At 40.4% G+C, this 234,261-nt stretch overlaps 7 protein-coding genes across 21 annotated transcripts; 1 reads left to right on the top strand and 6 right to left on the bottom strand.

Moving 5' to 3' along the window:
- Nucleotides 1-359: 359 nt before the first annotated feature.
- On the top strand, nucleotides 360-217,139 carry LOC122864185 (collagen alpha-1(XIV) chain). 8 transcript variants are annotated; one of them, XR_006375160.1, is made up of 49 exons: nucleotides 360-487; nucleotides 2,341-2,455; nucleotides 9,111-9,227; nucleotides 18,765-18,908; nucleotides 20,575-20,658; nucleotides 51,627-51,785; nucleotides 52,098-52,217; nucleotides 53,911-54,075; nucleotides 55,379-55,540; nucleotides 55,975-56,144; nucleotides 58,687-58,813; nucleotides 60,528-60,673; nucleotides 64,874-65,003; nucleotides 69,512-69,651; nucleotides 69,998-70,124; nucleotides 70,309-70,448; nucleotides 71,539-71,671; nucleotides 71,958-72,002; nucleotides 73,198-73,343; nucleotides 83,288-83,417; nucleotides 88,268-88,390; nucleotides 89,673-89,822; nucleotides 94,846-94,962; nucleotides 99,863-100,012; nucleotides 102,627-102,701; nucleotides 106,490-106,629; nucleotides 108,789-108,912; nucleotides 110,258-110,401; nucleotides 110,743-110,907; nucleotides 111,156-111,194; nucleotides 111,942-112,080; nucleotides 112,385-112,527; nucleotides 112,881-112,990; nucleotides 117,589-117,747; nucleotides 119,997-120,074; nucleotides 120,786-120,872; nucleotides 121,467-121,520; nucleotides 200,074-200,169; nucleotides 200,432-200,485; nucleotides 201,638-201,691; nucleotides 202,438-202,491; nucleotides 203,536-203,607; nucleotides 206,400-206,435; nucleotides 208,123-208,189; nucleotides 208,601-208,789; nucleotides 208,910-208,987; nucleotides 209,085-209,240; nucleotides 211,493-211,657; nucleotides 214,635-214,768. XR_006375160.1 is itself a non-coding variant. In XM_044171361.1 (48 exons), exons 2-48 carry the CDS (start codon nucleotides 2,374-2,376, stop codon nucleotides 214,925-214,927), a joined length of 5,574 nt encoding a protein of 1,857 aa, XP_044027296.1. In that variant the 5' UTR covers nucleotides 360-487; nucleotides 2,341-2,373; the 3' UTR covers nucleotides 214,928-217,139. The 8 variants fall into 8 exon arrangements, 6 of the variants coding, with proteins under 6 accessions (XP_044027296.1, XP_044027294.1, XP_044027297.1 ...); XR_006375159.1 differs by lacking the exon at nucleotides 214,635-214,768 and adding an exon at nucleotides 214,032-214,392; XM_044171361.1 differs by lacking the exon at nucleotides 211,493-211,657 and having other exon boundaries at nucleotides 214,674-217,139.
- LOC122864187 (CD209 antigen-like protein C) lies at nucleotides 132,470-137,822 on the bottom strand. Its single transcript, XM_044171366.1, has 7 exons — nucleotides 137,383-137,822; nucleotides 137,019-137,114; nucleotides 134,518-134,607; nucleotides 134,285-134,389; nucleotides 133,837-133,979; nucleotides 133,097-133,233; nucleotides 132,470-132,834 (listed from the first exon to the last, which is right to left on the bottom strand). Exons 1-7 carry the CDS (start codon nucleotides 137,582-137,584, stop codon nucleotides 132,678-132,680), a joined length of 930 nt encoding a protein of 309 aa, XP_044027301.1. The 5' UTR covers nucleotides 137,585-137,822; the 3' UTR covers nucleotides 132,470-132,677.
- LOC122864190 (CD209 antigen-like protein C) lies at nucleotides 148,731-155,496 on the bottom strand. The gene is made up of 7 exons (XM_044171376.1): nucleotides 154,354-155,496; nucleotides 153,990-154,085; nucleotides 151,506-151,595; nucleotides 151,273-151,377; nucleotides 150,825-150,967; nucleotides 149,346-149,458; nucleotides 148,731-149,083 (listed from the first exon to the last, which is right to left on the bottom strand). The coding sequence occupies exons 1-7, from the start codon at nucleotides 154,502-154,504 to the stop codon at nucleotides 148,939-148,941; spliced, it is 843 nt and encodes a 280-aa protein (XP_044027311.1). The 5' UTR covers nucleotides 154,505-155,496; the 3' UTR covers nucleotides 148,731-148,938.
- Nucleotides 156,200-167,789, bottom strand: LOC122864191 (CD209 antigen-like protein E). The gene is made up of 7 exons (XM_044171377.1): nucleotides 167,400-167,789; nucleotides 167,036-167,131; nucleotides 158,159-158,248; nucleotides 157,968-158,030; nucleotides 157,520-157,662; nucleotides 156,798-156,916; nucleotides 156,200-156,535 (listed from the first exon to the last, which is right to left on the bottom strand). Exons 1-7 carry the CDS (start codon nucleotides 167,548-167,550, stop codon nucleotides 156,397-156,399), a joined length of 801 nt encoding a protein of 266 aa, XP_044027312.1. The 5' UTR covers nucleotides 167,551-167,789; the 3' UTR covers nucleotides 156,200-156,396.
- LOC122864189 (CD209 antigen-like protein C) lies at nucleotides 169,823-180,560 on the bottom strand. Of its 4 annotated transcripts, XM_044171372.1 has the most exons (8): nucleotides 179,758-180,556; nucleotides 179,394-179,489; nucleotides 178,044-178,133; nucleotides 177,893-177,915; nucleotides 177,811-177,850; nucleotides 177,363-177,505; nucleotides 176,637-176,761; nucleotides 176,017-176,375 (listed from the first exon to the last, which is right to left on the bottom strand). In XM_044171372.1, exons 1-8 carry the CDS (start codon nucleotides 179,906-179,908, stop codon nucleotides 176,225-176,227), a joined length of 819 nt encoding a protein of 272 aa, XP_044027307.1. In that variant the 5' UTR covers nucleotides 179,909-180,556; the 3' UTR covers nucleotides 176,017-176,224. The 4 variants fall into 4 exon arrangements, with proteins under 4 accessions (XP_044027310.1, XP_044027307.1, XP_044027306.1 ...); XM_044171371.1 differs by having other exon boundaries at nucleotides 177,811-177,915; nucleotides 179,758-180,557; XM_044171375.1 differs by lacking the exons at nucleotides 176,017-176,375; nucleotides 176,637-176,761; nucleotides 177,363-177,505 and adding exons at nucleotides 169,823-169,971; nucleotides 170,575-170,717 and having other exon boundaries at nucleotides 177,811-177,915; nucleotides 179,758-180,560.
- LOC122864188 (CD209 antigen-like protein C) lies at nucleotides 181,597-192,139 on the bottom strand. Of its 4 annotated transcripts, none has more exons than XM_044171369.1 (7): nucleotides 191,230-192,139; nucleotides 190,617-190,736; nucleotides 189,201-189,290; nucleotides 183,388-183,492; nucleotides 182,940-183,082; nucleotides 182,218-182,336; nucleotides 181,597-181,955 (listed from the first exon to the last, which is right to left on the bottom strand). In XM_044171369.1, exons 1-7 carry the CDS (start codon nucleotides 191,387-191,389, stop codon nucleotides 181,805-181,807), a joined length of 888 nt encoding a protein of 295 aa, XP_044027304.1. In that variant the 5' UTR covers nucleotides 191,390-192,139; the 3' UTR covers nucleotides 181,597-181,804. The 4 variants fall into 4 exon arrangements, with proteins under 4 accessions (XP_044027304.1, XP_044027302.1, XP_044027303.1 ...); XM_044171370.1 differs by lacking the exons at nucleotides 181,597-181,955; nucleotides 182,218-182,336; nucleotides 182,940-183,082; nucleotides 183,388-183,492 and adding exons at nucleotides 187,174-187,535; nucleotides 188,524-188,666; nucleotides 188,972-189,019; nucleotides 189,058-189,072; XM_044171367.1 differs by lacking the exon at nucleotides 182,218-182,336 and having other exon boundaries at nucleotides 182,794-183,082.
- On the bottom strand, nucleotides 193,116-197,209 carry LOC122864192 (natural killer cells antigen CD94-like). Of its 2 annotated transcripts, none has more exons than XM_044171378.1 (6): nucleotides 196,832-197,209; nucleotides 195,091-195,213; nucleotides 194,859-194,978; nucleotides 194,630-194,754; nucleotides 194,184-194,299; nucleotides 193,116-193,406 (listed from the first exon to the last, which is right to left on the bottom strand). In XM_044171378.1, the coding sequence occupies exons 1-6, from the start codon at nucleotides 196,992-196,994 to the stop codon at nucleotides 193,280-193,282; spliced, it is 774 nt and encodes a 257-aa protein (XP_044027313.1). In that variant the 5' UTR covers nucleotides 196,995-197,209; the 3' UTR covers nucleotides 193,116-193,279. The 2 variants fall into 2 exon arrangements, with proteins under 2 accessions (XP_044027313.1, XP_044027314.1); XM_044171379.1 differs by having other exon boundaries at nucleotides 195,091-195,210; nucleotides 196,832-197,208.
- Nucleotides 217,140-234,261: the final 17,122 nt, after the last annotated feature.

Here is a 234,261-nt window from a genome sequence, read left to right as displayed (position 1 = left end):
AGTGGCTAAAATGAGCCTTACGGTTTTTCAGTAGATAATTACTTGTGGGACAGGCCTCAGCCTTGGTAAAAGTGGCGTTTTATGTTTTTTTTCTTACCACACTTCAAAGGAGTGTTATAGTGATAATAAAAAAAAGAATTTCTACTGACAATCTGTAAACGTTTTATGACTGCCATGGGAAGCAGCGTCAAATTGGGTTGAAATAGCCTGGATACGAACAGAAGAAGCAAATATTTTATTTAGTCATTGTGGTAATTTCCTTATCAACACCTATCTGGGATTTGACCATCACTGTACAGTTGTAAACTGTGGCAGCAGCAGGGATTTTATTGTGAAAGGTTTGACCGGTAGTCTCGCGTATCACTCGGTGTAACGTGTCTCCTGGTCGACGGGGCGCGGGAGTTGGTGAACAGAGTGGATCAGAGTCGCTTCTCAGCCAGCTGTCCGGAGGAGAGCTGCGGAGCCCGGAAACATATGATCTGAGAAGGTAGAACTGCTCTTTATTCACACACTGCACACATCTGCAAAGCAGCGCTCGGATCCGCGGACCTTTTCGCTCCACGCGTTGTGCTGCGGGTGGCGCACCGTGCGGATCTCACCTGTGCTCATTTCAATTAAGGAAAACTTGCGCTGCTTTTATTTACGGTATTATTTTACAATCTCTGATATGACTTTTCTCAGCATCGGGTGGCTGTGCGTCCTTTGAATGTACAACAACCGATGCTTACTACTGTATGTTCAGTACCTTGTAGTGAGAGTGATTGATTCGGTACATGAAAAGAAATAACCCTTAAAGGATCTTTAGTGATGCCATAATGTAAGTTAGTAGCATTCAACAGTATAACAACGGGGCTCTAAAATATATAAAAGCTGATCCTCTGCAGGTTTATTATAGGAGTTGGACATAAAATAGCCAGGTGTTTAGTGTCGCCATAAACTCACTACAGTGAACTGCAGTCACGCTGTAAATCCCTGAGGGAATATTTAATGGATATTGTAGTGATTTTTCTCAAGTTACACTGAGGAAGGGCTGCTCTCTACAGACCTATAATCCTAGCTCTGTTTTTATTACCGCAAGCATAGCTTGCCTCCACACTGACATGGTGAAAATGCCAAGTTGTAATAGTCAGTCATATCAATAAATGACTGAAAATTGCCTGAAATTAAAAGTTGGCTGTAGCAGTAGTTGGAAACAAAAGGGGCTATATTTCTAAATCCTTAACAGATGCACATTAGATGCATGTGTTCTAATGATCAGGGATTTGCTTCCAGTTATTAAGTAAACATATCTTCAGTTTTTATTAATATCCCATGTCTTGTTTCTTGGACACAGTGAAAACAGAGCTGTGTTACTCGCTGCACCTTCAGCCTTTTGCAGGGAGTAATGTACTTTCTGTTTGCTGCAGCTAGGAAGACTTGCATGTGTATGTGACAGTGATAATATTGGTGGTGTGCTTACAGTCAGTACTTTATGTGCTTTACCTTGATCCACAAATAGTTTGTCAACGTCCAAGTATGGCAAAAAATTGTGTGTCGTTATGATAATATACTTAATTCTACATACAAGGGGAGGACTTAGATAAGTAGCAAAAGAGACATTTTGCAGCTTAATTCGAGAAGGGATCATTTAAAAGTGTAAACCAATGGAATATCAGTTCGGAAGAGATTTGATGGGAAGGGCCGGGGGCCGGGGGGGGGTCAAATATAAGTGCTATAAGTGAACTTGTCAGTCTATACATCATCAAGCGGTGGCTTTCCTACCAGAGATGAATGTCGATTCTTAATTTTTGAAACGTTTTTACAAATCCATACCTGCATGCTTAATGAAATCACATGCTTTTTTCATATATATTTACAGCAATGAAATATAAGACATTTTAGGTTGTCTGTAACTGCACAAACATGAACAGAATTGATTCAAGTTGACTCAAATCTAAGTGCCTTAATATTGCAACATAATCTAGGATAACATGCTTATAAAGTGCCATGAGAATGTTTAAATCCCTTCATCTCCCTGCTCCTCTTTTTCCTCCCTGCTCCTCTTTCTCACACTCCCCTTTCCCCCCGCCCTTGTCTCCCTCTACCTCATCGCTCCCCTTGCTACTCTTTCCTCTCTCTGTCCTCCAACCTCCCTCATACATTCCCTTTTCATCTCTCTCGCCTCCTCATCTCCTTCCTGCTTCCTCCTTCCTCACCTGACTTGCTCTTTCTCCTCCCGTCCTCTTCCCTCCTCTCTGACATTCCTTGTCTCATCTTCTGTTCCTCCTCCTGTTTTTCTCCTTCCTCACCTGTCTTTTCCTGCTCCTGGTTTTCCTCCCTTTCTTCCTCCCTCTGCATCAGGTGTGTTGTGTCCTCCTGCTTACTGCCACCAGGATGCAGTTCTCAGTCAGACTGAGCCTCTGCCTGCTGGGCCTCGTTCTCGTCTCTTTGTTCCCTCAGCCGGCGCAGGGCCAAGGTAAGTACCTCCGCTAGCCTGCTTTCCACTCAAGGGCCAATAGTGTCAACAAGGCCTATAGGGGTTTACCACACAGCTACACGGGACCAAATGGGCTTTTTATAAAAGGGCTAACAAGGCTAATCATGGTGTTTTCTAATGGTACCCCACAGGGCAAGCCTTAGCTTTCAAACGCAGTGCTAAACTGTTAGGACTTTCCACAGTGGCACCATGTAGAGCTAGAAACTAGGCCAGCTGCTGACGTCCCTAAACAAGGATAACTGGGGGTTTTCATTTCATTTTCATTATAGGATTATGCAAGGCTTTCTACATTGGTGCCAAATGGGAATACCAGGAACTCCCACAGGGCCGAGAGTTCCCTCATTGAAACCTAGTTTTAGTGGTTGTTTCCATGATGACTGCCTTCAATCTTCAATACAGTTTTCTTCAACCTGGGGCCTTCGACTTTGAGGCCAAACAAGGCTTTCTACCACATAGCCAAACAGGGCTTCCTAGGGCTTCCCATTATGGTGCTTCGCAGGGTTTCCTAGGGATTTCCATTTTGGTTTAAAACAGTGCCAGCCAGGGCTTCCTGTTTCAGGACCAGACACGGCTATGAACAGCCTATTTTCCTAATTTACTTGAAAAATTAATCGGTTGTTTTCACAATGGTGCCAAACAGGGCTAGAAATCATTCACCACTTATCTGCTTTCAGCATTGGGATAAAGATTGTAAGCTCTTTGCTGGCTCGGTAAACCTCAGTGTGGCCCTGTTGTGGAAATGCAGGTATCCTTTGCACTCACCGGTTTGTTCAACAGGTTAAATTCTGAATTTCACTGTGTTGCAATTTTGATGTGCAGCTTTGCTCCAAGGAAGTGGACTTTTATTTTGAAATATTTATTTTTATTTAATTTATCCTTTTAATGTGCATTTACCCACATGTGTCTGTCTCAAAGGGAAAAGCCTTGATGCCAAAAACATAATGGGGAAACGTGTTTTACTGTCTGCTAGACAAACTGGTTTGCTGTGGCACATTCTGTCACCTCCTCACATGTCTTTAACTTATTTATTTATTTGGGGGAGTGTTCAAGTGCTAATGATAGATTTCTGTGTAACTCAGGTTACACATTTGAAATCACTAATCCCCAACTTATTCTTGAATTCAAAAAACATTTGTGCTAAACATGCGCATTATCTTACTATCTTTGCGTAAAGCAGTTTTTGATAAACTTGTCTTTTGCTCCCATACAACTGTTAATTTCACAGCATTTGTGTGTTTTACCATAGCGCCTCAACGTCTGTAAGACAAGAGCTCTTCATGTAATTATGTCTTCTCTGACATCGTCTCTCACCCTATTTAACTAATTTAACTTATTCAGCAATTAACACATAACCTCACTTATTACCTCCATTAACAAAGAGACAAAGAGATAATAATACCATTATCATCATTAACAATCTTATACACTCCTTTTTACCAAGTAGACCTCCTCTCTAGGAATGCAAATGATGGACTGATAGTCTTAAATTAGCTGTGCTGAGTGAGTCTTTACCTTATTATACAGAAGACCTGACCGTGGATCTCAGATAAGGTTTTGTATCTGTTTTCAATCTTAATGTGTTGGGTGTCACATCTGGTAAAAAAAAGAAAAAAAAAGAAAAAAGGAACACACTTAAAGATTGATGTTTTGCATTGAGCACAGTTATGTACTTGTGTTGCACCCAAACACATTTAGCATCTGCCAACTTTCAAAGGTTGTTGGCAGTGTTGAACTTGAAACAGGGCTAAACCTGCTCAGTAATGTGGTGGTGAACCAAAGCCTGCTGACATAGTGCCATAACCATAAAGTCAGTGGATGGGCTGATACCGTGCCATACCATAATAGCAGATTAAGGGTTTGACAGGTCAGCATGCAAGCTAATTAGCTAACCTGGACAATCATACCATACACTCCTTTCAGAGAGTGTCAGCTACCTAGTGACATTGGTGTTTTTATCCCATTACATAGTATTTTAAATAGTTTAATAGAGAGGGAATGCTTGTCAATATGACAATATAATTACAATACTAATTACATAATTTCAGTGTTTTTGACCCATACTGGGTAATCCAACTATGAATCTGATGTTTTTCCAATTCAGCTTTTAAAAGTTCTCGATTGTTGCAAAATTAGGTTCGCGGATACCATTAAAGTTGGGCCCTGTATTGTTTTTCTCAGTGTGGTTGTTACGGTTGCCATGATAACACAGCTAGCTGGAAATGTTGAACAATAGTCAGCTCAGGCAAAAGAACAAATAGCCGTGTGACTTTCATTCAAACTCTCTCTTCTTGTCATTGCCACCTACCTCGATGGCACCACTCGCTGTCTGAAAGCACCTATAAGTAAGAATATATTTACCTCCAAGAATGTTTACCAGTCAGCCTGCAACCATAATTGGCCCAGTGAAGGTACAGCTTGACATTTGTGCAACAGAATAAGTCTGTCACAATAAGGATGCTTGCTAGTTTTGGCAAGAGTGCAAGGAACCTGAAAGCAACCACAGCATTCCTCAGTGAAGAGGCCATAGTGTGCTAGCCTCGGCTACACCAGTGACCCAGGAAGAACTGAGGAGTTACGATTAGCTTGGAGAGCTTCCACTGAGAAACTCGTCGGCTGTGTGGCTCTCTGTTATTTTCAGAGGAGTCAGATAAGGTGAAGTTTTTCAAAATGAAAAGCTGACAGATAGATAAATAGACTTCATGCTGATCCATGAGCACAACCCTTTGCCAGAGAGTCCAGAGATGTGAAACAATATTATTTTGGCGTTTAACTTTTATGTTTACCAAGTGTCCTTGTGCCATATAGAAAAGTGAGTTAGGGCTTTTATTACAATTACAGTAATTACAGGGTTTCCCCCAGAAAAGTTGTTAGGCCCGGTGGCAAGGGGGACGGTTGCCCGGCACGGGCCAGCGACAGACTCATGGCAGTATTAAGGTAGGGCCCTATAGTTTCTGTGATAGCAGAATCACTGACGGAATTGTGGAATCTATTTCCAACCGAGCCGCCCCACTATAACTGTAGTTTATAAAACATCTTAAAAATACATTTAAAAATTCCTTAGGCCCGGCTGGCCCTGAAGTCATGTCCTCAATTACTCTCTAACCCAACACCTGTCACAAAATCCCTCTTTAAAAGGTCAAAGAACGATTTCAGTGGCTTAGCTCAGGCTTTGTCGAGGCTTCTCATGTTTTCCTTGCCTGCAGAAATAATAGAAGAAGTATCCGTAAGTTTCCGTACCTGCAGAAGAAACAGGCAAGGGGAATGTGGTCAAATGGCAGTTGTTCAGTGATACTTTTTTGACAACTAGTGACGTTCCAGTGAATATAATCAGAAGCTACAGGGATAGAAGTGGAAATTATCAGTGTATGAAACCGAAAAATAATTGGATCTCCAAATTACACAAAATTTTGACATGAAGAGGATAAACATGTTGGACTCCTCTTACCATCCTCCCTTACCAGAAACTCTGAAAGCTTTAGCTCTAGTTTGCTCTGGAAGGACTGTGCCCTATATCTGGGAAAAGTACAGTGTGTAGTAAATATACTGATCTGAAGTTTAATATTGTAATGATGCATTGATGTTGTAATGCTCTGTGCAGCATCTTTAAGAGAGTCTGCTCTTTGCAATCACAGCATAAAAGACATGTTTGCAAACTAAAAGCTTCCTACTCACAGACGAGAGTTTTACCGTCTCAGCTCAGCACCGTCCCTTCACCTAATAATGTCCCCTGGATTCGCCTGCTCTCGCTGATAATATAAATTCACTCAAAACTTTGGGTGGGTGTGACGAACACCCCTCCAACCCTCGGCAGCAGTCGGCTCTGCTGTTTGCACAAGATCCTCCATGAAAAATAGATGAGAATTAAGTTCTCATCTCTACAGGCAAGGCTTTTTGTCTTCACCAGGCTGTTTGCTCAGCATTCAATACTTGAGTGAGTGAGTATGTGTGTGTGTGTGTATGTGTGTGTGTGGTGCTGCAAAGGAACCGGCAGGTTTTCTTAAGAGGCGTGAGAAAAAAACAACCAACAAAGCTACAGGGAATAATATTCACTGAGATTTGTATGTGCAAACACAAGAATACATTTGACTCCAGTTGCGGACAAACATACATAATTCATGCATTCACATCCACATGTAGATGCACTCACACAGGTACACGCAACATACCCGATCAACACATTTCAACTACACTACAAACAGAAACGTGCGAAATCTGCTTCTCAAATCATTTGTGATTTGAGCAGCTCTCTCCAGACGAGAGAATGTCCTTTGTTTCCGCGAGAGAGAGCTAAACCCTGAGCCGAAATCCCATGCATCCCGCATTCTCATCCCCAGGTTGGTGAGATAATTGGTACAGTATTCCTTATATGTGTTTGTATATAAATATATTTGCCTGCTGTTGAATGCCCCGGCTTCACATTCTCTCCATTGAAATCAGGATTATCCTTCCTGTGCTGAACTCAAGTTTCTTTGCATACCTACATGAGTAGTTTTCTGCAGATAATGACATGCATAAAGAGGCGGTAAACCCAAAACGCTGCAGAGGTGTTTGGCGATAGGTCTTATCAGCTTGACTAAATCCTGTATTGTGGAGAAAGCTGCAGGGAAGTGGATAAATCAGTTCAGAAAAGCTAACGAAAACAGCCACTTTCTCTTCAAATTTGTGTCATTTTCAATAAAGCTGTCTTTTTACCTTGGGCGGCACATTACAAAAAACAAATCTGTTAGTGTTCAAATATTCATACATATTGGTATTACCATATGTCATATGGAGAGACAACATGTATGCATGTTGTCCCAAACAGACACAGCAATAAAAATTCCTTCTAAAAGGTGCATTTTCCAAAGTCAATATGTTTTTCTCATTTTTTGTTTTGGGTGAACCATCCCTTTAAGCCTCTTGTGTATTGTGCTTCAGAGCATCAGAGCTCTACCAGGCGTCAATCACAGTGTAGGTATTTAAAGAAGTCGGCGGCAGCAGATGGCTCACCTCATAATGAGGACACAAACACAGAAACGAGTTTGTGGGTTTCATATTTTATTTTCCACCCCCTGGCTTTCCTTTTTTTTATAGTTAACCAAATTAGACCGGGGAATGTGTTGCTTCTAGATACATATTTATTATCTGGGATTTGGCTCTGCCGGTGTCAAAATGATGGGGTGTTGTGGTTGTCGACCCTGGAAATGTGGTTTTTGGCACTGCAGTGCTTTACAATGGCCTTATTCCAGTGTTTTAACCTGTGTCTTAATGTGAAAACACAACAACAGTGCGTAGGAGCTTAGTGAAATATGATCATACTCTTGTGTATGAGGAAAAAAAGTTCCACAGACACAGTGTTGTTGACTTTTCTGAGGGTTTATACACAGATCGAGGCCATTTTAAAGTGTATTTGAATATTGTACAGCTCAGTGGATCTAGTTACTCTGTGTTGTACATCTAAACACTCCTGCCTAGGACAGGAGAGGAATAGTAAACAGATGCTATTCCAGTGCCTTTCCCTTTGGTGCCCTTTGTTCTTTTTCTCCTTGCAGTTAAAAGGAAGTCACATTCACTCCTTTTTCTCATCCTCTTCTTACCCCTGACGACAATTTCAAAGCACAGAGACGCAGAAAGACAAGAAAGGAAAGAAAGGAGATCAGGACAGGGAGGGATCAGATAGAAAGAATAAGACAGAGGGACAGATGAGGAGATGGAGGTGGAGAGAGTGTAAGCTTGAGAAAATGAATATAAGGGAAGGATACAGAGAGAAAAGTGGGGGGTAGGCCTCTAGGCGGCTGACAGGGCCAACAACTAATCAGGATGAGAGGCTTTGATGCTGACGGTAAATGGAACGCAGAAGAAGACCTGTCTATCCCCACAGAGGGAGAGAGGCACAATGCGGGCTCGTCAATAGATGAGGAAGAGGAGGATGAGGATGAGGAGGGGAGTGGGACTTTGCTTTTTAATGTGACATCTGTGCAAGCTAATATCTCTGATGTGTATCCTCCCGCTTGGATGAAATACAGTTTATCCTTCTTTATTTTTTTCCTTTCCTAACTGTTTAAAAACACAGATGGAGCGACTGCCTCTACGCTGCCATAACTCTGGAGGGAGTTCAATATCACTTAACTCAGTCACAGTCGTGTTTTGTGCTTAGCAGATGAACGGCCGCGCAGAAGTAAAACAGAAGGAGAGCAGATCCTGGGAAACCTGCGGTTCTGTAAAACATCCTGAGCAGTGGCGCTGTTTGTGACTAGTTATAGATAAATTGACGTTTTTGTCACGTTTAAGCACAACATCTGTTAAGAGCAGCAGTTTGACACAACCTGTTGTGTTAATACATGTGGAGTTGAAAAGCAGACACACATCTGTTGGAAATTACGTATCTTTCAATCAAAATTCTAAAAAAAAAAAAAAAAACTAAATTCTTTTTTATTATTAACTATTGACTGAACAAAATTGAACTCCATCCATTGTTATGGATGTAATCCACTAATACACACTGATGACAGTAGTTTTTCTAATATTGAGAAAAACATATTGGAGGTATAGATGGTGCATGACAGGAATTTTTTATTCATTCATTCAAATATTTACAGTACATTGCAAACTGACAGTTATTGTGTAAAGCTGTTTATCTTGTTTCTCTGTCCAGTTTCATCTCCGCGGAGATTTCGTGCCAAAATCCTGAGCCCCACCAAGCTGCATGTGTCATGGAAAGAACCAAAAGGAGAGTTTGAAAGCTACAAGGTCATTTACACCACTCGGCCAGGTGAGATCCAGCACTGACCTGGAAAAGACACTTACAGTATGTTTCAGAAATGTTGTGCTTTACTGGAACTTTTATCATGACTTTGCTCACGCTGTCTTTTCATCATTGATACCTTGACTTTTAAGATAGAGGGAAGACAGGTTCTGTTTTCACTACAGACATTGTTTTGTATTGAGAGTTCTCAATATGTTACAGATTTTGTTATAATTTAATGACTGGTGGCCCCCAGCATGAGGCTCTGTTAAGATTTCCATGAGGATCCGGATGTAGGATTTCTGGTTCTCTGCAAAATAATGTGATGGGACATCACGTATTTACATCACGTGCTCACAAAATAAAGGTGAAATAAATTCAACAGAAGGTGAGGTTTGCCTCAAAATTTAAACTTGACCGTTTTTTCTTAACTCTATTAATATTTTTCCAATTTGGCAAGTGTGAATGACGTGTTTGTTTGTAGTGGGAGTTGACAGCAATCTCGGCAAAAGTGAACATCACATTTCACATCCCTGCTTCATCGCTCATTAATTTGTAAAAAAAAAAAAAAAAAAAAAGGTGCAAAAGATCAGAAGACCAGCAAATTAATCAGTTTGAGGCTTCAGCTGTGCGAGTTGGAGGATTGTTCTGAGCTGGTGGAGCTTTGCTCCCTGCAGAAACCTTCCAGTTTAAACTGATTTATCCAGGGAAATCTGACAAGGAATTCACACTCTTCTCCTGTACAGTCGTGTCTGGTGTTCACACAGTTACCCACATTCACACCTGGAAGCTGAGTAGCACAACCTCTGTGATGGATTGTTGTCTAGTGCCTTGCTCAAGGTCTCCTCAGCAGTAGTTGCCACGGGATGATGCATCATTAAAGAAGAGCCTCTATCAGTACTTGTAGTTAAAAGTTGCACCAATGTGGTACCCAGACGACATTAAGGGCTTTGTTGTAAAATGACCAACAGAAAGTAGGTTGATAGAGTTTCTGTCGGTTCACAAATCATGTTAACTATATGGCGTTAGTCATTTGCTGGTGGGACAAAAATTCTAGTTATGCAAAGAGGAGCACAGTAGTCAGACCTCTTCCCCCGAGGGAGAACAAATCAACCTTTTTATGTGGGTTTCACCTGCATTCTGGTTCATAAGTCACTCTGCAGAGAAAGAGACACGTAACCACAGAGGATCTGATATAACTGATACTGCGGCTGTTCGGGTGCCCACTGTGGAAACCCGTGGTTGATTGCAGCAGACACCTTTGGATTTATTGATGAAGGCTTCAACAAGCTTGTTTTCCACAAGTTTGTGAAAATACTGAAGCCCATTAAAGTTGGTGTGGCAAGGCTCAGCATGTCAATGTGGAACTCAGCTTGGGTCTAGAGTGTTGTTAATGGGCATGGAAGTTATTTTGCAAGTGATTGGATTCACTTCAGGTTAGGGCTGTACGGAATAGTTCGAAGTTTCATTCCTAACATTGACGTTCGAAATCTAAATCAACATTCGAACGCTTTTGGTTTTTTTTGCATGTCCATTGATTCTGAAAAGATAGATGTAATCATTTCCAAAAATCACAACATGTTTTTATCTAATGAAATATTCCGCTTCAATCCATATTTGTTAGTGTTTAACCCTTCAAAAACAACATTTGAGCCATAAGGGCTCATTATTATTTCATCATTATTTTATGCCCTTATTGGATTAGCCTGCTGCCTACATGTATTTATGTTGACAAAACTGACGAGTTATATTCATTAAAGAAAGTTGATTTAATTAATAAAAATCTAACTCATTTAATCCGCCGAATCACTTTATTCAAATTGAGAATTTTGTTCGAGGATTTATAATTTTTTTAGGGCGATGACGTCATAAAATATGACGACAGATATTCGAAGCTTTATTCCAAAACCTCAATAGCAGCTTCAAATGTAAAAAACCCCTTCTAATACTTGATTGTAACCCATTTAAATCAATGAGGGTATGAGACTAAATATTAGAACCATCTTTCAGTATAATCCAATACAGTTCAACAGCACCACGAAGCACAGCCTCTAAAATGACCATAAAGTTAAATCAGCACCTCTCTAAAATAGTTTCAACAAATATTGAACACTGTAACCTTCATGGAGGTAGGATTTATTTGAAGGGCTAGCCTGAATACGTTTTAGCCAGGTGTACGTAATAAAATGGTAACTGAGTGTAAACTGACACCGCATCTCCTTGTAGGCTTTCAGCATCGCTGTCAGTCGCAGCAGTGCCGAAGGTTTGATGCAGCACCTCCACTGAGTTCAGCTACATAGAAACTGGTTTTAAACTGGTTGGCTGCTGTTCTCTCTGTCTGAGTTCTTTACTTAACAACATAGACATTATGCAGAAGATTCTGTCATAGGTTGACTGTAATCATAGTTATAAAGTGAGGCTACAGCGTATATATATATATAGTTCATAAACTGCTCTGTTATAATAAGGGGTATTACTCTGAATTACTGAAAACTGTGGCCAAGTTTTTTATTGCACTGAGTGAAAACAGGTGCACTGCAGGCGTTTTTACTGTTCATGGGTGTGATGCAAAGCCATAAGCCTTCATTTTGTGTTGTATTGTAATTATAGTGTGATTAATTTATAGAGTGCATCATGTGACATCAGGGGAGGTGTTGCTGAATTTTATGTGGGGCGGGCCACCGTGTTGGAAGTAAACATAACATTGTAATTGTCTTTTTCCTTTATGACCTTTTCACCCCTGTTACACCATAATTTAGGCATTCGGCTTCCACCAGCTCATAGTTGGTTTTTGGGTTTCAGGTAAAGATGTCACATACAACATAAAAGGGTAGACATTTTTCAATATATTGAATTGATCAGTAAGAATCTACTGGAAACTGTTTTGAAAGATGTAAAAATGTAGGCCCCTAAAGGTAGCAGCTGTGGATGCTGTAAATATTTTAGCGTTGGTACAGGTTGACTGTTGAACATAAAAATGATCAGTGGACTGTGACAGGCATTCATTCATAGTTGTACTTAATGTTTTTTTGTTTTATTTTTATTTGTATAAAATCACTGGATTTCAAAACTTGTATGGTCTAATTTTACACTGCTCAGTTTCACTTCATAGTACTGACAAGTACATGGCAACACTTCCTCAAGATTTAGGTTAATTTTAGGTGCTGCTCATTTGCATATACAAGTTAAAAATGGATACAGAGAGAAGAAATAGAGGAGATAAAGCACAAATGATACAGACAGTGTGTGTGTTTGTGCACGCAAAACTTGGAGAACGAGTGTGTTGTTGCTGTAGTCCTAGTATGACCATGTTTTTATTGCAGTCAGAGAAAGTAGATGCACAGGCAGGAATAGCTATAAAGACTCAAACACATTTGTTAGCGTTCTTCACTATTTTATTGTTATGATGTAATGTTTCAAATATTCAGTTGTTATCAGCTTAAACTGCTACCCAGTTAGTCAGTTTGCCTTACTGGAATACTGTAGATTGGAATGGGTGTACAGACTTAGAGACACTGTTTTTTTTTTTCTTTAATATATTTTTTCCTTTCCGTTCTGGTTATTTTTCCCACCGAAGAAGACATCAGAGTGCAAAGACAAAGAGTGTTATTGCAGTGGGAAAGGTGCAGCTGCATGTACTGCTGTAAAAACTGTCCTCTACTCCTGTTGCTGTTATGACGGAAAGCTTCAAGAATTCATTCTGTTGAGAACTTGTAATTATAGGACAGTTAAAAAAGATTGCCAAAGTAAGTTGTGAGGCCCAGTAGGTGTCCCTCAGTGGGTTTGTGGAGATACAGTTCAATTTCCCTCACTAGACACTAGATACTTGATACAATAAAGGAAGATTATACTGTATAAGAAAGATGGAATCCATTTAAAGAATCTGTTCGTTGGTTAGGTATTCGGTTTTTAATTTTGGGATTTGGATATTCGCACACACCCCTACACCTCTGTCTCTTACTGCACACACACCGGCTTGCCCCGCCTCTTTCTGTTTCTCTGTATGTGTCTGCTCTTTTGACTTTCTTCATCAACAGTAGGGCTGGGTTTAAAAAATAGATTTTCCGATTCTAATCGATTCATTAGAATTATCCGATGTCGATTCATAAAATCTGAGATCGATCTTTTAATATATGCCTTTTCCCGTTGATGCGTGAAGCTTTAATTCCGTTAGGGCTTGTGTTTTTTTTCTGGCAGAGAAGCACTGGAGTGAAGCGTCTGTGCGGTGAGAGAGAAAAACGCTGCGCATGGGTCTTGTTTCTATGACAAGTAGATTGACATTAGCTCTGTAGCTAAAAAGAGAATAAAAACACCCAGGTCAGAAAGTGCTGTTTACCCGTATTGAGCCCCCAGTGTTGGTTGATCCTCTCCAGGAGAAGCTTTCTCCGGCTGCGAAGTACAGCGAGTTGGGCTCCGCAGATTGGAAGGCGTACCAAAGCTGCAATACTAGAATACTTGGGGAAACTTTACAGATTTGGTTGCTTTCACGTGTTGTGCTGCTAGCTTGATGAAGGAAGGAAGGAAGTTCACAAACAGTGCGTATAAATGTTGATACATAACCACGCAGTATTAAAGCGTGAATAACACTAAAATTCCACAGCATATTATGCTAATTTACATGTATCACGAAGGTTTTGTGAGTCGATTCGGGCAATCAGTGGCGATTCCCAGCTCCAATCAGCAGTATGTTTTTATAAAGTCGCCCAAAAAACACATCTCGCGTTTTGGATTTTTTCACCTGCGATTCCGTTTGTACAACAGCAGGTGAGCCGCGTGTGGAGGAGTCTTGTTGTTAATGAAACGATCGAAACCAGCGTGGTACAGAATGACCTGATCTGCACCAACCAGGTGTGTTTCTCTGCAGAGCATGTGTGATTTTCAGTATACCATCTATTCAATGTGCTTCCTTGAGACTGTTACAGACTGGAAACATAACATTTTACCAGAAATACAGGCTTGCAAGGTTTTACTCACTTTATTATTTTTATTTACCTCTACACTGCTGGATGCATTAATCCATTGTGGCCTGAAGTTTGAAGGTGAAGTCGACCGCTGCCACTAGTGCTGCTGTCAGCCAGCGACGAAGTAAACCTGTAGCTTTTGGTATGGCTTGGCCGTCTGTTTGATCACAGTAATGGAGAAAATGTCAGATAAGATGCAGTAAGCACAGGCAGCCATCCCCTGACACCGCGAGGGAGAGTTGAATGGGTGGAGGGAATGACACAAGAATATAAAAAGAGAGAGATGCTAGAGGGCAGGATGAGGGATGGAGCTGGGGTGAGCGTAAATGGAAAGAGGGATGTTGGATATAGATAAATAAAATGTAAAGCAGAGGGAGAGTGACGGATCCAGACAAAATCTGATCATCTGCAGCTTTTGTCAAAGAATAAAATCATGTTGCTCTGGTTTCATTTTCTGGTGGTTAAAGGCTTGCAAAATGTTTCTGGGACTGTATGATGACATGTAAACGCAGGGAGTTCCCTTTAACCATTGCCTTTCTCTTTTGTCACATGATGCAAACGCTTTTCAGTTTAACAGTAATGCCCGCTGTAGCCTCACTTGTTCTGGAAAGCTTTACTGTCTTTTCATATTCTTACAGATATTGAAATCAGCTTGACATTTTCATCAAAGGATGATGGCCTCATTTGAGACATGCCCACACAGCTCGCTTTGCAGCACGTTGCCTTTGGGTAGTGCTTAGTTTTGAAGGAAAGGAGATAAAAAATCAGATTTAAAGAGTAACTGGATGTGCAGGGATCGCTGCGTGCCTTCTGGGCCGAGTGAGGAAGGTGAATAACGGGGATGATCATCTTCTCGCTGAGTGTAATGAAGGTGGAAAAGCAGTGACGGCGCGGTAGTTAATTTTCTTTAACAGTGGGGAGTTTTTGTAGAGCTCTGCTGGATGGTTTCATTGAGATTCTCTTTTCCTGGTTGAAGTCATGGCAGAACTCATAGACAGATGCAACATACAGAACATGCACATTCAAGTTTTACTTCCAGAATGTGACGACAAACTGATTATTATTTAATTTAGCTGTACTATATAAATATTTTATATACTCTTTGTCATCCAAGCATTTAAGGAACTAATTCCTGTTTTAAAAATAGCATAAGCAATGCAATAGCATGTTGGCTTTTGTACTGACAGTCATTTTTTAGGAGCAGATGGTGGAAAGTAGATTTTTGAATCAGTCATTTTTACATAAAGAAATTGGCTTTGGTAACTGACAATTTAAGAAGATTTATTGATCCCAGTTGGAACATTTGTTGCAGCTAAAGTAAAACAACTCAGCAGGAGGCAAACTGACGAGTTGAATTAAATCATCCAAAAACGCATACAAGTAATAGCACTTTTCTTTCATCAAGAACTCTTAAACTAATTTGCATGTGATGATCTTGGACTTTTCAATCAATATCTGTTGACATGATAGACTCTCTCAAAGCCAGGAAACAGAAACCTACGCTTATCAGTCAATTTGTAAACTGCTGACTTCTGCCAAACCGTCTGCCGCTACGACAGCAAACCACATTTGGCAGGATTAGATGCTGAATACATATCTTTTTATTTGATTTGTATTTATACTCCTTATCACATTTTTATTCATATTCTTGGTTTATACCTTTTACTGTTTGTTCTTATTTGTTTTCCCTCTAGTCTTTGCTGCTGTGATGAGCTGTCGCCACCGCAGGTGTTAATAAAGTTAATCTTTCATCTGCTCAGTTTGTGATGCCACAGGGCTTCTAAATGTTCGTTTTCTTTTCTGGGCAGTTTAAGCGATCGTGTCACTTTCAAATGCAACTGAAGACATTTTCACATATTTGGAAATAGTTTGAGGCTATTTGAGAATGCAGAGAAGTGTGTAGTAGGTGTGTACAGTTCACATGCATACTAATAGTTTGGTGTGGTGGTTTGAGAGACTGTTCAATAACTGAAGGTCATTAATGGCGTTCTTTATCACAAGCGTCTTCATCAGCAGCCCTTTGCTCTGCTGAAGTGTCCGTGTGTGTGTGTTTTTATATAGATGTCTCCTTGATATTTGCTGCTGATGAAGACGCTTGTGATATATAATGCCATTAATATCAGCTGCAGTCACCGAATCCTTCCCTTTTTTAAAGAGCAGTTCACAGACCTGAGTTGTAAAAGCCTTTTAATGGTGTGTTAATGGTTCCAGTTAAGGTACAGCAGGCTGTTCATGATTCAGACGTATGTCTGGCCTCAGTGTGAGTCAGAAGTCAAACTGTCTTTAATGCCAAAAAGAACACAAGTGCTCCACGAAATACAGTACTGTAGGTCATACCTGCATGTTTCTCTATATGCAGAGAAATTTGATTTGGCATAAGCACATTTTGGAGACACACGTCAGTCCTAGAGTATACTGAGTGCTCTCTGAGTGTGGAGGTAGCTGAACACTGTATAACCTGTATAACATTTCTTTAAAGATGTCTTCTTTCTACCTTCACTTCATTAAATTCTTTTCCCTTCTTCCGTTCTTTCTTTCCTTTCCTGGCAGCTCTCATCAGTTGTCTATCGCCTTATAGTTTGTCTGTCTCTCTTTTCTTGCTATTGATCCTTGTGTTGTTGTTCCAGGCCAGCAGAGTTTAAGTGCTGGTCAGGTGTTGAAAAGACTTCTTCCCAAAACAACTCAGTCCACAATTCCCTGTGTGGATGTCTCTCAGATTGATATTTCTGTATAACTTCTGTAAGACTTTGACATTTGACCTGCAGTGGGAAAAGGCCTATGTCTCCTGTACAAGGACGCAAGGAGTTCAGTCCACAGGTTTAATTGCTCCTTCAGGAATAAAAAGTTTTGCTGTTCGAGTTCAAAGTTCTTTGCTTGCAGTCTGTAGATCTTTATGCTGCTAAAACAGGTGTTGCGGGTGCCTGTATTGAATTTATGTGAACATAATTACACGGATATTGCTGACGTGTGATCCCTGCAAAGTGATTATCACATTTAAAATGATGCCAGACAATGTAAATTATCCTGAAGCAATCATTTTGATTGCAAGGAGAAAGGTACAATGGAAATAGAATAAAAGACAATGAAACGTTTGTACTATGGAATAAATTGTTAATGCACAAGCTTTGTGTTTGTGTGTTTCCAAAGATTTTTAAAGCAGAAGGTTGGTGTTCATTTTATCTTTTTGTTATGAACAACAGTTCTCCTGAAGAGACTAAAAGCAACGATGAATGTATCCTTCTATCATCCTTCTATTTTATTCTTCTGTGCCCTAGAGCTCTATTGTTGTCCAAAAACTATTAAAAAAACCACATGAAAAGCCATACCTTTGCACTGGGTGACACATTCCTTTATTACAGTCAGTTAGCAGGATGAATTCATTGTTAGTTTTGGTCTCTTCTGGGCTTTTTGTTCATATTAAAAAGAAAAAATACTGTAAAGCCAGCTTTAGGGGGGCGGTAGCTCAGTCCACGGGGACTTGGCTTGGACTGGCAGCTGGAGAGGTGTGCTATGCTGCAGCCCCATCACTCTGACATCTCTCTACAATAATGCATGTTTATAGGTCCTGTATATATGTGTATGTGTGTGTGTGTGTGTATTTCTGTGTGTGTAAATGAAAAAAAAAAAACAACGGAGTGAAAAAATTTCCCCAAGAGGATTAATACAGTTGTTCTTTTTCACCAGGCTGAAAAGCAGTGTTTTGCTGCCCTCTCTGGTTGAAAGTTTCTAGCCTGTTTCACCCAGCATCACTGATAGGTGTGGTTGGGTGGAGTCAGCAAAAACAAGATTTTCGGGGGATGTTAAGTTACTCTTTAAAAAGCAAATTATGTTACCATGCGGTGTCCTGCTACCTTTGCATAGTGATTTATTGATTTAGATATATTTTATCCTTCCCTTTAATCTTAAATGGTCCAAACATGGCCTTATGGAGAAGACCCACTGGAAGTGACCAATCGCACGAGCTAACAAGTAGCTTGCTCATTAGCAAACATTGTCTAAATAAGCAACCTGCACTTTTGCCCACAACTTTGACGTTGTGCCCAGAAGCGCGTTGTAATCCTGGAGGCCAGGGACATAGAAAAGACGGATCCTAGAAATCTTCTCCTCCACAGACATGTCTCCACAGCAGGTAAAGACTAAACTTCCTGTCCCACCACTGCTTTGCTTTTTTGCTGTCAGTTAATTGGCACAATACTTGCGTAGCTGGCAGGCGAATTTCGCCCTCATTTACAGAACAATCTCAATGCCTTGCAAATCGATTCGCTCGTGTCGCATAGAAAATGAATGGGGCCGCACTTTGCGGCGCGTCACGCTGCGCCCCTTTCAGTGGGTCTTCACCGGTTAGAATTCAGGTGCCACCTTGTTCTCAAATAATCTTGAAAAACCATGCTGGGTGTGAACGCAGCCTTAGACTGACCGACAGCCATAAACATGGCTACACAGTCCCCGCTGCGTTTGCATGTTCTCCCCATTAAATTAATAATTAAATGAATCTTAGAAATGATTCCCTTGTGTGGCCAGGATTCAAACCAGCAATTGTTTCTTCTCTCTAATCATCAGACTTCAGCTTCTGAGCGTTTGTTCTTCTCTTACCCTGGAACAGGTGGAGAGCAGAAGGAGGTTCAGGTACTGAAGCAGGAAGCAAAGTTACTCATCCAGGACTTTGACCCTTCTAAAGAATACAATTTTAAGATAATTGCAGTCAGTGGAGGACAGCAGAGCAAACCACTTCAGGCCAAACATGAAGGTAAGAGACTTTCCCTGAGTCAAATCTTCAACCCTCAGTGGTGTGACTCCCCTGACGAGTGGCTTTGAATGCTGCTGCAGCGCTGTTAGATTGATGCTGTCAGTTGTTCCAGAAAGGAACAGGCTGTCTTCAGATTGGGGGTTTACAGAAGTAGCACCATGTAATTTAAAGTTGTTGTTAATGTAAAATGAACTTTAGAAGTAAGTGCAACAACCTTAAGACATTCTGATGTAAATGGTGGCAGCCACGGTGACTCACACGTGACAGCAAACTGCTGCTGAACGGATCTCTATGTGACGTCTAGCCACACTTCTGGCTTCAATCAGTGATGTCACAGCGAGTGTTTTTCATCAGCTATGATTTACAGAATACCTGCTGTGACATCACTGATTGGGGTGTGGCCTTGAGAGCAATATGCTGGAAGGTTTGAACCTGTAGACAACAACACAGCAGTACTGTGGTATTTAGTGATGTCTGTACTCTCTGTGTGCACGTTCTGCCTTAATGCTCTGCTGTTTATTTGGCTAATGTTTAAGCTGTGTGGTTGGTGGAGGACGGAGTGCAAGACAAGTTGAGCAAAGCGGGAAAGAATTCAAACAGCAACACAAACAACAACAGCACACCTCAGCTCACTGCTGTGGTTTCGAACGCAAAAATAAGCCGCGTGATTTGTTTACTTTGTTTCAGTCACTGACATTCAGCGACCTGCTGATATTTACTCGTCATACTGGCTTCAGGAAAAAAATAAATAAGTCACATAAACCTTTTAAACAGGTTCTTCAATGCAGAAATCCACAGGCGCTGAGGTGTTTCCTCCAGAAATGTATTCATGTCAGAGTGGGAAAGCCCTTTGACTCAGCATTTAGAATATCAAGCTGCTCTTCAAAAATAAAGAAATGTCATAATATTACAGTGTCCTCAATTGCATGGTCTCCTGTGCTGACAAATGTGTTGTTGATGTTGCACCGCTGATTGAAAAACACTGTATAACAGCGCTCATGAAATCTAAATCTAAATGTGGGTGATGATGTTTGACATTTAAACAACCACGCTCATTGCTGCTGTTTACTTTTTGTGGCAGCGATGGATACTGGCAGTCAAGCCAAGTGAGTAGCAGATCTTAGAGGCGGGCCTGGTGTCGTCGTAGTTCAGCAGTCATGTCTCTTACAATAAGGGTTCAACTGAGTGATTGACCGATTAATACAAACAAATATTAAAGTGTTGGCGGTTTGGCCAAAATAAAACAATGAGGAGCCAACTTATATTAAAACAGAAACCATCAGTGTTGATTCACTGACATCCTCAGTCACGCTGTGCCTAATTGATCAACGTAAGTAAGGTTTTGATGATGTTTTGCTGCCACTTGGCTTGTTTCTTACATAGAAGCTTAAATACAGTCATATTGACTCATTTGTAATCATGGTTTATGGTATCTATTCTGGTACATTCTGTTCTTGGGACTTTAGCAATATTCTGTTTTACTATTTTCCCCTCTCTTAAACGCTTAATAATTTCATACATTTTTGTGGTTTGTTCTGTTCTCTTCTCTTGTTGTGTATTGCATTTTATTGGTTGATACACTGATTGAAATTGATTGATCTACATCTCGGCCAAGTTACTGTGTTTCATTAATACAGATTCTTGCATTATGCGTTATTTCTTCCAGCTCAGCGTTCAGGCGTCGAGGTGGTTCAGTCCCAGAGGACACAAGACAGCGGTGTCACTGATGAGAACAACGAGATCTCAGAAGGTAAGACCTATGGCAGGGAAACAGGAGGCAAACCAGGTGAACAGAAACACTGAAACGGAAAAGATGGACGCATCTGTCTGTCGTGAGTCTCTGGTCGTCTGGATTCAAGACCCCTTCTGTGAAAGAAGAGCAGAGGGAGATCCTCTTTTTTTTTTTTTTAAGGCGATTCTCTTTGATTTTCCATGTCAGGAAGAAATGTCTGACAAGACAGTCACTGTCATCCTGTCATTCTTCAAGAGCAGCTTTGAAAGGTAAAGTAAGAAAAGTGTCCTGTAACCAAGAACAAGTTTTTTGCAAATTGGAGAAGACAGCGATCTAGACTTCTCTGTTCTCAGCTCAGTTCTCCAGAATGCAGGCACCATCTCTTTTTGTGAAGAAAAAGTTTTAAAAGGATTGCTCCACTGACACATGAAGCTATCATTTTTAATACCCCAACCTTTTTTGACTGAGGGAAAAAAAAGAGCAATGGCACAACAAAAACAGAGGCCTCTCCGAGTTCTGTCCCAAACGGCAACAATCTCTGCAGGTGGGGAACCAGTGCGATACACCCTGTAAATCAAAGACAGTTTCTCTTGTCCTGTCGCTCCTTTTTGGAACACACATCCATTTCATGATGTTTTATGATTACTGTTCACACACACATGTGAAGATGGAAGAAGGCCTGTGAATGTAATATTCCTGCTCTTACACAGCGAATATCATCGAGCCGTAGAGAAAATGGAGGCAAAGGAAATGAAATGATGCGAAAAAGGGAAGTCAAGCAAGAGCCTGCCACAATCAGGAAACGAATGGAGAGATGAGAGTGGTTAACAAGCCAGTTATCATTTTGAAAGTGATTGTAATCACCGCATGCTGAGGTGCACAATCAGTCACCACAAAAAAAAAAAAATACAGGGAACAAGGAAACAACCAGGTAAGCCTAAATGTCTGAACTGTATGTCTCTTTCGTACTACAAACCACATTAGCACTGGGCTGCGTTATTAATTGTGTTACAGTTGTGGTTTAGATTTATACCTCAACAAAATATCTCAAAGCTTATAAAAGGTAGAATTTCAATGTTTGTTTTTGTACCAAAAAGGTCTTAATTCAGCTTTTTTGGCCATTTTGTGTGGCGTTAGTGTTGCTGATGTATTGGTGGGCTGATGTATTGTCTTATGTCTTTTTCATATTTTGTACCCCTATGAATGTATGTAGCAGTGATCATATTTTCATGTGCGTTTCTGTCTGCATCAAAACCAAAAAGAATTCAATAAACATTTTGCTGGAAAAATCCTTCAGCCTAAACGCAGGATGTTTACCTCGCCGTGTTGTGTTGACACAAACCTGATGTTGTGCCGTGCTCCTTTGCAGCTTTTGAAAATGTGATGTGTCCCTTTTGTGTGAGTGGAGCTGTGTTTTGAAACCTTGAAATGGAGGAATGGTGTTAATGATGGTGCAGATGGGACTTCTGGTAGACGGTTAGCCGCCGTCTCCAACCCAAATTACAGCTTCTGCTCTGAAAATCGTCACAATGGGATAAATACTTAGCAGTTCAATTTTTTTTTTTGTATCTAAATCTACTTATTAGTGCATCTCAATCATCCTCACCCCATTTATTTAGTCTTTACCTGTCTGTAGTCACACTTTTGTTGCAGCGTGTTTAGATTTCCTTTTGATGAAATTGCACGCTTCAGTTTGTGTTTTTGTTTCTGTGCAGAACGAGAAACATTTGCAACTGAGCTTGAGCTTCCTCCTCACTGCAAATCTCATTTCACTTCATCACCTCATCACTTCCCATGTAATTACATGAATCCTCGAAATGAGGATTTTATTCTTCTCTCAGCAGCACCAGACCCGGCCAGGAGAGGTTTGGTGATTGCTCATTTTTCCCCCTCCAGACAGAAGAAACTTTACAAACCTGTCTGGAATTTTCTCTGCTTCTTCCTGAAATTACTTAGCCTACGGTATCCTGAGTTAACTCTGGCATCCCGGGGTCATTTTAATCCTGTCCGAGGTTTCATGCAATTACCAATTTTCTCACGTGGTATCTGAGTCGTGTAACCGGTGTGGCAGCATCAGATTTGAGATTAGATTGAACTTTATTGCTTTCATGGGGAAGATAAGGGGTTGCAACAGCAAACATAAGTGGATAAAAGATATGTTTTAGTTGTCACAAGGTGCAAGAATGACCCTGGGAAGCTTTAAATACAAAAAACCTGAAAAGATGTTTCGGGATGACATTTACTAATTTGAAAAAGAGCCTGATGCAAGGAGATGCCATAGAATCAAAGGTCCTAAATTATTCAGGTTTTAGGATTAAGTTTCTTTTTTTTTGTGGTTCATAATATTTATGCAGATTAATAGTTAAAGTGCTATTAATTAGTTAAACCTGCTGATTGGGTGCTATCCAGTTCAAATGCTGATACTGGCAATTGGATGGCTTTTAGTGGCTTTAGTAAAGATAGCCAGTGGTGATGCATTTCTGAGCTTGTTTGCAGCAGCCTTGAAAAAAGGAAAAGATTTTTCAAATGCAATAGCTTGTATTAAACCACTCTAACAAAATGTAATCACATAAATATTAATCTTAATTAAACATCCTTTCCAGCCCTCCATTATATGTACAGAAATATTTAGATTCCTATAATATGGGACCTTTTTGAAGAATTTTAAATGAACATAATGGAGGACAGCTGCTTCTGTACATCAACACCTAACAGATGTTCAAGATGTTCAAGTGACTCTTTTGCAAATGTGGCAGATCTTATGTCAGCCATTTCTTGGTGAGATTACTTACGGCTCAACGGATGTTTTAAAATGGGTGCTAGACTTTACTGGCTGTGTTTGCACTCAGTGCACAAGACGAGTCAAAGCAGAGAGAGCGATGGCAGACTAGAAGGAGGGAGGGAGAGAGGGAGGCGAGCAGCGAGTCCAAAGGGATCGGATCCAAAACGCAAAGATAATTACAGCTAGGGCTTCCATAAAAGTCCTGTTTCTGACTCATTACTGCTGCTTGGGTGTTGCAGGATTGCTACTCTGCGTCAATCTTCTTCTGTTTCTACACTGCATCTGTCAATTCCTGTCAGTCTTAACAGTTTAATAACTATATATTTATAAAAATGTGTATTACCACAAACATAAGCCAAAGCAAATGTCACTCTCAACATTTGAAATAAACTAGCATCTAGGGCTGTAGTCAACCATAGAAGAGCTTTAACTGAAATTCTATCTACTAAAAAAGAGTAGGTGCTGCACGTTATCTCTAGATGAACTAAATGGGCCACTACCTGCACTCTACCTGGTAGCTTAAATGGGCTCTAATCAAAGTTACACAACGTTGCCAAGCAAATGAAATCCTGCAGTTTGGCCATTTCTTTTTCACACGTTGCTATCATGAATGTCTATTAAGTAAATTTATATACAGCAGCAACACACACACACACACACACACACACCAGCGAGGATCATCGTTATTTAGTTGGCTTCAAATGAGGCTTAACGTTCACACAGTTTCTCTTGACTGTCCCTCCATATAACAACAACAACGTTAGTCCAACATCGCCCCAGCCTGTGGGAGTAGTCACATTAGCCGCGTAACATGCTAATGCCAAGTTCAACAGGCTAACCTACAAAATAAACAGTAAAACAACATAAAACATGGCAGAACTTACAGCTTTCAAGTTTGAAGTCGGGTCACGGACGCCAGTATCGATCCATCATTGAGCTTGATTTACCGGCCCTCATTAAGAAAGCAGTCTGTATTCAAACGCACAGACGTTGCCATCAAAAACAAACCTTATCCACTCAGCTCGTCTGTCCTCTGAGGCTGGGGGCCGGGGGCTGATGTAGCGATTTGTGCTGGTTCTTTGACATGGTGTTAATTAGTTTGGAGCTGAGTAAATGTTCACTAAGTTATTAGCAGTCTCCATTCGGCTGGGCGAGTTCAAAGTTGTGAAAACGGGGGTGTTTTGACTTGTCTTATAGTATTAAACCATACGATTATTTAAACAGAAACACATTTGTTGAGTGAAATATATTTGAATATTATTTCTTATTCATAATCAATGTTATTTCTAACACAATATAGCCTGTCAAGCAAAAATCAAATACATCAGGTCTGCATATTCCTCCCGCCCCCGAAAATAATGGATTAAGAAGCGCCTTTCTCCTTATGAAAGTAACACCAGCGGTTTTCTGACCAATGAGAATTTCGGCAGACAATACTTTCTAAACAAAAGTACATAATCAGCAATATTCGAAGTAATGATTATTTGGTTTGAAAACACCAGTTAATAACATAACAATATATTCAGGTAAAAGTTAGCTAATGTAGAAGTGATAATTCATTAAAAACTTTTTTTAAAAACATGAATTGCGTAAAATAATGTAATAGCTAATATTTATTATCATTCAAGTTCCAAAATGGATAACCTGTTATATATATCATTCAGATAGTTAAATCTAATGTGAAAAGCAGCTGCTTGTTTGTGTTTTTTTCATCTTTCTCTCTCCTTTCTGTTTACTGCCCATCTCTCTCTCGTGCCTCCTTTCTCTGTCTCATTCTCAAGCTGTCTCCTCCAGTTCACCAGAGTTACATATAAATATAAAGAAGTCCAGCAGCAGAAGCTTTCACTGGAGGAGGCAGGCCATTAGTGGAAGAGTGGGAAGGGGGTCTGACTGCGACCAACATAGTAACAGTTGGTGATGTTTGTCAAAGATCCCGTGGTGCGCCATGTCGCGTGGCCTCTGCCTCGGCTCTGGCAGGAAGAGTCGCTGTTTGGCCAAGGTGTCCGAAAATGTTCAGGGAGAGTAAATGAAGGAGGCAGAGAGGAAAAGAGGGAGAATTTACAGTTTAACTCAAGTTCGATTTGTATGTGGAGCCAAACTGGTTTGTCACTAATATAAAGAGCAACTGAGAGATTTTAAACGAGTAAAATAAAGAAATGAACCAAGTCTTTCAAAACATTATATTACTTAAATTCTTTATTAATTAGGCTATACAATGTCAAAAATAATTAAGTCAAAGGCTGGCAGAGCCCAAAATGATGTCTGCAAACATCTTCTTCTGACCAACAATCAAATAACCCAAGTTTGTTCAATTTACATGAATATGAAACAGACAAAACCCATAAATTCTCACTTTTGAAAAGCTGAAACCAGCAAATTTGTCGTCATTAATCGATTCTCATTGCATCAGTTAATATTTTATCGGTTAATCCATAAATCTTTTAAGCACTTATTGCACCATAGCTGGTGTGTGTGTTTATGTGTGCATGTTAGGAACTACAGTCTGCACCCATTAATATAAACACTAATGAGAAAGACTCTGCGTGTGTGTGTGTTAATTCGATGGACAGGCTAATGCTAATGCTGATGCTCTGTTGCTTCCATGTGGTGGAAATGAAACACTACATGATTCAGGGTTTCACCCAGAAAACTGGTTAGCAGAGATTGCGTTAAACGGATTGGGACTGTTGATGTCACTTGTGAGCTGGAGAAATCAGGATTATAAATCTTTAAAACCTCTCCAGCCTCATCTTTCCATCCATCATCTCATTGAAGTCTTTGTCCTTTCTGCACAAATTGCAGCATAAATAGCAAAGCAAACACATTTTGCCAACCATTTCTGTTTAGTTGGCGTCAGATTCGTGGTTCAGTGTTCTTGTGCAGTTTCGTGGTTGCTTAGTGATGTGACTATTTAAACTAAACTGTCGTCTGCTGTGTTGGGCTCTGTATTTACTCAATATGTTCTTCTTTCTGATGGTTAGACTAAAATATCGGTGTTGGTTATGTGAGGTGCGTCAGATCTTTGAAAGTTTGATTGCAAGATTTCTTTTATAGCTGACAGATGCTGCTAATTGTCATTGAACCCAATATTGGATTGTTTGTCATCGTGGCCAAGTTTCCTCAGAGTTAATGTCTAGTTTATGTTGTTTTAGCAAACTGCAGGATGCTGTTTGACGTTTTCCTTTCAGGTCTGACACCAACATAGAAGTGCTGAATGTTGAATCTTGCCATCAGCCAATGAACGTGTGTGTGTGTGTGTGTGTGTGTGTGTGTGTGTGAGTCACCTGCTGCTCTAACTGGCCGCAGGCTAAAGGGGACAGATGGGGGAGAGAGGAGCCAAACAGTGATGAAACGCTTTGCTTATTTATGACTCCACCCCACCACCACCACCACCACCTTCTTATTGACCCCTCCCCACACACACACACACACACTCCTCCAACACAACCCATCATCATCCCCTCCAGCTCTCTTTTTTCATCAGCTTTCTGTTTTCCCTCTTGACTGCTATCTCTGTTTGAACAGTTTTTTTTTCTCTCCATCACTTTTTCTCATTACTCTCTTCGATCTTTGGTCTTTTGACACTATTTGGCTTTATTTTTCATTCTGTCCGTCTTCCCTTTCTTATTAAAACATATATTACATATATGTATGGCTACACACATACAATGCATTTATATCTTAAAGTGAAATATACGATCTGTGTAGGATGACTTTAGATAGATAGAATTCCTCCACAACTTCCGATTTTCTCTTTCTTGTTGTCTTTTCTTTCTTTTGTTGCCATGATACCTCAACTGTGAATTCAACTCCAATCTTGAGTTTAATATTGAAAAGTTACCTCCTATCAGGAAATGAAGACTACTTATAGGTTTATATCTGTTGGTCTCAGCTCGTAAAGAAGACTCGATCATGTTCCTGGAAGTACTTTAGATGACATTCGACAGTTCAAAATGTTTTGAGTTTTTTGTTACCTAAATGTATCTTCTTCTTTCTTCCTTATACCTGCTCTAATCGATACTGTGCAGATACATTACATGTACTTCTCCTGGAGATGATGAGAATTTAAATTCAAGATCTCATCTGATGAAAGTATTAAACATTTTTCAAGTTAAATATAAAATTCGATTTTACACACTCCCCTCAGAGGTGTATTAAAGTGTCGGTTATCATGATAAGACCATCTGCTATCCTCTGTATTCCTCTCTTCTCCATTCTCTTCTTCGTTTCTCTCTCAACTTTCAGCCCTGTCGCAGCACCATTCTACACCTTCTTTCCACCTCTCTCCGTCTCCCTTCTTACAGCTTCACCTCTCTCCGTCTGCTTTTCCGTGCTCATAGCTGACAGTCTCCTCCTTGCCCACACTTGCTGAATACCACAGCTATAGCCTCACAGGCCTGTTCTTGGGCTGCTGCCTTGCTGCTAATCAGACCTTTAACAGCTGCCTGCCTGCCTGCATGACTGTCAATCTGAAGGTTTGTCTGCTAATGTTGTTGTGTATGTCTGCTTTTCTGCACGCTTGTCTCTGCAGGTCACCTAGGTACTCGAGGGGTACAGCTAACTCGCTCGGAAGGCTGACGAGCTCTGCAGTTTATGTCTTAAAAGGCATGAAAGTAAAGGAATAGTCTGCTGAAATCTAAATTTTGAGTATTAAATAGTATTACCGGTATTAAATACTACTATTAAGAAGTGTGAAAGCTAACTCTGAAAAGTTTGAAGCTTGCTCCTTCACAGAAGATGGCAGCTTGAATTCATAGCAGTTACAATGGATTCCAATGGTGACCCAGTTTTGTGGTGTTGTCGAACAGCTCCTGTAGCGTAAACCACTTCACTTCATTGTCCATCCATAAATTCCAAATACTTGGTCATTGGTGATCAATCTAAGCAAACATAGTTGCATGCGAAAAAGCTTTATAGCCTGACATTTGAGTTTAAAAAATCAGATAATGATATATTGGCGTATATTAATTTTCTTTACACAACCCATAACATACAGTAAATAAACATTTTTGATAAGGTTCCCTTAAATTAGTTTTTTAACAATTACAACCAAGAAATGACATCAATACTCTCTGGTGAACTATAGAACAGTGACAGTGTCTCAAATCCTATCAGGGAGTGTCCTGTCAGGCTTTGACAATGTAAAGGTTTTGTCGAGCACAGACACCTGACCTGCTGACCTTTGTCTCAGAGTACTGGCTAAATGTAACATGGGCTAATGCAATGAAGTTTATATTGCACCTCCCTGTCTTCCTACTCAGCAGACAAACTATTTGTCTGTAAAATTCTCTCGCCGTCTGTCTTCCATTGTGTGATGGATGTGGAGTGTGATCAGACATGAGAGCGCTATAACTCATCTAATGTGTCGCTTCGCACTCAGAGCACCCCGTTGGCATCCGCAGGTGTCCCTACAGGTCAGCACACGGACCTGTCTGTCCTCCTGTCTGCCTGTCTATTTGGCCTTCATTTTCTTTGCCATATTTATTTATTAAACTTTAGTGGGTTTTGTTGCGGGTTACTGTATCTTCTATTTTGGATTGTTAACAGTAGACGGAGATGAAGTAAAGCATGCAGCACATTAAGAACTTCTGAAAATACAGCTTTATTCTAGTAACTGCTGTGTTTATTGTTAATGAGGTAAAAGAGTTGAATTCATCCACTTTTGATAACTCAGCAACAAGGTGAATATACTGTATATAATTTTGTTTTTGTTGAGTGCTAATTTATCTGAATACAAGTGTCTTGTGTTCCATGTGGAGAGCTGGTTCAGGTCTTTGAGTTTTTGTTTAAATTTCAAGCCTTAACAACTTCGGTCACTGTAAGTGTTTTTGTAAAGCCATGTTTCTCATACGAATCCAGATCATAATTATATACAGTCTAGATTCAGTCTTAATAGTTAAATTCATGGTGTCATTCTTCTTTTTCTGTGTATCTTCTATCCCAGTTTTAAAATTTCCAGTTTCTTTATTTCATTTATTTCGAAGGCCTACAGATGCTGTTTTTTCATTGCCGCCCTTGCTCCCTGTAGAGAACATTATTACAAAGCTGTTTTTGTTGTTGAAGGCACTTTATAGTATAGCATTTAAATTGATTGGATTTTAAATGAAAGAAACTTTTAGCAAACACTGCAGTTAGAGCTGTGTGTGCTTTCTAAAGGGTGAACCTGTATGCACAAACACTCTCCGACACAATGCTGCCATTTAACCGTCACCAATCTGCCAGTACCTCTTTTGGCAGAACCTCCTGTTGAACCTTCAGGATGTATTTTAGATGTGAAACATCTGTAATGAGATGTTCCCTCCTGAGAAGTCTGATGACACACTACACCTCTAACTCTCCTGTAACAACCAGACCTGGTTTTTATGTTGAGGCTTGTCCCCTCAGAAGATGGCAGGAGGGAGAGTTACATCAGATCCTGTGTTATACACTACCTTCACTTCTCTTCAGGACCAGATCTTCTTTCATCTGACTCTACATAGACGAATGAAAAATAGACTTTAGACCTACACTGTGTGAGTCTTTCCAAAGCATAATCGAAAATTCACCAGACCAAAGGAAAAAGTATGTATAATATGTCATTTTAATAGTGTTTATTTACTTTTCTCTGTGGCACTGCATACATTTTAAGGATTTCTGTATTTAGAAATCTATTTGTAATAGACTTCAACTTACCTGGAATTGTAATACTCCAGTGCAAATGTCAGTACCTGCCATGCTTTGGCATTTTTTCACTAAATTATGAATACACACTGCTTATATTCTTGTCAATGTGACAATGAGTCTTTTATAGAGGTGCAACTAATGGCTCTAAAATTAGAGCCTAATAGCTAAAATGTGAATGTTGTTAAAGGCAACCTAAAGGAAACTGAACACAGTGTGGTTTTCAGTGAACAGCGCTTCACCTGAACATCCGAAAAATTAAAATAATTTGTTTTATAGCACTTTTCTGCTTTCAGTTATCCAAGCTGCCAGGGCCTTTTTATTCTCTTTTGTTCCACAAATACACACACACACACACACACACACACACACACAGGTACTGTCTCATTTACACCCAGATCATTTGTATTGAAGGATATATAAATAGTGTGACTCGCGCCAGTTGCCATGGCAGCATTTATATTGTGCAGGCCCATGGGTTTGCCGATGGATGTTGGGTGTCTGAGTTTTGACTGAAGCTTGACTGGCACATCATTCTGGGATGGGAAAAGGTTTGGTCCTTGTACTTTAATTTAAAGAAGATATATTTTTGTTAACATCCTAAATACTCAATACTGTAAATGCAGCAATGACTGTGTGTTATTGCTGCATTGCTCAAACAAGACAACCATTTTGAAACGTGTGCTCTGCATTGATCTTTTTCAGGATTTTACAATCTTGCAGTTACACTCAGTGTTACATTTCAGGGCATTGTTTTGGCAGCAGAGCAGCAGGCAGGCAGGTGTGGGCTTGCTTGTGTAACATTACAGTTATATGAAAACATACTGAGCTTTGTCTTTATTATATCACTCTTATATTCTGATCCACTGTCTTACCCGATTTGAATCCAAATCATTCAAGGGCCTGGTTCAGTGATCCTTCTGAATTAGCACACGCTGTTTGCATTTGTCTGAAGGCAGTCGGTCTGAGTTACATCACTGTCTTGTTGCTTTAGTCTACTCACCTGTGCACAGAAATGACACTGGAAAGTATGTGTGTGTGTGTGTTCTTACATTCCTGAACCTACTGTATGTGGAGCAAATGTCTCACTTGAATCCAAAATTGAGGTTAGCTGAAGGTGAAAGTCCCATATGTTTTTTTACACACTAAATCACATACATTTCACAATACTGCTCACCATTTTCTTCCATGCAGGCAGCCATTAGTTCAGTTCATTTCACTGCACTATGAAAATCATAGTGTAGACTTGAAACTTTCTGCAGCTAGGTAAATTATCACAGTGAACATTTTGTCACCTTCTCTTTCGTCAAAGCTATATAACTGTCGTTTGGTAATGCAGTTATGAGCAGGGACTGTTCAATTGCTTGTGAGAAACTTACTGAACATATTAACAGTGTTGGGCAGTAGTGGCGCTACAAGTAACGGCGTTTACATTTGTCAGTAGCGTGGTGGTAGCGTTGCTGTTTTCTGAATCAAACAGCTTTTTAGTAGCTTAGCTCTTTCATTGATCAAGTAGTGCAGTAGCGTCCACACAAGCTAACGTTACATTTCCTCAAGCATTTCTTCAGGGTTTGACTTTCTGACAAAATACAGAAGCTCATCCTTGCTGCCAACTTTGAACTATTTGAGCTTTCTGCACACACCAGTAAAAAGTACTTTTCTTACCAGTCACTGTTCAAAAGTGCTTTACCATGCAATGTTGATTAACCAGTGCAAGCATTCAGCAGTCTTACTGAGTCACAAATGAAGGAAGAAGTTGGGTCTTATTTTCATACGTTTTAGACTTAGCAATCCAACTGATCAAACAGACAGGTTCTAAACTAATTTCCAGTTTAACCAAATTGTCATAACCACTTGTTTAGAGTGTTGCACACTCAGTAATGTGTGTTAAAATTGTGTATTGCACTCTAAAAGGCAACTACAGTATGTATGGTTGGTAAAAAGATGAACCTGGAAGCAGCCGTGGGATGGATGTTGAGCTGAAAGTTTTGGTTCAGGAGGTAAAGCCGGTCTTCCATTAAATGCAGAGTTGTTCCATCCTCAGCGCCTCCTGTCCTCATGTCAAAGTGTCCTTTAGCAAGACACTGAACCCCCATTGCTTCTGATGGTTAGGCCAGTGCCATGCATGGTAGCTTCCCCACCATTGGTGTGTGTGTGCACCAATGCAGCCCATTTACAATTTTAATATTCATTTTCCTATCCAAATAAGTGGTTTAGATTTACATTTTGAATCTGTCTGACTGCTTATGTTACTTGCTGGAATGGACTCGGTTTTAAACGTGTACTGACTGCAATCGCTGCATCTTTTTACCTCTACAAACAATCTGCAGTGTAAAATCTCATAACCCTTAGGAAGGACTCCAAAAGTAGCCGAAAACTCGTAAAATCTCAATTTTCCATTCAGCTGGACATTCAATGTTTAGGTCAAAGACTCTCTGTTTCAGAGCTCGGAGTTGTGACCTTTCAAATCCAGACACTCACTCTTAGCACAAGACTAATCTGTGTGTGTGTGTGTGTGTGTGTGTGTGTGTGTAGGACTCCCATTTATTGAGGTCTGGTCCATTTGTTCAAGCCACAGTGATTTAGACCGTGTCAGCAGAGGACAGGCAGGAATAATGAAATCCCATTTGGACCTCATGTTCCACTCGTGTGTGTGTTTGAGAGAAAAGGACAGAATACAGCATGTGTGACATAAAATTGAGTCGCAGTTAATTTAGGCTTCCCCACAAGTATCCGGAGAATGACTTGTCTACTTGTGTAACCTGTGTTTATCCAGAGGTAGTTTGCTGAGAAAAAGTTTTCTCCTCTTTGTTGAGGATGACTCTGCTTTACATTCCTGTGTTTACAATCAGGGCGCTTTCACACTGGCTGTGTGGAATTATGAAAGCTTTTTCCAAACCCGGGTGCGGCAGCTTGTCTTCATGAGGTGGATTAGGATTGGTTCCAGTCAGACTTTGGTACGGTAAAATGATGCTCATCAAGATGTTCATCAAAATACATCTATCAAGATTCAGATCCTGTATAAAACTTGTTGACTGATTTAGGAAGTGGTGCTGTCTCTTCTGTTGTGGTTTTTGAAGGTTTATCTGAATGAGTCTGGACATTCATTACTAAGAACCAGAAATATGAGATAATGTATAATAATAGGAAAATAATCCACACTCTCTGTGCAATATTAAATTATTGATGCAAGCTTTTTCATCAGGGACCTTCTTCGGTATCAATAAATGCCTCAATACATTAGTATTGCCCTGATTGGGCTGTGTGGATGCTTTTAGTGCTTAAAATTAAGAATGCATGTGAGTGGTTTAGAAATTAAGCTTCAAAAACCCTTTGAAAACTTTGGACTAGGTTTTGATGTCCACATTTTTTTGTCAAGATAACTTTTCATTTAGTGTAGAGCATCTTCAGTGAAGCGGTTGGAATTTCTTCTCTCATATACTATGAGAATGAAGAAATACCAAGTTGTGGCAAGTTTTCAGATGATTCATCTGCTCGTTTTTCTTTTTTATTTGGACAGTTCATTTCTCTGTAGCGAGGATGTATCTACACTGAGACAGTTGGTGTGGAAGGAAAGTCAGGCTTGGGCAAACTTGTCGGCATGAACAGTGTGTCAACTGTGGCAATGTGCAGCTGCACAAGGACAGTCAAGATGTGGATTTGCACTGCTGCATATGTCAATACTTGGACATGTTGATGTGGATTTGTTCATGTTTTCTTTTTTCCTTGTGAACACACAATATGGTGCCATACACATGGTGGGAGGACACTGAATTTATTTGGTTTATTGCTTTTTCAGCCAAATGTTAATGTGTAGACAGGGAAGACGTTTGTTTATTGTGAATATCTGTCATATGAAGATTGATAACTTTTGTTGTTTGATTGTATGCAGAAGTTTTTTCATTGTTTAACAAATTACTTTCTTTCTCAAATACATACACGCTGTGCAGGACTGGATATCATTTGAAATCTTGTTTGAGGAATATAAACACGCTTTTCTACATTTCAAAACAAAATATACCAAATGTCTCATTGCATCAGCCTTTAATGTTGCCTCAGAATGAATCAGAAAAAGCTTTATTGTCCATCATAAGGGAATGAAAATGAATCTTTGACGTGGCTCACAAGTAAAATCATACAGAGCAGAGTTTTAAAAACCCCGAATTAGAGTAAATATTGCAAGCTTTGGCATGCAGAGTCTTTCACTGCTTGTTTTTAGAGTTAATTGACGTTGGACAGAATACAATTTTATTTGAATGTGTTTTTTCTAGCTAGAGGGACATCAGCGACCTAATGGGAGGGGTTCGATTGAGTTATGAAGGGGGTATAAAGGGTGCTGTGTGATGAGGGCGGGTTTCCTTCTAACTAACTAAGTGCTGAGATCAGATAATTGGGACTTGGTGGCATCTGCTATTTTACTTGCATGGTAGAAGAACTTTGCCTGAATAAAATATAGTCACAAATTTGACATTTCTCTGATTTAGATGAGAAAATATCTGGTCAAAGAATGTCAAGAAGAAAAATCTTTCTGACTTAACATTTGATTCCAGCTTTCAGAATATGCCTACACAACCTGCACGTGTGAGTAGTTTATAACTAATTTACTCAAGAGGATTTATCTTTTATTAAATAATGAAAATTGTGTGTGTAAATAAATAACATCTTAACTGTCAAATTTTGGAGGTGCAGGTTGAAGGTGCTACCACACCTGAGTTACTGAGTCCTTTAACCTGTTCTGTGTGTGTTTACTGCAGCATGTAAGAGAAAGAGGTGGCATAGTGGTTGATACTGAAGGGAGGGGAGGAAAATACAGAAATAAGTTAATTTAATGGAAATAAATGTCACATTTGGTCCAGTGTTCATCAATACTGACTTGTCGCTAGCAAATAAAACAAATGTTTAAAGGGGGAGTTTCAGTGTCTTGCTCAAGGGCACTTCAGTAGTTACAGTGGTGTGAAAAAGTGTTTGCCTCCTTCCTGATTTCTTATTTTATTTCATGTTTGTCACACTTAAAAGTTTCAGATCATCAAACAAATTTAAATATTAGTCAAAGATAACACAAGTAAACACAAAATGCAGTTTTTAAATGAAGGTTGTTATCATTAAGGGAAAACAAAATCCAAACATACATGGCCCTGTGTGAAAAAGTGATTGCCCCCACCTGTTAAAACATAACTTAACTGTGGTTTATCACACCTGAGTTAAATTTCTCTAGCCACACCCAGGCCTGATTACTGCTACACCTGTTCTCAATCAAGAAATCACTTAAATAGGACCTGCCTGACAAAGTGAAGTAGACCAAAAGATCTTCAAAAGCTAGACATCGTGCCGAGATCCAAAGAAATTCAGGAACAAATGAGAAAGAAAGTAATTGAGATCTATCAGTCTGGAAAAGGTTATAAAGCCATTTCTAAAGCTTTGGGACTCCAGCGAACCACAATGAGAGTTTTTATCCACAAATGGTGAAAACATGGAACAGTGGTGAACCTTCCCAGGAGTGGCCGGCCAACCAAAATTACCCCAAGAGCGCAGCGCCAACTCATCCAAGAGGTCACAAAAGACCCCACAACAACATCCAAAGAACTGCAGGCCTCACTTGCCTCAGTGAAGGTCAGTGTTCATGACTCCACCATAAGAAAGAGACTGGGCAAAAATGATCATGAATGGGGCAAAATTCCTCCACAGCGCTGTAAAAGACTCATTGCAAGTTATTGCAAACGCTTGATTGCAGTTGTTGCTGCTAAGGGTGGCCCAACCAGTTATTAAGGTTTAGGGGGCAATCACTTTTTCACACAGGGCCATGTAGGTTTGGATTTTGTTTTCCCTTAATAATAACAACCTTCATTTAAAAACTGCATTTTGTGTTTACTTGTGTTATCTTTGACTAATATTTAAATTTGTTTGATGATCTGTTTGAAGTGTGACAAACATGCAAAAAAAATAAGAAATCAGGAAGGGGGCAAACACTTTTTCACACCACTGTATATGTGGGGCAGAATAAGGGTGTGAAACAAATTTCTGAACATTTTATGTGGTGAAATGTGATGAAATACAAAAGTGGCCTCCTAAAACCAAGGTAAATCCATTAATACATGCTTGTTATGTAGAGATTTACTGTAAGCATAATACGCAGCATAAATTTACCAGTTGTTCCCAAAACTACACTTAGCACTTTGTGGCTGAGTAATAATGGTACATGAGTAACATAATTCCTGTTTTCCCATTGTTGTAACGCTTGTATATGTGATATTAGACACGAACAAGGCTTGAATCAGAGACTTAAAACACATGCCTGAGCTATTGGAAAGCCTTTGACACACACTGGCCTTCAACAGGCCACAGAGGAAGAAGAGGGACACATCAGTATTTACAAACAGCTACTAGATGTGATGTCAATCTGCTACGCCACAAATAAAGATGAATGAGGAACCAATTAATCATCTGCAGGGCACTGGGAAGGCCAGAGAGGAGAAGAGAGAGGCAGCAAAGGGGGGGGGGGCAGACAAGGCGGAGGGGTTTCAGTGCAGCTGAAGCTCCATCATCTTCTATTTGACACTGTGACAACCTCGTTTAGATCTGAGAAATGAAGTGAAGCAGGGAGACAGATGGGAGAACAGGGAGAAAGACCAGGGGAGGGTTACAGTAAGACGGCAGCTGTATGGAAACGCTCAATGCTGTGTTCGCATCTGGATGTCTGATTGGAAACAGTGGAAAAAGGGAATATTTTTGCTTTGTTCAGATTTGCACACTGCTGAACGAGCAGGCGCGTTAAAGGAGATGTTTGGAGCTGGTGCACTTTTAGCTGCGTTATGGTGCAAATGGTTATTCATTAAGTCAGTCATTAATAAGCTCAGCGACACTAAGCTGAGGGATGTGTGCGAGGGTGCAGGCTACATATCAGTGCCATACTGATTTCATCCAGATTGTAGGGCATTAAGATCACTAAGCTTACATGTAGCAACACACAAAATAGGTCATCTGTGTGTCTGTGGAAAATGATTTGTGTGGAATAGCATGGTTTCTGTTGGTCATAAATACTTTTCTTTTGCTCTAACACCTTTTTACCCTAGGCACGTTGTTGATTGCATTTTTCTTGTTCATGAAGTAGGATTTAGTGATGGTCTTAAACATGCACGCTCTTGTGGTACGTCTGAACAGGTTCCATGCATTGGATGGTTGGACAATAAGTATACGCTCACATAAACATGGACTTCTGTTTCCAAGACAATTTCTTATTTGTTTTAAAGTATATGAAGCTTGTGTTTGTCATAGGCCTTTCAAACACTTTTGGAAATTCGTCTCTGTAATTGTATTGGATTTTATGCCTGTACACCAGTAGAAGTGGGAATTTGGCTAACATGCTAAACATTTACACACACCTGTGCTCAAGTGTTTTCTAACTAACTGAAACTTACAAGTGCTTAGACGAGTGTGGAAGCTCATTTGCAGTATCCTGCTCAGCACATTATGATTTGTGATTATTTTCTGTTTTGTCTTTTATTTCTTCTTTTGTTCGGTCCTTCCGGCCTATAAATGCTATGCGCTATGCCGGTAAATATGGTTTCTCTTCTTTTTACTCTTTACGTTCTCCATCTTCTCCACTCCATCATGGGAAAACCATCCAGTGTATCCGTCAATGGCTGTAATTATTTTCTCCTTTTCCCTTTGTTTGTTTGTGTGTTTCAGTCTTTGTTTCCGTGCTGTAAACAGCTGGTCGACTGTAGTTTCCTCTGGGTCTTCAGAGCTGACTGTCACACTGTCAGTTTGTTCTCCTCCAGATTTAGCAGAGAGAAAAGACACTTCCTGTCTCGTTCTCTCACTCTTTCTGGTTCTTTTCTCTCTCATATTTTCCATTATCTTTTTTCCTCATTACTTGGTCTTTTATCTCAATCTGTCACTTGCTTTTTTATCTCTTTGTTGGTCTTTTGCCGCTTATGTATTTCTTTCCTTCTTCCTTGTTTTTCCCTTCCCGATATCTTTCTTTATCTATGTCGTTCTCTTACACCAGCTTCATCCTTTTCTCTAGCTCACTCCTGTTCTTGTTCTGTCTTTCCTTTTCCCTCTCCTACTCTCCATCTTTCTTGAACCTATTCTCACTGTATCTCCATCTTTTCTTGTTTTTTGTCTTTCTTTTGCTCCCGTTTTCTTCTGTCTTCTTTCATTTTCTTTCACTTTGTATTTTCTTACTCGTTTTCTTCATTGATAAGGTCTTTATCTTTGCCTATTTGACTGGCAGATGGGTTTTATTCGTCCTTGCCCATTTGTTCGAATAACACATTTTCTCCTGGCCATCAATCTGTCTGCCTCCTTCCTGTCATCTTCTTCTCCCATTGTCCCTCAATTGACAAACAAGGCATCTAATTTAGTTTTTGTTGTTTGTTGGGATTGTGATGACAGTGGTCCTGTTATTTGCTTGTTTGTGCTTGTTTCTGTCTTTTATCGGTAAATTATGAAAACTTGACGAAACAGATTTTAATGATAACAGTGAAAGCTTTCTACTGGTCAGCCACTTTAAGGCTTTCATTGTGAACCAGCGGCAGCTTCCTGTAGCCTTCAGTGACTACCAACCTCTCCTGAGTAAAAGTTGGTCTAAATAAAGAGATGGTTAAAGAACAGGCAACTACAGCGATCTCGACAAGCTCTTACTGCAGTTTCTATGAACATAAAACCTGCAGCCAGTCATGTTGGCTCCTGTCCGTAGTATGAAACTCGCACTGCGCCTGCGACATGGGATCTGCTCACAGTTGCTCACGGTCCATCCATGTGAAAGTTTAGCATATGAGGGGAGCATGTTATGAAAATACATTTTTTACGTGTATTTCTGCCCCAAAGCAAATACATTTCTGAATGTCACTAAGTTTCAATAATTATCCAAAAATGACTGGACATCAATGGTGGTTAACCACAAAACCGCTAGGTCACTGCAAAACAGCCATATTGTCACAGCAACATGCATTAGTGTTATTTCACATCTTATACGAATACTTTTTTGTGATATTTCCTTTTTTTTTTTTTTTTGCACACCTTATGATGAAACTCAAGTTTAAAGGACTAATCGTGCAAGATGTTTTGTTTCCAGCTTGTTTGGAGTGTGCAGGAGAAAAAGAGCATGAGCAGTGGAAGCCACAATGACACGTTTTTTCCTCTCCTCACACTTTCTGTCACTCACACACACATATATACGTGCGAGTGTCGCTATAGTTGCGTGTGCGCATATACTTTGTGTGTACAGACCAGTGGTGGACCTGTGGTTTTAGCTCCCTTTTCTCAGTCTTGTGAGAGTTCTCATTAAAGAACATCAAAATCTTTTTTCTCTTTTCTCTCCCTCTGTGTCTGCCTGTCTGTCTCTCGCTCGCGCACACACACACACAAACACAAATACACACAAACACACACAGAGTGCCTTTTCGCAGCTCTGTGTGAACTCAGTCCCCAGAGGTGGCGACGTACCTGTCAAAATAATGTTAACAAGAACTCGCAGCAGCACTTGGGTGACAGGTGTTTTGTCGCTTGTACAACCTGCACAACACATTGGGAGGGTTTAATATCACCTTATGACAAAGTTACATCACCTTCACAATTTTTAACACCACTGTACCTTATCTCCAGACAGCATCCTAAATTAGCTCATCTGGTTCAGCTGAGAATGGATGTCAAAGTGAAACAAAACACTGCAACGAAATCCAGAATAATTGATATACTCTGTTTTCTTGTTATGTCGTGCATAACATATTATGAAGGCAGAATAACAGATTTACTGTTAAATATACAAATGGTTTACTTGTACAATTTAAGCAACACAAATGTCGGCAATATGGCCAATAAGCTTCGAAAGAAAGAGAGTGTTCACTCTTCACTTCTGTAGAAATTACAAATATGCAGCTTTAATCAACACAAATGTTGCTTGTTATCAGTCGGAGGGTCTCAGATTCAACCAGTTCATTGATTTGCTTTGATTTGACTGACTCACTGTTTGAAGGACTGTAAGGCAAGTAAGATTCACAATTTGTAAATGTTATCTTGTCTGAAAAACTGTGGCAGGTGGTGATTCATCTGCCACTGAGAGATTTCATAAGCATTTATTACTAGGCTGGTGGAGATTTTAGACCCGAGGTGCAGCTAGCTCAGTAAAGTGAGGATTACACTCCTTAAAAAAGCTTATATTTTTGGACAGTGCATATTATAATACTATATTTTTGTTGACAAGTTAAACAAATGTTTCCTGGTCCGAAGATGATGCACCAGTGCCTCTAAGATGAGGTTTCCTTTGTAAAATACAGTTTGTCTTCATGCCTGCTGACATTACAAAGTTTTTAAATCACTCATTATTATGTCACAGTGATGGATTATAGCCCTGAAGCCAGCAGTCCGTCTCTGAACAGTTTTTGGGAGGGTCTTGAGTTTGACTCACTCTCCTTCAGCTGTTGGGAGTGATCCAAAAGCAGAATTACACCAGACTGTGTATGTTTACATGCTAACAAGTCTTACGTTACTAAATAATTAGATTCAAGTTGGCTGTCTTTGTTGTTCTGAGGTATTTCTGCACTGCACTCCAGTCAATCAATCAGCACTGTCAAGGAAACCGTGTGGCATGAGTGTGATGTCTATTTTTTCTTCTGTAGATGCACTTTGAGTTTCTGTAGGTGGAACGCTTTTTCTTCTTCTCCGTAGTTAGCATGTGCTTCTAGTTCTTGCTACCAGTGTGCTACAAGTGTTAAGAGCAAAAACCAGATGGAACTTTCATGAACAGCACAAAGGTTGGATCATCTGTTCTTTTACATAAATCAGTAATTGAGGAGCAGTACAGCATTCACTTTTGGATTGCTTCATGGCACAAAATGGAAAGAGGAAATTGTTCTACCAGACCAAACAGAGCTGATGCTTTCAGAGTTTATGATTTGTTTTAGTGATGATGATTGATGATGGAAAATAACACACTCATCAACATGTTCTCCTCAGAGAGCAAGGGATGGGGTGGGAAATGTCTCATTTTTTAAAAATAATAATTTTAAAAATAACAAAGAAGTGTAAAGAATTTGGGAATTAAATTAGGATGTAAAATCCACCTCAGATAACCAACCATATCAATGTAGGTATGTTTTCCAGGTTATGTTAACACTTCCAATGACCTCATTATGATTCAAATGATTTTACTAAATTTATGAGTTGTCAGAAAACACCAAATGGGTTATCTCCTCTCTTTTTTTCCCCTGTCATGGTTTTTCTAAAATGTAAGGATACTAGCTACCTGTGGTGTGTAATCGCCTGCTATTTTCATATTTTCCCCCATTGGCCGTGAAAGACAATTTTCCCAGCAGTGTGTGGACTGATGAAACAGAGGAAAAGTCAGATTTCCATCTCTGCATGTGTCAAAATCACTGCTCGTCTGCTTGGTGGTAACCCTGCCGCTCGGGCACCGTTCTCATTGCTCACTGCTTAATGGGAGCAATCAGATTTTATCGCATGTCATACTGAGCCGTTCCTGTGTCATTATGGATTAATTTAGAGCATTCTTTTGTCAAAAATAGTCTGTGGATAATAGTCTCATTACAACAACGAGATGCATGGTGTCTTTATGTCTTGCTGTGATTTTTTTGGGGGGGGGGTATTAGGTCTCTTTCTATAGTAAGAAGTCTGGCCAACTGACCTGCTCAGCTCCGTACTCTCCAGCAGTAATTTTGCATCTTCTTGAAAACTCTTAACATTCAGAAGGACATTTTTCCTTCCTTCCTTTTCGTTCATAGCTCAATTAGATGTGCAGGTTGAAAAATGGTGTCTGTGATCAAAATTACATGACATTAGGGTCGGTGTAGTCCCTCATTCGTCCAGGAGTGTTCCATCTGAGTTCTCAGACCATTTTCACAATTGAGAATGACTTCGGATGGGAGCCGAAACGTCTTGATTCTGAAAACAGTGTCCAGATGACTACGACTGAAACCTTTTCTACGATTACATTAAGGTGTAATTACCCTGAGAAATGGACTTTTCCTCACTAGATGCGTTCAGGTTTTCTGGCTGTTCAGACATTTACATACAAATAATTTTCTGCCATGTCAGATTCAACAACCTGAAACCTGAAAGCCAACTTTCTCAACCACAGTCCCCAGGCTGAGACTTACTGTATAGTCGTAATAGCATCAGTAAATGGGAATAGCAGTAAAGATGCCATAGTAGCAGAGCAATAGCATAGACAGATGAAACTTTAAGAATGCCTTGGAGACATACAGAGTTAAACTTTTAAGAAATGTTTACAGCCTAATGAAGACAAATCAGGAGTAGTAGTTTAGCCCCAATCTTACCATAAATTAGATTTCAAAGGAATGTGGCACCTTTACAGACTCGACAGTCGTCTTTGATGCTGACTGGAGAAGCACCTCTGATATAGAGCCGTATTTCTTCTTCTGCAATCTAGAGCCATTTATTTCTTACTCTTAAGACGAGGCCGAAATTAGCAGTGATTCACAAGCTTTCCTGTCCTTGTTTAGATTTATTTTGACAGTGATGAGGTGCATTAATCTACTGTAAGCTTGTAACTGAGCCTCGTCCAGCCAGATAATTTCAGCATGTTGCAGTCAGACAGCTGCAGACTTCCTTTCCAGAGGCAGAAGTGGCTACAACAACAACAAACAACACAGGATTCATTTGTATCCTACTTTGTAAAATATTTTTCTGGCCTGATACTTTTGACTAATTTTAGATTTGTAGCATTGCACCATTTTCCCCCTGCAAACTGTACCTATGACAGTGCATGTAACCTTTTTTTTGTATTTACCGCACCACCCTGCTTCACATTTATATTGTTAGACATTCTCACACCTGGGAGCAGTGCAAGAAGCTTCATTGGTGCAATTTGCAACTCAGTGCCTTGCTAAAGGGCTCCCCAGTGACAGCTAATAAGAGAGAGCGTGTGCTGGTAATACTCACTTTTCTTGTTCACATTTCCATTGTTTTGTTTTTTATGTTCAAGTTGCCTGTTTTTTTCCCATGTGATAAACCCAAGCTAATATCTTTAGGAGACCGTATTCTAAACACAGGTTAAAACGAAGACTGGTGTTTGATTCAGGTTTAGAGATGTCATGTGACCAGGTTGACAGGAGACGTGTGATCAGAAATGTCTTCCAGGGCTCAGAGGAATCTGCAGCTGCACCCTAATCAGCTTGCTCCACTTTCATGTTTTGGAGAGAAATTAGGTGCTCGCTGTTATTAGCTTGAGGTGCCGGTTGCCCTTTCTCATTATTTCTAAGTGTAGAAAGCCCTGGATTGTCATCAAGGAGTCACGAGAGTCACAATTTGTTCTTTTTGTCTCTGGGAAGCTATTTAAAACATCTTTGATACTCTCTTGAGAATCAGAATCAGAAATACTTTATTGATCCCCGAGGGGAAACTCTTTTGTTACAGCAGCTCCCTATCACGTCAGTGCACACAGGAATAGAAGTACTAAGCAAAAAAATATAATACACTATAATACAGGTCAGATAAATTAAATACAAAGTGGGTATAAGTATAAAATTAAAATAAGTGTAAAGTACAAAGTGGATTACCGGTTGACGATAAGTATGTACGGTATAATAATACAATGTAATAATATAAGTAATAAGTTATAGTGCATGTACTGTTAAGTGTAGCTTATTAAGATGATTATGAGACGGTGGATATTGCACATCAGTAATAGAAGTATGAATAAATATAAATAAATTAAACTGAAAAGAGTATATTGCACAATTATGTCAAATATTGCAAAGATGTTAATGATCAATGTCCAGTTTAATGACCTAGGGTCATACAGACTAACACTTAGAGGGAAGAGTTAAAGAGTCTGATGGCCACAGGCAGGAATGACTTCCTGTGGCGCTCTGTGGTGCATTTTGGGGGTATGAGTCTTCCACTGAAGGTACTCCTTTGTTTGACCAGCACGTCATGGAGCGGGTGGGAGACGCTGTCCAAGATGGCGTGTAGTTTGGCCAGCATCCTCCTCTCTGACACCACCGCCAGAGAGTCCAGCTCCACCCCCACAATGTCACCGGCCTTACGGATCAGTTTGTTGAGTCTGTTAGCGTCCGCTACCCTCAGCCTGCTGCCCCAGCATGCAACGGCATAACACTGGCCACCACAGACTCATAAAACATCTTCAGCATTGTCCGGCAGATGTTGAAGGACCTCAGCCTCCTCAGAAAATAGAGGCGGCTCTGGCCCTTCCTGTAAAGAGCCTGAGTGTTCTTAACCCAGTCCAGTTGCAAAGCAAAAACCTAGAGTAATTTAAACCTTAGTATGACACAATAAGATAAATAAACCTAAACCTAGCCATAACTCTGAACCTTTCTGGAGACCTTACGCCTCATCCAAAAATAAGCAATGACATTATATAGATGAAAAATGATAGAACTGAATATAATACAAAATATTGTTACACCCATTCAGCATGTTGCAAAAGGTCAGATGAACAGGATACATTCAAGCTTTCAAGTACTACAGAATGCAATAGTGAAATCAACTGATCTTTTATCATTTAAGAGGAGCCATGTGATAAGCCTCTTGGCTTTTTGGCTTTGTATGCACATCTGCTGTTGCCATGTGATTCTTTCCTTGTGTTTTAACCTGTTACAATGTAATTACAAGGTAAATAACTTTGGACATGAGATTTGTTTCACAAGCTGTCATGCTGTCATGGAGCGGTGGAACCAGAGGCAGCCGACCTTTTGACCTCCTGGTGTGTAAATTAGCTGAGCGTAGATAAATCTATCACACGAAGCCCTTAGGTGTGATAGCTCACCTTTGACACTGCAGGTATTGGTCACTTCAAGCTGTTAGCTTAGCCCTGACCTCGCTTTGACCGCTGCATGTTTGGAAGGGCAGAGACGTTGGAGATGTTCTGTTTGTGTCTTTGTAACCTTACTTTGTTGGAAAGTAAAATGTTTTGTAGCTTGCAATATTCATCGGAACAAAACTGAGGAGAAAAAGATTTTTATCTGCAATGTTTGCCTTTTGCAAATTTAAAAAGTGGAACATAGAATTTAAATTATTTGATACCTAGCATAATAAATCTCCACAGTGCTGACAGGGTTGTTTCCCATCATGCAATCAGAAATATGTAGGTGATGTAATATTTCCTCTTTCGTTTTAATATCACTGTTTTTGTAAAGAGACAGGAACAGAAAAAGAGAGAAGTAAATAATCCTTAACTGGCCAATTTATACTTGTGGAGTGGTTCACAGCTATATGTAGAGATTCAATGTGACCACATACTTCAGAAATGATGTATTTGTTGACATATACATAATGATAACACAACTTTAGATTTTGTGCAGGTGACAAAGTTGAAACTCTGACAATAAGAAAACCACAAGCAAAAATCTCAGTACCTTGCTTCATCCACTGACCGCAGCTGAGCACAGCCTGTAGCGGCCTGTGGGCCCTGCTTTCAGTCGTGAATATGTATGAGAATGCCAGTAAACAGAAAGGACTCATTATAATATTGTTTACGTTTAGCCGACTTGGGTCACATCCTCTGTTCGATAGTCTTGACCCTTGCTGTCTCGGGATGTGCCTCAGACCTGCGCCATTTTGACTTCTTGACCTGTGGAGAAACACTTTGCATGAAGGACCTCTTTGCTAATAGCTATGAATCTGTCAACAAACCTTTTGTAAACTCTTCTAAGTTTCACTTCCCTCCTTCCCTTTCTCTCTCTTTTTCTTCCTCCTTTGCCTGCCTCCCTCCACATTTCATCCTCCCTGTTTTAAGACTTTGTCCCCTCCAGAGTGCAATTTGTACCAATTTAGCAAAGGAATGTGCTAGACAGGTAAAGTGTTGTGGTGTCAGTCATGGCTGAGACTCTTCTCCTAGTTCGTCACAGCTTTGAACATGGATCCGCGCAGGCTCACATCAGGACATTTCAGATCATATCAGGGATCATTCTTATCACAGAAAACAACACGAGAAACAGCAACCAGCAGCAATAAGCAGGTCCCCGCGGTGTGACAAAGCATGCAGCTAGTTCCCTGCTTTCCCCACAAGGCATCATCGGCGTTTTAGTCTTTGCTAGTACAAAAGAAGTTCAGCTGGCTGCTTATTATTGCAAGTGTTCACATATTCACATATGGCTCAGACGATTTCTGTGAAATGATGTGTTCTATTAACCTGCTGGGTTAGGATTGGATTGATTATTGTGCCAAGGTTGAAAAACCATGGCAAGTGAAAAACAACAGATAGCTTAACAACAGAACCAGTTTCTGACTGGTTCCTTAGCCTTTGATACTTGGTAAAGACACAGCTGTCACATTTTGACAATGATGACATTTAGGACAAAACAGTTGTTTATTTAAAAAAAGAAAATCAGTTCACCACTCAAAGAACAAATATGCAGTAATTCAAAGTTTTTTATTCCTTTCAGTGGAATTATATGTTATTTACTGTATATGATGTCATGTTATATTTTACAAAATCTTGTAAAATTGTAGTTAAATGAACAAGTTACTAAAGTTTTCGATTTAGTCATTTGAAGGATTTTGTCTGATGTAATATAATAACAGTTTTATTTGTATGTGAGTTTTCATACAGTCGTGTGATATACATTTCAAACACATTGCTTAAGCCCACATTTGTAACTCTCAAACATTTCTTGCTGCCTTGTATCTGAATACGCTAAATTCTAAAACACAAAATATCAATATGAATTCTTGGAAAAACAATAGGTTGCCTGATGATACACATAGAAACATGAACTAGGGCCATGAGTCTTTTTTTATTCTTGATTTTTATGGGAGGCTTATTTGGAGATTCTCTGGTTGTTTATGAGAAACTGTAACAAAGGGGATTTGTCCCCTCTTCTCCTATTCCTCCTTACTTTCATCTCTGTCCCCAAATGTTCCACTTTTAGTTTTTATTCTTGATGCTACAGTCGGTAAATGCTTAATGCTGTTGAATTTCTACACTGCACTTCCCATGTATGGAATGTGACGTTGTGTTTGGATTTTCTGCTGGTCCCATATATTTTTGTAGTTTGTAGTTTCTCTTTGCTGTAATTTCATCCACGGTGGTTATCAGCTCCTGTTAACTACCTGTTCTTCTTCTCCTGTTTATTCCAAATAAACCAGAAATCAAATGCATCACTTCCTTTGCAGAAGTCATGTAGGATCACAACATGGACATTAAAATATATGGCAATTATGGGGATCATTCCTTTAAGCGGCGCCATTGTTTTCTTTCTCAACCACACCTATTGCTCTTGCTCACCTCTCTACAGAGCACAGATCCCTCTTTTTTAATCTCTTTTTCTTTTATCTTCTTTCCTTTCCAGCCTTTCCTGTCCCATTATTTTTTATTCTGTCATTATCGTGTTTACTTTTACCTTGTTTCTGTGCTCTTGTATAATTAGTATGTGTAGCTGTTAAATGAAAATAGAGACACATATTGCAGTTACAGCATAAATAAGTAATAAAACAGAACAGTGCTGATGATAATATAACCGCAAAAGAATCAGGACAGCAAACTCACCGAGAATAAGAAATAAAACAAATGCCAAGGGGAAGATTAGTAAATCAAGCAGAAAGAAACACAACATTGGTATTCGCAGCAGACTCACTTGTGTTGTCACACCCTTTAATACGCATCTGTCACAGCTTTATCCATGCTTCTTCTTCTCTCTCTCTGTCCCTTTTCCCTTTTCACCATCTGTCCAGGTGCTAGTATTTTCCCAGACGTGCTATTAAAAGGAAGCTAGTCCTCTTTCACTTGGCGCTCAAAGGCACTGTTTTGTCCTTCAGTTTCACTTCCTGTACTGACTCAGAAACATCCTTCCATTCCATCTGTAAATCTGTTTAAACCCTTCTCTTCACAAGATCCATTATTCAGGGTTTGTCACCTGTGTCTCCAAGTGTTTAGACATGAGTTTGTTTCAATTAACAACCTGCCGACATTTTGCAGTACACACTTAGAGAATGCAACAGGGCACCAAAAAAGGCTCAGGAGCTTGTCCCTGTACTGTTCTCTTTTGCAAATATTGTATTCTTAAACACGAGCTCAGTTATGTGCTCTTGTCAAAGTGCTAAAAGTGATCACGACATTTACTGAAGCAGGTCCGTCTGTCAGTTTAACCAAACATTTGCTGGTCAAAGCCGAATGTGAGGATTTGCTGCTTTTCTCCTTTTTATATGAATAATTGAATACCTTTTAGATTTGTTCACTGCTGGGCTGACGAAGCAAGTCATTTTAAGACATCACTTTGTCCTCTGGTAACATGGGGAATTCATCATTATGTTTTGACATTTCATAAATGATCAGAAAACAATAATTAATTAATGATGAAAATACCTGTAACTGATACCGCATGCGGACAGAAATGTCCTTGATGCAAACATGTGTCCTTCGGAAAGGTACAGATAAAGTATTTTAGAGCGATTTGCATTTTGGCTTATTTTGTAAATTAGCCAAAATTTGATTAATGTTAATCACAACAGTTCCTATATGAATGTTTCAGTTAAAGACGTTTTAAAATCAGTCTCAGACAGATTCACTTCAAAACAGCACAGAAAGCATTGGGAGGCCTCACATTCAGTCAGTGAAGTTAACTGCAAGTTCTCTCTTACAAGATTGCATTATAATAGTAATATTAAGCAGGTCATGGCATCACAATCAAGGCTACAAGAAGAGAGCAAGGGGTGTCATATTTTCTGCTAGTTAAGATTTTGACTTTGATTTATTATGTTTTCAATGTCTGTTTTGTCCTCTCCAAATGAAATCTGTCAACCAATAGCTAATGTTTACTACAGTTTCCTCCTGTAAATCACAGCTCAGTAAAGCCAACAGACTATCCACCAGCTGTCTGCAAAAGTGACACATTTTACTGCTTTAAATGGCCGATCTCTTCTTTGCTTGGAATAATAGGTAATGTTTGCTATTATAGTTTGAAACGTACAAATATACTGTATCTCAGTGGTAAAGACACAAAACACATGTACAGGAGCACTCTGATACACCAACATGCTGACAGTACATAAATATTTAAATGTATATTTTTTTGTGTTGTTTAGCTGATGGCGACTAGCCCAAATTTCTATATTGCTCACCGCACAACCAACCGATAATCGGCGCCAAGCTCAAAGCTCATTGTGTCTCCGCTTTCATCTGCCCACTGAAGTCGTATTGGATAGCGGCACCGAGACTCTTCTGAAAGACCGAGGAGGAGGTTTAAATTCCGACACTGTAGAGACTTGTAAGGAGTGATACACTTCTTAGTTCCTGTCAATGATGAATGAAATGAATGCCCTCGCAACCGCTTCAAATACACACACACAGACAAACACACACACAGATACACACAACCCCATCCACCTCCTGTCCTGAGATGTTAAAACATGCTGCAACCTGAAAGAAATATTCTCTTCTGGAGGATAAGAAATCGTGTGCTTGCGGGTGCAGATATAAAGTGTAGGTCTCGCATGCAGAACCACGGCAGCACCAGTCCAAGTATGTGTCAAATTTATACTGAAGCTAAAGCTTAATACAAGTCAGTGGCTGATGCTCATGTTTCTCCCTACAAGTAAAACTGGTATTCTAACAGTGTGAAGGTAAACCATCAGCCATTATAATCAAAAACACCTTATGCCTTATGGCTGCGTGACTGAGTGTTTGTGTGTGTTTTCTTAAGGTTTATTTATTAAAGGAAGGGTTACTGGCCAAGTAGGACTCTTACGCAGCACCGCCTTCCTTCTTTTTTTTTTAAACATTCACACCCAAGAATCTCCCAGTGTTAACCACAGTCATCTTCTGTTTGCTTTTACGTGCTTTAACACTGGGTTTGTTGCTCAAGAGCACATTGGTCGTAGAGGAAAAGGAGATAAGATACCATCGGCTCAGCCAAAGTCAGTGATAATCCTTGCCATGCTAGCTTTGTCTGCCATTTGGTGCTGACCAGGTAGTGTACAGTAGGTTCATCAGAGCCTGCAGGGGTTTTATGAGACCGAGACATACAGTAAATGTGCTGTAAAACAATAAGCTAAAAGAGGATGAAAGTAGTAGCTGCACTGTTGGTGATAATCATTTGTGATTTCACTGCAATGAGTGACCCGTTTCACATTACACAAAGTCAGAATCACATACTGTAAAGACAGAAAAGTGCAGTGCTGAATCTTAGTAATCCGTTTTTAATTACCATTTTAAACTGGGGGTGTCCTGGTAGTCGAATGGTTAAGATGCTTTTCACATAACCCTAACGTTTCCGGTTTGATTCCGGCCAGGGACCTTTGTTGCATGACAGGCTCCTCTCTCTCTTTCCTCATTTCATCACCCAAGGCACTAGTTAAAGGCAAAATATTACCTCTACTAAAACACTACACACTACTAAAAAGTAACATTGAAGTATTTGTCTCTCAATGAAAATGATAGGACTTTAAACTTTAAACTAAACGTGTTTGGCGGCACCCTGATGGCCTGATGCTTCAGGAGCATTCCTCTCCCCTCTCTTCCCTGTTTTCCTGTCTACCGCTGTACTGTCCTATCTAAGAGGCCAAAATGCCAAACAAGTATCTGGACCAGCAACTTTAAGCTTTGTGGCACTTGACCGAAATGTTTTTAGCAATTTTGAACTTTTGTAAGTCGGATCTGACAAATGCAAAAAAACAACGGGCTTTTGAGCCAAATGTGGAACACAGATGTACAATTACACTTCAGTAAACTACCTTAAAGACAGATCAGCCTGCACAAAACGGTTTGTGTCCATAAAATATGAAATTATATATATTATAAGTAGTTTATATACCTTCATTTATCCCAATATTGTTGTCTAATCATACATGCTCTTTTTCATTCCCACCTGGGAGCTGCCAAGTACAACAACACTCTTCCACTGAAGCTGCTGGGGGTTTAAGTGCCTTGCTCAACTGCACAGTATTTGTTAATTCTGATTATTGGCTCTAATGGGATTAAAACCAGCACCCTTAACGATTCCGTTTTGTTCCACAGAGACCCAAGCTCACAGAGTTTCCTAAGCTCTGTGTGAAAGATGGCTGATAGAAATATGGCTGTTTCCTCATTTGGTTGGCCTTTGGTTCACTGTGTGCTGGACTGGCTTTTGTAAATGAACTGCTGTTGCCTCATTAGAGTCTGGTCTGTTTTATCACCCTGTAAACTGTTGAGACAAACAACAGAGTGGGCTGTTATTTTTCATCTGCTAAAACTAAGCACCTCGTTCCTCCAGGGTTTAATTATACTGTGTTGAACTGAATTAGAATTAATGAAACACTTTGTAATACTTTGGGACAGAAGCTGCACATCAAATTGTCCTACTTTTACCACAGCAGGTTTATCAAGTGTATGCTGTAGGCGGCTGTGTACATGTTCTACGCCCTGTTTTATCTGGTGCATACTTTACATTATGGATATTCATTTTAATACAGAATAATTTTACAATATGTTCCTGTACAGCTAAACTGTTCCCAACACTATCATCACCAGGGCAGGAAACGTTGTTTTACTATATTACAGACAGGACCCTTTTTGTCTGGTAAGTCTGTGTTGTCATTTTCTGTGTTTCTCCCTGTTTGTCTTTAGCTGAAGAGGGGTTTATGTGTAAGACCCCGGCCATAGCCGACATTGTTATTCTGGTGGATGGCTCCTGGAGTATCGGACGCATCAACTTCAGGCTGGTCAGGACGTTCCTGGAAAACCTCGTCAAGGCCTTCACTGTGGAGTTTGACAAAACCAGGATTGGTGAGGAAGGGTTAATTTCTGGGTTTCAGGTGTTTCGTTGTAAAAACTATATTCATACCATTTGGGGGATGTTTTCATTTAAAGCGCCTTATTTAGCCTCAGCTGGACTCACATCTGTTGTCTAACTACACTTTTAACCCACAGAATTTTATTTTAAATTGTAGTTGAGATCCCAAAGTTTGCAAATAAATCAGGCTGAATTTTAGGGAAATGTATATAAAATGAGCCACAAGAATATTTTATGGCGTAATGTTGCAGCCATGGACTGCAATAACCATGTGACTAATCACCTCAGTACGGCTGTGTGTGCAGGCCTGGCTCAGTACAGCGGAGACCCCAGAATTGAGTGGCATCTTAACGCTCACACCACCAAGGAGGCTGTGATCGATGCTGTGAAGAACCTGCCATATAAAGGAGGAAACACACTGACAGGTACAGCATGCTACCAACCGACCCCCCAGCCTCATCACAGTTAACAGAGAACGCTTAGAGGCGACTTCCAGTCCTCTGCCTCAGCTTATTTAATTCACTGCAGTGCAGTCCCTTTTTAGTTTAGTGTTAAAATGTTTGTGACCTTACAGCTTTAAGCTGATAAGCCCAGCCTGTGAGTCAGAAGAAGTTTCAACATCAATCTGACCACACACAGCACACGAACATTACTCCAATGATATTCACGTACGAGAGTAAATTGATTTTTAACGATGACAGGGGTCTTGTTGCTGTTTTTCTTAGCTCATGAAAAGTTCACAGGACAGCAACAGAATTCGGCATATTAAGTATAAATGTTGATTCGTTTATTGTATCAGTACATGGCAGGCAAGAGAATGTGAAAACTAAGAGTTGACTGGCATTGTGACAGTTGGTCAACAAGCTGAATTAATATTCAAGGACCCAGCAGGGCTTAAAAAGTCTGTTAGGAGTATAGTAAAATATCAGTAATGTCATTATTGGACCAACAGAACTTAGCTGCTCATTATGTTAACACAGTCATTAGACTAAAAACTTGTTGAGCTATTAATGCCACTTTAAACCCATCATGTTCATTGAGTCTTTGAGCCAAGACATCATAATCAGTCATTTCAGCTGTCCTCACTACACCTCAGAGGAAAACTGTTAGTGCATTCATACTGTCAGACAGGACTTAACTTACTATTACAGCTATTCTTTAAAAAATACTATAAGTGCTTCTAATTTTCTGCTGTCATTTTAAACAGTAGATGTAATTTTGATGATGAATACAGCATGTCAAAGCAAGGACAGGGAAATGGAAAAAATGTATTATTTTCTAGGCTACTGCACATTGTGATTGATTTCAAAGATTTAAAACATACTGCATGTTATGACATAATTTTATAACGTCACTTCAGGATTTCATGTTTTTCTGCTAGATTAGAACATTTAATAAAAATTAAAACATTTTTAAAACTACATTATTGTCATCTTAAAGCTGCTTTATCTTTATTCTAAAATGTGTTTTTAGTTTCTTCACACAGGTGATGTGCCACGTAGTTTCACCACTTGAAAACTTAAATCCTGCTGAAGGCAACAAAGCCACAGCACATACTGCATTTAAAACTTTGAAACAAAGCAATAACCAGATAAATCAAGTCGTTTAAAGGCAGAATAAGCAGGATTTTCCTAAAAAACAATGTATAGACTCATTCAAAAATAATCCCTCTCCATCATCACTTATGACCCACTAGAAGTGTGTGGCGGTGTCTGCATCTGCAGAGACGCTGCCCTCTGCCTGCATTTTCTTAGTTTCTTATGAGTTTGCTGTGTTCGGTTTTCTGGGTATCAACCTTTGGGCAGTGGTGTGTAGCCCCCAGCCAATAACAGCACGCAGGCTGGGACGTCGGGACATGTCTGTCTCCGTCCTTCTCCTCTGTATTCTGTCTGTGCTAAAACGAAGTGTGGGGAGAGGTCTGGCTCTGAGCTGAGGAGGAGGGGCCATCATGTTTCTTAGGATGACAGTTCTCCCTGCGCCCTCTAAGACAAAGTGTTATATACAGGACCATGAGTGCTTGTTTTCAGTGTGTTGTAGGAAGGAGTTAATAAGCCCGTTAATTGTAATAGTGTCTGTGCCACACTGTATTCACTGTATCCTGTGTTTTTGTCTGTCCAGGTCTGGCTCTGACCTTCATCCTGGAGAACAGCTTCAAACCGGTGTCTGGATCCAGGCCCGGCGTTCCCAAGATAGGAATCCTCGTCACTGACGGGAAGTCACAGGATGATGTGATACCCCCCGCACAGAGCCTGAGGGAAGCTGGGATAGAACTGTTTGCCATTGGTACGCCCCACCAACGCTAGGACTAATAATCCAAATGATTAACATTAATAGTAGATATTTATTGATGACATCAACATGGGAACGGTGCTGCTTGAAAAATGTATTCAGAACAATTCCACAAGACTTTGTTGATGCTAAAAAGCCAAAGAGGGGTCACCTGACTGCTGGGTCGAATTGTATATTGGAAATAACCCACTGTCTTTACAGATTGATGTTTCACATTGTTTGATTGCAGCTCTATTGAGCTTTCTAGGCTAGGCACATCATTACAGTAAAACATGTAATTTCTTTTCCTTTGTAGTCGCAGTGTAATTTCAAGGTTTTCAAAACAGTCTCTGCTCTTGCTTTGTAACAGTAGTGCTATAATGGTGAGTTTATTAATCAATCGACAGAAAATGTACTGCCAACAATTCTGATAATAGGTTTAATCGTTTTACTGATTCATCATGAAGAATACCAAACAGTTTCTCAATTTTGCTGCTGTTTTTCTTCTGTTATATATATATATATATATATATATATATATATATATATATATATATATATAAAATATTTCTATTTTGGTTTTGGACTGTTGATCAGACAAAACAAGCAGATTTGAAGGTGTAATTTTGAGCTCTGGGAAGATGTGAAAGGAGAGCTTTTTCATTCTCCAGGGCTTAATGAAAAATGAAAAGAATCCATTATTTGCAACCCTAAAAACATAAAGGTGAGTAAATGTTTACTGTGATGTGAAGTTGATTTTCATATGCTACTGAAATGAACAAAAACAAATGTATGCTTGGAAGGAAGGAAATCAATCTAAAATCTTAAAGATGGCCTTGTGTGCAGATATAAAATATACTTGTTTTGGAGTTATTGGGCTAAAACTTGTAATACCACAGTTATGTTCCTTTAACACATTTCAGCTTGTAAACCTTCATTACAGAGTCATTTCCTCGCTTTCCAGGATTTCTTGGAAGCCAGTTTGTAGTTTCTGGCAGAGCACACAGCCAGGAGAAGGCAATGTGCACTCAGGTCAACTCAATATGACATATTAATTTGAAAATTAAGTTTAAAAAGTAAAGCATGGTGTTTAACAAAAATGTTTTGCTCAACATGGAATTATTTTGGAGGGAGCACATTTCATAGTTTGACAAATTATTTTTCCCTTTCAAATAAATTAAGGACTGTATATATTCATCGACTTGTTGCATCATCAAAAACCTGTTTCGAAGCTTTCATGTACCCGCTTGCTGTCAGTCTGATCACTCCGTCTCTCCGTTTACTTCTCTCTGCCGATCTGTCTCTCTCCTCTCTGCAGGTGTGAAAAACGCTGATGAGAACGAGCTGAAGGCCATCGCCTCTCCTCCTGAGGAAACTCACGTCTACAATGTGGCGGACTTCGCCATGATGAGCGACATCGTGGAAGGCCTCACCAAGACCATCTGCGACCGCGTGGAGCACCTCGACAAGCAGCTCAAAGGTTTGAACTGTGGCTTGTTTCAGCAGAGTCCTGTGACAGGCTGATACCACAAAGACACTACAGACAGTACTGCGATTACTCTGGTGATGCTGTTGGTTATAATTATCACTACAGGTGATCCCCAAGCAATAAAAGCTCACTCCCCATCTAATATAATGTAGCAATCTCATCTAAGTCATAACATACCCCCACCTTCATGAAATCTATATATACAAATGCTGTTTAAAATACTAGGTAAAGATTTTACAGTTTGCCATTTTCTAATTCAGCAAAACAAGTTTTGAAGTTTGCACATAAAATGCGATTATTTCAGCTCTTGGAGTCTGCTGTGAGCTGTGTTTGCCAGCCATTTGCTTGTACAGTATTTGAGTAAATCTAGCATGGAATGGATGCAGCATCGGCTTTCTTTTTCTTTCTCTGTACTTCTTCTCCAGGGGGAGGAGAACCTGCACCCCCGCCCACCTCCGTGGCTCCGCCCCGCGACCTGGTGACATCGGAGATCACGGCTCGCAGTTTCCGGGTGACATGGACCCACGCACCGGGCCAGGTGGAGAAATACCGCGTGGTCTACTACCCAGCCAGCGGAGGACAGCCAGAAGAAAAAGTAACTGGATTTTTTAAAATCATAAATACATTTCCTTACACAGTCATTGCAGTCTACATCTATTCTTTGGCACTGGCTCCAGTTGTGACTCTTCTTGCCCTTGGTGGTTAATTGTCCTTGTGAAGCTTGTTTTATGGTTATTCTGCCACAATGAACAATACTTCCAGTTAATGTTGGAATCCAAGCTTTTGTTGGAGTTGTCTAACAAAATTTGAATTAATCCATTCGACCGGTTATTAAGTTGTTCATCGGTTTCTCTGGCTCCTTATCAATGACAAAAGGAGGTTTCCTTTTGTCACCTTAATTGGTGGAACCTGATTTCCCAGCAGAGGGCAAACAAAATGCTGAGATACTTACTGCAGAATCCCTCCTTATGCTGTGGTAAAATATATTCTGCTACCTCAATTAAACAGCCATTAGTTGTGGTAGAACCACAAGACACCAGAAATGAATCCAAAATAAATCTACATCTGCGGTTTGTGGTGCTGTTGAATTGTATTAAAGTGTTTCTATTATTTTGTACACCCATTTATATCAATGAGGATAGGCTAAATAATAGAAATGCCTCTCTGTATAATACAATGCAATTCAACAGCACTGCAAACTGCATGCTCCAAAATGACCATACAGTTGAATCAACACCTGTCCAAAACAGTTTCAACAAAAACGGAACACTAAAACCTTCATGAAGGGAAGTGGAGAAGAAGTGTAGTGGTACCGATTTTCAAGAATAAGGGTGATGTGCAGAGCTGTAGTAACTAGAGAGGTATAAAGTTGATCAGCCACAGCATAAAGTTATGGAAGCTAGTAGTGGAAGCTAGGTAGTTAGCAGCAGTATGGGTTCATGCCGGGAAAGAGCACTACAGATGCAATGTTTCCTTTGAGAATGTTGATGGAGAAGTATAGAGAAGGTCAGAAGGAGTTGCATTGTGTCTTTGTGGATTTAGAGAAAGCATATGGCAGGGTGCGCAGAGGAGGTGTGGTATTGTATGAGGAAGTCGGGGGTAGCGGATTAAGTAAGAGTGGTGCAGGATATGTATGAGGGCAGTGTGACAGTGGTGAGGTGTGGGGTAAGAGTGACGGATGGGTTCAAGGTGGAGGTGGAATTACATCAAGGATCGGCTCTGAGCTCTTTGCAATGCTGATGGACAGGTTGAAGGACGAGATCAGGCAGGAGTCTCCGTGGACTATGATGTTCGCGGATGACATTGTGATATGTAGTGAGAGTAGGGAGCAGGGGAGGGGTGGAGGTATGCACTGAGAAGAGGAATGGAAGTCAGGAGGAGCAGAACGGAATACATGTGCGCGAATGAGAGGGAGGACAGCAGAAAGGTGAGGATGCAAGCAGTAGAGGTGGCAAAGGTGGATGAGTCAAAATACGTGGGGTCAACTGTTCAACAGACAGAAGGGTACCAGCAAGAGTGAAAGGGAAGGTGTACAAGATGGTAGTGAGAGGCGGTGGCATTGACGGAAAGACGGGAGGCGGTGCTGGAGTTGAAGACGCTACGATTTTCGTTGGGAGTGACGAGTATGGACAGGAATTAGGAATGAGTGGACAGCTCAGGTTAGAGGCGTGATTGAGATGGTTTGGACATGTGCGGAGGAGAGATGCTGGGTATATCGGGAGAAGGATGCTGAAGATGCCAGGCAAGAGGAAAAGAGGAAGGCCAACGAGGAGGTTGAGGGAGGACATGCAGGCGGTTGGTGCAACAGAGGAAGATGCAGAGGACAGTATGAGATGGAAACAGATGATCCGCTGTGGCGACTCCTAACGGGAGCAGCCGAAGGAAGAAGAAGAAAACCTGCATGAAGGGAGGGTTTACTGCAGGACTGTTGTATTAGACTGCATACGTTTTAGCTAGGTGTACCTAATAAACCGGCAACTGAGTATATTTATAAATGTATATACAGTATATATCAAAATATCCTCAGCCATTTGACAACCTGTGCAGTAGATTGATGTCAACTACTGTGTAACTACACATACATGCAGTGCTGTAATTTTCTGAGTTGATATTTATGTTTATACAGTTCCCTCTTATTTTTATCCCATTCCTCTTTGATGTTTATTACAACTTGCAGCTGAAACGGCCCAGTTTCCCCACAAGGAAAACCAAGGTTTCATCAAAGCTGATCTGATCTAGTAGCACTCAATTTAAATCTCTTTGGAGAAGAGCTAAATGCCTGCAGCAACATGTGTTGCATTTTCAACCATGCAATGTGCAGATGCCTAATAAACAGAGGCTTTTTGGATATTTTAATGCTTTTTGATATACAAAGTGCTGCTGTCTGTTACAACGTGACTAAGAGCACAAAATCAGAGCTAATTAAAGTTATTTTTAAATAATAATGGTATCAGAGATTTAGCTCCCTGAGCACACAGCTGAAATGACTCACGTTAATGAACATGGCAAACAAACATACAAGTTTTTTCATTCCACCATTATACTGTAAAATAAATACTAAATAAGAAGATCGTTATTTTGAGTGTAAAGTAATACTGTAGCGTCCAGTCTAAGACCCAGTGTGATCTGTCTTTAAGGTGGTCAAGGGGACAGAGAACAGTGTGGAGCTGAACTACCTGAACTCTCTGACGGAGTACCAGGTGGCTGTTTTCGCCATCTACCGCAGCTCTGCCAGCGAGGCCCTGAGAGGAAGTGCTACCACATGTAAGTTTAAATGTTTACAAGGATACAAGGACGACATGGGGAATTGTTGGAGGGAATGCAGATGGTGTTAGAAATACAGTGAGGTGTAGTTTTGGCTTCAAGGGTCGCAATGGCAAAAGAGCAATGTCCTTTTTACCCCTCAACTTCCTGCAGTCCCTTATGGAGGGAACCACACACTTTTCCTTGGCATGCTGGGAAATGTAGTCCCTCCATAATGTCTCATCCCTGTCAATCTTGACTTACAACCTTTCAGGAAGTAAAGTAAAGGAAGTAAACATATCATCCTGCTGAACTTCTCTTCACCACTTCTTCACTCTGTCACCGTGTAGAAGAAATATGATTTTTCATTCAATACGTTTTGTTATTTAACCTACATGCATGTCTTTGGACTTATCCAGGACCTTTTCTTATTATTTGATGAGCCCACTTTCCCTCAATCATCTACTTAATCATTTCCTAATTTTCTACATTTTTGGGACCTTTCATAGATCCCAAGGGAGCAGGATCTCCTGGAGTTCTTTCGCTAACCTGTAATTTTCTGCATTGCGTTCTGGTCCTTTTTCTGCTACAGTTGAGTAGAAATGTGTTTACTGTCAGTATTCTAGATTACTGAAACATTTTAGGCTGTCAGACAGAAAATATCTGATCATGTGTTCAGATGTGTGTCTATGACCAGGTATCAGCAGGAGGACATCAAAGACACAAAACAACTAAACTGGAGTAAAAGGCAAAAAAACCAACCCAGCAGATCCTTTTTATTTATTTATTTATTTATTTTACATGTTTTTGGGATAAACCTTCCCTTTCTTTGGCTCTGAAGGAATTGAAAAGATTGAAAGGAACAGCATATAGTCCGGTTCAGCCAGTTCATTACCGTTGAGCTACAGCATCTGTGATAGAAACACTGATCGACCAGTAGCTCTGTGTCGTACTGCAACAGAAGACACTGAATTTGGGCCATAAAAGCTACACAGGTGTTCCATTATGTATTCAAGCCCTGATCCTCCACCTCTGACAGGACGCCTGTGGTGAGCTCTAATTCTAGTTGTGTTGCCTGAGGCCCTGTCATGACGTCTGAAATACTGAACCAGAGCCTGGCAGCATTCTGCAGCCTCTTTCAGCCCTGCGCTCACTGATGAATGATGGGAAATTCCTCCCTGTCAGTAGAGGATGAATGCTAAGTTGCGAGTCGACCTTGTACCAAAGTTAATGCAGTTTGGCTGCTGATATTAGCTGCCACTGCTGGTTCAGCTGGACTATCTGGCTAAGGCAACAAATGAAATGTGACGTTAAATCCAGATTTTTGGGGTGTGGTGCTCTATGTATGCACCTTATAGAAAACAGAGGATGTAAAGAACATCCAGATGAAGAACAGATGAAGAACATTTTTTTCTCTTGCTGGGAGAGAAAACTTGAGTATTGGCCAGACGTTTCCTGACATTTTGATATTATTTGAACTTATTAAAGCTGACAGTCTAAAATGAAGTCTAAGACAAGCTGTAGGCTTTATTTGTTGTCAAATTCAAACTTGAGAATGTGACAGTTAATGTCCGAAAATAATATCTGTATGAACATGACATTTACATTATTTTGGGTGATATAATCAGTTATATTTTAATATCAACATATATTGTTTAAAGATGGATGTGTTGTGTTTGAAAGAAGTCGTGTGTGTCCAAGCTACTCAACAAAATACTGTGCTTGTGTCCTGCAGTGGCCCTGCCCATGGTGAACAACCTGGAGTTGTTTGATATCACTCACAGCACCATGAGGGTTCGCTGGAAGACTGCCGCTGGGGCTTCTGGGTATATGATCCTGTATGCCCCGCTGACTGAGGGAGACCCTGCAGACGAGAAGGAGGTGAGATGTGCGTGTGTGTGTGTGTGTGTGTGTGTGTGTATGAAGGAAGAGAAGGAGAGCTACAGGACTTTAGGAGGTAGACAGAATAATGGAAACACCATTACAGCAGTATATCTGCTGGATGATTCGGAGCAGAGCCACTCTTTTCTCAGCATCATTGATTTGGATCATGAATGCATCATATCTGCACCACAGGATCCCACTGCTCCTGTGAAACAGACCCGGTTTTGAATCATACTGCATTGCAGAGGTGGTTTATCACATTAATACATCCACGCCCAGTGTATCCTCGGGGTGGCCTTTTAAAAACACCGCTTTCTCACTCACAGGTGAATCTGTCCAAACCAAACGCCATCTAACTTATTTACATCCTGATTAAACAAAGGTTCTGCATCAACAATATAAGGTCAACATACTGTTGCCCTAATACAGGCCTACTGTTAAATAAGTTAAATAATTTCTACTTCATTTTATGAAGGCATCTAATTAACTTTAACAAAAGAGTTACAGAAATAAAAACGATTAGAATGAGCTTTATATAATATTATATATTATTTATTTTACAGAAAAGGGTGAGTCCCAGCACAATGTCAGCACTGACTTTATTAGTGACACAGTGTCTGGTCATTGACCTTTGTGACATGATTTCACTTTCCTACGCACCTGTCTACCAAGTGTGTGTTAAGTACAGTCACACTTATACTGTATAGTGTAAAAGAAATATTCAAAATACTGTGTGTCCCCGGCGTAAGGGAGATAAGACAGAGGTGAGAGGATTGAAGGAAAGAGAGAAAAATAACAGAGAAAGACGAAATGCAATTGGCACTTGGTGGAAGTAATGGTCAGATCTAGCCAAGAAGAAAAATTCATCTGGTGTTCCTTACCAAATAATATTTAAAGGCACAATAAAAATCAAATGATAACAGAGGAAACTAGTTGAGCCATAGCTACAGCTTTTCAAGGCAGCATAGTAAATGGCACGACAAACCCTGAGCAACCTTTCAGCTTCCCTATGGTGCACCACCCAAAAAAACAAAAACAAATCCACTACTGTCAGAGTAACATTGTTTTAGTTTGTAAACTGATAAATGACCAATCAGAGGGCAAAACAAAAAGAAAAGCTATCAGTGTTGGAGACAAAAGGAAAGAAAACTGAATATTGAAAAAAGAAACACACCTCTAGACAGTCACATACTGAGACAAGCATCAACAGGTAAGAATGCATCAAAACCAAATTGCAAACAACAGACAGGTCCTTGACAGGTAAATTCAGCAGTTAAGGAAGATGAGACCGACGAGGTAGAGGAGGAGTGGTGTGAACGGCACAGCCAGCTGTCTGAATCCCTCTTTTTCCCAATGGAACTCATTACGCCTGCCGTCACATTCCCCTCCAGGCAGAAAGCAATGAAAACAATTTAGGAAGGAATACAGAATCAGGATGGATGCTCTCCAGCGGTGAGGATAACCCTGGCTCTGAGACTACCGTCAGAGCCCGGGCTTGGCTGGCTCGTGCTTGTATGGCTTCCACTTGTGGGCCATGTGGGGAATCGTCTGGACCAAGGAGTTAAATCCAGTCCAGTTTGACTGAGAATAGTGCTTTCATCCATACTGGTTCAGAGGAAAACTCTGAACCAGAGCAACAGTGGGCTTCAATACAGATTGAATCCAAGAGAGAGAGAATACACAGACTGAAAGATGCGAACAGCCATACGGAGATTTTCTGTTTTGTGTTTTGGACTAAAATGGGCTTTGAAGACCCATGTCCCTAGGACTATTTTACTGCCAACAAAAAACAAAAGTGACAAAGTTTCAGTGTGTGTGACAGAATGACCTTCTTGTCAGAGACGAAATGCATTTCCTCAAGCCAACACATCATTTCAGAAACATCAACTGTATCAAGGTCCAACTTTTCTCTCCGGGTACAAAGTCAGAAATCAAGGTCTCAGTGGCCGATTTAACTCCTGAGGAGGAGATTTTGGTAGTTGTTCTTTACGGAGGTGCATATTATTAACGGAGCATATTTGCTTGATTGACAGGTTTCTCAGCCTATCATAGTCAGCTGTGTTGGTTGCCACTTGCGTATTCATCCACAGCTCCACCCAGGCTTCCTCTTACCTCCCATTTTTTCCCAAGTTAAGATCTTTGGCTCCTGTAACTGACAGAGGTGCAGGTGAGCAGTACAATCATGAATCACTGATGCCAAAGTCATACTTTTTTCAGTCTGTGGTCTGAATCCGCAATCAGACCATCATGGTACATTGAAAGTCTCCACTGAAACCCAGACTGATGAAAACATTTTAAGTCAGTTTGGCAGGTTTTAGAGGGATCTGATGTCAGACACCTTAAACCTTCAACAGAACTGGGAAAATCTATACACTTGTGAGGTGGGGAGTTCCAGAGTAATATTTAGCTGCGTTCATATTATAATCCAATATAAACTGATCTGTCTGACATTGAAATTTTGATTCGAAAACACCCATAGTACAAGAAAGTGGAACCAGGCCAAAAATATACTTAATTGAAAAGAAAACCTACTGATGTACTTAACAACAATTTAATTTAGGCTCAATCAGCGTTAGAATAACTCTGGGACATGAATGGCTTCATGTCGGCAGCATATTTTGAGTCAGTACCCAGATCCCTGTCTAAAATTTTGCATCAGTTATGAAGTATGACTCTTTAAATTTGGCAGTACATCCTATTTTGTCTCCAAAATGAAAACTATTTATTAAGTGGGATGAGCAGACAAGAAGAGCAGATGGGCAAACATTCTGCCAGGTTTTTTTTTATCATCCGCTTTGTCTTTGGCAGAGGTTGAAAGGTGTTAAAGTTTAAGGTTTGTGGCCATGGTGTGTTAGCAGCTATATTATTAGATAGAGTAAATGTAATAGCTACATAGCTTACTCCAAATATTTTACAAATACCAACCTGTCCAAAAGCAGTAACGCGACATCCGTGTCTGCCCTCAGTCCTCTTCTCTCAGCGCTCTCCGACGAGAAAAAGCTACACCAAAGGTTACCCGTGTCTGTCCTCGCCGTCGATCGCTCTTTTTTTGACTGTAATCCTTCGTCTGAACAGTGAGTGGCTTTTTTATCTGGAGCATCAGAAACTTTTCTTTTCTTTTTATATTGGAGAAATCCAATACCGTGACAAATACCATGATATAGAGCGAACAACGACACAGTAAGTAATGTAACTAATGTTAGCTAGGTTGTGGGTTAGCAGCCAGAGAGGACGAGACGGTTTCCCAGAGCCAGCACAGCAGCTCCAGACAGCGACGCTCACAACTCTCCTGCTGCTATAGCTAACATCACAACAGCAGCAGATCTTGGGAAACTAGAAAGTAAGCTGAATGTCCGTGGGCAAGTCATTTAACGTTACCTGACACTCAAATCATGACTGGAATAGTGTTGTGTGAATAGTGTTACAGAGCCAGGGCTGAGTACAAACACCATAGGGTTTTTTTCAGCGCACACACAAAACAGACAGCTAGCGGACCGTGAGGAGAGATTCGCTGAATTTGACAAAAAGACGTGTATTGGATTAGAATCGCATACCCCACCTTTAAAAAACTCTGGTATACTGCAAAATACAGACACATTTACCTGGCGGTGATAGGTTTAATCAGCATTGTATGAACTCGTTTGGCAAGCGCTTGAATGTAACGGACGTTCATTTATATGTCGAGGTCCCGCACTCCAGCTTTAATAATAAAAATAACTTTTGCTTATATAGCACCTCAAACTTTTAAAAAAAGTTACCAAAAACAATGATGAAAACTGCCAAGAGCAGAAGAAGAGAAGTTATACACTGTCAAACAGTGGATTGCGGTTCTCCAGACACTGGGAGTTTCATCACCTCTACCACCTGTTTTTACCTTAGCTATCGTCGTAGTTTTGAGGAGCCTGATGGGTCCCACAGCCACATTCAGAAATCATCTTATGTAATCACAGCTTGATTCTCTGCTTGTCTTGACAGGACTGTGGATTGATGGAGGGATGATAGAAGAGTAGATATGCAGAGAGGTAGATGATATGATAGATAAATGGACAGATGGATGAGAGACATGGACAAAATAAGATGGTAGCGAGAGGGATAAGGATGTCTGCTTGAAACACTGCATCCTCTTTCTGCTTAAGGCACATACCTTCATGCTGTGTGTGTGTGTGTGTGTGTGTGTGTGTGTGTGTGCGCGCGCAGGTGAAAGTGGCAGACTCGGTGAATGAGGTAGAGCTGGAGGGATTGACTCCGGCCACAGAGTACACGGTAACAGTTTACGCCATGTACGGAGAGGAGGCCAGCGACCCCATGACCAGCCAGCAGACCACATGTGAGTCTCACACACACAGCACTGAAATGATTAGTCAATTATTGGCATAAAATCATTAACTCATTCCCTAAAAATGTATAATTCCACCCTCAAATGACCCTCAAATGTTCCCTCTAATTGCTTAATTAATTCCCTCAAATTAACCACGTAGCAGTAGGAACTGGCGTTACAGATGGTTGTGGCTAATCGGGTCAGTTTAGGAGGAGTGTTAGCAGCAGCTGTGTTACAGTGTGTAATACATCGTAATAAACGCTGTGGTGAGCAGCTCCAAAGAGAGATCTGTCCTAGTTTTTGCTTTTACTCAGAGTGAGTCCACACCCAGCGGTGTCGGCCCATTTGTCCTTGTCCTGCCGACACCCATCTTGGAGCTAATACAGATTTTGAGCTGATTTTGGACTGACATACGTGGATATACTTCAAATGTTGGCTGTTAAACACAATCTTGTGTTATCTCAACATCCCTTAAATTTGTTGTAGGATATAACAGATCATATCACCATAAATATGTGATGATAATGTGGACATCATCCAGGTCATAAAAGCTTCATGTTTCAGGAGCTCCTCGTGGCTACAAATGACGGCACAGTAAGTGCAAAGAACCTGAGTGTATAAATCATTCTAGCTAACAATTTCAGTATTTTTTGTTTACAAATGATTCAATATTCATCACAAATATTTCTTTATGGTCTTTCTAATCTGCTTACATATACAGTATTTGTATGTCTTGTTTGTATGTATTTTTCCTTGAAACCTTTTAAGGTTTCCTTTATTTATGTACATCTTTGAAGAGAAATTAACCAATCGGGAAGACCAGGAAGAAGAAACGAGAATGTGTTTTCTCAGACTCCACTTTATAACAAACGTTTTATAACAAACATCAACAAATATCAACACAAAATCTCTTGGTATGTTCTGGCAAAACAAGCATCTGTACGTTACATAAAATATTAAGTCACTGCTACTGATTCATCTCTGGAAGGGTGAGAGATACTGATGCACAGAAAAGAAGTGAGGACCAAACCAAATGTCCCCGCTCCAAATATGTCATCTCTTAATGTCTAAAACCCAGACTGATCCTCCTTAAGAAAGACACATACACTCATACTTTTGTCCTTCTATACTTGTAAGGACCCTAGTTGGTACAGTATAATACATTCCCTAGCCCCTAATCCTAACCTTAAACCTAAAACAAACCGGACAATCAAAATGTCCTCATTTTCCAAAATGTTCTCACTGTTAAGGTGATTTTGGTCCTCAAAAAGATAAAAGTACAAGAGGACACACACTCTCACTCGTACAGTAAATATGAATATCACTGTGAAACTAGCAATGAGCTTTTCTAACTTTACTAACTGCTGATGAAAATAAATTTCATTAAATTCTTGACAGATTTTCTGACCCTCTGAACTCAGGCCGCTGCCGTTCTCGTCATATTTCATTTTCCACAGGACGTTTAGATTTACTCACAGCTGTCTGATGCTCTGTAGGAAGGAAACCACACATCTCCCAAAAGACGTGGATATTGTATGAAGAGCACTTGTTTTTAGAAATCTTACAGAGAAGTTTAGGCAGTTTCTAAAGATCTGGAGTGTAATGGGACTCAATGAACAAGCAGGAAAGAGGAAACAGCTTTTTACTCCAAACACTACAGGAGCTAATTTCTCTGATTAACGCTCCCTCTGCTTTGAGTTAATCACTCAAATCAGCTGCTGCAGTTACGCTGACTTTTCATTTGCAAAGTGTTTGCTTGCAGTTACGTGGCTTTTCCAGGACAGCTGCAGCATGTTCAAGTCATGTCCCGGCACGTTTTCCGCCCCGACAAAACAGGCAACCAGCGATGCCAAAATCACTGCATGGCGCCGGCTTCCAGCTTCCCCTTATAATGCTATTTTTTGCGCCTCACTTTCATTTTTAAGAGTTTTGAAGCCTTGACGAGTGTACCTCCCCTCTCTGCCTTCCCCAAATCACCACCATGCTCACTAATTAACATTTTATGAAGTCTTCTTTAAGGTCTGTGGCTTGCGGCTTTAAGTCAGGGCATGTTTATGTCTTTTATGATGCTTTGAATGCAGGTCAGATAAGGACGCTGGCGGCTGTTAAAGGGAGTCGGTGGTTGTTTTTGGGGGCGTTGAGGTCTCTCTCAAATTACTTTTCATTGTAAAATAACTTTCCCTCATCCATGCAAGCAGGGCTTCACGCCTCCATCCACACATCCAGACATCGTGTGTGCATACATTCAGTAAGTCATCCGTTATGTAACGCCAAGTGTTAATTTCTCTTTATGTGTATTTAATCATTCATTCATTAAGAGCAAGAAAATATCCACATGAACTCCCTCTTAGAATCTGTTTTTGTTTCTGTTGATTAGCTGCTATCACGCAATGTTTATGCCTGCAGTGAAGATGGGGTGCATGATGTTTTCGTCATCTTACTTGTATTTGGCAGCAGTAGGATATTTATCGAAAACTAAATTAATTTTATATTTGGGGATTTCTGCCCTGCACTAATCATCAGCCGGTGGTCACAATTTCCCCCTGTTTGTTGTTTTCTGCTACACCACACGATGCATCTGGACATGGGGGAGATGAGCTTAATGGGCTTTTCACTTAGCGTGTTTGTTCATAATCATTCAGACCCCGTATCTCTGCCTACAGAAGCCACTCGTCCCTCATTTCATCCAGTTATTTAACAGTTTTTTATTTCATTGTTCAGACAAAATGAGCTTTAATGATCGCCGCAGTGAAAAGAGGCCATCACAGCTGCAAAGAAAGAACCTTGATAAAACAAGTTCAGCATGATGGAGAATAACAATGAAGGCTCTCTTTGCAAAATCAGACTTCATATTGGCTGTAATGACTACAAGCAGTTTTACTGAGTTTTGCACTTTGTAGATTTAAAGTTAAAAGCAGATCATAAGAGCATATTACCTGCAGTAGAAATATAGATTGTTAGATTCATTTTTTTTTTATTTGTCTAATAATCCAATTATTTTCACTTCATTATTCAGTCTGCCATCATGTTCATGTTAGTTGATTTTTGTTTGGGAGTGTGTTTGTCATGTCACTAGAACTGTGTAGACTCTCATCAGACACTGGCAAAAGAAAATGAAAATGAAATCCAGATTCTTAAAACAGTCTACAAAGCTCTGATTTCCTTGATTTTTTTAAACTGCGGTGAAGACAACATCAGACCTACGTGAATCAAAAAAAAAAAAATAGATGTATAAGCGGTATAAGAGAATGATAATAAAGTTCTGTATATTTCTTATCTTTCTCAAAAAAATGTTGTGATTGCACATTGGAATAGCTTTTAAAACTTTTTGGGGAAAGCTGACATTTAGAGCACCTGTTGATCTGCAGTGTCATCTGCCATCTATGTGAATGGGTTGTTTAATGTAGTGGATATTGTTATATGGACACATAAATCTGGAAACTTACCTATCTCTAAACTTTTTAATTTCCCTTCTTCCTCACTCCTATGCTGACCCTGGCACGACCTACAGTAAAGGCAGAGGCCGTCTCTTCCTACCTTCCTCTCCCCCTCTCTTTCTCTCTGCTGCTTTGTCTTTATTCTGACCCCCACTATAATTGAGGTGACGCTATGGCGGGCACAATCAGGATTCTTTTTTTTTTAAAGAAAGCAGATAAGTTATTCTAAGCATAAAAGTTTCAGAGCCTCTGAGAGTAAATCAGATTCCCTGGATGGATTTAAAAAAAAGCGAGGGTTAAGACGCTTTTTTAATTTTTTTTTTTTTGACCTTTGCAGTACCTCTAGGGGAGAGAGACAGAGAGAACAAATGAAAGAGAGAGAGGAGGTTGGGGCAGAGCCGGAGGGAGGGTGAGTGATGTAGTGAGGTTCTGCCCACTTTATAATTAAAATAGTGGAGTCCAATTACACTGGTTCTAAGCCCCAGGAGTGTGTGTCTGTGTGTGAAATCGCTTACCAAATCAAACCTCCGCCAGCCTTTGACCCCTGATAACAACAGCTCCGTGGCAGCCAGTGTTTCTGTTCTTATTGAGGCTCTGCTGTTTCTACTGCTGATGTCATCAGAGGAATGAGGGTGAAAATGATAACAAATACCTGGACAATATAATTCAATACATTAGAGACTGAGGTACTAATTCAACTAAATGATTTTTTCTGAGGCTGTACATTTTGTTACGGTGTTGTTTGATTCTAATCAGAACTCGTAATTTTTCATTTTCACTTTCTGTTTATTTGCTCATAAACAAGAGAGAGCAGCACAAGGGAACCTTTTGTGTTTTCACTTTTTTTTATTTTCAAATGTTTTTTGTAAATGCTTCGTCTCCTGTGGTATGAACCAATCACAGAGCGGCAGGTAAACAAGCGTCCTGTGTTCAGTTTACCGTCGCCACCTTCCAAGATTTCCACATCTTCAGAGCAGAGTGCAGAAAAACGAAGATATAAGTAAACTTCTTCAGCATAGATTGGATATGGAAGTTAACTATTTGTGCTAACATTTGCTGCTACATCTCTTCCCACCACAGTACCGCTGACTCCGACAAGGAACCTGCGTTTCTCAGACGTGGACCACAGCTCCGCCCAGCTCACATGGGACTCCGCCTCTCGGAAAGTCAAAGGCTACCGTGTCATGTACGTTAAGACCAACGGAGTCCAGACCAATGAGGTGAGAGGATCCTGCAGGCCACAGCCACTGGGAGCAGAGGTTGCAAACCTTTTCACAGCTGTGACATACTTCTGCTGTGTCTGAACAGGCAGCAGTTTAGTTTTCGTTCCTGACATCAGTGTTCAGAAACAAACCGTCATGCTTACACCTTGTCAAAGTCTGTTGTTGTACAGCTCTGGCGATTCCAAATCATTGCATGTTTGTAAAAAGCCACGTGGCTGGGTCGAGTCTTTGTGCTCTGGGATGGACCCAAACATCTGAACACCATGCACATTTTGACATAAAGAACAAACCAAACCGCTGAGGAAAAATCTAAAATGTATGTCTTTTGGTCCTGTGTCTACAGGTGGATGTTGGCCGTGTGACAACCTGGTTGCTAAGAAACCTGACCTCCCTGACGGAGTACACGGTTGGTGTCTTTGCCATCTACGATGAGGGACAAGCTGAGGCCGTGACTGACAGCTTCACAACAAGTAGGAACTAATATCAATATTATTAGTATACAGGCATTCTTATAATATAAAATTGTAGGCCCCAAAAATAATGTCAAATTCACAGAATTGTATTAAATAGCAGTCAGGCATCGCAGGTTGCAACATAAGCTGTCCAGTCTATTGTTACCATAACCAGTGTGTAAGTGTGTATTTGTGTGTGTAGAGACCGTCCCAGACCCGCTGGATCTGAGGAGCAGTGACATCTCCACAGACAGCTTCAGGTTGTCATGGCAACACCCGGCCTCCGATGTGGTGCTGTACCGACTCACCTGGACGCCCACCGATGGAGGAGACAGCGAAGAGGTGTGTGTGTGTGTGTGTGTGTGTGTGTTTTCATGTTTTCGCCCATCTATCCATTTATACATTTCCTACTACTTACCCCTGCCCAGGTTGCAGTGCCACAAGGCTCCACTCAGCTAAATAAACTCATTTTGGCTGCTTGTATTACCTATCACGTTATTTCGCCCACTGCCGAACAGCTTATGACCTAAAGAGAGGTTTCAAGTGTAGGTGGTGTGGTAGATGGAGAGCTTCTCCTTCAGCTTCAGCTTTCTCTCCAATGTCTGCATCATTTGCCCTCACTCGTGAACAAGATCCTGAGATACCTGAACTCCTTCACTTGGGTAAGAACTTGCAGAGAGAAATCCGCTGTTTTCCAGTATAACACCATCGCCCTCAGACTAAATATGCCCGATGAGATTCGATTTAGTTACTGATGATTTTCTTTTTCTTCTTTCTTTCATCTATTTCATCACAAGTGTCACAAAGAAGTCAGCTATTTATCATTGTTGTTGCTTCTACTTTTTATTTCACGTCAGATTGTCAAACAATAACACTAACCCGAGTTATAGCAATACATACACGTATAACTGTGTGCTGTCTCTGTCTTTTATCTCTTTTGCTTATTTCTGATTAAACCGGAGCCACATTTTATCTCAAATCTGATAAACTCGAATCAGACGTTTCGATTAAAATGCAGCAGAGGTGAACATAAAAAGATAAATGTCAGCTCTCTCTTCCGTCTGAGTCTGTCTGGGAGATCTCAGATCTCAGAGATGATAATCCCAAAAACAAGACATGTCTTATCGAACTGTTGACCTGTCATCTATCTGCTGGCTTTTTGATCTTTCCGTCTACCCGTTTGTGTCTTCATGCAGTGATGAAACATTAAATATAAAGGTGTGTTTTGCTGCAAAGAAATTACAGTAAAGCTTAAATCAGATGCCTCTTGCTGTGATGTAGAAAAAACTTCTGTAAAGTTGACTGAAAATAAAAATGTTTTGTAAACTGCTTCAGTTGGATTTACCTCTTCATCTGATTTTCTGTCTCATTGACTTTGTATTCGTCTGTATCAGCTGCCCATCTAACACAAATCTCCATCCCTCTGTTTCAGGTTCTGGTGAACGGAAACATTAACACCTACCTGCTGAAAGGACTCAGCCCCTCCACAGAGTACGAAGTCCTCCTTGCTGCAATCTACAGTAACGAGGTTGAGAGTGACGAGGTGATCCTCGTAGAGTCCACCGGTAAATTAAACGTCACTACTGGTCTTCCAACTGTCCTCATGTTTCTATAAAGCGCACACATTTCTTCACAGTAATTACTGAAGTTGGTGCTGTGTTTATCATTGAGCCAATCTGTAATCTTTCTTCACATCATATATTTTCTGTTCTCATGTCTGCAAACCAATCGGAGGAAGACGTTATTTTCCAGATTGAAACAAACATCAGAGGATGCTTTAAACTCTTTATTAAAGTTCTATGAGTTGTTTCATCAAGCAGATCAATTCAATATTTTTGTTTTGATTTTCAGTTGAAAGAACAACCACCATCGCTACGACAACCACCACCACAGCAGGTAAATATTTCATTCAGCTGTTGTGTTGAATGTGTTTCTGCTTCCTTCTTCCTCTCCACCTTCCTTTACCTCTTCCTCATGCTTGACCTTGCTCATCATCCTCGATCCATTATTTCATCCTTAGACCTCCTCTGCTGCTTCTCAGGGAAATTCTGACGGCCGTTTTTCATCATTTCATGACTTTTTATAGATCAAAAGATTATTGTTTAATCAAAAAATAACAAATACATTCATTTATAATGAAAGTAATCATGAGTTGCAGCCACAGAATTATGTAAACTTTTTATGTTTAGTGTAATAATATGGCCATTAAAACTTCATTTTGGATTTCACTCTCTATAAGTTTAATGAAGTTTCAACGAACAAACAGAGGATATAATTCCTCTGTTTGTTCGTTGAAGGTGACATTATCTAACAGTGCAGAAAACATTATTTTTGAACTTAGAAGTTCGTAAACCCTTTTTACACCAAAATCAGCGCATATATGCAGGTTTTTTAAATGCGGGTAAATCTGCTAAAATAGGCTGTTGACTCCTTTCCCATTGCCAGTAGATGAGTTTGCCTTTCTGTTTTTTTCGGATGTGTCACGTTCGACATCACAAACGCGCTGGAAAACAGGGTTAGTAAACAGCAGGAAGCAGCATGGAGGCCAGTGACAGTGGTGTGTGTAGCCCATAGACTGTACGAAAATAAGGCGCAGCCGCGGTGTTTCTGGTTAACAGCAGCGTGCTGGGCAGCTGACAGGTGTGTTTACGGTGTTTGTGTGCTCTGAAAGACGTCACAGCTCAGCTATAAAGTCACACAGCAGATGGACTGTTAGCCTAGCATGCTAATACTACATAACCATATGGATGAGATGTTTATAGACATGTTTTTTTTGTCCAGTGTGAAAGGGGCTCAATAAACCTTTTTATAACTTTTAACTCATGCTAAGGAAAAGTCAGGGTTCAAAATGAAGAATATCAGGTAGCAAATAATGATGAAGGGTGTCGGATATTTTGCCACACAAACTTTCCCAGGAAATGTTTTGATATTGAAAAGACGCTGATATGAAGTTTTTTTAACCTGGGTAAATTAAATGTCAAAATCTTGACATTTTGATATCATCAGTTTTTCTCATATATGTTGAAAATCATCGTACTGTGTTGTGTAACTCTGTGACCTGCAGTGGGATTTTTGCTCTCTGATCCTCCAGCTCCTCGTTTCGGGGTGAGGAACATGAGGATCGATGAGGAAACCACCTTTAGTATGCGGGTGGCCTGGCAGCCTGTCGACTCGAGGAATGTCCGCCATTATCGACTGAACTACATCAGCGCCAAGGGAGACCGAGCAGACGAGACGGTAAGACAGTTAGATGTGTCATTTAAGCCACCCGCTCAATTGCAGATGCATCTCGGAACTTAATTCTATGTAAATGTTAATGATTTCAGGAATACACACAAAAGTGTGTCTTACTCACATACTCACCCCATTGAGGCTTTAAAGTTGGCTCTGAAAAGCTTATAGTTTGTTCCCTCATGAATGGAAAGTTTTGAGTTAGAATCTTAGTCTGTTACTGTATGAACGTTGGACAGTAAATGATTTGTCGAGTTGTACGAGGTGTTTGGGGAGTCATGGAAGGGACAAAAAGAGGAAGATGTCGATTTAAACAAAGCCAAACCTTCAATGTTCATTCATTCATTCAACCTTTATTTAAATCTCGAGGAATCATTGAGGGCATGCCCTCATTTTCAATGATGTCGAGAGTACAAAACAGAATAAATACACACAAAAAATAAGTAACGAGAAAACAAACAGAGAGACAGCAACAGAACACAGTTTAAAACAATTACATTCAAGTGCGGAATAGTTTGTCATCATGGCTTTAAATTGACCTATAGGTACAAATGTGTTAAGTTTCAGTGTGTGCTGTAAAATGTTCCAAGTGTGTGCAGCACAAAAACCAAAAGCAGTTTTCCCAAATTTAGCGTTTGTATCAATGTATCAATCTTCAACAGACTGAGGGAGATTATAGATGAAGACGAAGGCAGGCCTTCCGATTAAAAGTGGGAGGGAGACAAAGACAGTGTTGTTGAAGCTGATGGCAGGCCTTCAGATTCGAGGGCGAGAGAGGGAGATGAGGATAATGATGATGAAAACAGTGGCAGATCTTCAAAGAGTTTGTTTCACGAGAGAGAAAGAGAGAGAATGGCAGGTCTTCACACTAATGAGCCTCAACAGAGAGAGAGAAAGAGAGAGGGGGCACAGACGACTTTATAGAAAACAAACACTGATGCAGAAACCTGCAGTTTTAGATGGTGGAAATTGACTTTGTGTGTGAACATGCTTGACAGGCAAACAGTAAGATGCTAAATAGATGTTGATATGATGGCCTGACGTGCCAAAAGTAAAGTGGAGATGTCTGCGGTTGTGTAAACGTCATTTTATGAAATCAGAACAAAATATCTTCTTTAATATCAGTTATCTGTGGATATTTAAAAAATTACAAAACTTTATTCATTCAGGAAATCTCACTGAGATCAAGATCTCTTTGAAATGAAAGACCTGAGAACAAGTGAGATGTATACAAGATCACAACAAGACAGTTCAGTCACACACACACACACACACACACACACACACACACACACACAGACAGACACGTGCTGCATCGCATTGACTTACATTCATTTCCTGGAGACCTACCATAACCATAAATAAATAAACAAGATGTCTGACATTTATCAAATGCAATTATTCCACATGATAACTAACTACTCTAGTTAAAGATAAAATCGAACTGAAACTGATTCTGAAACTGAAACTTGAAACTGTCCTGAAACTCAAAGTTCATGGCAGTAAATAAAATACACATACTCTTCCATCCATTCCGTCTTTATTTTTTCCTGCTAATCCGCATCTGATGTTAAATTTCTCGACTGTTCTTTATTTGTCTTCTTATAGTAACCAGTACGTAGTAATCAATACCTCTGTGGCATGTGTGACATTAAAGATGCATCCTTTAAACATCCTTGTTTTTTGTTACCTAGCTCCATCGTGGTGACAGTGTGAACAGTATGTCAGGTTAGCAAATGTCAAATATCTCCAAAAATCTCCCATATTTTAGAGTCTGAGTTCAGGTGTTTATTTTTATGTGTGAGTTTGTGGCATCACCACAGTGGTAGCCTCGAGCAACTCTGCCCACAGGTGCCACATCAGCCTTTTCATCCTAACCAGCCGCCAGCTGCCTGCATCGGCAGCTTGTTAAATGAGATCTCTTATCAAAGTGTGAACAGCTGTGGGCTCTGTTTGGCAATCCGGTCAGGTTTTGAATCTCCAAGTGCTGCACTCAATAGCAACCATTTAGACGTCTATCTGCTGGGGGAAAAAACTGGCAGCTTTCCTCTCCTGCTTTGTTCAAAACAAGTTTCACTCCGTAGTTTGTGGCTGCCAAGGGATGGACACCAGCCGTTAAAATAAATCGGAAAAATAACGGATTTACATGCGATTGATTTCTGGATGGCAGTTATTCCACTTCATCTTCACTGAAGGAATTTGGTCTTAAACTGCTAATAACTTGTACATAATTGTGGATGGCAGGTTGCCTCAGTAGTTAGTATCATATCAAATTTAATTAAATCACAGATTTTATGCAGCAATTTAATGCAAAGTGCTTTTCAAACATGATTAAAAACACTTCGGCATAATAAAAACAGACAGAAAAAAGGTGTTTAACATGTTTAAAACAAATCTACATCAAGACGCCACAGACACAGTCTGCTCAAGTGTTGCTTCTCTGGGCTTCCTTGTGACCTTTGACCCCTCTAGACAAATGAAAACCATATACATGTCATCCCTCATGAGTGTTAAAGTCCCTGACAGGATTAGTCAATGAAAATGTGTTACCAGAGGTACATCTGTACTCCCTCCTTTTGGCCCTTTTTAGCTTTTGAATATCTTGGATGCACTAATGGGATGCAACATTTATCCTAATGTGTTCTTCTAAGATTGAAATGTTGAGGAACAAATTTAAGTTAATTCGTTTTTCATCAACACGGTGGCTCAAGTTCTTCAAAGTCCAAAACTTTCTCTTTGGGGTATTTTTGTTTCAGTCTTATTGCTTTTTTCCTCTGAATGAGAAATTTGGAGAGTGAGAATTGTTACTGTTATTGCCAAATTCACACAATAGTTTGAATTTTTTAATTTGTTATTTCTTCACAGCTTTTATCCCTGAAACTTCCTGATTTGTGTCAACCAGCTGTTCCACATTGTTTTGTTAGTCGCTCAGATCGCATTTACCTGAAAAACTCAGCGTTTCTATTTAAATTTCCATCACTGCCAAACAGTTGTGCTGGCTGAATTGAAAACAAGTCTCCTGATGGTGCACCTGCCGCTTGTCAATGTTACACACTAAAATGTTGGACACATTGTGTGCAAGGTAATTGGTGTAAATTTAGTGGTACAGAGTTTATATTCAAAGTGTTGTAGCTCAGCTTTATATAATACAGACTTTGTCCAGCAGAAGAGAAAGAAATGGTGCATGAGGATCTTTCATCTGGTGCCATATACTCTGAATTTTCTTAAATCTTAATAATCAATATTTTTATATAAACAGTGAATCTAATGACTATATGCAATGATAAAGGAGCTTCTTCTGGTAACAAACCCACAGAGAATGTTTACCATCTGTGCAGCTTTTTAGCCTCTTTTAGCTCCTAGGTTTAGTTTTGCAGCACATTTCCTCTCTGGTTCAGGCTTGGCGTATCCAGCAGCAGCAGGCAGCTGTATTCATCAAACAAGCCCTGATAAACCCACTGTTCACTACCTGCCCAGCAGCAGACAGCAGACAGACACAGTTAGAGACCAGCTATTGAAGAAAGTGGAGCATCTGGCAGCTAAAGAGCCAGATATTTTTCTCAGGAGTTGGTGGAGACCAAACCAGAGCTAAAAAGAGAGTGAATATTGGACTTACATTCATCAGGTGGACCACTCCAGTCCAGTTTCTTTGTGTCTCCTTGATGTGGAAATAAGCTAGTTCTTTTGTTAAATGTTATCCAGGACAACTTTATAAGGTGGTAAGAAATCAGGGCTGCGTCTGGCACCTTGTTTTGGATTTCTTCTGCCCCCTAATGATCAAAAAAAGATTACTGTAGCTTTAGAGCACACTTCTTATTGCACTAGCCTCTGTCACTGAGTTCAGAATTCCTCAGAGCTCAGCTCTCTACAAGCTCATAAATATAGAAGTTAATGGTTATGCCCATTCCGATGGCTCTGTCACTATCTACACTATAGCCGTGGGGAGACTCGACTCTGCAACCATCTGTCCACAGACAGCTGTGATGCTGAACTCAGTGAAGCTCCGTTATTTCCCTGTGCTGTTTCATTCAGTGTCCAATAAACCAAAGCTGCCGGGCATCAAGTGCAATTCCACTCTGTGTAAACAGAGTTTTGGCTATTATTGCTCAGCAACAAAATGTTGTTCCAGGAGGTAAAAACGTAGTCATGGGAGGATTAAAAAGTTTTAGGTGTCAGGGGTTTCCTTCTGTCACAGATTCTCTGTAGCTTACACAACTCTGGCAAAAAATCCAACTCCTGTCCCATTGATTAATTTTGTCTGTTGGTGAGGCTCTTAGGGTTAGTTAGTTATTCTACAGACAACAAATTCGACACATAAAACCAATAGCTTTATTTGTACCAAAGGACTTGTAATACCAAACAAATAGAAAAGCTTTTCATGAATTTGAGTCAGTATTGCGGTACTTATTCATGTGAAAATGTCACTTTCACTTTCTTGAATTTGCAATTAACACATTCAAGGGACTTTCTTGTTATTGTATCTTTCATTGTGGGTTTGACCTTTTGTACCTAAGCCTTTGGTTATTTATAATGTCCGAGTGTTAAAGCTTATTCAATGTGTGCATTCGTCTTGAGAAGTTTCATCCAATCGTCTGAAAATAGAAAATGAGGTGCAAAGGAAAAGTGATGTTAACTATGTCAGTCCACTGAAAAAAACTACCAAGGACCCTAATTACAGTCTACTGAATCCAGTACAAACTCAAGAGCAGAAAATCATAGGAGCCACTCTGATCTGTTTTACATTTTGATGATTTTGTTGTATTTGAACATGGAAGTTCATTCTTGACCTTTGGGAGAAGTAAGTGACCAGTGACCAGTGTAGCGGCATGTGGCTTAAAAGTCTTTAAAAAGACACAAAATGTTCCGTCGGAATCTGCGTAGATCCACTACATCAGTTTGGGTCCATTATGGTGTCCATTCAGTCTCTTGTCAGGGTCCTTGCTGTTTCACCGATCTAATAATCCTCATAGCTGTCACATGTCTTCATCTCAGGTCCTGTCTTCTTTAGGGTGTGCCAGCAGAGTTCTTGTTAAATGCTTTGTGGTAAGTGTTGACTCCTTGTGACTTGACTCTGGTTAGATGTTCAGACAGTCCAGCCACTTAAGGGAGTCCCACTGGGAAGCCCCTGGTGGTCCCCGTTGAGTTAGCAGGGTCTGTTCTGGTCTTACGCTGGGGTGTGATTCTCATCATCCACTCCTTGTAACCGTTGGCCCAGGGTGCGCCCTAGATCTGGACCCCCTGGACGTTGTTTTACTTTAAATGGCAGCTGAAATGGTCTTATATGAGGTATGTTTCACCCCCTGTGTTTTCTTTCAATTTGTTTCAGTTAGTTGGAAGGGTTAAGGTTTTCCTTTTGTGGAGTGGCTTTTGTTGGGTCGCAGTTCTGTGCAGTTTAGCAGGGGTATTGTCATATTGCTTACTAGTACAGTCACCTTAAATTGACTCCCATCACCTGTGTACTTGACTGTGTTCCTCATGCAGTTTGCCTTCAAGCACTGCCGCTCCAGCAAAGTCGCAGGGGGATCAAACTTAATATTCTGGGCCTGCACAGAGACTCTGTCAAAACTATATTGGGTTTCTGAGTCCTATAAATACTTTATGAAATCATGTTTGCATTTCCAAAGTGGAGTAAAAGGAGTGTAGCTTAAGGTGGTTTCTTCCAACTGTGTAGCTCAGTGACAGTTTAGAGACTTGCTGCCTTTTTCATCAGCCTGGGCTGAAATTGATTTGTCAAGGCCCGCAGTGTTTGTCTGTCTGAGAAAGTATATTTTTTGGGGGGAAGTAGAGGGTTTGTGGATGGAGCCAGGCTAGACTGTTCATGCTCAGAATGCAAACTGGGCTGACAGACAAAGAGACAGACAGAGAGAGACAGGCAGACAGACACAAAGACTGTGGTAGAGAGAAACAGAGGAATGAAAAGACTGAGTTTGTCTCCATGCACACACACAACTCAGCCTTTAACATGTTAAAAGATTTCTCCTACCCATAACATAACAACCATAGTACTGTTAATCTGTTATTGTAGCAGCAAAAGAAAAACTGTGTTCAGTCATGTGTATGAAACCACTGGACATCCCAGGTTTATAGACAGGCATAAAAACCATCAAATTCTGAATGCCAGTTGGGTGATATTGCAATATATTGTTTGCTGAGGCATCTCTTACTTTGACCTCCAGTTGCTTAGACCATTTTATATTTTATTTTAAAACAGTTTTTCAGTTGAATTTCCAGAAAAATGTCACACACACACACTATATATATATATATATATATATATATATATATATATATATATATATATATATATATATATATATATAATATGGTAATGGCGAACCAGCCTGACATCGTGGTGGTTGACAAACAGCAGAGGAAAGCCGTTGTGGTTGACGTGGCGATACCAAGCGATGGCAACATCAGGAAGAAGGAACATGAGAAACTAGAGAAGTACCTGGGGCTCAGAGAAGAGCTGGAGAAAGCCTGGAAGGTGAAGGCAACAGTGGTGCCCGTGGTCATCGGAGCACTAGGGGCAGTGACCCCCAAACTGGAGGAGTGGCTACAGCAGATCCCTGGAAGAACACCAGACATCTCGGTCCAGAAGAGTGCAGTTTTACTTCCTGCCTGTGTTTTCCCTCCAGTTTTGATTGTTGGCCCTCCCTTGATTGTTTGCACCTGTGTCTCGTTGTCTCACCTCCCCTAGGGTATTTAGTCTGGGTCTTTTGTTTGTTCTCTGTTGGATCATTGTTGTACACATGGTGTTGGTCCTTGCCGAGCCTTGACTTTATAGAGTTTATATTGGATTCTTTGTTCTCCCGTGGACCTTGGTTGGATTTTTGGATTTTGGATTTTGCCTGCTCCCTTGTGTACTGTTTTTCTACCTTGGACTCACGCCACTGCTTTCACCTCTGCTAGCCGGTAACTTGTCTGCCTTTTGTCTACCTGTACTTGCCTGCATACCACCCCACAATAAACACGGAAGTTCCGGCTACTTCACCTTGAGACTGCTTCCTCGTCATCTGCTTTTGGGTCCACTTACCTCCATACAACACCCCCGCTACGACAGAAATTCAGTTTTTCAATGTTATAAACCAGAAAAAAGCAGCAAATCCTCACAGTTGGGAAGCTGGATCTAGTAAATGAATGAATGATTATTTAAAAAGTTGCTGATTCATCGACTTACATATTAAACATCTAAAAGTTTCAGTTCTACACAATATATACACTATATGCCATTAAAAAAAAGAGTTCCATTGTGATACTGATTTATAGAGAGAAATGGCAAGAAATAATGATATAAATCAATAAGTAATTATAATTCATAAACAGCAGATGTAGAGAGAAGCAGTGAGTGAAAACAAAGGGGAGAAAGCAACAGAAGAAGTTGGAAGCAAAAATGAAGAGAGAAAAGAAGCCTGCAGGGTAAAGAAGCAGATTAGCTTTTCTCCAGTCTGAGAACGGTGGTTCACATGGACAGATGAGTCATTAAGGGATCAGTTTTAACAAAAGGCCAAATTCACAGACAGGTGACTAGGAAACCTGGACACAATTAACCTCTGCAGCAGCTGAAACCTCAAACCTCACTGCAGCAACTCTCAGTGCCTCCCCTCCATTAAAAGGCTAATACTATTTTAGAATCACTCTCTTAATTAGCTTTTTTAGTTCATTGAAGAATCAGTCCAAAAGGAGGTACAAGTGTGTGATAAACAAGACATTGAAGAGGAATTCCACCAAAATCAAATCTCTTCCAGATCCTTTTCAGTATTGCAGGAACATGGCCGGTTATGTTTTTGTGATTGTAAGATTACATTTTCGTTGGCCTTTGCAAGTCCCGTCTCAAAAACTGACAAAACTTTCCAAAAAAACAATTTTCTTTTCAGAACAAACTTCAGCCTTAAGTGGAAATCCCTATTAAGTCCCCATAGCACAGAGACTGCACTCCTCAAAGTGCTCAATGTTCTTGTAGCAGCTAACTCTGGCCTCTCATCTATTTTAATCCTTTTAGAGCTCACTGCTGCTTTTGATACTGTAGATCATTACATTTTAATTGACCATCATAAAACATGGGTTTGCATCTCTGAAATAGGACTTTTAGTGTTGCTTTTGTTTATTGCAGATCTTCCATGGAATCTTTGTTTTGTGGAGTACCTCAGGGGTCTGTCCTTGGCCCCATGCTTTTCTACATTTACATGTTACTACTAGGGTGCATAATCCACAGACAGAATATCATTTTCCATTTTTATGCAGATCACCCACAGCTTTGTTTCTCTTTTTACCCCACCAGTAACAACCAATTACTTTCAGGGCATGCCAAAATGAAGTTCTGTTCTCGCTGTCGAAAAATTTCCTTCAATTGAATACAGACAAATCTCAAGTCATCACATAGGTTCTGACACCACACATAATCACATCTCACCACAACTTGGTTCATTCTCCACCAGTATCACCACTAGCTGCAGAAATCTTGATGTCACTTTTAATAAAAAATCATAATGTCAATCAGCATGTTAAAATAATTGTTCAGTCTTGTTTTACTCAGTTAGATAGAATCTCTAAGATCCGGCTCTTTCTGTCTCCCAAGAACTTGTGCATTCATCACATCCTGTCTACACTACTGTAACTCACTCTACTCATGCTTAAGCAAACACAACTTTTCCAGACTTCAGTTAATTCAAAATGCTGCTGTCAGACTCCTCACTAATTATAAAAAATCCCAATTTTAGCTTCATTACACTGGCTACCTGTGCGTATTAGAATTAGAGGTGGGTGTGGCTTAGTGGTAGAGCAGGTCATCCACCAATTGGAAGGTCAGCGGTTCAATCCCAGCTTCCCCCAGCCCACATGTCGAAGTGTCCTTGGGCAAGACACTGAACCCCAAATTGCTCCCAAGGGCTGTACCTTCAGTGTGTGTGAATGCTTAGTTAATTTCTTTGAACTGATGAGAAGTTGGCACCTGCCATCAGTGTGTGAATGTGATATGAAGCGCTTTGAGTAGTCGGAAAACTAGAAAGTTGCTATATAAGTACAGTCCATTTACCCCTAACAAGCCTTTATTTTATTGTCATTTTATTACTATTATTTTGCTGTTGTGAAGCACTTTATAATTATGTTTTGAAAGGTGCTATACAAACAAAATGCATTATTATTATTATTATTATTAAAGGTATCAGCATGGGTTTCTTCTGCAGTGTGTGGAGTCTGTCATGCTGTTTCAACATCTGCCATCAGAAAGTCATCTGACACTGTTCGATCTCACAGTATATGTGATTTTAAAAAAGAAGCAATGATCTAAACAATTATTAAATCACAAAATATCCATGTTGATCCTCCCTGACTCTCTTACCTGTAAAGTGCTTTATGCGTCTGTTTTTTTCTTTTAATAAACAAAACAAGAACTGGGTAGTCAGCCTGACATGGCTGAACAGAGATTTAGCTGCAGAAACACAAATTTCATCAACATAATCGAAAAAGTTATCACACAAATTATCACAGTGCAATGTCAGCTGAACTTTGGGAGGTGAAATACCACGTCAGTCACAGACCAAAGGAGAAATGTTTTAAAAAATTTATGTGAAATAGATTTTGCACACTTTTATAACTTTTATACACAATTTCTCTCATTCCTACCATTCATACACACCGATGGCAGTGAGCTACCATGGCCTGACCAACAGGAGCAATTTGGTGTTCAGTGTCCTGCCCACGACATGTGGAAAATGTCCAGGAGGAACTGGGGGTCGTAACATCAACCCTGTGAATAGTGGATGGCCCGCTCAACCTCCTGAGTCACAGCCACCCATAATGACTTTATAGACGATGTTAAACAGACCACTCTTTCTCACTTTGCCTTTACAACCTGATCAAAATCATGGCATTTGTGCCAAGTTTTGCAGACAGTAGTTTTTCTGTCACCTGAATGTTAATTTTAAACTTCAGTTTGTTTCTGCTTACAGAGGACTGTGCCCACAGGTCAGAACAGCCTGGTTCTGCAGCCTCTGCTGTCAGATACGGAGTACAAAGTTGCCATCACTGCTGTTTACCCTGACGGAGACGGACCGACAGCGTCTCGAATGGGACGAACACGTAAGTCATATTCATCTTCAGTTTGTTATTTAGAGTGGTGTTTGTGTCCACCTGATGAATCTAAGTCCAATATTCTCTCTCTTTTAGCTCTGTTTTTGGTCTCTACCAACTCCTGAGGGAAATATCTGGCTCTTTAGCTGCTCAATGCTCCACTATGTTCACCACCTAGTCTTTAACTGTGTGATGTTTAGTGCTGAGCAGGTAGTGTACAGTGGGTTTTTAGAGTTTTTTTCCACTGAAAACAACTGCATGCGACCACAAACCAAAACAGTAGTTTGTAAGTTGCGGTCCGGACAGCTAAACAATGAGCTGAAACTCGCTATGAAGGAGTTGGAGTTGGTAGAGACCAAAAACATATACAATATTGGACTAACATTCACCAGGTGACCAGAAACATGACTTCATGTGCTCCATAACTGCTTTATGTATACATAAGCAAATGTTTGCTAACAAGCTCACCTTATCATCTTCAAAGGTGTCAATGTTGTGTTCATAACTTGCTGCCCCTATGTAGCTAACAAAACTAGTTATTGGTTTAAAAGGGAAAACAAAATGGAGTGGCACCCTTAATTTTAAAAAGTTTAGGAATCAGACAAACAGCATTACATATAACAATGAGCTGGTACACAATTACACGCATCAGGTGTGTTTGTGCTGGTGTATGAAACCCTAACCCCTGCCAGGCTTCTAAGAGGAAGACTTAAAAGGTGAAATGAAGATGAAAGAATTATTTCCACCCACGGTAGCTGTCTTAAACTAAACTCTCATTACCCTGAAACAAACATTGCAATGTAAGCGGAACAGAAACTTGTTAGCTATTCATCTTCTTTAGGAAGTCTGGTTTGCTGAACAAAATGTTGCAGGACTGTGGCCTGAGGGGGAGTGGAGATGGATTGAGGGGATGTTCTTTTTGTCGCCCAAAAAAATTAAAAAGATAATTTCTATCAAAGTATAAACCCCTGGAGAAACAAGGGGGAAACCCTGATAGTTTGAGACCTCATTATGAGGTTATTTGGCTTAAGTGGAAAAAACAACAAAGATTAAATTCTCTATTTAAATGCATTTTTAGATAAAAGTGAGATGCAGAATGTTTTAGTGATTCAGTTGTATTGTGACTGATATTCATTCATCTGGGCAATTAAAAATAGTCTGTTGGGAATATTGGAGTTGTGCCTTCAGTTTAAAACAATAACTTGACAGTAATATCTATTGTAATATTTCTTAATAATTCTTAATAAATAAGAAAATACTATAATTGCAACTACCTCCCCCCCTAAAACTTATTGATATGTTTTAGCAGGCCTCCGTCCTCCATTAACTTGTAAATGTATTTAAATCGAGGCTTTCTCAGACAAGAGGTGTTTTCTGCTTAAACCCATCCTGCGTCTCTGTGCAGCTCATCACACTCAAGACAACTTCAGGGGAGTTAAAAGAGATAGCAACCTGTCTTGGTAGCTCAATGTTCAACATCAGTTTTCTTTACTGTGGAGCTGAAGACAGCTATATGTCAGAAGCATTATTTTCCCTTTTGTTAAATGTGACTGAATGCTGCTGTGAATGCGCCAGCGGAGGCTAATGATTTTCTCTGCTGCCAAGTGCATTACAGCGCAAACACTCGACTTTCAGCTAGCAGGAAACGCCAAATTCGAGTCATTCATCTTTCCACTCCGTCCCATCATGTCTCCCTGTGTAGCGCATTACACACATTAGCAGACGCTAACGACGTTCTCCGGTTTTTAAACGATTGTGCCTCTGACACCCGGTGATGATGAATGGTTCCTGTTAGCAAGTGAGGTATGAGAGGATCGCCCAGGGAGGAGCGACAGAGAATGCAGAGAGGGGGGATGATTGGGTTTTTTAGAGTGAAGATAGATGATGTGACAAAGGGAGCCGGTGTAATCTGAGGATTTGAACCTATGAGGGATGAGATGAACGCTGAGGGAGGCATGACAGGGAATGCAGAGAGGATGATTGGGTTTTTAGCCTCAAACTGAAGATAGATAATGTGACAAAAGAGGCAGAATAATCTGTGGGTTTGATGCACTGAGGGATGGGGTATATCATTGAGAGAGGTGTGGGGGGAATACAGAGTTTTCAGTGGTGAAAGAAAGAAAAAACATCTATAATGTGACAGAAAAGTCAGTGTAAAGTGGGCATTTTAAATTATGTGGGATGAGTTAATCAGTAAGAGAGGTATGACCGAGAATCAGAAGATGGTTGATTTTCATTTTACCCTCTAAGGTGGGACAGATATTGTGACCAGTCATCTGGAGATTTGAAGCAATGAGCTGATGTCTCACTGGTGTAAAAGAGACAACAGAGGATGTCTTGACTTTTGAATTGGAAGATTTAGATTTGAGAAGTTGAAGGTTTTTTTTGTGTTATAATACAGAAGTCAAGTGTGATAGCAGTGTAAATGCAATCTGGGGACTTCAACTTCAAGTCAGAGTTAAGTGACAATTTTCAATCACCAAAAGCTGAGGAGAAAAAAAATTACTCAAAGACAAATGTTGAACGTGTTTAGGTATTCGGGACGAGGAAAGAAGTTTATTTCTTTGACAGAAGTGCGAAAGGATGAAAGGGGGGTCTGAATATATGAGAAACGTTATGATCGCTGAGGAAGATGTACAGTAGGCGGGAAAGGGCAGGATAATATCAGGGATTTAATGATGAAATGATTTTAAAAATATTAGTGAAAACTATCTGTGGACTTGAACTGATAAGGTCACATAAATTCTGTGATTTCTGGTCGATATATGGGCTGAGGTGGAAAACACCGCAGAAGGAAATGGCAGGAAAAGATGGTGGGAAGAAACAGAGAAAACATGGCCAAGAATACAGGTGGAGTGACAGGGTTTTTAGAAATGTAGGAAAAATATTGTGACACAACAGCTAGCATAATCTGGGAATTTGAACCTGTAAAGGAAGTGATGACCACTGAATGATGATATAGGAGGTTACGGAAACGTTTTTTAGCAGGGAAATAAATGTCAAAGTGACAATAGATGATGATACCGGTCACACAAATTCTGGGATTCTGAGAATCACACGATCAGTTCTTCTTTCGGGCTCAAGATATGCCTCCAAATGCAGAAGCACTGAATTTTGAATTAAATATCCAGTTTCTATGGTTAGGCCTGATGGGTGAAGACAAAGTGTGAGAAATGGCGGAAAGAGCTCAGAGGATGATAGTAATTTTCTGGACCAGCGAGGGCACAGTGAAGATAGATAATGCAGCAGAAGTATAACATGGGGATTTGAACATACGAGCGTGCAGCAGATGCTGAGAGGAGGTGGTAGGGCTGAAAGTAGAGAGGATGATTGGCTTTTTAATGGTGAACGACCACAGAAGGTGAAGAGGCAAAATGAGGCAGAAGAGCCGGTATAATCTGTAGGTTTCAGCTCGTAAAATGGTGAGAAGGATGAATACTTAGAGAGGAATGATGGAACATGGAGAGAATGATGGGAAGTTTTTAACATTTTAAATGTGCAACAAAACAGCCAGCAGATTCACTCTGGGATTTAGACCTCAAAAAGTCTCACGTTTCCCATTAACCAAAGGGATCTTCAGACGATTTGATTCTATCATGGTTCAGAAGGAACAGAACTGACTGCAGAGAGGTTTCAAATGCACGTGGACTGCTCAGATAGGTTGAAAATCACACATTCCTCAAAGAAAGCGACTTTTTAAATTAATACCATCCTGCCATTAGTTCCATTTTTTTTAAAGTTCTGTCCCAGTTGTCATCGTAGTGATAACGGCTCTGGATTTAGTATCTTTCTGACAGACTAATTCAGCTGCACACTCTTTAACAGCAAAGGGACTTTTCACTGCGCTGACTGTTGAAATTTTATTAAGTGTTATCAAACTTTCATCCTTCTTATCTTCTACTTTCCAACTTGGTTTCTGTCCTTCCAGTTTGTCCCTGAACTTTTCTTCTTCTGCTCTGTGATGACAGTTTCCTTTTAATGAAGCACGTTTTAATCATTCTGACATGCCAAGAATTACATTTTTGGAAAGTATTTGCCTTTCTTAAACCTTCTTCTCTTTTGCTCTTTCATTTCATTTGTCTTTGTTTCTGTTTTCCCCCTTCCAGTTCCTGCCTTCCATGTCTCCCCCCCCCCCCACCTGTTGCATGTCACCTACCTCAATAAAATAAAAAACAATACAGGATGTACATGGATAAAAAGGGCCAAATTAATTCATTTAAAAAACTGATTAAAAGTGAGGTATGCGATTCTGGAGAAATCCAATACCATGACAAATACCATGGTGTAGAGCGAACAACGACAAGTAACGCAACTAACGTTAGCTAGGTTGCGGGGTAGCAAACTGCCGCTACAGTTGCTGCTGTGAAGCTAACAGCCAGAGAGGACGAGACGGTTTCCCAGAGCAGCACAGCAGCTCCAGACAGCGATACTCACAACTCTCCTGCTGCTATAGCAAACATCACAACAGCAGCATGTGGGCATGTCCGTGGGCAAGTCATTTAACGCTACCTGACACACAAATCATGGCTGGAATAGTGTTGTGTGGCTCGGTCCGAACCACTTTGTTTATTTCCCATTAACAGAGTCAGGGCTGTGTACACACACCGGAGGTTTTTTCAGCGCACACACTGAACGGACAGCTAGCGGACCGTGAGGAGATATTTACTGAATTTGACAAAAAGACATGTATTGGATTAGAATCGCATACCCCACCTTTTAATTGTGTTATCTTTTCATGTCCTGTTGAATACTCTGTATTTGCATAAATGTAGATGATGGAAACGTGCACTGATCCATATTTTATTTTGCTACCATTTCAGAAATTCAGTTAAAATTCAGTCTCTCTGCTCTCTCCTCAGTTCCTCTTTCAGCTCCTAAGAACCTGCGGGTATCAGAGGAATGGTACAACCGCTTCAGGATCAGCTGGGACGTTCCGCCTTCACCCACCATGGGCTACAGGGTCGTCTACCAGCCTGTATCTGGTAATTTATACACACATGCACTCACACACAAGAACTGTCAAAAGAAACTATCAAACTAAACTACATTTTACTGATGGCTTTCAATATTACATATTCCACCAGGACATTTAAACAGGTTATAGCGTTATTCGTAAATTATTAAGTTACATTATTCTTAAAAACTAGACTTAAGTCTAAAGTCCCCTTAGTCACAGCTAGAGGATATATGTTTATTACACACAACAATGTATATGTTTGCTGGAATACATATATATACTATATATGTTATATTGAGGATTTTCCTGTTCTTATCAGCAGTGACTAAAAGTGATAGATGAAAGGTCATGGAGTGTCTGAAATAGAAAAGGTTCATCCATGAACTTTACTCTTAACTCCACTGCTTTGCATTCCACTGGGGAGTATACATTCATGAAGATATTCGGTCAATTGCATTGGATTTTTGTTCCTTGTGTGTCATGGTTGCACTAGGGGAAAGGTCAGGGGGACAACAAGATTAGAAGTTTTCCTCTGGAGATCATGAATATCTGCAGCAGATATCATGGAAACCTAGGCTTTTTGTTCTTAAGGGTTTGAGGGACACACCAACAGTCATCGTCCTTCTCAGAGCCGTTCAAATGACTCGTAAGTACAGTCCATGCCAAACTCATTTTCTTATAAGAGTTGGTGTGGATATTGTGTTTGTGCCTTAAACAGCAAGGTACAACATGTCTGATTCTGCTAAGTTTCAGGAAAAGTAAACATGATTAAAATTAATCAAAAAATGTAATCAAAATTAAAAACGAAACATGAATTGCAATCGCTGCATGTATGGACATAGAGACAAACACGTGTTGTCAGTAATGATAACGAAGACAGAACACGTGAACAGTTTCAGTTCTTCTGTTTTCTATGATTCAGTTAACATTTCTTTTTAGGAAACCTCTTAGCTAACCTAAACATAATACTAATGAATGTAAACACAAATCGCAAACCTAAACAGGAAAGCCTTTTCTCATAAAACTGCAGTCTGTGGGATGTGGGAATCTCACATATATACAACTAAAAGAACACACACACGTGCGCGCAAGGGTACATTTCCTCTGCATATTCTTTCATATTCTTGAGTCATTTTCCTGCCTGTGTCACTTTTGCACTTTCGATCACCGAGTTATCTTCCAGCAGTTCCTGCTCACTGGAATTGAAGCTAATGATCGTCTCTGAACGCACCCCTCTGTGCTCCTTCCATTCACTGACCATTTGCTCCTCCTTGATGTGTGTCCTCAATTATCCTGCCCCTCTGCAGCCCCTGGACCAGCTCTGGAGACCTTTGTGGGAGAGGACGTGAACACCATGCTGATCGTCAACCTGCTGAGCGGGACGGAGTACAGTGTCAAGGTCATCGCCTCCTACACCACTGGATCCAGCGAGGCTCTTTCAGGGAGGGCCAAGACCCGTAAGTCCATCCTCTGTTTCGTTAATTTGATGTCACAGCGTCGATCTGGTGCTGTTTGTCACAAAGTTCATTCTGCCCCCTGTACAGAAAAATGACCAGCAAAATAGAAGGACTAAAAAACATACATGCATCTTACTGATACCTTGCTCTCTTTCCCAGCAGCCATGCTTTCTCCAAGTAATTTACCAACTTCTAAGAGTTATTATCAAACAATTATTTTAGTTGTTGTGAATCATCCATACTGTATCTATCAAATCATTTTCATCCTGTATGCTACAAAATAAAAGATCATACATTTTGCAGTAGAAAGGTCAGTGAAAATTTACATATTTTCCTTCAGATCACGCACACAAGACAAATTTAAATTAAATTCCTCTTCCAAAGCAGCGTACCTGCACATTTCAAAATGGCAAAATACAAACTCTAATCTGAACACAAAAAGACCTTTTTGTGTTTGACAGATTACACAGAACATACTTTTCTATAAAGTTATTATGTATGTATGTTCAGAATAATAAACCCAGCTTTGTTTTATTCCAAATCTCATTTGCTCAGTTATATTTCACCTTATCAAACTGCATCCCTGTTTGAATACTTGAAATTGTTTCCCCATAGTTTACACCACAATTGCACATTCCAAGTCATTTAGATAAACTGCAAATAACATCAGTCGTCATGACTACAATCACATCAACTCTTCATCTCTTATCATTTTTTGTTGCCCAGCTGCTGAAGGCTGGTTTTAGCCTTTATTTTTATAAAGATTGTTTTCCGCTGGACCTCCATGACAGTGCCAGCTGCAGTTGGAGAGACATTTTTGGATGCAACTGCAAAATGTCTTTGAAATGTTTTAAAGGTTTTTTTTCACCAATTAGAACCGCCAGTTAAACACTTAAGACGTGAACTCCATACCCATCTGATGCTCTTAGCAGCAGTCCCAACTAATTATAGGATACGCTCTTGAAAATGTTATTGTGACCGTCGTCGCTGTAAACAGAACCACTGATTAAAAGATTTCCATGGAGGAGTTTTCAGCGGCTGCCTCGTTAGCACCACCGTCCTCCTTTATTTCTCTTTGTTGGCAAAGTTACAGTTGCACCACCATAAACTGTACATTTACCATCCTCTTCCCTTCAGTGGTTGTTCCTTTAAGAAATTCCAATAATTTATGTGTTTCATTACACAATAGTGTTTAATAATTTGTGCAACTACATTAACAGTATCTATTTTTATATCTAATTAGCAGTAACACTGTTTTTCTAAGAAGCGATCAAATCTAAATATAGGATGAGTTAATTTCACTTTAACCAAAATAAATCAACTAGACAAATTAAATAAGTGTCACTTTTTTAAGCCAGTGGAGTGATCTGCTTCAACACATTATTAGAAATTACCGCAACAAGGGAAACACGTGACTTTAACGTCCATCAACTTGCAGAATTTTGATTCAAGGAAAAACTAATATTAAAATACAAGATAGCTTTGTCCACATCATAATAAACTCTCATCAGACCTCATACTGCTCTCAGATCATCTTGTTGTCAGTAACTTAATTGTTTGGTCGGCATTTTCTAAACCTGATCATTTATATTCTGTGTTATTGGTCTCCTCTGTCCATTCCACCTGTTTGAATACAAGTGAATAAGTCAATCTCCCCTAATCTAATCAGAGAAGCAGCCAGACACCTGCAGATATCAGTACCTTGATATTCATCTGACACTTTCAATGGCAACTTCACCTAATTACATCCCAGCCCTGGAATGAACTGTAGATGCAACAGATTTAAGTTATCTCACCGGCGACGTGCACACTTCCCGAGGCTCTTTGAGTGTCTGGCCCAGTTCGATCAATCAGTGCTTCTCAAGTGCAATCATTTGAGTAGAAGCCTGGATTTCCCTCTCCTGCATGATAATTAACCACTTCACCTCAGGCTGGCCTATTGGTCAAATAGCCCTTTTTGAAGCTGAAAGGTCTCTGGTTTGATCTCCATGACAGCCAAAGCGACCGTCAAAAACCATGTGTCCTCTTGAAGTGTCCTTTAAGCAAGAGACCGAACCTCCGCCCTTCTATCCATTCTCATTTCTCTCTGGGTAAGAGCTCTCAATGCAAGTGTCAGCCAATTGCCCGAACATGTAGCTTTAAATGGATCTCAGGCACGTCACTTTGCATTGGAGCCACAGTTTCCTTCGTCTGCATGACAATTAAGCACTTCTTGGTTGATTTGAAGGACAAGTTTGGGAGGGGGGTTAGGGCAAAGAAAAAGAGGAAAGAAGAAGGAGACTAAACCTGGCGAAGATGTGGAAAGGAAGAAGAAAGATCGAGAGATGGGTGGAGTTGAAAAGAGAGTATAATGATGTGAGGCCAGTGGGATCCCAGGAGGTGAATGGAGTGTCTGTCATATTGCTCAGCAGCATGTTAATGAAGCCAATGGACCAGTAGAGATGAGTGGACTGATGCTTCAATGTCACACACCACCACAAGTATCACAGTTGCTGAGGACAAAAAGGACACTGACTTTCCTGTAATACCTTTTCACTTAGCTTTTAGTTTAAATTGTGTACAATTTTACAGTTAGTGGGTGTAGTTTAAACAGTGGTGGATGAACATTGGCATTTTAGCAATACTGATGCTTTTCATGTCTGCTGTAGTGAAAAGATACTGCACAAGCCCAGAATGTGTAAGTCATCAAGACTTGAACAATCCGCAGAAATAGCTGCTGATATTGTATGTTTTTTTGTTAGATTTTTGGCAGTCTCTGCCATTGACCTACCTTTACTAAAGCTTAATCACATGAGTTGATCATTTGTGATCTCTTCATGGATTTCATTTGCTGACTGAGAGCAAACCAAGCAAGTGAGCTTCCGTAAACATAGACTTCGATATAGAGATGTTTAAGTGTGACAACATAACATTTGTTGATCAAAAGAAAGACCTAATCATTATGTCCAAATGGCTAAAAAACAATAAAGATGCTGTATGACTGCTCCAAAATGGACTTGTTAGTAGGGCTGGGTTTTAAAAAATCTATTTTCCGATTCAAATCAATCTTCATAAAATCGCGAGATCGATCTTTTAATATATGCCTTTCCCCATGGATGCGTGAAGCTTTAACCCCGTTAGGGGCCTGTGACCACATAGCTGCCCGTGGGTTTTGTTTCTATGACAAGTAGATTGACATTAGCTAGGTAGCTAAAAAGAGAATAAAAACAGCCCAGGTCAGAAAGTGGTGTTTACCCGTATTGAGGCTGGGATGTAGCCGGTTTCCCCCGAGCTGCAGCGGGACCCCAGCCACCAGTGTTGGTTACTCCTCTCCAGGAGAAGCTTTCTCCGGCTGCAGTTGGGCTCCGCGGATCGGAAGGCGTACCAAGGGTGCAATATCTTTTTTCTCTTTTAACGTGGGAATAACACCACAACATTTAGAAATGCAATTAAGGGGCATTATTTCAACCTTACATGTCAAGTTTATTTCTTAATATCTTTTCAGTCATTAATGAAATCAATAGTTGTAGCTCGGATCACCTGACCTGTGACTGTTGCCGGTAAACGCTGCAGGGTCAATTCTTAATGCAAACATTAACGTTTTTAATAATACATCAAGTTAGAGGGTTCCTTGTACAATTTACAGCATTAGTTCTCTGAGAATCTCTTTCATATCGAAGCAAAATTGGTATTGTAACTGAAATATCCCTAACAGAATTGATATTGAATCAAATTGAATCGAATCGGAAATCAAATCAAATTTGGACCTTGTGAAGCGGACTCAAATCGATTTGGGAAATCAGCGGTGATACCCGGCTCTACACGTCGACCTGCTGTGTGCACTGCGGCAGTTTGCAGACGAGTGTGAAGGGCCAGGAAAGTCTGAGGCCACTCTGCTGCTAAAAGGTTACTGCCCAAGTATCTTGGGGTCTTGTTCGTGAGTGAGGGGGAGATCAAACGTGAGATTGAAAGGTGGATTGGTGCAACGTCAGCGGTAATGTGGACGCTGTACTGGACGTATCAATGTTACTACAGATATTTCTCAAAGTTTTCTTCTGCGTGAATTTTTTGAAAGTAGCTACAGTATAGGCACATTACCAATAACAGCATTTTCAGTCACAACTACTGTGATATTTTGTCTCCCACTATCTGCACTGCATATGCTGTTCAGATGCTGATTTTAATTAAATCACATGGGGAGATTTATGTAAACATTATGCAGAGATACATTATGCATTTGTACAGAGTCCAAAATAATGCAGATTAGATATTTGGCTCAACTGGAAAATGTTCTGTTTTGTCAGAGTGAATGTAAAATATAGTGTGAAGTACAAGGCCATTACCGACTCACAGAAACATGCATGCTAATGTATTTGATCTTGGAACAAGTGACGCTTTCAGAAGTCGGACGAAAAAAGTGCATACATACCATTAGCATAAGTGTGTGTTGGTTTGCTTGTGTGTTTGTGAGTGTGTGCATAAGTCGCACTTCTGGAGCAAAGACAGTGAAGCTATATTTCTCCATCTGTAAATGACTCGCACGTCGGTGTCCTTGAAGCCCACTGGCCATACATTTTTAAATCTGTTATCTGCAAACACGATGGCGTGTGGTTTCTCAGATGTGAGCTCAGTGCAGTTATATACGGTTTTATTATTACAGCAACGAGTAGAGAAGAATGCTTACTCTATAATAAGTTCAGAAGAAGACTAGAGTTTGTTGAGTTACATCTCAGCGCTATTTTTGTCAGTGTTTCAGAGTCATAACATATTATATCTATATATCATATACATATCATCATTTAAGCAAAGAGGGTGGAGTCAGGGTGGAAATAATATCACCACTGGTGACCATCATAGACTGACCGCCATTGAGGCGCATATATTTGCGGTTTAAACTATGCACTGTTCAGAGTAAAGGGAGTATTCAAGAAATGAATTACAGAATCTTTTTTTGCATTTATAAATGTGTTTGTGAATTCTGTCAAAATAACTACTGAAAAGGAAAAACACTCCATTAATGATTTCTCTCTTTTCCTTCCTGCAGTGTACCTGGGGGTCACTAACCTGAGCGTATATCAGGTGAGGATGACCAGTCTGTGCGCCCAGTGGCTGACTCAGCGCCACGCCAGCGCCTACAGAGTGATCATCGAGTCGCTGCTCAGTGAGTATTCAGCAGCATGGTCTGTAACGACTTAAGGTGTTCTTTTCTTAAGGTGTTTAGTCTACACCCTGTACTCTACATACCCCACCCACATGCCATAGGTGTTAGTAATTCATCCAACTGTTGGGAAGTTGGAGTTCAGCCTGGAACATTTGTTGTATTACGTATTTATCTTGATCTTCCTTTCAGTATGTTTCCCCCTCTAGTCAAAGGCAAAACATGTGCCAGAATTCATTTTCAATATTGTAATTTCAAAACCCAGTGACTGAACCTCCTGTGGTGCTAAACCCTGAGAATAAATCCAGACAAACTGACACAAATAACACATGAGGTGGTCCATGGTCTTCATACAAACTGCAGACAGCTAATACTGTAAGTGTCATGTGCCTGTGAAACCATAGTGGCATACCAAGAGCTACTTTTGGATTGTGTATCACTCAGAAATACCTCTCCTAACAACATTTTACATTTTGTGTATTTAATACATCTGTATGTGCCAATACAAACATTTTAGGATCCCTCTGCATTGAAGTTACGGACTCAGTGACTGCATGCAGCATCTCAAAAACATAAAACGGACAACTTTGAAGTTAGTGGAAGGTCTAGTTTTACCACTTTTAATGCCTCTGATCTTTATGCTAAGCTATGCTAAACTGGCCCGTTGTCTGCAGTGGGCACACAAAGATAAAACTAATATTGATCTTCAATTCTGAATCTGGGAAAGATGGTTAATACGTTAATTTCCCAAGATGTTGGAGGTTTCCTTTACGAAAAGTCCTGTTTCAGTCAAAGTGTTTTTGTTGGTATTTATTATTATTATAATTATTATGGTCTAGCTGCATAACTAATTTCTTTTTCTGAAATAAGATCACCTTTCCTCTCCTGCCACATTCCTGGCTCTGTGGATTTTAAGCAGAGGCTGACAAGGTTCTTAAACGTAACTGCATCACTACCACTACATCAACGGGAAAGTGGGATACATAATACCATAATATATGCCAGTGATGTGATTCTCCTCCTCAGATTTTCCCATCAAGCTCCTACATCGCATATATGCGCTGGTAGGAGGGGGGGGCGACGGCTCATTCATACTCGCAGGCTTTTATTAGTGGGAGTTTCAGTATGCAGCGCAGAGAGAGTGTCCAATTTTCTGAATCCCTAAGCAGCCTGAGATGACAAAGATATTGTTGTATCCCATCAGAGACGTGCTGACAGTCTGACGAGTTTTAGCTGTGCAGGCAGACACTGAGCCACTCTGTTGACAAGGAAGGCTTACGGATCGCAGTCCGGGTGACATTTACATTCGCTGCGTGAGGTAAAATACAGGGAAAAAAGACAAAAGGTCGGTATTATGGCTGCCAAGTGTGTTGGGATGAGATGTTCTTGTTACAGGAATGACAGTAATTACGCCTTGTTGTGTCTATTCTGAGAGGTAAGCTTTAAGGTCAAGAGAATAGAAAAATTAGTTTCTTCTCATCAAGGTTTCTGTGATGAAGTTTTGTTTGCGCCTGCAGCATCTTCTCTGATTGTGAGATGATTGGTTCATAGAAACAATAAACAGAACAAGTGCTTCTATTTGAAGTTCAGTGTGTGTGTGTGTGTGTGTGTGTGTGTGTGTATGTGTGTGGGAGTGTGAAAATGAAGTCAAATGAAGGCTGCTGTCTCCATGAGACACTGCTGATGTAAATGACATTCAAACCCAAGTTTCTAAATGTTACTTTTGAAATGTTTTCTACAATGACCTCTGGCTTCAGTGGTGACGTCAGTAGTTGTACTCTGTATAACAGAGTCTTTCCCCTAGACTGTCAGGTGATCAGGTGTTGAGAACAGTCATACTGTCTTAATCACAAAACTGTTGTCTCATTTGAAGTCATTTTTGGTGACTTAGTCAAATTTTTTCTGCAGGTTTTATCCAATTTAATACAAATTGCCTGCACAAGCACAGGACATGCTAAAACATACAATAACACTCTCAGGTTTCACACTGTTTCCACTGTTGTCTGCCTGAATCCTGCCAGATGGGCTTCTTTGGACCTTACATGTGTCTGTGCACTAGAAGAGGGTCCAGCTGACGAATGAGCTGGCCTTTTATTAAATATCAGATATCAGTCATTCAGTGTTGTCCACCTCTGATATGACAGAGCTTCTAGCAGAAGAAACACAGACTGGAAATCCTGCAGCGATGTATCTATAAAAATACAGATTTAATCACATAAAACATTCTCTAATTTGTGAAACTCAACATAGGCCGTATTTCACAGCAGTTTCAGTGGAGATTTGTAATGCCCTGGGATGATTCCAATACTGTTTCAGTGGCTTTTGCACTCTGCCAAGAAAAAACTCTGGAGAAAAGTGAATGTTTTCAGTTTGTGACACCATTAAATGTACAAAATTCTTAATTTATTATTTAGCATTTAATACAAACTTCCCTGTAATTCAGCCCGGCATATTTGTGTTTTTGTAAACTTTGGGATCTGGAATTTAGAATAAAGTTCTGCGATCCACCCTAGGAGAGATTTCATCTGTATAAATCTGACAGTAACGGTCAAACTTTATATACTGAAAATATTGGATGTGGAAGGAAAAGTTACAGAGCTACTGCATAATAGACCTCGATTGGCCTTTAAGAAACTTTAACCCTGTCTTCAGATTACCTCTAGAGTAACTCTTTATGAAGTTCTTTTTTGTATGCTGTACTTTGATGTATTTATCTCCTACTTCAGCTGTCAAAAATGACTCTGCACCAAAGTCACCTCCATAAAACAGCCTCGCAATCATTGAAGTTATATTCTCGGTTCTGATTCTCCGCAGCCACCAGGCTCAGCGCCAACAGAAATAATTGTGTATTTTCCCATTAGTTTAAAACTGATAACACACTCCAACACATCAAAATAACATCAAACAACAGATGGTGCGGCCCCGATTCCATTGCACCCGTCCACCATTCAGTCACCACCTCAAAGGTAAGATTGACTTTTAATACACCGTCATCCTCCAAATAGGAAGGTAATGACTGTTATTCATCACCTTCAGGCCTCCAACAACAACATTGCCATCGTTAACGTCACATAAAAGGCACATATTAATGCAGTTCCCCTGTGTTTCTTCAGGGAGCTTCGAGGTATTTGTTCTCTCAACACAATAGAGCTAAATGAGGATTTATGTTTGTGCAGCTGGTAAATAATTATCATAGAAATGGAGAAACAGAGAAATGATGTGAAGTTATCCTGTTTTTGGTTTGGATGGGTGGGAAATAAAGAGGGAGGTAGGGAGGTAAAGTAGGCAGAAAAACTGAAAAATGCTGCTTAAACCTTATGGCTGGGTATCAAACTTCAAAAATTTTAAATATTGACATCAAATACTGAAAGTTGGTCTTTTTTTAATCTCTTTTGGCCTCTGCCATGATGTCTGTACTGAGAATCCCGAGCTAGCTTCTTCTTATAGCTAGCTGAAGACCCATGGTTGGTGGTGTGTGACAAATGTGGTGTTTGTACACAGCCCTGACTCTGTGAATGGGAAATAAACAAAGCGGCTCGGACCGAGCCACACAGCACTGTTCCAGCCATGATTTGTGTGTCAGGTAACGTTAAATGACTTGCCCACGGACATGCCCACATGCTGTTGTTGTGACGTTAGCTATAGCAGCAGGAGAGTTGTGAGCGTCGCTGTCTGGAGCTGCTGTGCTCACTCTGGGAAACCGTCTCGTCCTCTCCGACAGTTTGCTAACCCGCAACCTAGCTAACGTTAGTTACGTTACGTTACACTTGGATTTCTCCAGAATGACATACCCCACCTTTAACTGTGTGTAAAGACATAGAGCATTTTTTGTTTATTTATTTTTTTTAGCTATTATTAAATATTTTGTAAAATTAGCTCTTGGGACTTGATAAAATGATGGATTTTGCATTGGAACAGTTTGAGTTCATTTGAATGCCTGCGCAGGGCCTGGATACATTCAGAACTGGCTGTAATGACTGAGCAAGTGGATATTCACATGTTCCCTTCCTGTAGCAGTTACTAATTTTAGCTTTCCCATGCATTCTGTATTTGTAAATAAATGTATTGGATGTTGTTTTATATTGGTAATTTTAGTTAAGCTTCAGCTGTAATAATTGACTTGGCACAGTGCTGAAGCTCTTTAACTCATTAAAATGTTCCACCTGCTCTCTGTGATGATGTTGTAGAAGGGAATGTCTTGTGTTTTGTGGATAATGAGTATTTCTTAGTAATATATTTGACATGTTGCCAGTAGACCCTGACCACCAACATGGAGAGAACAAAAACAACAAACACATGTTGATTATTTCAGTAATTGGATTTGGTTCGTTACTTATTTCTGACTGTGAAGACTGTTAAGTTTATTCAGTTTTGTGTGGGCAGAAACACAAACTGTGCTGCTGACAAAAAAAAAACAGTCCTGAGGTACGTTTGAAAAATCTCACCCTGAAAGAGAAAAGTGAAAACAAACCAAACCAGGTGAAACATCGAGATGACAAACAAGAGTTAAGGAGATCCTGTGAGTCAGCAAATGGTTCTATAATCAAACGCTAATCCTCATTATCAGCCACATCTGGAAAATACAGCGAAATTTAAACAATCTCCTTCACCAGTCCGTCTTTCTAAGAGGGAGGTCATCTTTATGACTTCTGTAAAAGTACTTCTCTCTGTCTCACTTCAAACACCAATGTACATTCAGCCTGAAGCACACTAACTGGACAAAATCAGAAGCTTTGGTGACTAGCTGGTTTTCAGTCATCGTTAAATAGTGTAACATATTTCACATATACTGCTGTGTTTCTTCTCTGATACTGTACGTCCCCACAGTGCAAATACCGGACCAGTGCAAAAACACCAGCCTTTCCAGAATGATAAGGAGGTGATCTTTGTATTTTTACTGCAGATGGTCAGAAGCAGGAGACGAAGCTGAGTGGAGGAGCCAACAGACACTGTTTCAACAACCTGAAGCCCAACACGCAGTATAAAATCAGTGTGTACGCTCAGCTGCAGGACGGGACTGAAGGGCCTGCAGTCACTGCTACTGAGAAGACACGTAAGTACATACCCACCTACTCACACCTAACGCTTCAAACACTGACAGAAATACAGAAGTGTGTGGATCACTTTGAAGTACTTTTTTTAAATGGCAGACTACATTTGAAATTGTTTCATGTCTTAGTTCACATGTTACTCTGCGTGTTGACAAAATCCGGTAACTATTCAGTTTTTTTAGATATTTTCTATATTTATTAAAACAAAAATGCTTGTTGGTAAACCTGAAATAAGTAGGACATTCATAGCTGTAAAAAATGGATTTTACTAGATCAGTTTTCGCCGTGAGATTTAAATCCAGAAACATACACATGAGAATTGATTCGGCTTGGACATAAATGTGCCAGGCCAATCAGCAAAAGCAAACAATTTAAAAAACAAGGTGTTGTAGACGTAAAATGAAGCGTGTGTCTGTCTGTATTTATTCAAAAATGTAATGTAGTTAATGAGAAATTTGGCTTTTTCATAAGAGCCATTTGTTGTTGGTCTCAATGAGAGATGAGAAAATTGTGGGATGGCTTTGCCATTTTTAGGATTATCTGTTCATGAAAAACTCACATTTCAGAGACGTTTTAGAGCTGATATGCTGACAAACATATTTTTTGCCCACACGCATCACAGTTGTCTCTCATGTGAGGCTGTAATACACAGACATGCTCGTACATACACCACTGACACATCCAGTACTGTACCTCCTCCATACAATGTGCCAAACTCCCATTTAAATGCCCCCATACATGTGTCATTATAACAATATAGCAGAAACACACTCTTGACAAACACACACACTCATACAGAAACTGCTGTCAGCTGTCATTGTGTAGAAAGAAGGCTGGGAGGACGATCACGTCATTTTCAACATAAATCATCTTTTATCCTGGTGAGAGCGGTGAGAGCTGAATCCTTTCAGAATGAGCCATTTGTTCTGCACCGGCAGCCCCAAACACTAATCAAGACACACTGTCTGGAGACGAGGGGGTGTGTTCTGTTTTTGTTTGTTTTTCTGTTTCATTTTCAATGAACACACTGTACAGTGAAATTTCACAGTCTTTAAAGACAAATTCACCCATTTTTAAATACTTATTTTAGTAGTTTCAGCCTTTTTTCCTGTTAGCTATGATAACACTTTACTCACCAGCTTCACTGCAAAGATGAAGACTTGTCGAGTTTAACCCACCTATCTAATCCTCATTTGAGAGTGAATGTCAATGTGCCTGAAATGTCCCTTATAATGTCCATTACATGTTCACTAAAGTCACTTCTTTCGTTCCCTTTCTACTGTGAACTGTCACAGTAGAAAGGGAAAGTACCTCTGCAACATCCAGTGGACGGGTTTGTTAGTAGTTTTTTTGTCACTCCAAATAAGTGTTCATAAATGTTTATATTGTTATATGGTATGAGATTGTTTTCAGTCAATTTAACTAACACATCTCAGATCAGGTTGGTATGAGCGTCCCACTGTGTTTAATCAGAAGTAATCAGATTACCTTTTTTCAAAGAATAAGCTTATATTTATAATATTTTATATAATGTAATATTTTTAGTGTCCTTTCTTCGTTTGACAGACAGCTCTTTGTTTCAGTGCATCAATATACTATGAAGATTCACTTGCAGAGACTTGAAACTTGCTCGCATGGTGTTGTATTTGAAGGCGTTAATTGATTTGTAAAGTCTGCACTGCACGGCCAGGCAATTATAACAAACGTTTGACAAAAATCATAGCAGGCATAATGTTTCCGGAGATGGATTACCTTTCAGGGACAAATATGGAGTCTCTGCAATTTCATTTCTGTGGTATACTGAAATTAATGAAGAGAGAACAAAGAAAAAGGGGAAGGGACGAGAAAAGATGAAAGTAAAGAAAATAAAAGACAGGAAGTGAGAATTGTTCAACGAGAGTCAAACAGAGGAGAGGCTGGAGAAGTGAAAGCAAGACAAAGAAATAATCACAAAGATAAAAGAGGAAGGAATAAAGAGAGAATGTTCCTTCCCCAGAGCAGATATTTGTTTGCTTGAAGCTGCTCCCCTCTGTACTGTAGTTCTGCAGAGAGCCTCTACAGTGATTTATTGCTTTGTTTTGATGCAAATGAAAGCCAGAGCCTTTTCTGCAAATGACTATCCCCATCGCTGCAGGCAGCCGCTGCTGAACGCTCCCTACCTGCCATCACAAGTAAATCACAGCCTCAGGTAGCTGATTTACTACCTAAACAGCACTGAATGAATAAACTGTGTGTGTGTATGTTGTGTGTATTTGGGAGGGGGCAGCTGGTTTATCTAGCGTTTCTGCCCCCCCACACAGAATAAAGGTAAGGAGTTAAAAGCAAGAGAGTTTGAGTTTGACCGCCGCCAACGCTGTAATCAATCTACCAAATTACACAGCAGCTGAAATCACAGAGCTGAATGTAGTTATTTTACACATTCTGTATGTTATACACGTGACTGGCTGTCTGAGGCTTGCTTCTCTCTTCAGTTGTTTTTAATTTCTTTTTGAGGGGGGAAATTAAATTTTGGGGTCATATAGCATGTGGTGATTGATTTACGATGAATGTGGTCATAATTGCAGGTTTTCATGTCTTCATATGTACGTGTGTGTCTTGTTTATTCTCTCTGTGCAGTACCCATCCCGACCCCAGCACCAACCAAGCCCCCCACCACCACACCGCTGCCCACAATCCCCGCTGCAAAAGAAGGTAAGAGCTGATTTTATATTATTATTGATTGTCTCCAGTCCTGATGTCGATGTCTTGTTGTTAATTATCAGTTTTTTCTGTTAAACTGGGGATAGTTTGGAGGCGTGCAGGCTGTCAGGTTTATCATATTTGCTTTTTGCTGGCTGATATTTTCAGTATGACGTCACTTTGTCTCGCTGATTTGGGCATGTTTCAGGAATAAATTGCAGTCACAGCCACTGGTGAAAAGTACCTGAATACATTTACTCAAGTACAGTTTTGATATAATTGTACTTGAGTATTTCATTTTATGCTACTTTTTACTTCTACTCCACTACATTTTAGACGTTTATCCATGACATTTGTCTGACAGCCATAGGCTCAAGTTACTTTGCTTTTGTTACTTAATCATATGACCATCTTATAAAATATGATGCATTGGTGTAGAACTGCCCAACTGTATATAAAAGAGATAGAATTGATCTTTTGAATGCAGGACTTTTACTCGTTATGGATTATTTGTACATTGTGATATTGACTGGTGATTTTTTAATTAAGTAAAGGATCTTGTCATGATCACTTGTCATGAACTACTACAACTGTACCCTGCAGAATCCATTCATGGAGACTGTGACTGCTAAACTGATAAAAGATGCACTTAATGTTAAATTTAAGGGTATTTATTATTTCCTTTGCTTTATTTGTTTTCCTGTGTGGAGGACAGTGAATAGTTCTGTACTTCACAGGAGTACAATCACAGTAATACATCAGAGGAATGTGAATAAAGACTAAACATAAAATGGCGAAATATTTCAATAAATCACTCTCTGCATGTCAGGAAGAAAAGACAACTTTATGAGCACAAAGCTGCAGCTTGTTCAACACAATAGAGCCATAAAAGCTGGAGAATCATAAAGTACTATATTACTTAGCCAGACAAATTCTATACACATGATAGCTTTGAACGTGAGCAAGGGATGCATCATTTAAGGAAGAAAATGTATTAAATGAATTGGGCTGGTGAGTCAAAATCAGACCTGAGACACTAATGAAAATGATATCTATGATACTGGCATCTTAAGAAATCAAACTTTAATATCGTATAATGCAGAAAATCCCCTCAGATGTTGATATATAACAGAAATACAAGACATATAAACTAATAAGACCCGTTTCAGGTGACACAACAGTCCAACACTTTTAGAAAATACATTTAAATTTCTGTTCAGCGATAAGCAGCGAAAATTAATGATTTCTTTCATTTTCCTTTTTTTTTCTCCCAATGTAACGAAAGTGACTTTGTTTTCTCACTGACGCAGCAACTAAGTTTAGTTCACTGTCCGCCCACATGTTATATAAATCAAAATGTGACATGTTACTTGTTGAAGTGAAGAGTTTGAGGTGTGTGAGGACGACAGTTTACTGTCAGTCTACACTGACACTGTACAAGCAGAGTAAAGGAGCTTTAACTGTTCTCCTCCCACGCAGTGATGTGTCTTAAACACACACACTGCATTCTGGCAGATGAAAACAGGCTCAAAGATGTCTATGTGTGAAGAAATGGCCGATCATTTTCTGTTTTAATGATCACGCGCACCGATAACATATAATTACAGACAGAAATCTTCAACAGAAGGGTAATTTAAAATTAATGTCTTAAATGTAAACCTGGTGAGTCCTGGATCTGTTGCAGCAGTTCTCATCTCCACAAACATCACGCACAAATGTCACCACAGAATCATCATTTTTAAAACACTGCATAGCTGTTTTATATTTATGAGGGGAGAAGAAAAAACATCATCAGCTGCAGTACAGGAACCAGCGTGTACAACACGTGATGCCCCCCCTCTGTCTTTAAAAAAATCTTTGAATTTGGCATTTTCAATCGAGCAGTAAGAGAAGGAGTCCCTTTTTTCAAATGATGGAAATTGAAGACTTCGTGTTCATAAGACACTTTGTTTTTATGAATGAAGGTGAAGCTGCCCAATAAACAGGCCCAGAAAGAGAGACGGAGAGAGTGCACTGCTCCTCACTGGCTTCAGTCTTATGTGTCCGCTACATGCATGTTCACTATTAACAGTATACAGAATGTGGTTATAACAAATTGGACATATTGGACAATGAGTCCCTAAACATTTAATTTTGTGGAGTTAATTTCAAAACCTTCATGATTACTTGCAAATATACACCCAATACTGTGTTGATAGTGCAGAAATAAACTGCTGTATGTAGCAGTCCAATCAAAACACACAACTTTCCTTTCCAGAACTGACCGAAGCACTTCGTCTCAAGCCACATGGCTTTCCACACAAACCAGATAAAGACCACACTCATGTTCTAACTACTGGTCCATGTCATTAATTAACATTAACATTACAATCATAAGCAAAGCTTTTTCACACACAGAGTGGAATCTGCCATTTCATCTCTGATGCACACACACCAAACATTAAAGGGAGGCATTCCTCAAGGAATACAAGACAATACAACAATACTGATCATTTACAATTTGACAGTGTCAGACATGTAATTATGTAGTTTGAGATTAGTATTAATCCAAACCTCTCAGCTCTTGCTGCCTCAACCCCTCTGTCTCACATTTACCAGCAAATGTAGAGTTATGAGGTTTCAGCATGATTGCAGACTTACAATTATTAATGAACTGACCTAAATTAAATCTATATTTGTTTGTTCGTCTTATGTGGTTTATCAACTGCACGTTTGCAGTAAACAAAGAGCAGATGACTGCAGATCAATCCGGCACCAGCTGACCCTTAAATCTGATTTTATTAGAGGAGAAAGGAAGTGATTGGAATGATTGGTTAAGAGCGACGGACACTTGTGACTCGCGACTGTGTTTTGCATTTAATGAGTTTAACACATTTGCAATCGTTTACAAGTCGAGACCTCTTCAGATCTAATCGATCAAAGGTTTACTTCACACAAAAGCTGATTTTCTTTTATTCCCGAGTCGTCATCCATCAAAATCAAGTCAAAGTTTGTTTATTTGCACACCAATAAAACAGAAATGAAAGCATACGTTATAAAACTAGTAAAACAAAGACAAGAAGCAAATAAACTCGAGAAGTAAACTTAAATAGATAACAACAGCAACAAAAACATTGAACATTTCCTTTTGAGAAAGTATTTTTCCACAGTTTGAGTGATTGCTCCTTCAATTCTTAACCATCCCAAATCACTGTGTATACTGTAGCACGTTTAATATTCAAAGAAACTTCAAAATGGAGACAGATTAAACAATCATCGGATTTCTTAGCCTCCTTCCTTCTGTTTCATCCCTCTTAAAAACTTGAACATATAGAAGGATGTATTACATGGCAGTCATAGGAGCATATACAACAAACCTTTAGTGAAGTATATTAGTGAAACATTTGGCAACAAATATGACTTGTATCAACATCAAGTTATTTAATAAGTAAAAACAAAATATTTACATTAATTAAGTCTTTACAACTATCAGAGGGACATGAAAATATGAAGAAAATAGATCTGTGTATGAACATGCCCCTGTCTCCTCCCTGTACTTCATTGTCCTTCTTTCATTATTCTGCATCCTCCTCCATCTCACCCCCTATATTTTGTTTCCATCTATTCTCCATCTCTTTCCCCCTCCTTTTATCTTCTCTTCCTTGTCAAGAACAAAAACAAAACAAACAAAAACATGAACTTCCCCTTGGGGAGATGGGGATAAAGACATGTACACTTCTGTGATCTGTTTGCTTCAGTCATCCTTCACCTCGGCTTTTCCTTTCCTCAGCCTCTTCCTCTGCCTCTCTCTCTTTGTCCAGTCTGTAAGGCAGCCAAAGCGGACCTGGTCTTCCTGGTTGACGGTTCTTGGAGTATCGGTGATGACAACTTCCTGAAGATCATCCGCTTCCTGTACAGCACCTCTGGAGCTCTGGACCGGATTGGTCCTGATGGCACACAGGTACAACAGAGGGGGGCAGGAATGTTGTGTTTGGTTTTTGCTTTCTTTTATCACTCTTTAGCATTCTTGAGACAGTGAACTTTATGTGATTCCTGAAAGCGTTGACGTCTGTTATTCTAAACACTTGGTGTCTGGTAGTTTGATTGACAGGTTATTGACAGGCAGGCATAGTGCAGAAATACAGCAAGAAAAAAAGCCACTGAACAACCAAAGATGGAGACGTGGAACTTTCAGGAGCATGGCAAAAGCCATGTAAATGGTGTTTTCCTGAGGCACAGTAGCTTTGTCATGCTTGCCCCTGTTCTGTATTTTAGTGACTTGCCATGCATTGCTATGGCAGGAGAGACGGAGCAAGGAAAGAGCATCAGTGGCAGTCCGCTGAGTACTGCAATGTTGGTGTCAGGATTAACTGCGCACCTGTGTTTAACAACATTTTCCTGATGTAGAGGTTGGAGGCACACCTACAAAGACCTCTCCAAAATCACAAACATTTATTTATTCTTTGCATGATTTTCATTATATTTTTATTTCACTAAACACAAATAAATGCCTAAATAAACCAATCTTTTCATTGTGCTTATGGCAGCGATGCCAGGAAAGCAGAGTAGAGCTGCAACCAGCAAATAGCTGAAAGAATTAATAGGTTACAGATGAATCTGTAATGAAATGTATTATTGATTAACCTGACAACTATTCTTTGTTTAGAAAAAAAGAAAAACGGCCTAATGTGATTTCTTCAAATTGCTTCTTTTGGCAAGCCAACAGTCCAAAACCCGACCTGGAAACCTGGAACAAGCAAACGTTTTTACTTTTGCTCTAAATTATGAATGACTATTGATGTATGAGGGGCTTTTTAGGCAAGCTGTTTATTTTGTGATTAAAATTTCAAATACATTAGATATCTTCTAACCTTTAAGTTTTTATTTTATTTGATTTTGCATATTTAATTAAGCCATTTTCTGGGACAAACTGGTAAAAGAGCACAAACTATGTTATGCTAACAGCCATTGTATTTTTTGTCATTTACTAAGTTCTACAGCACATTCTAGAAATAAGCCTCACTAGGCTGCTCTCATTTTTGTTTTTTGTTATGTACAAATAAAAAATATTCCTGTGTGGTCTCCCAGGTGGCCGCAGCCCAGTTCACTGGTGAAACAACTCGTTTTTATTTTCTGTATCACGGCGCTTTCCTCACTTTCTGCTGCGTTTATTTCTGTTGTCAGTATTCGCCTTTTCTCTTCGGTGATCCAAGTTCAGTTCGGTCACAACAGCACGACTAAGTTCCACTGCAGTTTCTTTTAGGGAACACTGTCCATACCATCGTTTAATGCTTTAACATGTTTTAGGATGTCCTGTTTGTTTAAAGTGGTACATGACTGGTATCAGTCACAACTACAGGTAAAGCTTTCAGACTCAGCAGATGGTGGAAGAAGTGAAAACTCCAAACCTTCAGACACGTTTGTCTTCTTTAGAGAAAGGAAGTTAAAAAAAAATGCAACAGGGCTTAATGGAAATGTGTTATTCTGAATAGGGAACCGAAGTGCTGACGTCACATGGTTTTGACCATATCTATAATATCCACCAACACTCTCAGTCCTCAGCTCGTCCATCGACTCACCTCTTTTGTTAAGCCTTGATGTTTTAACCCTTGGAGACCTTATGGGAATTTTTTCTCATTTAAGGAAGCTAAAAGCAGAAACATTGTATAAACAATAATATTAGTTTGTTTGAATTTTTTTTGAAAAATGATCATCCTTATCCAAACATATGAAGTGAACGGCACGACAGACTTAACGCAGTTTCCTTACTTCTGGAACAGAATCCAGTAGTTGCTGCTTGATGCTGACTACAGTTAAAGGGTCAGTTCACCCAAAATACAAAAACTCTAACTCACCACCTCACAGATTTTGGAATATGTGCATTTCAAACTCAGTACAATGTAAGTTAATTAAATTTTATTTGTGCTTCTTAATGCCTTGAACAATTCCATTTGAAAAACAAGAATGTGTCCATGGTAGCAGGTAGCTGCTTGGCTAGATATCAGTAGGGGCAAGTGGAAAAATGTATTTTTTGATGAACTGACCCTTTAAACTAAACTCAGTGTAAAACGTTGCACTTTCTTTGTTGTTGATTAGTTGTGTTCCTGTGCTGTCTGACAGGTGGCCATTGCCCAGTTCAGTGACGACGCCCGGACCGAGTTCAAATTGAACTCGTACAGCGACAAGGAGCGACTGCTGGACGCCATCAACAGGATTTCCTACAAGGGAGGAAACACCAAGACAGGTGAGTACACAGCTGACAAAGACACTGTGAATCTTCCCTATGGTAGAAGTGCTTATGAGTAATTGATTGGTGGCTGAATTTGTTAGTGCAGTCTGGTAGAGTTTCAGGTAACATCTGAGAGAGTTTGGGACATGTACTGCAACACAGAAGCAACTGGGTACAAGTTCTGCGACTGCAGCAGATAAAATCCAGCTTTTTCTTCAGAAGAAAACACCTGTGTGAGACAAATGAACAGTCTAACATGTACACATACACACACACTCATCATTTTTTAATAACAGTTTCAATGCTTACTGAGCAGCAGGAAACCGCAAACAGAAAATTAAATGTGTGCAAGTGTGTGTCTGCTTTTGTGCTTTGTGTCATAACATGTGTGTGCAAGTCAAACATTTGCACTTTCTTGCCCTTGTGAACACGTCTTCATGCATACATTCATGTAAAACATGTTTACATAAGAATGCATATTTGCATTCATACCTACAATCTTGCACGTGTATAAGTGCATAGAAGCCTGTATTTCTTGAGTGTGTGCGTAATGAGAGGAAGTCTGTGGGGAAGCAGGGAGAGGTGTAGTCATTAATCAGTGTTTACGAAGCAGCATAGCCAGTTTCTCCTGCAGGGACGAGACTGCAGAGAACAGATTTGTAACAGCGTCACTGCTGGGGAGGAATTCTCCCACTGCTAATGTCACACTGTAAAACACTAATTCTTCTATCAGGAAGGAGCAGTTTGGGGAGTTTCAGAGCACTCAATCACCTCCTACTGCACACTGCAATTAAGAATCCGTTCCCCGGTGTTCCCACAGGCCTGAAGAGTATTTGATTACTGGATCAATTTGAAATACCTGTTACTACTTGATTCCTTTATTGAAATGTAACAGCCATGCACCAGCTTTGTGGCCCATCCTGCATTAAACATCACATCCTCAAGAAACCCTGTGATCAATATACAGTTTTCCGTTTTAAAATGGAGAAATGAATGGTTATTTTGTTTTAGGCTAATAAACAAACACATATGTGCTTAGCGAGAGAGAGCGAGGGGCGAGTGAGAAAGAGAGAGCAGCAGAAAAGTGACGGTGAACGGAGCAGAGGAAAAGGTTAGCAGTGAGTTGTCAATGTGGCCGTAAATGTCAGTTAATAAAAGCTTCTCCAGACCAAGAAAAGTCTCTCTGTTAGAAAAGTGAAGGGGGTTAGCCCCGGTAACAACCCCGCCTACATACACACGTATGATCACAAGATTTAGCAAAATGATTTGAATTATCATTTTGTCTGAATTGTGCAGCCGTACTTCACACTCACAGTCTGATTGGATGATGGGTTTGATTGACGAGTCTCTGTTCAATCAGGTCGAGCCATCCAGCACGTGAAGGAAAACATCTTCACGACGGAGGGAGGAGTCAGGAGGGGAATCCCCAATGTCCTGGTGGTCCTCACCGACGGCCGATCTCAGGATGACGTCAACAAGGTTTCCAAGGAGATGCAGATGGAAGGTCAGAGCTGTGGTGTTTATGGTTTAACATGACACAGGAAGTGACATGAGCCCATATAGAACATTGAATAAAATCAACTTACTTGAAATACAGTTTTGGATGTGGATTTAAATAGTTTTTTAAAAATGGCGTACCACAATTCCTTCTCTTGTGAGCGTACGATAAATAAATGTGATTAAGTTTTATGAACCTGCATGTCACATACAGTACACCACCACCCTTAACATGTGCAGAGTAGTTGCTTCATATTTGGTGAAGACAGTTGAAAGTCGTCATCCACATGCTTCCTCTGGTTGTTCCCATGTTGAAGACAAACGTTTTCTCTCTGTCTTCCTGTAAAGGGTACATTGTGTTTGCTATCGGCTTCGCTGACGCTGACTACGGGGAGCTGGTGAGCATCGCCAGTAAACCCAGCGACAGACACGTCTTCTTCGTGGACGACTTGGACGCCTTTAAAAAGATCGAAGAGAAGCTGGTGACCTTTGTGTGTGAGGCTGCCACTGCCAGTGAGTAACCAAAACTTATCAACCTGTCTGAGGTGGTCGGAGTCTAGATGTCATACTGGAAGAGATCACCTAATGTCATTGTCACTGGGAACAGTTCAGTCTCTTTCAGCCCAAGTCTGTGTTACATGTGACGTTTCTCAATGACAGTATTGAAAATGGTTGACTGTGTTAACATGATTTTGATGTATTTCAAGGATGTGTGAAGAAATGTGTCTTCTTAATCAAACACAACTTTTTTTCTTTCCCAGCTTGTCCATCTGTACCGATGAGCGGCAGCACAACACCAGGTAAAAGATCAAACATGACAGTGTGTCACGCTTGGAAGTATCGATATATAGAAAACAAGGGAGCCGCATAGAGTAAACCCCCGTATATAAATCTACTGCGAACAGTGCTGGCCTTTTCCATGTGTTTGCACTGTATGCACATTATGTATGAACAGTACAGTGTACACGAGTACCCCGAATACCCTGAGGATGTGCTTGACATTCAGAAGTATCCTATTTTCAGCTGTATTTTCTTATTTTGAAGACCCTTGTACAAACAGAACTATTTTACTGTCATTTGCATTGCATACCTTGATAGAGAGGTGAGCTCATCAACATTTGGTGAGCTTTTCTAATTGCTTTTCTTGTTTCCTTTGACGTCTGGTTTCATAAATAAGACTGAATGTTGGCGTTAACAAGTCACACAGAAATCAAACAACAGGGAACACAGCTGTTTGTGTTTAAAAACTCAGATACACTTTTATAATACAAGGAGTCTCTCCGGGTTTTCAAAAAACAGAGGGTAATCGGTGCCAAAGTTATTACTGTGATAAGAGGGGAAATATCTCACACACGTGCACTCCGATAGGATGACCAGTGTGTGTAATATTAAAATCTCCAGACATGCCCTAGAGAAATAAATCTTTTAGATTTATTTCATGAAAAGGTAAGCTTAATGTATTTAGGTTCAATGGTGGCTTCTGACTTTTTTACTTTTTAAATGCACCAAACTGTCCACAAGTTGAAATTCCTACCATCTGTCATCAGGTTTCCGTATGATGGAGCTGTTTGGGCTGGTGGAGAATCGGTACAGCAGCGTCTCTGGCGTTTCCATGGTACCTGGCACCTTCAATACCTTCCCCAGTTTCCACCTGCACAGTGATGCTTTTCTGGCACAGCCAACCAGGTGCACAGACATGTTCACATTTATAAGAGTTTTCTCCTCGCTCATAAAATAGTACTTTGTTTATTGAATGTTTTATTGCTAACTGCTGCATGGGTATCACACAACAGACATCAATGTGTGTTTTTCAAAGTGAGATGAAAGGGGCAGCAAATTATTTCTAGAAATGAATCCAAGCTCTGATATCTCAGGCTGAGTATTGACTGTATCTAGAACTCATAACCCACTATTTGGCTTAAATAGAGATCATAACCAAGAAGGCTTCACAACATTTACCTTGGTCTGATGTTTCTGTTCTGGCTCACAGGTACATCCATCCTGAAGGGCTGCCGTCTGATTACACCATCACCCTGCTGTTCAGACTGCTGCCCGACACTCCAGAGGAGCCCTTCGCCCTCTGGGAGATCCTCAACAAGAGCAACGAGCCGCTGGTGGGAGTCATCCTCGACAGTGAGTGTGGAATCTCAGCTGTGGGAGCATCTGGTTTTCAAAAAAATCAATACGAACACATTTGTTTCTCTTTTTCATAATCACGAACCCGTCACAATCATGAACTGAATGTACAAAATTTCAGGGATGCTTAAGTGTTGTCATGAAGGAGCAAGTCAGGTAAAAGCTGTCATTTACTGATTTCCATCATGAAATTGATACCTATCACACAGGAAGAAATTAATATAAATAAAAGGACTTTGTGAGGGGCATTGGACAAAAGTTTTTGCCACTCAGTATTAGGAATAATCCGTCAAGTGCTGTATTTCCTTTTTTTGTTGTTGTTGACATGTAGTTTGTGTGTCTTCCTGCAGACGGGGGAAAAACTCTGACGTTCTTCAACAACGACTACAAAGGAGAGTTCCAGACGGTGACCTTCGAAGGGCCAGAAATCAAGAAACTCTTCTACGGCAGCTTCCATAAGGTGAGAATCGCTGCCGTCCTGTGCTGCCTGACGGATTGATCATCTGTCAGAGTGACTGACGGACATAAGATTGATTCGTACTTTCAGATATTTACCAGAATGTGGTGGGACATAAATGATGAAAAGTCAACCATTTTGGTCATTAGTATGACACAGCTGTGATGAGGTGTGAGATTGCTCACCGATAAAAACCTACCTGGTGAGAATGCAGAGGGTGATGCAGAGTCACTCTGAGTGCCATAGTGATGTACAGATGAATGTGACAGGAGCAGCAAACTGGTTGTTAGAGAGTAGTTAATGTCCTTGCAGTTAAACGGAATATTTACTCCTCCCTCAAAATATTAAACGTTTGTCTTGCCATCTCTTTTGTGGAATGTAGACAAACCTCAGCTGATCTGGGCATCTGGGTGCTAAAGAAGTCTGCAGTGTCACTGAACCAGAAACACAAACCTTTGAGTGGCAAAGCGCTACTGGTCAACACATGACTTGCTGCTTCAGTATAAATAAGTCTTTAGCTACTGACTGATTAATTAGCTGGCTCACTTGACGACTGGTTGGCTGAGTTACAAACTGCTTCTTTTACTGAGCGAGTGACTGATAGACATGACATGTTTGTTAGTTGACTTACTAACCTGTTTTACTGACAGATCTACTTGCTGACTAGTTGGTTGATAAACAGACTGCCATGTCGTGTTTCTGTTGACAAGCTTGCTTTTGGTCGATTGGTCCAGTTGTTCATCAGTGTATTGGTTCATTTACTTGCTCCGTTGTCCCTGTCTTACCTTCTGTCCCTCCTTCCTTTCCTCCTCCTTCCTTCCTCGCACTCCTCCTTCTCATATCTAAAACCTGGCTGAGCAGTGAGACATTAGTTGCAGACTGACAGGCTGACTGTAGTTGAGTCGTGCCCTGAGTCTGAACCTGCTCACAGTCGTGTTGTGTTAGTGTCAGCGCGTCAGTGCTGAGGGACTCGCAGACTGATCTGCAGTCACTTCTGTCTGCTCGCTGTCAGCAGAGCTTATCCTGCTTACCTTTTGTTCTGCTAGCTCTGTGTGTGTGTGTGTGTGTGTATGTGCGTGTGCTACTGCATACATAGAGGATTTCATAATCCTAGAGGACCAGCACCTGCACTTCCTACCTGAAGTCTATGAGACATTTTAATAGGTTTATGTGATTATGGATCAGAGGATATCACTAATTTGATAGCCATCTCTGTAGAAACGGCCAACTTTGGCGATTGGCATGTCTTAACTAGCTTTAAGCGTTCCCTATGGGTTACAAAAGTTCAGTTTTTCCTCAGCATTTGTAACGCTTTTCACACTTATTAGATAAACTCTGAATGTTTCTGGCTGTCGTATTTCTTAGTTCCTGAAAAGCTGACATCTTGGAAATATGACAAGAGTGAAGACATTTCCTTTAGCAAGGTTTTTAGACTGATAGGGCAGTGCTTCCCACGTCACACTCTCAACAGGATTTATATTACAGTTCTGCAGTGCTGATGCAGGTTGGAGGGCTTGTGCAATGCCTCTATGTATTTACACACACACACACACACACACACACACACACACAACTGGGCATGCAGTAGATGCAGTAGCACACTTTGTGATTACAACTTTACAGCTGACTTTCCTGATATAGAATAAGCCACCATGACTACATTTTATTATGTGATGTTTAGCTTAGAACTCAGCTGCAGCCCATCTGTATGAATACACCTGAGGCATTATAAAATGGAAAGTATAAAGTAAATTATTTGAACATCTTGACAACCTTGTGATCACAGTAATTAACCCAAATGCAACTAATTAAAACCAGCTTGCAATTCTGTTGAATACTAATCATATTTCTTATTTTTTAACTTTTAAAAACAGTTAGTCCATAGTACACAAGAGTTTATTTTCACACTGGACTGTCAATCTCTATGTTACAGTGCAGAGGTCAGAGATACAGCAGGGAGAGAGGCCATGACGTGCCTTAAAAGTAAAATCTATTCTAAAACATACTGGGAGCCGGTGTTAAGAGGCTAAAACAGGAGTTATGTGATCATGGTTATACAGTATGAGCATGTGCAGCATGTGCAGCAGTTACAGTAGGCAGTGCAGGTAAAAAGTAAAAGGTAATGCTAATAGTGGACATTCCATACACACAGAACAAGCAGCTGGAGGTATGATATGAATACAGTGTATACACTATAGGTCAGATATGTACAGTATAGACAGTAGTATAAATATGAATATGAAAATACTTGTACTACTTATACTACTTAGACTTATCTATAAATACTGCTATTAATGCAACCTCTACTGCAGTGTTTTTTTTAATTATTATTTAACAAAATGATTTAATACTCACTTAAATCATTTAGTAACAATAACAGCTGTCTTCATAATTAGAAAAAGTAATTTTTTTCTCTGTGGCTGAATTGGCAGTAAGGTGTAAATCACCTGTATAAAAAAGTGTGGTAAACTCTGCGTAAAGATACAACGAATGTTCAATTCTAACACCATCAAAGGAGACATCACACTGTCAAAGTAACATCTTCTCTGACGGACTGATTACTGCCAGGGTATTGAGGGTAATAGTAGTCTTCATCCTGCTGTTTGTAAAACTGACTATAAATCATCTGTGGATGCTGAACAGTAAACAGTAAAAACTAATTTCTTTGCTCCAAAATGAATGCACAACTAAGAATAAAGTGCTGTATTTATTTCCTCCGCTCTAAACACAAAGGTCTTACAAGAGCTCCAAAAACAGCAAAATGGAAACGTTTTTACCCTTAATGTCAAGTAAAAAAGAAACATGAGTGTAATTTCTGACTATGCCAACTTAAGCCATGCATATATGTCACAACTCCACTTAGAAATACAGAATCAAAATTACAGAGCAGACTTCTTTCGGCTTATGGCCTGCTTTCCTTGGAGCTGTGTTTGTGTGTTGGATATTCTCTTTGCCAGGACAAACATGGAGCATTTTAACAAGGTAATTTGCACTGTTGAGAATTTTAATTGTAGACTATAGAAAACAAAAAAGTAAGCTCACACAGCTTAGCTTCTTTATTTGTCTCCTTTTCTGTAAATACAACAGCCGTCCAGGAAACAAACAAGAGAAAACTTCGCTGGAGGAAGGTTAATAAGGTTCAGATGTGTGTGTGTGTGTGTGTGTGTGTGTGTGTGTACAAGTCTGTACAGCTTCAATGAAACCAATAAAACAGTCACTGACAGCAGCTCTGTTACAGTTACAGGAGAAGTTGGTTAATGGTGTTGAGAAGCCACTCAGCACAGACAGGCGGTGTTTCATCTGCCTCACAGTTCAGCACTCGACTGTCCATGATGGTGACAGTACTTCCTGTATGTGTAATTATAAATAGCCATGTCGCTCAGGGAGGTAATTTTAGTTTCGTTTCCACGAGCTCTCCTGGTTTTTGTCCCAGTTCCAGCTCCACTGCAGGTTGTGGAGCTATAAATGTGCCATAATGTTGTAAAGGCATTCATTTGAAACACGAGCTTGCACTTCTTTGAAATTTAATATCGGAAGTAAAATCAGTTTATATTGTTTTCCTGAGTAAGCCTTAGCAAAGCCACACACAGACGCAGCATTTTGTATTTCATTTGTTTTTCATCCATTCAAGATGAAAACGTTTGCAGTTTAAATAGTTTACACACACACACACACACACATATTTTGTGCAACATTTTTGAAATATATTGCAGGCTTTAAGTATTTTCCTGTGAAAACAAAATTCAAAAATACTGTTTACTGAAGACCTTTCTTTGTAGAGTTTACTTGTACACCAGAATAACTGGAATCAAATATACACATTAAATGTGGTGCATGTTAACACCCACTTAACTTTAAAACATTATGTAACAGTTGGAAACAAACAGATAAGATGAAGAGTTTAGTTCTGGTGGTCTTCTGGGATGTTAAGTCTTGTCTTCTGTTCTTTAATCTTTGCTGTATCCTTCTATATGTGTTTTGTTGTTTGATGTTTATTTGTGTCTCTTTATGTATAACATCAACCTGCCAAGGGATTGCAGATGAAAATTAGGCTTTTGGCTAAATCTGGTGTATTAATATCATATTGATGTCAATTAATGTGTGTTGTTGAATAAAGTAAAGTGGGCTCAAAGCCATTTTCAGCCTCTACTCTGTATTTTACCTTCTGAGTCATCAGGTTGGACTTGTTTACTTTCCAGCAGCACACAGGAAGAGGGCACTGTTCTACCACAGCACATAGAGCTAAAACCTTCTAAAGGCTGCAAATATAGGAAAGAGTAAAACTCTGATCCTCTTCAGGGTCATTAGTCTATAAAATACCTCAAATAGCTGCACCACAGCCGACTACTATCTTCATATTGCTTATTTCAACTAGCAGGCAAAATAACCTAAAATGAAGAATTATTTTTTGTTTATTTTGCATGCATGGTAATTCTGCTTGAAACCTGGTATAACTGATGAACTATAAACTGTCAGTCTATCATCTCATTTATTTATTTTTATTGATTAATTAATTGTTTTCAGTGTTTAGCACTCGCAGCACTAAAAACAAGTTTGAAGGAGGGATTCGGTGAACATGTCGGATGTTTTCTCTCACGCAGCTTCACATTGCAATCAGCAAGACGAGCGCCAAAGTGGTGATCGACTGCAAGATGGTGGCCGAGAAAACCATCAACGCAGCAGGAAACATCACCATAGACGGACTGGAAGTTCTGGGCAGGATGGTCCGCTCCAGAGGGAACAAGGACAACTCTGCCCCGGTGAGGATAGCACGCACACACATGCTACACCACACACACAAGCATTAATATAAACATGTACGCAAGGTACCAAGTGCTACACAACCACATACTCACACAGTCCGATCGTTAATCCATGACACTGAAAAAAGTAAGGGCAACAAAATGTTCAAAGCTACTTATTGTTCACTTGTTTATGTAACTGGGAGAAGGGCCTATAGGACCAAATTCACACGATCGTCTTCCCAGTGTTCATGTTTGTTTGCCCTCTGCATTTGACCCCTGGTATCTTACCTTTCAGAAAGCTAGAAATATGAAGAAAAGAACATTAAAGAAGATATTGTCATTAGACAATAAAGTACTGTGGGTTATTCTTTGAGAAATCAATGGCTCTTTTGGAAGATTTTTAAGAAGACTTTACATTGCAAGTCCAATGTGATGTATAGGATGTTTGTTATTAATAAAAGTGTGTTTCAAACACAATCAAACATATAGTAACAAACACAAAAGGAAAAGAAATTAAAAGCAAGTGAATGTTCACTGTGATGAATTACCGATGTCGAGCACGTTTCAAGTCTCTGCAAGTTGATTTTCATAGTATAGTGAAATGAACAGAAACCACTGACTGCCTGGAAGGAGGGCTATCAACAGCACCATCATGGGTCAACTTGTATCAGATTTTATCAGCTGAGCATGCCAACCAAAACGATCCCTGAGCTGATCGTGTCTCTGCTTGCCTTGATCACACTGATATTCTCAAAACAGGCCAACTGAGGTCACCTATGCAATAGTAATAACTGCATGAATTATAACTTGTATAGTATTTGATATTATGCTGTTGCAGTGGTTTCATCTGTTTCATTTTTTTCATGAAAGGCGAGACATTTCCTTGAGCAGCTTTATAAATGCAAACAAATCAATTTACAGCCACTCTCCTCCAGAAATAGCAGAGAGGCAGACTGATTGGTTTGATCTTCCTTTGAAGAGAAAACCCTCGACTCTGCTCTCAAACTGAAGAATTCCACTTATGTGTCAAATAATCCCCACCAGTGTCATTTTTAAAATTTTCACCACCGGCCACAGTTGCGTCAGTGCCCAAAACTTAGCAGCCAAGTTGGTGGTTTTTACAGAAGAAATCAAACTGCTGATCTGAGGCTCAGTACCTGCACAAAGAGGTCGTTAACCCAGCTGCTAATCCTTTCTCTTTATTGACTTGTACGCATATTAACAAAGCAACGTCACAGTACAGCAAGGTTCTTGAACCTGAAAAAAGCAGAAAGGAAGCAGAACAAATATAGCTTCTCTTGAAGGCCGAGCGGTTTTCATACATTGGCCTTCAGTTGCAGATGAATGTGTTCTTTCTACTGTGGTTCTTTGAATATTTCTATAATTGCAAGATGAGGCTTATAATCTCCCACTGTGTTTTAAACCCAATGAATCACAGGGCGGACCTGACTAATACTCTAATTTCGTACATCAGAATTCACCACGCCTAATTAGACAAACTGAAAACACAGACATTTGCAAAAAGGTTCAAAGGAACGCTGTAAACCTGAGGTAATCTTTTTTTTTTCTTTTGGCATTAAAGACAGGATTATGATTATAAGTCTTATTTGCACAGAACTAAAATACCTCGGGGACATCCAGTCATTTGTTGCAGAGATCATCAGTGATTTAAATCCTGCAGTGTGAAATAAAAATACCACTTCAAATTCTCGTCATATTTTGATGAAAATGCCCGCGTTGATTCCCATCACATTTGTTTTAGACATGTCATGTCTACTTTCCCTCCTCTGCAGTCACGAAAATTAGATGCCATTGTGGATCCCACAGTGGATACAGTGCTAACGTGATGTTTTACTTTGAATCATGAAGTTACAGATGTCGACATTGTGATGAGTACTTTGAGTCAGTTATGACTGCTTGATATTCAGTCAGGTCTTTATATAAAACTGCCTCTGTGTGAGTTTAGGTGCTTGGAGACAGTTAGCGATTACTTTCAAGACAAAGTGTAAACAAATTTTACAGTCAAATACGCTTGATTGTGTCACACTCTGGAGCAAACCCAAAATAAGAGAATTTTCTCTTTATAGAAGTGCAAGGCAACTCTTTCCCTTTCATCAGATGACTGAACCATTTGTAGCATGTTGTGGGGACGGTGCATAGAGGTCAAACATCGACCTCTTGCTGTTAAAAGTTCAGTTTTGTATTTAAGCATATTTTGGTGTTTTGTGTTATTAAAACTTGTTGTGTGTTTTCCTCCTCTGCAGTTCCAGCTCCAGATCTTTGACATTGTCTGCAGCACTTCGTGGGCCAACAGAGACAAGTGCTGCGAACTTCCTGGCCTGGTGAGGTTCATTTTTCTCTAAACCTCCAGTTACTCCAGTTTACTCCTCTGTCTGTACATTTTTACTGACTTTTACTAACAGTTCAGATTTGAAGTGTTAATGTTACACAAGATTACTATACATATAGAGTGTGTACACAAGGGTGTCATGCAAAAAAGAGCATTTTTCCATCATGTTTATCTTCTTTTAAAGGGTTTTTGTAAATGTGCCAGTTGTATTAATTCTCTGACATTTTTTAACTGAAAATGACCACAGTTTGAGTTATGAAGTCTTCATGTAACAACAATAATTTACTTTATAGCATTCAAAGTTAAAGTCAGTGAGGTTTTGTCTGCATGCTGTAGCACACACATTTCCAATAATTGCTTAAATGCGTCATTTCCTTCCTGTGAACATCGTATCTTTAACGATAACCTATCAGCAGATGGAAATAAAAACTCAAACCAATAAAACCATCACAGATATTTCCTGTTTCAACTACAGATGCATCAAATAAGGAAGTGATGTTATCTAAAAAAAATGTTTTCACTGTGACCTGAAATATGCAGTACAGTGACATTAATGTGGGAAATGTCAGTTTCACATTTTATAGGGATTAATTAGTCACACATTGCACACATTGCCTGCTTTAGTTTATCGCTTATCATGCCATGTCATTGCCATATCTTTGTTTTTGTTTTTTCCTGTCATCCTCATGCTGTGATCACCCAGAGGAAGGAGGCAGACTGCCCAGCCATGCCCAAAGCCTGCACCTGCACCCAGGACAGCAAAGGCCCCTCCGGCCCTGCTGGACCACCAGTGAGCCACACACAAACACATCAAACACATACCCACTCTCATTCAAACACTGAAGTAGTCCTGGTTCATGCATTTGATCTTACAATAATTAATTTAGATCATATTGTAACATAAGTAAGCCTAATTATTTTCACTATTTGATATTGTACATTACATATTGTCACATTTTTGCATCAGGAAATGATTTGCCCGCACACAGAGTATATAGTGCATTAGGCACTTGTGCAGCAGCAGTTTAGCAAACAGACAGAGAGCAACAGAGGGACTTCAGTAGTGACTATATCAGTATCCATGCACCGAAACACAGACTGTACAGCACATGCATGCATGCAGTCACACAGACGATGACACACGAAATCACCTGCACATCACATGCTTCGTGTGCAGTTTGAGTTCCATAAGTTCATTCAGTGCAGGCTTCTTTTCACTTTTCAGTTTGACAGATTAAAACCGATATTTCTTGTATCTCCGCTTGTTTGTCAGCTTTGTGGGTTGTAAGATTGGCTGTCCATCTGTACACACACACACACACACACACACACACACACAGTAATGAGGCACTGAATCAAACCCAGCTATTTGTGTTTCAAACAGGGAGGCCCAGGAATCAGAGGAGCCAGAGGTGATCGCGGAGAGCCAGGCCCAGTGGTAAGTTGTGCTGGTTTTGACTGTCGAGACTCTTGTCTTTTTTTCATACTTGTTCTGAGAAAGGGTAACAGTGTAAAACGCCACTGCTGTACAGACAAAACAGGAAGTTAACTTTCTGCTATTTGGATGCGATGGGTCTCACCATCATAAATCTCCTGGACCCTCTGACTGGTGACACCATTCTCTAGACCTGACGTACCCTTAAGTAGCCTTTAAATCCTGCTCTCACCCAAGACCAGATACTCGACAGCTTGACCCCGCCTTATATCTATGTTGTATCTGCTCATGCTAAACCACCGTGGCTGGCCCCAGTGGCCTGTCAGAGGTCATCATGTTTGTTTTATTTATTATATTTATATATATATATATATATATATATATATATATATATATTTTTTTTGCTTTTTTTTTATTCCGAGCCAAGCTCTCTTTATCCCTGCTCTCTCTCTCTCACACTCACACACACACACACACACACCTTCAGCAGACAGAGGCCTGTGAGCTCAATGAAAAAAGGAATATGCATAGTTTAAAAGGTTTTTTGTTTTTCAGAATGCTAGTATGTTTAAGTACCACTGCAATCCTACAGTACCGCTACACACGGCAACCCAGCTGTACGCACTCACATCCATATACACTCAAATACTGTACACTCATACACACAAAAGCAAAACAATGACAACAATGATCAAAAACAGAAAAAAACACAAGAACAAAGATAACACATTTTAGACACAATAACATTTTAGATGGCACATATGTGAAAATACAACAACAAAAAAACAAGAACAGACAAGAATTGTTCACGAACCAGAAAAGGTAGGTACCTACTATCTTTCCTGTTGCAGTTTTTCTCAATTACATACAGTAATCAAATACAGAGATTCTCCTTCAAATGTTAGATAAATTAGGACTGACAAAAACACTGACTTTCAGAACGAATAATACAATATGTTATAATGGAATAAAAACTCACTGCAGTAGCTCTGAAATTGCCTCTTTTGACAGCTACAGGATTCTTTTGAGTGTGTGGTCCTAAAGGGGCTAAATACACACAGAACTAGCATGTTTAAAGTGGCTTTGTTGAGTCTCTGATTCTTTTCTAATATTCATTTGCAGTTATTTCATGCTTACCGGTTTTCTGTAACCCAGTATTGATGTGATGGTCTTCATCCTCTAGGATCTCCACCTCACTCTTTTCACATTCTCCACTGTCCTCTTGGACTCCTCTGGTATATCTCACATTCAAACATCTTGAATATTTGTAGACATGTTGCTAAAAAACTAACTTATTTTTGACCAGGCTTTACTGTTTGTCTGTTACTCTCTGTGTCAGGCAGCTTTCAGTAAAGAGCATCAAGGAAGTAGCAGCAATGTGAACCACAAACACAGAGGGGCAAATTCACAAAGAATGGCATTTGCAACCGCTATCTGCCCCGTCTCAAGGTCCAGTTGACAAAAGATATTGCGCTAATGATATTACAGTGCAAACACGCCCATAAAGTTTTGCAGCTAAGTGCAGTTTCCCCTTGTTTTGCGTCTGTTTAATGTTCATCTGCAGTTCTCTGCAGTCGTCCCAGTAATATTTGTTCTTAAGGTGTGCTGAAGTAGCAGATCACATGACATGGTTAAGCAACGTTTGCAGTTGCAAGAACAATACTTTCCACTCGTGAAAGAGAAGTTTGATTTGAAAGAGAACTTATTCTAATCCTAATTTTAACTATTCTAATTATCTAAGAACTCCCCCTGCACTTTCATGCATTTCTGCAGGATGTCTCTTATTTTTCTATGACTCACTCTGTCACTCATTACCTGCTCATTGCTTTTGGGTCCACATACCTCCATACAGCACCCCTTACGACAAGAACTTTAATAAAATATACAGACATGAAGCTCTACAAATCTGGCAGGTAAAATATGACAAGCAAAACACCAAAAAAAAGTCAAGTTAATGTCACATTGACAAGACTGAAAAGATCTGTTTGAAGCCTTCAGCATATTTAGTTTTTCTTCTTTGTGTGTAGTTTTTGCTCTGGATGTTATATCTGGTCTGAAGCTCATCTCTCTCTTTAGTGAGATTGATGCTCGCGTCTGGTTCACACTGATTTTGAGCTAGTCTCTTTCTGCCTCTTTTTGTGCATCCAACATGGCTAAAATATCTGGTGAGAACAAAAGCTAAACAAAAAGCTGAAGTGTGAAGTTCTTTGCTGTTTTTTAGTAAATATCACTGTCAGCCATTCAACCTGGAATTCCCCTTTTTTGTGCACCTGTTTCCCATTTTTCTGCCTGGTGCACTTTGGCTTAAAAGGCTCAGTGTGTAAGTTTTAGGGGGCTCTATTTACAGAATATGGCGATAATATTCATAAATATGTTTTCTAGGTTTGATCCGATCTCAAAGATCGGGATCGGGACTGATCAAGGCATTTGTTAACTGAAAGGTATCAGCTATGTTGAACTATTGAGCCTGATCCAATCCTTTGTTTTACGTCAGCTGTAACACAGGTGTTTTTACCTGCGAAGCTTTCATGCACAACAACGCAACGAGTGCAGTATCTCTTCCGTCTGTGTCTCCTTAACATCACAAGCCACAAACTACAGCAAAACGCAATATGAGACTGTCTATTTATGTTATTTTCCTGAGTTTACCGAATTTCTGTGCACTTGTTTCATTTCAACTCAGTGTGAGTTGAGTACACAGTCATTTTTATGATAGCAGCTGGAACGATGCACACTGAGCTGCACTGCTAGAAGTGATGATGACATCGAGTTACTGTGTGTGTGAGACATTTAATATTTTTAAACATTTTGAGGGATGCTCAGCTAACTGTACGTGACATGTGAGTAATCAAGTCATTTACATGTTCATCTCTGTCTGATGTACAGAGCCACAGGAGTGGGAACCTGTGGCACACCTGTAATTTTGGCTTTAAAGATATGAAACTGTAATTTTTTTGTGAAGAATCAACAAGAGGGACACAATCATGAAGTGGAACGAAATTTATTGGATATTTCAAACTTTTTTTAACAAATCAAAAACTGAAAAATTGGGCGTGCAAAATTATTCAGCCCCCTTACTTTCAGTGCAGCAAACTCTCTCCAGAAGTTCAGTGAGGATCTCTGAATGATCCAATGTTGACCTAAATGACTAATGATGATAAATAGAATCCATCTGTGTGTAATCAAGTCTCCGTATAAATGCACCTGCACTGTGATTGTCTCAGAGGTCCGTTTAAAGCGCAGAGAGCATCATGAAGAACAAGGAACACACCAGGCAGGTCCGAGATACTGTTGTGGAGAAGTTTAAAGCCGGATTTGGATACAAATGATTTCCCAAGCTTTAAACATCCCAAGGAGCACTGTGCAAGCGATAATATTGTAATGGAAGGAGTATCAGACCACTACAAATCTACCAAGACCTGGCCGTCCCTCTAAACTTTCAGCTCATACAAGGAGAAGACTGATCAGAGATGCAGCCAAGAGGCCCATGATCACTCTGGATGAACTGCAGAGATCTACAGCTGAGGTGGGAGACTCTGTCCATAGGACAACAATCAGTCGTATACTGCACAAATCTGGCCTTCATGGAAGAGTGGCAAGAAGAAAGCCATTTCTTAAAGATATCCATAAAAAGTGTCATTTAAAGTTTGCCACAAGCCACCTGGGAGACACACCAAACATGTGGAAGAAGGTGCTCTGGTCAGATGAAACCAAAATTGAACTTTTTGGCAACAATGCAAAACGTTATGTTTGGCGTAAAAGCAACACAGCTCATCACCCTGAACACACCATCCCCCCTGTCAAACATGGTGGTGGCAGCATCATGGTTTGGGCCTACTTTTCTTCAGCAGGGACAGGGAAGATGGTTAAAATTGATGGGAAGATGGATGGAGCCAAATACAGGACCATTCTGGAAGAAAACCTGATGGAGTCTGCAAAAGACCTGAGACTGGGACGGAGATTTGTCTTCCAACAAGACAATGATCCAAAACATAAAGCAAAATCTACAATGGAATGGTTCAAAAATAAACATATCCAGGTGTTAGAATGGCCAAGTCAAAGTCCAGACCTGAATCCAATTGAGAATCTGTGGAAAGAACTGAAAACTGCTGTTCACAAATGCTCTCCATCCAACCTCACTGAGCTCGAGCTGTTTTGCAAGGAGGAATGGGCAAAAATTTCAGTCTCTCGATGTGCAAAACTGAGAGACATACCCCAAGCGACTTGAGGTGGCGCTACAAAGTATTAACTTAAGGGGGCTGAATAATTTTGCACGCCCAATTTTTCAGTTTTTGATTTGTTAAAAAAGTTTGAAATATCCAATAAATTTCGTTCCACTTCATGATTGTGTCCCACTTGTTGTTAGGGTCTTCACGAAAAATTACAGTTTCATATCTTTATGTTTGAAGCCTGAAATGTGGCAAAAGGTCGCAAAGTTCAAGGGGGCCGAATACTTTCGCAAGGCACTGTATATGATCGCTTAAATCTGACACCCCTTCTAGTGTATCTTGCATCAGAAAAGTAAAACGTGAAAAGCCACTTTTGCTTAGAGAAAAAAACTACGTTGGAAAGAAGACAGTAATAACCAACCAGTCTGATGTGTGTGTGTGTGTGTGTGTGGTTATTTTGTTAGCCTGGTGTTATTTGGAAGTGATTTATTGAAGCTAAACGTAAAGGATAACTGTGCATAATGGCACTGTGCCCTGACGTGACATTCTCAAATCAGAGGCTGCAGAAATGTAATGAACTGAAGGAGAAGCTTTTCATACAGTATAAAGCAGCTGTGAACAGCACAGTGTCAGAATCACTCATTAATTTATTTAATTGATGCAGACTGCTTTACTGACAAACCTGCTTTAACCTTTGATGCTGCTTTAAAGGCATCTACTGATCTGAGACTGGTTATTTAAAGTAGTTAATTTACATTTTAAGCATTATTCAATTATTGCTGCGCATTTTCTCCAAGTATTTAATTTGCTCTTGTTGACACAATTAACAATCTGGCAAGGAATGACTTTGTTTAAGAAACAGACTTGGTTCTGAGACGTGTGTTCTCAATGAGATGTGTAAGACCCAGTTTTCAGCAAAATACCACCAACTTGCTTTCTGCAGCCTATGTTCGCGCTTTCCTCCCACCTGTGCACCATGCGCACTTTGCTGGGGCTCCCAAACACCACAGGAGGATTACAAGATCAGGAAATTACCAAACGGAGAACAAAGTAGAGCCTGATATGTTAATATAGAATAAAAAGCTAATCCTCACAGCGCATGAATATCCCAGCCGATATTTGCTGGAATTTGTTGAGAGGGCACAGAGTGCTGGAGGAGACTGGTTTGAGTTGTGAGACATGAAATGTTGGATGAACTCTCATGGAGCGGGGTAGTTTGAGTCTGACGGCAGAGGGGTTAATGATGCGATCAATGACCAACGGGCCAATATAGCGGGGAGACAGTTTCTTGGACTTGGTCCTTAAAGGGATATTTTTGGAAGATAACCAAACACTCACCTGGTTCGTATGTGGGTGCTGGAATCCGGTGTCGCTCCGCAATCTGGAGGTTCTTGTCGGTCGATCAGAGAAGTGCTGCTCGGGTCTCCCTCCAGACTTTGTGGCAACGACGGAGGTGATGTTGTACGGACGGGACCGCAAGCTCACTCTCCTGGGATGGGAACAGAGGAGGCTGGCACCCTAAGCGAAGACTTGAATGGAGAGAGACCAGAAGCAGCACAGGTAAGAGGGTTGTGTGCATATTCAACCCAGGGGAGTTGGGAACCCCAGGAGGATGGATTGGAGGTGGCTACGCAGTGGAGAGCTGCCTCGAGGTCCTGGTTCACCCTCTCCGTCTGACCGTTTGACTGAGGATGGAATCCGGAGGAAAGGCTGATGGTCGCTCCCAGGGCTTGACAGAAGGATTTCCAAACCTGAGAGATAAACAGGGGCCCCCGGTCTGAGACGATGTCCAACGGGATCACGTGGATCCACCGTCACCTCGGCCCAGGCAAAACACCTGGCAGTCCTCAGCTCCTCTGCCTGCGCAAGCCGGACTGCGACCATCCCATCTCACTCCCCGGACTGCTCCACTCCAGCACTGGACAATGATCCCACTCTTCCGTGGCTCGGCTCCATCATCACTGGCGCCCCGGAGCATGAGGCCGCTTCAGCTAAGCCTGATGACCCATGGCTCCTCATGGGTGCGAAGCACAAAGCCATGGCCATTTCTACCCCGTGCCGAGCCCCAGTGGATGCACGGTCACTCGCCGGCGGGGGTGGTGAGAAGGCTCCGGTGAGTTCGACTCCACGCCAACCGGAGCACTGGACTGTAGCCTGTAAGGACAGACATGGTGCAAAGCGCCCGACTCCTCCACCTTCACATCGGGACCTCCCGCTGGCCAACAGGTTTGACATCCTGGACACGCAGGACTTTCCTCCACTGCAGGGACGCTCCCTTTTTCCAGCAGCCTAGTCTTCCTCCTCCTCTCGCCTCAAGTTACTGAAAGAGGCCGTGATCAGGAGAAGCTCTGGGGGTCTCATTCGTCCTGAGACAGCAGAGAACACCTCTGCTAAGAAGGACGCCGCCCCCTCGCCGCAGCAGTCCCCGGCCACAGCTTTCCCAGGGACGGCTGATGGAACTCGGCGGGCTCCACAATCATCGCCTCCTCTCATCCCCCCAACTATGCTGATTGTTGGAGATTCCATAGTGAGGAATATCCGCTTTGCTAATGCGATCGCTGTTTTCCCGGAGCAACGACCCCCGACATCCTCAAAAAGCTCCCCGGACTTCTGGCTGCACTCTCGACCGCTATCACGAAAATCATAGTCCATATCGGCACCAATGACACCGCCCGAAAGCAGACTTCATCCACCTCTTCGACCTGCTCAACAGCACCGGAAAGCATGCTTTCATTTCGGGTCCAATTCCTACACTGGTTCGGGGAATTGGCCGTTTTAGCAGGATACTCAGCCTTCATACCTGGCTCCAGTCTGTCTGCAGCACCCATGACGTTGGTTTTATTCACAACTTTAACTTATTCTGGGATCGTTCTTCCTTGTTTGCACGAGATGGTCTCCACCCAAACAAGTCAGGTAGTCGCATGCTGGCGGCTAACCTGCAGCACTCTGTGCTGTCCTCCTCATGTAGTTGACTATTTACATCACCTGTTTCCCCTCGCTCTTCTTCTTCCTCTTCTCTGCCCACCAAAAACAGCCACGCACCCTCTGCTGTCACTACCTCCCCCTTGTGGACTGATCATAGTGCTGCTATCTGGAGCCCAGATGCCTCTAGTGCCACCTTTAAAATTCCTGTGGTAATTTCGGATAGGTCCTTAGTGTGAAACAGACACAGCCGACACAGCGATAATAATAACTTAATAAAGATCCGGGCCAAAACCCGACCTCCAGTCTCAACATCAAATCTGAACCAGCACAGACTTTTAAAGATGGCATTTCTGAATGTAAGATCCCTCTCTAACAAAACGTTTATTTTAAATGATTATATCTCTTCAACTGGTTTAGACTTTATGTTTTTAACTGAATCCTGGTTATGTCCTGGTGATCACAGACAGCTGGCTGAATTGTGCCCTCCTGATTCTGACTGCTTTAGCCGCCCTAGGGTCTGTGGTCGTGGTGGGGGCCTCGTTACTGTCTATAGGAAGCATTTTAAGTGTGACCTCATAGCTTGCAACGATTTTTCATCCTTTGAAGTGCTCATGTTTAAACTTGGTGGCCCACTTCCAATCATATTTGCTATTATATATCGCCCCCCTAAACCAGCTGGCTCCTTCTTGTTGGAACTCCCTGAGTTTTTATCCAGTCTTGTTTTAAATTATGATAGAATTGTTCTTTGTGGTGATTTTAATATTCACGTTGATGACTCCTCTAATGCCCTTGCTGCTGATTTTTTAAATATCACTAACTCTTTCAACTTACAACAACATGTGTCTGGCCAAACTCATTCCCGTGGCCACACCTTAGACCTAGTCTTTACTTTGGGCCTGAAAACCCCATCTGTGGAAACCAGGGACATGTTTGTATCTGATCACCTATGCATTGTTTTTAACTGTGAATTAGAGGCTGCTAGTACTGTCTTATCCCACTCTAAGTACACACGCATCCTTAATAAGCATAGTGCCTCAAAATTCTGTACACTGTTCAGTTCTCCTGGCAGTGTGTTTCCCGATTCCTCCAAAACCAACAATTTGGTTGATTATTTTAACTACCTGTGTTCTTCAACCTTAGATCTCATAGCTCCTCTGAAAAATAGACAAAATTCAAAGACTAGAAAACAGCCATGGTTAAATGACAGTATTCGAAGCCATAAAAAGAAATGCAGAAGAGCAGAACGCAGATGGAAGAAATCAGGTCTCCAGGTCCACTTTGTGGCCATGAAAGAGTTATTAAACCTTTATAATAGGATGGTGAAGGACGCAAGAACATGCCATTTCTCTGCACTTATTTCTGACCATCAGCACAACCCCAGATTCCTGTTTAAGACTGTGGATCAGTTAGTTAACCCAGTTAATCCTTGTGCCCCTGCTGAGTGTGATGCTGATTGTGAAAAGTTTCTTTTACACTTTGCTGGAAAGGTGGAGTTATTAAGATCTGATATCACCCCCAATCCTGCCTTTTTAGATGCGGATCACCTGCTCAGGGATTCTTTGAGCAATTTTTCTGCTGTTACTCTGCCCGAACTCACAGACATCATGTTTCTTAGGAGAGTATCCTCCAGCCCTCTGGACAAAATCCCAACTAGGTTTCTATTGGAAATTATGGATTGTATTGTGCCCCTTTTACAAATTATTTTTAACAGCTCGCTGTCTACTGGCTGCGTCCCTGATTTCTTTAAAACAGCTTCTGTCCAGCCAGTCCTAAAAAAACCTGGGATTGATCCCACCCTCCTGGATAACTACCGCCCAATCTCCAAATTGCCTTTTATTTCGAAGATTCTCAAAAAACTTGTATCTAAGCAGCTTTTTGCTGCTGTGGAAAACAATAATACCTTTGAAAAGTTCCAATCTGGCTTTCTTCAACACCACAGCACTGAGACAGCCCTTCTCAAAGTCACTAATGACCTTTTAATGAATGCAGATGCAGGCATGTGTTCAATTCTTGTGCTGTTGGACATAAGTGCTGCCTTTGACACAATTGATCATGGCATTCTTTTAGATAGACTGAGGCACTGGGTGGGCATATCTGGCACTGCACCGACTGGTTCGCATCTTATCTGTCCAATAGGAAATTCTGTGTTAGCACTAATAACTTCATGTCATCCTTTTCCCATATCAAGTATGGTGTGCCTCAAGGTTCAATTCTGGGACCAATATTGTTTTCCATATACATGCTTCCCTTGGGTGATGTCATCCGCAGACATGGTATTTCTTTACATTGTTATGCGGATGACACACATTTGTACCTCCCTGTCAAGCCCACTGACCTTAGTACGCTGAGTTCTTTGCAGGACTGCCTGTCTGACATAAAAAAAATGGATGTCGAAAAATTTTCTTCAGCTCAACTCAAATAAAACTGAAATCCTTGTTATTGGGCCCAACACATCACTAAACAAATACTGCCATCCACTGGTAACCTGTCAAAACATATCAAGCCTGTTGCAAGAAATCTTGGTGTCCTGTTTGATAGCAATTTATGTTTTGAGCAACATATCACTAAGCTTGTCCAATCATGTTTCTATCACCTCAGAAATATTGCAAAAATCCGATCTATTTTAAATCTTAGTGATGCAGAAACTGTTGTACATGCTTTTATCTCCTCACGCCTTGATTATTGAGAAAAACTCTGACACGACTGCAGACTGTACAAAACTCAGCTGCTAGGCTGTTAACCAGGACCAAGAAGTATGACCACATCACACCTGTTTTAGCCTCTTTACACTGGCTCCCTGTTGGTTTTAGGATTGATTTTAAGATCTTGTTGATTACTTTTAAGGCTCTTCATGGCCTGGCCCCAGATTATATTTTAGACCTTGTAATCCCTTATGAACCTTCATGTAGTTTGAGATCTTCGGGCAGGGGTCTCCCGTCTGTTCCTGAGTCCAGGATGAAAACTAAGGGGGACAGAGCTTTTGCTATCAGGGCCCCGAGGCTCTGGAACAACTTGCCCGAAGAAATTAGGTTGTCTGAGTCAGTGTCTTCGTTTAAGTCTCGTCTCAAAACACATTTTTATCTGAAAGCAGATCCTGATTTTACCTGAACTGGCTGTTTATTTTACTGTTTATTTTATTGCTTTTGTGTATTTTATGTGTTTTATTTATTACATTTCGTCATTCACTGTGGTATTTTATTTTTCTTGTTGTGAAGAACTTTGTACTTTGTTTTGATAAGTGCTCTATAAATAAAGTTTTATTATTATTATTATTATTATAGATATGTATCATAAAATCCAAATTTCTATATTTTCAAATTAGCTGAGCTGCACAATTTTTCCACGTACCCCCTGGTTACTGCAGAAGTACCCCTGGGGGAATCACTGGCAGAACCAAAGGTAGGAAATAGCTGAATCATAGCATAAATGTCATTAAAGAACTGAACGTTTTGATATTTGAATGGTTTCTGTAGCTAAATGGATGCAGGAGTAGCCGAAATGGAGCTTATTGAAGTGAGAGAGAGACAGACAGGAAGTGTGAGAGATGGACAGAGCATTTGTGATTAATTGAAATCTGATTCACCGTCAGATGCATCCGTCTCTCCTCGCAAGTGTAACTCCATCAGTAAGTGCTCTGTGGAAGTCTCCTCTACGAGCTTTGTCCCTTATGATAATGGCTCAAGTAACACTGACACAGGAATCAGCCATCTCTCCCCCTGTTGGTATGTATGGGACGTCTCCGGCTATTTGAACACAGACTTTCATATTTTCACATAATAAACACAGACAGATCTAACTGGATACAAACGTATTAATCAACTGAGCCAAAGTAAAGACAACCTGCGATTCCATGTGTTATTGTTTTTTTTACTTTTATTGTAATATTTTTGTAAAGCTGCAGAGTGGACGACTTCCCACCAGATTGTTCACTATGTAGGGCAGAGGAACAATATCTATGTAATCCAGGTTATTTAGCATGCAACACAGAATAAACAGCTGAACAAATGTAAAATGTGATTTGGTCAGATTTGATGGAGCTGATCCAACTCTACACACCCCTCTGTCATCAGAGAATGCAGGACATCTGTTTCTCACAGATCCAGTTCTTCTGAAAATCAGAATATTTGCTTAGTGTCCATTGTCCTTGTTGATTGCAGCATGCTGCAGCGTACTGGTCCTGGTACTGGTCCCAGCGCTGGTCTGACAATCCTGCTGCCCAGAACCTGTAGGACAAATAAAATGATGTCACTCCTGATTATTTTCAATTTGAAGTAAACTTTTGGATTTCACTTCAGATATTTATATTATCTGCAATTCATAAAAAGATTAATAACTCTTTTAACCCATAATTCAGCTTTGTAAATTGATATAATCTGTATTGATAAAATTGTTTATTTTTTCATTTGCTTTTATCCTACTTTTTAAAACTTATTTTAGTGACAAATGGAATTGTGATGGAAACAAAAAACCTTTAAAATGTCTCACGTTTCTGTCAGCGGTGATCCGTCCACCCATTCCCATTCCCATAGCCATGCCCATGCCCTTTCCCCTCCTGTTTGTGTCCATATTCTCCGTAGACCAATCCAGGACTCTCCATTCACGTTCAGCTCTTTGACAAAGTTCTAGCAGTTGGCAAGAGACAATAATCATTTCTCCGTTCATAATTCAGGAATTCTGTTGTAGTACATGTGTGATGTCTGAAGGAAAAAGAAAATCTGTTGCAACTTTTCAGTTCCTCTATGGTGCATATATCAGAAACACTCAAAGGACTGATGAAATTCAGCTCCTCCTGTAGACCAACCATTGTTACAATACAACCAAATATACTGAACAAACGTGCAGTTTGGTATGAGCCAATAAATAATACAACATCATGACAAACAGTCAGACTGTAGTTTTTGTTTGTTATCACTGTCACTTTGACAATCAGCCACAACAAACACAAGGGGGCTCCACCTGTACAGCACACACTGAGCACTGGACACGACAGCATGATCGTAAAGACACATGTGTAATGGAGTCAAAGCAGGCTGAATTACAGGTATTTTACTAGAATCAACAGTCCATGAACAGGCTTACAGGTCGGGAGCTGAAGGCAGACCAAACGGACAAATAAATGTGACAGGGTCGAGACAGGAAGCAGACTGGCAGCAGGTCAGAAACACACGTGACCGATCACTGGCAGATACGTCTAAGATCCCACACTCAGTAACAAACACACTCACCTGTTCCTCTTCGTTGTTTATGGTCACCAGATCTGCTCCTTTCTTCCGACAGTCATATCTGCTGTCAGGCCAAGTTTTCTCCTCATTGGATTTAAAGTAACAGCTGTGTCCAAATCTCGTCCATCCTTCAGGACACCGCTTCCCTTTATGTCAAACAAGTGTTTTAAAGATAGATTTCATGTCATTCACTGTCGAACTGATAAGACTTGTAGTTTCTCTGTTTAGTTTCAGATCTTTCTTGCCTGCCACTTTTCCTTTCAGGTTGTTTACTCTGTAAATACTTTTATTTTCACTCAGGTTTTGTATCTTATTTGTAACAAAAATCAACACATAGAAAAACAGTTCAACAGCATAAAGAATTGTAATTAAAAGTAAAGGCACAGTGAAGTTACGTCGTGTGAATCGGTGTGATACTGGTGTTCACTGTTAGTTTTGAAACTTTCATCACCTTCAGTTTTGTCCTTCAGCTGCTTCACTTCATCCCATAACTGGCTGTGATTTGTACTCAGTGTTTCGTAACTCCTCTGTAACTGGCTGTTGTTGACTGCCATGTCTTGAGAAAAACAACAATAGATAAAAGAGTAAGACAATATGAAAATGTGTATGCTTAATAAGTAAGCTGTGCGAAGTGTGATCCTGTGTATTTTGGTATTTGCTTATTTGTTTTGAAACCTTTCTTACCTGAAATCTTTCCCTGGAGCTGGCTGCAGCTGTTGCTCAGTCTGTCGTATCTGGTCTGCAGCTCGTCTTTTTCCAAAGTGACTGACATATCTGGTGAGAACCACAGCAACAAAAGAAACACACCAACACCAAATCATTCTGCATTTCCAAACAACTCATGTCCATGAAGGAATAAATAGGAATGATCTGCAGCTATACTTTGTTTCAAAGCTGAGAGTCAGTCCGAACTGTGGCTGACTGAATCATTATACATCCAACAATAATAATAATAATAATGATAATAAAACTTATCAAACTTATTAAAACAAAGTACAAAGTGCTTCACAACAAGAGAATTAAAATACCACAGTGAATGATTAAATATAAAGAAATGAAATACTCAAATAATAATAAATAATAATAAAATAAACATCCAGTTCAGGTAAAATTAGGATATGCTTTCCGATAAAAATGTGTTTTGAGAAGAGACTTAAACGAAGTCACTGACTCAGACAACCTAATTTCTTCGGGCAAGTTGTTCCAGAGCCTCGGTGCCCTGATGGCAAAAGCTCTGTCCCCCTTAGTTTTCATCCTGGACTCAGGAACAGACAGAAGACGCCTGCCCGAAGATTTCAAACTACGTGAAGGTTCATAGGGGTTTACAAGGTCTAAAATATAATCTGGGGCCAGGCCATGAAGAGCCTTAAAAGTAATCAATAAGATCTTAAAATCAGTCCTAAAACAAACAGGGAGCCAATGTAAAGAAGCTAAAACAGGTGTTATGTGGTCGTACTTCTTGGTCGTGGTTAACAGCCTAGCAGCTGAGTTTTGTACAGTCTGCAGTCGTGTCAAAGTTTTTTGATTAAGACAAGTGAACATGCTACAGGTTACAATAATCGAGGCATGAGGAGATAAAAGCATGTGCAACAGTTTCTGCATCACTAAGATTTAGAATAGATCGGATTTTTGCAATATTTCTGAGATGATAAAAACATAATTGGACAAGCTTAATAATATGTTGCTCAACACATAAATTTCTTTGAAACAGGACACCAAGATTTCTTGCAACAGGCTTGATATGTTGTGACAGGGTACCAGTAGATGGCAGTATTTGTTTAGTGATGTGTTGGGGCCCAATAACAAGGATTTCAGTTATATTTGAGTTGAGCTGAAGAAAATTTATCGACATCCAATTTTTTGTCAGACAGGCAGTCCTGCAGAGAACTCAGCATACTAAGGTCAGTGGGCTTGACAGGGAGGTACAACTGTGTGTCATCCGCATAACAATGAAAAGAAATACCATGTCTGCGGATTACATCACCCAAAGGAAGCATGTATAAGGAGAACAGTATTTGTCCCAGAATTGAACCTTGAGGCACACCGTACTTGATATGGGAAAAGGATGACATGAAGTTATTAATGCTGACACAGAATTTCCTATTGGACAGATAAGATGAGGACCAGTCTAGTGCAGTGCCAGATGTGCCCACCCAGTGCCTCAGTCTATCTAAAAGAATGCCATGATCACTTGTGTCAAAGGCAGCACTTAAGTCCAGCAGCACAAGAATTGAACACATGCCTGCGTCTGCATTCATTAAAAGGTCATTAGTGACTTTGAGAAGGGCTGTTTCAGTGCTGTGGTGTTGACGAAAGCCAGATTGGAACTTTTCAAAGGTATTATTGTTTTCCACAGCAGCAAGGAGCTGCTTAGATACAAGTTTTTCGAGAATCTTCGAAATAAAAGGAGATTAGGAGATATTTATCCAGGAGGGTGGGATCAATCCCAGGTTTTTTTAGGACTGGCTGGGCACAAGCAGTTTTAAAGTAATCTGGGACGCAGCCAGTAGACAGCGAGCTGTTAAAAATAATTTGTAAAAGGGGAGCAATACAATCCATAACTTCCAATAAAAACCTAGTTGGGATTTTGTCCAGAGGGCTGGAGGACACTCTCATAAGCAACATGATGTCTGCGAGTTCAGGCAGAGTAACAGCAGAAAAATTGCTCAACGAATCCCTGAGCAGGTGATCCACATCTAAAAAGGCAGGATTGGGGGTGATATCAGATCTTATTAACTCCACCTTTCCAGCAAAATGCAAAAGAAACTTTTCACAATCAGCATCACACTCAGCAGGGGCACAAGGAGAGGCTGGGTTAACTAACTGATCCACAGTCTTAAACAGGAATCTGGGGTTGTGCTGATGGGCAGAAATAAGTGCAGAGAAATGGCAAGTTCTTGCATCCTTCACCATCCTATTATAAAGGTTTAATAACTCTTTCATGGCCACAAAGTGGACCTGGAGACCTGATTTCTTCCATCTGTGTTCTGCTCTTCTGCATTTCTTTTTATAGCTGAAATAACAAAACTCAAAACAAAGTACAAAGTGCTTCACAACAAGAGAAATAAAATACCACAGTGAACCGATTATGTTATCTAACAGAAAAAAAGCTTAAAACATGACATTACAAAAAACGGAGAGGGACCCACGTTATGACAATTTGGATTAAAAACTTAATTCCTCACAGCGTATGAAGATTCCAGCCAATATCAGGAGATACATCACTCCCAGAGTCGCTGCAGTAAAACACCTTCTGACAGGATCCTTTGGAGTGTGTGGTCCTACAGAGGCAAAATACATAGACAACATTTTTAAAGTGGCCACTTTGAACTGTGGAGTCTTTGTTACTCATTGTCATTCTCTCCTTAAGAATAAGGACTCTCGTGGCACCAGATTACAGCACCAACACACCTGATAATGACCCAAAGTGAATAGTGACTTGTGGTGAATTGACTGATGAAGTGTGAATTTTCACTCAATGTCTAATATTAATATAGCCAAACAAAATGTGACATTAACTTCCCTTTTCCAACATCAGTTTGGACTTACTGGCTTTTTGTGACCCAAGATCAGCGCGATGCTCTTCATCCTCTAAGATCTCCACCTGGTTGTTCTCTCCCGCTCCTCTGTTCTCTTGAACTTTTCGGGTATATCTCACATTCAAGCTCGAATCTGGTGCAGCAGGAACACTTGCAGGCATTTTGAAAAACTGAAAACGTTCCTGAACCTGACCAGGTTTCACTGTCTGCATGCTCGTCTTTGAGTTGGGCAGCCTTCAAACCAGGAAGTTGCAGCCGGATAAACTAACACAGATGCACTCTTAAACGTCTCTTTTACTGTTAGTTGAAGAACCTCACTTGACTTAAACTTGACTTAAATTCAGGCATTCAGTGGTTCGGTCATTGGAATTATGAAACCCTTCAGATAAACTATAGAAACGTATTTATGAAGCATAAAAATAAAGATGTTTTTTTGTCACTGACTAAGGAAATACAAGGTTTTCACACAACAGCAAGGGTGTGCGCTCACATTCACACATTTGTGCATAGCTGCTTTCATGATTCCCCATATAGCACACACACACGTATCTCTGACACAGGAAATGTGATGTTTCCACCGGACAGTTATTTTAGTTCTGTCTCGTAGATAAAATGAAATGTCAAATTCTGGTTAATTTATGGTTCAATGATAATAAACTTATGATGTTAAAATGTAATTGTGCTGTTTTAATTTGATAAAAACACAAAGGAGATGATAGAAAATCTTCCTTACTGACACACACGCAGGGTATGTGATTATTACCTTAAGTGCAGCTGGACTGAATGAAGACTTAGCTCTGCTACATGCACAACTAGTGACATACAGAGAACAGATAATAGATCCAAAACACTGTAGAGGAGCAGAGAAAAAGGATCCAAGATGAGTGACCAGTGTTACAAACGTGTCCCAAATACAGCCATAACAAAAGCTAGAAAACGCGCTTTATGTGTAAAACACAGTGGAATGTGTAATACGTTTTATCCGTGTCGTCTTTCTAGGATCTTCAAATGAAAACGAGGAAATTTTTACATTTGAAAGACTAACAGTAATGTGTTCCCTTCATGATTTAATCATTTATCTATCTTGTATTTGTGCTGTTCACAGTTACAGCCGTTGCTGATGTGGCCGTGTTGTTTATCGTGCATCTGATCTGCATGAGTGCAGCAGCAGTTTGTTCAGACACAGACGGACCTTTTTTGTGGCTGCCCGATGACTGGCGTGCAGAACGACATCATGTAGGTAGTTTCTCACCTGACTGCGCCAAACAGAATGCTGACATTAAACAGTTCTTCAGAACAGCAGATTACATTCAGTGACAACAATTCTGAAGGTTGGACGCTGACATTTCTTTACAATATTGATATCTGCAGTATCCGTGCATGGCAACTGCATTGTAGTTAAGGTCTGGTTAACATTATGCAACTAAAACACTTGTACCCCATTTATACTTGGCCAGTGCATGCATCTTGTGCGGATTGGATGGCTTTTGAATAGCAAAACAGCCCAAGTGTAAATGCAAAGCAGCATTCAAGATGGACTGCAGTCTGATTCACCGTCAGATGCATCCGTCTCTCCGAAACGCATTCATAATCTTTACTCCTCCCAAGTGTAACTCCATCAGTAAGTGCTCTGTGGAAGTCTCCTCTACGAGCTTTGTCCCTTATGATAATGGCTCAAGTAACACTGACACAGGAATCAGCCATCTCTCCCCCTGTTGGTATGTGTGTGACGTCTCCGGCTATTTGAACACAGACTTTCATATTTTCACATAATAAACACAGACAGATCTAACTGAATACAAACGTATTAATCAACTGAGCCAAAGTAAAGACAACCTGCGATTCCATGTTTTTTTTTAACTTTTATTGTAATATTTTTGTAAAGCTGCAGAGTGGACGACTTCCCACCAGATTGTTCACTATGTAGGGCAGAGGAACAATATCTATGTAATCCAGGTTATTTAGCATGCAACACAGAATAAACAGCTGAACAAATGTAAAATTTCTCATCAGAGAATGCAGTAAATGTGTTTCTCACAGATCCAGTTCTTCTTATTATCATTATAATAACTGCTTAGTGTCCATCGTCCTTGTTGATCCCAGTATGCTGCAGCTTACTGGCCCCAGTGCTGGTCTGGCGATCCTGTTGCCCAGAACCTGTAGGACAAATAAAATGATGTCACTCCTGATTATTTTCAATTTGAAGTAAACTTTTGGATTTCACTTCAGATATTTATATTATCTGGAATTAATAAAAACATTAATAATTCTTTTAACCCATAATTCAGCTTTGTAAATTGATATAATCTGTATTGAAATTTTTTTTTATTTTTTCAGTTGCTTTTATTCTACTTTTTAAAACTTATTTTAGTGATGGAAACAAAAAACCTTTAAAATGTCTCGCGTTTCTGTCAGCGGTGATCCGTCCACCCATTCCCATCCTGTTTGTGTATTTGTTTTCCATATCCTTTAATCTAAAGACAGAATGAAGTTACTTCCTCTGCATAATTAAATATCACTCTATTTCAAACTATAATTAATTTATTTGGTGTACCTGTCCTTTAACCTGCCGCGTATGTGGAGGGGTCGTAACTACTGGATAACTGCCTTTCATTACATCGAATACTGACTCATTTCTCACACTTCACTTTTATCTTGTTTTTATTTTCTATTTAACTCTTTAAGTGCATTTAAATGTCTATGTTTCTTTTATGTTTGATGTAAAGCTCTTTGAATTGCCTTGATGTTGAAATGTGCTATACAGATAAACTCGCCTCGCCTTAAAGGGGATATCCTGAAAATGTTTATTTTAGGTATGGAGTATATTTAGCTGTCAAAGATGTTATCTACATGCTCTTCAAGAATACGTTCTGACTCATGCCATATGTTGAGAAAGAATGAATGATTAGTTCCTCCTCTCAGAACTGGCTCTGAAGTAATCCCCTCCTAGCGTGACCTGTTGGGTCTCTGTAAGTAATACTGTAAAGAGTGCAGTCTGCACCTGCTCTATATGAAAAGTGCAATGAGATAACCTGTGTTATGAATTAGCGCTATATAAATAAAATTGAATTAAACTGCAGTGTAAAACGTTAGGGACATAAAAACAGCTTCATTAGTCTGAGTTACCCAAACAGAAGGGGTTCCTTCCGATGCTCATGTGTTTTGAGTACAGTATTCCCTTTGTTTCCACGGTCAGCGTTTCCGTGCTGAGCCGCGGCAGAAGGATGCAGTCTGGTAGTCGCACGTTGGTTTGCTGCTGAGACACAACACCAGCAATAAACCAGCATGCTACCAGGACCAAGAGACTGAAATCTCGTAGTAGCTTCAGCTGAATGTTAGAATGCATTTTCACACAGAACGAAGACTGTGGATTTTGTCCCCCTGTTGCTTACATTGGAATTGTGTAAGGAAGGGCTCGCTTACAGTAACAGGCAGTATGGACAGGAGGAATTATTACAGCGACCAGTAACTCTTTCAGCGTACACATGGCATGTCGGTATTATATTAAGATGGACAAAGACATCTGAACCTCTCCTTTAAAGCCTGTTTTAGTAGATTTGGTTGTGGAGCACTGGGAAGTGTATTTTAGTGTAACTGAGAAACCTTTGGTGGAAAAACGTTTAATAAATGCGCTTCCTAGACATACAGTAGTTGTACCAATCTTTCCAATAATATGCATCATGTTCAGTGTTTGTTTCTCAGTAATTGTAGTGTTGTATTTCATCTTACACTATGAAGAAGAAGATGTTTCCAGTTATCATCAGAAAGCACAGCACTCCAAGACATAACGCAGCAGCTCTGAAAGGCTTTCTTTGGACGGCTGCAGGAGGCTTCTCAGTGTGCGCTCCTAACGTGACAAAGCACACAGAGAGCAGGTTCATTAGAGGAAAACAACAGGGTAGCTTTTGCATTCATTCCCCACTGTTACAGTAACATTTTACTCACTAGCTTCATTGCTTTGATCTGTGGTTAGTCGACATCTGTACACAACTGTAAAATGAAGTCTTAGTAATCATTGATTAAATCATTTAAACACTGTTATGTAAACCAATTATTATCTTTGTGTAAAACAAATATGAACTCATCTGAAATGTGTTTTGCACGACTGACTCACAACTAAAAGCTGTGTTCGCAACCCTCAACCTGCTGCCCCAGCATGCAACAGCATACAGGATGCAACAGCATACAGGATACTTATTCTGGGATCGTTCTTCCTTGTTTGCACGAGATGGTCTTCACCCAAACAAGTCAGGTAGTCGCATGCTGGTGGCTAACATGCAGCACGCTGTGCTGTCCTCCTCCTCATGTAGTTGACTATTTACAACACCTGTTTCCCCTCGCTTTTCTTCTTCCTCTTCTCTGCCCACTAAAAACTGCCACGCACCCTCTGCTATCACTAACTTGTGATAACAGTCCCTTGTGGACTGATCGTAATGCTGCTATTTGGAGCCCGGATCCCTCTAGTGCTACTTTTAAAATTCCTGTGGTAATTTTGCATAGGTCCATAATGCGAAACAGACACAGCTGACACAGCAATAATAATAACTTAATAAAGATCTGGGCCAGAACCCTACCTCCAGTCTCAACCTCAAATCTGAAGCAGCACAGACTTTTTAAGATGGCTCTTCTCAATGTAAGATCCCTCTCTAACAAAACGTTTATTTTAAATGATTTTATCTCTTCTACTGATTTAGATTTTATGTTTTTAACTGAATCCTGGTTACGTCCTGGTGATCACAGTCAGCTGGCTGAATTGTGCCCTCCTGATTATGACTGCTTTAGCCGCCCTAGGGTTTGTGGTCGAAGTGGGGGCCTTGTTACTGTCTATAGGAAGCATTTAAAGTGTAACCTCATAGCTTGCAATGATTTTTCCTCCTTTGAAGTGCTCATGTTTAAACTTGGTGGCCCCCTCCCGGTCATATTTGCTATTATTTATTGCCCCCCTAAATCAGCTGGCTCCTTCTTGTTGGAACTCCGAGTTTTTATCCAGTCATGTTTTAAATTATGATAGAATTGTTCTTTGTGGTGATTTTAATATTCATGTTGATGACTCCTCTAATGCCGTTGCTGCTGATTTTTTTAAATATCATGAATTTAACTTTCAACAACATGCGTCTGGCCAAACTCATTCCCGTGGCCACACCTTAGACCTAGTCTTTACTTTGGGCCTGAAAACTCCATCTGTGGAAATCAGGGACATGTTTGTATTCGATCACCTGTGCATTGTTTTTAACTGTGAATTACAGGCCGCTAGTACTGTCTTATCCCGCTCTGAGTACACACGCGTCCTTAATGAGCATAGTGCCTCTAAATTCTGTACACTGTTCAATTCTCTTGGAAATATGTTTCCTGATTCATCCAACACCAACGATTTGGTTGATTCTTTTAACTACCTGTGTTCTTCAACCTTAGATCTCATAGCTCCTCTGAAAAATAGACCAAACCCAAAGACTAGAAAACAGCCATGGTTAAATAACAGTATTCGAAGCTGTAAAAGGAAATGCAGAAGAGCAGAACACAGATGGAAGAAATCAGGTCTCCAGGTCCACTTTGTGGCCATGAAAGAGTTCTTACTCCTTTATAACAGGATGGTGAAGGATGCAAGAACATGTAATTTCTCTGCACTTATTTCCGCCCATCAGCACAACCCCAGATTCCTGTTTAAGACTATGGATCAGTTAGTTAACCCAGCCTCTCCTTGTGCCCCTGCTGATTGTGATGGTGATTGTGAAAAGTTTTTATTGCACTTTGCTGGAAAGGTGGAGTTAATAAGATCTGATATCACTCCCAACCCTGCCTTTTTAGATGTGGATCACCCGCTCAGGGATTCTTCGAGCAATTTCTGCTGTTACGCTGCCTGAACTCACAGACATCATGTCTCATATGAGAGTATCCGCCAGCCCTCTGGACAAAATCCCTTTTTATTGGAAGTTATGGATTGTATTGCGCCCCTTTAAAATTATTTTTAACAGCTCGCTGTCTACTGGCTGTGTCCCAGATTACTTTAAAACTGCTTATGTCCAGCCAGTCCTAAAAAAACCTGGGATTGATCCCACCGTCCTGGATAACTATTGCCCAATCTCCAAATTGCCTTTTATTTCGAAGATTCTCGAAAAACTTGTATCTAATCAGCGTCTTGCTGCTGTACAATAATACCTTTGAAAAGTTCCAATCTGGCTTTCGTCAACACCACAGCACTGAAACAGCCCTTTTCAAAGTCACTAATGACCTTTTAATGAATGCAGACGCAGGCATGTGTTCAATTCTTATGCTGCTGGACTTAAGTGCTGCCTTTGACACAATTGATCATGGCATTGTTTTAGATAGACTGAGGCACTGGGTGGGCATATCTGGCACTGCACTAGACTGGTTCTCATCTTATCTGTCCAATAGGAAATTCTGTGTCAGCATTAATAACTTCATGTCATCCTTTTCCCATATCAAGTATGATGTGCCTCAAGGTTCAATTCTGGGACCAATACTGTTCTCCTTATACATGCTTCCTTTGGGTGATGTAATCCGCAGACATGGTATTTCTTTTCATTGTTATGCAGATGACCTCTGTTGTACCTCCCTGTCAAGCCCACTGACCTTAGTATGCTGAGTTATCTGCAGGACTGCCTGTCTGACATTAAAAATTGGATGTTGATACATTTTCTTCAGCTCAACTCAAATATAACTGAAATCCTTGTTATTGGGCCCCAACACATCACTAAACAAATACTGCCATCTACTGGTAACCCATCACAACATATCAAGCCTGTTGCAAGAAATCTTGGTGTCCTGTTTGATAGCAATTTATGTTTTGAGCAACATATCACTAAGCTTGTCCAATCATGTTTTTATCAACTGAGAAATATTGCAAACATCCGATCTATTTTAAATCTTAGTGATGCAGAAACTGTTGTACATGCTTTTATCTCCTCATGCCTCGATTATTGTAACAGCCTGTTCACTTGTCTTAATCAAAAAACTTTGACATGACTGCAGACTGTACAAAACTCAGCTGCTAGGCTGTTAACCATGACCAAGAAGTACGACCACATCACACCTGTGTCAGCCTCTTTACATTGGCTCCCTGTTTGTTTTAGGATTGATTTTAAGATCTTGTTGATTACTTTTAATTTACTTCATGGCCTGGCTCCAGACTATATTTTAGACTTTGTAATACCTTATGAACCTTCACGTAGTTTGAGATCTTTGGACAAGGGTCTTCTGTCGTTTCCAGGATGAAAACTAAAGGGGACAGAGCTTTTGCCATCAGGGCCCCGAGGCTCTGGAACAACTTGCCGGAAGAAATTAGGTTGTCTGAGTCAGTGTCTTCTTTTAAGTCTCTCAAAACACATTTTTATCAGAAAGCATATCCTGATTTTACCTGAACTGGCTGTTTATTTTATTATTATTTATTATTATTTGAGTATTTTGTGCATTTTATTTCTTTTTATCTAATCATTCACTGTGGTATTTTATTTCTCTTGTTGTGAAGCACTTTGTACTTTGTTTTGATAAGTGCTCTATATGTAAAGTTTTATTATTATTATTATTATCTTGCATCTGTTCTGCATGAGTGCAGCAGCACTTTGTTCAGACACAGACGGACCTTTTTTGTGGCTGCCCGATGACTTGCGTGCAGAACGACATCATGTAGGTAGTTTCTCACCTGACTGCGCCAAACAGAATGCTGACATTAAACAGTTCTTCAAAACAGCAGATTACATTCAGTGACAACAATTCTGAAGGTTGGACGCTGACATTTCTTTACAATATTGATATCTGCAGTATCCGTGCATGGCAATTGCATTGTAGTTAAGGTCTGGTTAACATTGTGCAACTAAAACACTTGTACCCCATTTATACTTGGCCAGTGCATGCATCTTGAGCGGATTGGATGGCTTTTGAATAGCAAAACAACCCAAGTGTAAATGCAAAGCAGCATTCAAGATGGACTGCAGTCTGATTCACCGTCAGATGCATCCGTCTCTCCGAAACGCATTCATAATCTTTACTCCTCCCAAGTGTAACTCCATCAGTAAGTGCTCTGTGGAAGTCTCCTCTACGAGCTTTGTCCCTTATGACAATGGCTCAAGTAACACTGACACAGGAATCAGCCATCTCTCCCCCTGTTGGTATGTATCAGAATCAGAAATACTTTATTGATCCCCGTAGGGAAACTCTTTATTACAGTAGCTTGCCTTTACGTCAGTGCACACAGGAGAAAGTACTAGAAAACGATATGATACACTATAAACACTATAAACAGGTCAGAAATAAATTAAGTATCATGTCGGTATAAGTATAAGATAAACTAAGTGTCGAGTACCAAGTGGGTTTACTGGTTGATGATGAAAGTACAGTATAAAATACAATGTAACTAATTATGTAATAAATAATAGTAATAAGCGGAGGTGCATGTACTGTCGAGAGTAATTGAGGTATATAGTATCAGTAACAATAAATAAGAAAAACTAACAAGGGAAAACTAATATTGCACGGGAGTAGTACACAGAATATTGCACAATTATTATTAATTATGGCGGAGATGTAATGCTCAATGTCCAGTTTAGTGACCTAGGGTCAAACAGACTAACCCTTAGAGGGAGGAGTTAAATAGTTTGATGGCCACAGGCAGGAATGACTTCCTGTGGCGCTCTGTGGTGCTTTTTGGTGGGATGAGTCTTCCGCTGAAGGTGCTCCTTTGCTTGACCAGCACGTCATGGAGCGGGTGGGAGACACTGTCCAAGATGGCGTGTAGTTTGGCCAGCATCCTCCTCACACCACCGCCAGAGAGTCCAGTTCCACCCCCACAATGTCACTGGCCTTACGGATCAGTTTATTGAGTCTGTTGGCGTCCACTACCTTTAGCCTGCTGCCCCAGCATGCAACAGCATACAGAATACCACTGGCCACCACAGACTCATAAAACATCTTCAGCATTGTCCGGCAGATGTTGAAGGACCTCAGCCTCCTCAGAAAATAGAGGCGGCTCTGGCCCTTCCTGTAAACAGCCTGAGTGTTCTTGGTCCAGTCCAGTTTGTTATCTAAGTGTACTCCCAGGTACTTGTAGTCCTCCACAATGTCTACACTGACCCCCTGGATGGAAACCGGGGTCACTGGTGCCTTGGCCCTCCGTAGATCCACAATCAGCTCCTTTGACTTTGTCGCATTGAGCTGCAGATGGTTCTGCTCGCACCATGAAACAAAGTTACCCACCACAGCCCTGTACTCCGACTCATCACCACCGCTGATACATCCCACCACAGCAGAGTCATCAGAAAACTTCTGAAGGTGGCAGGACTCTGTGTGGTAGCTGAAGTCCGTGGTGTAGATGGTGAAGAGGAAGGGAGAGAGGACAGTCCCCTGAGGGGCCCCAGTGTTGCTGACCACGCTGTCTGACACACAGTGCTGCAGGCGCACGTGCTGTGGTCTGCCAGTCAGGTAGTCCACAATCCAGGACACAAGGGGGGCGTCCACCTGCATCGCTGCCAGCTTCTCTCCCAGCAGGGCAGGCCAGATGGTGTTGAAAGCACTGGAGAAGTCAAAAAACATGATCCTCACCGTGCTTGCCGGCCTGTCCAGGTGGGTGTGGATGCGGTTAAGCAGGTAGATGATGGCGTCCTCAACTCCCAGCCGGGGCTGGTAGGCGAACTGAAGGGGGTCCAGGAGGGGTCTGACCATGGGCCGCAGCTGTTCCAGCACTAGTCTCTCCAGGGTCTTCATTATGTGGGAGGTCAGTGCCACCGGTCTGTAGTCCTTGGAGCCACTGGGGCGTGGCGTCTTCGGCACAGGAACGAGGCAAGATGTCTTCCACAGAACGGGGACCCTTTGAAGACTCAGGCTCAGGTTGAAGACATGTTGAAGGACTCCACATAGCTGGGGGGCACAGGCTTTTAGCACCCCGGGGCTAATGCCATCGGGGCCTGCAGCCTTGTTTGAGTGGAGCCTCATCAGCTGTCCTCTCACCTGGTCAGCAGTCAGGCACACAGCAGAAGTTACAGGTGGGGGAGGAGGGGAGTCGTCGGTCTGGAGAGGGCCGTTAGCCTGATGGGGAGGGGGGAGCAGAGTACTCAGAGGAGCTTGAGGGCTGACAGCAGCTGAGTTAGATGGGGGATGAGCAGGAGCCGGTGTGTCGAATCTGTTAAAGAACAGATTCAGTTCGTTGGCCCTGTCCACGCTGCCTTCAACTCCTCTGCTGCAAGTCGGTCTGAAGCCAGTGATGGTCTTCATGCCACTCCAGACTTCCCTCATGTTGTTCTGCTGGAGTTTCCGCTCCAGCTTCCTCCTGTACTTCTCCTTGGCTTCCCTGATTTTCACCTTCAGGTCAGCCTGGATTGCCCTCACCTCCTCCCTATTACCATCAGTAAAGGCCCTTCTCTTGGCATTCAGGATGTCCTTGATGTCCTTTGTTACCCACGGTTTGTTATTTGGGTAACAATGGACCATCTTGGTTGGGACATTGCAGTCCACACAGAAGTTAATGTAGCCAGTGATGCACTCAGTGAGCCCTCAATGTCCTCTCCATGAGGCTCACAGAGTGCATCCCAATTTGTCACCTCAAAACATTCCTGCAGTGTCCCATAGGCCTCCTCTGACCATCTCCTCACTGTCCTTGTGGTCGCAGGCTGCCTTTTAACCAGAGGCACATTTGAGGTGAACCAGGTTGTGGTCTGACCTACCCAGAGGGGGGAGGGGGGAAGAGCTGTATGCATCCTTCACGTTAGCATACAGCAGGTCCAGTGTCCTCTCCTCTCTAGTAGGACAACTCACATACTGAGTGAAATTAGTCAGTGTTGTTGAAACACTGACATGGTTGAAGTCACCCGAGATTAAAATGAGTGCACTCGGGTGTTGAGTCTGGAGATGTGCTATGGAGGTGTGAATGGCGTTGCACGCCGATGCCGGGTTAGCAGTGGGGGGGATGTAAACAGCCACAACAATGGCATGTGAAAATTCACGTGGCAGATAATATGGCCGGAGTCCCACAGCTAACAGTTCAATGTCCGGGCTACAGATACTCTGCTTAATGGTAACGTGACCAGGGCTACACCATCTGTTGTTAACCAGAACAGCAAGCCCACCGCCTTTCCGCTTACCGCTCCCGGTGTGATCCCCGTCGGCCTGAACAATCTGAAAGCCGTCGATGGAAACGTTATGATCCGGGATATCCTGGTTTAGCCATGTCTCTGAGAAGCACATCAAGCTACACTCACGAAACTCCGTTTGACTCTGGACTATGTGACGTCTCCAGCTATTTGAACACAGACTTTCATATTTTCACATAATAAACACAGACAGATCTAACTGAATACAAACGTATTAATCAACTGAGCCAAAGTAAAGACAACCTGCGAATCCATGTTGTTGTTTTTTTTACTTTTATTGTAATATTTTTGTAAAGCTGCAGAGTGGACGACTTCCCACCAGATTGTTCACTATGTAGGGCAGAGGAACAATATCTATGTAATCCAGGTTATTTAGCATGCAACACAGAATAAACAGCTGAACAAATGTAAAATGTGATTTGGTCAGATTTGATGAAGCTGATCCAACGCTACACACCCCTCTGTCATCAGAGAATGCAGGACATCTGTTTCTCACAGATCCAGTTCTTCTTAAGATCATAGTTTTTGCTTAGTGTCCATCGTCTTTGTTGATTGCAGCATGCTGCAGCGTACAAGTCCCAGTGCTGGTGTGGCGATCCTGCTGCCCAGAACCTGTAGGACAAATAAAATGATGTCACTCCTGATTATTTTCAATTTGAAGTAAACTTTTGGATTTCACTTCAGATATTTATATTATCTGCAATTCATAAAAAGATAAATAACTCCTTTAACCCATAATTCAGCTTTGTAAATTGATATAATCTGTATTGATAAAATTGTTTATTTTTTCATTTGCTTTTATTCTACTTTTTAAAACTTATTTTAGTGACAAATGGAATTGTGATGGAAACAAAAAACCTTTAAAATGTCTCACGTTTCTGTCAGTGGTGATCCGTCCACCCATTCCCATTCCCATCCTGTTTGTGTATGTGTTTTCTTTAGACCAATCCAGGACTCTCCATTCACGTTCAGCTCTTTGACAAAGTTCTAGCAGTTGGCAAGAGACAATAATCATTTCTCCGTTCATAATTCAGAAATTCTATTGTAGTACATGTGTGATGTCTGAAGGAAAAAGAAAATCTGTTGCAACTTTTCAGTTCCTCCATGGTGCATATATCAGAAACACTCAAAGGACTGATGAAATTCAGCTCCTCAAAGGACTGATGAAATTCAGCTCCTCCTGTAGACCAACCATTGTTACAATACAACCAAATATACTGTACAAACGTGCAGTTTGGTATGAGCCAATAAATAATACAACATCATGACAAACAGTCAGACTGTAGTTTTTGTTTGTTATTACTGTCACTTTGACAATCAGCCACAACAAACACAAGGGGGCTCCACCTGTACAGCACACACTGAGCACTGGACACGACAGCATGATCGTAAAGACACATGTGTAATGGAGGAAGGTGGAGAAAGCAGAAGGAACTGCACGTTAAGTGCTCATAAGAATATTAAAATTTCATTTTATCACAATATATTTTCAAAAGGAAAATTAACGTGTTTTGAGGGTTTGTCCAAACTTTTAAAATTGTGTTTATTAATATTCGAATATTTCCATTGCCTCTTTTTTTCAATAAATTCTAAACCCCTTAGGATTCTCTCCATGCAGAAGTCTTTGAATCAATGGAAAATATATGAAAATCCATCCATCCATTTTCTACCGCTTGGTCCTGTTAGGGGTCGCGGGTGACTGGAGCCTATCCCAGTGACTTTGGGCCTTAGGCAGGGTACACCCTGGACAGTGGCCAACTCGTCGCAGGGCTAACACAGACACAGACAAGGACAGACAACCATTCACTCTCACATTCATTCAATACGGGCAATTTAGAGTTATCAATTAACCTACACATGCATGTCTTTGGACGGTGGGAGGAAGCCGGAGAACCCGGAGAGAACCCACGGTAACACGGGGAGGACATGCAGACTCCACCCAGAGAGATTGCGTGATGTTGGTCTGGTCCGGGAATCGAACCCACGAACCCACGATCTCCTTATTGGGAGGCAGGAGCTTTAGCCGCTCTGCCACCGTGCACCCCATATATGAAAATGACTATGAAAATAATATTAACAGCCTCAAAGGAACCTTATGTCATAGCTCACGTACAAAAGCAACAAGGAAGTGCACCTAAATGCAAAGAGTCAAAGCAGGCTGAATTACAGGTATTTTACTAGAATCAACAGTCCATGAACAGGCTTACAGGTCAGGAGCTGAAGGCACACCAAACGGACAAATAAATGTGACAGGGTCGTGACAGGAAGCAGACTGGCAGCAGGTCAGAAACACACGTGACCGATCACTGGCAGATACATCTAAGATCCCACACTCAGTAACAAACACACTCACCCGTTCCTCTTCGTTGTTTATGGTCACCAGATCTGCTCCTTTGTTCCGACAGTCAGATCTGCTGTTAAACCAAGTTTTCTCCTCATTGAATTTAAAGTAACAGCTGCATCTAAATCTCTTCCATCCTTCAGGACACCGCTTCCCTTTATGTCAAACAAGTGTTTTAAAGATAGATTTCATGTCATTCACTGTCGAACTGATAAGACTTGTAGTTTCTCTGTTTAGTTTCAGGTCTTTCTTGCCTGCCACTTTTCCTTTCAGGTTGTTTACTCTGTAAATACTTTTATTTTCACTCAGGTTTTGTATCTTATTTGTAACAAATATCAACACATAGAAAAACACTTCAACAGCATATAGAATTGTAATTAAAAGTAAAGGCACAGTAAAGTTACATCTTGTGAATCGGTGTGATACTGGTGTTCACTGTTAGTTTTGAAACTTTCATCACCTTCAATTCTGTCCTTCAGCTGCTTCACTTCATCCCATAACTGGCTGTGATTTTTACTCAGTGTTTCGTAACTCCTCTGTAACTGGCTGTTGTTGACTGCCATATCTTGAGAAAAACAACAATAGATAAAAGAGTAAGACAATATGAAAATGTGTATGCTTAATAAATAAGCAGTGTGAAGTTTGATCCTGTGTATTTTGGTATTTGCTTATTTGTTTTGAAACCTTTCTTACCTGAAATCTTTCCCTGGAGCTGGCTGCAGCTGTCACTCAGTCTGTCGTATCTGGTCTGCAGCTCGTCTTTTTCCAAAGTGACTGACATATCTGGTGAGAACCACAGCAACAAAAGAAACACACCAACACCAAATCATTCTGCATTTCCAAACAACTCATGTCCATGAAGGAATAAATAAGGAATGATCTGCCGCTATACTTTGTTTCAAAGCTGAGAGTCATTATACATCCAATAATAATAATAATAATAATAATAATAATGATAATAAAACTTATCAAACTTATCAAAACAAAGTAAAAAGTGCTTCACAACAAGATAAATAAAATACCACAGTGAATGATTAAATATAAAGAAATGAAATACTCAAATAATAATAAATAATAATAAAATAAACATCCAGTTCAGGTAAAATTAGGATATGCTTTCCGATAAAAATGTGTTTTGAGAAGAGACTTAAACAAAGACACTGACTCAGACAACCTAATTTCTTCAAGCAAGTTGTTCCAGAGCCTCGGTGCCCTGATGGCAAAAGCTCTGTCCCCCTTAGTTTTCAACCTGGACTCAGGAACAGACAGAAGACCCCTGCCCGAAGATCTCAAACTACGTGAAGGTTCATAAGGGATTACAAGGTCTAAAATACAGTCTGGAGCCAGGCCATGAAGAGCCTTAAAAGTAATCAACAAGATCTTAAAATCAGTCCTAAAACAAACAGGGAGCCAATGTAAAGAGGCTGAAACAGGTGTTATGTGGTCGTACTTCTTGGTCATGGTTAACAGCCTAGCAGCTGAGTTTTGTACAGTCTGCAGTCGTGTCAAAGTTTTTTGATTAAGACAAGTGAACGTGCTACAGGTTACAATAATCAAGGCGTGAGGAGATAAAAGCATGTGCAACAGTTTCTGCATCACTAAGATTTAGAATAGATCAGATTTTTGCAATGTTTCTGAGGTGATAAAAACATGATTTGACGAGCTTAGTAATATGTTGCTCAAAACATAAATTGCTTTGAAAGAGGACACCAAGAGTTCTTGCAACAGGCTTGATATGTTGTGAAAGGTTACCAGTAGATGGCAGTATTTGTTAAGTGATATGTTGGGGCCCAATAACAAGGATTTCAGTTATATTTGAGTTGAGCTGAAGAAAATTTATCGACATCCAATTTTTTGTCAGACAGGTAGTCCTGCAGAGAACTCAGCATACTAAGGTCAGTGGGCTTGACAGGGAGGTACAACTGTGTGTCATCCGCATAACAATGAAAAGAAATACCATGTCTGCGGATTACATCACCCAAAGGAAGCATGTATAAGGAGAACAGTATTTGTCCCAGAATTGAACCTTGAGGCACACCGTACTTGATATGGGAAAAGGATGACATGAAGTTATTAATGCTGACACAGAATTTCTTATTGGACAGATAAGATGAGGACCAGTCTAGTGCAGTGCCAGATGTGCCCACCCAGTGCCTCAGTCTATCTAAAAGAATGCCATGATCAATTGTGTCAAAGGCAGCACTTAAGTCCAGCAGCACAAGAATTGAACACATGCCTGCGTCTGCATTCATTAAAAGGTCAATAGGGACTTTGAGAAGGGCTGTTTCAGCGCTGTGGTGTTGACGAAAGCCAGATTGGAACTTTTCAAAGGTATTATTGTTTTCCACAGCAGCAAGACGCTGCTTGGATACAAATTTTTCGAGAATCTTTGAAATAAAAGGAGATTAGGTGATAGTTATCCAGGAGGGTGGGATCAATCCCAGGTTTTTTTAGGACTGGCTGGGCACAAGCAGTTTTAAAGTAATCAGGGACGCAGCCAGTAGACAGCGAGCTGTTAAAAATAATTTGTAAAACGGGAGTAATACAATCCATAACTTCCAATAAAAACCTAGTTGGGATTTTGTCCAGAGGGCTGGCAGACACCCTCATAAACGACATGATGTCTGCGAGTTCAGGCAGAGTAACAGCAGAAAAATTGCTCAACGAATCCCTGAGCAGGTGATCCACATCTAAAAAGGCAGGGTTGGGGGTGATATCAGATCTTATTAACTCCACCTTTCCAGCAAAGTGCAAAAAACTTTTCACAATCAGCATCACACTCAGCAGGGGCACAAGGAGAGGCTGGGTTAACTAACTGATCCACAGTCTTAAATAGGAATCTGGGGTTGTGCTGATGGGCAGAAATAAGTGCAGAGAAATGGCAAGTTCGTGCATCCTTCACCATCCTATTATAAAGGTTTAATAACTCTTTCATGGCCACAAAGTGGACCTGGAGACCTGACTTCTTCCATCTGTGTTCTGCTCTTCTGCATTTCTTTTTATAGCTGAAATAACAAAGCTCAAAACAAAGTACAAAGTGCTTCACAACAAGAGAAATAAAATACCACAGTGAACCGATTATGTTATCTAACAGAAAAAAAGCTTAAAACATGACATTACAAAAAACGGAGAGGGACCCACGTTATGACAATTTGGATTAAAAACTTAATTCCTCACAGCGTATGAAGACTCCAGCCAATATCAGGAGATACATCACTCCCAGAGTCGCTGCAGTAAAACACCTTCTGACAGGATCCTTTGGAGTGTGTGGTCCTACAGAGGCAAAATACATAGACAACATTTTTAAAGTGGCCACTTTGAACTGTGGAGTCTTTGTTACTCATTGTTATTCTCTCCTTAAGAATAAGGACTCTCGTGGCACCAGATTACAGCACCAGGACACCTGATAATGACCCAAAGTCAATAGTGACTTGTGGTGAATTGACTGATGAAGTGTGAATTTTCACTCAATGTCTAATATTAATATAGCCAAACAAAATGTGACATTAACTTCCCTTTTCCAACATCAGTTTGGACTTACTGGCTTTTTGTGACCCAAGATCAGCGCGATGCTCTTCATCCTCTAAGATCTCCACCTGGTTGTCCTCTCCCGCTCCTCTGTTCTCTTGAACTTTTCGGGTATATCTCACATTCAACTTCGAATCTGGTGCAGCAGGAACACTTGCAGGCATTTTGAAAAACTGAAAACGTTCCTGAACCTGACCAGGTTTCTCTGTCTGCTTGTTCGTCTTTGAGTTGAGCAGCCTTCAAACCAGGAAGTTGCAGCTGGATAAACTAACACAGATGCACACTTAAACGCCTTTGTTACTGTTAGTTGAAGAACCTCACTTGACCTAAACTTGACTTAAATTCAGGCATTCAGTGGTTCGGTCATTGGAATTATGAAACCCTTCAGATAAACTATAGAAACGTATTTATGAAGCATAAAAATAAAGATGTTTTTGTCAGTGACCTAGAGGATATAAAAGGTTTTCACACAAACAGCAAGGGTGTGCGCACATTCACACATTTCTGCATAGCTGCTTTCATGATTCCCCATATAGCACACACACACGTATCTCTGACACAGGAAATGTGATGTTTCCACCGGACAGTTATTTTAGTTCTGTCTCGTAGACGAAATGAAATGTCAAGTTCTGGTTAATTCATGGTTCAATGATAATAAACTTATGATGTTAAAATGTAATTGTGCTGTTGTAATTTGATAAAAACACAAAGGAGATGATAGAAAATCTTCCTTACTGACACACACGCAGGGTATGTGATTATTACCTTAAGTGCAGCTGGACTGAATGAAGACTTAGCTCTGCTACATGCACAACTAGTGACATACAGAGAACAGATAATAGATCCAAAACACTGTAGAGGAGCAGAGAAAAAGGATCCAGGATGAGTGACCAGTGTTACAAACGTGTCCCAAATACAGCCATAACAGAAGCTAGAAAACGCGCTGTATGTGTAAAACACAGTGGAATGTGTAATACGTTTTAATTGGTCGTCTTTCTAGGGTCTTCAGATGAAAACGAGGAAATTGTTACATTTGAAAGACTAACAGTAATGTGTTCCCTTCATGATTTAATCATTTATCTATCTTGTATTTGTGCTGTTCACAGTTACAGCCGTTGCTGATGTGGCCGTGTTGTTTATCGTGCATCTGATCTGCATGAGTGCAGCAGCAGTTTGTTCAGACACAGACGGACCTTTTTGTGGCTGCCCGATGACTGGCGTGCAGAACGACATCATGTAGGTAGTTTCTCACCTGACTGCGCCAAACAGAATGCTGACATTAAACAGTTCTTCAAAACAGCAGATTACATTCAGTGACAACAATTCTGAAGTTTGGACGCTGACATTTCTTTACAATATTGATATCTGCAGTATCCGTGCATGGCAATTGCATTGTAGTTAAGGTCTGGTTAACATTATGCAACTAAAACACTTGTACCCCATTTATACTTGGCCAGTGCATGCATCTTGTGCGGATTGGATGGCTTTTGAATAGCAAAACAACCCAAGTGTAAATGCAAAGCAGCATTCAAGATGGACTGCAGTCTGATTCACCGTCAGATGCATCCGTCTCTCCGAAACGCATTCATAATCTTTACTCCTCCCAAGTGTAACTCCATCAGTAAGTGCTCTGTGGAAGTCTCCTCTACGAGCTTTGTCCCTTATGATAATGGCTCAAGTAACACTGACACAGGAATCAGCCATCTCTCCCCCTGTTGGTATGTGTGTGACGTCTCCGGCTATTTGAACACAGACTTTCATATTTTCACATAATAAACACAGACAGATCGAACTGGATACAAACGTATTAATCAACTGAGCCAAAGTAAAGACAATCTGCGATTCCATGTTTTTTTTTAACTTTTATTGTAATATTTTTGTAAAGCTGCAGAGTGGACGACTTCCCACCAGATTGTTCACTATGTAGGGCAGAGGAACAATATCTATGTAATCCAGGTTATTTAGCATGCAACACAGAATAAACAGCTGAACAAATGTAAAATGTGATTTGGTCAGATTTGATGAAGCTGATCCAACGCTACACACCCCTCTGTCATCAGAGAATGCAGGACATCTGTTTCTCACAGATCCAGTTCTTAAAATCATAATAATAATTTCTTAGTGTCCATCGTCCTTGTTGATCCCAGTATGCTGCAGCGTACTGGTACTGGTTTGGCGATCCTGTTGCCCTGAACCTGTAGGACAAATAAAATGATGTCACTCCTGATTATTTTCAATTTGAAGTAAACTTTTGGATTTCACTTCAGATATTTATATTATCTGCAATTAATAAAAAGTTTAATAACTCCTTTAACCCATAATTCAGCTTTGTAAATTGATATAATCTGTATTGATGAAATTGTTTATTTTTTCATTTGCTTTTATCCTACTTTTTAAAACTTATTTTACTGACAAATGGAATTGTGATGGAAACAAAAAACCTTTAAAATGTCTCACGTTTCTGTCAGCGGTGATCCGTCCACCCATTCCCATTTCCATGCCCGTCCTGTTTGTGTATTTGTTTTCCATAGACCAATCCAGGACTCTCCATTCACGTTCAGCTTATTGACAAAGTTCTAGCAGTTGGCAAGAGACAATAATCATTTCTCCGTTCATAATTCAGGAATTCTATTGTAGTACATGTGTGATGTCTGAAGGAAAAAGAAAATCTGTTGCAACTTTTCAGTTCCTCCATGGTGCATATATCAGAAACACTCAAAGGACTGATGAAATTCAGCTCCTCCTGTAGACCAACCATTGTTACAATACAACCAAATATACTGTACAAACGTGCAGTTTGGTATGAGCCAATAAATAATACAACATCATGACAAACAGTCAGACTGTAGTTTTTGTTTGTTATCACTGTCACTTTGACAATCAGCCACAACAAACACAAGGGGGCTCCACCTGTACAGCACACACTGAGCACTGGACACGACAGCATGATCGTAAAGACACATGTGTAATGGAGTCAAAGCAGGCTGAATTACAGGTATTTTACTAGAATCAACAGTCCATGAACAGGCTTACAGGTCGGGAGCTGAAGGCAGACCAAACGGACAAATAAATGTGACAGGGTCGAGACAGGAAGCAGACTGGCAGCAGGTCAGAAACACACGTGACCGATCACTGGCAGATACGTCTAAGTTCCCACACTCAGTAACAAACACACTCACCTGTTCCTCTTCGTTGTTTATGGTCACCAGATCTGCTCCTTTCTTCTGACAGTCAGATCTGCTGTCAGGCCAAGTTTTCTCCTCATTGAATTTAAAGTAACAGCTGCATCCAAATCTCGTCCATCCTTCAGGACACCGCTTCCCTTTATGTCAAACAAGTGTTTTAAAGATAGATTTCATGTCATTCACTGTCGAACTGATAAGACTTGTAGTTTCTCTGTTTAGTTTCAGATCTTTCTTGCCTGCCACTTTTCCTTTCAGGTTGTTTACTCTGTAAATACTTTTATTTTCACTCAGGTTTTGTATCTTATTTGTAACAAAAATCAACACATAGAAAAACAGTTCAACAGCATAAAGAATTGTAATTAAAAGTAAAGGCACAGTGAAGTTCCGTCATGTGAATCGGTGTGATACTGGTGTTCACTGTTAGTTTTGAAACTTTCATCACCTTCAATTTTGTCCTTCAGCTGCTTCACTTCATCCCGTAACTGGCTGTTGTTGACTGCCATGTCTTGAGAAAAACAACAATAGATAAAAGAGTAAGACAATGTGAAAATATGTATGCTTAATAAATAAGCAGTGCGAAGTGTGATCCTGTGTATTTTGGTATTTGCTTATTTATTTTGAAACCTTTCTTACCTGAAATCTTTCCCTGGAGCTGGCTGTAGCTGTCGCTCAGTCTGTCGTATCTGGTCTGCAGCTCGTCTTTTTCCAAAGTGACTGAAATATCTGGTGAGAACCACAGCAACAAAAGAAACACACCAACACCAAATCATTCGCTTCAGTCTAAAGACAGAATGAAGTTACTTCCTCTGCATAATTAAATATCACTCTCACTATTTCAAACTATAATTAATTTATTTGGTGTACCTGTCCTTTAACCTGCCGCGTATGTGGAGGGGTCGTAACTACTGGATAACTGCCTTTCATTACATCGAATAATGACTCATTTCTCACACTTCACTTTTATCTTGTTTTTATTTTCTATTTAACTCTTTAAGGGTGTTTAAATGTCTTTATGTTGCCCCATGATGCTTTTATGTTTGATGTTAAGCTCTTTGAATTGCCTTGATGTTGAAATGTGCTATACAGATAAGCTCGCTTCGCCTTCGCTTTTAAGCGAGAAATGTTTATTTTAGGTAAGGAGTATATTTAGCTGTCAAAGATGTTATCTACATGCTCTTCAAGAATACATTCTGACTCATGCCATATGTTGAGAAGGAATGAATGATTAGTTCCTCCTCTCAGAACTGGCTCTGAAGTAAGCCCCTCCTAGCGTGACCTGTTGGGTCTCTGTAAGTAACACTGTAAAGAGTGCAGTCTGCACCTGCATCTATATGAAAAGTTCAATGAGATAACCTGTGTTATGAATTAGCGCTATATAAATAAAATTGAATTGAACTGCAGTGTAAAACGTTAGGGACATAAAAACAGCTTCATTAGTCTGAGTTACCCAAACAGAAGGGGTTCCTTCCGATGCTCATGTGTTTTGAGTACAGTATTCCCTTTGTTTCCACGGTCAGCGTTTCCGTGCTGAGCAGCGCAGAAGGATGCACTCTGGTAGTCGCACGTTGGTTTGCTGCTGAGACACAACTCCAGCAATAAACCAGCATGCAGTGATCAGTGCAGCAGCTTGGCTCTGAGCTGGCTGCAGCTCAAAATACTCCTTTAAAGTGAGTATTCACACTGACTTGGTTCTCGTTTTCATGACAGCAGCATTTCAGTGAGCTGCTGTCCTCGACACCACACAAAGGTGAAATCTGTGTGGTGAAACACTGGAGTCTGAATAAAAAGTGTCAGACAATATAGTGACCAAAAACTACCGAAGACACCACCAATCGCAGAAAGAAAGTCACATGACGTTTTTACAAAATACACGGACGTTGTTGAGCTGAATCTCAGGAGTAGGTCTAAAAGAACTACACTTCCCAAAGTGCACCAGCAGCAGCAAACTGGCTGCTTATGACCAGATCAGTCATTGTCACTGATTGAAAGCACCTGTAAAGACATGGAGGTTATCATTCATTTAAACAAAGAAACTTCAGAGAGAAGACACTCCAAGTTCACTCTAAGGTTCAATCCCAAGACGCCAATGGTCGGTGAAATGTTTTATTTAATTGTATGATGTTTGAAATGCTGTTTAATTGGACAAGTATGTTTAACTGCTGTGTAGATTGGCTAAGAAACACACTGCAGCATTGACTTCATTGATTTTGTGTTTAAATGAGTTTGTGCTACATTTTATTTTGAGTTTGAAAAAATGTAAATGCATAAGATAGAAAAGGATAGTACAAGTTAAAAATGTTAAAATTATGTTAAAACTTTACTAAAACATTTGGAAATGTTTAGTCAAAATGGTAACTTTTGTTTCTCTGTCTTTAAAGGTTTACAACCTAATTTACTGATCAACTGACAAAGCCAAAAAGAAAATTAAAAGTGATTAAGTTGAAAATTTGAGTTGTCCGGGTGTATTTTGGGAAATTGAACAAGAGGAGGACTTGACAGTTGTAAACCACACGGAGCGGCCTGGCCCTGAGGATAAACGGCTTCAAATCCAGAAATAAGCTGTTGACGCAGAGTAAATCAAGATGGCAGAAGATGTCTTGGGAAAGTCGGTCCAGCAGCTCAAAAGGAGAGGACCACTGCAAAAGCAACTTCACCAGACAAGGCAACTTAATTTCAAGAGAAGCAAGCAGCATGCTTCAAGTGGAGTTAAGGGAGGAATTCACTAAGCTTTCGAACTGTTTCAGAAAGATGCTCGATGCCAATGATGACTACAGGATTGGACTAGAGGCTGACATCAAGACTGAGGATAAGGAAGCAGGTCTTGACGAACAGCAAGAGGCTGACATTGATAGATCTGTAAAAGAAGGCGAAACAAAGTTGGCAGAGATAAGGCACATTGTTCAAACAAACCTGTGGTCGAGGTATGGAAGAAGTGAACTTCTTGTGGCAATCGTAGAAGCAGAAAAAGCCGATGATAGAGCGGCTGATGTACCTGTGGAAAGTGCTAATTTGGAGGGCTATGAAGTGCACCTTGCTCTCTTGGAGAAGAGAATAAAAGAGGCCATCTCAGCAGTGTCAACATGGGAGAGATGGATCCTGTGGAATTAAAGGATGAATTAGATGGAAGAGTCAAGGATGTAAGAGCATCCTACTACAGGCTAGAATTAAGGAGAGCTGAATTTGCCACTGCACGGACGATCAATGAGCAAGGCACAGGAGTGAATCTACCACCCCAACTGGCAGCATCCGCACCATTAGTGAGAATCAAGCCAACCACTCTACCTATCTTCAATGGAAGCAAGAGAGAATATCACAGATGGAGGAAAGACTGGGAAAGCCTGCAAAGGCAGGAGAACCATCCGGATCACCTGAAGTTAAGAAAATTCAACTCTTGGAGAGTGTGGATGACAAAATCTCAAAAGACCTCAGACTTTCAACATACAACACTGCCAATGACATGTTCAGAGTCCTGGAGAACAGATATGGCAACAAGTCAACCATCACTGTGGAAATCCTTGAAGAGCTGGAGAAGATGCCACATGTGAAGGGCCATGTGAACCAGCCAAGAAAGGTCATTGACCTCATACAGTCAGTGGAGAAGGCCCTAGCAGATCTCACAGAGTTAGGAAACTCTGGAGCCATAAAGAACCCACTGGTAATTAGATCCATTGAAAGCAAGTTGCCTGACTTTATTAAAAGAGACTGGTTGATGTTCATGGTTGAACCCAGAAACAATGTCACATCAGATAACCACTTTGACATGCTCTGGAAGTTCCTTAAAAATCAAGAAGAAATACAGGAGAGACTCGAACAGCTCAGAACTGTGGAGAAGATGGACAAACCAGATCGTTTAGACAAGAAGTATGACAGAAAGATTGCTTCAACAAAAACTACAAAGAAAGAAGAGCTTGATGAGGTATGTGCTGTCTGTGGTGATAGTGGGCACAACAACAAAATCTTCTTCTGTAGAAAGTTCAAAAGACTTAAGCTACCTGGAAAAAAAGCTGTATTGAGAAAGCTGGGAACATGCAGAAAATGTCTTGTATGCCATGATGGAGATGGATACTGCAGAGACACTTTCCTATGCAGAAATAAAGACTGTAGAAGGGAAGGTGGTGCCCCAGACCACCATTTTTTCCTCTGCCCAAAAGGAGAAGTGAAAAGAGGGAAAGAGAGTGGAAAGGATGGCAAATGTGAAAGCAAACTAACTGAGGAACAAGAGGAGATCTTGTCTGAACTTTCCCCAGAAATGGCAGATCGATGCAGAAAGGCTTTCACCAACACCAACAAAACTGCAGTGACACTTGATGCTTCAGGTCAGTCTGAGCTACTGCAGAGAAATGGACTCTCTGAACTTCCTGTCATCATGATGTTGATGCAAGTCACTGCAAACGCAGGGCAGAAGATTGGGACTTTAATTGACCTGGCTTCAGACACAAACTACATTACCCATAAGGCTGCAGAAAGACTGAAGCTAAGAAAGGAGAAAATAACTTTAGTTGTGCATGGGGTTGGTGGAATGACCATGGAGGTGAACACACAAAGGTATCTCCTCAAGGTCAGAGTTAAGACTCCTAAAGGAACAGAGAGAGCTCATGAAATGGTCTGCTACGGCTTGGATGAAATCGCCAGAGTGCATCAAGTAATTGAACCTGAAAAGTTGAAAAATTCTTCCCAGAAGTCAAACTTAAAGAATTGGAAAGACCAGAAGAGGTTGAACTTCTCATTAGCCACAGAGAGGGAAGACTCGCTCCACAGAGAGTAAAAATCATCGGAGACCTCGTCTTGTGGGAGGGTCCATTGGGGAAGACAGTGGGTGGAGCACATCCCGACTTGTTTGAAGAAGTGGAGGTTGCAGCATATAAGTCCAAAACACACTTTGCTCACTCCATGAGGACAGCAGCTGTCAAATATCAAGAAATCACAAGTCCAACAACTGTCACAACCCAGCTACAGCAGGAGGATGTGGCTCAGGCCAAATTTACAGCTGCTAGTAACCGTGAGTTCCTTGAGTGGTGGCACTGGGACAGCATCGGAGCTGCATGTGAGCCAAGATGTGGAGGATGCCGATGTGGAAACTGTCCACCAGGAGGAAAAGAAATGACCCTGGCAGAGGAGAGGAGCTTGAGGTCATCAAGGGAGGCCTCACCTACAAGAAGGGGATGATCACACACCAGCTCCACATTGGGATGCAAAGTATCCTTGGACGGTAGATCCAGCCTCTCTCCCAAACAACAAAGGTGCAGTCCAGGCTTGTTTCTTTAGGATGGAAAAGCAACTAAGCAAAGAGCCAGAATGGAAAGTCGCATATGCTACCCAGATCCATGAAATGGTGGAACGAGGCGCAGCCATAAAACTCACCAACAAAATCATGGACCGATGGAATGGACCAGTGTGGTACGTAAGCCACCTAGTGGCGCCAAACCCTCATTCGGGGACAACACCAGTTCGTATTGTATGGAATAGTAGCCAGAAATACAAAGGCGTGAGTATGAATGATCTTCTTCTCAAGGGACCAGACGTTCTCAACCCTATCAGAGCTGTCCTGCTGAGGTTCAGAGAAGGGATGCATGCCTCTCTAGGAGACATCAAAAAGATGTACAACTCTGTATGGCTGGAGGAGCGTGAGATGCATCTTCACAGGTTCCTCTGGAGGGACAGCCCAGATGAAGAGATAAGTGAATATGCAATTACCAGAGTCAACATTGGGGACAGACCTGCTGGTTGCATTGCTCAGTTGGCTATGAGGGAAACAGCACGGCTGCCCAACTTTATTCACTTGGAGGATGAGCGCAAAGTCATTGAAGAGGACAGTTATGTGGATGACCTCTTAACCTCCCAAAATGACCTAGATAGACTGGAAAAAATCACAGCAAATGTTGAAGAGATCTTAAAAGCTGGAGGTTTCTTTCTCAAGCCATGGGTCCGGTCAGGGCAAAGTGGGAGGCAAGGAATAGAGGCAGAGGTTCTAACAAAGAAACAAGGTAGAACCACCTTAATTCTTCCAAATCAAATGAGGGACGAAGAAAACAAAGCCTTGGGCATCGGCTACCAAGTGGATGAAGACAAGCTCTACATGTTAACCTCAGTTAACTTTTCCAAAAGAAAGAAGAAGATGAGAGTTGGAAAAGATCTTCTCAAGGAGGATGTGAGAACTGAGACACCTAATCCACTGACTAGGAGAGCTCTCTTAAGCCAAGTAGCTGGACTGTATGACCCAATTGGATTAGTTACACCTGCCAAACAGAAGGGAGCCATTCTTGTTAGAAAAGCATTCCAAGAGGGAGGGGTGGGAAACTAACCCAAGAAACCTGGGACCAACCTCTCTCAGAAAGGCTCAGAGAAGAAGCCATACAGCTTTTTGAAGAATATGTGCAGCTTGGACAGGTGAAATTCCACAGGAGTCTCACACCAGCTGGCTGGGTAGGGAAACCGTGGGGCATCACATTCTCTGATGGAAGTGACAAAACCTTTGGAGCTGTGATGTACTTAAGATGGGAGACAAATCAAGGCACTGAAGTTCGATTCGTTGAATCAAAAGCCAAGCTGACACCCCTGGATCAGAAGGGAGAAGCTGTAAAAGCTGAGATCTGTGGTGCTGTCTTTGCAGCCAGGATCAGAAAGTATGTGGAAAAGCATGCTCGGATGAAGATCGAGAGATGGTTCCATCTACTTGACAGTCAAACGGTCTTGGGAGCCATTCAAAGAGTCAGTTATGGGTACAAAACCTTCTTTGCAAATAGAGTGGGTGAAATCCAGAAGGCTGGACCAGTGCAAGACTGGTGGTGGATTAGTGGAGATCTAAATATAGCTGATATTATAACAAGAGGGGGCGCTCCTGAAGATTTGAAGGAGAATTCCACATGGCAAAATGGACCAGAGTTCCTGAAGTGGCCAGTGGAGGAGTGGCCTATAAAATCAGCTGAAGAGGTTGCAGCTCATGCCAGGGAGAGTGTAAACAAGCTCCAGAGGAAGGCATTCTCAGGTGCATTAACACGAGCTCAAGCAAGAAGGGGTCAGCAGAAAGAAGAACTACAAGCTACTAAGGAAAGTCCAAAAGTCGAACTCAAGAGGAAAGACCTGTGGTAAACCCAACTCTTTCTCTAAAAGGAAGCCCACTGGCTGGGTTAAAGATCTTGTGGAAGTAAGAAGATTCAGTAGCCTGTCAAAACTGGTGAGAGTCATTGCATGGGTTTGTCAAGCTGCCAAGCAGTGGCTGAAGAAGAAGAAGTGCCGGGCCCCTAAACAGTCAAAGTGGGAGGTAACATCACCCAAGCAAGCTGTGCTGACTGTCAAAGAACAAGAAGATGCACTCAAAGACCTCTTCCTCGCAGCTCAAGAAGGTACAACCTTTTCAGACACAACTCTAAGCAGACTGGTAGTATACAAAGATGTGAAGTCTGGACTGCTAGTTTGTGGAGGCAGAATTCAGACGTTCAATGAAGATAAAACAGCAGTGCCAGTTTTACCATTTGAGGCATGGGTGTCTACATTGCTGGCACAAGAATCCCACAAAGTAAACCACGAGGGAGTAGCAGGAACTCTTCTCCGGATGAGGAAGAAAGCCTGGGTAATAAAAGGCCGTAGACTTGCCAAGAAAATGGTTGATAGCTGTGTGATTTGCAGGAAAAACAGAGCAAAACGGTGTCAACAAATCATGGCTGACCTGCCTCTAGAGCGAACAGCCCCAGCTGCACCTTTTGAATTCACCACCATGGACCTGTTCGGCCCTTATGAAGTGAAAGATGAGGTCAAGAGGAGAACTAGACTCAGAGTATGGGGAATAGTCTTCTGCTGCATGGCTTCCTGAGCCATACACACTGAAGTGGTGAGTGACATGTCATCTGAAGGATTCCTACTAGCCTATCAAAGGTTTACTTCACTGAGAGGACACCCCAGGAAACTCTGGTCAGACCCTGGCACTAACTTTGTGGGAGCAAAACCTGCTCTAGAGAAGCTTCACAAATTCCTTGACCGACTAAACAAATCTGAACTTGAAGTCACAGCTGCCAAGCATGGTACAGAATGGTCGTGGAAGATCCACCCTGCAGACTCTCCCCATAGGAATGGAGCAGCAGAGGCAGCTGTCAAAGTAGTGAAGCGGGCATTGAGCAACCTTTGTGGAGATGGTGTTTTCACATGGGGAGAATTCCAAACTTTTCTCTTCATGGTAGCCAACCTTGCAAATGAGAGACCCATCGATGCAAGAACTCAAAGCAGAGAAGACTGTGTAGAGTACATCACCCCGAATTCTCTGCTTTTAGGACGTGCCAATCCAAAGGGAGACCCTGGAGATTTCCAGTTTGATGGCTACCCTTACAAAAGACTTAAACATATTCAAGCAGAGGTAAGCAATTTCTGGAAGAAGTGGAGCCAATTGGCTGGACCTAATCTGTTCATAAGAAACAAATGGCACACCAAAGAGCGAAATGTTGCGGTTGGAGATGTGGTCTGGTTGGCTGACCAAAATGCCCTGAGAGGACAGTACAAGCTGGCTAGAGTGGTCAGTGTCAATGCTGACAACAAAGGCATCGTAAGAGATGTGCTTGTGAAGACTTTTCCCAGCTATCCTGTTCACATCACAAAGGCAAATGGCAAAGAAGGGACCACAAGAGCAAATAGTGAAATAACCAAGAGGCTTCAAACCAGAATCCCAGCCACAATTCTTCATAGAGATGTCAGACGCCTTGTCATTCTACTTCCCATTGAAGAACAAGCAAAGGACCAAGGGCTTGTGTGACCTCTCTGGATTTGGAAAAACCAGGAGCTCAAGTGGGAGGTGTTGAGCTGAATCTCAGGAGTAGGTCTAAAAGAACTACACTTCCCAAAGTGCACCAGCAGCAGCAAACTGGCTGCTTATGACCAGATCAGTCATTGTCACTGATTGAAAGCACCTGTAAAGACATGGAGGTTATCATTCATTTAAACAAAGAAACTTCAGAGAGAAGACACTCCAAGTTCACTCTAAGGTTCAATCCCAAGACGCCAATGGTCGGTGAAATGTTTTATTTAATTGTATGATGTTTGAAATGCTGTTTAATTGGACAAGTATGTTTAACTGCTGTGTAGATTGGCTAAGAAACACACTGCAGCATTGACTTCATTGATTTTGTGTTTAAATGAGTTTGTGCTACATTTTATTTTGAGTTTGAAAAAATGTAAATGCATAAGATAGAAAAGGATAGTACAAGTTAAAAATGTTAAAATTATGTTAAAACTTTACTAAAACATTTGGAAATGTTTAGTCAAAATGGTAACTTTTGTTTCTCTGTCTTTAAAGGTTTACAACCTAATTTACTGATCAACTGACAAAGCCAAAAAGAAAATTAAAAGTGATTAAGTTGAAAATTTGAGTTGTCCGGGTGTATTTTGGGAAATTGAACAAGAGGAGGACTTGACAGACGTGCACCGATTATGTCATCTAACAGAAAAAAAGCTTAAAACATGACATTACAAAAAACGGAGAGGGACCCACGTTATGACAATTTGGATTAAAAACTTAATTCTCACAGCGTATGAAGACTCCAGCCAATATCAGGAGATACATCACTCCCAGAGTCACTGCAGTAAAACACCTTCTGACAGGATCCTTTGGAGTGTGTGGTCCTACAGAGGCAAAATACATAGACAACATTTTTAAAGTGGCCACTTTGAACTGTGGAGTCTTTGTTACTCATTGTTATTCTCTCCTTAAGAATAAGGACTCTCGTGGCACCAGATTACAGCACCAGGACACCTGATAATGACCCAAAGTCAATAGTGACTTGTGGTGAATTGACTGATGAAGTGTGAATTTTCACTCAATGTCTAATATTAATATAGCCAAACAAAATGTGACATTAACTTCCCTTTTCCAACATCAGTTTGGACTTACTGGCTTTTTGTGACCCAAGATCAGCGCGATGCTCTTGATCCTCTAAGATCTCCACCTGGTTGTCCTCTCCCGCTCCTCTGTTCTCTTGAACTTTTCGGGTATATCTCACATTCAACTTCGAATCTGGTGCAGCAGGAACACTTGCAGGCATTTTGAAAAACTGAAAACGTTCCTGAACCTGACCAGGTTTCTCTGTCTGCTTGTTCGTCTTTGAGTTGAGCAGCCTTCAAACCAGGAAGTTGCAGCCGGATAAACTAACACAGATGCACTCTTAAACGCCTTTGTTACTGTTAGTTGAAGAACCTCACTTGACCTAAACTTGACTTAAATTCAGGCATTCAGTGGTTCGGTCATTGGAATTATGAAACCCTTCAGATAAACTATAGAAACGTATTTATGAAGCATAAAAATAAAGATGTTTTTGTCAGTGACCTAGAGGATATAAAAGGTTTTCACACAAACAGCAAGGGTGTGCGCGCACATTCACACATTTCTGCATAGCTGCTTTCATGATTCCCCATATAGCACACACACACACACGTATCTCTGACACAGGAAATGTGATGTTTCCACCGGACAGTTATTTTAGTTCTGTCTCGTAGACGAAATGAAATGTCAAGTTCTGGTTAATTCATGGTTCAATGATAATAAACTTATGATGTTAAAATGTAATTGTGCTGTTGTAATTTGATAAAAACACAAAGGAGATGATAGAAAATCTTCCTTACTGACACACACGCAGGGTATGTGATTATTACCTTAAGTGCAGCTGGACTGAATGAAGACTTAGCTCTGCTACATGCACAACTAGTGACATACAGAGAACAGATAATAGATCCTAAACACTGTAGAGGAGCAGAGAAAAAGGATCCAGGATGAGTGACCAGTGTTACAAACGTGTCCCAAATACAGCCATAACAGAAGCTAGAAAACGCGCTGTATGTGTAAAACACAGTGGAATGTGTAATACGTTTTATCTGTGTCGTCTTTCTAGGATCTTCAGATGAAAACGAGGGAATTGTTAAATTTGAAAGACTAACAGTAATGTGTTCCCTTCATGATTTAATCATTTATCTATCTTGTATTTGTGCTGTTCACAGTTACAGCCGTTGCTGATGTGGCCGTGTTGTTTATCGTGCATCTGATCTGCATGAGTGCAGCAGCAGTTTGTTCAGACACAGACGGACCTTTTTTGTGGCTGCCCGATGACTGGCGTGCAGAACGACATCATGTAGGTAGTTTCTCACCTGACTGCGCCAAACAGAATGCTGACATTAAACAGTTCTTCAGAACAGCAGATTACATTCAGTGACAACAATTCTGAAGTTTGGACGCTGACATTTCTTTACAATATTGATATCTGCAGTATCCGTGCATGGCAATTGCATTGTAGTTAAGCTCTGGTTAACATTATGCAACTAAAACACTTGTACCCCATTTATACTTGGCCAGTTCATGCATCTTGTGCGGATTGTATGGCTTTTGAATAGCAAAACAGCCCAAGTGTAAATGCAAAGCAGCATTCAAGATGGACTGCAGTCTGATTCACCGTCAGATGCATCCGTCTCTCCGAAACGCATTCATAATCTTTACTCCTCCCAAGTGTAACTCCATCAGTAAGTGCTCTGTGGAAGTCTCCTCTACGAGCTTTGTCCCTTATGATAATGGCTCAAGTAACACTGACACAGGAATCCAGCCATCTCTCCCCCTGTTGGTATGTATGTGACGTCTCCGGCTATTTGAACACAGACTTTCATATTTTCACATAATAAACACAGACAGATCGAACTGGATACAAACGTATTAATCAACTGAGCCAAAGTAAAGACAAACTGCGATTCCATGTGTTGTTGTTTTTTTTACTTTTATTGTAATATTTTTGTAAAGCTGCAGAGTGGACGACTTCCCACCAGATTGTTCACTATGTAGGGCAGAGGAACAATATCTATGTAATCCAGGTTATTTAGCATGCAACACAGAATAAACAGCTGAACAAATGTAAAATGTGAATTGGTCAGATTTGATGAAGCTAATCCAATGCTACACACCCCTCTGTCATCAGAGAATGCAGGACATCTATTTCTCACAGATCCAGTTCTTCTTAAGATCAGAATATTTGCTTAGTGTCCATCGTCCTTGTTGATCACAGTATGCTGCAGTGTTCTGGTCCTGGTCTGACAATCCTGTTGCCCAGAACCTGTAGGACAAATAAAATGATGTCACTCCTGATTATTTTCAATTTGAAGTAAACTTTTGAATTTCACTTCAGATATTTATATTATCTGCAATTAATAAAAAGATTAATAACTCCTTTAACCCATAATTCAGCTTTGTAAATTGATATAATCTGTATTGATAAAATTGTTTATTTTTTCATTTGCTTTTATTCTACTTTTTAAACCTTATTTTAGTGACAAATTGAATTGTGATGGAAACAAAAAACCTTTAAAATGTCTCACGTTTCTGTCAGCGGTGATTTGTCCACCCATTCCCATTCCCCTCCTGTTTGTGTCCATGTTTTCCGTAGACCAATCCAGGACTCTCCATTCACGTTCAGCTCTTTGACAAAGTTCTAGCAGTTGGCAAGAGACAATAATCATTTCTCCGTTCATAATTCAGGAATTCTGTTGTAGTACATGTGTGATGTCTGAAGGAAAAAGAAAATCTGTTGCAACTTTTCAGTTCCTCCATGGTGCATATATCAGAAACACTCAAAGGACTGATGAAATTCAGCTCCTCCTGTAGACCAACCATTGTTACAATACAACCAAATATACTGTACAAACGTGCAGTTTGGTATGAGCCAATAAATAATACAACATCATGACAAACAGTCAGACTGTAGTTTTTGTTTGTTATCACTGTCACTTTGACAATCAGCCACAACAAACACAAGGGGGCTCCACCTGTAAAGCACACACTGAGCACTGGACACGACAGCATGATCGTAAAGACACATGTGTAATGGAGTCAAAGCAGGCTGAATTACAGGTATTTTACTAGAATCAACAGTCCATGAACAGGCTTACAGGTCGGGAGCTGAAGGCAGACCAAACGGACAAATAAATGTGACAGGGTCGAGACAGGAAGCAGACTGGCAGCAGGTCAGAAACACACGTGACCGATCACTGGCAGATACGTCTAAGATCCCACACTCAGTAACAAACACACTCACCCGTTCCTCTTCGTTGTTTATGGTCACCAGATCTGCTCCTTTGTTCCGACAGTCAGATCTGCTGTCAGGCCAACTTTTCTTCTCATTGGATTTAAAGTAACAGCTGCATCCAAATCTCTTCCATCCTTCAGGACACCGCTTCCCTTTATGTCAAACAAGTGTTTTAAAGACAGATTTCATGTCATTCACTGTCGAACTGATAAGACTTGTAGTTTCTCTGTTTAGTTTCAGGTCTTTCTTGCCTGCCACTTTTCCTTTCAGGTTGTTTACTCTGTAAATACTTTTATTTTCACTTTAATTAAAAGTAAAGGCACAGTGAAGTTCCGTCGTGTGAATCGGTGTGATACTGGTGTTCACTGTTAGTTTTGAAACTTTCATCACCTTCAGTTTTGTCCTTCAGCTGCTTCACTTCATCCCGTAACTGGCTGTTGTTGACTGCCATGTCTTGAGAAAAACAACAATAGATAAAAGAGTAAGACAATATGAAAATATATATGCTTAATAAATAAGCAGTGCGAAGTGTGATCCTGTGTATTTTGGTATTTGCTTATTTGTTTTGAAACCTTTCTTACCTGAAATCTTTCCCTGGAGCTGGCTGCAGCTGTCGCTCAGTCTGTCGTATCTGGTCTGCAGCTCGTCTTTTTCCAAAGTGACTGACATATCTGGTGAGAACCACAGCAACAAAAGAAACACACCAACACCAAATCATTCTGCATTTCCAAACAACTCATGTCCATGAAGGAATAAATAAGGAATGATCTGCCGCTATACTTTGTTTCAAAGCTGAGAGTCAGTCCGAACTGTGGGCTGACTGAATCATTATACATCCAACAATAATAATAATAATAATAATAATAATAATAAAACTTATCAAAACAAAGTACAAAGTGCTTCACAACAAGAGAAATTAAATACCACAGTGAATGACAAAATATAAAAAAATGAAATACTCAAATAATAATAAATAATATTAAAATAAACAGCCAGTTCAGTTAAAATCAGGATATGCTTTCAGATAAAAATGTTTTTTGAGAAGAGACTTAAACGAAGTCACTGACTCAGACAACCTAATGTCTTCCTGCAAGTTGTTCCAGAGCCTCGGTGCCCTGATGGCAAAAGCTCTGTCCCCCTTAGTTTTCAACCTGGACTCAGGAACAGACAGAAGACCCCTGCCCGAAGATTTCAAACTACGTGAAGGTTCATAAGGTATTACGAGGTCTAAAATATAGTCTGGAGCCATGCCATGAAGAGCCTTAAAAGTAATCAACAAGATCTTAAAATCAGTCCTAAAACAAACAGGGAGCCAATGTAAAGAGGCTAAAACAGGTGTGATGTGGTCGTACTTCTTGGTCATGGTTAACAGCCTAGCAGCTGAGTTTTGTACAGTCTGCAGTCGTGTCAAAGTTTTTGATTAAGACAAGTGAACATGCTACAAGTTACAATAATCAAGGCGTGAGGAGATAAAAGCATGTGCAGCAGTTTCTGCATCACTAAGATTTAGAATAGATCAGATTTTTGCACTGTTTCTGAGGTGATGAAAACATGATTGGACAAGCTTAGCAATATGTTGCTCAAAACATAAATTGCTTTGAAACAGGACACCAAGATTTCTTGCAACAGGCTTGATATGTTGTGACAGGTTACCAGTAGATGGCAGTATTTGTTAAGTGATGTGTTGGGGCCCAATAACAAGGATTTCAGTTTTATTTGAGTTGAGCTGAAGAAAATGTATCGACATCCAATTTTTTGTCAGACAGGTAGTCCTGCAGAGAACTCAGCATACTCAGGTCAGTGGGCTTGACAGGGAGGTACAACTGCGTGTCATCCGCATAACAATGAAAAGAAATACCATGTCTGTAGATGACATCACCCAAAGGAAGCATGTATAAGGAAAACAGTATTTGTCCCAGAATTGAACCTTGAGGCACACCGTACTTGATATGGGAAAAGGATGACATGAAGTTATTAATGCTGACACAGAATTTCCTATTGGACAGATAAGATGAGGACCAGTCTAGTGCAGTGCCAGATGTGCCCACCCAGTGCCTCAGTCTATCTAAAAGAATGCCATGATCACTTGTGTCAAAGGCAGCACTTAAGTCCAGCAGCATAAGAATTGAACACATGCCTGTGTCTGCATTCATTAAAAGGTCATTAGTGACTTTGAGAAGGGCTGTTTCAGTGCTGTGGTGTTGACGAAAGCCAGATTGGAACTTTTCAAAGGTATTATTGTTTTCCACAGCAGCGAGAAGCTGCTTAGATACAAGTTTTTCGAGAATCTTTGAAATAAAAGGCAATTTGGAGATTAGGTGATAGTTATCCAGGAGGGTGGGATCAATCCCAGGTTTTTTTAGGACTGGCTGGACACAAGCAGTTTTAAAGTAATCTGGGACGCAGCCAGTAGACAGCGAGCTGTTAAAAATAATTTTGATTTTGTCCAGAGAGCTGGAGGATACTCTCATAAGCGACATGATGTCTGCGAGTTCAGGCAGCGTAACAGCAGAAAAACTGCTCAAAGAATCCCTGAGCAGGTGATCCACATCTAAAAAGGCAGGGTTGGGGGTGATATCTGATCTTATTAACTCCACCTTACCAGCAAAGTGCAAAAGAAACTTTTCACAATCAGCATCACAATCAGCAGGGGCACAAGGAGAGACTGGGTTAACTAACTGATCCACAGTCTTAAATAGGAATCTGGGGTTGTGCTGATGGGCAGAAATAAGTGCAGAGAAATGGCATGTTCTTGCATCCTTCACCATCCTATTATAAAGGTTTAATAACTCTTTCATGGCCACAAAGTGGACCTGGAGACCTGATTTCTTCCATCTGTGTTCTGCTCTTCTGCATTTCTTTTTACAGGTGAAACATCTGGTGAGAACCACAACAACAAAAGAAACACACCAACACCAAATCATTCTGCATTTCCAATCAATTCATGCCCTTGAAGGAATAAATAAGGAATGATCTGCCGCTATACTTTGTTTAAAAGCTGAGAGGCAATCCGAACTGTGGGCTGACTGGATCATTATACAGACAATAATAATAATAATAATATGATATTAATAAAACTTTATTTATAGAGCACTTATCAAAACAAAGTACAAAGTGCTTCACAACAAGAGAAATAAAATACCACAGTGAACCGATTATGTCATCTAACAGAAAAAAAGCTTAAAACATGACATTACAAAAAACGGAGAGGGACCCACGTTATGACAATTTGGATTAAAAACTTAATTCCTCACAGCGTATGAAGATTCCAGCCAATATCAGGAGATACATCACTCCCAGAGTCGCTGCAGTAAAACACCTTCTGACAGGATCCTTTGGAGTGTGTGGTCCTACAGAGGCAAAATACAAAGACAACATTTTTAAAGTGGCCACTTTGAACTGTGGAGTCTTTGTTACTCATTGTTATTCTCTCCTTAAGAATAAGGACTCTCGTGGCACCAGATTACAGCACCAGGACACCTGATAATGACCCAAAGTGAATAGTGACTTGTGGTGAATTGACTGATGAAGTGTGAATTTTCACTCAATGTCTAATATTAATATAGCCAAACAAAATGTGACATTAACTTCCCTTTTCCAACATCAGTTTGGACTTACTGGATTTTTGGGACCCAAGATCAGCGCGATGCTCTTCATCCTCTAAGATCTCCACCTGGTTGTCCTCTCCCGCTCCTCTTTTCTCTTGAACTTTTCGGGTATATCTCACATTCAAGCTCGAATCTGGTGCAGCAGGAACACTTGCAGGCATTTTGAAAAACTGAAAACGTTCCTGAACCTGACCAGGTTTCTCTGTCTGCTTGTTCGTCTTTGAGTTGAGCAGCCTTCAAACCAGGAAGTTGCAGCCGGACAAACTGACACAGATGCACACTTAAACGCCTTTGTTACTGTTAGTTGAAGAACCTCACTTGACTTAAACTTGACTTAAATTCAGGCATTCAGTGGTTTGGTCATTGGAATGATGAAACCCTTCAGATAAACTATAGAAACGCATTTATGAAACATAAAAATAAAGATGTTTTTGTCAGTGACTTAGAGGATATAAAAGGTTTTCACACAAACAGCAAGGGTGTGCGCTCATTCACACATTTGTGCATAGCTGCTTTCATGATTCCCCATATAGCACACACACACACACGTATCTCTGACACAGGAAATGTGATGTTTCCACCGGACAGTTATTTTAGTTCTGTCTCGTAGACGAAATGAAATGTCAAGTTCTGGTTAATTCATGGTTCAATGATAATAAACTTATGATGTTAAAATGTAATTGTGCTGTTGTAATTTGATAAGGAGATGATAGAAAATCTTCCTTACTGACACACACGCAGGGTATGTGATTATTACCTTAAGTGCAGCTGGACTGAATGAAGACTTAGCTCTGCTACATGCACAACTAGTGACATACAGAGAACAGATAATAGATCCTAAACACTGTAGAGGAGCAGAGAAAAAGGATCCAGGATGAGTGACCAGTGTTACAAACATGTCCCAAATACAGCCATAACAGAAGCTAGAAAACGCGCTGTATGTATGTGTAAACACAGTGGAATGTGTAATACGTTTTAATTGGTCGTCTTTCTAGGGTCTTCAGATGAAAACGAGGAAATTGTTACATTTGAAAGACTAACAGTAATGTGTTCCCTTCATGATTTAATCATTTATCTATCTTGTATTTGTGCTGTTCACAGTTACAGCCGTTGCTGATGTGGCCGTGTTGTTTATCGTGCATCTGATCTGCATGAGTGCAGCAGCAGTTTGTTCAGACACAGACGGACCTTTTTTGTGGCTGCCCGATGACTGGCGTGCAGAACGACATCATGTAGGTAGTTTCTCACCTGACTGCGCCAAACAGAATGCTGACATTAAACAGTTCTTCAAAACAGCAGATTACATTCAGTGACAACAATTCTGAAGTTTGGACGCTGACATTTCTTTACAATATTGATATCTGCAGTATCCGTGCATGGCAATTGCATTGTAGTTAAGGTCTGGTTAACATTATGCAACTAAAACACTTGTACCCCATTTATACTTGGCCAGTGCATGCATCTTGTGCGGATTGTATGGCTTTTGAATAGCAAAACAACCCAAGTGTAAATGCAAAGCAGCATTCAAGATGGACTGCAGTCTGATTCACCGTCAGATGCATCCGTCTCTCCGAAACGCATTCATAATCTTTACTCCTCCCAAGTGTAACTCCATCAGTAAGTGCTCTGTGGAAGTCTCCTCTACGAGCTTTGTCCCTTATGATAATGGCTCAAGTAACACTGACACAGGAATCAGCCATCTCTCCCCCTGTTGGTATGTATGTGACGTCTCCGGCTATTTGAACACAGACTTTCATATTTTCACATAATAAACACAGACAGATCTAACTGGATACAAACGCATTAATCAACTGAACCAAAGTAAAGACAATCTGCGATTCCATGTTTTTTTTTACTTTTATTGTAATATTTTTGTAAAGCTGCAGAGTGGACAACTTCCCACCAGATTGTTCACTATGTAGGGCAGAGGAACAAAATCTATGTAATCCAGGTTATTTAGCATGCAACACAGAATAAACAGCTGAACAAATGTAAAATGTGATTTGGTCAGATTTGATGAAGCTGATCCAACGCTACACACCCCTCTGTCATCAGAGAATGCAGGACATCTGTTTCTCACAGATCCAGTTCTTAAGATCAGAATAATAATTGCTTTGTGTCCATCGTCCTTGTTGATTGCAGTATGCTGCAGCGTACTGGTACTGGTCCCAGCGCTGGTCTGGCGATCCTGTTGCCCAGAACCTGTAGGACAAATAAAATGATGTCACTCCTGATTATTTTCAATTTGAAGTAAACTTTTGGATTTCACTTCAGATATTCATATTATCTGCAATTAATACAAATATTAATAACTCTTTTAACCCATAATTCAGCTTTGTAAATTGATATAATCTGTATTGATGAAATTGTTTATTTTTTCATTTGCTTTTATTCTACTTTTTAAAACTTATTTTAGTGACAAATGGAATTGTGATGAAACAAAAAACCTTTAAAATGTCTCACGTTTCTGTCAGCGGTGATCCATCCACCCATACCCATACCCATACCCATGCCCGTCCTGTTTGTGTATATATTTTCCGTAGACCAATCCAGGACTCTCCATTCACCTTCAGCTCTTTGACAAAGTTCTAGCAGTTGGCAAGAGACAATAATCATTTCTCCGTTCATAATTCAGGAATTCTTTTGTAGTACATGTGTGATGTCTGAAGGAAAAAGAAAATCTGTTGCAACTTTTCAGTTCCTCCATGGTGCATATATCAGAAACACTCAAAGGACTGATGAAATTCAGCTCCTCCTGTAGACCAACCATTGTTACAATACAACCAAATATACTGTACAAACGTGCAGTTTGGTATGAGCCAATAAATAATACAACATCATGACAAACAGTCAGACTGTAGTTTTTGTTTGTTATCACTGTCACTTTGACAGTCAGCCACAACAAACACAAGGGGGCTCCACCTGTACAGCACACACTGAGCACTGGACACGACAGCATGATCGTAAAGACACGTGTAATGGAGTCAAAGCAGGCTGAATTACAGGTATTTTACTAGACTCAGCAGTCCATGAACAGGCTTACAGGTCGGGAGCTGAAGGCAGACCAAACGGACAAATAAATGTGACAGGGTCGAGACAGGAAGCAGACTGGCAGCAGGTCAGAAACACACGTGACCGATCACTGGCAGATACGTCTAAGATCCCACACTCAGTAACAAACACACTCACCCGTTCCTCTTCGTTGTTTATGGTCACCAGATCTGCTCCTTTGTTCCGACAGTCAGATCTGCTGTCAGGCCAACTTTTCTTCTCATTGGATTTAAAGTAACAGCTGCGTCTAAATCTCGTCCATCCTTCAGGACACCGCTTCCCTTTATGTCAAACAAGTGTTTTAAAGACAGATTTCATGTCATTCACTGTCGAACTGATAAGACTTGTAGTTTCTCTGTTTAGTTTCAGGTCTTTCTTGCCTGCCACTTTTCCTTTCAGGTTGTTTACTCTGTAAATACTTTTATTTTCACTCAGGTTTTGTATCTTATTTGTAACAAAAATCAACACATAGAAAAACACTTCAACAGCATAAAGAATTGTAATTAAAAGTAAAGGCACAGTGAAGTCACGTCGTGTGAATCGGTGTGATACTGGTGTTCACTGTTAGTTTTGAAACTTTCATCACCTTCAATTTTGTCCTTCAGCTGCTTCACTTCATCCCGTAACTGGCTGTGATTTGTACTCAGTGTTTCGTAACTCCTCTGTAACTGGCTGTTGTTGACTGCCATGTCTTGAGAAAAACAACAATAGATAAAAGAGTAAGACGATATGAAAATATGTATGCTTAATAAATAAGCAGTGTGAAGTGTGATCCTGTGTATTTTGGTATTTGCTTATTTGTTTTGAAACCTTTCTTACCTGAAATCTTTCCCTGGAGCTGGCTGCAGCTGTCGCTCAGTCTGTCGTATCTGGTCTGCAGCTCGTCTTTTTCCAAAGTGACTGACATATCTGGTGAGAACCACAGCAACAAAAGAAACACACCAACACCAAATCATTCGCTTCAGTCTAAAGACAGAATGAAGTTACTTCCTCTGCATAATTAAATATCACTCTCACTATTTCAAACTATAATTTATTTATTTGGTGTACCTGTCCTTTAACCTGCCGCGTATGTGGAGGGTCAGTAACTACTGGATAACTGCCTTTCATTACATCGAATAATGACTCATTTCTCACACTTCACTTTTATCTTGTTTTTATTTTCTATTTAACTCTTTAAGGGTGTTTAAATGTCTTTATGTTGCCCCATGATGCTTTTATGTTTGATGTTAAGCTCTTTGAATTGCCTTGATGTTGAAATGTGCTATACAGATAAGCTCGCCTCGCCTTCGCCTTTAAGGCGAGAAATGTTTATTTTAGGTATGGAGTATATTTAGCTGTCAAAGATGTTATCTACATGCTCTTCAAGAATACATTCTGACTCATGCCATATGTTGAGAAGGAATGAATGATTAGTTCCTCCTCTCAGAACTGGCTCTGAAGTAATCCCCTCCTAGCGTGACCTGTTGGGTCTCTGTAAGTAACACTGTAAAGAGTGCAGTCTGCACCTGCTCTATATGAAAAGTGCAATGAGATAACCTCTGTTATGAATTAGCGCTATATAAATTAAATTGAATTGAACTGCAGTGTAAAACGTTAGGGACATAAAAACAGCTTCATTAGTCTGAGTTACCCAAACAGAAGGGGTTCCTTCCGATGCTCATGTGTTTTGAGTACAATATTCCCTTTGTTTCCACGGTCAGCGTTTCCGTGCTGAGCCGCGGCAGAAGGATGCACTCTGGTAGTCGCACGTTGGTTTGCTGCTGAGACACAACTCCAGCAATAAACCAGCATGCAGTGATCAGTGCAGCAGCTTGGCTCTGAGCTGGCTGCAGCTCAAAATACTCCTTTAAAGTGAGTATTCACACTGACTTGGTTCTCGTTTTCATGACAGCAGCATTTCAGTGAGCTGCTGTCCTCGACACCACACAAAGGTGAAATCTGTGTGGTGAAACACTGGAGTCTGAATAAAAAGTGTCAGACAATATAGTGACCAAAAACTACCGAAGACACCACCAATCGCAGAAAGAAAGTCACATGACGTTTTTACTAAATACACGGACGTGCACCGATTATGTCATCTAACAGAAAAAAAGCTTAAAACATGACATTACAAAAACGGAGAGGGACCCACGTTATGACAATTTGGATTAAAACTTAATTCCTCACAGCGTATGAAGACTCCAGCCAATATCAGGAGATACATCACTCCCAGAGTCGCTGCAGTAAAACACCTTCTGACAGGATCCTTTGGAGTGTGTGGTCCTACAGAGGCAAAATACATAGACAACATTTTTAAAGTGGCCACTTTGAACTGTGGAGTCTTTGTTACTCATTGTTATTCTCTCCTTAAGAATAAGGACTCTCGTGGCACCAGATTACAGCACCAACACACCTGATAATGACCCAAAGTGAATAGTGACTTGTGGTGAATTGACTGATGAAGTGTGAATTTTCACTCAATGTCTAATATTAATATAGCCAAACAAAATGTGACATTAACTTCCCTTTTCCAACATCAGTTTGGACTTACTGGCTTTTTGTGACCCAAGATCAGCGCGATGCTCTTGATCCTCTAAGATCTCCACCTGGTTGTCCTCTCCCGCTCCTCTGTTCTCTTGAACTTTTCGGGTATATCTCACATTCAACTTCGAATCTGGTGCAGCAGGAACACTTGCAGGCATTTTGAAAAACTGAAAACGTTACTGAACCTGACCAGGTTTCTCTGTCTGCTTGTTCGTCTTTGACTTGAGCAGCCTTCAAACCAGGAAGTTGCAGCTGGATAAACTGACACAGATGCACACTTAAACGCCTTTGTTACTGTTAGTTGAAGAACCTCACTTGACCTAAACTTGACTTAAATTCAGGCATTCAGTGGTTCGGTCATTGGAATTATGAAACCCTTCAGATAAACTATAGAAACGTATTTATGAAGCATAAAAATAAAGATGTTTTTGTCAGTGACTTAGAGGATATAAAAGGTTTTCACACAAACAGCAAGGGTGTGCGCGCACATTCACACATTTGTGCATAGCTGCTTTCATGATTCCCCATATAGCACACACACACGTATCTCTGACACAGGAAATGTGATGTTTCCACCGGACAGTTATTTTAGTTCTGTCTCGTAGACGAAATGAAATGTCAAGTTCTGGTTAATTCATGGTTCAATGATAATAAACTTATGATGTTAAAATGTAATTGTGCTGTTGTAATTTGATAAAAACACAAAGGAGATGATAGAAAATCTTCCTTACTGACACACACGCAGGGTATGTGATTATTACCTTAAGTGCAGCTGGACTGAATGAAGACTTAGCTCTGCTACATGCACAACTAGTGACATACAGAGAACAGATAATAGATCCAAAACACTGTAGAGGAGCAGAGAAAAAGGATCCAAGATGAGTGACCAGTGTTACAAACGTGTCCCAAATACAGCCATAACAGAAGCTAGAAAACGCGCTGTATGTGTAAAAAACACAGTGGAATGTGTAATACGCTTTTAATTGGTCGTCTTTCTAGGGTCTTCAGATGAAAACGAGGAAATTGTTACATTTGAAAGACTAACAGTAATGTGTTCCTTCATGATTTAATCATTTATCTATCTTGTATTTGTGCTGTTCACAGTTACAGCCGTTGCTGATGTGGCCGTGTTGTTTATCGTGCATCTGTTCTGCATGAGTGCAGCAGCAGTTTGTTCAGACACAGACGGACCTTTTTGTGGCTGCCCGATGACTGGCGTGCAGAAACGACATCATGTAGGTAGTTTCTCACCTGACTGCGCCAAACAGAATGCTGACATTAAACAGTTCTTCAGAACAGCAGATTACATTCAGTGACAACAATTCTGAAGGTTGGACGCTGACATTTCTTTACAATATTGATATCTGCAGTATCCGTGCATGGCAATTGCATTGTAGTTAAGGTCTGGTTAACATTATGCAACTAAAACACTTGTACCCCATTTATACTTGGCCAGTGCATGCATCTTGTGCAGATTGGATGGCTTTTGAATAGCAAAACAACCCAAGTGTAAATGCAAAGCAGCATTCAAGATGGACTGCAGTCTGATTCACCGTCAGATGCATCCGTCTCTCCGAAACGCATTCATAATCTTTACTCCTCCCAAGTGTAACTCCATCAGTAAGTGCTCTGTGGAAGTCTCCTCTACGAGCTTTGTCCCTTATGATAATGGCTCAAGTAACACTGACACAGGAATCAGCCATCTCTCCCCCTGTTGGTATGTATGTGACGTCTCTGGCTGTTTGAACACAGACTTTCATATTTTCACATAATAAACACAGACAGATCGCACTGAATACAAACGTATTAATCAACTGAACCAAAGTAAAGACAATCTGCGATTCCATGTTTTTTTTTACTTTTATTGTAATATTTTTGTAAAGCTGCAGAGTGGACAACTTCCCACCAGATTGTTCACTATGTAGGGCAGAGGAACAAAATCTATGTAATCCAGGTTATTTAGCATGCAACACAGAATAAACAGCTGAACAAATGTAAAATGTGATTTGGTCAGATTTGATGAAGCTGATCCAACGCTACACACCCCTCTGTCATCAGAGAATGCAGGACATCTGTTTCTCACAGATCCAGTTCTTAAGATCAGAATAATAATTTCTTAGTGTCCATCGTCCTTGTTGATTGCAGTATGCTGCAGCGTACTGGTACTGGTCCCAGCGCTGGTCTGGCGATCCTGTTGCCCAGAACCTGTAGGACAAATAAAATGATGTCACTCCTGATTATTTTCAATTTGAAGTAAACTTTTGGATTTCACTTCAGATATTCATATTATCTGCAATTAATACAAATATTAATAACTCTTTTAACCCATAATTCAGCTTTGTAAATTGATATAATCTGTATTGATGAAATTGTTTATTTTTTCATTTGCTTTTATTCTACTTTTTAAAACTTATTTTAGTGACAAATGGAATTGTGATGGAAACAAAAAATCTTTAAAATGTCTCACGTTTCTGTCAGCGGTGATCCGTCCACCCATTCCCATACCCATGCCCCTCCTGTTTGTGTATATATTTTCCGTAGACCAATCCAGGACTCTCCATTCACCTTCAGCTCTTTGACAAAGTTCTAGCAGTTGGCAAGAGACAATAATCATTTCTCCGTTCATAATTCAGGAATTCTGTTGTAGTACATGTGTGATGTCTGAAGGAAAAAGAAAATCTGTTGCAACTTTTCAGTTCCTCCATGGTGCATATATCAGAAACACTCAAAGGACTGATGAAATTCAGCTCCTCCTGTAGACCAACCATTGTTACAATACAACCAAATATACTGTACAAACGTGCAGTTTGGTATGAGCCAATAAATAATACAACATCATGACAAACAGTCAGACTGTAGTTTTTGTTTGTTATCACTGTCACTTTGACAGTCAGCCACAACAAACACAAGGGGGCTCCACCTGTACAGCACACACTGAGCACTGGACACGACAGCATGATCGTAAAGACACATGTGTAATGGAGTCAAAGCAGGCTGAATTACAGGTATTTTACTAGACTCAGCAGTCCATGAACAGGCTTACAGGTCGGGAGCTGAAGGCAGACCAAACGGACAAATAAATGTGACAGGGTCGAGACAGGAAGCAGACTGGCAGCAGGTCAGAAACACACGTGACCGATCACTGGCAGATACGTCTAAGATCCCACACTCAGTAACAAACACACTCACCTGTTCCTCTTCGTTGTTTATGCTCACCAGATCTGCTCCTTTGTTCCGACAGTCAGATCTGCTGTCAGGCCAACTTTTCTTCTCATTGGATTTAAAGTAACAGCTGCGTCTAAATCTCGTCCATCCTTCAGGACACCGCTTCCCTTTATGTCAAACAAGTGTTTTAAAGACAGATTTCATGTCATTCACTGTCGAACTGATAAGACTTGTAGTTTCTCTGTTTAGTTTCAGATCTTTCTTGCCTGCCACTTTTCCTTTCAGGTTGTTTACTCTGTAAATACTTTTATTTTCACTCAGGTTTTGTATCTTATTTGTAACAAAAATCAACACATAGAAAAACACTTCAACAGCATAAAGAATTGTAATTAAAAGTAAAGGCACAGTGAAGTCACGTCGTGTGAATCGGTGTGATACTGGTGTTCACTGTTAGTTTTGAAACTTTCATCACCTTCAATTTTGTCCTTCAGCTGCTTCACTTCATCCCGTAACTGGCTGTGATTTGTACTCAGTGTTTCGTAACTCCTCTGTAACTGGTTGTTGTTGACTGCCATGTCTTGAGAAAAACAACAATAGATAAAAGAGTAAGACGATATGAAAATATGTATGCTTAATAAATAAGCAGTGCGAAGTGTGATCCTGTGTATTTTAGTATTTGCTTATTTATTTTGAAACCTTTCTTACCTGAAATCTTTCCCTGGAGCCGGCTGCAGCTGTCGCTCAGTCTGTCGTATCTGGTCTGCAGCTCGTCTTTTTCCAAAGTGACTGACATATCTGGTGAGAACCACAGCAACAAAAGAAACACACCAACACCAAATCATTCGCTTCAGTCTAAAGACAGAATGAAGTTACTTCCTCTGCATAATTAAATATCACTCTCACTATTTCAAACTATAATTTATTTATTTGGTGTACCTGTCCTTTAACCTGCCGCGTATGTGGAGGGGTCGTAACTACTGGATAACTGCCTTTCAATACATCGAATAATGACTCATTTCTCACACTTCACTTTTATCTTGTTTTTTTTTTCTATTTAACTCTTTAAGTGTGTTTAAATGTCTTTATGTTGCCCCATGATGCTTTTATGTTTGATGTTAAGCTCTTTGAATTGCCTTGATGTTGAAATGTGCTATACAGATAAGCTCGCCTCGCCTTCCCCTTTAAGGCGAGAAATGTTTATTTTAGGTATGGAGTATATTTAGCTGTCAAAGATGTTATCTACATGCTCTTCAAGAATACGTTCTGACTCATGCCATATGTTGAGAAAGAATGAATGATTAGTTCCTCCTCTCAGAACTGGCTCTGAAGTAATCCCCTCCTAGCGTGACCTGTTGGGTCTCTGTAAGTAACACTGTAAAGAGTGCAGTCTGCACCTGCTCTATATGAAAAGTTCAATGAGATAACCTGTGTTATGAATTAGCGCTATATAAATAAAATTGAATTGAACTGCAGTGTAAAACGTTAGGGACATAAAAACAGCTTCATTAGTCTGAGTTACCCAAACAGAAGGGGTTCCTTCCGATGCTCATGTGTTTTGAGTACAGTATTCCCTTTGTTTCCACGGTCAGCGTTTCCGTGCTGAGCCGCGGCAGAAGGATGCACTCTGGTAGTCGCACGTTGGTTTGCTGCTGAGACACAACTCCAGCAATAAACCAGCATGCAGTGATCAGTGCAGCAGCTTGGCTCTGAGCTGGCTGCAGCTCAAAATACTCCTTTAAAGTGAGTATTCACACTGACTTGGTTCTCGTTTTCATGACAGCAGCATTTCAGTGAGCTGCTGTCCTCGACACCACACAAAGGTGAAATCTGTGTGGTGAAACACTGGAGTCTGAATAAAAAGTGTCAGACAATATAGTGACCAAAAACTACCGAAGACACCACCAATCGCAGAAAGAAAGTCACATGACGTTTTTACTAAATACACGGACGTGCACCGATTATGTCATCTAACAGAAAAAAAGCTTAAAACATGACATTACAAAAAACGGAGAGGGACCCACGTTATGACAATTTGGATTAAAAACTTAATTCCTCACAGCGTATGAAGACTCCAGCCAATATCAGGAGATACATCACTCCCAGAGTCGCTGCAGTAAAACACCTTCTGACAGGATCCTTTGGAGTGTGTGGTCCTACAGAGGCAAAATACATAGACAACATTTTTAAAGTGGCCACTTTGAACTGTGGAGTCTTTGTTACTCATTGTTATTCTCTCCTTAAGAATAAGGACTCTCGTGGCACCAGATTACAGCACCAACACACCTGATAATGACCCAAAGTCAATAGTGACTTGTGGTGAATTGACTGATGAAGTGTGAATTTTCACTCAATGTCTAATATTAATATAGCCAAACAAAATGTGACATTAACTTCCCTTTTCAAACATCAGTTTGGACTTACCGGCTTTTTGTGACCCAAGATCAGCGCGATGCTCTTCATCCTCTAAGATCTCCACCTGGTTGTCCTCTCCCGCTCCTCTGTTCTCTTGAACTTTTCGGGTATATCTCACATTCAAGCTCGAATCTGGTGCAGCAGGAACACTTGCAGGCATTTTGAAAAACTGAAAACGTTACTGAACCTGACCAGGTTTCTCTGTCTGCTTGCTCGTCTTTGAGTTGAGCAGCCTTCAAACCAGGAAGTTGCAGCTGGATAAACTGACACAGATGCACACTTAAACGCCAATGTTACTGTTAGTTGAAGAACCTCACTTGACCTAAACTTGACTTAAATTCAGGCATTCAGTGGTTCGGTCATTGGAATTATGAAACCCTTCAGATAAACTATAGAAACGTATTTATGAAGCATAAAAATAAAGATGTTTTTGTCAGTGACTTTGAGGATATAAAAGGTTTTCACACAAACAGCAAGGGTGTGCGCGCACATTCACACATTTGTGCATAGCTGCTTTCATGATTCCCCATATAGCACACACACACGTATCTCTGACACAGGAAATGTGATGTTTCCACCGGACAGTTATTTTAGTTCTGTCTCGTAGACGAAATGAAATGTCAAGTTCTGGTTAATTCATGGTTCAATGATAATAAACTTATGATGTTAAAATGTAATTGTGCTGTTGTAATTTGATAAAAACACAAAGGAGATGATAGAAAATCTTCCTTACTGACACACACGCAGGGTATGTGATTATTACCTTAAGTGCAGCTGGACTGAATGAAGACTTAGCTCTGCTACATGCACAACTAGTGACATACAGAGAACAGATAATAGATCCAAAACACTGTAGAGGAGCAGAGAAAAAGGATCCAAGATGAGTGACCAGTGTTACAAACGTGTCCCAAATACAGCCATAACAGAAGCTAGAAAACGCGCTGTATGTGTAAAACACAGTGGAATGTGTAATACGTTTTAATTGGTCGTCTTTCTAGGGTCTTCAGATGAAAACGAGGAAATTGTTACATTTGAAAGACTAACAGTAATGTGTTCCCTTCATGATTTAATCATTTATCTATCTTGTATTTGTGCTGTTCACAGTTACAGCCGTTGCTGATGTGGCCGTGTTGTTTATCGTGCATCTGTTCTGCATGAGTGCAGCAGCAGTTTGTTCAGACACAGACGGACCTTTTTTGTGGCTGCCCGATGACTGGCGTGCAGAACGACATCATGTAGGTAGTTTCTCACCTGACTGCGCCAAACAGAATGCTGACATTAAACAGTTCTTCAGAACAGCAGATTACATTCAGTGACAACAATTCTGAAGGTTGGACGCTGACATTTCTTTACAATATTGATATCTGCAGTATCCGTGCATGGCAATTGCATTGTAGTTAAGGTCTGGTTAACATTATGCAACTAAAACACTTGTACCCCATTTATACTTGGCCAGTGCATGCATCTTGTGCAGATTGGATGGCTTTTGAATAGCAAAACAACCCAAGTGTAAATGCAAAGCAGCATTCAAGATGGACTGCAGTCTGATTCACCGTCAGATGCATCCGTCTCTCCGAAACGCATTCATAATCTTTACTCCTCCCAAGTGTAACTCCATCAGTAAGTGCTCTGTGGAAGTCTCCTCTACGAGCTTTGTCCCTTATGATAATGGCTCAAGTAACACTGACACAGGAATCAGCCATCTCTCCCCCTGTTGGTATGTATGTGACGTCTCTGGCTGTTTGAACACAGACTTTCATATTTTCACATAATAAACACAGACAGATCGCACTGAATACAAACGTATTAATCAACTGAACCAAAGTAAAGACAATCTGCGATTCCATGTTTTTTTTTACTTTTATTGTAATATTTTTGTAAAGCTGCAGAGTGGACAACTTCCCACCAGATTGTTCACTATGTAGGGCAGAGGAACAAAATCTATGTAATCCAGGTTATTTAGCATGCAACACAGAATAAACAGCTGAACAAATGTAAAATGTGATTTGGTCAGATTTGATGAAGCTGATCCAACGCTACACACCCCTCTGTCATCAGAGAATGCAGGACATCTGTTTCTCACAGATCCAGTTCTTCTTAAGATCAGAATAATAATTTCTTAGTGTCCATCGTCCTTGTTGATTGCAGTATGCTGCAGCGTACTGGTACTGGTCCCAGCGCTGGTCTGGCGATCCTGTTGCCCAGAACCTGTAGGACAAATAAAATGATGTCACTCCTGATTATTTTCAATTTGAAGTAAACTTTTGGATTTCACTTCAGATATTCATATTATCTGCAATTAATACAAATATTAATAACTCTTTTAACCCATAATTCAGCTTTGTAAATTGATATAATCTGTATTGATGAAATTGTTTATTTTTTCATTTGCTTTTATTCTACTTTTTAAAACTTATTTTAGTGACAAATGGAATTGTGATGAAACAAAAACCTTTAAAATGTCTCACGTTTCTGTCAGCGGTGATCCATCCACCCATTCCCATACCCATACCCATGCCCGTCCTGTTTGTGTATATATTTTCCGTAGACCAATCCAGGACTCTCCATTCACCTTCAGCTCTTTGACAAAGTTCTAGCAGTTGGCAAGAGACAATAATCATTTCTCCGTTCATAATTCAGGAATTCTTTTGTAGTACATGTGTGATGTCTGAAGGAAAAAGAAAATCTGTTGCAACTTTTCAGTTCCTCCATGGTGCATATATCAGAAACACTCAAAGGACTGATGAAATTCAGCTCCTCCTGTAGACCAACCATTGTTACAATACAACCAAATATACTGAACAAACGTGCAGTTTGGTATGAGCCAATAAATAATACAACATCATGACAAACAGTCAGACTGTAGTTTTTGTTTGTTATCACTGTCACTTTGACAATCAGCCACAACAAACACAAGGGGGCTCCACCTGTACAGCACACACTGAGCACTGGACACGACAGCATGATCGTAAAGACACATGTGTAATGGAGTCAAAGCAGGCTGAATTACAGGTATTTTACTAGAATCAACAGTCCATGAACAGGCTTACAGGTCGGGAGCTGAAGGCAGACCAAACGGACAAATAAATGTGACAGGGTCGAGACAGGAAGCAGACTGGCAGCAGGTCAGAAACACACGTGACAGATCGCTGGCAGATACGTCTAAGATCCCACACTCAGTAACAAACACACTCACCCGTTCCTCTTCGTTGTTTATGGTCACCAGATCTGCTCCTTTCTTCCGACAGTCAGATCTGCTGTCAGGCCAAGTTTTCTTCTCATTGGATTTAAAGTAACAGCTGCATCCAAATCTCGTCCATCCTTCAGGACACCGCTTCCCTTTATGTCAAACAAGTGTTTTAAAGACAGATTTCATGTCATTCACTGTCGAACTGATAAGACTTGTAGTTTCTCTGTTTAGTTTCAGATCTTTCTTGCCTGCCACTTTTCCTTTCAGGTTGTTTACTCTGTAAATACTTTTATTTTCACTCAGGTTTTGTATCTTATTTGTAACAAAAATCAACACATAGAAAAACAGTTCAACAGCATAAAGAATTGTAATTAAAAGTAAAGGCACAGTGAAGTTACGTCGTGTGAATCGGTGTGATACTGGTGTTCACTGTTAGTTTTGAAACTTTCATCACCTTCAATTTTGTCCTTCAGCTGCTTCACTTCATCCCGTAACTGGCTGTGATTTGTACTCAGTGTTTCCTCCTCTGTAACTGGTTGTTGTTGACTGCCATGTCTTGAGAAAAACAACAATAGATAAAAGAGTAAGACGATATGAAAATATGTATGCTTAATAAATAAGCAGTGTGAAGTGTGATCCTGTGTATTTTGGTATTTGCTTATTTGTTTTGAAACCTTTCTTACCTGAAATCTTTCCCTGGAGCTGGCTGCAGCTGTCGCTCAGTCTGTCGTATCTGGTCTGCAGCTCGTCTTTTTCCAAAGTGACTGACATATCTGGTGAGAACCACAGCAACAAAAGAAACACACCAACACCAAATCATTCGCTTCAGTCTAAAGACAGAATGAAGTTACTTCCTCTGCATAATTAAATATCACTCTCACTATTTCAAACTATAATTTATTTATTTGGTGTACCTGTCCTTTAACCTGCCGCGTATGTGGAGGGGTCGTAACTACTGGATAACTGCCTTTCATTACATCGAATAATGACTCATTTCTCACACTTCACTTTTATCTTGTTTTTATTTTCTATTTAACTCTTTAAGGGTGTTTAAATGTCTTTATGTTGCCCCATGATGCTTTTATGTTTGATGTTAAGCTCTTTGAATTGCCTTGATGTTGAAATGTGCTATACAGATAAGCTCGCCTCGCCTTCCCCTTTAAGGCGAGAAATGTTTATTTTAGGTATGGAGTATATTTAGCTGTCAAAGATGTTATCTACATGCTCTTCAAGAATACATTCTGACTCATGCCATATGTTGAGAAAGAATGAATGATTAGTTCCTCCTCTCAGAACTGGCTCTGAAGTAAGCCCCTCCTAGCGTGACCTGTTGGGTCTCTGTAAGTAACACTGTAAAGAGTGCAGTCTGCACCTGCTCTATATGAAAAGTGCAATGAGATAACCTCTGTTATGAATTAGCGCTATATAAATAAAATTGAATTGAACTGCAGTGTAAAACGTTAGGGACATAAAAACAGCTTCATTAGTCTGAGTTACCCAAACAGAAGGGGTTCCTTCCGAAGCTCATGTGTTTTGAGTACAGTATTCCCTTTGTTTCCACGGTCAGCGTTTCCGTGCTGAGCCGCGGCAGAAGGATGCACTCTGGTAGTCGCACGTTGGTTTGCTGCTGAGACACAACTCCAGCAATAAACCAGCATGCTACCAGGACCAAGAGACCGAAATCTCTAGTAGCTTCAGCTGAATGTTTGAATGCATTTTCACACAGAACGAAGACTGTGGATTTTGTCTCCCTGTTGCTTACATTGGAATTGTGTAAGGAAGGGCTCGCTTACAGTAACAGGCAGTATGGACAGGAGGAATTATTACAGCGACCAGTAACTCTTTCAGCGTACACATGGCATGTCGGTATTATATTAAGATGGACAAAGACATCTGAACCTCTCCTTTAAAGCCTGTTTTAGTAGATTTGGTTGTGGAGCACTGGGAAGTGTATTTTAGTGTAACTGAGAAACCTTTGGTGGAAAAACGTTTAATAAATGCGCTTCCTAGACATACAGTAGTTGTACCAATTTTTCCAAAAATATGCATCATGTTCAGTGTTTGGTTCTCAGTAGTTGTAGTGTTGTATTTCATCTTACACTGTATGAAGAAGAAGATGATTCCAGTTATCATCAGAAAGCACAGCACTCCAAGACATAACGCAGCAGCTCTGAAAGGCTTTCTTTGGACGGCTGCAGGAGGCTTCTCAGTGTGCGCTCCTGACGTGACAAAGCACACGGAGAGCAGGTTCATTAGAGGAAAACAACAGGGTAGCTTTTGCATTCATTCCCCTCTGTTACAGTAACATTTTACTCAGTAGCTTCATTGCTTTGATCTGTGGTTAGTCGACATCTGTACACAACTGTAAAATGAAGTCTTAGTAATCATTGATTAAATCATTTAAACGCTGTTATGTAAACCAATTATTATCTTTATGTAAAACAAATATGAACTCATCTGAAATGTGTTTTGCACGACTGACTCACAACTAAAAGCTACCAGAGAGCTCTGGTACTTTGAACATGATCCCACTAACTACAGCAAACATCAGCAGAACGCAAGGCTTCAGTCCGTACAGGTCGATAAACAGAAACAAACTGAACTGAGAGCAAACTTAGAGATCACGCAGTAGTCCAACATGACGGACGGACGGACACAAACAAGAGAAGAATAATGTTTTCTAATATTGATTTGTCATCATTTTTCACTTACCTCCTTCTGAGTGAAAATCAGTGTGATCATCCCGGAGAGCTTCTGCGCTCTCGTAGATATCAACTTCTCTTTCCTTCCACTCTGCTTTGTCTTCTTGCACCTTTCTGTTGTATCTCACCTTCTTTGAGAAATTTGGTTTGGCATAAATATCTGAGGACATCACTTACTGTTACTGCACTGTGTCGGTTGGTTACTGTGCTGCTGTAAAACTTTAATGTCTACTAGTATAGTATGCAGAACTAACTATGGTAGCTATGAATTCAGTAGCGTAATATACTGTACTGATGCTGCTGTCAGTGATCCTTGGCCCGTCTTCTGTCTGGTTTTAGTAGAGAACAATGAGGAAGTAGCAGCCAGCACACAAAGAAACACACACACACCTTTTTATTCATTTGACTCTTTTGGATCCAGTTTGGTGTTTTTTGTAATTTTAGATAGGAGACTGCATTGTCCAGTCTTTGGATTTACTGTATGAAGCCATTTAGACAAACTATAAATACAATATAAATATATATTATATTTTTTTTATTTTTTTTTAAGTAGAGAGTTTGGAGACACAAGGTTTTCTGTAAGCAACAACAATGTGTATGTGTTCTACTCACTTTTCACACCATGTTTGAGCGCCCCGCTTACACACACGCACGTACGCATGCACACACACACACACACACACGGCAGATTAACAGTTTGGCCAACACAGGAAATGTCACCTTCTCAGTTATTTTCTGTTGCCTGATAGATGAACTGAAACCATTTCCCAACCAAGTTGAAATGTTTAATGAAGTTCAAATTTGGCAACTGATAAATTAAAATACATATTCTACATTGATCAGCATTTCCAAAACAAGTGTGAAATAAAAACATAAACATAGACAGAAGAAATGTGCTATTAAAATATATTCATATAAGATAATAACAATAATAATATAAACTGTAGACTTGCAGTTAAAAATACAAATAAGTGAAAGCTATATATGTGTGTGTGTGTGCGTGTGTGTGCGTGTGTGTGTGTGTGTGTGTCTGTGTGTGTGCGTGTGTGTGCCTGTGTGTGTGTGCGTGTGCGTGTGTGTGTGCGTGCGCGTGTGTGTGCGTATGTGTGCGTATGTGCGTGTGTGTGTGCGTGTGTGTATGTGTGTGTGTGCGTATGTGTGTGTGCGTGTGTGTGTGTGTGTGTGTGTGCGTGTGTGTGTGCGTGTGTGTGCGTGTGCGTGCGTGCGTGTGTTTGTGTGCGTGCGTGTGTGCGTGCGTGTGTTTGTGTGTGTGTGTGCGTGTGCGTGTGCGTGTGTGGCATGTTGATACATACTGGGCAGCAGGATCGGCCCTGCCTCCTTCTCCTGGGAGGATTTTTAATGTTGAGAGCTCATTTAGCTCTTTGAAATCTGAGATTACAGAGTTGAACTTGTTAAAGTAAACGTTTCTTATTTCATTGAATGTTGTACACTGTAGGAGGAAGTGCCTCTCTGTCTCAGCCTCACCTGTCTGACACTGACCACATATTCTGTTTTCTTTTGGCTGCCAGGATTGTTTGTGTCTTCTTTTTCGATTGGCAGTTTGTGGTCTCTGAGCCTGAACATGGTCCGGATCTGTCTCTGACAGTAGAGAGATATTCTGCCAATTCACAATCTCTTTTTAGGGCCTGAAACATGCTGATCTATTTTGAATCTTAGTTTCTTCTTTCCAATGTTCCAAATAGGTTTCTTCACATAACTGGGCTTCCTCTGATTGGTGTTTGGAAAGCAGTGTTGTTGTGCGACTGGTCAGAGTGTGTCTGAGAGGGGACAGTTAGTCTCAGCACCAACTGACAACATTATGTAATCTTGTAAAGTCATGAGCATTTTGGCCTTTTTGTAATTTTACATTTTGCACTTCTGACTAGTTCATTACAGTTCACTGTCTCATGTTTGCCTTTATTATGTAGTTTTTAAGGGAGGACAGCAAGAATTATGGGAAAAGAGAGAGAGAAATTAACAAAGGTCAATGGCAAGATTCGAACCCATTACATCACAGTTACATGGCACACATGTTGGCCTGCAATGTCACCAGGAAACTCTCAGTAGATAGGTTTCTCACAGATCCATCGATTGGATCCATTGTTGGTGTGTGTCCATGTTCCCTGCAGATTAATATATGCTGTTAACCCGTCCACAGGATTTACATTCACGTCTACCTGCCAGGCCCTGTAGAACAGAACAAGCACTATATTGTTAAGAGTAAACACAAGGGATGGTTGGTATATGATTAATCATGCACCTCCTGTGTTTGGAAACGCTCATAACATGAATTCTGGACTGACACTCCTCTTGAGCTTCATATTTAGCGTCTTGGTATGTACGCTACAGAAGAAGAGTTTCAGAAAGTGAAAAATCTTTTTTTGCAATTTGTTTGTTTATTTTTTTGCTAGTTTTTTTCACCATGTTCAGCTTTCAGTGAGCAGGGCATCACAGAGGAGGATCAATATGAACACGCTGGCGCCCTCATGTGGCAGAGCAGTAGACTGCAAGTTCATTATCCTCAGCTGTCAAGAGCCTACATCAGTGGCTCGAACCTCTGTGTCTCTAGACTTCTTCAGTAAAAGTCAAGCTCACAGTGTGGTGGCACAACGCATTTCAAATTCCCTTCTTCAGATTTCGATTGTGTACAGAGATTCAGAAAAACTGGTACAAATTTAAAACAAACTAATCTTAATTTTCAGCCCAAAAGCTACACGCCTCACATTTCATGTTGCATTGATGTCAAGTTAAAACCATGTTCAGTGATCATTATCTGAACGCTGAGTCAGGTAGTGCTAATTTAAAAGAGTTTAAAGATTCAATTCAAAATTTTAACATTAATTGAAAACATGATAAAATAGTAATTATTATTCATTTTTAGTTTCCAATTTCATCCAACTATTAGCTATTAACATCGACCCTGATATATCATGATTTTAAAAAAAGAATTCTAAAATTTCTCACAGATACGTTGGTCTTGATGTGTCCACCCATTCCCATTTCCATTCCCAATGCTTTGTTTTCACTGACTGCAGACCGATCCAGGAAGCTCCATGTTCATTCAGCTCGCTGACAAATTCCTGATCATTTTGCAAAAGAGCAGATAATTATTTCTCTGTTCATACATTATTTTAATGGTAGTAAATTCATGTCAGACCATGTCTGAGGGAAAGAAATCCTCCATGGTTGAGTAGAAATGGAAACGAAATACCAAGATGAAAAGTATTTATTTTATGTTATTTGCAGACCATGGGAAGTTTACCGTATGGCAACCGAAGGACAGCAGCAGTAGAAGATATGCACCGGTGAGGCTTGTATCCCAGCATGCAAGTTCCCACGGAAAACACAGACATACTGTCCATGCACAGACTTACATTAAAGCACAAACTCGTTAACTGAGAGACACCCACCTGTTCCTCTTTGTTGTTTATTATCACCAGATCTGCTCCTCTGTTCTGACAGTCTCTCCTGCTGTCGGTCCAGTTTTTCATCTCAGTGGATTTGTAGTAACAACTACATCGAAATCTCTTCCATTCTTCAAGAAACAGCTTATTTTCAGTGAGGTGTTTTAGTGACAGATTTCAAATAATTTAACGATTAAATGAATAAATAAACTTAAAGTGTTTCTTTCTTTCTCACCTGTGATGTTCCTCCGTGTCTGGCTTTCTTTTTCCTGTAACTGGCAGTAACTGTTGCTCAGGTTTTCATAACTGGCCTTATAAATGTGGAGCTGCTTGTTTTCCAAAATGATGGAAATATCTGGTGACAGCCGCAACAAAAAAGAGACAGGGCAGTGATGGAAGATCAAACCAACTGATCATGGTTTTCAGTGACTCAAGAAATGACATTGAAATAAAGACGAGGTCCTCACAGAGTTTGTACAGGACAGTGACTCCTCCTACTAGCAGGAGACACAGTAGGCCCAGAACCAGTGCAGCAGCTCCGAATGGGTTTCTGTGGACAGCTGGAAGATGCGTTTGAGCGTGTGCTCCTACTGAGGCAAAGTACACAGAGAGCACATTTTGATTAATCATGTTTGAAGTAGCTGTTGAGCTTTCCCCCCTTTAGGTCAGCTAATCTAAACAGACAAGAACGAAGACATCTGATTTTAGAAGTGAGACCATAATTCCAGCCAGTGGCAGACCGTCTGAGGGACACCAGCGTGCAGAAAGTCCCGATGCATTTATGGTGAAATAGTTCCAAACCCTGGTTAAGATTAAAATAGTTTTGCTATGTGACTCAGATTTAAAGTATAAGCATCTGTAACACACAGGGAAGTATTAACTATTGAACCATTTAGAGGCACGTAGAGGACATCTCATTTCCTAGCATGTAGGGCGGCCTGTATGCCTCTGCATCGCTGCACATGTTTTATCTACCATAGGGGCATCCAAGAGGGCATATTAACTACTTGTTTGTTTTTTTCAAAAATGGGGGCAGGGGGGCATCGCCTGCCATGAAAACTGACTACTACTTGAGCTGAATGTTGGCATATATAATGTCGTATACAGACATATAATGTCGTACATTATACACAGAAATCAGACCACAACTGTAAAACACTACTGAAACTTTAGATTTGACAGCGTCACAAACAACAAATATGTTTTCCCAAAAAACATACTAGCTCATTTTTGTTTTCTGAGTTATGGCCACAGCTGTCACACCACAGTACACATTTTTGTTGTTTACTGCATTGTGGGAACACACTGAAAAGTCAAGCAATTTTAGTTTGTATGCTGGGATTTTAAATATGCTCCATTTTGCCAGTTTGTCACTGTAAATATACTACAGACTTAGAACAAGGTTACAGTAGGATATATTCGGGACGCCTTGTGAGAGCACACAGGTGAGCCCGCCCATAATAACCCTTCACGCTGATGTTGCGGGGTCTGTGTTTCAAAGGTATTTTCTGTGTCACATGTTCATTCAGTATGTGCAGTGAACTGCAGGCTGCGCTAAAAAGCTAGTGTGGAATAAAGAATAATTATTAGAATAAGAGCAAAAATAAGAATTTGAAAAAAATAAAAATGTTAAAAATTCAAAGATAAAAAAATTATAAATATATGTAATGAATGCTCAAGGGTTTATTGGCCCTGTGTCAAGATTAGATTAAATTAGATTCAACTTTATTGTCATTACACATGTACAAGTACAAGGCAACGAAATGCAGTTTAGGTCTAACCAGAAGTGCAATAAGCAAAGTGCAGGATATAAAGTGTGTGCATAAATGCAGGATAGAGCAGTTTTCTAAAAATATTTTATAAGTGGTACTATGGACATTATATACAGATGGCATTACTATAAACAGAAGTATACTGATGGATATGTACAATAATGAATTGGACTGGGCAGAACAGCAGGGCAATGCAAGGTGGGCTGTGCAAGTTTTAAGTATATGAAAAGTGTAAAATGTATGTCACAGTTGTAAACTACAATTAAATCATACACAGGCTTGAGTGCAAATATTTATATAATTTCATCAATATTACCACTATTATGTACAAATGTAATTTATAGCTTTGAATACACACCCACATACACACATTCAGTTCTTTTTATATTAACAGTAATATTTGGTATTGATTCTACAGTATTTAATACCGACGTACCTCCATCGTGCGTCGAAAGATCCCCTCGATGGTCTGTGAAAGTGGCTGCACCCTCGTAGATGTCGACCACTCTCTCCACTTTCTCACCACCGTCCTCTCTGACTCCTTTGCAGTATCTCACATTCATATTCAAATTTGGGTCTTCATAGATGTTGGAAGACATTTTAAGGCCTTACACAACTAAAAAGTCTCTGCAGCTCTTCAGTAGTCCCAATTTACTGTTTACTGCTCCCCACTGCTATCACTCCGTTGCTGTATTTCTCCAGCAGGTGCTTTGCTAAATAGATTTTTGATGCCGTAGTTTGTAATTCGAAATCCTAAATGCAACTTTGTCCTCTCTTCTGATGCAGCTGTCTGTGTTTTCTGCCAAGGTATCTCTGTCTCTCTGTTTTTGTATGTGCTTACCAGGTTTCAACACACAGGAAGTAGTAGCAAGAAAACACACAAGCCACATTTTAATCACTGTATGGTAAAAACCTCATAATCTATTGGGCTATTTGAAATTGTTCAATCTCCATTTGAGCTTATGAAACCCTTATTTTTTCTTTTAGTTCATTTTGGAGGCTTTCACTCAAAAAACAGCAATATACACGTATGAGAGCTGACTGACATTTTTCTGTCTGTCAGGGATGTGATATGTGATCTGTGGTTCATGCTAGAGCACTTGAAGGTGTTTGCACAATTCATTTTTTCACTGATAATGACATTAAAGTGTCACTGTTGCTGCTGCTGTAGTTTGATAGAATAGACTCCAAACTTAATTAACAAAATAAATGAATAAAAAAACATGTTTGACACCCGAGCTGCGCAGCACAGTAACTGTTTACAGTACAGCAGCATCAAATTATAAAATACAAGACCACATAATGGGTTAAGCACTGAACGTGCACAAACATTTAGAGAAAAATGGCAAAAGAACTACTATGAGCAGCCCAATGGTTTCAAAATGTCCAGGTTTATTCCTTTTTTCCCCTTTTCTGATCTTAATCACATCATACATGGAACAACATGGCTTCCTGAAGCAACATGTACTGTGACTAAAATGTCTGCTACGGATGTGATCATTCTGTTATCTTCACTACCGCCTTTTCCTTATTGCCATTATTTCACACTATCAGATGTTACACCCTACGTGAAATGGAGTCTCAAAAAAATCTGATATGACCACAAGCACAAGTTAGATAGATATCAAAGCTGAGCACGATGAAACTTTAGAATCCGGCAAACTGCATTTGCTGTTTCAAAGTCCCATGTAATGCAATGAGCAGAGTAAAGAGCACTGACACTGAATTTCATCGGTGATCCTGCATTGTTAGCACGACGGAGATCCACAAACCAAGTTTATAGCTATGACTAAAACTCTTAGCGTGCTTTAAGGCCTTTTCTGCCCTGGTGGTCTTATGAGCAAAGCTAATAAAGAAATACTTGAAGATGAATATGAGTATGTTTTTCTTGTGTCAGTTAAATATGTTTAGAATGGATTATCATGCCCTTTTCAGAGTGTCTTAAGTTTTTGCTTGATCTGTATGTTTGGGAATATGCGTGTTAAGGATTAAAACATATAAAGACAGTTTGGTTTAATTCATTAAATGTATCTATATCAGGCGCCATGTAGAAAATACATTAATCTCAAAAAAAGAGAAAACATGCTTTGTACCAGATTTAGCTGCTAGCTTATTTCTATCTGTAGTTCCTGAGCAGGTGAAAGGAAACAATAAAACTCTATCATCTCCACTACTAATGGACCAACAACCTATTGATGCCCACGCAGGCGTATGCACACACACACACACACACTAACACATATTACATACATATATCCAAAGTTAAAAAAACTGGTCGTCAAAATGTCAAATTAATGCTGACAACCATGTTCCTGGTTGCTTAAAATCTATTTTTTAACGTCACTTGAGACAATATGGAAATCTGAGCAGGTTTTCAGATTGACGGGGAGCTTTTTCCATTCTTTAATGGCTTTAAGCAAGTGAGATCCTTGGAATCCAACAGACAGCAGTGGCACAGCTTTATAGTGACCTCATTATAAAGATAAGATGCATGGCGTCTTGAATGACCAGAGATTTGTGTTGAATCTCAGGAACAGCAGGGAGGGAGGGAGAGCACTCTGAGACAAGGATGTACAGCTTCTCTTTGCTGTCGTTCCTTTCATTGATTGTTTCTGTTATTTTATTTTATGTATTTTTTTTACGTTGCTTCTGTGTAATCTTTGCACCTCTGGCTAAATGAATTTCCTCCTTTGGATGATAAAGTTAGATTTGATTTCATTTGCAGCATAATGGGGTAAATGGTTGCAGGGACCAGAGGACAAACCAAACCAAATTGTTTAGCTTTAACTTAACTCTCTGGGAACTCGGTCATGGTTTGTTTGCAGCTAGATGTGTGTATGCGTGTGTTACACAGCTATAATCTTCACCAGATTTGTCTGCTGATCATAGAAACCACTTCCCCCTTCATGTCAAAGTACAAAATACATAATTTCCTTCCTCTGTAAAGTTCATTATTTTATTCAACATTTAAAAAGAGGGATTATAGACAACTGGACTCATCTAGTCTTGGGGATTTAAAAGGTTATGGATTTGTTGTGCATGATAATGATACTCAAGTGTCACTTAACTGTTCATCATTAACGTAAAGCACCCATTTTACAGCCAGGCTGTACCAATATATACATTTTGCTTTTATAACCAATACAAGCAAAAATACTTTCTGTGCTTATGGTATAATAAAATAAACACAGAAAGACATGTAAACAGGCATTTAGACAGATACATATATATAGATGATTTTTTCTACTTGGTAGTATTCTCTAGTCTTTCTTTCATGCTATCTTCACAGTGTGTGGATACTCTCCTGTTACAGTGAGTGTGTATGTGATGTGTTTTGAAGGACCAGTGGTGGCGCGCGTCCCAACGTTGGTACAATGATCCACGACTTTGTGTAAAACTCCCTCTGAAGTTGTTGCTGTCTGCAAGTTGTGTAGGAGCATAAGCCTGCTGAAATACTTTTTACAGGTTAAGCAAGTGCCTAGCTTTGTTTATCTTGGTCCTTACTGGATGTCAGTGCACAACTAAAAGAGAAGAATGTTGAACTGTTGACGTTAGCCAATCAGCAGTAAGTCTTCACATCAGGTATACAAGACTATATATTTGCCAATATGACAGTATGTCGTTAACACTCTTTCTGCATATCTCTCTCTCTCTTTCTCTCTCTCTCTCTCTCTCCAGGGGCCGACTGGTCCAGTAGGTGATACAGGTGTACCAGGACCTCAGGGACCCCAAGGACCACAGGGACCCAGTGGACGCTCCATCATAGGGCCCCCAGTAAGACAAACACACACAGAATGAGTCTTCTCTCCAGTTCTCAGTCTCACTATAGATTTTTATTTTATTTTGAAAGTTAATTTACATGGCGACATATTCATAGTAATTTATCTTGAAGAATATCTGCTGTCACAGTTTTCCTATTTAGATGCAATTCATATTGTAAGTATATGAAAAACAGTATTTTTTACACCGTTGCAACCAACAAAGCTAACCATATGCATACAAACAGGGCAAAAATGTAGATTTGTTTTACCTGCAGGGTGCTCCGGGAGAGAGAGGACAGAAAGGTGATGCTGGACAACAAGGAGCACAGGTAAAGAAAATTGCAAACACAACGTGAATCTAACGCACAGATTTTCCCTCAAGCAAGTTTGGTCGCATTTTAGGCCAGGCTTATTGTTTGGGTAAAGTAAGGTTACATTTAATTTGGGATTAAAGTAAGGTTTCTGTATGTTACAGTTAATGTGATGTCAAAGGGTTAGGTCTACATGTGAGTCATACAAGTGAATATTGTTCATTTTGTCTGGTACTTAATACTTAAATACTGTCATCAGATCAGCCTCATGTTAATAAGACACTAAGCGTCTGCAGTCGCCTGTAGCTGCTCACTACACAAATCAGGACAAGCGTGTTTAGCATGATTGATTTGCTAATTATATAATGCAGATTGTTACCTTGTTTGGGTTGATGGGTTGTGAAATACTCGGTAGAAGTGTTTTAGTCAGAGATACAAATAAATTAAAGTTGTTAGTGACAGAAAATTGGGCAGTGTGCTGTTTCAGAAAGGTCTGTTGCTTGAAAAGAGCCTCCCACAAGTAATTACTGCTGTACTGTAAATTACTGGCACTAATATGACCTTTTGAAAGCAAATAGTTGTCAGATTTTGAATAATGGTGCCATTTGCAAAAGGTTGATTTCTGTGGTTCAAATCTATTTCTATGCCGAGTTTGTGACACTTCAGCAAGCTCAGTCTCACGGTGTTTGTGCAACAACACAGTCTGTGAGAGGAGAGTTAGGTTTTCTATTTCATTGTAGTTATATGACACACGTCCGAACCACTCGGCCACCAGGACGCCACAGGAAGTCATGCAGCATTAAGAAAACGACATGTTTTGCAAACCTGAAGTAGTTGATGTGCTGCCTGCATAATAACAAATATAAATGTTGAACTCCTCATGGGATCAGACTAGTGTCTGTTATTATATTAGTAGTGAAAAATACAAAGAAAGAAAACAGCTATCACTTAAAATACAGATCACATATATACATATATATGTCTAAAAAAGAAATATGTACAAATGACCCCCCAGTTAGTGTTTTCTGTTTTTATCATTTCACATCAAACATGTTTAGAAAGTTTTGCTGCTCGAACAGTCACATGTCTCAGGTTTTTTGAATCTGTGGAGATTCAGACTCAGTGTGAATGTGACCTGCAGTGACCTCTGCTCTCCTCTCGGTGTTTCAGGGAATTCCTGGCAGAGCTGGAGCTCCGGGCAGAGAGGGACCTGCAGGACCCAGAGTGAGACACCTCATAAATATCACTGTCAATACCAACACCGACACCTCTGCTCATGCTAGCGCCACAGCTACCGGCAACACTACACATACTGACACAGTCACTACAACAAAACAAATAAAGACCAACACTAATACAACTATGGTTAATGCTAATACAGATACTTCTACTACTGCAACTCTTGTTGATACTGCAGTCCTAATGCTGATACTGTTCACACTACAATTACTAATACTAATGGTAACAGTTCTAATACTACTCCTACCTCTGCTGTTACTACTTATTATTACTCCCGCTACCTCCACTATTGATACAAATACTGCTAATACTGCTGCCGCTACTAAAACTCCTACCTTTACCACTACTACTCCTCTTGTGTCTGCTACTGCAGTGGTAGTAATGGCAGCAGTAGTAAACCCTGCTTTTCCTGCTGCTACCCCAGTTAACCACTACTTCCACTGGCTGTACTACTTCTACTGGCTCATTTTATTTCTACAATTGCTACTACTACTACTTCTCCTACTAGTAATTATAGTTTTCAGTTAACACATTTCAAAATGTATTTAGAAAATACTTTACTGACTAGATGAGCAAAGAATATATCAGAAGGATTTAAAAAATGAGATGAATAAATGGGACAATAAGAGTTCCATGTCACATGTAGAAACGAGCACTGTGATGTAGCACCTTCCTGAACAGTTTACGCACACAAACACCAACATTTTAGTTTCTTATCTACTTCTCCACAGGGCCTGCCAGGCAAAGACGGCCCGCCAGGCAGACAGGGTCCCTCGGGAACTATCGTAAGTGATTATTACATTTTGACATTGTTTATCTGTCGTGTATGTGAGTTTGTGGAGAAATGTGGATTCCTGGCAGCTGAACCGGACAGAGTTGCGGTTTGCTGTCCTGCCCCTGGTTTTCCTTCTTTGAATTGGAACTGTGACTGTAGGAGATAGTTGTGAATTTTTGGGAAAATTAGATTTTGAGTGCAGTGATAATGTCAGCTGGACACTGTCTTCCTGTCTTTTTTTTTTACATCTTACTGATCCAGTTGAACCAAAATGTTGGACCTGTAGATTACATCAAAGTCCTGCTGCGTCTTGCTATGCATAGCTGCGGAAGAAAAGAAAATACAGTAACAGTATAAAGTATTTTTAATCAGGACTTTTGCAAAAAGCTTTGATTCTACTTTGGCCACTAATATAGCACCTTTTTGTTTCCGTTTGGCAGCTGTCAGTTTCCATCCACTGCTGTGTGAAATGTGAACAGCAGAACAGGTAGTGAATGTTTGGGAGGTCAGGGACAAACCACAGTGGATATATGCTCGTTTGAATTCATGCATCAAGTTAAATTATTCCGTTTTTGGACTAATTCGGACCTGATTGGAAGGCTGCTGTGGAAAAACACTGGAAACACACTACCTATCAAAAATAAAAAACAACACTATATATGTTTTAGCATGTCTGGTTAAACTCCAAACAATGCAGTCAATCTACAGTAACCCCCTTTTTTATCGAGATCTTGATTGCTAATTAAGCACCTCTGGCAGACAACATACTGACTGCCTCCAATGTTGTACATAAAGCAGCAATCATTCCACAATTTGACTTAATTGGATACTGTATGTATGTTGTCCATTGTTGTTTATATGCACACCCATTTTCATAGCCAGTACATACTGTATTTGTTTAACTTTGTTGTCTTATTTCTGTGTTTTTGTGTACTTCTTCTTGGCCCTGTGTGTAAGTACATTGTCTGCACCGGAGTGAAGTTTCTCGTATGTATCAACAAACGTGACAAATAAAGTTGCCTCTTATTCATCCTCCTCATATCTGTCTCTACAGGGGACTCCAGGAGCCCCAGGGGCCCCAGGTAACACAGGCCCTTCCGGAAAACAGGGAGAGCTGGGACCACCGGTGAGTCGAGGCGATACAATACAATCTTCTCATTAACCTTTTTCCTACCCGGTCTGGGTTTACACCTGCAACAGGGGAGACTGAAATACTCTGTAAATATCCTCGAGGAGGCAGGAAGTCGTGTCGGCCAGGCTTAACAGACTCTGTCAGACCAACAAAGGATTAACAGCTTTCTGTCCGGTCTGAAGGTCCACGGGCATGTCTGACACACTCACTCCTGTCAGAGCCTCAGCCTAAAAACCTTCCTTTGACAAAACTAACGCCACATAGCTAAACAAAGATGGACCAACTGAGGAGGAAAAATTCTAGCTTCCTTTTCTCTGTCAGAAGCAGTTAGTCCCATAACTCTATGGACACTTTTTTACAGGATGGATGGTTAGAACTAATGTTAGTTTCCAAGTTTGTACATCAACTAGGGTTTGTAAAAAATAATACAATCTTGTGATTTTCTCTTTAAAGATTCAGAATCAGTGCACTAAACTGCTTAATTAGAATAGCGAGGGCTTCCCAAGCAAATCTCTCTCACTGTGTTGAAGAATTTGCTGAATGTGCATGAGAAAACTACTAAACCATCTGCTGTGTAACTAGAAGGGGCCTCGTAGCCTTTAGCACAAAAGTAGAAGACTCTGAAATGTCTGAATGTCATAAGATAGGGCCGTATAAAATGACTTCTGGCTGGATTGTGTTCCAACTGGATAACACATAGGTCAAGATTATGTTCAGGAGTCAACATAACCAAAACAAGTTGGGAACACCACCCCCCCTGAACTTGCGCTCCCCTTTAGCTTAGTATGTGCATATACCAGTGATGGAAGAAGTATTCAGATCCTTTACTGAAGTAAAAGTACTAACACCACACTGTGAAAACACACCACTAAAAAGTCCTGCATTCAAAACTTTACTTAATTAAAAGTATTATCAGCAATATTTACTTAAAGTATCACAGTAAGAGTCGTCCCTGTGCAGTAAAACTCTCCTGTCAGTGTTTTATTATATCTGATGTTTCTGGATTCATGTTCCTGCTGCATTAATGTGTGTGTTGCATTTTACTGCTGCAGATATTTAAGGTTGACCTCATTATAACTGCTTTATATACTGTTGGGTAGTTTAATCTGCAGCAATGCATCATGGTCTATAAAATCATCACATGTTTGTAGCGTCGCTGTCCTGTGAGAACCACGTATCTCCAAAAAGTCTCCCTGAGCTCAGAGAAACAGCCTGTTTTCAGCTCTGTGACGATGCGTTTCCCAGCTGATCCGAGGGGGGGTTAAAGAGTTTATTCAGCTTCAGGAGGAGGAGAGTTTTCTCAGCACATGAAGGAAACTCTTCATCCTTCAGCTCATCACAAACATTCAAAATCCCCACATTTGGAGATACATGGTTTTCACTGGACAGGAAGGGGATGAAAAATTGTAACTAGTAACTAAAGCTGTCAGACAAATGTAGTGCAGTAAAAAGTACAATATTTGCCTCTGAGATGTATAAAGTTGCATAAAGTGGAAATACCTCGAGGCACTGAACATCAAACTGCACCAGTCCGGCAGGTGAATGTGGTGCAGGACGGCTCTCAGGATAAAATATCCATAAGTGCAGTGTGTTTATCATATTGTTTACCACTGTAACAGTGTTTCTGCTGATGGTGTGTGAGAGTTTGTTTAAACATGTGACCACTCTCTGCTCTGGCATTTGTTCCTGATTAAATGAAATGTTCACAGACAGTAAATCACATTTCGACTGCACCGCCAAAGAAGAAATGAGATTCTTCTTCTGGGAGGTGATACAAACTGCTGACAAATTACTTTGCATCGCTGTGAAAAAATGTTGTCAAGCATGTAATTACAGATACGTGGGTGGACTGCAAAGAGCCCTCCTTAACTAATTACCACAGTATTGTAAATTGCAGGCCTTAATGTGAAATTACCCGAGGGAAATATAGTTCAGTTTTTGGTAATGGCAGTGTTTGCATGAAGATTGTTTTTTTAATGGCTCAAATGCAGCGTTAAAGGAAGGTTTGTGGACATTTCTGAGACTTTTTTTACCATTTCTTGTGTGTTTTACAAGCTCGGATTCTGTCTGAAGGCAACACATTTCTCATTCTCTCCACTGAAGGTTGACTTTAGTGGCTTTCATGTGATGTTGGACAAAAGATAACATTGTCTAAATCCAGTCTTCAGTCAGTGCTCTGTGTTCACTGCATGATTTTAGCTTTTACATTTTAAAAACACACCAAGGTTACAGTACTCTCAGCTGAAGGTTACTGTGAGAGGACTGTCAAATTCAGCACTGACATTTATTTTGATTTAGTTTTTTCACATAAAAGCTGCTCAAAACATCATCTCAGGTCAAACAGCATGTCCAAACTAGATATAGCAACGTGATTCAACACATATACAATTTACTGCTGAGGTGATAAATTCAGACAAAGTCAACAATGAAAAAACAAAAATTGTCAGTCTCATAAGCAAACAATAATCAGGGGTGCAATGCAACATTCAATGCCACATTTCCCTCATTATAGGAGGTAACTAAATATCCCCGAGGCCCTGAATTAATCAAAGTGGCTCAAGAAAAAGCAGAAAGGAGAAACAAAGATGTGTGTGCTGTCGTGGTGGAGGTCTTCTTGCTGTGACAGATGGAAGGTGATGTCCTGACCGGAGAATCCTTTGCTTCGTGTTTTCATTGTTTTTTCAACCTGAGGATTTGAACCACGGTCCGTTAAATCTGAACAGGTTAAATCCCTCACAAGTTTAAGTTGTTTTTTTCCTCTTTTCACTGATTCTTCTTTGTTGCAGGGTTCTCCTGGAAGCAAAGGGGAGAAAGGTGAACGGGTACGTTGTCCGTTATGCTCTGAAATGCCAAAATAAATTAAGTTGCTCTGCTTTTTTTACTCACCAGCATATTGTGATTCCTTTTTAACGGAACATGACCAAGTCGGAGCTAAAAACTAAAAAGAAACTATTTTTGGTCTTTCACATAAGAACGTTCAGCAGAGCACGACTGCTCGTTTTTACAACATCCTGTTTTAAAGGTTTGTTCACACATATGTGTTTTAATGGTGCCTGTGTACTAGGGGTGGACAAAACAGCTGAACAAAATGTTACCCATATGAAGCTTAACTTCTGTCTTTATTGAAGCTGTTGATTCAGCTCTTTGGTCATTTTTGAGGCTGTAGTTATACTGTGAGGTCTTCCTGTTATTTTGTCCACCGCCTATGATTTGTAAAGTTTTATAAAGGTTTTAATATGCTGTTTCCAGGGACCAAGGATCCTCAAGCAGTACTGTAATAAAAAGTACTGTAATCAGTGTTGTGATGATAAAATCTTGTATCAGGTTTAGTTTTTGTGCTTCATGTTGCTGGCAGCTAAATGTGGGTAAAGGATATCTCTACTCAAAGAGCTGCTACTCGGTCACCTTCACTTAAGACTGCTGCCGGAGGGGAAAATTATGCTGACTTCACATCTTCAGAAACGCAGGATGTTCCCACACGGAGTTGGTGCTGCAGTTAATGCCTGCGCCCTCCGACATCATACACACCTCCATAGATTATTAGGAGGAGAGGGCAGGAGGTTAAATCAAATCCCACCTCTCTACAAACTTCTCAGATCCTCCTGTCTCAAAGTAAAACTAAGATGAGTTGCTTTTTTTTTTTTAAATCTAATTCATTCGTGGGACATTCAGCTGATGAAAGAATACTTAAACATGCAGAATCAGATGCTTTATATAGGAAAAGGTGCTTTTTGTGTGTGGTGTTGATGGACACTGGTCACAATATCACAACACAGGAAGAATCACAGCTGGAAAAATGTTGGACGTTGATGCAGCAGCTCTGGCAACGGCCCAGGAACCAAACACAATACACACAAAGAATGATTAAGAAACATTCACACTCCCTGTTTGAGAAATGTACAGATTCAGAACTAGTTCAGTCACAGCTCAGCCCTTTCTTGGCAAACACAAAACTGTTCGAGTTAATCAAACCAGGAAACAGGGAATACAATGGAACAAGACCCAAACTAGCAGGTTGAGCTGGTGCAGATCAATAATTTATTAACAAAAAAAAAGGCTCACACTGAATCGGCAGGCCTAAAGCAACTCTCAGCAGGTAAGCAGAGCAAAACAGAAAAACAAATCCACAGCAGGTAAGGTACAAGGGAAACAAAGGAGCCAGAACTCACAGGTACAAGATACCAGAGAAAACAACAAACTGACAACCGAACAAAGGAAGGACACAGACTGTTACACTTTCAAAGACACAGCTGTGTCTATTCAAGACACAGGTAAAAAAAGCTTCAAATTTCAGGAAGCCTCAATTTGATAATATTTCAGGTAAAACAGGAAATGCCTGAACACAAACCCCAAAACAATGAAGTAATATAAACAGTACTGTGTCAGTTTCTTTCAAAATGTGTCTATTGTCTATTAAAAAAAAGTTCTCAGGACACCTCAATTATAATTCAGGTCATTAGCTGAACCATAACTAAAATATAAACAGTACTTGTGCTTGTGTGTCTCCAGGGTGACCTCCAGTCGACAGCATCAGTTCAGGCCATCGCCAGGCAGGTCTGTGAGCAGCTGATTCAGAGTGAGTAAAAACACTCACTGATTTTTTTTCTTCTCTCCCTCAAAGGGCTCTTTGAGCGGTAAGACTTGGTTTTAGGATCAAGGTTAGAATCAGGGTTTTTTGGTGTTTGAGTGTTCATCACCAGTTCTTGGAATGTCATGAAATTTTAGGGAAAGTTGGTGAATTTATAAGTTCTCTGAAATTAAAAATTCTCTACAATTCTACATTTCTACAGGGATATCAGCATATTTCTCTTGAGCCTAGTGGTAAAATATATTTAGCCACTATTTACAGCCAGTTGCATATACATGTACAATATGACCTTCATGGTGGTTCCAACCTTGTTGCTTGTAGGTTTGTGGCCTCTTAAGCTTGTATAGTTCATCCAGTTTGGCTCAGTCTCTGGAAATTCCTCCCTTTTCCTGTTTTCAGGCCACATGGAACGCTACAACTCCATCCTGAACCACGTACCCAGTCCACCAGTGTCCATCCGCACTGTGCCAGGACCCCCAGGAGAGCCTGGCAGACAGGGATCTCCAGGGGCCCAGGGAGAACAGGGACCCCCAGGAAGACCCGGCTTCCCAGGACAGAACGGACAGAATGGGCAACCAGGAGAAAGAGGTAAAGGGGTGAAGAAGACCAGCACTGATTCATAACCAGGCTAGCTACAATTTCAACATAATATTACAATAATATTTTGTGTGTGTGTGTGTGTGTGTGTGTGTGTGTGTGTGTGTCCAGGTCAACCAGGAGAAAAGGGTGAGAAAGGATCTCCAGGTGTTGGAGTCCAAGGCCCCAGAGGACCTGCAGGACCCCCCGGTAAATTAAACCATACTAAGCCGTACCATGCCATTCCACAGAGGTTCTCAATCTGGTCTTCCAGATCATTTTTTACAAATTCCTCCTCCGCTCCAAGGTCCCCAAGGGCAGGGCAGACCTGGCAGCCAGGGTCCCTCAGGGCGACCTGGAAATCCTGGAAACCCTGGTCGACCAGGGGTCCCCGGACCCGTCGGCTCCGCTGGGCCACCGGGCTACTGCGACCAGAACGCCTGTGTGGGCTACAATGTCGGAGGTACGTAGGGGCCCTTAAATGCAGCGCTCATGAAACAGTTTGTTTGAACTATTAATAAGACTTTCAAGCAGTTTAAAGACTAAACTGTCATCAACTAGTCTGATCAAAAATGACTGAATATTAATCGTTTTCTTGTTAGCAATATATCTGAGAAGAATACCGAGGCAGGGACACCTGACATCGCTTGTACTCACAGTCTAACTGAATTCATCTTATCGTCCACCATACTACTGCTCTACACCACCCTTCGCTGTGATTGCTGTGTAATTACAGCCACAGTTCAGAGGTTGTAATAAGAAAAACAGAACCGTCTCGATGAAGGTCTTTTTAAATAAAAGATCATAAATTACCCATTTAGTCTCCTATTGCCTTGCTTCCACTGTATCTAATTATGACACATACCATGTTAATTTTGGAAATATCTTACTTAAAACCCATCGGCATGTTTAAATATGTGGACAGTGTAAACTGTAACTGAGCATGAAAGCTTTTCAGTGCTGAGTGTCTTTTGGATTGAAGGTCATCAAGTGAGAAATGTTTAATTCATTCGGTTCCTTTTTCATGTTGAAAAGCGGCCACTGAGTTAAACATCCCACTTTCAGTGTATTTGAAGGTGAAACATGAAACACCTTGAAATACAATCACTGTTAAGATACAGAATTCTGCTCTACTACCAACAGTCTGGATGTGTTCAGGTTGCATCTCTGACACACGTGAGAAATTCAAGTCCAGAGTTGCACACTGTGATTTTGAAATTGTGTACAATTTCAAATATCATTTGAGACGTTGAGCTTGTTTTTGGTGGAAGATGAATGTAAACATCCAAACAACAAGGTGTGATGAATAAACCCATCAGCTCAGCAATTTTGCCCTCAAAGTTGCCTGACAGTCACCGCCTTAAAGGGCTACTTCACCCAAACATGTATGAGAACAAAACAAAAAAACTGAAAGATGTATTATTTTCATTTCACTGGGTCTCAAAACCTCAGCAAATAAAATTGAAACACTCTACCTGCCACGAACCACTCGCAGTAAGTGAGAAAATATATTTATTGTGAATTGGGTGAACCAACCCTTTAAAGGGACAGTTCACCCCAAAATCAAAAATACATATTTCTCCTCTCACCTGTAGCGCTGTTTATCCATCGAGATTATTTTGGTGTGAGTTGCCAAGTTTTGGAGATATCAGCCGTAGAGACGTCTGCCTTTTTTGAATATAATGGAACTATACGGCACAAAAATACCTTTGAAAAACTCAACAGCAACGTCTCTAGAAATCATAACCCTGTGACTCAAGATTATCCACAGATTTCTTGTGAGCAGATTCATGTAGTAACTATTTTCTTTCTACCGATAGTTCCTACATGAAACTGCTCGCAACAAATCTTATAGTGCCATATAGTTCCATTATTTTCAAAAACTGCAGACATCTCTACGGCCGATATCTCCAAAACTCTGCATATCACACCAAAACAGTCTAGATGGATAAACAGCGCTACAGGTAAGAGGAAAATTGTGTATTTTTGATTTTGAGGTGAACTGTCCCTTTAAGCTTTGTCTTCCTGCAGTAGCTGGTTGAAACTGCATGGTCAATCAGTAACCACATGGTAACTGAATTCTGCATCTTAACATTGTATGACTGAGTTTTTTCTGTTAAATCACTCAGTATTGTCAGTGTGGGTTTAATCAGTCACTGGAAAGATGCTGCATGGAGGGTTTTCTTATACATAAATCACTAATTAAATACACCAAGACTCACGTAAGGGTTGCAGGTGATGAATTGGTGCTGCTGGCAGCTTTTGTATCAGTTACATGTTAATTTGATCTCCAGCGTCCAAACAACTGTTTTCTCAGCCTTTCACAAGAAACGGCACACAGGAAATTAGATTTTAACAGCTTCACAGTTAACGCAGCAGTACTTGCTTTGTGTTAATTCTCACCACGTGCACAAATCAGAAAACACAGCTTTTTAAAAAGCTGGAAATACACTGATGTAATTATTATCTAAAGAAAACCCAACATGAGTCATCTTTACCCGTTAAATGCATGATTGTGTTAATCCTTGATGCGTGTTGAGGTTAAAGGTCGCACAGCAGCCTAAAAGGTGCTGTACAGCTCGCAGCCTGCAGGGTCGTCATGTGAGTAACGTCTGCATGTCGTAATCATTTCTCTGTCTTTGTCTTTGTGTCTCTCCGTCTCTGTCTGCCTGCCTGTCATCTCCTTTTACAACTTTCCCTCTTCATGACCCTCAGCTCCTACTGACTACTGAGCCGCATTCACAAACTCTGACAATGACACCCGCAGAGAATAGTAGCTTTAACTGCTGCGAAGGTGGCAAAATACTGGAGGTGACGGAGGTGGTGTCACTGCATCAGCTGACCAGCTTCAAACACTGGCTCTCTCTACCTACATATAATGTAATATACATTATCATCTGAAAAAGTACAAGATAAAGCAGTTATAAAGTGGTTTACAGGGGAAAAAACAGGAATGCTAGCGTCTAAAATGGAATTACACCAAAATGAAATGGAAAATATGTTAATGTATACAAGATAAAACTAGAAAGTCTTTCTGTTACATTTGTTTTTAGAGTTAAACAAATCATGCTAGTTTCTGCAGCTTTACTTTTTCAACATTCATACTGTCACTGCAGTCAGGTGAAATAGTACAAAGTGATGTCCTTCACTCAGCTACAGAGCTGTGATGCTCAGTGATTTCATTTGAGAAAGAATTCTTACATCTTTTTCACACTGAAGGTGTTCAGCTCTTCATTTTTTTTTAAATAAACCACCACCATAAAGGCCAAGGCTGGTGTTATTCTGTATTTTCCTTATTATATATATATATATATATATAAACAAATCCCATGAAAATACCAAAACCAGCAATGTGTTAGTGCGTCTCTGACTACTTCCTGACTTCCTGTCTGTGGCTCTCAGCTCCGAGCCCATTAGTTCCTACTGAAGACGTAAATCTTTAAAAACACCTCACAAATATATAGTTTCATTTTTTAAAAAGACTCAGTAATTTCCTAAAACAGCTGCTCGCTGTAGTTTTGATCAAACAAACAGGAGGACGGGGACTATTAACCCTCATTTGGTGCTGTAGTGAGTTTTTGGGGCAGCAGGACGGTCGTAGGCGGTTTTCCATACATCATAGGTAGGCAGTTGCTTGGGGCCTCATCCGCCAAAGGGCCTCGTGAATTTGTGTTTCTTTTTTTTTATTTATATAACATTTATCCTTTCTTGTCACTCCAAACAAATGCTAATCTGTACTAGATAAAAATAAATCAGTCTACATGTAAATGTCAGCCTATCCAATTAAATATCTATTTTTGACAATATTTACTATCACCTCACATTTCACATTTAATGGCCTATTCCACCTTGACCTTCCGGTACCTATGCATGCTGCATTTGCTCCAAATCAAATGATGCAGCAATTCGAGATACCAACAGAGACAGAATATCTTTGTTATAAATAAATAAATTTGGGTCACCAGCAGGTGGCTTCTAAATAATTTGGAATCACATCATCTAATCGTGAGTCTGAGGTAAGCTGTGTTTCATATCAGCTGCCGCCAAGTATAAATATCAGAACACCGGCTAACTGTAGCCTGTAACATTAACATTAAGATAAACAGCAGGGCTACGGCTACGTACTGACACTCTCCCACAGACACAAACACACCGGAGAGCCTCTGAGCCGCTAGCTCTTTACAAAGGGCCATGAATGTGCCTCTAGTGACGGCCGAAGCTCCAGCGCTCTCTCTGTGATTCCAGCACGGACACGGAGAGTCTGACAGCAGCTGCTCATGGCTCGCTTCCTGCTACACTGAGTTGTGGTCAGTCTGTCACGCTGTCGGTCACTCTGCTCGGCGTCTCCTTACCTTCCCGCGTCACGCACAACGTAGACACGAGGCCACGTCCCCTACAGTGGGGGTGTCATACGCAGTCCTCTGCTGCATTTTAAAAATATGCTGGGATGGAGGGAGCTAGCGCGCACACACACACACACACACACACAGTCGTGGACCTCAGACTTTTTCCCCTAGAGAATAATGGATGTTCAAAATCTTTTTCAAAAATCATGTACTATATTTTTGTTGCAAAAGAATTAAAAATTATATATTACACTGAAGAGAAATGTAGCAAGCTAAGCTACAGCAACATGGCAAAAGTAGCTTACTACATTAAGCTTTTTTTTTTTTTTTTTACACTGAACCAACTTCATTCCAAGTCAGTGCTATCTCATCTTGTGTGGACACTACTGCGCTACTTGATCAATGAACGAGCTAAGCTACTAAAAAGCTATTTGATTCATTAAACAGCTACGCTAAAACCACGCTACTGACAAATGTAGTTAAACCTGTAACGCTGCTACTTGTAGCGAAAAGAGCTGCCTCCAAATAGCTTTTGTTCACTAGCTGTGATTGCGTTAAGCAAAATGGAGAAGGGCCTCACACCGGTCTTTGCCTGGGGCCTCCAAATCGCTAAAACCACCCCTGAGGACGGTGTGTGTGGGACTGAGTCAGAATAAACTACAGTGTGTGCGTTCATGGTAATGAAAGAACATGTCACCCAGTGCAACAGTGTGGCTCACTGATGTGTTTTTAATCGTTTTTGGACTAGATACATTCATTGTTCGTTTGAGTCTTTTCATGGGATTTGTTGAAAATATGAGAAATATGGAATATCATCAGACTTATCCTTTTAATTGGCTGAACATGACTGAGCCCAGACGTTGTACTATGAACTGACACGATCGTCCTCTCCTGACTTTTTCTTCTAGATTACGATCATCCGGTGCCTCTTTTTTAACACAAAATAACTCCTTAGAGGTCCCAAAAGCTCATCCGCACGACAACTTTTGAATAGATATTTTGCACGTTGTTTTAACCTTAAGTTTGTAGATTTGAAAAATACCACTTGAAAACTTTAAATTACTTAAATTGTGACAATTTGAATGTGAATTAATAGATAACAAATCTAATAACTGCCTGGTAAAACTTAGAGACATTTCCACAAAACTTCTCATATTAAACTCAGACTTTGTTGCTTATTTAAACTTTTAATTTGCAATTGTTAATCCTAAATTTATCCTTCCCTCTAACTCTTTCAGTCCGTAACCTTGGTAACCTCACTCAGTAACCATCACTCAGCAACCCTCGGTAACCTTTGGTAACCCTTGTTCCTCTGTGTCTCTTGCTCCTTCCTTCTCCTCCCGCCCCCTCTTCCTGTCTCGCTAACCCAATCAAAACCCAACAAACCAATCCAAAACCTTGCTTCCTGTGGTGGTGGTGTCGGCCATCTTTGTTCTGGGGCTCTCACTGACTGTCTGCATATCTGATTGGCGTGCTGGCTTGGCTCGCTGCCTGGTTGGTTGGCAACGCAGAGGGTGAGGATGTCACTGATGGCGGCGCTATCCCTGCAGTCCAACTGCCGCCCAACGTCTTCCAGAACTACGGCGAGGTTGAGGAGGACGACCCCTACCGCTACTACCAGCCCAACTATCCGGCCCCGCGGCCCGTGGAGCCTGACGACCCCGCGCTCGCCCTGGACGACATCGAACTGAGGTCCCCCGGCATCCACCGCAGCACCCGGAGCCTGGAGGGAGAGGAGAAGAGAGTCGGGCCGAAGAGGAGACTAAAGAGAGGAGCGAAGACGCTGCCTGGACTAATTAAATGAGAGGAGGAGGTGATTGGAGGACGGAGGGCCGCTCGCTGTTTCTGATTGGGCGGTTTGGAGCTGTTACGGACTAATCAACAAGTGCCTGATGTAGAGGATTTCTTATGGACATTGTAGAGGGGACGGGGTGGGGGTATCAGGTTGGGACTATTTTAACTCATCTATGCTATTGAATTAACTTCAAGAAAACAGGTTTATGTTGTTTGATTCGTTTAGATTTTTTTTTGTCTCAGTAGAGACGATCGTAAAATGGACTGAGGTTTATATTTCACAGTTTGCTTTTGTCCCAAGACATGTCTCTGTTAACTGTTTCTGTGATCAGACTTCTCAAACATTCGGTCATCACATTGATTGAGGAAAAGTAGCCGGTCCTGTTTTCAGCTTTCACTTTTGCGGTTTGCTTTTTACCTGCTTGGTTAAGTGCCTCCGAATTGTCTCGCTAGAATATTCTGGAAGAAATTTCTAAATGCAGAAATGCAAAGACTACAACATAGCATCTATACACAGAGACACTTGCAGGTTACAGCAAACTAACAAGCAACACTGTCGCTCTGTATGTTTTTATGTCTTTACTTTAAGGTTTTATTTCAACCTTTAAATGTAATGACTGCAGAGGCCTCAGCTAACATCATGATACATGAATACATAAAAAAAGGTTCAAAGTTTTGATTCCAGCGCCTCGCGGTGTGTATCTACAGCAGCGTCACAGTGGCTGCAGACCAGGTACAACTTGACAAGATGAACAGAAAACAGCATGATGTGATATGTGACACTTTCAGTCATGAGTGCAGAGTGATGAAAAACGTTTAGAGCGGGTTCAGATACAAAGTGATGAGACTTTATTTGTACAAAAGTTTCGGCTATAAGTTTATTAATTTGTGTCACAACACCACAATCCCAAAATTAGGCTTCATTTGCCTATTTTCTGTTGTTTACCAAAATGTAACATCTGTCACCCATGGTATAATTAAGTGGTAACTCCAGTTTTTACATTTTTTATGTATTTGTCAGGGACAATAAAGAAATGATGATAAGAAGATGCTTTGTACCAGATTTAGCTACTAGCTACACGTCTGCACTCCCTGAGCAGGTAAACAGGTAACTAGCATATTCAGATTTACACGGCCAATAAGTCACACACACACACACACACACACACACACACACACAAGCTAACAGGTAATGTGAAATTTCATGCCGATGATCCAAGGACAGGAAGTGAAGTGATTGTGCCTGGTCTCCAGTAACTTTTCACCTAAACCTGCATCCTAATTCTGGTTTTTCTGTTAGCTCTGTTTGCTGCAACCAGGTCGTTTCCAGCTTCATAACTAAAAAAACAAAAGCAGTTATTTATGTAAAGGTTTGCATGTTTCTGTTATCCATTTACCATGTGATGTATCTTTTTTTTATCTCATAGAGCCATAGACACATTTTACTGATACATATAAAGATTATTGTTCGTTTTTCCTTCAGAGGTTTTGGTGATTGGAGTCATATGCAGTTATTGTAACAGTGTTAAGTTCAAACTGATGTTGCTTTGTTTTTGAGGTAGTATAAAAAGAAATAAGTTGTAAAAACAGTAACAGCTGACGTCAGACAGGGAGTTATTATATTTCTTAGTAAATGTATTTTGGTTTAGTTGTCAGGTTTCTGGATCTTCGTGTAATTTCAGAAGCTGTCGGCCATGTTGTCGTAGAGTCAAAAATGACTGACGGCTGTTTCCCACTCTGTGTTTTTCCTATTTGTTTGGGTTTGTCTTCGGATTGATCTGCCTCCATTTGTAACATTTATCATTAAGCTCATTTAAGTTAAACTGGATTCCATCAGATAACAGAAACACAGCAGCTCAGTCCATTTGAATTTGAAATGATTTTGAATTCATTCATGCGTTCAATTTCTTAAATTTGTTTCATTGCTGGAGATCAGTTATACAAAGGAAAGTCCAGTTATTTGGAAAAAGATGTGCCTCGTTTATTCACACGTGGACATAATGTTTCCCCTCTCAAGGGGAAACTCAAGCACACTTTCAACTTTACGAAATATCTTGTGAACCTTTTCAGTTCAGGAGAACAGAGTAAAAACAGGCCGCAGTGTTTGAGATTTCCCTCTACACCTCTGAGCAGGATATGCTTAGAAAATAAAATCAAGGAAGTAATTTATTTTTTACTTGGTATTGATTTTCTCAGAACAATAAAACTGAAGTACAACCGTTGTTGTCTGCGTGGACTGTTTGGTAAATGTGTCGCTGTCCCTCAGCAGGTGATGCGGCTGAACTCTGAGGTCTAATTAAACTGGAACTGAGCAGGAAGCCGAAGCCTTCAGATGAGCACTGCCACATTTTGCGAGCTGCAGGAGGCTGATTGGAAACCAGCAGGTGAGCTGCAGCTCACGTGTGAGTTCAACATCACAGCTCTCATAAAACCAAGAGTTAGACGAAGCTATAAATATAAACCAGGCATGAACAACTGTAAGCACCAACGGGAGCTAAACTCAGCCAGTCAGCATCACGGCTGACCAGTGGTGGGATTTCACTTAGTACATTTACTCAAGCACTGTACTGTATTTTACAGCTTTAGTTACTTTTCAGATTACAATTTCATTCATCCCCTTCCTCTCCAGTGAAAACCATGTATCTCCAAATCTGTTGATTTAGATTTTTTCTGATAAACTGAAGGATGAACACCAAATGAGTGAAGTTTCCAAAAGCAAAAAGCCATTTAGTAACAGCAGACTTATATCAAAATGTCCACAAAAACATTCTGTACCTCTCAACCTTCCTGTCCTCCCATTTCTCTACAAAACAACCTGACCTTCCTCCTCTAGTTCCTACTCACATACCTCAACGCTTTCCTCTTCTACCTCACTGTCGTCTTACTGAACTTCATTGCCTTCTTCTGACACTTTCTCCTGTAAAAACAAGCCATATGCATAAAAATAAAGTCTGTTTCAAAGAGTCTTTTATAGTTTTCCCCTTAAAAAGTTCCCCTTAAAATTCGGATAACTACTGTGGAATATGGAAGAATTTTGTTTTACAAGTTTGTTTAAAAAGGTGGTAAACTTTTTGATGTGATGAAAGTGAACCATTTGTACAAACCATTCTCACTGTAATGTGTAATGTGTTTGGCCATCAGTCGTTTTTGAATAATGCTACATTCGAGCTGGGTGTGGAGCACTTGAAACCAAATCAGTTTCGGTGAAACTGAACAAGCTTTGGTCGAAAACAATGTCACCAGCTTACCTAAAAGACGTGCAGCCGTCACACAAATTTGTCCAAAAACTACTAAGAACAGTGCCTCCTCAAAGTCTCTGGAGACTAATAAAGACCTGACACTAAAAAGATTTATTTTACAGTCACTCAAGTGTGTGTTTATGTGAACCAGGAAAAAGAGACAGTTCATGATTACGTTCTGTAACGAAGTCTAATTCTGCTCCGAGAGAGAAAAAACGATTTCATTCAGGGAAATCATCAGCTTTCTGTGTGAAAATCAGTAAAAATAAACATTATATATGTCTCATTAATTATTTATTCATCAGCAGTTTCCCTCTGAAACCCTTCAGAACTCAATATCAGTCATACAGTAGTCTTTCACCATAGAAATACTCAGGAGCAGATCAGATTAAGTTACTTTATACCTGGATTTTATGTCCCAGCTCATTCAAGAGTCGTTGTTCCTGCTGTAATATGACACTTTTTTTCTGTAGTTTACTTAGAAATTGTCCACTTGTGACTGAAAAAGGCCATAAAATCGATAAATAAAAACATCAATGAGCTGCTGATTATGTTTACTAAAGTCAGACAGTAAGAAGTAATTAAACTGCAGAGCGCTTGTGTTGTAAATGGTGTTTTAGCAATATATATCTTACACCAGATCCTTTTTACCATAATAATAAAGTGATGACTCGGAGAAGACAGGAAGTGCTTCTGTTAATACTTGTTTCTTTAGATTTAGACTTCATTTCCCATCAGTCACCACCATTTATAAAAGAGGGAGCTTGTGACTGAAAAGATGGCAGTTTGAGTCCCAGCAGCAGAAACATCAGGCTGTGGGATGCTAATGCTACAGCAGCCGATGAAAGTAGCTGCACTGTTGGAGGAGGATGGTCTCTTATCTCACACACACACACACGATTAGATCTTTGTGTGTGTTAACAGGAAGTGGAAGCGGAGCAGAGAGCCTCCTCTGCAGCCGAGCTCAGCGGGTTGAGGAGGCTCTTGGGTGTAAAACTGAGCTGAAGTAGATGAGAGTGTGACTCATTCACGTTTGCAGAGTGGGACGCGAGCAGGGAAATCAATTATCTCCTGCGTCACCACGGAAACGTCCTGCGTCCTGTTCACATTGTATGCTTTCTGAGAGTCCGCAGATGCTTTTATGTGTCTTTATGTTTGTACTGTAGCTGGATCAGTGACTCTACATTTTAGTCATTAATCGGATGTTTTTTTTTCAGAAGAATTCAGTTCCTACATTCGATATTTTCTTTACAACTTTATTTTTGTAGCATTGACCGTCAGTTATTATATCAGATATTAAAACATTTTACTCACCAGCATCTTTTCTGAGATCTAGGGTGTATAATCAGTTTTCATTCAACACAAACATCTGAAAACACACCAGGCCCTTCTGCTCTTTCCTGTTACTTTCCTTTTGGTTTTTTCTCCTTTTTCCTCGCGTCTCTGTTCATTAATAGTTAACTCAAGTTGAAGCACTTTCAGTTCGCGTGGAGGGGTCCTCTGTTCACATCCTCTCGTGTGTCATTATTTTTGTTAAATAATTCTCTTTATTGGATTTTAGTAATAGTCAAAAAATAGCCCACCATAAAGGGAAAATAACTCAATATAGTTCACAAAATGTTTCTGCCCTCTGAAACACACCTCCTCCCCTTTACACTGAAAATGCCTCTTTAAGGATTTGGTTCAGTCCGTATGTTGTGAGCATCGCTCAGGGATTTAAAGACTGAATCCCAGAAGTTATCCGGACCAAAGCATGTGGATCTGGAGACGATTTAAATCTGTTACAGCTGGGATTTGGGTTATATTTTGGATAATTTTGCTTTTGTTACACGAACATAATGTGCACTCGACTACAGGGAGAGGAGCAATCAAAAAGACTGCATTTCAAGTCTCAAAGTGAAGAGCAGGGCCCAAATTGGGCTCCTATTGGGCTTTTAATATATCTATAGACTCTGGGTTCAACTCACAGATGAATCTGTAAATCCTTTAGTTCCTGTATTAAATGATAACTGTCAAAAGGAGTATTTGGGGTTTATTCCTCAGTTGTAAATATTGAAAGAAGTGAGTTCGTAGTAATTTGTTTTTTCTTGCTTTTTCTTGTTCAAAGGATACAGGATTCTGTCAAAAGTGATCCTGTTCAAACACAGGGAATATGTTTAAAACGATGCACAAGACATACAAAATACTTCCTCTTGATGTGATAGTGCAGCCTTAGAAATGATAGATTACTGGAGGGAATTTAAGGTTCAAGAGGTTAAAAGCAAATGAGGGAGGAAGAAGATCGAATTAGAGGCAGAGGAGTGAAGCTTCTCTGCTCCTCTATCTGCTCCCACAAATTTCCATTTCGGACCAATAAATAATCATTAATTCATTCGTCCACTGAGGGCGCTAGTTAAAGGAGGATTCCTCCTTGAAGTCGCAGCAGGAGAGTTTGTGTGGAAACCGAGAGGCTGCGTCCTAAATCACAGATCGAAGGAAAGCAGGACGAGCAGTGCGAGGAGACCACACACACACACACACACACACACACCTTCTTTTCATCTCTCATTCACTAAAAGAAAGATCTCCTCAGCAGTGCGGTGGCTCCGTGGTTAGCACAGCCGCCTCACAGCACAAGCTCCTGGGTTCGACTCAAAGACAGGTGAGGTTTTTACATGGTTTACAGCAGACAGGTGGTTCAGACAGAGTAGCACAATACCTGCTAGTTATTTTCTGGTAACATTTATTTTGAATAAATATGTACTTTTTATATATTCATTTTAGTCTCCGATTTATATTAGTGAAATAAAATGTAAAATATCTGGCTAAAATCAGAGAAAATTAGAGTTAATGCAAGTTCTGCTTTAGGCCACATTATAGAGACAAGTCCATATAAATTGGAGTATTTCATAACATAATAAACCACACACACACTTGGTATTACTGTACACACTTCCTGTAGTCACACGCTATGACTAAACCACTACTACACACACACACATTCAATACCTGAACACTTCATATGCACATTATGAAAGCCAGTACTCGCACACACAGGGAGGGTTCACTGACAAAGCACACACTCTCTCACACACAGATATTCTCTTCAAGTATCCATTTTACTACTAAAAGCAAATGATTTCTGAACCTCGTGAATCTTTTGTCAGCTTCACTTTCTATCTGCTCTCCACAGCGTTAAAGTTTCACCCTGAGCTCCAGGAAACCCTTCAGGAAACAATGACAGACATACAACCAGCAGAATGAAGCAAATCTGTTTTTCTAAATTCCCAATAATGAGGAGAAGTTCTAAAGGTGTGATTCACAACGTGCGTGAGCGCTCGAGCTTTGTTCAAACCTGCAGAACCTTTTTTTTACAGTTGGTTTCACACATTTCTACACTGAGGTCACTTTTTCTCTTCACACAGTTCTCCTTACCGACATGCAGCTGAGCGCAATCTCACATCCAAATGCAACTAAAAACAATTGATGCGCATCTCAGGATCAACTCTTGTTCCAGAAAACTGACAACAATTATCTAATAACAAGAAAACTTAGCATTAAACAAAATGAATCACTATTGTTTTTGAAGAAGCTTTTATTTATTTGTTTTTTATTATTAATATTGCAGACACAAACATCACTTTACAAAAAAGAATCAGAAGGCTTTTTTTGTTGCTTTTTTTACTAAAAGCAGTGTAATGCAACACTATATACATGCATACAGATATACAACAAGTGCTTGTCAACGCTGTCTTATGCATTTGGCCACAAGTTCTCATCAACATCACATCTTATGTCCTCTCTAATCCACCTGGGAAAGAATCTTTTTGCACGCCTGATCCATTCTTGGAAATCTTCTGCAGATATGTCCAGACATCCGGCATCCACTGCGTCCAGGAGAGACCTCTGATCATAAACATCTGATCATAAACATCTGAAACTTTCCACCTCCATGAGGAAAAGAATACCTCCATGGGGTTGACTTTTTTTAGATGTAGATGTAGCAGAATGTAGCACATTTCAGTATCATTTACAGTAATTTTGTGTTAAATTTGAACATGAATTTAGCAGAGTTTACAGCAGTATGTAAACATGCAAAATGGAGTGTAAATACACAGAGATTTGGTGGTGGCTGTTCTTGATTTTTGAAAGATGTGCTCATTTTGCGTGTTAGCATCTGTAAAAGAAAAACCTGTAAATTTAGATTGTAAAGTTTCCAAAGATACCGAATGTGTCTGGCTGAATTTTGGGGTTAACGTGTATAAAATGATGTACAGGATATTTAAAATATCCTGTGCAAGTTTGAACACTGTGGCTCAAACGTGAATGATGGATCTATACCGAGTGCAGTCGACTGCAGGTAGTTCAGGGGCGCCTGGAGGTGTGGATGCTTCCAGGAAATACACAGACCCCACCCACTCTTGCCTTCCTAGAAGCTCTGAAATCTCAGCAGCCAGGAGCGACTGACATTAATCAGCAAAATTATCAAACCACCACTGACATGTTCTGTTTATTTAGTGCGCAGAGACATTCAAATATAACTGACTGCACCTTTAAAAGCATCGCAGATGCCAGCTGTTAGTCTTCGCTCCTCGGCCCTGTTCTGTGGTGAATGTGTGGTGTTGCCGTGGTTTGTAGGGAGGACACTCATGAGAGATATCCTGTCATCACCATAAGAGTGGTTAAACACAGTGATTACAGCTCTTTAGTTCTGATGAGGTTGATTATAATTACCTCTACAGTTAAATTACAATGTGAGATGAAGATGGTGGTTTTCTTTGTTTGGATTTGATGAGTTTTATTGGACTCACAGATGAAAAATATAATTACATGATGAACATTATGTGCACATATTTTTTTTTTTTATTCTCTCATCTCTATTTTCTATCAAAACATTCACTTAGGAGAACATCTGGTCAAAAGTTCTCCAAATATCTTAGTCCTGGGATTTCACCTTTACTTGACCTCTGTCTTCTCCTCCCTTGCAGTGACCTTTGAGCTTTCGCTCTAAGCAGAGCTGTTTGATTGACAGCCGAAGAGATGAAACATGGCTTGACTCAACATGTTCCTCTCCTCCTTTGTTAACATGCAGCACACTGCTTCTACACTGACTAAATACTGCCCTCATGTGGTGAAGATGATGTATAACATAACCGTGAGATGTGATGTGTCTTTTCTCTTTATAGAATCTAAAGATGTTTCATATATTTAATATCACAGAAACATGAAAAATAGCTCTCACAGCATTTTGAATCAACCTCTGTAGTATACTTGTAGCTAAGACTTTTTTATCATCCTGACATTACTGTACTTTGTTTTTCATTAGTCTCTACATGAAGCTACGTGTTGCATGTTTGCACATCAGTATATTAAATGAATTGTGATACGTTTATATGATTTAATCACATAAATTAGCTTATGGTGGAGACGGCTGGGAGCCTCTAGGTCAGTAAAGAGAGCTAATGTTGTGGGGTTGTTTGCTCAGGCGCTGTCTTTTTGTTTGATTGTTGCGTATTTAGTCATGAGTATTTAATGTTATAGAGAAATACTTTGATAAAGATTTGAAACCGAGTTTTCAGGGGCTTTTACAGCAGCTGAAAGTCTAGTTTTTGCTGACCTCCAGTGGTTTAACTTCTCACTTTGCTGCAGTGATGTAGAAGTGTACTGCAGGGTGTGCCTGTACACTGTGACATCACTGTTGGGCGTGGTTACAGGTGCAACAGAGCACACCTTTGACTGCACCCATCAGTGATGTGGCGTGTAGTCAGAGGCGAAGCAGACCTGAAACTTTTAACCACAGAGGGCAGTGACGCATTGATTTCCAGACTGGTAAACACTCTTTAAACGGCAGTCACAGGGCTCTTAAAACATATTACAAATATGGCAAAAGTTCAAGAATTTGAAATCATAGAATACTCACTAAACGGGAACAAAACTGTGTTTGTTCAGGGCTGCAGTACAATAAGAACAAACAGGTATGAAAAACAACAGGTACAATGAGATCTTTTTTAAAAACCCGAAATAATCTAATGTAAAATCTGTATAATGCAGCAACATAGCAACACTGTTTTTATCATCTAGCTTGTAATATGAAACAAAAACATGTTAGACTAACACTTATAGAGAGTTCAACACCTGTTTCTCCAAGTTAAACCACTTTTCCCATCAGCCCTGTTGCTTCCTTCTCCCTAAAGAAAATCTGTTTTGAATTTGGTTTTGTTTTTTTACTTCAAACTATCATCCTTATTTTTTTTTTTCTTACAGAAAGCTTGACAGTGTCATTATTTCTATGTTTAGTTTTATGTGTTTATTTATATGTTATTCATTCAGGGAAGTTTCACAGAGAGAAACAAGCGGACCACTGTCACACCTGGAAGCTGCCCAGTACAACCACAGTCTGGCCTGCTGGCCACTGGTGCAGCTCCACTGGAGCAGCTGTGGTTCAGGGCCCAGATTTTATCCTGCAGTCCGAGGGCCGAACAAGCTTGCCACTTTAACCTTTAGAAAAAAATCTAGAAAACAATTTGAAAATATATAAATGTATGTTAAGTAATACATTTATGTCAATAAACAGCAGTGATCTATTGTACAGCTTGAAATGTTTTACTCAAGTGCATTTCGTCTACAGTAAAAACCACATGTGAAGCCACGCTATGTTCTGAGAGTTGCCACACGTCTCTGCACTAATGCCACAAAGACAGTTTCCTGTACATTTGAAGTACAAGAATTAACATAATGACTGTGACTCCTGAATCAGATGCCACGCATGACGTTTATAACCAGAGAGAAATAATCTTTAATCTGACACATGCGGTTCACAGTCGGGTCCAAATCTGCCAAATCAAATTACATTAGATCAGATTCACTGGAGTCACCGTGAAATAAAATCCATGTGACTGAAGCCGCTGAACGTCATAACAAGTAGAGACAGAGCTTAGTCGTAAACGAAATACAGTGCAGCTTGTGTCATGTGAGGTTTGAAAGACATCTGATAGTTCAGAAGAGAGTCTTCTGTTATTATATTCTAATATATGGAATAATATTAGCTACATTATTAATACATATAGTTTGCAACTTCATTATAATTTTGAGGTTCATTCTTGACCTCGGAAACAACTTGACGAAACAATCTCACCTCAAGCTCAAGCGCAAATTTCATTCAATTCAATTCAATTTTATTTATATAGCGCCAATTCATAACAGAAGTTCTCTCTTTGCACTTTTCCTATAGAGCAGGTCTAGACCGAACTCTTATAAAGAGTCTATAAATTATTTACAGAGACCCAACAAATCCCATCTGCTGATGAAGATCATGTGATATGATTGAAAGCTCAAGAACAGAACTACTAAATGGACCTTCAGGTGAGATTGTTTGGTCGATTATTATGCCAACCTGCGTATGTCAATATCACTGTCTACATATTCTACGGAGTCCCACAAGTGACAAATGTCACCAATACACTTTCTGTCAATAATAATAAACTTACAAACAGCATCTGTCCTACGAAGAGGAAGCTTACAGATCATTACGACAATTAAAATGTTTGTACATAAATCAATAATACAGTAAGTTAAATGATTTAAGTTGATTGGAAATAAGTAATGAAATGTTCATGATCTTCTGTTGCAATGTTTAAATTAATGGTGAGATGTTCAGATGGATATCAATGTATCATGTACTGAGCTTGAGTTAGGAGGCAATTAGCCTAGCTTAGCATAAAGACTGGAGGCAGAGGGAAACAGCTAGCCTGGCTCTGTCCAAAGTTCAAAAATACACCAATCGACACTTCTGTCCATCAGTTTTCTGTCACCTATCCGGGGCCGGGTCGCAGTGGCAGCCGGCTAAGTAAACTCACTAATTAACATGTTGCATCTTGTTTGTTTAAATGAATGCACAAACAGAAAAGTAAGTATGACTAGTCGTGGTTTTAGAGGGAGAGAATTCTTTCTTCAGCCTCACTGTGACAACACAACGAAAATTCACCAATAAATCGTTTCAGAAACTAATCAGAATCAGAATCAGAAATACTTTATTGATCCCCGAAGGGAACTCTTTGTTACAGCAGCTCGTCTTTACGTCACTGCACACAGGAGAAAGTACTAGCAATATATATATATATATATATATATATATATATATATATATATATATATATATATATATATATATATATAATACAATACACTATAAAAACTATAAGAACAGGTCAGAAAATAAATTAAGTACCAAGTGGGTATAAGTATATAATAAAATAAGTGTGAAGTACCAAGTGGGTTTACCGGTATAATAATGCAATGTAATAATATAAGTAATAAGTAGTATTGCAACAGCAGTAATGGAGGTATGAATAATAAATAATAATAACTCCCACTAAAACCACAAATTGTTTTTACATTTTCGTTTTTGTACAAATTGAACAAACAAGATACAACGTGTCAATTAGTGAACTTTAAACCGTCAATAACGGAAACAAATCGTGAACACAACATTAACTTATCATCACCTTCTAAGTTAATGTGTTGAACTTGTTAGCCAACAGTCGTGTTTGTGTCACCTGATGAATGTCTTCTCTCTGTTAGCTCTGTTTTTGGTCTCCACCAACTCCTTCAGCTGCTAGATGCTCCACTATGTTCACCAGCTGCTCTCTGACTGCGTCTGTCTGCTGTTTGCTGCTGAGCAGGTAGTGTACAGCGGCTTTTTACAGCTTTTTCTCTGAAGACGACGCTCTGAGAGCGCTGAGAGGGAACCAGAACAGTAAAGTTGCAGCCGGACAGATAAACAACGAGCTGCAGATTCAGCTGATAATTCTCTGTAGGTTCATCTCTACGAGCAACGCCTTTCACATTGTCATTTCATACATTGTTATTATAAATATAGATTATCGATGCTGTCAGGCTCAAACTGGCAATCTGGCATTTCTGGCAAGTGCCACCTTATACAAGGCAAGGTCACTACCAGCAGTGTGGGGGGAAAATTTTGACCTGCGTCAGAAAATTGTCAGTAGACTTATACAAGGCAGAAAGAGCGGAGTTCGAATCGAAAATACAAATGAAATGGATAAAGGACCGAAAAAGCAAAAAGATGGAGCGGAAAAGGTCAGAGAGAAAAAGAAAATAATTCTCGAGGCTGATGCTGCAAAATGTTAACACATTTATTACCCAAAAATAGTGTTACGGAAGCCAGCGCCGCGCAAAATCCTGCTAGCTGCAGTGATAACCTTCACGGTCCGCCGGATACCTGTCCTACTGTTGGTGGGTGCAGGGGCGCTGCCGGGGGGGGTTATGGCCTGATGCAATTGCTGGCCCCCCTCGCGAGTCACACATGCATAATAATCTTCTATCTGATATTTTACATTAGGTACTGTTCATTTAAATCAGTAATAGTTCATAATAGTTCTTTTGAAAGAAAATAACAAATGCATAGCCAGCCAGCTGCTTTTGACTGTCCGTCACTGCGTCACACTACAACACCCCCCCAAGTGACACCATAGCATGCTGTCACTTGTTTTTAGGCTTTGTTTTTGTTAATATTAGCGGTGGCTTAAACTTATCTCTTATTTGTGGAGACAGCGGCGTATTTTGTTAATGTGCTTGTTGGCTTTAATTGAGTGTACCTGTACTGGAAATCCTGTTGAGATGCAGGTGAATGTATCAGTCATGTCTCGGTTAATATGCAGGTGAGTGAAATGTGGTCAGAACTCAGGAATGATCGACACAATTATGAAGATTTTCCTTCAAAGACAGGAGGGAGTTATTAGATTTCACACCCAGACTCCACCCGTCTCCATAGTCCGACCTCTCACGCTCACCTCTGTGTACCGACACTGTAGCTTTATAAACACTCATCTGTGTGTAAATGAGCCCAAAGGTTTGAGGTGGATGTTATTATGCAGAGCAGGTGAAGCAGCTCAGCTTCTCCTCCGAATCTGAATAAACACAAAAACAGAGACGAGGCAGCCGAGCAGAAAACTCCATCTCTCCCTCTCTCTCTCTCCCTCTCTCTCTCTCTCTGTCTCTCTCTCTCTGTCTCTCTCTCTCTGTCTCTCTCTCTCTGTCACTCTCTCTCTCTGTCTCTCTCTCTCTCTCTCTCTCTCTCTCTCTCTCTCTCTCTCTCTCTCTCTCTCTCTCTCTCTCTCTCTCTCTCTCTCTCTGTCTTTCTCTCTCTCTCTCTCTGTCTCTCCCTCTCTCTCTCTCTCTCTGTCTTTCTCTCTCTCTCTCTGTCTGTCTCTCTCTCTCTGTCTCTCTCTCTCTCTGTCACTCTCTCTCTGTCTCTGTCTTTCTCTCTCTCTCTCTCTCTCTCTCTCTCTCTCTCTCTCTCTCTCTCTCTCTCTCTCTCTCTCTCTCTCTCTCTCTCTCTCTCTCTCTCTCTCTCTCTCTCTCTCTCTCTCTCTCTCTCTCTCTCTCTCTCTCTCTCTCTCTCTCTCTCTCTCTCTCTCTCTCTCTCTCTCTCTCTCTCTCTCTCTCTCTCTCTCTCTCTCTCTCTCTCTCTCTCTCTCTCTCTCTCTCTCTCTCTCGCTCTGCATCGTCAGCTCAGCAGGTTGTGTGTAAACAGGACGATCAACCTTGCAAAATCTGATAAACTCTTCTCACACACACTGAATTAACACTGATACTGTGCTGAGTCGCTGATGTTTGTAATCATTGACACTCACTGCAGCAGAGGATGGTTGTGTGTGTGTGTGTGTGTGTGTGTGTGTGTGTATTGATAATGAATCCTCAGTTCATTTGAATGTAGATGTGTCCAGACAGCGCGCCGGTCTCGTGATGAATAAACTATCAAGGAGGAGAAGAAGAGAGGCAGCTTATTAAAAAGTACTGTAGAGGAAAGAAAGCTGGATTTAACTTGTGTCAAACTTTACCTGCTGATTGTTGTCGCACCACTAGATGGGAATGTTGAACACTTTCAGGCCATAATGTACTTTAATTATTGCTTTAGTGACTATACATACCTGAAGTCCTCGTTGTAACGCTCTTGCATTCACTTTGTGATAGAAAGTGATGATTGGAGGGTTTGCTCATCTGGCTTATCATTAACAGCTTAAAGGATCTTAACACAATACTCACATGCCATGTGTACATTAAAATAATAATTGGTTGCAGTAAACATTCCTCCAGTCCACGCTGGCCATGAACTCGTCCTTTCATTTCAGACCGCTTCACTAGCTTCAGCTGAACTGTACAATGCATTTATGCAATAAACAAAGGCTCTCTCTGATTTTGTCCACCATCTCTTAAGTAATCGCATTTGCATTCTTTCATTCACTTTGTGACTGAGAGCGACGATCACAGCAAGCTGAGCGCTCGCAGGGTTTCCCCCAGGAAGTTGGTTAGCAGAAGTGATAAACTCTTCTGCTGTTTTCTGTTCTCATTAATTAAGTGCAACACACATCTGTGTTGACACCAAGAGCACACACTGGATGTGGTGTACAGACAGAAGAAGTAGTGAAGGTACAGTGGCTGAGTTTTTCTTGGACACACATCGAGACGTAGCCGGGCTTCCATAGAAAATAAAGGTTGCCTGTGTTTTGACGCGAGTCAGACTGCTGGAGTGTGTTGCCTTTTACTGCGATACCAACTTCTGATGTGACTAGCCAGGTTTACTTCCAAATGTAGAGCAAATTTTAACCCGAATTTCCAAAATTCTGCTAAAGACAATGCCAATGAATGTGCGTTGTCATAATTGACCTTGTTTGCCTGTCAACAGTTTTACAGACGTCTCTTTTATAATGGTGGCCTATGGCCTATGGAAAATGCTTTTTGGGCCACAGGGGGATTTTTCATTGCAATACTGGAGAAAATTGTCTGCAAGGCTGAGCGGCGACGCCGTATCCCGTCTTATTATACATCCATGGGAAGACGCCACCAGCCGAAACATTCTTCTTCTTCTTCTGTTGGAGCGGAAACAGCTGATCAGTCATGTGAGTTGAATGTTCGCTATGTCAGAACTCACTCGGAAAAGGTGTTCCCAGCACATTAACTAACCACCTCAAGCAAGCGTAAAAACGTTTTAGTGAAATTGAGGACGTTTTTTCAAATTCTGCCGTTTCCATCAACCTTTTCTACTTCAAAATGTGCATAAAAACACGTTGATGTAAACGCGGCTAATAACTCTCATCACATGAGCTGAATCTGATCCTGATGCATCTCGTCGACCTGAGACCTGCAGCGACACGAGACCAGACCTGATTAGACTGAATATCATCCAGGCCTGGCCCCACTTACCAGGAACCGAGTGGACCTGTGAAGACCTCGACTCTGTTGCCACCATTTGTCTCAGTTTTTAGTTAAATGTTACAACAGCACATGTGAATAAGAAAACATGTCAATAAGAAAACACATGAACATATGTTGTTATCTCTTATGGAGTGTTTTCCTACAAGCGCTCTGTATAAGTTGACGTGTCCTTTTTACAGTCTGAAGGTGACTTTGAACGTCTCAGTCTGGAGCTGCAGTGAAGGTCGTTCACTGTTTTGTAAAACAAAGACTCTCAGCCGTTTTGGCTCTGATCCCTTGAAACGTTTTGACTTTCTGGCCCAGAGACAAAGTCAGCAAAGTCGATGTGAGGCCCGGAGCCAGGGCTCATAACCTCCATGTATATGTAAAACACTTAAGTCTGAGGATGCTGCACCAACCAGAAACTCGGCCAGTCTGCGACAGGTCTGATATGATTGTTCTCCTCAGTTTGTCTGTAAAAACCACACACAGTGTTTTCCCTAATGACATGCAGGATGCAAAACACAAGAAATTATTGAGATCAACCTAATCTCCAAATTTTAAAGGGCAAAATATGCACTGAAAGTGATCATTAGATGGAGAATGAATCCGAATGTGTTTGGTGATCCCCTGACTTTTCATCTTTTCAGCCACCACAGGGTCAAAATGTCCAAACAATTAAGTTCATGACAGGATATCTCTCAAACAATAATCAGATTCCCACCAGCCTCCGCTGTGCTTTGATTTTAATGCCAACATAGCATGCTAACATTAATGTTCGCTGCATGCTAACAATACAGGCAAAGCTGAGCCAAAAGTGACAGTGTGGAGTCTGACAAGCTAAGCCACCGTACAGAGGATGCACCCTTTTGATTTTAGGTGACAATCAATGCGTCCAACAAATTCTTTCCAAAGCCGACAATCACACCCAGTCTACGCAGTGATTGGCCAGCTGTGCTGAGGTGAGAAAGGAAGCAGGGTTTGAACTTCTCTCTCAAGCTCTCTGTTTTCATTCTTCACACGACTACATCTGTCACTTTCCGCGTGCTCAAAACGAGTGCAACACTATCTTCCAGGAGACACTGTCTGAAAGTGCGCTCCGTTATCCCCATTTGTATTATTCATGGCCTCGAGACTACAAAGACACACAAAAGATGCAGAGTCGTTAGGGAGAGATCAGGGAGGCGGGGGGATGCAGCCAGGAGGAGGCCATTCAGAGCAGGTATCTACACTTCTGCCTTCAGACATGTCCTACTTTGTTTCGGGCATACTGAACCCTTTAATTATTTTATTCAAATATTAGAAGATGACAGTTTAGGTTGTGTGTATCATGACATTGGTTCAAGTCAAGTGTTGCATGTAAGCAAGAATACGAGTAGCAATGAGCTTAGACAGATGGCAATCTGTCTAAGCTCATTGCATCTTTAACAGTGCTGCCTGTTAGTATTTTGACAGTGACACATTTTCTATTGATCAGTCTCTGTACTCTGTGTTGGATGTTGTCCTGATTGCCTTTTTATCAGAGGACATGTTTGAAGTAAAGCCATCTCTATGATGCATCAAAAAGCTGCAACATCCTATAACCTGCCCCACTTTAACATGCATATATGTATTTTTAAGGGCTTTTTTCTTGCTCTCATGCACAAACTACGAGCTCCCTGTTGCCAGCAGATATTTCGCCTGATGTTTTAATTTGTAGTGATTTGTAATGTTTTTATTGTGTATATTTATTATAAACCCTGTCTTTATTTTTATGGCACAATAAACTAAATTATAACCAGACGACTTGTTTGTAATCCACAGGCACTTTGTCAAACCTCCCTGTTACACTGTTACAGATGCAGCTTCTCAAACATATTTGCCTCCCAAACTTAAAAACAGTAAGAAAGCCACCCACAGCCCCTCGGCACAGTGTGCTGAACTGTGACACCAAATAATGACTTTCATTTTTTGCCTTTTCAGGTGGCTTCATTTGATTAATTGCGGGAAGGAGGCTAGCGGCTGCAAACGCTCCTGTCGCAAGACAAAAAAGAAAACCGCACGACTGCAGTCTGTTGTGCTGTTTTTACTTTCCAATGTGAAATCTAAAAGTTTACATCAGTTATATTATAACTTTTATGACCGCTGTGTGGTTGAAAACCTGCTAAAAGCTTTTTTGTTTTCCCGATATCCTTTTTATTATGTCTCTTTATACAGATATATGATTCTTTTTGTTAACCACAATAATATGCAAATTCCCTCCCGGGGTGTGTCACTCATTTTCCTGTTTTGTTGTGGATTGCAAAATTCAAATGGCCACGTGATTAATGAGTGAATGGGAATAAAAACAAAAAGAAGTGATTCCTGTGGTTTGATTCAGCTGAGTTTTTGTTTCTGCTTCTGGTTTTTGAAGTTCTGGGACACAAAAGTTGACATTTCTCAGTTTACCGTGTGAGAGGTCACCATTTAAAGTCTGTTTTAGACAGCGGAGGATTCCTGAACGAGCCTACCCCTGGGTCAGAGCCTCTGTTGGGAGTGACTGCTAATATTAGTTGTTGGAAATTCAATCAAACAACTGCAAAGAGACACAAAATGGCCGGTGTTTGTTTCAGTCTGGGTGTCCTGCGTCTATGTAGGAGGGACGGGGGGGCCTTTTACATGTCTGTGTCCAGGGGCCCATTGTCCTTTAATCCGTTCATTGCTTTAGAGTTTAGACCTTTAATTGTAATCAATGAATGTAGAGCACAAATCCTTTTTGTCAGGGCAGGAGACAAACTTTTCTTTTCACTTTCTTGGTTTTTCGGGAGGGCAGTTCTTCCCTCCGAAGCGTTTTATCTGCAGACATTTGTGACACTGTCGGCTCTTGATTACTATTTTAAAGACTATTTTAAGCCTTGAGTGGTTCAGTTTTTAACTTTTGTTGCTAAGCAATGTTGGCCAAAACTCTGCTTATTGGCTAGAGCTGGCACTCTTGCCTGGCAACATTACCTGATTGTGTATTCTGGAGACACTGGCAAGAGCTTCCAGTTGCAGACAACTCTTCTGCAAAGATGACTCTGGCTGTGGCGTCATTTCTGTTTCGAAGGCTGTGTATTATTTTCTCCAGCTTGTCCCTGTGTGTCTGAGCCCAAAGACGGTGTGTTTTCAGATGTTTCAAAATAAGCAGTTTACTTAATAAGCTGTTTCCTGAGTGCATTTGACTTTGAATAAACTCCTGACTGCTGCAGAAGGAGGGTCAATTATAAGAAGCTGGCTGACACACGATATTTTAACAAGTTTTAGGGGAACAACAGGAGTTCAGACCAGGTCATGTTGTGATTCTTTAACACAAGATAATCTGAAACCACCTGGAAAGCTGCCTGGTCTACTGCTCAAGGTTCAATGTACTCATCCATAAAAACATGGAAATTATACTGCTCCCATCCTAATAAACCAACACTGATTACCAAAACACCAGAAACAACACAGGCCTCCTGCAGTGGCCATCAACACCACACTAAATCACTAAACCGAATCAATCAAACTTTATTTGTATAGCACCTTTCGTACAGGTGAAAAGTGCTTTACAGATGACTGACAAGCTGAGACCAATGCACACGAGAAATGAAAATGTAATAATGAAACCATTAAAATAGTTTAAGGAAACGGTAAAATAGATAAGAGGGAGTCAAACAAACAAATCAGCAGCAGGGATTCAAGGGCTGCTGCTGCTGCTGCTTTACACTTGACCTCTGACCTCGTGGAGAAAAAAGTATTAATTATTTACCTGTAGAGATGAATGAGAAGTCACACTGCTTTTAATATACATATATATATATATATATATATCTTTGAATCTAAAGACTTAAACATATTCGGATTTTGACTAAATGCTGCGTCACAATCTAATCAACGTTTAAAAAATAAAATGTTTAAGTGACTTGGTAAAGGCAAA

The sequence above is a fragment of the Siniperca chuatsi genome, linkage group LG17 (genome assembly GCF_020085105.1).
Source record: "Siniperca chuatsi isolate FFG_IHB_CAS linkage group LG17, ASM2008510v1, whole genome shotgun sequence".
NCBI lineage: Eukaryota > Metazoa > Chordata > Actinopteri > Centrarchiformes > Sinipercidae > Siniperca > Siniperca chuatsi.
This window is presented reverse-complemented; position numbering and strand designations above follow the sequence as displayed.

What these genes read in the sequence shown, in the direction of transcription:
- LOC122864192 (XM_044171378.1), bottom strand. Translation starts at nt 196,994, where the DNA reads ATGTCTTCCAACATCTATGAAGACCCAAATTTGAATATGAATGTGAGA. An exon ending in TCTTTCGACGCACGATGGAG is followed by an intron (nt 195,214 to 196,831) that starts GTACGTCGGTAT and finishes ACTTTGCCTCAG; the next exon opens with TAGGAGCACACGCTCAAACG. An exon ending in ACATCAAGACCAACGTATCT is followed by an intron (nt 193,407 to 194,183) that starts GTGAGAAATTTT and finishes TCTGTTCTACAG; the next exon opens with GGCCTGGCAGGTAGACGTGA.
- LOC122864190 (XM_044171376.1), bottom strand. Translation starts at nt 154,504, where the DNA reads ATGCCTGCAAGTGTTCCTGCTGCACCAGATTCGAAGTTGAATGTGAGA. An exon ending in TCTTGGGTCACAAAAAGCCA is followed by an intron (nt 154,086 to 154,353) that starts GTAAGTCCAAAC and finishes TTGCCTCTGTAG; the next exon opens with GACCACACACTCCAAAGGAT. An exon ending in GCTGAAGGACAGAATTGAAG is followed by an intron (nt 150,968 to 151,272) that starts GTGATGAAAGTT and finishes TTTGACATAAAG; the next exon opens with GGAAGCGGTGTCCTGAAGGA.
- LOC122864189 (XM_044171371.1), bottom strand. Translation starts at nt 179,908, where the DNA reads ATGCCTGCAAGTGTTCCTGCTGCACCAGATTCGAAGTTGAATGTGAGA. An exon ending in GGCTGGAGTCTTCATACGCT is followed by an intron (nt 178,134 to 179,393) that starts GTGAGGAATTAA and finishes GGTTCTCACCAG; the next exon opens with ATATGTCAGTCACTTTGGAA. An exon ending in GCTGAAGGACAAAATTGAAG is followed by an intron (nt 177,506 to 177,810) that starts GTGATGAAAGTT and finishes TTTGACATAAAG; the next exon opens with GGAAGCGGTGTCCTGAAGGA.
- LOC122864191 (XM_044171377.1), bottom strand. Translation starts at nt 167,550, where the DNA reads ATGCCTGCAAGTGTTCCTGCTGCACCAGATTCGAAGTTGAATGTGAGA. An exon ending in TCTTGGGTCACAAAAAGCCA is followed by an intron (nt 167,132 to 167,399) that starts GTAAGTCCAAAC and finishes TTGCCTCTGTAG; the next exon opens with GACCACACACTCCAAAGGAT. An exon ending in GGATCACCGCTGACAGAAAC is followed by an intron (nt 156,536 to 156,797) that starts GTGAGACATTTT and finishes TTTGTCCTACAG; the next exon opens with GTTCAGGGCAACAGGATCGC.
- LOC122864188 (XM_044171367.1), bottom strand. Translation starts at nt 191,389, where the DNA reads ATGTCCTCAGATATTTATGCCAAACCAAATTTCTCAAAGAAGGTGAGA. An exon ending in GCTCCAGGGAAAGATTTCAG is followed by an intron (nt 183,493 to 189,200) that starts GTAAGAAAGGTT and finishes GTTTTTCTCAAG; the next exon opens with ACATGGCAGTCAACAACAAC. An exon ending in GCTGAAGGACAAAATTGAAG is followed by an intron (nt 183,083 to 183,387) that starts GTGATGAAAGTT and finishes TTTGACATAAAG; the next exon opens with GGAAGCGGTGTCCTGAAGGA.
- LOC122864185 (XM_044171359.1), top strand. Translation starts at nt 2,374, where the DNA reads ATGCAGTTCTCAGTCAGACTGAGCCTCTGCCTGCTGGGCCTCGTTCTC. An exon ending in ATGGAGGAGACAGCGAAGAG is followed by an intron (nt 70,449 to 71,538) that starts GTGTGTGTGTGT and finishes CCTCTGTTTCAG; the next exon opens with GTTCTGGTGAACGGAAACAT. An exon ending in GATCCTCGTAGAGTCCACCG is followed by an intron (nt 71,672 to 71,957) that starts GTAAATTAAACG and finishes TTTGATTTTCAG; the next exon opens with TTGAAAGAACAACCACCATC.
- LOC122864187 (XM_044171366.1), bottom strand. Translation starts at nt 137,584, where the DNA reads ATGCAGACAGTGAAACCTGGTCAGGTTCAGGAACGTTTTCAGTTTTTC. An exon ending in GCTCCAGGGAAAGATTTCAG is followed by an intron (nt 134,390 to 134,517) that starts GTAAGAAAGGTT and finishes GTTTTTCTCAAG; the next exon opens with ACATGGCAGTCAACAACAGC. An exon ending in GGATCACCGCTGACAGAAAC is followed by an intron (nt 132,835 to 133,096) that starts GTGAGACATTTT and finishes TTTGTCCTACAG; the next exon opens with GTTCTGGGCAGCAGGATTGT.